This window comes from Rhinolophus sinicus, linkage group LG04, assembly GCF_036562045.2.
Source record: "Rhinolophus sinicus isolate RSC01 linkage group LG04, ASM3656204v1, whole genome shotgun sequence".
NCBI classification, from domain to species: domain Eukaryota; kingdom Metazoa; phylum Chordata; class Mammalia; order Chiroptera; family Rhinolophidae; genus Rhinolophus; species Rhinolophus sinicus.
In genome coordinates, this window is record NC_133754.1 from 101,169,363 (window position 1) to 101,457,720 (window position 288,358).

At 43.8% G+C, this 288,358-nt stretch overlaps 3 protein-coding genes, 5 long non-coding RNA genes and 1 other non-coding gene across 30 annotated transcripts; 5 read left to right on the forward strand and 4 right to left on the reverse strand.

Annotated features, from left to right (window-relative positions):
• Positions 1-613: 613 nt before the first annotated feature.
• Positions 614-10,809, reverse strand: LOC141571080 (uncharacterized). Of its 2 annotated transcripts, none has more exons than XR_012495603.1 (3): positions 10,704-10,809; positions 6,658-9,459; positions 614-6,309 (listed from the first exon to the last, which is right to left on the reverse strand). It is a non-coding gene; the product is annotated as an uncharacterized LOC141571080 (long non-coding RNA). The 2 variants fall into 2 exon arrangements; XR_012495604.1 differs by having other exon boundaries at positions 6,658-6,735; positions 9,340-10,803.
• Positions 10,810-21,075: 10,266 nt separating this feature from the next.
• Positions 21,076-26,874, forward strand: LOC141571316 (uncharacterized). Its single transcript, XR_012496082.1, has 3 exons — positions 21,076-21,233; positions 24,147-24,270; positions 25,332-26,874. It is a non-coding gene; the product is annotated as an uncharacterized LOC141571316 (long non-coding RNA).
• A 2,031-nt stretch (positions 26,875-28,905) lies between these two features.
• LOC109449800 (uncharacterized) lies at positions 28,906-34,002 on the forward strand. The gene is made up of 3 exons (XR_002137755.2): positions 28,906-29,190; positions 29,800-29,888; positions 33,746-34,002. It is a non-coding gene; the product is annotated as an uncharacterized LOC109449800 (long non-coding RNA).
• A 21,671-nt stretch (positions 34,003-55,673) lies between these two features.
• On the reverse strand, positions 55,674-61,338 carry HMGB1 (high mobility group box 1). Of its 2 annotated transcripts, none has more exons than XM_074330074.1 (5): positions 61,047-61,338; positions 58,376-58,539; positions 58,026-58,171; positions 57,323-57,497; positions 55,674-56,303 (listed from the first exon to the last, which is right to left on the reverse strand). In XM_074330074.1, the coding sequence occupies exons 2-5, from the start codon at positions 58,523-58,525 to the stop codon at positions 56,127-56,129; spliced, it is 648 nt and encodes a 215-aa protein (XP_074186175.1). In that variant the 5' UTR covers positions 58,526-58,539; positions 61,047-61,338; the 3' UTR covers positions 55,674-56,126. The 2 variants fall into 2 exon arrangements, with proteins under 2 accessions (XP_074186175.1, XP_019592052.1); XM_019736493.2 differs by lacking the exon at positions 61,047-61,338 and adding an exon at positions 60,525-60,681.
• Positions 61,339-75,983: 14,645 nt separating this feature from the next.
• LOC109449839 (uncharacterized) lies at positions 75,984-166,892 on the reverse strand. Of its 7 annotated transcripts, XR_012495607.1 has the most exons (3): positions 166,362-166,858; positions 165,819-166,009; positions 163,152-164,908 (listed from the first exon to the last, which is right to left on the reverse strand). It is a non-coding gene; the product is annotated as an uncharacterized LOC109449839 (long non-coding RNA). The 7 variants fall into 7 exon arrangements; XR_012495609.1 differs by lacking the exons at positions 163,152-164,908; positions 165,819-166,009 and adding an exon at positions 75,984-78,271 and having other exon boundaries at positions 166,362-166,892; XR_012495605.1 differs by lacking the exons at positions 163,152-164,908; positions 165,819-166,009 and adding an exon at positions 88,205-90,253 and having other exon boundaries at positions 166,362-166,859.
• A 147-nt stretch (positions 166,893-167,039) lies between these two features.
• USPL1 (ubiquitin specific peptidase like 1) lies at positions 167,040-192,391 on the forward strand. 8 transcript variants are annotated; one of them, XM_019736546.2, is made up of 10 exons: positions 167,049-167,209; positions 167,763-167,958; positions 170,443-170,608; positions 171,134-171,262; positions 173,842-174,487; positions 178,275-178,388; positions 182,944-183,073; positions 184,386-184,511; positions 187,088-187,245; positions 189,276-192,391. In XM_019736546.2, the coding sequence occupies exons 3-10, from the start codon at positions 170,510-170,512 to the stop codon at positions 191,171-191,173; spliced, it is 3,300 nt and encodes a 1,099-aa protein (XP_019592105.2). In that variant the 5' UTR covers positions 167,049-167,209; positions 167,763-167,958; positions 170,443-170,509; the 3' UTR covers positions 191,174-192,391. The 8 variants fall into 8 exon arrangements, with proteins under 8 accessions (XP_074186178.1, XP_019592105.2, XP_019592108.2 ...); XM_019736549.2 differs by having other exon boundaries at positions 170,443-170,572; XM_019736547.2 differs by having other exon boundaries at positions 167,763-167,912.
• Positions 192,392-205,345: 12,954 nt separating this feature from the next.
• TRNAN-GUU (transfer RNA asparagine (anticodon GUU)) lies at positions 205,346-205,419 on the reverse strand. The gene has a single exon. It is a non-coding gene; the product is annotated as a tRNA-Asn (tRNA).
• Positions 205,420-205,512: 93 nt separating this feature from the next.
• Positions 205,513-211,393, forward strand: LOC141571081 (uncharacterized). 7 transcript variants are annotated; one of them, XR_012495618.1, is made up of 4 exons: positions 205,812-206,080; positions 206,405-206,587; positions 206,864-206,898; positions 207,182-208,226. It is a non-coding gene; the product is annotated as an uncharacterized LOC141571081 (long non-coding RNA). The 7 variants fall into 7 exon arrangements; XR_012495613.1 differs by adding an exon at positions 210,239-211,393 and having other exon boundaries at positions 206,405-208,194; XR_012495615.1 differs by having other exon boundaries at positions 206,405-207,321; positions 207,877-208,226.
• Positions 211,394-236,598: 25,205 nt separating this feature from the next.
• Positions 236,599-256,702, forward strand: ALOX5AP (arachidonate 5-lipoxygenase activating protein). Its single transcript, XM_019736425.2, has 5 exons — positions 236,599-236,860; positions 242,997-243,096; positions 245,253-245,323; positions 248,654-248,735; positions 256,229-256,702. Exons 1-5 carry the CDS (start codon positions 236,791-236,793, stop codon positions 256,389-256,391), a joined length of 486 nt encoding a protein of 161 aa, XP_019591984.1. The 5' UTR covers positions 236,599-236,790; the 3' UTR covers positions 256,392-256,702.
• The last annotated feature ends 31,656 nt before the right edge of the window (positions 256,703-288,358 follow it).

Consider the following 288,358-nt stretch of genomic DNA (forward strand, 5'->3'; position numbering starts at 1 on the left):
TAACTAAGACTGAAAGGACAACAACTTGAAGCTGAACGGCACCATCCACAAATAAGTCCTGGAAGTACACACTGTTCCCCAATAAAGTCCTGTTCCCCTTCCCCAATAAAATCTTAAAAAAATAAATAAATAAAAAAAAAAAAAGAAAGAAAGAAAGAAAGAAAAGGTAAATTACTTCATTTTGAAATAGGGATATAGAGTCGGAGGACCCATGTGTGTCGCCACCTTGGGAAAGTCATTCTGTCCTCTGTCGGCTTCTCTTTCTTCAAAGGCTGCTGGATCTTTGATTTCTATCTAAGCCTCACAGAATAAATTATGAGGCAGAAGGGTCTATGTGGTATCTGAGCTAGACTGAAGATCAAGTGGGCAACTAGAGAATTATGATTATTACAGATGATTATTTTATTAATAATTATTATTATGTGGACCATTTATTAAATATCTATGTACCAAGCACTGTTCTAGAACATATATGTATGTATGTGTGTGTGTGTGTGTGTATATATATATATATATATATATATATATATATATATATATGTTTATTTATATATATATAAAAATTTAATTCTCCCCATCCTAAGAAGTAGATAATAATATTCTCCATTTCACATCAAGAAAATGAGGATTGGGAAAATTCCTTGCCCAGGAACACACAATTCTTAAGCAGTAAAGCTGAAGTTGGACCTAGATTTGTCTGATTTCAAAGCCCATACTTTCTCCATCACCTCTCACTCTTCTGAAAGAAAGCCCTAAAATATATTTTGGACTACATTTGAGTGTTGCTATTTGGCGAGTTATACCTCTTTCGATTGTAAACGCTTTAATGTGAAAAGATTGAGTCTTTTTCTGGCTTTTGCTTAGCAGAATACACAAATTTATATGTTAAAAATGTTACTGAAACGTTTGTATCTGACTTAAGTGTATTACGCCAATATCGAGCTTCTGGTTTTGACAATGTACAGTTGTAATATAAGATTTTATCACTGTGCGGGGCTGAGTGAAGGGCACTTGAGAATTCTGTACTACTTTTACAACTTCTTATAAGCCTTAAACTAGGTCAAAATAAAACTATTTTTTAAATGTTATTTGATATGATAAGCGATACTAGAGCGGTACAAAACAAACAGAATTAGGCAAGTCAAGTCCTACATTCTAAAGCTGCTCTTCAATAACTAGCTGTGTGGCTTTGTACATGTCACTTTGCCTGGCAAAGTCGAGATGATCTCTAGGCCCCATTTTAGCATCAAGAGTTATGATTCCTTTAATTTCCAAAACAACAACAACAAAAACCACCACACGTTAGACCTCCACTCTACGATGCAAGATTGAATATACACATCTCAGTTGCTTCTTCCCAAAACACACTAAAACTACAGTAAAGAGATTTTTTAAAAAGACATACCTCACGAGGACAGGCAGGACAGAAATGAAAACAACAGCACAAAATTATAGAAGCGATGAAGCAGACCTTGAGTTGGCTGTAGGTAAAGCTAAGGATGGACTTATTTTACAGTACAGAATCTTCAAAAAGCTCAGGAACTGACAGAACCAGGTACCTCTGGAAATGAATGTACAAAGTGGATGGCTAAAATAAGGATTGGGTGAAACCCCCCAGAGACACAGATCTCTAGATTCCTTCCCCCACTGTACACCACTGGGAGATTGCTTTCTGTGCATCTAGAGATTTCACTCTCTTAAGAGTGCACAATAGAAGTGTCTGGACTGGGAAGTTGAAAGTACCAAGTGAAAACCAGAAAGATTAGGTGACTACACGCACAATGAACGCTGACTATTTAGACACCCAGCCCTCTTCCCCAACTTGGCTCCCGGAACACTGGCAGGCAGCTCTTAAGCTTCTAGGCAAGAGACTGAAATTCTGCTCTGGAGAATCTGACCAGCCCAAGAGAAACGGCCCAAAGAATCGAAGTTAGGGGATGCTCAAGAAACAGTTCACCCAGCCAGTTCGTTCTACGGGGAAGCTCATTGTCAACAAGCCTGACCCTGAGCTTGGAGCTTCCAGTTAGATTTTTGGTCCTCAACTCTTTATCATGAAGATAGATACAAAACAAGCAAAAGGAAAAAGCAACTTGGAGTCTATGTAGGGAGAAGACAATGTTCCCCCAAATTTAATATCCTCAGAAAGACAACAGAAGATCCATGTAAAAAGAACAGAATGCTATTTAAACAAAGAAGAAGAAAGAAAAAAGAAACATGTGGAGAACAACAACAACAAAATCAGCCCTTGGAAATTAAAAACATGAAAACACAGATGACAAATTAAATAGAGAGGCTGGAAAATAACATTAATAACAAATATCCCAAAAACTAGAGCAAAAAGACAAAGAGATAGATAATGAAAGACAAAAGAAACGTAGAGGATGAGTCCAGGAAGTCTTACATTTAAGGAATAGAAGAAGTCTCCAAGAGAGAATAGATAAGTAGAAAGAAAATCATCAACAAAACTATTCAAGAAGCTTTCCCATAACAGAAAGATATGTTTCACAAATGAACGGGGCCAACAAGTACCCAACACAAATAGACCAGGGAACTGGGAAATGTCTAAACACTGGAGACCACTGGAACCAAGAAAAGATCCTATGAGTTTCCATACAGATAAAAATCGGTCAGTTACAAGGATCAGGAAACATACTGACTTCAGATTTTTAAAAGCAAAAGGACAATGCACAGAGGTTCTAGTTCTGGGTAAGACGGCAACACACCCTCCACCAGGACTTCCCATGGATTGTCATTATAACAGCTGGACAGAGAGATAGAGCAGCTGTTTCAGGACTCTGCAAAATAAATCGTAGCAGGCAGACTGAGGAAGACCAGAATCCAAAGTACCACCAAACCAGCAGTGGGAGTATCATTTTTCCTCTGAAATACCCAGCTTGACTCAAGGAAACATGACAGTGATGGCAGCAATAGTCTGAGGTGCCTGAAAAATGGAATATTGTTCAGCAATAACATGGAGCAAATTCTTGATTCATGCAGTAGAATGGATGACTCTTACACGCATTTTGCTACGTGAAATAAGCCAGATCCAAGTATGGTTCCATTTATTTAACATTTTTGGGAAAGGCCACACTATAGGGACAGAAAACAGATCAGTGATTGCTAGGGAATGGGGTGCAGGAAGGGGCTGACTATAAAGGGGCAGCATAAGGGGATGTTTACAATAGAATCATTCTGTATCATGACTGTGGTGATGGATACACAACTCTATGCATTTGTCAAAACCCATAAACCTATACACCACAAAGAATGAAATTTTCTGTAATAAATTAGAAGAAGCAAACAAACAAACAAACCAGGATGTGGGGGAACCCAAAAAGGAATATAAACTGTAACAAATAAATGTATTACAAATGAATAAGATAACCACACCAAAAGAGGTGAAGAAAAGAACATTGGAACTTTGAAAACACTATTTTAACAAGATACCATAAGAATTAAAACAAAAGAAATTCTACACAGATATTATACTCTAGTTATTAAATTTGTTTCTCAGAGGGGTATGGATTAGCAATTCTCAAGTCACTTTCTGTGCATACGATGGTTGAACAAAACAGTAAACACAGTGTACATGAGAGCCAGGCTTCTGACTGTCAGGACGAGAAGTTACAAATAGGGAAAGGGAGAAGGCAAGCATGAACCCTGTAGTGTTGGGTTGGAATCAGAAGTATCAGTATGAAGCCATATTTTTCAAATATGTATGCAGATTGACAGATAAAGAAATACATGTATGTGTATCTACATGGATCATTATACATACATATATTTCCTAGCTCTGTCTGCTGAGAAGGCCTAGAAGAAATGACACCCCAATCACAGAGAGCACATCTAGTGCCCAAATGTTGGTCTCTAAATACCGTGATCCATAAAAGGGAACCAGGGCTCTTTGGAGAAGTGGTTGAGCCGGCTGGGAAAAGGGAAACATAAGGTGAGACTGCAGGATCTTGTGGTGTCAGAAGGTAAGAAAGTGCTCAAAAGAGGGTGGAGGCACAGGATTGAAAGAACACAGGATCCAACCTGACAGAGCTCCCAATGGCCAAAGCTGGGACAATCTGAAGTACAGCATACATGGCAATATAATTAGATTAGAGCCCATGGGATAAAATAAATACCCATGAGTCCATTCTGATATGAGTAAATAATTAAATACATAAATAAGGGAAGGGCAGCTCTTCCTTACAGAAAAAATCCAACTGAAAAATGTAGAAGAAATTAGGAAAAGTACCAAATCACCATTAACCACCACAGTAATAATTACTGCAGGCAAGATTCACCAATAGATGCTACAATTAGTGGGCAAAAGTTGGAGGAGAAACAAGATATTTGCATAATCTAAATCTCTCCCCCAAGATATTTATTAACTGAAAAAAGGGAAAACAGTAACCTTACAGCAGAGAACACTCAAGTGATCAAGGTCAACATCACCAGTAATAAGAATTACTGACATCGTGAATCTCTTGATATGATACACTGAGAAGGGCACATGCTTTCTGTGGTATCCTTGTTAAAACTCCGTGAGGACTCAACAGGCAAACCCAAGTGGAGGGACATCTGCAAAATAACCGACTGGTATTTTTCAGTAGTGACAAAATCATGGTCAGCAAGGGACGACCGAGGAACTGTCCCAGATTGGAAGAGACTAAGGAGAAATTATAACCCAACACAACTGTGATCTGGGGCAGAAAAAAGGACATTAGAGGAAAATCCGGTAAACTCCAAAGAAATCTGCAGTTTAGTTCATGGTATTGTACCAAAGTTAATTTCTTCGTTTCAAGCATTGTCCTGTGGTTCTATAGGATGTAAACACAAGGGGAAGCTAGGCAAAGAATAGGTGGAAATCCTCCGTACAACTTTCACTTCTCTGTAAGTCTAAAATTATTTCAAAATAAAAACGTTTCCAAAGTACATACTATGCTAAAATAAACCATCTGACATCCCGCGCTGACCCATCATGGCTAACTTCTAAGGCTTGTGCAGGAACAACGTGACTTGCAAATGTAAATCGCACCCGAGTTCCATCTTAATGCACATCGCTGAGCTGGTGCCTGGGCCAGCTGTCTGGCTGGTTCTCCTTGCTCATTTTTCTACATCAGCCAATAGGTTTGGCTCAAATTCCAAGGCTGTGGACTTTGCTGGACTAGAAAAAGGAAGAGGAAAGGGAAGCCAATAGCCACAGGGACGGGAGCTGTTTTCCTACGCTCTTCTAAGCCACTTTCCCCTCCGGCCCTGTGGAGCTCCAAACTTTAAGCGCATCCAAGAGATTACAGGATGATATAGTTGATGTTGGAACCACACCACTGCCTTCAGAGTTTTAAAACTGATCCCGTTTATAAATCTGAGCTTCCATGTCACATTTGTGAGGAAACAACTAAGCAGCTGCCAGGCAGTGGCAAGACCGTTCAAGTTCAGAAGCTCCTCCCGCAGAAGCAGGTTGGGTCCTGAACGGCTGTTCTTAGGAACCCTGTTTGTCATCCAGTTGCCTAGGAGGGGTTCACACTTGCAGCTGCAGACTGGCTTCCACCACACAGGAGTGTTTTAAAAGCAAGCATGCGCTCCTCCCCTAAGTGGTAGGGGCTCACTCAGGTACACTTCCCCCTCCACTGAAAATGCATCCAGGGAGATCGTATCTGCAGATATTGTAGGCCTCTGTTGGCAGCTTCACATTCACCGCCCCACACTGCACTTTGAAGTCAGGCAAATTCAAAGGGGCCTTGTGCAGAGAAAATATCCATGGCTTGGGGCAAACATTTCATCACTGTAGCCTCTAAGTCTTCAAAGAAAGTGCTGGCATGCTCCTGAAGGAGGCTAGTAGAGCCTTCGCGGTCTGACGTGGGGCCTCCTGGCCGTGACACCTCAAATCCCTCCCTTGTAGTCGGTTCCTAGATCTGTCTCGTGATGACTGCTGTTGACTAGAGAGCAAGACAGCTTTTATACATGGCACACTGCCCTTTGTCCTTTAGAGCCTCACCTGACATTGAATGACTCGGTCCATACATGAGGGCAATGTTCATTATTTCTTCACTGTTTTCCATTTTCTTTAAATTATATCTTGTCTGTAATTGAATATGTTAGTAAACACTTTCTTGGACATGATGGGGTTTAGAACACCTCATGCTCAGGCTGAGTAAAGAAGGCACACTGTAGGGCCGGCCCGGTGGCTCAGGCAGTTAGAGCTCCGTGCTCCTAACTCCAAAGGCTGCCGGTTCGATTCCCACATGGGCCAGTGGGCTCTCAACCACAAGGTTGCCAGTTCGATTCCTCGAATCCCGTAAGGGATAGCGCCCCCTGCAACTAAAGATTGAACATGGCACCTTGAGCTGAGCTGCCACTGAGCTCCCAGATGGCTCAAATAGTTGGAGCGTGTCCTCAGTTGGTTGGAACATGTCCTCCTAACCACAAGGTTGCTGGTTCGACTCCTACAAGGGATGGTGGGCTGCACCCCCTGCAACTAGCAACAACAACTGGATCTGGAGCTGAACAGTACCTTCCACAACTAAGATTGAAAGGACAGCAACTTGACTTGGATAAAAGTCCTGGAAGTACACACTGTGCCCCAGTAAAGTCCTGTTCCCCTTCCCCAATAAAATCTTAAAAAAAAAAAAAAAAAAAGAAGGCACACTGTAGACCGAGGTATCTCACCTTAGAAGTGACCCTGCTGGGTCAGTGGTGGAGCTTCGCTGGTAACCACAGACATCTTCAAAGACAGGGCATCTGTAACTTCCCAGAAAGAGCAAGAAGGAGATGCTAAAGGTGATGCTTGGTACACCGTTTCCAGAATCAACCAAGCAGGAGGTTGACGCAATTATCTAGAGAGTATGGGCAACATCTACCTATCTACATAATTTTTAATAAGTATCAAAGATTGGTCTGGAAATGTAGGTATGATTTCACTCCTATCTGGGATAGAAAACAAAAAGCAGCAAACGAACAACCACAACAAACTCACAGATAAAGACAACAGATGGTCACCAGAGGGGAAGGGGGTGGGGGGAGGATGAAAAGGGTGAAGGGGGTAGCATACATGGTGACAGGAGACTAGACTCAGGTGGTGAGCAAGCAATGGAGTACACGGTGTCATATTATAAAGCGGTACATATATTATAAAGTGGAAATTTATATAACGTTGTCCATCAATGTGACCCCAATAAATTTAATTAAAAAAAATGAAATGTAAAAGAAAAAATTTAAATGGATTACATTGGTTAAGCACTAGGTGTCAAGCATGCATTCCCTCATCGAATTCTTAGAACAAGTGTAAGAGATATCTGGGAATGATATTAGATTACATTATCATTTCCATATTACAAATGAGGAAACCAAGACACAGATAAGTAAAGTAACTTGTCCAAAGTCACACAGCTAATTTGGGGCAACACTGGGATTCAAACCTGGTCTCTGACTGCAGAACTCTTAAGCCCCAAGCTAAACGTTTACGTTAACCACTTCCTCTCAGGTTACCTCTGACTGTGGAGAAATAAGTGTGCTTCCACACTCAAAGGCGTCACCATTTTCCTCAATGTTTTCATCCCAGAGGGCTGGCACCATGAGCCCTGTGTCTACCTCAGGACACCACCCACCATGGGTCACCTCCCTGTGACAGCCAAGAGCCCCTCTGTCTCCTGACCCGGAAGCTGATGGTGGCAGTCTGCTGACAGGGCTCACGCAGTGCCTCTCAGCCAGGGGCGATTTTGCCCCCCAAGGACATCTGACAACATCTGAAGATATTTCTGATTATCACAATTTGGGAGTGGGAGAACACTACTGGGTAGCAGCCAGGGATGCTACCCAGTAGTGTTAATAAATATCCTGCAATGCACAGGGCAGATGCCCCAGTCCTCCAGCCCCAGTCCAGCCCAAAATGTCAATGGTGTTGAGGGTGAGATACCCTGGGCTAAAGAAATCACCAATGCTTTAGGGCCCTGTCTGCAGTCTGGCCTGGATGAGGAATCGCTCTTGCAGTCAGGAAACTATCAGAAGGGTTATCTCATCTGGGGGGGTTGGGGGAGGGAGCTTGCACCTACCTAGGTGCTTTCCATCCAGTCAATTAGTACATTTACGGACTGTGAACAGATAGCCCCCTTTCCCACTTACACAGAACATTGGTAAGCCTTTCCAAATTCAAAATACCGTCCTGACAAGCTAAGAGAGTGATTCGACAAGGTGACTCCTTCTGCTGTGTGGCATATATGCAGTGGCATATCTTAGGGACATCAAGGGGTGGCAAGGAGAGAGTGAAGAGTGGCATTGATAAGGTTAAAGGGGCATTGGCAGGTAAGACCAGGAGAGACCATTCCATCAGAGGGGGAGGGGGAACTTCAAGGAACCCTGTGGGCCCCATTCCCTAACTATTTGAGCAGGCAATGAAATCACACTCAGCTAGCACAGATGTTTAAAAAAAAGGGGGGGCCAGCACCGGAAGGACAGTGGGTGCCACTCCAGAAATTTAAACAAGATACATGTTGCATTTACTTCACAGAAAGTATGAGGTCAGAGTTCTGCGTGGAAGGAGCCAGCCTGGGGAGTCTGACAGGCCTGGTTTTGAGTGCAGACTTTCAAAGGCTCTCATCCTGTGACTGTAGGCAGGAAACAGCCTCTCTGAGCCTCGGTTTGTCATCTGCACAACAGGACTAATTATAACAGCCAGCTCGCAGGGGCGTCCTGTGCCGCCAGGGTGTGATGTAGGGAGTACAGCCGTTTTCCTGCCCCTCCTCCGCTCCCCCCTTTGCTGTGAGCTGAGAACAGGAGCCTGGTTTCCCCAAAAGCCTGGGCTCAGAAGGACACGTGCGAGGGCTGAATCACAGCCCAACAAGGGCTCCTTATTAAAGGGAATTTACCCTGACAAATCATCTGATGTGACACGTCCACATAAGCCAGCTTGCCTCAAACAAGTATCTTTGATTCAAGGACCCAGAAAATGACTACTTGAGATATACTTATTATGTCCCGAGGTCACCAGAAGCAGATTTACCAGGAAGCTAATGAGAATGAAATTCCAGGCCTCTCCCTGACAGTCCCCACCCCCACTTTGGAGGGGACTAGAGCCCCAGCAACACATTCATGGCCACTTGCTTTTGTAAACTTGGCCGTAGTAAGATATTACGATCTTTATTGCTTAAGATCGCTGCCTCTTTGGGCGACTTCAGAGTGGCCCTGGGCAATTTTGGGATCCAACCAAGAGGAATCCAAATTAGAGGTACCTTTACTTTGTGTTATGATATATTGATAAATTTATAAACTGTACTTATAGTCAAGTTACTGCTGGCTGTTCTGGAGTAGGGAAAGTTTCCAGGAATATTCCTGCGGCCCACTGTGCCCACTAACCAGCATGGAGATGCGACAGCTCAGGAACAGAGGTCACGTCATGGTAGGAGCTCTTCCTGCAGTTCCCGGCACCGAGTGGAAGCAAGATGGGAAACAGAGCCAGAGCAGACTAGTCCGAAGCTAGTGGGGGAAAATTTTCCGATCATCGAACTTGTACAGTTCTGAGCACATTTAAAATTGATCGCTGGTCAAGATGAAAGTCGTCTCCTTTCAAGAATATGAGACCATCAAAAAACATGCACCCAAAAATGCAGCATCAGACGATTTTAGAGGTGTGTTATGTAAAGAATTTTTTTTCTGAATTTTGTGATGCTTTAATACCTAATTTTGTATATATAACTTTACATTCTCTTCAAAAGGGCCTCCCAATTTATCTAAGCTTCAGGTCCTGCAAAACCCAGATGCATCCCTTTACGTCACATATTTTTATCTTTTTGAAAAGACTGGAATAAGAAAAAGGTAAGGAGGGAGACAAGTAAGCTCCCTAACTAAATTTCCTGAAACATTTATATTTCAGTGATACAGTGAACCGAGAAAATTGGAAATTCTTTACATATTTGTTCTTTCTGAAAAGAGTTAAATGAAATAAGAATATAAGGCTCCAGACTGCACGGGTGGATTTTCTTGGAAGGCTGAGTCCAGATTGCATAGTGTTTTTGGAAAGTACTTTTTGTATAATGTGAAATAAAACACCCAGTTTAAAAAAAAAAAAAAGTCAGTTTCTGCTAAGGCCTTTTATCTGTGTCTATCCTGTCCCTCCAGCAAAGATTCTAAACTCTATTCATTCCCACTATTGTCACTGCTACACTAAAATCAAATAAACTCAGCTTGATAATTACAGTTTTTGAAAGCACAGAGCAACACCATACAAGTTGGAGAAAGTGAAAGAACTTTTTTCTAAATTCAAACGACTGAACAAAGAAATATTCAGGCAGGCAGAGTCCTGGCAGTTTCTGTTCTTAACCACAGAAGGACTTAAAGTTGCTGAATGCTGGATGTCGGATTTCATTTTCATGAAAATGCCAGAAAGGCCCACAGGCTCACTGTGTCTTATGCACCCCTCACTCTAACCCAAGCGCCATCCACGCAGAAGTATGAATTTCATAAGAAGGAGAAGATTTGGGTTTCTGCTAATTTCTGAGTTGGGTCTTCCACTTCTCAAGCACCAGTGCCCAGTGCCAAGCGGCCTGCCCCTCCCTCTGTTCAAAGCCCAGGATGCTACCGCCCAGGTCCCCTCCAGATTTGCAAAAAGGGGCTCCCCTCTAGAAAGTCTGCAGCAGAATAAGCCGGAGAATGGATGCCGGCTTTTTTCCTTTCCTTGGAAAGCACTCAGCAAGATTAAGACACCCCACCCACCCGTATACCTTCTACTGCAGTCCTGGCTGTTTTATAAAAATAGAGCTCGTGTCTTTAAAACCTGCATTTTCTCCAGGGAGTCAGCATTAGTTAATGACTGCCAGCCGGTTTCTGTGTCTCGTCTGGGCACCACGTGACAGGGACACGTGACTCAGAGCTGCTGTGGTTGTTCCCTGTATCTGAATAAAAAGATCAAGCTTATTATTGCACTAAAAGCCTGTGCAGCTCGGCGGTGCAACGTGATTCAGGGTGGGTCACACCACGCGCTGCAGCCTGCCACCTCCCCCCCACCCGCGCCCAGGAACAGAAAACAAACACAGCTTCATGGTTTTGCAAGTGAGAGTCCATTTTCCCCTTGGAAAATGTACATGAGCCCAGAAAAAGAAGCGACTCAATTTCTCCTAGCTGTGTTAGCTCTCTTCCTGGGAGAAAGCAGGATGATGCACAGACATGAAGAAGGAAAGAGTAAATAAACCCAACCTCCTTTCCCGCCGAAGGTTCAGGATTGATCAGACTCTTTCTCCCTCCCTGGAAAGTCTTCCAAATGTGCTCTTTCCTACTTATAAAAAAAGTAAAATAAAAAGGACATTTTCAAATTTAAATTTTAAATGGCATGTTCAGTTTGTGGTATTTTTTTCCCCCTAAGATTTCTAAAACATTAACAGTTAAATTTTGATTCAGCAAATCCTGCAAAGGAGAGAGCAGAAGGATTAATCGCTTTATAGGTGGAAACAGCTGGCTATCCCTTTGCAGGTTGGGGTGTATGTGTGCGATGTATGCAAATATGTGCAGATTTGCCTCAAAAGCCACACACACACACACACACACACACACACACACACACACACACACACACACACGGTGACAGCCTGACTATTAACATTTTAATACAGTCTTTCCCCCCCTCACCCCGACCCCCCCTTCTGAAGAAGCCTGGCAATATTTTGTTTTCCCCTGTCTCTAAGGATAGTCTTCAGCAATGGCTCAGTTCCTGGAGAAAGACAAGGGAGAAAGGCGCTTGTTATCTCAGCCCAAGGCCTCCTCTGAACAGAGCTGCAAAGGGCTTCTCCATAGCAGTGGCTTTCCCAGCAGCGCCTGTCCTCTAGAACATGGGGGAGGGGGAGTGGAGGGGAGGAGCCATTTTCCAGCGCAGGCCAATTTCAGCTAGGGATTCAGGCATTCCACCAGTCCCAACTGAGCGCCTCCTGCCTGGCGCTATTCCAGCTGCTGAGGAAGCAGATGTGCACAAGGGACCAAGGGACAGACCCCTGCCCCCACCTTCAGAGCCTTACTCCAGTGAGAGCAAGTCATCTCCAAGAGGCCATGCCCAGGAGGCCGGGCCTGGACAGGGGACTGGGATGGGGGCACAACTCGTGAGACTCCCTTCTGCATCATGGCCACTGCTCAGATGACAGGAGCCCTCCCCTACTGGCCCCCAAGGCCTAAGGAATTTGCCAGCTGATGCTTTGGAAACAAGAGGTAAATCTTTGCTGGCAGATACAGGTGGGATCTTGTTTCTCAGAGACCTCCTAGTCAGCACTGAAGAGTCCGCACACCCCTATTTCTGACCTTGCACGGGCAAGAATCTTTGTGCAGATGGCTCGTGGCTACAAAATCAGCAGAGCCCTGCGGAAGTGATCTCTCTGTGAGCTGTGACCACGACAGAGTCCCAGCCAGAGCACCGGCGCCCTCCACTTCTCCACAGCCCTCCTTCAGAGGACACCTGAGCAACTCTGGCCAGAGATGCCCCGAAGGCCAGGCCTGTCCGGAGTGCCAGAGGGGCGGCCTTCCAACTTGTTTCCTCAATGAGAGACAGGTATGGGGCCTTCTGTACTTTGACAGGGCCTGCTCTGGATCAGAAAGCAAAAGTGTGTTCTGAAACTGGCAGAGCTGCTGGCAGCCTGAAGAAGAACTGGCCAGGTGTCGGGAGGGGAGAGGCTGAGGGAAAAGATGCAGCCGTCACATTCACAAATCTTCATTGGATTTTAATGGACGTTTGGTAGACACTCCTCTCTAGAACTGTATGCCACACCAAAGGAAAAGGGAGATGGCAAGCTTAGGCAAAAGTTGGAAATGGAGGCATAACGGTCTGGTGGCTGAGGATGGTCCTTTATACAAGGACCTCAGAGAAGTCTTTGATATTCATGTCTGATAAGCAGGACAGATGTGAGAACTAAGCCACGCCAAAGTGGCCTCCAGCCATCCCTGACCTGTGCATCGGACAGCTCATGCTGGAGGAAGGGTGGGCACAGACCCTGGCCCTGAGAACTCAGGGTATTTTGAACCAGATTTCTTCTCCCAGCCTATCTCAACAACTTCCCATGTTCCCTGCTTTTCCTGAGAGGAGCAGTAATTGCCATCTTCCTTCTGTAGATGGGGACCAAAGGCAGAAACTTGGTAATAACCCCCAGCATCAGCAAGTCCTTGGACAATTAAAGAAGAAGATTCATGTCTCCTCCAGGCTGACGGCTTGCTGAGACCTGCACTACCCAAAGTGGCGGAATGGTGCAGCCGCTATGGAAAACAATATGGCGGTTCCTCAAAAACTTAAACACAAAATTACCATATGATCCAGCAATTCCACTTCTGGGAATATACCCACAAGCTCTGAAAGCATGGACTCAAACAGATATTTGTACACCCATGTTCATAGCAGTATTAGTCACAGTAGCCAAAAGGTGGAAGCAACCCAAGTGTCCTTAGATGAACAGATAAACAAAGTGTGGTCTATACATAGAATGGAACATTACTCAGCCTTAAAAAGGAAGGGAAAAAATGTTTTTTCAATACAGAGCTTTTATGGGGTCTTTAAAATAGGTCCTAAGAATCATCCAGCATTTTGCCATTTCTGTAGCTGGATAACTTAGATATTATTCATTAGCCCACAGCACTGCTCCTTTTTCATAAACATAAATACCATCCAAAATTTTTCTGATAATCCTGTTTTTAACAGTTATGGCTTGCTGAATCAAGGCAGTTGAATTTGGTTCAAGTCCACTGGTGTTTCCTTCAAGAATTAACTCATCTTTCTGGGCCTGAGATACTGAACAAGCAACGCCCGGCCTTGTTTGAACCCTGCAGATGTATTTTCCACCCACAAAATCTCAGATTTCAACAAGAAACCCATTCTCCTGGACAGTGACGCTAATGGGGAAGTGGGCACACACAGACCTCCTCCTGTGATGGAAGCCCTGGCCAGCACCCTTGACCATGACTAGAGATAGTGCCAGGAGTGTCCCTTTTGTCAACGCAGAGTCTCTTCTTTTTCTGTCCAAAGAGACTGAGTTCTACACTGATGAGATTGAAGTCCCTCCACAGGGTTCCTCTGGGGCGCTTCACAATAACTGTGCGTCCCTTCAGAGTGAGGATGACATTTTCTGGAACGTCGACACTCTGACTGATGAGAACGCTCTTCGTGCTCACAGTAGATACAGCAAAAAGAGAGGAAGGAAACTCTGACACATGCTACAACGATGAACCTTGAGGATGTTGTGCCAAGTATAATAAGCCAGTCACAAAAGGACAAGGGCTGTACAATTCTACTTATATGCGGTATCCAGAGTCAAATTCATAGAAATAGAAAGTAAAATGGTGGTTGCCAAGGGTGGGGGTGGAGGGCAAATGGGGAATTCACATTTAATGGGACAGAGTTTCAGTCTGGAGAGGTGAAAACGTTCTGGAGATGAATGGTGGTGATTCACAACAAAGTGAATGCATCTAATGCCACTGACCTGTAGGCTTAAAAATATTAAAATGGTAAATTTTATGTGATGTATATTTTACCACAATGGAAAACATTTATTAAGTGTCAAAGGATCACATGAACATTTTGGGGTTTTCAGGTAACCTCAAACACTCTTTGCCCTGGAAGTCGTGTCCTGTAGCAGCAGGATCCCTGGGAATTACCCACCAATCCTATCCTTTTTGATGTCCAAGGAGACGAAATTCTAAAGTGGCCACAAGGGCTGTGACGCCTTCTCTCGGCCTTTAGCCTTGATTCTGCAATGCCTGCAGCCCCAAGAAGTAAGAACTCGGTCTTCATCAGGCCATGCTCACCCCCACTAGCCCTTCCAGCCTTCTAATCTGATTTGCTAGAAAGAGAAATGGTAGCATGTAAGAAGGGAGATAAAGCATCAAATTGCACCTGCCCAACCTGTTTCCACTGCCTCCCATGGAAAAGGCTATAGATTTGGTATCAGTTGTTGTGCCACACTTGTAAGTTTTCTCTCACCTGTTGAAAGACTTTGTAGAGGTCATGGGAAACACCTGTGGAGTGTTAGCACAGGAGCTGGGCTTCCAGGAGGATGAGGGAAGCAGATCCCAGGAAACACGAGAGAAGAGATCATAGGCAGCGAGTTGAAAATGTTCTCTGTCTTGGTTCACAACTTAACAATAGAATAGTGCATGTTACCAGAAACCATAAAGAATAATTTATACTTACAAGGGCTTGTACTTAATTCTAAGTAAACAGGGAGTGAGAAGGGCTGCCCTCATGCTGAGCACAGTGGGCTTGGGGGATCCCGGTGGAGCTCAGGTTGCCCGATAATGCCTGACCGGTGCCTCTAAGACTGTGATGGCATTTAAAGTATTTGCGTTTGATTAGGGCCCAGAAGGTGATGAGTAAAGCATGAAGGGGGTATCTCAGTCAGAGGGTTGGGTCAGGAAAAGCTTCTCACTGGAAGATGATTGGATATTGAAGGCAAAATATAATTCGAGTGATAAAGAAAGGAAGGCATGCCAGGGGGAGGGAGCCACATGGATGAACCGCCTCCCACCTTAAATTATGACATTGATTTCCTTCTGTCTCTTGCAGGGTTAGGCTGCCCGAGTCAGTCATCCTGGGACCACAGCACCCATCCTAGTCTTGTTTCTAAGTCTCAAAGTTGCAGCCTTGAGGAAGTAGGAAACCAGTCCTTGGAATTCTGAAATGTGGCCTCAACTTGCCTTGTCCCTCACCTGGAGTGAAGGGAAGCAGGCCACCTGGTGTAGCTGCAGGGTGGGAAGCGGAAGGTGCTAGAGCTAGACAGAAGGGGTGGGAACCAAGTTCAAAGGGCCTCCGAGACCATGCCAATACATTGCCGCATGTCTCATAAGCATATAAACTTTTTGTACTTTATCAGCTTGTTCCAATTCCAACTTGATGCAGAAGGGCCATATTGAAGCCATAATAGTGCTGAATTTGCCAATCATTCTTAGCCTTCTCCACTGTGAGTGAGTGGGGAGGCAGTGGGGAGACATACTAATACTAAACCCCTGAAGAAATGATAGATGGCTGCACTTTACCTCATTAGGTGTCATCCAAATTAATGGCTTCTTGCTCTCCTGTACTCTTAAAATTTACAGTTGGCTTCTTATGTACCTGAGGTTGAACTCCCAGATGGGGAGGTGATATATCTCAAGCCATGTTCAAGGGAGGAACTCATTTCTCGAGTCTCAATTCCAAGATAAATATGCCCTTCCTACCATGCCCTTAGCTTCCAAAAACACAGTCATGAGTAGAATGCTTCGTGCAATGCAAGGCCAGAGGTGTAATTAAGCTTCAAAACGGTGTCACCTGCATCGTGATCAGGAAAAGTGTAGAGAAAGAAAAGCACTGCGAAAAGAAATCCTAAAACACCCCACTGCCTAAATTTGTCTTGGGGAGCAGGAAAATAAACAAGTGGTCTCTCGGGCACCAAGTTTGTTCACATCAGCCTTCTGCTAACATGACACTGGAAAGAGAGTGTGAGAGCTTGTGTTTCACCATTTCTAAAGCTAATTTTTATGAAGAGACACCTTCCAAGATTCTAGTTACCATCATGCCCCCTGAATAAAAGAGGTAATAATTGCAAACTATATAATTATCACATGCTAATATTATTTGTGTTTTTTAGATCATGTTTGTTGGGCAACAGCAAGGGTGGTAGAGACAGATGGCTTGTTTCAAACTGCAGTGGAGTCTTTCTGCTCCGTGACCTTGGATAAAGTAACCTCTCTGAGCCTCCGTTTCCTCAGCTGTAAAACAGAGGCGACAAGTAGCACTCACCTTAAGGAGTCTAGAAAGGCTTAAATGAGTGAAACTTGGACTCAGACTGACATATACTAAACAGCCAATAAACATTACTCTTATTATGGTGTGATTTTTCCCAACCAGGACGCAGGGTCTCAGGCTCTGTCCGGGACACACCACTTTGATTTGCAAAGACAAACTCTGCCCTGTGGCCAAAATTTCTGCCTCTCACCAAAATTTCTGCCTCTCTGCCACTCTTGGCTAATACCTTCAAAATGTAATTCAGGGCCTAGGTAAGAGGGTGTGGATGAGTCAGCTCGTAAAAAATCAAATTAAAATCAGTGGTATTTTGCCCATATATGAAGGCAGCACTTATACTATGAAATAATATGGATTTTTAAGGAAGAATCTTGCCAGGACATTATCCATTCCAAACCTACTTAAATAAACGCATGTCAAGCAGAGAAGTAACATATATCACCATTAACAATACCAAAAGTAACACTGCCAAAATTCCAGGTTACTAAGTATGAGGCTGATACTATCTTTCTAAAGACAGAAATCCTAGGGGAAAATGAACAACAACAAAAAAAGTTTAAAAAAAAAAAGAAAGAAAGAAAGAAAAGAAAAACTTTCAAAGGTAAAAAAAAAGAAGAAGAAAAAGAAAACCTGCTGGTTTTATACCTGTCTGTAGCTGTCCAGGCTTATTTTACGCTAAATACTTTTAAATAAATAAATAAAGCCAAATCAGGTTTCACAAGCTAATCTATGTGGCTTATAGAAAGGTAACCATTTGGTTTGTCCATCCGTGGGCAGCCAGAGTTCTGATTTTAAATTTTGCCAGCCTGAATTATTATAATCTTTAAAAATGTGAGGAAACAGAGAGGCAAAGCCTTGCCCTGAACTTTTTCTAGGCTGTCTTGTTTGCTTGAGGAAGACTCTATTTAATACCTTCAGAATTTGCTCTTGCCTTGAAGCAATAGACAAGTATGTGCCACTCTGTTCTAAATATGGGAACAGCGTGTACAAATGGAAGGTTGGAGCTTTGCTTTGAGGCTGGGTGTTGCCAGTGCAGCCTCTCCCAAACGCTGAGAGCAGGCGCCTGGTCTGCAGAGCCAGCGCTCCCTGCTTTTAACAGCTAACATATTAATTCTGGGCAGCCTCCAGTTAGACTGAAGGTCACGAATCTGATCTTGACCTTCCTACTAATGGGAATCCCGGGGGAATCCTGAGAGTGGCCAAATGAGTGCTGAAATATTACTAATAATTAATAATGACAACAATGTCCCAAGTTTCTCATTTTAGTGCTTTTTATTCCCCCAAAGGTTTCAAATCACTTCAAGACCAATCCTTTTACCCACTGCTGACCTGTAACCAACTCAGGCACAGAGTATCGCCCTGTTGTCAAGAATACAGCCACGCTGAGCCTGTTTAAGCACGAACTGGAGAAAGATAACCACTGAAAATTAAAGTGTAAATTTTAGGTAGGCAGGTTATAATTATCCACTTGAAATCAAGCCAAGAAATGAAATTTAATACCCTTCTTTTGTGAAAAGCAACCAGGCAACTCTCCTGACTGTAAACAGCCTTCACATTTCCACCTCCTCTAACTCACGGTTTCTCAACATCGGCACTGTTGACATTTGGGGCTGGATAATTTTCTGTTGTGGGGCAGAGGGGCTGTCCTGTGCACTAAAGGATGTTTAGCAGCATCCCTGGCCTCTACCTACTAGATGCCAGTAGCACACGTATACACACACACACACACACACACAGTTATGACAAGTGAAAATGTCTCCAGACATTGCCAAATGTTTCCTGGGGTCAAAATTGCCCTTAGTTGAGAATCACCGCTCTAACTCAATACATTTACAAGGCAGGTTAGAAGCTACTGAGTTACCAGAACCTTCCATTCCTCCAGGTTGCTTGAAGGGTTCCTCGCGAAATACGGGCACTTGTCTGTCTATGGGCTTTTAAAATTTAGAGAAACTTTGATTATGAAATAGGTCTTCAATCATAACTTCCATTGTGAAACTTAGATTATGAAACAGGGACCTGAAATCAGTTCTCCTCCTGCCCCCCCCCCACCCCCCAAGAAAATCAAAGAAATAGCACAAACTAGACTATCAACTGTTACCCTCCCCTAGGGATGAGGATGGGTTTCTGGCATGACAGCCACACACAGTGGCTGTCATCGGTGATAACAGGACAGCCTTGTGACAGCTTCAACATCCATGGTGTCCACCCACCTTCACACTTCCTGGGGTCAGAGTTCCTCCCCAACTGGAATCCACAGCCACTGTCAGACCCCACAGCGGAGTCTGGCATCTAATTTCCTGCAGGCACTATGAAAACCCCAGCCCTCTCACCAACCACAACTGTGGCCTGAGCTTCTCACCCTCCCCATAGCACCCACAAAACCCTCGGGGACCTCAGCACCATGAGCTCGTTCTCACTGCGTGCTCCACAGCCTTTCCACACCTCCAGTGTGGCTCTCAAACTTTTTTCACCAAAACTCACCATATTTTGCATCATGCACTACCTTGCTGTTCCAGGATTCTCTCCGGGTTCCCACATGGCATTTAAGCTATTTCTCCTTAGTCTCCTGAATCTGTGACAGTTCCTCAGACTTTTCTTGACACTTTTGAAGAGTATTGATCAGTTATTTTGTCAAATGTCCCTCCAATTCGATCTGTCTGCTGTTTTTTTCATGATTACACTGATTTTGTACATTTTTGGCAAGAATGTCACAGAAATGACATTGTATCCCCCTCCCCCAAAAAAATATCTTAAACAGAAATTTCATGAAACTGTATCTTTGCTGTGTGAGAGACAGTGACATTTTCTGTTATTATTTTAAATGCTGGTTTCACAACCACATTGCTTCACAGCCCTCTAATGGGTCAGAAAACAGTGCCCAAGGCCAGCCGATGTCTGAGGCCTTCTCTTCCCGCCCTCTGGCTCTCTCTTGATCTCTTTCTCGTCTTCTGCCTCAGTGGCACCATGCTGACTGTTTTCCTTCCTCCTCTGGGACCAGCTCTTCCAGGTAAGCTTCTGGACTTTATGTCCTCTTGTCTTCTGCCTGATCGTATCCCACAACACTTATTTCCTCAGTGAGCTGACCCACTCCTTTTATTTCCACCCCACACAGGTGACCCCATCCCTGCTCACCCACCTGTTTCAGTGTCTGACTTGCAGCTGCTTTGAGGATTTCCATGTGGGTGTCCTGACATCGCACTAAACTCAACAGGACCCAATGACATTTATTTAGCACTCTCTCCCTCACAAAATGGATACCCTTCCCCTCATCCTATACCTGTCAGCGGGACACCCTTATTCCCCTTCATTCATACACGTGGAGCCCAGCTCTCACCGCCCTGCACCTGGAATGCCACCCCGCTGGCTCCTCTATTCATCATTTACTAATCCAGGGGTTCTCAAATTTGGAGAACATCAGAACCACCTGGGGGGCTTGTTAAAGACTGATCCTAAGGCGTGCCCCCAAAACCTGTGATTCAGTCTGTCTAGGGTGGGGGTCCCAAAATTTGCACTTCTAACAAGTTCCCCGGTGAAGCTGGTGGTGCTTTGAGAACCACAGTTCTAACCATCCCACAAATGAATCCCAGGCTCATCGTGCACTTCCTGGACTATAGGGAACCAGCAGTGGTTCCCTGTGGGCCACAGTGGCACCATTCCACACACCAGACCTGGGCGGCAGCATCTGACCTGAAGCCACTGTTTTCCCAGAGTAGAGTCTCCTGTCCGCCCCCTGTCCTTCCAAGGATTCAAACCTCCCCCACTGAAGGGATTAGCTCCAGGCCAGCAGCCCGAAGACTCTTCACTTGTCCAGCCTTTGTGGAGTTCCCTCCTGGGGATCACAACTGGGGGCTAGTCCTGCCTGTGCAACTAAACTGCTGCTGGGTCCCAGGCTCATTGTCAGTCGTTCTCACTCTGTTCTCACTGCACTTTGCTGGCTTCTTTCATTGTGACTTCTAGTCCATCCAGTTTTCACCTTGCACACCTTCTCATGCGTGTGCAGGCACACGCGCGCGCGCACACACACACGCGGGTTTAGGGGCCCTGTCTCAAGCGGGGTGTGGGTAAGAGTTAGCCTGAGAGCAAGCTGGCTGCCTTACGTGAACTTGAATCTAACTTGACCCTCTGAGTGCAGAGGATATTTCTTGTGTTCTCTTGGCCCAGCAGCTCAGGGAACAGCAGGTGCGGGGGTGCTGGTTTGCTGAACTTTTGGAGAAGGGCCAAGACAGGGGACGTTTGGGCTCCCCTATACCTAAACCTATGTCTGTTTTACCATCTTTCACAGAGCGTCCAAAGACGAGAGATCACGTTGTGTCCTCGGAAGTGGAATGAAGAACTGGCTTGCAAAGGAGAACATCGCACGCTTCGGGCCCCTCCCAGGCCTCTCCCACCCCTGGGCCTGGCCTGCCTGTCTCAAGTGCCCGCGGGGACCCGCACTGCCGCCTTCCACCGGCAGGTGTCTCTTTCCTGGCGCCTGAGCCGACGGTGGAGTCACCAAATGGAGGCACCGGGAGTAGGAGCGGTGTGGGGAGTACGGCGTTGGGGGGAGGGGGAGGTTGGGCGGAGGGGGAGGGTGGGGGGAGGGGAAGCCTCTGCAGGGCACGGTCTGTGGTCCTCACCTTTGAGATACTTGCTGGCTGCGCAGGCTCGGGGGTGGGGAGCGTGAGGAGTCACCTCGTCATGTCACGTGGAGAGGAAATGCCTGCCTGCAGCCGAATCTGCCTGCCGGCTCTTGTTTCTGGGGCTGTCATCATCTGACAAGGGACGCCGGGTCCCCTCCAAAGCCTAGGCATGGTCAGTGCAGGACCATGCCCCTGAGGAGTTTTGTCCCGTGTTTCTCCTCATCTCCCCAGAAAGTGGTGGGAAAAAGGCCTGCTGCCCTAACAGTTTTCCCTTTAGGGAAATCCAGTTTCCTAACGTCTTGTGTTGAAAGAGGCCCATTCATTGGGCAATGACAGCAGCCTGCTAGGCACAAGTCAGGCCAGCAGCCATCACTTTATTATTTTATTTAACAAATGTTTATCGGTCATCTATAGGGTGCCAGGCACTGTATGGGAGATTCAGGCTAGCAAGGACTCAGACCCTGCCCTCACCCCCAGAACACCCAAGAACTAAGGCTTCAGGGGACCGGAAGCACTTTAGTGCCCGTTCCTTGAAAATCCAAGAGAACCTGGAGGAAGAAAACCCCACTCTCATACCGACGCATTTGATCTGTGCCCTTGGTTGGAAGAGAGTGAATGTAGTCTTGCTTTCTTTGGAACGTTTCACTTCATTTTATAATAATGGTCTAGAACTGGAGCTGTGCTAGGCACTGGGGATACAGTGGCAAACAAGATGTGTCCCTTTCCTTAAGAAGCTGGCAGCCCAGTGGCGTTGGTAGGTCAGTAAAGCATAAACAAGAAATTGCAACAGGATTGCTCCCACCCTGGTTCATTAATTGTCTCGATACCACTGATTTACTCTGTCGGGCACAAGAGGAACCAGGTGAGAGGGCCACTGTGGGTCAGACCCCAAAGCCAGTCCCATAGGAAAGCTACCATCTAGTGCTGACACCCAGGGAAGGACATCAGTTGTCCTGTGTCCCAGGACAAAGTCGTAGGAGCCTCCCAAGTTCTGATCTTGGGTCTGTTCCAGCTTCACTGATCCCATTTCCCTACAAGTTCATCGCCTAGGAAGGTCCTACAAACTAATATCAAACCACCATATATTCTCCTGCCTTACTCATGAAACTAGATTCTAGAATTGGGCTGTTGTGGAAGAGAGAGAAGGTTCACTCTTTATACAGCTTTTATATAGCTCAGTTTCTGTTAGTGTTGTTTTCATGTGCTGAAATTATGTCTGGGCCTTTTTGTTGGCTTTTTGAAATAAGTCTTCAAAATTCAGAATCCCAGGGAAGATTTTCTGCTTATTAGGTTACCAAAACACTAGCCATGGAGTTCCAACCTCTGACGTATCTAGGCAGCAAAAATCTCATCACATAGTCTAAGAAAAAGTCACAGATTCCCAGGAAACACTTTCAGGCTGTATCTCTGCTCCTGGCATGCTTCATGACTGTGGGAGTAAGTCTGCACTGGAGATATAGCTAGAAGACACCTGGAGTCCCTCCACACTGATATTTTGTCCCTTTTCCCCTGAGTGAGAAACACAGAACCCTCTACAACCACTCTGTTTTTTTGTATGTTTTAATTTATAAAATACACAGACCTCTGTGTTCAGTGTTCTCTGAGCTCTGTGTTAATACTCAACCTTCAATGCTATTTAAAAAACAAAAAACAACAAAAAAAACACCTTTTGCCTCATTAAAAAAAGCATACTAGAGTCTTGTTTACTCTTTTGTCTATCTGTCCATGCCAGGGTAATTCCTGACTACCCAAATTGACTATAATGAGACAGATAATTCATCTCATTTCTCAGCTGCTGAGGCTAAAATCATTCTCCCTGGAACAGATGCCATGTCTTATCTAGAAAGTTACTCAGAAAGCAACATTTATGATTACTTATAAGGGTGGTAAGCACACTGGACATGGAACAAGAAAAATTAGGTACATTTCGATCCTTCTTAGGATGCTCTCAGAGAATGACACACATTTCCTATGAAATCAAAGTCTTCCTCCTTTAAATCTCACGTGTTCCTGGCCACGTTTCAGAAAATGGGCATCATCTCTACAAATTGAATCTCATTATCACATTCAAAACATTGAAAATATGTTCACATAGAAAAGCCATTGCAGTGGACAAAATTTTAAAATTTCCTGTTTAAACAGGAAAGAGGTGGCCCAACCTGTGATAATCTCATAACATTTTGGAACAGAAAAAAGTCTTCAGTACTCTCTAATTCAAATTCCGAACAACATCCATCAGGTCACACCCCTCGCCTCGTGGCCCACCCTTTCGCAGTCAGAAATGTCACTTCACACAGAGCCTGAGATTCCCAAAGCTCTTTCTCAATCACCCCCTCTTGTGTGAACCTGGCTGTGTGGGGAAAGCATGTTCCACGAAGTAGCTGCTCTAGTGTCTGCTGTAGCTCTCAGTGGCTTTCCTGTCGTACTTTGCAGTATGGCCTCGTTTTATGGGGAGGGAAAGCTGGAGTCCATCACAGATTGCTCATTGAGGCCCTAAGGTGTGTCAGGAGCAAGGGATGCTAATCTCTTCAGTAGAAGAGATGTAACCGTGGTAGTTGAAGGAGCATGGAGAAGAAGGGAAAGCTGGTGGCAGAGCCAAAGGTGAAGCCGAGATGCGAGCTGGAGGAGTCCTGCCTGGGCTGCTAGTAGCATCTGTCCTGAAACATGACTTTCTCCATCTAGTTCCCTTGAACTCAGGTTGGTTACCTGCAGCCAGAGGGTCTTGAGTAAGGCAAAGGCAAAACTAGAAGCACCTGTGAGCTTTCTTCTAGAACTGGTCCCTTAAAGGATCTCCGACACTACAGGTCCTGAATCCGCGGGACGATTCTGAAGCTTTCCAGCGGGCCCGAACAGCTTCCCGTCCACAGCCAACTAGATGATAACATGGCACGTCCTCCAGCTTTCCCTCCCCAGAGGGCCAACGTTCAGGTGAGTGGAGTGAGCACTGACTCTGTAGGTTGGTATGTGCGGAGGGCGCACACCCAGGGCTTTGAAAGACAGATCCCCAGGTGCCACGGAGGAAGCTGGCAGTTAAGCCTCCAGTCCCCTGCCTATTCTCCACTCTGCTCAATCAGCATTCCCAGGACACTGACCCTTAAGGACCGAAGGGGCCCCCACTTTCAAAAGTGCCAATGTTTAGCAGCTGGAAACAATAAATGTAGATGGAGGTGAAGACGCTGGAGGACTGATTTCTCGTTAGTTGTTTCTGGAAGTTGAAAGATGCTACAGATGAGTGAGACAGCAAGGAGGTAGTGGCATAGCCCCCGGAGGCTTTGTGATGGTCAGGTTGACAACACACCTCCCTGGCCTCCGTTTGTACAGCTGCAGAACTAGACGGTCTCTCGTATCCCTTTCATCTTCAACTTTCTAAGCTGGGAAGATTTACACAGATCTTCATCTGATTTTATGACTTGTAGTTCATCTCTGGCGACAGAGCCAGCGGCAGCATGCATATGCTGAAGTTAAGTGGCTCTGTGTGGGATGATTTAAGAGATGCTGAGAGGCCTGCGTCCGTCCCTCACTGTCCTGCACAGCAAAGGCCTGAGGCCACCTTGCCCCAGACCCAGACCCAGACCCAGACCCAGACCCAGACCCAGACCCAGACCCAGACCCAGACTCAGACCCAGACCCAGACCCAGGCAGTGTTTGTAGAGGGGCTCAATCAGAAGGCCAACACCCACATTGCCATTGTGTCTCACGGAGCCCATTAGCCTGGACTTGCCTCTGGGTTCCCTGAGAGTGACTCTAGGAATGGTACCCAGCACAGGCACAGCTGCCAGGAAAGGTCTGGGCAGGCCCATGGTGGTGGCAGATGGGGCCGGCAGTAGAGAATGTGGGGTAGCCTGCAAGCAGGCAACAGCTCCAAGGCCGGGTGAGGGACCCGCTCTGAGGCCCTGCACGTGCACAGGGAGGCGGGTGGGTTGTCAGCTTCAGGCACAGAGATGGGCTGTGCTTCATTTTGACCTGCCTGATTTCCTTCTCCTCTTTAGGGTGCCCTGCAGGAGAGAGGAGACCAACCAGCTCCCGGGCTCCCTCCTCCTTACAAGGAAAGCCTGACATTAGGCTTCAGAAAGAGGCGGACTTCCTGAGCGGCAGCCTGGGCTTCAGCTTCTACCATGGGGCTATTGTGACAACAAGACTAGGGAAAGTTGGGCACGATGGGAAACATGGCCCAGTTGTGTGGTGGAGCAGCAGCCTGGAACGCCTGGCCTGCCTCTGTGGCCATGCCCACAGCTGGCCAGGGGGCCGTGTTCCTTCTCCACTGGGTTGTCCGCCAAGGGGGCCACAGGCCTGCTACCTCACTCACCCCAAAAAACAAGGCTGGGGTGTCAGGTTGTCGTAAGCCCCTTTGGGTGGCTTCAGCCCTTCACCTGTAAAAATAGAGAAAGGAGAACAGGGAGGATAATTCCCTAGTGTTCCTGTGGGGGGTTATTTAGCAATATGTTAGCTGTACGAGATTTAGAAATAAATTAACTGTCAGACAGCACCCTGAGACATTCTTCCATAGCACAGCGTCTTACACACCAGTTCTGCTCTGTATGTGAACATGCGTGGAACGCTGCACTTCCAGGCTTCCCACTGCCTTTCTTAGAAGGCTGGCCTTGTCAAATGTGTCTCATTTTGGGGTGAGAATTAGGGTGTGTTCTGGTGACTTATGAGTGTGTAGATGTTAAGTAGTAGTGAAAAATAACACCTAAAGTAAAAAACTCCTTAGTGGTATCGTGACACCTTCTGAAAAAGAAACTATCGGAAAAGCTTGACAGTGCAAGGCATGCTTCATATTTGCTGGGGACAAACAGAAAAGGACATCACAAATGTCCCATCACCATCATCACCAGGCCACCCATCTCCTTAGTCTCCAGAGTGAACACCTTGTATAATACCACAGGGACCAAGGATCCCAGTTTTTTTCCAGGGTGTTCTTCAGAGTCCCCCAGAGATTTCTGGGTGTGTTGCAAGGGTCCCATTAAACCTTCAAGTTTAACTGGTCTTGTGGGTCTCCCCCTTGTCATGTTTCCTTTGTAGAAGAATGGGAATTTGGGGACTTTTAAAAATCCTATTGAACAGTCCAGTAATTTTGCACAGGGCTACCAGCCGAGGGCCCCAGGTATTCTCTAAGGAACCAACCACAGGAGACTTGGGTTAACTAGACACAACTGCTCTTTGAGTTCCTACCATGGAGAAGGTCTAGGAATTCAGAGACACCTGCTAATGAAAGGCCCAGTAACATTCTGAGAGGTAAAGATGCGCTGATTATGTCCACTGTGACATGCAAGTCTGGGAGAACTCTGAGCATTTACTGGCTACCCTGCTCACTCTACTGCCTGCAAACCTACCTGTCTGTCCTCCAAATGGGGTTATCAGTCCCATTTGTGCTGAAGCTGAATCATTTTGTCTTCCACCAGCAAATACTAAGTCATTATAATGTAGGTTTTGGAGTCAAGCAGATGTAGGTTTGAGTCCTGGGTCTGCCACTAAGAACTGTGAGGTCACCACCAAGTCACTTAGCCTACCCATGCCTCAGTGTCCACATATGTAAAATGGGAATAAAAGTCTCACCTGATTGTTACAAGGATTAAATGCAATCCATTTGGCAGAGTTCTTACCACAGTGCTAATGAGTTAGCTGTTGTTTTTATCATGTGCCTATGGTGTACTGGGCCTGTCCTCTAGGAAAGCAGGCGCTATGTTCTGCACAAGCCGTCATCACACCCTGCAAACAGGCCCTGGCTGTGGTGCTGGGTCTACTGAGTCTGAAGATGAAAGTGGAAAACAAGACAGTGTGGCCATCATTTCTGACAGCAGAAATGCCACACACTTTCCTTCCCGGGGAGTGTTGTTGAGGCCCCCCTATCTTTACACCTGGCCCCTGGCTGGTACCCAAATAGGAAATTCTGCTCTCAAAGCCCCTCTCGTGGTCCCCCAGCCCAGCAGCACTACTGCTTCTCCTATTCTCTGCCTCCCCCTTGGCCTTGTCCCCTCTCAATCCTTTTTGCACCCTCCTTTTCCTCTCTAAAATAAAAGGGATTGCTGCCCTTCACGTTGCTGTGCTAAACTTCAAGAGCAGAATCGTGTTAAACCGAGAAGAAAACCGGAGAGCATTGGCTCCTAGGCCAGGCGGGAGCCACCGCCCTAGTGTAAGGCCAGCTTCCCAGGCGCAGACTGGAGGGGAGCCGAGCAGCCGGGCTCCAGCACAGCGGCAAACTTTCTCCTCTGAATTCTTGACGAAGGCCTTGCAACCACATTCTGCCCAAATCTGTGTACAGCAGCAGGGGAGAGGGGGTGGGAGAAGGGGAGAGAGGTGGAAGAAAGGAGGGGAGGGGAGGCGGGGAGATGGGGGAGGCGGGGAGGAGAAGGGGGGCAGTTGGGGCGGGTGTAGGTGGACAAAGGAGGGGGTGGGGCAGAAGATGGGAGGGAGAGGAGGTGGGGGGAGGAAAGAAGTGGGAGGAGGTGGGGGAAGGGCGGGGAGGGGAAATGAGGAAGAGGAAGCAGGGGGAGAAGTGAGGGAAGGAGGCAGGAGGGGCAAGGAAGGGAGGGGTTTGGGGGAGGGACAGAGGTGGGGGCAGGAGGAAATGGGAGGGTGAGGAGGAAGGAGAAATGTGAGGGAAGGAGGAGGTGGGTGCCTGAGGAGAGAAGTAGTGAGAGAAGGAAGGGAGAAAGTGGGGACAGGGAGGGGCCAAGGTGGGGAAAGGAGGAAGTGGGGTCAAGAGGATATGGGAGGGACAGGAAGTGGAGGAGAAGTGAGGGAAGGGGGTGGGAAAAAATGGGGGAAGGAGTGGGGAAAGGAGAAGGAGGAAGTGAGAGACTAGGGGAAGGATAGAAGTGGGGGAAGGGAGGAAAGAGTTGGGGGAGGGGCAGAGCTAGGAAACGGAGGAAGTGGGGGCAGAAGATGGGATGAAGAGGAAGTGGGGCAGAACTGAGGGAAGGAAGAGGTGGGAGGCTAGGGGAAGAGAGAAGTGGGGGGAGAAGTGGGGGAAGGGAGGGAGGAAGTGGGGCAGGGAGGGGCAAAGGTGGGGGAAGGAGGAAGTGGGGGCAAGAGGAGATTGGAGGGAGAGGAGGTGGGGAGGAGTGGGGGCAGGGAGGGAGGAGGTGGGAGATGAGGATAGAAGTGGGGGAAGGGCGGGAAGAAGTGGGGGAGGGGAAAGGTAAGAAGAGGAAGTGGGGGCAGAAGAAGATGGGAGGGTGAGGAAGTGGGGAAGAAGTGAGGGAAGGGAGGGAGGCGGTGGGGGAGGGGAAAGGAGGAAGTGGAAGCAGGAAGTGGGTAAAAATAGGGGGAGGGCTCAGAGCCCCAGGAGGCCCTGGTGCCCACTGGGAACCCTGCTCCTGGGCAGAGAAGCAGCCTTGGATAACATGGGCATGATAAGCAAACTCTTTCGTTTCTCTAAAGCCCAGGAGCAGGCAGGCAGGCGGGTTTGGTTAGCGCCCGGAGCGTTCCTGAAACAACCAAACAACAAAAAACAAAAAAACCCACAAATGAAGCCTCAGCCCCGCGGCCTCAGCCCCGCCCACCGCCTCAGCCCGGCGTCGCCCCCCGCCCCGCCCGCCCCACCCGGCGCTGGGTGGCGGAGGTGGCAGCCCGCGGACGGGGCGGGCGCCCTTGGGGAGCGCGGGGTTCGTCCCTGTGGCTGTGGCAGCGCAACTCCCGGAACTTGGCTCCGTCACAGTTCGGGGAGTGAGGAGGCTTCTCAAAAATCCACCCGACTTCTTTGATGCTGTGCTTGCCCTACTGTGGAAAACTCCAATGAAAAACAAATAGCCATGAAAATAAGTGAGATTGGAACCTGCCAGCCTCACTTCCTGGAGACTTTTGGTTGGGGCTTGAAACTAGGAGTCTTGGCAGGCCATCCTTGTAAGTGCCTTTATAATCCGTTCTCACTGATACTTGTGCGTCTGTACTGTGCTCAGCGTCGTCAGACTGGTGATATTGTGACATTGTAGGAACTTGATTTGATTTCTGCTTTGGTCGGTTAGCATGCCTCCCTTGATAACATGAAATAAACACATACACGTTGGAAAAAGGTACAAAGGGAGAGGGCTCTTTTGAACCCTGCCATAAAATAGATGTGAAAATATTTGCTAAAGCGATGCCAATACTGAAAGAAGGGAGTATTATTTAGATTGTGGAAATGTTAAAAACAACTACAAATACTCACTGGCTAGTTCATAGTCAAACTACATAAATTGACATAAAATCATTGAATAATAGCAGGGACAAAAACCCCATTAGTTCTAAACTTACTGTTTCAGGATATATATTATCATATCATTCAGTAAATCACACATTATCAGGTGTTATTGTGTGTGAGAGAATTTCTGCTCAGAAACAGAGCAGCCTTAACGCTTCAGTACCAAGAAATCCCACTTAGAAAATTTCCAAATGCAATTATAAAGCAGTATGGGGTGTTTACTATGACTGAAGTTCTTCCCTCAGAGAATTCACTCCATTTTCTTTTAAAAGGAGCTGAAAGGCCAGGGAATCATAAATTTCAAATTGGCCAATGCCAACTGAAGATCACTCCGAAAGCAGAATGAGGCAACCCTACAATGGTAAGTTAATAGAACGGCCCAATTCAATTTACAAAAACTTGGCCTTCAGGCCTCGTCTGATATACCTGTATAAAATCAAAAGACAGCTTGATGCGTGTTTTATGAAATTAAACAGGCTATACCTTCATGTAAGCAGGACACACAGTCGGTCAGCATCATTGCTCTAAACAATATTCTAGTCACTCTATGTAGCTTAACTCCCTGGGGTCGCGAACTCCAGACCAGAGGTTGCAGGCGGGAGCCCCATCCACCTGTCCCTGTTTTCCAGACCTGTTGGATTGGCCTTTGAGGTGTGTTTTAAACTTAAGAATTGGTTATCTATATTTAAAACTCAGGGTGTTTCACATGGGAAGCTGGATTTTTGACTTTTCTTCGAAATATGAGACCTGGCTACCAGGAGGGACAGTAGGCCTGTGCAGAGCTGACAGAGCCTGTTAGATGTGACAGTCTGCACCTCCCCTGATGTCCTCCTGTCCCAACCCCTGTACACCTGAGTTTTCTAGTTCTGCCCCAGACAAACCACTTCCCCCAAGTGCTCGGCCTTTTTTATTAGGATTGTTAAAGTGACAGGTGGTTTAGACTCTCTAGGTCTAGGCCTAAGCATGTATAATTAACACGTCAAATCTTGATTTCCAGAAATTCATCTTGACAGATTCAACCAATCCGAAACTGGCTTTATGTACCTTTACTCAAGTGGGGCGCTGTGGAATGTCCCTGTTTTGGAGCAGGTGGCCTCAGGACTTAAACCTGGCTCAGAGTCCCCCTAGGTACTTGTGCGATGTTAGGCAAGTTAGTTACTGTCGTGGAGCTTGTTTCCTTAAAAAGAAGGATAGATACAGTAAAACTATCTCCTTAGATTATTATTAAATTATTATAAGTGAAAGCATCTTCAACAATACCTGGCCTACAGTAACCACCCAAAGTATTAGCTTCCTTGCCCATGGGTTGAAAGAAAATTCTTAATAGATCTTTTTACTTGTCTACAAAACCCTTCTTTAGTAGAATCCAGACTCTGGTATGCAGGAGACTTACCTGGATACTTGCTTAAAAATGCTAGTTTCTGGGTACCTCACCTGGGATTTTGATTCAGGAAATCCCAAATGGTTCCCTGGGGTTTGACATCTTACCATTTAATTCCCATGTCATACTGCAGCCTTGAACTTCCATGTTATACGTGGACACTTGGCTTAGCGCTGCTTAGGTGCTCATTTGATAGTTGTGGAATTTTATTTCCCTTGACAAATCTGTCCTCTGAAACTTAGTTTCTGTTCCTTCACTCATCAGATATTTATGGAACAATTTCTTTGAGCCAAACACTGTTCCAAAAGCTGGGGGTATGGCAGTGACCAAGTTAAAATTCCTGCCCATGGGGAGCTGCTCTTCCAGTGGGGGAAGAAAGGCAATATAAACAATCTATCTCAAATTCTTGTGTTTTGGATTGTTATCTGTACCCTGACATTTGCTGCAGTCTTGTTTGCTCTGACTCCTGCCTCAGCTCCCTGCCAGGTGGACTTCTGTCCCAACCCTAGTCTACACAACCCTTGGTCAGCTGCCATTTTGTCTGTGGCTGGAGAGCTTTCCAGTTAGTCAGTTGTGTTTTGAATCAAAGAGTCTGCATCTCCTTAAGGCTTTACAGGGTCAACTATTCATTGCCAAAAGTCATAAGCTTCTACAGTGGGCTAACTTTTAAAAATGCAACTTGTGTATTCTCTTCTTACAGAATGCTAGGGAGAAGCCTTGATAGAAGCCAAGTGACTCCGCTGTCTCTTTTGTTTTGTTCTGTTATAATATTGCTTTTCTTTTTAAGCGTCTTAGCTATTATACGAAATATAAAAATAACTCTGACTACTTTGCATTCATATTCTGTAAGTTATTTTGAGGAGTACTTTTAAGTTAGCAGTAAAAGATAATCTTACCTTTAAATATGTGCTTTTTGGGGTATGGTTTGAAGCATTCTTATTGAATGCTTTGCAATTTTCTGGGTCTAATACTTGTTCTAGAGAAATACAAGTCCAATTTATAATAAAAATGAGAGGAAATGTCAGTATTTCAAATATTGCAAATATTCTACAAAGTGAGTTACATCTGAAAATTCAGGTAAAGACATGTAATTGAATTTCTTCTCTAAAGAGGCAACTTTTTGTGAAAATGCCTCAAAATGTATTATTTTCATCTCTTTGCATAAGTATATTTATATATTTGGCCTCTATGTATTATCATCTTGGGCTCTCAGTTGCATACATTTTATCATTTCCCAAGTCCATATGACTTCCTGTTCACAAAAATGAACTGGGTTAATAGAAATTCTTTGGGAAACAAATTGAAAAAACAAGGATTTCACTTTGGTACTATGATGCAGTTTGTGTAAGATGAGTAATTTGATTTGGACATTATCAGTCTTTAATCAGGCAACTGGTGACTATGTAGATAGAATTAAATTGTGTTGGACCATGGGTGGTCACTCTAATGAGTGGGCAAGTGGCAGTGCTTAGCACAAGTTCCAATTGCCACCTCAGAACTGAACTAGAGAGTGTGTATATAAGCAGCCATTGAAAGTGGCCATTAATAGGTAGAACTACCCATCAGGTTTTTAAAAACATAAGATCTGGCTACTCTGCTATGATAAGAATTCAGACTGATGATGTTAACACACAGTCCAACCCGAACCCAAGATTACTTAGAGAACCTCAAGAAAAGAAATTACGTGCTCCATTCCTTTCTATTTCTTTTGGGGGGGACGGCGGTTGAGATGGGAGGTGGCATAAGGGTGGAAATTTTGAACCTGGACCTGTGCAAAGCCACAGTCATGATTGTAAGACATCAGCTTCTGTTTTCATTGATGCCTCCTGCACTGAACTGACTTTTAGGGATTGAAATACCTGGACTGCACCCCATCACTTGCGTGTCTTTACTTTAGACTAAAGGTGGAGACAACAGAAGGGGCGCTGCAAGGGGCTCAGATGGCATCATTCAAGGGAACGGAACAAATGCAGATTTCATAGACAAAAAGAGTAGCTTTTCCAGCTCTAGTTTTTGCTGCATCTTTTATCATGCCTAGGCTTTCCTTCTCCTTGGTGGCATTTCCACACACACCTCCCCAGTCAGATCTTTATCAAGCACGCCAGGACTCGTGCACTTCCCTTTAGTAACTGGTGACACGATTCCTCCTATAGCAAGATGCATATAGATTTGCTCACTCTTGTGCTTTCATGATTTTTTTAAACCCCTTCTTCCGCCACCCGCTCCCCCCCCCCCGCCCCCAGTTCAAGCCGTTGTTTCTCAGTCTAGTTGTGTAGGACACAGCTCCCTGGCCCATGCTGGTATTATGAGCCTTGCGCTTCCCCGGCTGAGACAGTCGGTCGCCAGTCGTTGGTCGGCAGCTCACAGCAGCTCACACCGGCTGCCGGCCACTCACGCTGGCCACTGGCCACTCATGGTAGCACACAGTAGCCCACGGCAGCACACAGCAGCCCCGCGGCAGCTCACACCAACCTCCAGCTCCTCATGGCAGCCCAGCTCCAGGGAGAGCTGTTGTTCATAATCTTAGCTGTAGAGGGCACAGCTCACTGGTCCATGTGGGAATCGAACCCGTGACCTCTGCGTTAGGAGTGCGCGCACCAACTACCTGAGCCACTGGGCCAGCCCCCTCATGATATTATTTTAGATACTGAGCCATTAAAGGTTGTGTTTAAGCATGTTTTCTGAATAAGAACTTTAAGGGATCAAAAAACTTAAGCCCATGCTTTTTAATAACAAACCAGTGTCTTTAATTTTTCACATCAAAAATCTATAGAAACCATTATCAGCCTACTTTCATTTACTTTCAACTTACAAAGAATGTTTTTCTTCTTCTTCAGGTCCCTGTGCACATCCAATGGGACCAGCTCTTGTGATGGTCATCATTTAGAGGAAATCATATGTCTCAGTGAGCAACAGCACACTGCCATGTGGCGAAGAGTTCTAGGGGTTTCTTCTTCAGACATGGTTTTCCTGAAAGATGTGTTTTCATTTCATTACTGTATGTATGATGTGGGTAAGAGTTTTCTGGTCAATTTATTAAATTTTTGACTAGCTTAGAATTTAATTTGCTCAATAAAGTGGCCAAAGAAACCCATAGATGACTCCATTTACTAATACATATGCAGTAACTGACACATGCTGACTGGGGAAGGTGAGCCAGTCCTCCTGTTAGTCTGGGGGAATATGTGCGTTGTTTTGTTTTTTGTTTTGGAGGGTGAGGGCCAGCTGGTGTGGGCAGATTTCCAAACTACCCAAGAGAGCGTAGCCAGGAAGCTCACAACGGCTCAGAGCAGATTCACAGAGATGGCTGGAGACGGAGCTAGAAACAGGTAGTTAGGAGAACTAGAACTATTTAACCTGCAAAGGGTAAAGGAGGGGCGAGATCAGTTTATTGATTCCAGGAAAATATGAGTTTCAACCACAGCTGAACATAAAAAGGGAAAAGTTAATTTAAATCAATAATTGCTGTGAGTTGATTAGTAACCCTTAATTCTCTAACATTTTGTCTACAGTATAATTATCTAGATAAAGACTGAAAAAGTGGCAACCAGATATTCGGAAAGTCAGCTTTCACTCAAAAAAGAAAAGTTTAAAGATGTCAAGTGGGCTTGGATGTTGATCTTGACACTCTCATGCTTTTCTCTCACAGTGGCCCTGTCGGGGTGGGGAGGGGCCTGAGGGCATCGACCTGCCAACTTCAAAAACTTGAGGTATCTTTTAAATAGACTTTGCTACCTTAATAATAACCAACTATAGACTTATCATGAGAGAACTTGTCTGCAAAGTTTTTGAATGTATTTTTATTTTTACTTGGTTGACATGGGGCGGTGAATAAAATCTAAGTGATTCCCCCTCTTAAGCTAGACATTAGCCATTTAGAAACACAGCCTAAGAGACTTCTAAAATGACTAAATATCACCTGCTGTTTCAATAGCCAACCTTCAAACTGAGTAAGAAACCGCCCAGGCAGGTCGTCTCCAGTCACCGTGCGATCGTGGACGTGTCACTAACCTCTCTCCAGGCTTAAGTGAAGTTAATGTTCTTCTTAATACCAACTCACGGTGGTGCCTTAAGGATGGAAAAGAATGATTGTGGCAAAATCCACTGCAGATTTTTTAAATGCCATAGGAAAAATCAGGTAAATACACCTCTTTTGTGAAACGTTGCCGCTGTGTGAAGGAGGCATGGCACAGTCTTCTTGGCTCAGGGCAAAACTGCCTGTCTTTCTATAATTCAAAACCAAAGATGAGACGACACTGGGGGAGGTTTTAAGAAAGGAAGCAGAGTGTCCTCTTTAGCCCTGTCCTGTTCTTTCCTGATGACTCTGGAAGAGAAAATGTGGTCACCGTAACGATGGTTTATAGCTGGTGCTTACATAAAGGGACCTCAGTGCTCACATCTCAAAAACACGTCTTCAGATGCAATTTCAGCCTCTGTAAAAATTGAGCAGGACTGAGCTTTCTTCAAGGATGCTTTGGCTACCGGTGCAATCATAGGCTTTGGGAAGCTGCCCTGGCTGTGTCTTGTCCATTCTCAACTGTTGCTCCTTCTTTGAAATATCCATATTCATGCCCTGCGCTGTCTCTTGGCAGCACTGACACACACTGTGCTGGAATGCCTTGCCCTAGTAGTGGGCCGCAGGCACGAAATAGCTTTACAACACATGGCTGTGTGAAGAGCCGGCTTTTCAGCAGCCTGCACTTGAAGCATCTCCCACCACTTAATGGACACATTTAATCAGAAGTCAAGCTGGCTGGGATTCTAATGAGGCAAGGCCTTCATTAAGGAGGACATTGTCTAAAATATCAGCAAGCAAACTTAAGTGTTAATCTTTCTTGATGGGGAACACCATACTACATGTAACCCCACTAAAGCAAGAAACTTGGAAATGGGCTTCGCCACAGGTGTTCCCAAAAGAGGTGAGGTGCCACAGGCAGCTGGCCCGCCGGCCCCGGGGGTGAGCAAACCACAGAGGCCGGCATCTCTGAACAGCATAGCCTTCTGTACGAAGTAGTGGTGTACAGGGGTACACTTCCAAGTCACCCACTGAAGTTCAAAAAATGCCCTTCAGATGTGGAAACATGCTCGGTGTGGCTACCAGAACTGGATGGGAAAGTTTGAAAGGGTGTTTGGTTTTCTGTTTGGCTGATTGGTTGGTTTTCTAGTCACCGAAGTAGCCCCCAGACCATCACGTTTGGGAGACAGTTTTGGAAAGTACAGATGCCCACCCCCAAATCAAGTTGCTCGTCTATTCCTGTGGAAAGTTCAGGGAACCAGGAATTCTGTTTGCGTCTTCTTCCAACAAACTTCATTGAGCACTTACGATGTGCCAGGCCTGCACTTGGTACTGGAGAGACAACATATAGGAGACCTGCCTTCGGGTTTGCAGCCCCTAGTACATTTTAGGTTCTGCAGGTGTGGTTTTAGGCTGATACGCCCAACTGGACTGCCCGTCCCAAACAGCAGAACGTAAGGATCAAGGACAAGTGACCTCTGGAACTCGTCGGTAACCCATTCTCACTAAAAATGCTGTGTCTAGACACAAGAAAGAGATTTCCATGACCTGTTTCAAAGACTTCCTTTAAAACTACACTTGGAAAGCCAAAGTAAAACAATGCCCTGTTTTATTCTAAAATGAGGTGAGGTTCCTGTGTTTCTGGAAATCTACAACCACAGAGTAGAAAGGTGAGGTTAAGGAGACAGTGTTGGGGGCCCTCCAATTTTCTTACAGTCATAATCCCTCTTCTCTGTATTTGAGAGGCTTACAAGGCTGTCACCCACGAGCGGCCAAGGAGACAAAGCCAACTGTAATGGCTTCACACAGGCTCGGTGTCATCAGATAGACTTGTTTTTATCGAGGGGGCAAGAAAGCGTTACAGATAAGGAGACTGGACAGCCTGGAAGTGGTGGCGAAAATCCAGTCTTGGAATGACCCCTCTGATTCTTACTGTGTGCTCTGGCCAGTCAGATGATGTCTGAGCCCTCTTAAGTCTCACCTTCTGTTATTCTGTGTTAAAAGTGGCACCATGCAGTATGTTTTGCAATTTTAATTTATTAATTAGGTGTTTCATCAATGGCCAAAGTTGCTTCAATGCTAAATTCAGAATAATTATGGCGAGACTTCTAGGTTAATAATTAACTAAAATAGATGAGCCATTTCACACCTCTGCTAGTGCTGTCCTCTCTACGTCTCTTCAGAAAAAATAAACAGTGAACAGCAATGAATTAATTCACAGGCAAAGATTATTTTTGGCAATTAGAAAAGTTGGACACTTTTCTGTACATACCCATTATATATGCAAATGTGTATTTACATTTATAAATATGTATATACATGCTACCATTTGTCATTAAATATGAATATTCCAAAAAATAAAATTATAATAACTAACATTTGTAATATTTATTGAGCAACTACTTTGTGCCAAGCACTGTTGAGGCCTTTATTTACATTGTCAGTAATTTCTTTTCATTAATTTCTTCTATTTCCAGTCTTAACACCTACCATTGATTTCTCAAAATATGGAGGTTTACAAAGTTTGTTTCAAACATTTTGTCTGGCAGGCATAACTGTCAGAGTGTAGAGAAACAATATTTCATAAAAAGGACTCCCAATTTGTCTGAACTTTTGGTAAAGGTCCCCCTGGAAATGCATGTATTTCACCATGTTTATGTTTGGGGTAGGGATCTGCCTCCAAAACACTCCTCTTTTGAAGGGTGAGAGAGACAGAGAAACTCTTGGCCTTTATGGAGAGTTAGAGATATTCTCATTTGTAGTGAAATCAGAAAAATAATTTCAATTTTCCTGGCAATGAGGGTTCTATCTGGTAAGTTGCTATGATATTTGAAAATTTTCCTGGCAATGAGGGTTCTATCTGGTAAGTTGCTATGATATTTGAATGACAAGTTCTGGAAACAGCTTCTAGAATTTTTTACATAACAGACCGTTCAGGTGTGACTCCTTCTTTCTGGACCATACCAAAGCCCACACTAGCACTGTACTGGAATTTCAGAGGTCACTATTTTTTATATTTTTTGCCCATGCAGCACTCTCCAAAGTAGTGATGAAACATTCAGTAGTATAAGGGATGTGTTTCATATTATAATTCTAATTCTACATGTTTTCTCAAAATGTACAAATATAAAATGTGCTCTGTTCTACTCATATGCTTGCATGTGGAAAACTGAAATAAAAATTATTGACTTTGGCTACAACTAATGTCATTCTCTTGCTTAGTGGCTTTTGAATATCCTTCTGCCAAACCAAACATGCAGCTTCTCAAGATACCAGAATCTGTATCTAATAGAATAATGAGTTTCTCACTCCCAGTGTCCCTTCTCTCTTTTTTAATGACTCCATTCTTAAATAAGAAATGGAAAATAGTATCAACTTCCCAATAGAACCAGTAATATTGGTTGCTGTTTTGTAAGTAATTTAGGAAAGCGACTAAAGCATAAAGAAGCTAAATTATTTATTACTGTATTCTCCTCTATAGGATATCACTATAATCTTCAACATGAATGCCTTTCTTACAAGGGTGAGCTAAAGTCAGTGGGTTAAACTGATAAACAATTATGACATGTTTTCAGGTGAATAGTTGATTTCGATTTTATCATCTCACCAAAATAGTGCCTTGCTTAATTCATGCATTATCTGAATATTTAAGTGTGTGTCTATGTATTCCTAAATGTTGTCAGACCGTCTTTAATACCCTAATGACTCTCCTTTAGGGTCATAAGCTGTTTGATTTAGTTCTCCTAAGTCAAGTGCAAGCTTACCATTCACCAATTCAGTGACTGATGTGGCCTGGGCAAGATGGCCAGGATGAAGCAATGAAAACCAGTCTTCAGGACCCACCCTCACCAGAGCTGGTCATTTAGGCAATTTACAGGTTACCTCAAAAATGGATTTGGGGGAACCCAAAATTAGTAGAGAAGTGTCCGATGTGAATGTCATCTGAAAGTTTGTGCAGCCAAAGTCAGAAGAGACACTAATTTTAATGTTTCTCTCCAGCCAAACATTAAAGAGTTCAGGCAGAGATCATTAAGCAAATGAAAGTCAAAAAGCACTGGGAACTACCTCCTTGCCTGGCTCAGTTATCATGTATGGAGTTCCACATAAAACACGCACAGACAGCCCTGGTCTCTCTCCTGCTCACCCAGAGAACGTCTCTATTCACGGAGCATGAAAATACCTGAAGTTTTTCAAGCTGAAACTTGAAATCATCTTCCTACGTGAGCATCACCGCTTTGCAGTTTTTCTGTAATTAGTGATGCTACCATCCTCCTCCTGATTCCTGTGGAGTTATTTTGAACCCTGTCCCTTACTGTCCATTTTGACTGCCACATTCTGACCCAGCCGCCTAGGTCCAATTGCCCTGGACACCAGTAGGTCACCTGCCTAAATCACTATTTGTATCGCTGTCCACCTCCCGCTTGAGAACCGACAGTGGCTTCTGCCTGCTTTAACAGTTGTGTCCTCCTTAGGACCACCCGCTGTCTCCAAAGGCTGAGCGCCTCTTCTATTCCTGAGCTAACCTAATTTTTGTCCCCTCCAGTGCTTGCCTTATTCCTGAGCCTGAGCTTACCATTTGCTATTTCCACCCCCTCAGTTTGCATTTCATCCCCAGGGAGTGCTCAAGCCACACCCACTATACCTTTTGCATTTGAGGATTTGAGCTTTGTAGGCCCCTCCTCTTTGGGGCATCTTTGCGATGGGGCACGGGGTCTTGAGGGGCCTTTCGCTGCCTCCCCTTGAAGAGCAAGTGCTCAGAAAGAACCCAGGGAGAGGATGAGGGCACCCATGAATGAATGCTGGCATGGCAAAGTGGTAAAGGGTTGTTTGCTTTCACTGCAGAAAAATCTAATCACGTGTTTTCAACACACAATAAAGAAAGTGCAATACTGAAGCAAATGAATGCCTTTAGTTTATGTAGAGTGCAATTGGAATTACTTTTAAATGGTATTTGGAAAGCAAAGAAGTGGTTGAGAAGACAACATAGAAATGAATGTGAATAATAGCTCCCCACAGACAGGGAAGGGGATATAAATTTGTGATGGGAGATGTCCTACGGCTGCCTTCACACACCCACACACTATGTGATTTGGGGTAGGATTAGAGAAGTCAAATTCCATACCCCCAAAATATTAGAAAGCAGTAAACATCGCTACGGAATAGGTTGATCCAAAAGGCAGCTCCCAACTACCCACTGACCCTATGCCAACTGAAGTAACCTCCAGAAAGAATTCTCTTTCTAAAATGCCTTATTTATGCAAAAGATTCTTCATTAATCTACATTAGGGTTTGGCAAACTTTCCATGGGCCAGATCCAGCCCACCTCTGGTTCTGGTAACTAGTTTTCTTGGAACACAGCCACACCCATTCATTTTTGTGTTGTCAATGGCAGCTTCCCACTACAAAGACAGAGCTGAGTAGTCATGACAGAGACCCAATGACCCACAAAATCAAACATGGTCCGTCAGAGGAAAAGTCGGTTGAACCTTGACCTAAGTGATCTAAGGATTAGTAATTTGGCTATAAGTGCCATCATACTTTGTACATTGGGGGTATAATATGGTCGGGTACATTATCTTCTAAAATAAGTGAGGAATCCAGGCCTCTCCTGTGCCCTTCCCATCAGGGGAGACCTAGGGTCTGGACTCTGGCTGCCTGGCTAAGGGAGCTGTGGCCTCTGGTTACCAAGTAGAGTAACCCACTTGCCTTGGTTCTCCAGGGACTGTCAGGGTTTTAAAACTGAGTCCCAAGTTCCCGGAGATCCCTTAGTCCCAGGCAGACCAGGATGATTGGTCATCCTGACATGCTGTGAATAGCTTACGAGGTCTGGGACAGACTGGCTTGAGTTCACATCCCACCTTTGTGACTTCATGCTGTGCAGCCTTGAGCAGGTCACTTAATCTCTCTGAAACTCAGTTACCCTATCTATGAATTGGGACTGGTTCTATCTTGAGGGGTTGTTGTAAGGATGAAAGGAGATTATGCACAGAAAAAGCCTAGCACCTAATAGGCATGTACTAAATACTGGTTCACTTCCTACCATTTTGACCACTGTGAGATATTTTTTTAACCCAATTTTTAGCTAAAACTCCTTTTTTTTTTTTTTAAAGGTTTGATTTTGTTATTTCCATGTTTTTCGTGTTTTTTTTTTTTTTTTTTTTTTTTTAAATTTTATTTATTTTAAGTGTGTTTTGCCAGGACCTATCAGCTGCAAGTCAAGTAGTTGTTTCAATCTAGTTGTGGAGGGTGCAGCTCACAGTGGCCCATGTGGGGATCGAACTGGCAACCTTGCTGTTAAGAGCACTGCACTCTAACCAACTGAGCTAACCAGCTTTTCCCTAAAGTTCCTTTTTTAATTAAACTATCAGAAGGGAAAACTGAAAATACCTTTCTTATGCCTGCCATTTCCTAATGATGTCATTTCTTCACCTGTTACACATAAATATCCTAATAAATGACTTGTTCTAGTGTGGGGGGAGTAGCTCACCTAAAATTGCCCGATTTTCAACTTTATAACTGTTTTGTTTTAAACATAGACACTTGGAGACAAGTGATTGTTTATCCAACTATGGATACATCCCAAAAAGGTTAGCTCCACCCAGCTAGCGAAAGGGGCCCGTGATGCCCCAGGTTCAAGGCCAGTTGCAGAACTCCTGGGGTTCAGGCACGGTTTTGAACCCAGCATTTCATGCCTTTAACGGAAAATGTTGACAGGAAGTTGATAGAGGCTGTGAGTGCCACCTGACTCATCATTCATCTGACAGATCAGTATGGCTAAAGCACTAAGTGGACCAACACATTCATTCATTTTTTAAAGAGGTTAATAATACACAGACAGTGTTGCACAAATCCAGTAGCTACTACACGCCTCCAAAGGTCCCCAGGACACGATCAAAGGGATGAGACAACATTCATCTCACTGCGACAATAAGCATTTGAACATCCAGTTGGCTAGCAAATGTGCGGGATGGAATGAAGCGATGTGGACTCCTGTAGTCATTTCTATTCTACATTAGACTTAAAATCCTAATTGGTGCCCCACAAACTCAATTTCCTTTAGGCGGTAGCTATAGAGGCTTGAGGAGTCAAATTTTTTACCTAAATGAATTGGTCAAATCAATCCAAAACTATATCAGCATTTTTATTTAATATCCAGGTTAGCAAATGTATAGAATAGAATTAAACAACGTGAACTTCAGTGGTAATGTATCATCTAAAAGTTTCCAAATAACCACAGAGTCATAGTTGATTCCCAACAAATTCAATTTACTTGAAGCTGTGGCCATATGATTATAATGAATTAAACCTTTTACTGAATTAATTGGTCAAATCAGTCAAAACACAAATTCAGTGAAAAAATAAGTCCAACTGATTGGCTGATTTGAATGGCTAATGCAGCAGAATGAGTCAGCTGAGCTTGGAATACATACTGCTTTAATTTGATTTAAACTATAGACATCTGTGTGCCTTTTGGATTCGATCAACACCAAAAACCACTGGTTTCCAAGCTTGGCTGTTAGTTAGAATCACCTGGGGAGCTTTCAAAACCTCCAAAGCCCGATCGTTTAAATCACAATCTCTGGGGTGAGACCCAGGTGACACCAGTTTCAGACAAGCTTGGGAACCACTGACATCAAGTTCAAATAATTAGGAATGAAGCCACTATACTTACTTCCACAACTTGGGTGGAAACTCAAGTTGGAAGAGAAAAGGAGGCTTTGTAATAATATAATAGTAATTATTATAAGCTAATTATGTCTTATTATATATTTTGTTCTTGTCACTTGAAAAGTAATGGCTATTTATTGAGTTCTAACCAAGTGACAACATTGTGCCAGCATTTTACGTGGATTAAATGATTAAATTCTCACACATGCCAGTGAAGCTTTGTGGACTCGGTATGATTATTGTGCCCCATTTTACAGATGGGGAAACTGAGGCTGAGGAGGGTAAATGCTTGCCCGAGGACACCCAACCAGCAAGTGGTCAAGGACGAGCTGCCACAAAGCATGTGACCGCCCAGCCTGTGCTTGAATTGTTTTGAAAACCAGAGACTTCGGGGGCTAGGGGGTGGGAGATGAGGGTAAGGGGGATCAAATATATGGTGATGGAAGGAGAACTGACTCTGGGTGGTGAACACACAATGGGATTTATAGATGATGTAATACAGAATTGTACACCTGAAATCTATGTAATTTTACTAATAATTGTCACCCCAATAAAAAAAAAAAAAAAAAGGAAAACCAGAGACTTAAAGCTCAGAACTGCTTTAGCCTTTGCTTATCACTATCTTACTTCTTTGGGGCACAGGTTTATGTTACTTTTCTTTGTTTCTGGATGCCAAGGCCTCTCCAAACAGAGCACAAAAGGAATTTCTGATACCATTTCTCTCTTAGGGTAGGTTGTGGTCATCAGAAAGGAAACCTGAGGCAAAATCCCCACCTGGAAGAAACAACGTATTTGCTAAAGCATGTTGAAAATGTAGTTGAAAGAATCAGAATATAACAGATAAAGTAAAATAAAGATTTACTGCAAATCTTTATTTTGTAAAATCTTCAGTGTTGACCTGTCAACATGTACGGGTTTGTTTAAAAAGTTGGGTTTGGGATTTTTTTTAAGGTAGGCCCCTGAAGTAACATGTGTTAAATACCAGCTGAATTCTTAACATTTAGATTCTAAATATTAACATTTTTGGTTGCACAGTGAAAAACAAAACAAAAAGAAAGGTGAAAATACAAGGTAAATTCACAGTCATCTGTAGCAGTTTCCTATACTCTCATTTCTGAATTGTGTCTTGTCTCTCCTTCGCACATAAAAGCTGAGAGAGGTGCTAAACCTGCCCGCAGACTCTCCCCCAGGACCAAGGCCAATGACTGACTGTCAGAGCAGGATCTGGGCGCCTCTCAGCAGGTGTGTTTTTATCCAGCCCACTTACTCCAGGAGAGTGGTTTTTCTCCTGTGGAGGTGTCACTCACACCTGAACCCCACCAGGCCATTGCCCATTCGAGACTGGACTTACGGCCCCCCTGCCAGGCCACACTGGCCTTGAAAGGAACCAGAACTCCCCTCCAGCCTCGGGCTGGGCCCCAGAGGAAGCAAATCCATGTCTTCGTGGAAGAGTAAGTCCAGAAGTGTCCAGCATCTGCCCCAAAGCTCAGTGCTGCAGGGGGGCCTCCTGTCTGCCGGCAGAGCCACACACCCCTGCACAGGGACACTCACCTCTGAGAAAGGTGAAGCCCCCGGATGCCGTTTCCCCAGTGTCCCCTCTCCCACTTGCCTTGGGGGAGAACTGGCTGGGGACGTGCGTGGCCACCTCCAGCTCTGCAGTGTGTGTGGCAGAAGTGGGGGCTTTAATTTCCTTTTCGGCTTCCTTCTTTAAAGACAAGTTTCCCATGGTGCTTTATAAATAATACTTACATTCTCGAGGGTAGGAATGTGGCCAAGGAAAATGTGAGTCTTGGAACAAGCAGAAAGCTTAGGAGGAAAGTATTTTAAGGAGATAAAGGGAAAGGACTGAACAAATCCTGAGGGAAAGGCCGTGCACCAAGAACAGACAGGCTGGATCCGACCCTGGATCCCTGTGAGCTGCTGGGCTCAGACAGTCATGTGTCCGCCCACCCCCTCACCTTGTGCAAATGAGGTCATTACTGGTGTGAAGTGAACCCTGAGGCTGCCTTGAAGGTAAGTAGAAAACACTAAGGACCCACGTTCTCCTCTTCTTTGCCTGCCCTCCGTCATCACATGTGCACACATAAGAGAATCAAAGCCAGAATTTGCACTAGTGAGTTGGCCGAAATCACCAAGGGTTCTACTAGGCTGCTCACAGGGCCAGGGGAGGCCCGTGGCAGCCCGGCTCCCGCGGTGACAGCAGGTGGCACGCTTCCCGGGCAGCCACCTCCATCTGCAGCTGTTGTGCTATTTGCAGCTCTGCACATCCTGAGAGCTGGATACAGAGGCCTCTCCTTGGAGGGTGTAAGACACACATGCAGCGAGAGGGGGATAAGAGGGAAAACCCGGAGAACACTCTGGGCCTTCCTGGTTCAGGGAAAGGCCTAGGGAAGTTGGAACAGAGGCCTGCAGGGTTCTAAGGAACTTCTGCTCGGGCTGCCCCACTGGGCCACTGAACGTTAGCCATCTACCACTCGTCCCAGCCAACTGAAGTAGAGTAAGCAAGCACAAGTACTAATAAAGTTCAATAACTTCCTGTTATCTCCTCAGAGATAAGCTTCCGGGCTGCCTCAGTAGCCCACCTCCATCATTGACCCTCCATCACATTACCCTGTTTTATTTCCTCGTGGTCCTTAGCAGCATCTGGAACCATCTTTCTTATGTGTTTATTTACTTGTTCACTGCTTGTCTTCTCCATGAAACTGTCAGCTCCTAGAAATGTCATGAGGGGGGTGCTTGGTCTGTGGTGTGTATCAGTGGGTCTCAGTGCCAAGCACAGTGCCGGACTCATTTGTAAATGAATGGATGAATCCCAGCTGAGCAGGCTGCCTACTAAGCAGTCAGGGAGCTGGATTTTTCAGCTTCACGTTGGGAGGAGGTATTGCCATCAACCTGTGGGAAAAAACTGGATTTATTTGGGGATCAGGAAATTCATTCTCCGTAGGCCTGTATACTTTCCAACCCATAGTGCAGGATCTGGTGAAAAAATGTCAGTGGTCTTCCCAGTTTCTCTATGTGATGTATGCCACTTATCACTATTTAATATAGTAGCTTCATGTAATTTAAATAAGGTTAAATTATAGGGTATCCAGAAAGTTACAATAATATAATCTTAAGCACAATCACCTAAAACTTGGTTAAAATAAATTTGAGAAAGATTCAGTTCAGTTCAATTCAATAAATTGGATTTAGTGACAGATCCAATGTAATCTGTTGTATTTAATAAGAATTCAGCCCATAAAGGAAGATTTAATGACATTAATGAAATTATCTTTATGTATTAATGGGACTGAAGGAGTTTTAACTCTAAAAACAAATGTTCTCTAAGCCTAAGTATTTTATACTCAAGAAGAAAATCAGCTGAAAAGAAAAGGCTTGTCAAAAGTGACAGTTATTTCCGATAATGATATCCACATCTGGAGATATTGTGAAAATTATGATATTCGCTGGACATATCAGTGTCCATTCTTCCCAAGATCTCAGAGTTCATAAATTATTTCTCTATAATTATAATGAAATGTCCCCCTCCCCTTTTATTTTTTTGCTACCAGTATCCCAAATCCCTCCAGGCAATTGGGTGGTAGGGTATGTCAACTTAAATTTCTAGAAATGACTTGTATTCTATTCAGTATTGGAACCAACATGTTAGAATTTGTAGTTTGCCGCAGAGTAGAAAATGAATTCACTCCTGAAGAGCTTATTTACAAGCAGCTACACAGGTGATCCAGCCGTCAAAAGACAGGAGCGGTCCCAGCCCTCCTGGAACTGACAGCCCTACTAGAAAAATCTTACCACATCATTTGAAAGCAGTTGCAAACAATCATGTAATTTGAACTGCATTTTGACTCCCTCCCTCTTCCTTCATAGAAAGTAGAAAATAGAAATCTTATGCAAGAGGACTTGGCTGGAAGGTAAAGTGACTGGAGATGGGGAACGGGGACTCCAACAGCACGCCTATAAATTTTTGGAGACTAGACATGAATAGAGGGGGGTGGGGCCTGCCACAGCCCCATGAGAGGGACAGGGGATGCGCACAGACCCCAGAGGTGACAGATTCTGACCAGCTCCCTCAGAGGTCACAGGTGCCCTGTTTCACTGGAGATTTGGATCAGGAGAGGAAGGATCTGGCCTGATCAGCAGAACCTACCTGGAAAGGAGAGGCTGAGCTTGGCCTCATCACAGAATTTATAGATCAGGCGACGTACTTGTTACTTGAGGGTTCTTTCATACCTTGGACTCTCAAAGAAAAGACATTAGTATGTTTGCCCTGTTTTGATCATTTTTACACATTAGAAGTCATGCTAACCAGTTTAAGGTAGTGAGGGGACACTTACAAACAATAAGATCATACACTGAATGATACAATATCATACACTTGTAGCAATGACATTTTGATGAATACAATTTCTTTAAAAATCCTTTCATAAAAAATTGAAAGATTTCTTCGTACTGGCCGTAAACTTAGATTTCAACTGTAATTTTGATCAGCTTTATCATGAATATAGTTTGCTAGTTTATTTCTTAAAAATCTTCCTCAGACTTTCTCCTCTTAATGCTCTAAAATCCTGCCAGATGCAAGTTGTTTTGTTTTTAGTTAAAACGTGTCCTGGGAAAGAATGTAGAGTCAATTATAAGATGACTATGATCTGACACTTTCGATTACTTACCTGCCTTCCTCCCTGGAATTAAAGACTTTATGGAGACCCACGTTCCTGAGTACTTGGGAGGAAGAATAACAGTTTTAGGAATTTGTTAGTATTTCTGAAAATTAGCAGAAGTTACTCCTTGCAAGTCCATTGCAATGAAATCGCACCATATCTACCATGTCTCCCTGAAAATAAGACACAACCGGAAAATAAGCCCTAGCATGATTTTTCAGGATGACATCCCCTGAACATAAGTCCTAATGCATCTTTTGGAGCAAACCTTAATATAAGAGCCGGTCTTATTTTTGGGGAAACGCGGTAGTAGCAGTTTACCTATCTCTAGAAAAAAATGGTTCCAGATTTCCTTTCCCTAGAATGTAGCTCCAAAGGGGCTGATCCATTTCTAAGGAGGTACTTTGATTGGGTGCTCAGGTCCTGCCAATCAAGGAAATAACAGTTAAAAATCTTCCCCAGACGTGGCCCTTCATACCCTGCTATGTGGGACCTCCTGCTGAAGCTGAGGGCCAGTTACACTGCTGACCATTCTCGCCACCACCCCGGCCCCAGCGATGTCCACAAACTTCCCCAAACGAGACTGAAACGTCACCAAACTCCTATATAATATCATAGGCTACTGGGCAAGTCTACACATTCATCACACACTTTACTCTTGGTCTACAGATTTAAATAAAAAGAAGGAAAGTCACATATTAAAGTCTGACGTAAGCATTTATTCATCCTTTTTATCATCCTATTTGATAATGGAGGCATGAAAGCTGCTAAAGATATATTCTGAGCTTAATTTCTGTTTGCATCAGTGGCTTCTTAATACTTTTCCCATTAAAAAAAGACATATTTATAATATAACAACCTGGAAATGTTTTTATGATATTTTTAAAGTGAAGTTTTAAACATTATTATTAATAGCCTACTAAGACTGCTTCATCATAAAGGTGAGAAAAAAAATTAGATTGGGCCTAAAAATGAAGGGATAGCCAAAAATAAATAAATAAATAAATAAATAAATAAATAAGTGCATCTCTGTTGGATTTTTTCCAGGTCAGTTGATTCTTAACCACAATTCTTTAAAAGCTCTCAAGACCATAACACGTAGTTTTCCAAAATTTTAAGTATTATATTTATGATGTAAATATAACAGGTATCTATTATATATAATAGAGATATAATAGAATCTTATTATACAATAACATATCTCTAATTTTAAAAAGTATAATCAACATTATTTTTAATGGTCCATTATTATCTGAGAAACTCGATGTATATAAATTCATGACATAAAGTTATGCAATACTGACCTCTAAAATTTTGGTTCTTTAAAAAAAACATAAAATTTACACAGCTTTTCAGTTTTGATCTAAATAGTGTAAAATCCAAAACTCATCAATGGATGAAATACATTCCTATGGTGTTGACTAGAAGATAAGTTTCTATAACTAATCCAATTTCATGTCGACCTGTTGGCCACCATTAAACAAGACATTTACTCTGCAGAACTTTTGCTATATTTCTTGGTCTTACATCATATATGAAAATACAGTTAACCTTATTTTAAGAAAAAAATTCTGATACAAACAACTAATTGATAAGTTTGGGAAATTATGTAACTCTTATTAAGAACAGTGATACAGTAAAATGAGAAGCAAGACAGCTCTAATGCTTTTGCAAACTTTTCAAAGTTTTTTACCCATTCCTGTTCATCTACATATTGCAGGACTAGTCTTTTGTAGTCCTGCAATTACTTGACTATAGAAGCTCTTTCTGTTAATCTTCAACCTGAAAAGTAGTAAAATAACAGAAGTATAAAAGGGAATGACATTGCAACCCAATGGCTCCAGGTTTTTCAGGGTTTTCTTATCTTGCTTTTGAAGGTTTACCCCTTTCACGATTTCCCCCACTCTTGTAGGCTTGAATCTTTATCAAATCTTAAAAACCGTGACCCTACTTTGTATCCCTTATATGTAAAATTGTCTGAATAGCCTCCTAAAAAGTTATGACATTTGGGTGAAAGCTTCCTGAAGGCAGCTTTAGTAGAACTCACCAAATTCAACAATTTCACTTTGAGGAATATGTTTATAACCTAACAAAGTAATCATGGGCACAAGAGTGTGGGCAGAAGGAAAGGACAGTTATCGTATCCTTATTCATAATAACAAATCAGAACCTCTGCAAATGTCTGAGGATTGGGAATGGCATTTTACAGTCAATGGAATACCATGCAGCCATTAAAAAGGATGCAGAGCAGAATATGAATATGATGACAAATTTTTAAGATTGTTAAGCAGAAAAAGTAATTTACAAATAGAATGTTTGTAAATATATTGCCGTTTTGTAAAACAAAAATATATATCCAACAACCCAGTTTAAAAATGGGAAAAGAACTTGAACTATTAATAAATATTTCTCCAAAGAAGATACACAAACGGCCCACAAACACATGAAATGATGCTCCACTCACTAGTCCTTAGGGAAATGCAAATCAAAGCCACAGTGAGACCTACTAGGTTGGCTATTATTTTTCATTTAAAGAAAGAAAAGTAAGAAGTGTTGGCGAGGTTGTGGAGAAATTAAAACGCTTATCATTGCTGTGGGAATGTAAAACGGTATGGCTGCTGTGAGTTTGGTGGTCACTCAAAAAGTTAAGCACAGAATTACCACATGACCTAGCAATTCTACTCCTACATATGTACCCCAAAGAATTGAAAATGGGGATTCAAATACGTGTACATGCGTGTTCACAGCAGCACTAGTCACAGGAACTAAGAGGGGGCAACAGGCCAAGTGGCCATCAGATGAGTGGGTAAATGAAATGTATATACACAATGGTTCAGCCCTAACATGGAATGAAGTGCTGACACCTACTACAGTGCAGATGAACCTTGAAAATATTATGCTAAGTGAAGAAAGCCAACCAGGAAAGGTCACATCGGGTGATTGCATTTATATGAAATCTCTAGAAGAGGTAAATCCATGGAGATGAGGCAGATTGGCTGTGGCCAAGGGCTAAGGGAGAGGGGGGATTTGTTGGTTTGGAATCGCCCTTTGGGCTGATGAAAATGAAGCTAGAGAGGTGGTGGTTCCTCAACACTGTGAATGTACTAAGTGCCATGGAATTGTACCCTTTAAAATGGTTAATTTTGTTATGTGAATCTCACCTCAGCTTTAGCAATTTTATATATGATATTAAATATATACTTTATATGCTTAGGATGCAAAAAATGTATATATGTGACTTATATTCATCTTTTGTTATCGGTATATATTGACTATTACAATTTTAATACAGTTTTTTTCCTTTCTTAAAATGTGTGTACATTATTTTTTTGGCATCCTGTGCATTTATATATAGATATAGATATAGATATAGATATAGATATATATATATATATATATATATATATATATATATATATATATATATATATAAAACTAGAAGGGCACACAATATTTCTTAAAAATCCTGACTAGAATTATAGAATTTTCGTTTCTTGCTTGCTTGCTTTCAATACATGCAAATTTCATTCATAGTAAGGGCAAACAGCTTTTCCAAAGTTATTGCAGAATCTAATGCATTGCAAGCCTTCCTTCTACTTCTGGAAATTCACACTGCAATTCTAAGGACGCGTAAGCAGCACACATTCTGGTGCTTTCCAGCTCTTTAGAGTTAGGTTGCTTGTAACTTACCATGTGATTGGCAGTTTTTGTTTTGTTTTGTCCAGAAGTGTTCCAAGCCCAAGTAAATAGGAGGAGGAAGGCCAGAGAGGAATTGCAGTGATGGCAGAGTGTGCTGCCCTGCTCGCGTTTCAACAGCTGTAGTCATGTCAGGAGAACCCAGGCATGAAAGTGAGGGGCAGGCAGAAAGCCTTCCAGTCCCTTGCTACCTTCCTTAAAAAGAAGAGGGAAAACACTTCTTTTGCACCTACTGAGAGCCTGGCTCAATTGTTTGGACACTGCCTTTGGTCCTTGTGCAGACCCGAGTCTCTGTGGGCCTCTGCCCTCTACTCTAAAAATGCACCGGCTGGACCGCCAGAGCCCTGGGACGCTTTGATGGTATATATACCTCATTGTGTTGGTGGCCCTAAAGCAGGGCGACTCTCAGCCTCCCTGCTCTGAAGCCCAAGTGTGCCTCACCCAGACGCTATGCCAGGCCTACTCCAGATGCACAGCAAGACCTCAGCTTCCCTGAAATTCAGGGTGGGCAGTGGGTGGCTGCTGCCCTGTCCTTGCTGAGTCGTCTCCAACCTGGCCCTTCACATCTTCCTGGGCATCGCGCTGGCACCTGAGGATGTGGTAACTCAGCTTCCTGTTGTTCTTCTGGAGTGCTTTCTCACACCCGAGATACTCACTATGTTTCAGGACTTTTTATTCTCTCACTTGGGTATGTTCACAGCACTTTATAGGATGATCTCTAATGAAAGCCCAATGAACGAAAATAGGGATAGGCTGTAACGGGAGAGCCTCTGTAACTAAGGAACTGAGTTTAATTCCATTTCAAAGCTTATGAATGCGATTGTGCTTGTAAATGCATTGGGGTGAGTCCTGTGCCCTAAACTACCGCCTCCAGCAAGAGGAAAGGCAGTGGTCCGTCCACTTTATTCCATTTAAGGCAGGTCCTCAGTATCCGTTCCACTTTTCCAAGTAACCTATCATCTTCTAACGCCCAGAATCCAGCCCACACAGTCCTCGACTACAATTTGTAGCCAAACTCGCTTTTCCAAAACTGTTGGCTGCAGCTTCTGTAAAGATTGACACACAATCTCTGCTAGAAAAAGCCCTCCCCTGATAAAACTACCATGTGCTTCCATTTAGGGTGGAGGAAGCCAAAATGGGAAGGAAATTCCTCATTTTCACAGTGGATTACTTAAATAGTTATTTCAATAAGTTTTTAGAGAAAATAATTTGTTCAGTAGTTTAAATAGTCAATAGCCAACCCAAGGGTCTTTCAGTTAATTCTGCCTTCTTGTGTTTGAGTTGCTCTGAATAAATGACAATATTTCAGTACTTTCTCATCTTTTAAAAATGGAGTTATTTCATAGAGCCAAATAACCAGTAAAAATCATGATTTATCATAAAAATCATTGTTAAAATTTTTCACAGTTAAGTATAGCTTTGGTGGGGGCAGTTCGTCAGTATTTGCCAAAGTTGTAAATCCATGAACCCTTTGACTCAGCAATTCTACTTTAAAGTAACCGAAGACCTACACGTTCCAAGGAGAAACCTCGAGTTCATGCAGTATTGTCAGAAATAGCAAAAAATAGGAAACATGAATGACCATCAGTAAAGGAATGTATTATGGGGCATACCATGGAATGTAACTTAAATGTCTGAATTGTGACTAAAGAGAAAAAAATAAGTACATTATAAAAATTTACAAGGACCTGTGGTCCCTTCACTGATTTTCTGACCATTACTGGCTTTCAGTTGCCGCATACCCCACCCTCGCCTGCCATTCCTCATGCCATCACTTACAGGTCTACCCATAATTCCTCACATTATTCCGGATCTATATTACTTCCTTTTACAGAGGGTGACCAGTAAATTCATCTATATGGAAGGTTCCAACCAATGGACATGCCTAAAAGTGATTACACCGCCTCCTGGTAGATATATTTCAGATGGAAACCCACTGGAAAATGGGTGTTATATATTCTGGAGTGTGGCATGTTAAATTATGTTCGTCATTCTGTGTTGTGGCATGTATCTGTGCCATGGTGTATTGTTAAACCGCAGCAGCCCTAGAACAGAGCAACACTTTGCCTTATTACTCCAGAGAACACCTTGGCTCAGTCCCAGGGAATTTCCCAAGTTATGGCAAGTGCTATTTAGCACTACTGTTCCCATCTTTGCTTAGAAGGGGACAAAAGAAAACGAACCAGCTTGCGTCTTTTGTTGCATAGGTATCCAAATTGTTTTCTGGCTTTTATGTAATTTTGAAAAGATTTCAAGAGTCATCGGAAAGCGACAAAACACAAAATACAAAAAACATTTTAAGTAACTTACCCAATCCATTATTAGTAAAACAGCCTTATTAGCCAACGGTTCACACTGAAGCAATTCCAAGATTTATGATATATCTAATTTGTGCAAATCTGCAGTGATACTATCATATGGCTGGTACTAAAAAAGAGCTATTTCAGGCCCTTTCAGAAGACGTGTTGTACCAAGCCAACCTAGATTTGAACTTTTGTCATAAATTATATGCCAAAGGAGTTGGCCATCACTTTCATTCAAAAAATTGCTGTTTTGTCTCTCCAGTGTAGTTTTCAATATAGCTAGATACTACTCTGTCTGAGCAGTATTTACAATTGCCTAGGCAGTGAGGGAAATATTTGTCAACTGTCACACGGGCACTTTTCATCTCTATCATTTAATTCCTACCCATGGTGCATAGGACACACAAAATTTCTTTTCCACTCTAAAAACATCAAGAAATATGGCAAATATCAACACCTTGATGGAAGCTCATGAGGACAATTACAACTAACCAGCAAGTTCCCAATCTTTATATAGGAGTTAGGAAATTGGATTTTAGTTGTTTTAATGTTTTTTGACTTTAAAAATGCAAAAAATGTTAACACTAAAATGTACAGTTTAATCTTTTCTTGGTAAGAATATCTCTATACCCCAAGTGCTGTAACTATTTCTAAACATTTACTACCTACTATACATTAACTTACAAAAAATCACTTGCAGTTTTACACTCAATTATCTAAATTGCCTCCCACCTTCATTTACTTGTTTTGGACATCCAAGTTCCAGTGGTCACTATTGAAAAACTGAACAGAAGTGTTTTTGCCTTTTTTCCTGTTAAGCCAGCAATTAGCCCAAAGAAGCCTTGTTTCCACTCTCAGCATCTTAAAAAAGTTATGACACACCCACTAACTACAAAGTTTGAGGCAGAACTCACTTTTAAACAAATCAGACTTGCTAGTAACTGACAGTGCTAGTTGCACAGCTTTTAGCAGAAACTTGTGTGTAAATCACTTACTTGTTCTTGACTGAAAATTTGATAAATTTGGACACAACTTCAGTCTGTTGAGGGCCTCTCATTTGGCTTAGAAAACTAAGTTTTTACATGGATCAACACTATTCCTGATTTTTACTTAACATGTGCCTTGCTTTAAAACACCTTGTTTAACCCATCATTCTGAGTTTTTCCTTATTTAGTGTCCTCGGAGAACACTAGGAATGTTTGACAGAAATCTGTTTTTATCAGCCCATTAACCTATTTATAAGCATTGAGTATTTTTAAAGGGAAAAACTTCGTTATCCTTAACACTTATTTAAATGGTGTTGCTAAATTAAAATAGTATATAACAGAATCTGAAAATCTTAAGTGAAAGCCATTTAACTAATATTTAAAACCTCTGCAATTATTAGTTTATTAGTATCATCCAGGACTCAGATGTTCAGTATTCCTCCTGAAATTACATAAACAAATGCAAATGGAAAGAATCCAAGCCAAAATTATATAACAAAACAGCACTCCATCACAAAAGCGTGTAAAATTACAAGAACGCTATTTTAAAACACTGGCACTTTAAGAGAACGATCATCTCAAAAACCACAAATTGCCAAATTGTTCCCTAAACGGCTAAGCAGATAAACATATGACCCTAATGAATGAGTCGAGTTTTGTAAAGTAAACTCAAGTTCAGATAAATTGGACAATTCATACTGAGATACAAAGTTTAAGTGTCTTCTTCCCTCATCGCTTTGATTTATAAAGGGGCAAACAATGTAGGAAAATATACTGGATTTTAAATGTTGCATACCATTTTAAAAGTTGGCCCAATTAATTAAAAATATCTTTAATGGAGTCTCACGTTTCCAAAGCCATCCATATGTAGATAAACAGAAGACATTTACAGCCAGCATTTTTTTTTTTTTAATCAGAGCCTTTGCCAGGACTAACGTCAACAAAAAATTTAATACGGCAGTCTTGTATTTTAAGCTCACGCTTTTGGGGATACATTCTCAGGTCTTCTTTAACGTGGGAACTGCAAATATAACTGCCATTACATGGTAATGGGAGTTAAAAAATGTAGAGTCCTCATGTAAAGATTAGAACATACTTTATTTGTCCTTCAAGGACAGACTTCCAAAATGTTTGATTCTAATAATCCCATGCTGTGAGTAGACTGGTTCCTCTTTACTTGTAAATGTAACTGGGCTATGTGAAATTTGGTATCAACTGATCAAAACTTTAGAGTTCAGTTATGGATGAAAACTGTCTCAATTCAACTCTTCCTACTCTCATCATGAGTATGCAGGGTGTGTAGACAAAAGCTTTTTATCAGCTAACTATACGAAAAGATAAACACTGTAATAAATCACGTGATCCAAAATGGGCAAAAGCAAAAGACTAGCTTCCCCTCAAGAAGAAAAATTTCAGACCTATGAAAAGGACAACAATACTAATAAAAAAAATTGTATTTACTTAGAAGCATTCAGAATGTCAACAAAACAGCTGCAATTTTTTTTGCAATTACAGAGTGGTATTCAGTTAACAGAACAACAATTATTTTGTATAAGCTGCATCAGAGACAACTGAAGATGAAAAAACTACCATCCCCATATATAACTAATTTGTGCTGTGCACCAACAAGGACCGGCTTTAAATTTCCATGCCAATTTACAACCCCCATACTGTACCAGGCAAGGTTAGTGGCTATTGAAAATACCACCAGGACAGGGCTATCTAAAGACACATTCGGTAGTGTGTTAACTATACAAAAAAAGACACTGTACAGTTTAAAAACAAATCTTACACAGCCTTACATTTCAATTTTTTTCTTTAAAAGGAGTGAGTTGTGTACAGGGGGGTTAAATGCTTTATAGACAAGAAAAAAAAACTGCGCTAGAACCAACTTATTCATCATCATCATCTTCTTCTTCATCTTCATCTTCTTCATCTTCTTCCTCCTCCTCATCCTCTTCATCTTCCTCGTCCTCCTCCTCTTCCTTCTTTTTCTTGCTCTTTTCAGCCTTGACAACTCCCTTTTTTGCTGCATCAGGCTTTCCTTTAGCTCGGTATGCAGCAATATCCTTCCAAAATAAAGACAGGAGCAATTGGTAGGAAAGACAAAACAGTGAATTTAAGTAAGGGGAGAAATAAAAGTTAACAAAGCAAAACTTCATGAAAAATCAAGATGCCAGCTATGCTAAAATACCACCTATCTACAGACTCCCTCCAGCTACACAAATAACCAGGACTTTGAGAAACGCATTATAAAAATAGTGAGATGATTATAATTAATAATCTATAGCTCATGGGATGGCATGGTCTAATATTTGTGACGTTATCCCTCACTGCAGTGAAATTATGTACCACATCCTAACTTTAGTTTATTGAAACTACATGTAGAGACTTTGATTAAAGGGTAGACACTGCCACCTTCTGAATGCAAAAAAGCATTCTACAGGTTTATATTGTCAGACACTAATCCATAGTAAGAAATTGTCTTTAAAAAAAAAAAGGTAATTTGCCAGTAAGCATGCAATTAGGTTAAGAAACATGTAGAAATGGACACATTTTCCCAAAATGACTAAGCTAAAATTTAACTTTAATATTTCAATTCTAAGTATAGGATTAAAGCATTTTCTTCATATCAATTTATTACACAGACATCAACTTTCTAACTTAAAATCTGAGAGTGTTTTTTTGGTTACCTAAGGAAGACAATATAAATGTTTCAGGGTATGTTTATGAAAAACAATCTATATTACTTTGTCCAGCCTATTTTTATTGTGTGCCTAACTATTTAAAATAACTAATCATTCATAGACTTGGAGATATTGAGGAGTAACACACTCAACTTAAATGTATGGCCTTTGCCCAAGTCAAATTATACAGTAAAAACAAAAAAAAATTACCAATGTATTTGACTTTCTGTATTCTTTGAAAGATGCAAAAGGACGAATGTAGCTATTATACTAAAAACTGCATTATACTTCAGACTCTAAGAAATCCGCAAAATAGAAAATTAAAACGAGGTACCAAGTACAATTACCTAACAGGTGGCATGCCTATTCATCATTATACCAAGCAAATCCATACTCCTCACCTTTTCGTATTTTTCCTTCAGCTTAGCAGCCTTCTTCTCATAAGGCTGCTTGTCATCTGCAGCAGTGTTATTCCACATCTCTCCCAGCTTCTTTGCAACATCACCAATGGATAGGCCGGGATGCTCTCCTTTGATTTTTGGGCGATACTCAGAACAAAACAAGAAAAAGGCCGAACTACAAAGAGAAATTCCATTTTAGAAATTTATGTTTACTATCAAATGTGCATAGTATTGCTACATAAAAGCGGTTTCCAATTTCTACCATGCATAAGACAGGGAGCAAATGTCATGCTAACTATCCTTCATAACCAAAGCTTAATTTACAATTATTTAACTTACGACACTACCACCAGTAGTTCAACGTACACTACTGATTAATGTTAGAGCGCCATAAAGACATTCTGGAAATGACTCTTAAGTATTTCAGATAGATATTTCTTGAGAAATAGGAAAGTTACATTTAGGAGATATATTGGACAAAAGAGGCAAGTGTCAAATTCAAATGCGCTAGCTTCAAATGCTCTCTGGCTAAAACTTACATCCAACAGGAAGTTTACTTACAATACTTAAATCTACCAATGTGAGCCACTATTAGCTAAGAAACTTTGATTATACACTCCTAACCCACAAGGTGACTTACTGAATTGCTGCCTAATTCTACTGCAAAAACACTTCTTAAACAGAAAAATGGCAAGATACTTACGGAGGCCTCTTGGGTGCATTGGGATCCTTGAACTTCTTTTTTGTTTCCCCTTTAGGAGGGATATAAGTTTTCATTTCTCTTTCATAACGGGCCTTGTCAGCCTTTGCCATGTCTTCAAATTTTCCTTTTTCTTTAGCAGACATGGTCTACAAAAGAATTATTTTTTAAGTAGGTAACAAAATTATAATAAATTGTACTCAAAAGTATTAAAATGAATAAAACCAGCGTCCTTAGCTATTTAGTAGCCTGTTCTAACATCACCACTCACATTATGCAAATGGCACCTAGGCTTTTAAAAACCCTAACTTGGACTTGACTTTTATTATCTCATTATGTTTTAAGCGTCTTACCTTCCACCTCTCTGAGCACTTCTTAGAAAACTCTGAGAAGTTGACTGAAGCATCTGGGTGCTTCTTCTTGTGCTCCTCCCGGCAGGTTTGCACAAAGAATGCATATGATGACATTTTGCCTCTCGGCTTCTTAGGATCTCCTTTGCCCATGTTTAATTATTTTTCTAAAAACAGAGAAAAAAATTTTGATGTTAGCAATGAAACTATGACATTTAAGAGCACCTGAACTTCTTGGAGAGTGTATGAAAACTAAGGTACTAGTTATCTAACACAGAAATTGTCATCGCCACCCCCTCCCAATACTAAACCCCAAAATGGTAGTAATAGCCAATTCCTAGAAAAGGCTAGGCCAAGCAATAACAACACACACACACAGTCCTTTCGTGGTCTCAAAAACGTGTACTACAATGGTACACTCGTACAGTATTCGTTATTCATGTGCCTGTTTGGAACACCTAGTACCTAACCGGTCATTTATTTTTCAAATGTACAAAACCCTTTTAAAATCAACAAAACCAAAGGTCAGAAAACTGCTGCCGACTTGTGGATTTGCACGACGTAAAGAATAGGTAAGAGCCTAAGTGAGAAGTAAACCCTTCCAAATAATGGGCCTAAACCACCAAAGTTTCCCTGGTTACTTTAATATTCGCTTGACATAAAACTTTGCTGGGAGGAAGGAGGGATAGGAAGCGGCAGCGTTCGGACCCAGGCTGGGGGGTGGCAGTGCTATTTGTGCGGCTGCCACCGCGAGGCAGCTGCGTTTCCTATCGGTTTGGCCCCGAGATGTATTTCAGTTCTGACTAAACACGTCCGGTCTGAAGTTTCTCCGAGTAAACAAGGATGAGGGACAAAAGCCACTCCTGCTCGTTACTCGGGTTGGCCCCCCACCCCAACACCGGAGTATTTTTTTAATCCGTGAAAGTTGGGGAGCCGCACTGGGCGGGATCCAAGCGTCGGGGCTCCGCGCACCTTCCCGCCACTTGGACCCCCGCCCCCAGAAGTTCGGGGGCGGCGGGCGCCGCGGGGCGGGTGGCCGAGGCGGCGCCGGCCCAGGGCCGCCACGTGCGCCCGCCAGCCCGGCTCGCCGCCCCCATTTTGTCGGGCTCGCGGAGGGAGAAGCCCCGCTCGAAATGGGGGCTGGCTCCGCCCGCGGCCGCCGGCCGGGCGCGCACGGAATGGCCGCTGCGCGTCTTCCCCGCCTGCGCCGCCGCGAGGGCGAGCGCGAACATGGCTCCTTCCCTTTGTGTGTGTGTATGTGTGTGTGTGTGTATATGTGTGTGTGTGAGTGTGAGGGAGTGTGAGTGTGCGAGCGCGGGCGGGGTGCGCGGCGCGCTCTGGCGCACGCTCGGCCATTACGGCCGGGGGGAGGGGCGGGGGGCGCGCGGCCGGACCCTCCCCCTCCCCCGCTCCCCTCCTCCCGCAGCCCCCGGCCGCCGCGCCCGTCTCCCTCCGCGGTCCGCGCGCCCGCCGCCCCCGCACGGGGAACGCGGGGCTGGGAGCGAAGGGAGGAAAAAAAAAGTTGCCTCGGAACTGCGCGCCCAGCTCCCCCGCCCGCCCGCCCGCCGCCTTGTTTTCTCTCCAGCCGGCAGCGCCGGGGCGAGTCAGCCATGTTCCAGCGGGCGCAGGGCGCCGCTCCCCCCGCCGCCGCCGCGCCGCCGCCCGGGCGCAGGCCGCCGGGCCCACCGCGCCGCCCCGGCCCGGCCCCGCCGCACGCAGCGCCGCCCGCCCGCCCGCGCTCCCGCCGGCGCCCGGCTCTCTGCGGCGGCCGATGCAGCCGGTGGAGGCGCCGCCGCCCGCCCTCCCGCTGCCCCCCGCGCATGCCGGCCGCCCGAACGCTCGGCCCGGGGGCCGAAAACACGCTAAAATTTTTTTTAATAAAAATTTTTTTTTTGCGCCAGTCAGCTTGGACGCCGCCGGTGGGAGGCGGCGGGGCGCGGGTCTCCGGCACCTCAGCGGCAGGGTCCGGGGTCCGGTGCGGGGCAGGGCTCGGCGCCCGGGAGGCTCGCTCCGTGCGCAGTTCCCCCCCGTTCCCCCTCATCCGCCTTTGTGTGGATCCCGACCCGCCGCTCCCGGCCGCGGGATCCAGCCGCCGCGCGGGCCGGGCGCTGCCGGAGGCGCCCTCCCCGCCGCGGCGCTGCCCGGGACTCACCCTCAGCGAGCACAGAGTCGCCCAGTACCCGTCCGACTCGCACTTGCCCCGGCGCTGTCTCTATGGAGCTCAATGTACTGCAATGGCTGTGAGAGCGGGAGCCAGACGCAGCCTCCTCACTCTCCGCTCTGTAACATTACTCTCCAGCCAGCGCGCCTGCTATTGGCTACCGCCAACTCACGGAGCCTGTTCATTGGTCCGCTCCCTCCCATTGTCCTGACCAGAGCCCGTCGGCTATTGGCTGTCTCCGGGGACACGTCATCAAGGATTGAAACAGCGCGCAAATCTGAATGTCTGTGGATGCCGGGCAAAGAGGCTGAGGCGGGAGAGGCAGAGGCAGAGGCAGCAGCTGCTACGGGAAAGCGAGCTCTATGGTGTGTGTGCATGTGTCTAACCCAAGCCGGCCCCACGCCGGAGCGGCCGCCGGAGCGGTACGGGCCTGACTTTTCCACAAGGGTCTCCAGCTCCTCGGACAAAACAGACACCCACAGGCCTCCCCCCCCCTTCCTACCCCAAACTCACCTCCAAAGCCGTTGAGATAAGAGGCCCCAGAATTTTTACAGACCTTCAAAAGTGACGGCGACAGGCTGAGGTCGCGTCCCCTGAAAACTGGGGTTCCTGCTAGTGCAGAGGGGCGGAGGCAGCCAAGATTCGGGCCCCTCAACAGCATATGCTTGCATTACACTAGGTCTCTGCAAAGGCAGGACTTTTCCTATAAGAAAGTGACATGATCCAGTCGGCCGGTTTTAAAATGACCCTTTTTCTGGGCTCATAAGCCGTAACGTCAGGCTTGCTGAGCAGCTGAAATCTTGACTCACTGCACAGGCATTCAGTTTCACCCTTTTTGTTGGTTTGATCGAGTTTCACAGCATGTCTAGAACTTTTTATTTAAATACAAAGCACTGTCTTAACTTCCTGGAAATCAAATAATTATTCCATGTAATTAAAGCACGGCTATTTCTTTTTGATATGGGGTACTCCGGCAGGAAATGTTTGTGAGGGCCTGCTAGAATTAGCAAATTCATTAGAGACCACATTTTTAACTGTTTGGCTATTTTATTTGACTTGGTGTGGATTACTGTTATAATCAAACGAATCCTTGTGGTGCTATCTTCCCCTCCCATCACACCACTTAGTGCATCCATGTACCTGCTCTAGGATTACGGGAGCTGTAGGTATATGGTTACCTGGAGGATTAGATGCAGGCACGGAGTGTGTATGCCCAAATCTGCAGGCTGTGCTTTCTCTAACTCACCAAGCTGCCTGGTAGTAACAGACATACTTATGTCTGTAAAGAAAATGTGTCAGTTCTGAAGACTACACACAAACATCAGTCCTTTATGGAACTGTTATCTAGTCCTTCTTAACCTAAGCAGACCACACCCCTGTTCAGTTATAACAGACTTCCCCTTTTTCACTCTCTACTGCTATAGTTATACACGCCTAAAGCCACCAGCCAATTCTTGCAAATGTTACAGATCAAAGTTAAAATAGATCACTTTATTATGGTAATTTTATTTCTTCTATCCACTCTAAGCATCCATAACCTAATGTATTTGGTAAAATGTATTAAGCCCTTTGAGAATAGGCTTAGATAACCTTTCCTGACTCATGATTTTAATGTTTATTCCTTTTTAAAAAACATATATAATTGGTCTCAAGGAGTCCAGTCTTGGTGAATGGACATTACAAGACACATACACATGAAAGAGAGTATAATATTAAAGAATATATCAACTAGTATAATGCACATTCAGTGCTTAAAAAGTAAACATCTAAAGTTAACTTTTAAATTATCCTTTTCACACATATTTACTCTACTCCCTCTAATCAAATTTTATGCTTTAAATCTAGACATTTATTTCAATTCTGTTTTATTATCTTGATACCTGTATTACAGAATATTCATGAGAATGACTGACACTTTAAATGGCATCCATGACATCAAAATTTGACTATTATTTGAAGCTAGCATTATCAGTATTTTCCAGAAGCAGTGTTGGATTTGGACTGGCCCAAGCACACACTTTTACCAATTGTCTGTAATAGCTTTCTCTTGCCAGGGTAAGTTTATGGCCACAGAAGAACCTGGCAGCAATGGACACACACAGCTTTCTATTTCAAAAGGATGGTATAGTGAGTAATAATAGGCACTGGATTTACATAGACCTGAGTTCAAATCCCACTTCTGCTACTTACTAGCTCATCTTAGGCAAGTTTTTTGTTTTTGTTTTTTTAACTTCTGCATGCTTCACTTCTCCCAGCTATAAAGGAGGTGATCACAAGGTTGTTGTAAAAATTAAACTTTTTTTTCAAAGGTTTAAAATTGTTACGCAGATCCCTTCAAACCCACGACTTAGAAAAACTCAAAAGCCGTTAACCTTGAGTTTTTCTTATTTTAATCTTATATGAGGGCAGTGGTTGCAAAACTAACTAAACTTTTTTTTTTTAATCCTGGCCTCAAACAGCACTAATCTTCATTCAGTCTAGTGATGGTGCCTTCATTTATTCCCGAGTGTAACAGAGACCATGTCCGAGAGAAGAATAGAAAACCTCCACTTAGAGGCACAACATTTCTCATATTTGTTTTTCCATGATAAAGGCAGGGAGGGACATAAAAAGGAAAGAAACTTCGAAATAAACCCTACAATTTCTAGCCTAATCCTGCAAACTTCATGTTCATTTATTTATAATATTAGACTCTTTCCTTCTTCGAAATGAATCATCAGTCACAAATTTGACATACATTTTACTTTTGAGTTATTGGGTGTTTTATCCCAAATTACAAAGTTATCTAATTCAAAAAGCCTGAACACTCTCTTCCATGCCCAATTTAGCCAAATGAATGACAGATCTTCGTTAATATAGTTTATGTGCCTCCTGAGGCCTGCCTTAATCCTCTCGGGTAGGTGAGGTGCCACTTTTCTGCACTCTTATAATATGCTGTATATTAAGTACTGGGGGCACAATTGTAATTATCCAGCTATGTGTCTGCCTGTCCCACCACACTGGCCCCTTAAAGTCAGTGACCCCACCTTGTCTTTGTATCCCAGGCACCTATCGTGTTTCCCCGAAAATAAGACCTAGCCGGACCATCAGCTCTAATGCATCTTTTGGAGCAAAAATTAATGTAAGACCCAGTCTTATTTTACTATAAGATTGGGTCTTTAATATAATATAATATAATATAATATAATATAATATAATATAATATAATATAATGTAATATTATATAGTATAATATAATACCAGGTCTTATATTAATTTTTGCTCCCAAAGACGCATTAGAGCTGATTATCAGGTTAGGTCTTATTTTCGGAGAAACAGGGTAACAGGTGCCTGGCATATGCCTGGCATACAGCAAGTACTAAATAAAGTCTGTTGAATAAGTCTATTAATGGCTGAAAGAGTACTTACTGCAAATTATTGTTTTAATCTTCCTCTTCCATCTTTGGAGATAAGCATTTGGGTCTCTAAATCAGAAGGCAAAATAGAATAATAAGTAACAAGTGTTAGGACACTAAAATTGAGACTAGATGCCAATTGCACCTCATTCTTATAACTTAAAAAGAGGAAGACAGAGTTGGGGTGGGGGGCTGCAGGGGATTTCAAATATAGACAAACACAAAAATTTTTAATATTTACCAGTTCCCAACTAGGCCAAGGTTATTCCTTTTTGGATACTGTGAACAATAGCAGGCCAAGGAAGACTTTGTCACAGAAACTACAAGAATGTCTGCCCAAAAGTTGCTTTCCAACGGGCCTTTGAAACTTAACTGGAATGTAAAAAAATACAAAATGCAGACAGGGGCTGTAAGTCTTTGGCTGAGGATATTGTTTCCGCCCAATGCAATGAATCCTAAAGGCAGGCTATGGGAATGCTCTTGTCTCTCCTTCTTGAAAAAGGCCAGTTTCTGAAAAGGGGTAGAAACAGTAAACCAAACTGTCTGATGAGGTCAGCCATACTAAGGGTCATGCACACGCCAAGCCTTCTTCCCCCTCCCCCCTTTTTAAGGGTGCTGAAAATAGAGAGAGGAATTCGGGACAAGAAAAGAGCAAAGGTTTGTTAACTCTGGGCTGCAAGGTAGGACACTGAATTCTAACCCCCACCCCCATCCCGATCCAGCATGCTTAGACCTCTGGTAGCCACTAAGGTCTGTGCTCAGTATCCCCAACTCTTAGTTAAGACTGTGATACCTTATCTAACATGCAAGGATGTTACAGAACCAAAAGGACAGGCACCTGAGGCAGAGGGCAGAAGGAGAACCTCGTCCTGAGCTGCTTAAGTGCATCTGCCTGAGCCTGAGTTTTCTATCCTACAGTGACTTGCAGGTGGGGAAGTCAGAGACTTCAGCTGTGAGCAGCATGGATGGCTGAGACAGAGAAATGGTCCTGAAGCTACTTTATGCCAATAATATCTTTGGAATTGGAATATTTCAGTGGTGACTAAGGAAGAAATATCATACCTTTTTTAAATAAGATGCTATTCTCTGGTTAGTCGAAGAATGATACACAAAAAAGGGAAAAAAACTCATTAGCAAAAGTTTTTATAAAAACGATAATCTAAACTCAGGAAAGGTCACTATTTCAGGTCTTGATCTCACTAACTGCATCAATAGACCGAATTCAGCTGCCCCATTAAAAGTGCCATAAATCTTAAAAATAAATGTCATAGCATCTACGAGATTGGCTATAATAAAAAAGATAGACAGCAGCAAGTGTGGGCGAGGATATGGAGGAATTGAAACCATCAGACACGGCTGGTGAAAATGTAAAATGGTGCAGCCACTTTGGAAGATAGTCTGACAGTTCCTTCAAAGGTTAAACATAGAGTTCCCATATGAATTATCCAGCAATTCCACTCCTGGGTGTGTACCCAAGAGACACAAAAATGTGTCCACATAAAAAATTTTACGTGAATGTTCATAGCCGCATTATTTGTAGTAGTCAAAAAGTGCAAACAACCCAAATGCCCATGAGCTGATAAGTGGATAAATAAAATGTGGCAAATCTGTATGATTGAATATTATTTGACAATAGAGAGGATCCATACTGTAACATGGAAGAACCTTGAAAACATGCTAAGTGAAAGAAACCAGCCACAAAAACTACATAGTGTATGACTCCATTTATATAAAATATCCAGAAAAGGAAAATTTATAAAGTAGAAAGTAGATCAGTGGACGCCAGGGGCTGGGGGTTGAGGGGAAGGGGAGTGACTGCTAATGGGTGTGGGGCATCTTTTAGGAGGACAAAAATGTTCTAAGATTATAGTAACGGTTGCACAACCCTGTGAAGATACCAAAAATCATTGAACTATATGTATGTTCATTATATCTCAATAAAGCTGTTTTTAAAGAAAGGAATCAATGTTTTACGAGTGGTTTTGGTTAACCGAACAAACACAGAAAGGGACTACTTGCCCCTTTCTTTCCTGTGGCCCATGGCGTTTACCACTGCCTTCCTCTTCATTAGGTGGAAATTTCTATTACTGGACTTATATATTCAGTGCTTAAAGTGTATTTTTGTTACAAAATAATATTAAAAGAGCACTTTTCAGGGGTACCTGGGAGGTTTTTCTTGAGAGCCTGAAGTGACTCTCCTATCAGCCAAGCTGGGAAGGGTTAGGCTGGGCCGTACTCACCGGCAGGCCGCTGGCCTTATCTGACACACAAATGTTTTATGTGGCCACCACCATGTTTTTAAAAGTTGGATTTTTTTACATTTCAAGAAAGTCCAGCGCATTCAGCTTTTTCTTATTTGTTTGTTTGTTTGTTTGTTTGTTTGTTTTGAAAACTCAGAGCTCTGATATGCTTGGATCCACAGTTTGTCAGGGTTACGATCTTGTGAAGTGAATAGGGGCTGCCTCCCGCACAGGGGCTCTGTGTTCTATAGTGTGCCACAGTCCCCACCTTTCCCTCAACACTCTACCTGACTTCTCCCCCGCTCATGTCACCTGCCTGGCCACTGTAGACATTGGAGCTTGCCAGTCCTGAGTTGGGGCCTTAGTATTTCCTGACTGTGACCTGCGATCCTGAGTTCTTTGTGGTCAGAGATTCCTTTCACAGGAAACACTTATTATCATCACACAACACACAGAGTCGGAAACTGAACTAGAGGGGTCCCTCGGGGGAGCGACAGAACCCTTTCTGATGATGTCCTGGGTGCATGTCCTCTTGGTGAGGACCGGTGAGTCTGGCTGTGCGGGAGAGGGTGTCCAGACAAGAGAATGGAAAACAAGCTGGATTTATCACGTGTCTATCACGTGCTGAGCACTACCCACAGGTGACGTCATTTAATTCTCACAGTGATCCCCCAGCCAGGATGCCGATCTCCCTTTTACAAATAATGCCAAGGAGCCTCAGAGACATCCCTTAGGTTGTCCAAGGTGACCCAGCTAGTGAGAGAGCAATGATATTGACCCAGTTCTGACTCTGAAGCTGACGTTTGCTCCACTAAAGCCACATGACCTTCCAGTTAGTAGTCTCACTGATAACATAAAAACTGATCACATTTTCCCATCTAAGCTTACCTCATATCCTCACAGGAATTCTGACATAAGTTTACAGCTTTGGCTTTCAAGGTTGCGGAATAGGGCCCATACATGTTGCATATATAAAATTTGAAGAAAAAAAAAGCTTCATGAAACAATACCTACCACTATTGTGATGGAGTCTGATTTTGTTTTTTTCTTAAAATTTTGAATTTACCTCCCAACCCAACAATGGGCCCTGCAGTTTGCAAAAACACTGCTTTGGAGCTATAGTAAATACCAGGTTCCCATCACGGGGGACAACAGCCCTCGCTGACAAGTGCAGGCGCTACAGGCTGATTGGATAGGACTGAAGAGAGGGGCAGGCCAGGAGACGGGCCCAGCACCCAGGACAAGCTCCCCAGAGCTCCCCAGCACCCCCAAAAAGGCTGGTGCCAAGACTGCTGAACTCTCAAGCCCAGAGGACGACTGAACACAGGAAAGAACAGGGCCTTGCTCTGCCAGGGAGACCCAAGACAAAAAACGGGCACCCCAGGCCAGACCCCACCAGGAAATGCAAAGAAGGTGCTTGCAGCCCCTGAGGCTAGGACAGAAATCCTAGCAGACCTGTGTGAGGTTCCCCACCTCAGATTTACCTCTAAGGAAAGTCAGAGCCAGAAGTGCAGGAGTCCCTCTGCCAGCTGGGAGCTGGACTGGATGGAAAGATGGCCTCATTTGCCTGTCATTTTGAACAAAAAGACGGTTCCAGGTCTTTTTATTTAAAAAGCATTGAGCGCCCAAGATGGCTTGTGGAGCTGAATAGATGACTATCAACCCATGCCTGTTGTTCACAAAGGTGTTAAAATATATTTTTTTAAACCAACAACAAAAAATTATATGCTTTTTCTGAAAGGTTGCTGTTACACACAGACCCTGGTTCTAAGGTTTCCTTTCAACTTCCAAAGACAGAAATAAGGAGGTAGGAAGGAAATAGCATGACTTAGTGTATTTCGACATGAGTACTACCAGCAAGTAGATAGTCCCATTCACAAACGGAACTCTGTCTTGGAAACATTCATAGCGTTTGACCAGTGATTTGGCTCCTAAGAAATATTTAGAAAATAATAAGAAATAAGTAAAAAGCACAAAGGTTTGAATAAGAATATTAATTGTAGCATTATCTAGAATATGGAAACAACCCAGATGTCCAGTGAAAAGAGCTTGGTTAACTAAAATTTGGTCCATCCTTATGGTGGATTACTATTATGCCATTATCAAATTGTTATGAATACTAAAGATACTAATATAGAAATATTCATAATATCTTATCGTGACAAAATCTATTTTCAGAAGGACTCCCTGGTTTGAAAAAAAGTGTGTACATGAATACAAAGAACACTGGAAGAATACACTAAAGTAATATTAATAGTGTTTATTTCTGGTGAAAGGTAACCCTTGTTTTCTCTTTATGCTCTTCAATATTTGCCCAGTTTTCTACAGTAAATTTATATTCTATAATTAGAAACAAAAAAACTCCAGTTTTTTAAGAGAAGAAATGTGCTAATAAAGACTCAAAAACTCAGATCATTTTTTAAAATTCAGACTTCATTACTCTAGAGACTCTTCCCTACAAGGAAATATACAACATACATAAAAATCGTGCACATTTATCCTAGCGCCTAAAGTCAAGGCATCTCCAAGGTGACCACCCTGATAACATAAATCAGAATCAGGTAACTGTCTACTTGAAAAACTTTTACCTCTCATCTCTACTGATGTGTCTTCTTTAACGGCTCTTCCTTCTTTCCCCTGAACCGTCTTCTCTTTGCTTTCCTGCTCTCTTAGAGACCTCGGTGACCACACCGGGGAGTTTTAACCTCCATCTATGTAAAGGACCCTAAGCTTCCCCTTCAGTCTGGACTCTATCCTGGGCCCCACCTCTTACCAGTTTCGAAGCCTTGCTGGTTTGCTCTCTAAACCACACCTCTTTCTGACTGGTTTCCTTCCGTGCTGACTTCCCACCCTGGCTCCAGTTCTGGGGTCTGTGATTCCCCTTCTTCCTCTTCACTCACATCAAATTCTCTAACATCTATGTCACACTGCTTTCGAATCGTTTCCTTTCATTGATTATTTTTTTCATTTCTATTGCCCCCAACTCTAGTTCTCATATTTATTATTTTGTGGTTTAGAATGGAGGCTTTGGCACCAGGCAACCCCTAGGTTAAAATCCTGGCCCTGGCACTAAGTAGCTGTGTCACCTTGGGCAAAGTGAATGAACCTCTCTGAGCCTTAACTGCTTCTGTTAAATAGATAATACCCGTTTCAAAGGGGAGCTGTGAGTTTAAATTGCTCATGAAAGAGCTGAGCCTAGTATGCAAATTGCTTAGAACACTAAATGATCAACAGATGTTGGCTGTTTATTTTAGATTACTTTAAAAATTGGTATTATTCATGTTTTCCTAATGCATAAAACTCCACTGCTTAAAAACTTTCCATTTTACTAACAATTGTCACCCCAATAACCTTTAATTAAAAATAAAAAAATAAAATAAAATAAAAACTTTCCATTTAGTTACAATATTTGTTCCAAATTAACTACAAAATCCTCACCTGGCCTTCAGGGCCCTCCCTAATAAGGCAAAATTTCTCTCTTGCTTTCCCTCCCCACTGTTCTCCTAATTTTCAATCAAACTGGACTTTGTACTGTCCTATCTTCTAGCTCCTGGTCACACTGTTTCTTTCGCTTGTAGTGTCCTTCCCCCACCTCTGCTGCTAAAATCCAACCTGTCCTTTAAAAACTTCCCAGCCTTTATTAATTCCGAATTTGACGAGCTTTCTTTTATTTTGAACTCTGTCGATATTGGTTGTACCTTTCTAATGGCTTGTATAGTGTTATAAATGTAACAACAACATATTATTATATATTTTATACCTATCTAAATATATTACGTGTTATGTTGTCCTACACATCTTTGTATCTCCAGCACTCGCTCATCATAGGTCCTCAATAAATGTTAACTGAATGTAAAGGTCATGTTTGATTTTCTGTCCACACCTATCACATTGTTGATACTCAATTTTAATACACTATGTCCAAAATTCGCTTCCCTTCACAGATTCAATTACATTCTCATATGCTGACTTTAGCGGCAAAATGTATTGCCACGTTATCATTTTTGTTGGTCAAAATCAATTGATACAGGCAACTTCATGTGGTTCAACTCATGTGTTTAGGGTGGTCCCTAGCCTGATGATTTTGGGCAATGTTTTTATGAACTACTGTTTTAACAGATTTTCTTTTTCACTTTTTACTGTGCAAGGTGTTCATCAGCTTGCAAACATTTTTATATTTTAATTCATGTATATTATCAAAAACCTTTAAAGTCAAAACAATAACACCAGGTTTCTGAATAGCTGCATTTGTATGGCAACAAAGATACTTTTTGAGGTTAAGATACATTTGTTTCTACATATTAGCAAATATCACGAAAGTTCGTAACTCCCCACCCTAAATGTTACTGTCCTTGCGTAGAAATTTACTTTGACACAAAAATGTGTGCTCATTGAATTCAATCTAGGTTTTAGATTTGGATGGAATCAGTTTGGATTTGCATGAAAGGACTCCAGCTTTAAGGGGCAGGCACCCTGTGGGGGCCATAGATTCCCCTGGTTAAGCTGGGAGTGCTGGAACAGGGGAAGTAGAGCAGGCTGACCTCAAGGCCCCAGGAGGGACCTACTCCTGTCGTTTGGTTTCGCCCACCCATTGCTGCGGTTCCTAGTACTGTCACAATCTCCCTCTTCCTTTGCTCCCTCCCACCTCCCCCACCCTGGTCTCTCTCAACAGTGGTGCCTGCTCCATAAACACAGCGCTTAAAGCACCTCGTCCCTGGGATTTATAGTTGCCAAGTGGCTGTGGGGAACAAGCTGTTCTCACGCCCAGGCATCAAAAGGCACTTACTTCAACACTTGAGGGGAAAAAGAGTAACTGAGGAAATTAATAATCTCACCCCAACCCAAATGATGGATTTTTGTGAGGCTATCACTATGGTTTCCTGCCTATTCTTTAAACAGGTGTAATATTAGTCTCTTGACTCTTTTTTCTCTTATGTTTTCTTACCTTACCTAAAGAAATGTAAACTTTTTGCAGCTAGAAACTATATCCTGACCTAAGTATTATAAGGTGACAAGTTGTCTTCCAAAGGTATGTGTTTATGAATGGCAAAGAACATTCTTACATAGCTATAAATTCTTCAGTGGCTAAAACTGAACTTTGTATCTTTTTCAAAGGGAGTTTTTGATGGAGCAAAATAATATAAATGAGATTAGAAGAGGAAATGCTAGAGCAGCAACGGAAGGAAGGAAAGAATGCCAAGAAGGAGAAGAGGGAAGGCAGAAGAACTAGAAGCCAGGACCAAAGGGTGTTCCACTCAAAAATGTTCCCTGAGTTTGTCCAACATCTGACAAAGGTGCCTGAGGGAGTTTGCGGGCCTCAAACAGAGGGTTAGATGTTATCTACATCCAGAAAGACTTACAAGAAAGAATTGAAATGCTTATCTCTCAAAGCTGTGAGATTTGGAGAAGACTCAAGACAGAAGACCTGCATTTTCCAAAGAGAGATGCCAATCTCACCACAGCTTAGAACTACAAGATTCAAGGACAGACTGGTGGGGCAGAGTCAGTCTGTGACGGAAGGGGAGCTTCTGTCTTACTCCTTAGATCGCTATTCCAGGTCAGTTCAAGTATTCTGGGTCTGCAATGCCCTACCGTAGACATACAATACTGTCACCAACGACAGGTTAACATTTCACTTGTGGTTGAGAAAGAACTGATGTGAGACACTTGAAGGAGCTCTTTCAGGCAAAACTTTCACTTACTTAGAAAAGCCCTAAATTTAATTCGGATCCTTCCCCTTCCTTCCTTCTCTCCCTTCCTCTCTTCTGTCCCTTCCTTTCTTCTCTTTATTTCTCTTCATTGTCTAAGGAATTAAAACAAACCCCAGTTATTAGCACGACAACAAAGGGAAGGGCAGCAGGGAGCTTCCTTCATCAGAGTGAGAAGGCAGCGTTGTCCATGGCAGGAGGGTGGAGGGCGAGCAGAAGCTAACATTTACTGGATTTACCATCTGCTCGGCTTCGTAAATGCTTTACCTCCTCACAGGCCTCAAGACAAGTCCTTGGAGTGGGTGCTACTTTCCTATTTTACAGAAGAGGAAATTAAGGTTGCCTAGGTTTATGCAGTTAGTCTCCCAGTGCCCTTGCGTGACACCCTGCATGGATGTCTCCTTATAGTCTCGGCTTTGGCACTACAACCCGACAATTCAAAAACATGAGTTCCAAAGGTAGCAAAATGACAGCTGTAGCAAACATGGTGCAGCACTGCCACCTTCTAGGGTCCATATGGGGAGTGACAAAACTGACGTTCTTTACCAAGTATTGAGGTGAAGTCACAACGGAACCAATGAATGGAACCAATGACAGGTCTGGGAACCCAGTCAAGGGGCAGCGCCCCGGCACTCTTTACCCACAGGTAAGTGGGTCGAGTAGGCATGGAAAACCCACTTCATTCTTAGAACAGTCCCTCATCATTCCGGCCCCGCAGGACTGGGAAGCTTGGCACTGCTTTACGGTGGCCATGACACTCAGGACTTCACTCACCTTTGCACTCACTCACCGTTGCAGCCTTCTTGGCCTTCTCCTGAGCTGGCTGCTTGGCCCGGAAACCTGAGATTCCTCCCTTTCCCTGACTCCCTACCATCAACAAATCATTAAGTCCTGTGGACTCTCCCTCTTTATGTTTCTGATCTACCCACTTCTCCTCATTTCAAAGGCAACCGGCTTAGTTGAAGCCACTGCTTCCTGATTGATCTACTCTGACAGTGTCTAACTACCTAATGTCCCTAGGCCTCAGCCTTAGAAAACGCCAAGTGATTTTTCTAAAGTAAATATGACACTATGATCGTGATATCTCCTACTTTAAAAATTGCCATCTGACTTCCCGTTGCCTTCACGAGAATGTTCAAACTCCTCAGCAGAGCAACCCCGGCCATTCACGGCCAGTGTTCGCTTCTCTCTGCAGCCCCATGCTCCAAGCTCCCAGCATCTGCAACCACCGGGAGGTCCTGAGTGTATGTTTCCTCAGGTGCTCGCCATTCCATCAGTCGGGATAATGCGCCACCTATCCAACCCTTGCTTGCCTTTCAGTTTGGGCATAACCGCTCTGAGAAGTCTCTGCTGACCACCGCGGTCCGAGCCAACCCTGGTGGGGGGTGGGGGAGCTCCGTACCCCGACAGCATCCTGGGCCCACTCCTCTCACCCAGGCCTGCAACTACCCTCTTGTCTGTAGCCTTCTAGCCTCAAGGGCAGGGCGTGCTTTAGTCACCATTGTCCTCAGTACGTAACCTCCTGCCTAGCCTATAGGAGCCACTCAGTTCATGAGCAAATGCTTGAAAATGATAAAGTGTAGAAAGTAATGAAGAGACATGAGTCTAAACAAGGCTTTGCCACCGACTACTGTATAACCTGCTACTAAAATTCACGGTAAAACAAAACGCTGTTTTCCCGTCCTTCACTTAGGAGCCTCACCTTGCCCTTCACTCTCCACCCCCAACCAACTGGCACTGTCTCCCAGGGGTCAGGGTGAGCAGGAGAGATTATTGTTTCGTTTTGTTTTCAGCATTAAAAAAATGACATGGAAGTGGAAATACACAGTGCCATCTTCAGTTCTGTAGATGGCTCTCCTTCTGGGTGAGGGAGAGCCAAAAGAGCTCTCCAAGTTCTGCGAATGTGCCAAAAGTGGGAGACGGGTATTCACATGGCCAAGATAAAAGGACTGGGGAGAAAAGACATCAGATGTACTTGTAAGATGATGGACTCGGAACTCCTGTTCGTAACACAGGAAAGGCATGGGAGACGCGTGGGCAGCCCCCCAAAGGCACCGACTCAGTGCACTGCTGCCGTTACAAAGCCACCACACCGTGGGATGTTATGAGGAAGCAAGCAGGGAATGCCACATCCCGCCTTGGGCACAGACTTTGTCAGAGCTGGGGTCCTTGTGGAGATCGTAATAAACGTAATTAAGAGCACTTTGAAACTTCCTAAATAAAGGTAGATTTATAAACAGAAAAGAAGACAGGAGATCTGCAAGCAGTAAAGCCGAAGAAAAAGGGGGATGTGACGAAGTTAATTCAGTCACGTAAAGCACGGAGAGGATGAACCCTACAAGACTAGACACAGCAGTATTTTTTAAAGTGTGACCAAAGTAATTTAGGGACAGTTGTGAGGAAAAGACTACCTTACAGTCGCATTTTAATGACCATTTTCTGGTTACTACACCATTAAGGAGTAGTCTAAAGATGCCTCATGGGATCTTAGAACAGTTACAAACAAATCCATTCCCCACCCCCGCAATGTTTTAGATGGAGGAACTAGGCCCGTAAGTGCCTTGCCCAGGGTCATGCACTTCCTGCGGCCCAGGGTCCTGACTCCCAGCTTAATGAATGCTCTTTCCTTTAGATTATTTAGTATAAAAACGCTGCGACAGATGATGGAGGCCCAAAATCAAGAACCTGGAAATAAGGCCAGATAAACAGTGTGTTGTTCAGCAAAGCGGGGATGTTATGTGGAGTGGCTCTAAGAGCTTGAGGCCAGCATGGTAAAGAGCAACAATGTGGTCTCACCAATTCGCCCTTATGCCCACTGTCGGAGGCAGGAGACTGGCCTGGATGATCTGCTGGTCTAAACCGGGTTGAGCTCCCCACTCAGAGCAGCTATCGCCTGCACTCGAATGGTCCGTACCGTCTACAGGGCAGCATACAGGCTGGTTTACTTCGCCACATTCCCTCCAAGGTTGGATGTCCAAGCCAGTTGCAGCCACCCACAGAATGCTGAGGTCGATGGAATCCTACCAACACTTGCAGGGTGGGGAGGGGAGACAGCTGCCAATGGAGTGGTATGGAGGATGGGAGGGCCGTGCATCCCAGAAAATTCTGCTGCTGCTTTTGCTGGGAGTCTGGGAGTCAGAATGCTTAGTACCTAGGAAGACTGGGAATGGGAAATATCTTAAGTATTCTAGTCCTCTCCTCTTGGCACTGCAGGAGCAAGAGAAAGTAAAGCAGGGGAACCTGTTGGACAAGACGGTGAAGGCCTCTCTCTTGTTGTTGGAGGCCTCCTCCCACCCCACCCCCACCCCCCAAGAGGTCTGATAGCTTGCTCTTCCTTCCTAGCAGGGGAGGGTGAGGACCAGAGACCTGAGCAAACAGGATGTCTATTTGCCAAGATCTCTAGGGAAGTGCTGGGAAACGCTGTGAGAGAGAGCAGTCTTGCACTCTGGCGTCCTGGGCGGGGGGACGGGGCTGACGTATATGAATGCCTGGGCAACATAATCATGGGGAGAGGAAGCTGCTCCAACAGACACATTCTGCTGCCGAGGTGTGCAGCTCAAGGATCAGATTCCAAAACTTGGCCCCGGGATGGAACAAAAGCCCCATGCCACCTTTTCCTTCCTGCTTGGGCCATTTCAATGACCTGGTGGTTCTAATGGGAGGAAAAAGGACACAGTGACTGTGACAGTGGGAGACCGGAGGCTGCAGCTGCTGGGCCCAGATAAATGCAGGTGAGTGAGAGGCACGTGGGCGCCTGTTGCTGGGAGAGACCTTGGTGTCCTTCCCTCCAACACCCTGCAGAATGAGGAAGTGGCTGCTTGCAGCCACCCACAACCTCTGTGCACCGAGACCCTGGCCTCTGCAGAGGCCAGCGCCCTTCGCTGGCTGGGCCCGAGCCCCGCACCCACCCAGGACTGCACTCAGCACTGTCTTGGGTCTTCATCCACAAGGAAAGGGAATGAAATGTTTAGCAAAGAGCAGACCGCAGGGGATGGCTCTGTGGGACACAATTTCTTCAGGTGGTGATGGAATGAGACATTGTCCTCCATTTTCCTCAGGAAGGGGGCCAGGACTCAGGTGTATTTGTGCAGAAATTCGCAGAAAAAATAAGCACCTGATTTGAATTCTGACTTGGAGATTTCTACCAACCTTTATATAAAGTTTGTGTAACTCGGTATCTAAGACACACGGTACTTATCTTTTCATTGTAAGAAAGAAGCTAAATGACTCCCCACTCGTTTACTATTCTCCCCCTTCTTTTCTCAAAAAGCTGCCATATTTATTTTATTTTATGATCTAAAAAAGGTTGCACCACATTTGGTATTTTACAAAGGGGAAATGGAAAAAATTATTAAAAGGTGAAGAAAAACAGTACTTCTTGCTTAGAAAATAAGATGTATGGACCCTTAAGACTCGGAAAAGACCAGCTACTAGGCAGGGAGGACATCGTTGCCAAATTTAGAACCCACTTGAAAATCATGGGTTCTAACTTTAGAACTGAACTAAAAAACTTGAGCTCACATTGCGTTTGGCACTGGATAAAAAAATTCTAAGATACTAATTACAGGAAAAAAATTGTTCTCTTAGTAGTTCTAGAAGCTGGAAATTGTTTACAAATTCTTTATTGGCTCAATGGATGGACGGGCCTGTAGTTAGAAAAAGAACATTTTTTTCTAATTAAATTTTCCTGACAAAATAATGATTTAAAATCGAGGGGGAAAACATTTTGCCAAAGTCTTTAGAGAGTTACAGAGTTGTGTAACCTTTGAACTCGACCAAATATACCAGGTTGTCATACAAACTTTATGTTTACATACTAAATGGTGTCCAAAATAGAAAGATATCCTATTACAGGTAAACTTTAAATAATAAAAATACAGTAAGTTTGGAAGCCATCACTCTAAAGAAAATAAAACAAAAAACACTTACCAGCATTATTTTTATTTTCTAATTTAGATGCTGAGATAGTTATTGCGAAATCATTAAGAAATGGATCAGAATTGCTACTCTGGAGATAACTGTAAAAAGTTTCAGACCCAAGAGATCCAAAGTAGTCAATCAAGAAATAGCAGTGAATGGACGGTTTTCAAAATTCATCCAGGGGCTTAAATTGATTCTAGGCATCTAACAACTTCCACAGTTACAGAAAATTTCAAGATACCTTATATCCACATACCTAACACACACAGGCACGCACGCACGCACTCACGGTTATAGATATACAAATAATAGCCCAAGAAGAGGACCTGAATTCGAAAAGGTAAACATCAACCCTCAGTGCAAATAATATTAAAAAGTGAAGGAAAACAGTACTTCTTGCTTAGAAAATAAGGTGTATGAACCCTTAAGAATGGTAAAACACCAGCTACGGTGGCAGGGAGAAGACAGTGAGCCTTCAAAAACACAAATGTTGGGGGGGAAATTTGTTTTTGCTTTTTGTTTGCAGCTGTGGAGTCTAAATACATTTTTGAGTGACTTTAGGGAGCGGGCTTAGCGACTGGTGGGTTTGACACTCTTCTTTCAGAAAGGTCATTAACTCAACACTTTAAAACCATATAGCTTTAATTTCCAGGCACTTCCAAAAACTCTTGTTGAAGGACATAAAATTAATTCCTGAGTTGACTGATTTGATTTTTCTAACCAAGAAGATGCAGTTTGTACCTGTGAGAAAGTGTCAAAATTTAAAGTTGTAAAAGCAAAAAATACTGCATATGTAAGTGGGAAAGGATTTGTCTGGAATATATTTTTTAATTTACTTGTTATTAAATAAGCACAGTTAAGAAGTCATTATGTATTTCTCCTTAGAAATATGTATAGCATATTTCTAAGTATAGTTTCTAAGATATGTGCTGAAATCAGAATATAAACTTCTATTCCGTGGCCATTAGGTCACACACTTTAACATACATGTCCTTTACTATATTTTGCAATCCTTTTAAATGATCCACTAAAATTGAATTTCATATTTAGTCTCTTCTACTAGTATATCTTCAGAAGTGCACTCATATTTATGTAAAATTCTTATTTATAACAATCTTTTGGACCGGTTCCCTTCTTTCCTCAGGTCATTATCCCTAGATAGAGGAAACTAAGAGAGAACCTTTACGGAACTTCTATGACATGGGACGAACATTCTTCTCAGATGATGGTTGAATCCATTTTCTGTAAAGCATTTGCTTTTTTTAGGCTCTAGAGATAGAAAGAAAGGCTCCCACATCTACGCGAACATCAGGGGAACCCGGCCAGTGACCCTGGTGCCTTGTAAGATGACTTTATGTGTCATGAACAGAAATAAGAAAGAGCTGGGTAGTTTTCTGATGTCCAGATTACAGATCGTCTTTGCAGAGAAGTTTTTGGATCCTCAATTGTCTTCCAGGCACTTTCATTTCTTTACCCTGTAAATTATTCCACAGAAATAATACATGAATAAGTTTTGTGTTGCAAACAATTAGGTCCCCCAAATACTTTGTGCCATTGTGCATTTGACCAAGTCTAAACCCAAGTTTTCCTATTTCCCATTCCATTATAATCATAGATCTTGGTTGTAATTCTTGCTCATAAGAACTATGTATTTGAATCAAGAATTTAAGAATTGATAAGCAAGCTTGATGGTAGGAGGTAGGCCTTCCTGAAGAGAGATGCTTTTCTCCATGGGTTGAGCAAAAGATACCAATATTGAGCAAAAAAAGTAGCTCTAATTTCTTATGTCAAATATCTCATTAGATACCTCCATCTGGAACAGAATAGAGACTCCAAAAATAGACCCACGTATATATGGTCAACTGATTTTCAACAAGGGTGGTAAGACAATTCAATGGAAGAAAGGAAAATCTTTTCAACAAATTCTGCTGGAATAATTACATCACCATATGGGGGGAAAATTGAACATTGACCTTTACTTCACACTATCTACAAAAATTAAGTCAAAATGCATGATAGACCTACATGCGAAACCTAAAACTGGAACACCCCTAAACATGGGAGAAGATCTATTCAGTATTGAAGGAGGCCTAAACGTCTTAAATAAGACATAAAAACAAACTTTCATAAAAGAGGAAACTGATAAACTGAACTTTATCAAAATTTTAAAATTTGCTCTTAGATACTATTGAGAAAATGAAAAGATAAGGCATAGAATGGGAAAATATTTGCAATACATAAATCTGATAAAGACTGGTACCAGCATATATAAAGAACTATTACAACTCAGTAAGAATATATGCAATTTTTTTAATGGGCAAAGATTTGAACAGACACTTTATGAAAGAAGTTACATGAGTGGCTGATACACACATGAAAAGATGTCCAACATAATTAGTCATCAGGAAAATACAAATGGAAACCACAAGATACCACTACACACCAATTAGAATGGCTAAAGTTTAAAAGCTGACAACACCAAGTGTTGCCAAAGGTGTGTGGCAACTGCTGGTGAAAATGCAAAACAGTACAACCACTTTGGAAAACTAAGTTTCTTAAGAGTTAAACACACACCTACCTACAATTGAACCTAGTCACTTTACTCCTGGGTACTTACCCAAGAGAAATAAAAATAGAAATCCACACAAAGACTTCACTAGAATGTTCATAGTAGCTTTATTTCTAACAGTGAAAACTAGAAATAAACCAAGTGCAAAGAAAAAAATGAACTTTATGGTTATAGTATAGCCATGCAGTGGAATATCAGTTAGTAATAAAAGGGAATAAACTAAAAATACATACAACATGGATGATTCTCAAAATCGTTATGCTAAATGATATGTCAGACATACAAAAATGCATATTATAGAATTCCACTGATATAAACCTCTAGAAAAGGCGGTCTAATCTATAAGTGGCAGACAACAGATCAGTTGTTGTCTGGGGCAGGAGTGGAAGAGTTACGAGAAAATTTTTGGATGATGGAAATATTTAGTATCTTGGTTGTGATGGGTTCGTGGGTACATGCATCTATCAAAAGTCTTTCAATTGTATGTTTTTAATAGGTGCAATTTATTGCGCACAACTCAACAAAGTTGTTATTTAAAAAGTCGACAGTTGGGTCATCTCTAACTTTGAACGCCCACTGCTACTACCCCCGTTTAGGAGGGTCTCACCATTTCTTGTCTGATTTATTCAATGGTCTTTTAACTGGCCGTCCTTGACTACTTCTCTCACGTACCTTCTAACCTGCTGTCAGCATCATTTTTCTAAACCAGCAATCCTGTCCCGTCACTGCTCAAAGATCTTTGTGCATAATTTCAAACTAAAATGGGATCATATATCTAATGCTGTTCTGCAGTTTACTTTCTTCCCATTCCACTTTTGAACAACTCTGATTAGTAGAAATTGCTTTTTGATTTTAATCCAATATGTATCTCTTTTTCACTTCCTGAATTGCTCTGCCCTTTACAATAACATTGAATAATACTAATTGTCTCTTCCACGTGGCAGACAGCCCTTCAAATCTGAAGACAGTCTCCTGGTATTCTTTTTCCAGGACTTTAGTCATTCCTCAGATAACCTGACGGCCCTACCTACTCTGTGATGGAAACGCAAGTCCGTCAGTGTTTCTCTCAAAAGAGGAGGCCTAGGACAGACCCCAGTCCTCTAGATGGAACAGGGGATTACCATCTCCTTTCTTTCTTTTTTTTTTTTTCGGTCATACTAGGTTTCAAATCATATTTTGAGATTTTTATAGCAACGTTAAAATATAATACAATGAAAAAGCAATAGGTAGCACTCAAAGCAACCCAGGGAAGATACCTCGTGTGTTACTTCAGATGACCAAGACAAACATGTTATCAACTTACTTTAAGTGGATAAGTTTTTAACGTTCTACCATCTCCTTTCTTCTGCTGCTTTGCTACTGTGATGCAGCCTCATATGCCATTGAAATTTTTAACTCCAAAGCTGGTGGATATGAACATGCAGTAAATAAAAAAATTTAGGTTTTTAGGGGTTTTTTTTCAAACACATTTTTATGACACCATTGGGCACTTGAAGAAGGGGTGGCCAAAGGTAGGAGGAGGGTCAGAGTAGAAGATAGGAGAGAATTTTTCCCGTAGCAATTCTACGTATTTATTAAATGTTTACAGCTCCTGATGCGGTCATTTCCATGCCCACTTCTCCCGTCAGGCCTCCTATCAGTTGCTTACCAAACTCCAGTCCCTAATAAGTAATTGCCTTTTCAACAACCTGCCTCGATACACAATCTGACATGCAGCACAATCTGACACGCTCCTCCTCGCACCACCAGTTAGATCCCTGATAGCTACTGGGCACTGGTGGCAAGCAGGAAATTTTGGCGATTGCCATAAAACACACATATCCAGGAAATGCACTTATGTAAAAGTAGCTGGCAGTTCAGACTGAGCATCGAATGAAAGCCTTACCAAAAAATGTGCAAGGTGATGGACCAAGAAACCAGTCCCTTAGCTTGCCTTTGTCTCAGTGTAATAGCTAAAAAGCTCAGCTATCAGGGAAGAAGATTCTTGATCTCTTAGACATGGTATCTTCGCTGTGGGGTTTTCAAAAGTAAAGTATAATGTAGTCAATGGGTGAATTGAACGGTTTGATTTTCCAGGCAATTTCCTCGAAACTTTGAGTCATTTAAGAGGAAAGACGATTGACTAAGTTTTGGTACATTTTTCCTTTGTGGTGAACTTCAGGCTGATGGTTATTTATTCCTCCACATAGACTTTCCTTCCATCAGATCAACGACCCCACCCTCCTAACGCACGCACCACCAATAGTCCATCGTTCTCAGAGCCTCATGTAACGTCTCTTCTACGCTTCTCATTCTTACTCTCGTACACAGGAAAACCATCCCCTCCCTCGCAGTCGGCCTCCTCTCCCTTCAATCCTAGACGGAGTCCTTAAGGTCCGCAGTCATCTCTTGTTTTCCCAAAATTATCCCCTAGCTCTTTCCATCGGCTCTTTCCTCTCACTTCTCCTTTAAATATAACCAGGACCCTCCAATGTGAAGACATATTTGTTCGATACCACTGCACCAACCCATCTCTCTCTCTCTCTTCACTCACAGCTGCACACCTCAAATGATTAGTCAACATTTATTCATTTATTCCATCTTTGAATCCACTACTTACTCCATTTTCCTTAACCTACAAAAATATAACCTCCAAGGATTTTTGGTCGGACAAATTCAATGGTCTTTTGGAGTTTATCTTCTCATATACTTTTCTTTATCCCATTGGGTCCTTATCCCATTGGGGACCACTGGGAGTGGGAGAGCTGGAGAGCTGTCATAGCTGCTGCGGGCAGCGGGGAAGACTGTTGGGTTTGGTTTCCTCTGCAAGATTATCATCATTAACTCTGTCCCCTCAGGGTTTTTCTCCCTAGAGTCTAGTTATGGAGCAGGATACACTTCCAATAATTCTTGCCCCCAAAACCGCAAATCTAGAAAAGTTTCTTAGTGTAGGAAATCAGCAAATTCTTTGCCCTGAAAATGGGGCCAGAAGTCACCCCGACCCCTTCTCTTTTCCCATTAATTAGAACTGAATGATAGGTGTGCTTACGTCTGAAATGGGCCCGGTGACTGTGACTCCAGATTGGGTGGCTCATCAACAAGTCACTCTTCGGTTTTCAGGAACTGCAAGTCTCACCCGTCCTTAATCCTTAATTCAGTGCTTCTCCGTTTCTCTTTTTTTCTTGTTTCAAACTGAGTTTCTTTCTGTGTTGCTGTCTTTCAAGCAGCTCGTGGTCTGTCCCAACACATTCTCCAAACCACACTTTAAAACCACAATTCCCTTAACTTGTTCTCATAGAAGAAGCACAAAGTATAAGAAATAACTCTTTATTAATTGTAGACTCCCTCTTAAAAACCATAGTTGCTGGTCTTGAACTTCTTAGAATCTCAAGACCAAAAAAGAATCTTGAGAAGTTGATCCTTTCGTTACGTCACCTGTAAATAATTATGTAATGACTACTTTATTGGAAGAATTCAGAAAGCAGCTGAATTCACTTAAACAGAATTAAACTGCCCCATGCCACCGGGGTTTGCTTAATATGAGTCTGAAGTCCGTCTGCCAATCATTCTAGAGTCACCTGAGTACCTCTTACCTGGAGCAGTGAGTATGATATTCTTGTAAAGGATTTCGATAGCTTGGAGGTTAAAAGTGAAAGCTGCCATAATACAAAAGCTAGCAGCCTTGGTTAAATTACATGTTTTTAAGTTAAATATGCATGTAAACTATGGATGTGAACATATCTACAGATATCTTCATGTGTTTTAACGATGTAGTACAAGAGTTATTAACCTGAGGTTTGGGACCATCTTCAAATGTGTACATTTTTCTAGTGCAAAGGTTCATCACTCTCATAAGATCCTCAAGGGATTTATGGCCAAAACATTTAAGAACCACTGTTTTAGAGGAACGGTGAGTTAAAAATCAAGATCTTATTATTTTATATATTCATAAATGCATTAAACAAAAATAGCAAGTAACTTCCATTTCAGCAAACAGTAAAATAAAAATATGTCCAATATCATAATCATTAGCTGAGCCATAACCAGGATTAAACACTCACATAGCCAATACTACTCCAGCATTTTAGGTACCTATCAACAAGTATTTACCTTAACATGCGGAAACCACGCTTATTAGGGAAGGGACGTTCAGACAGATTTTAATGTAGATTGGAAACTACCAACAGACTTACTTCCACTACTTTTAAAGAAAAACTTCAATAAGACAATTTAAAGGCAGTACGAAGTACACATGAAACTACAATTTACCACAGTTGCTGTTACAGCATCTCATTGTCTTATATTAGATTTTAAAAAATAAAGCATTGTACATGTTTTATGACAGATTTAATAAAAGATATACTGTGGAAACTCCTTTCATGGCCAAATTTAGCTGCCAAAAATCAACATCAGAGCCTGAATTTTTTAAGCCAGGACCCATTCAGAGTGTTCCAAGAATAGTTCTCAAATTGCTGAAAAGCATCACTTCCATAAATCTATCTTGGAAATGGATTTTAAAAATTAGCAAGTTTGAAAGCACCATACAAAACCTATCAAGTTATTGTGCCCACTATTTGTTTTTTCACATTTAACATGGAATGTATTTACTTACCCACTCATTTGACAAATATCTATTAAACCTCTGCTACATGCGAGCACTGATCTGGGTGCTAGAGTTACAGCAGTGAACAAAAAAGACCAATAATATGTAATAAAACATAAATCTGTGCTCATGGTAAAGCATTCTGATACAGAAGCGAGTAGAATAAAAAACCAAAGTTGTCCTCACGAAGACCTGCCACATCCCAGTTCTCCCCTTGTTATAATTACTGTTAACAGTTTAGTGTATTTTCTTCCAGACTTTTTCTGTTTACATACAATACCTTATAATATAGGATTTTGAAAACAGTTTTATTAAGACATAATGTACATATTGTGTGTGTGTGCATTATAAAATTCACTTGAGTAAAGGGTGTAGCTTCCAATGATTTTTGTGTATTTGCAAGTTTGTTCAACCATCATCATACTCCACGCAAGAGGATTTTTAAATTATATAAAATGATATGAAATATTACATAATTTATTTTAAAATTCACTTATCTAGATTATGGAGATATATATATATATATATATATATATATATATATATATATATATATATATAATATGTTGTATATTATATATTATATATAAAACTTTCATTTTTCAGTTAGTACAAAACCTTGCAGATGTTCTCTTAATGTCAGCATAGATAGATCTTTGATTACTTTCTACAGAGACAGGAATGCGTCGTAGCTCCATCTTCCTTATCACATTCCTTAGAAAAAGGATGCTAAAAGACAGGAATTAGATAGGATTGATTACGGTAACCCTGTGATTTCAATAGACAAAAAAAAGTTAGTTGATTTACAGGAAGTCTTAAGAGTCCAAAAATGAACCAGAAAAAAAAGTATAGAAAATATTTTAAAACACACACACACAAAACTACCACATTTGAGTATCTTGAAATAATAACATTCATTGCTAACAGTTATTTAAACTTTACTGTTCTCAAAGCTTAACACAGAGTCCTCACAACAGTTTCATAAAGAAGTTATCATGCCCATTTTACAGACGTGGGGACTAAGGCACAAGAGGCACAGTAATGAGTTAAAAAGAGAGAGTTGGGCTTGAAATCCAGGCAGACCAGCTTCCAAGTCCACACTCTTAGCTGATTTGATGGGATGTGGGTGGGGTGGGGCAGGGTGAAGCAGAGGGACTGATTTAGGATAAGAGTAAAGGAGGTAACGTAGGTGAAGAGTTGAGCATAGTGTCTGGCGCCTAGTGATCAATCAACAAACCAACCAACCAACCAACCAATCAATAAATCATTATTACGTTATATGCTGTCCTATATCTTTTAGGACAAGTGTCCCTCTATTATTAGAAAACTAACATTTCTGTTGCCAGCCTAAGGGTCTGTTTAATTAGCTGTCTTCATTTGGGGCTGCCACCATTCTGCAGGGTAACTGATACGACTAGGCTTTCTTTGGGGACCTTACAAGGTGCTAAGCACAGGTGCAAAGGTAAGGAAAGGAGAGATCAGTATGATTTTGAAGCATCAAGCACGCCTTCCAGGAAGGAAACCTTGAGACACGGGTGGAGAGGTGGGTGGAGTCAGATCTTCAGTAATCTTACTTGTCCTTTAAGAAACGTGGGTTTTATCCTGAAGAAAATGCACAGCTACTAAGAAGGTGGAACGGAGTGCCTGGAGGCGACATTTAGAAAGCTGAATGGGAATTGCTCTGCCCAGCCAGTGACCCACGCTCCACCCAAAACCTCGGCAGCTCTTGCTAGTCGGTTCCTTATCTTTTGACTCATATAGTTACTTGTCTTCAGGTTTCTCTGTCACAATGTGGTCTCAACTGAAAAGAATCTTTTACCTCTGAACTTTGTTTTTGTATAACTTAATATTGTTAAGCATCTTTCCAGTGCTGGAGCAGCTCTAGACACTTCTTTGTAAAACATCAGAGACCTGTGAAAAAGCTGGACAAGGAAAGGATTATTTGATTTGGAGAAGCCCAAGTGGGTAATTTAGAAACAAGTGTGACAACTAGTAGTTCCCTGTCACAGCAGTCACAGCTGGGGTGGAAGGCGAGCTCAGGCCAAGGGCAAGTTTGGGATGGGCTTAAACGGCAACTGCCTTCCAACAAGGGTTACCTTTCAAACTTGTAACAGAGAGAAAGGAAAGTAACAGAGAAAGGAAGGTGCCCCTCTGGCAAGACTGCTCAGAGAGAAGGAAGGAAGCTGTAGGGTAGTTGTGATTAAAACCAAGCAGGGAAAGTACCAGATAACACTGTCCACGGCTGGAGCTGGTGGGAGGGCAGGAGAGGTCCAAACCACAACGCTCTCATTGGATAGCTCCTGCCTGTTTTTATGTTGGTAAATAGCATGGATTTATTCATATTATCTGGCAAAAATGAAGTCTTATTGTAAATTCACAGTATTTTTAAAATTCCAACTATTTAATTGTTCATCTTTTTATTATGGAAAATTGAAACATGCCAAAGTTAGAGACGAAAGGGTAATGAAACTCAGTGTCCAGCTTCCACAGTTACCAACATGGGGCCGTCGTGCTCTCACCTGTGCTCCTACTTACTGGACCAGAGTGAAGCCATCATTGCATCTGTAATCACCTCAGTGGGCCAACATTCATAGTCAAGCCTGCCTTTTTGATCCCACCTTTCTCTTCACTCAGTCTCATCCTCTCCAGGGAGTAATCTGAGGTCAACAAGGAAACAGACTGGAGGAGGCAAGAAAACAGCCTCCACAGAGATTCCAAACTGGCTGCAAGGAGAGCGGGAAAGCCACCTGAATCAGGAGGAGATAAGGAGGTGGGGGAGCACACCGCCCCTGGGCCTTGGCCCCTCCCCAGCCCCTTCCCAGGTCGGAGCACAGGGGACCTGAGAGGCAGCGTGGGTCTTTGAATGGTAAAGGGTCCCGAGCCCAGGAGGGCCAGTGAGGGGGCAGAGGGCCTTCTGGGGTGGAAGCATTTAAGACCTGCGGCTGATGTGCATTCTGGCTTCTGGACTGAGGGGCACGTTCTCCCCTGCCACGGAGAGCTTTGAAGGAGAAGAGGCAGGCATCTGCCTGAAGACAGGTAAGACATGCTCCCAAGTGTGGTGCTAAGGGTACACTATTATTTCATTGACATGAACCTCAATTGATTCACTGAAACGTGGTCTGTCATCAACCCCTGTGAAACCAATCTATAGTCACATCCACCCCTACTTCGTTTCCTCCAATCCCACATGAGGACATGCCGCTCTGTTCCTGGCCAACGTGTCTACTGTCCCCCTTCACCCCTCCTTCCACTTCCTCGGGCTCTGTTCCAGGGGCCATTCTGCCCACCAATGGGCATGTTCTCTGCAAAACATCCCGGTGCCATCTATCCACACACGTGCCAGCCTCTCCTTGCCGCCACTACTGCGCTCCTACTATCTTCCGTCGGAGCGCCCCTCCAGCTTTCCCTTGCCCAGCTGCACTCCTCATTCTTCAAAGCCTTGCCTTCTTCAGGAAGCCTTCGACTTGCCGCTGTCCCGCTGGAGCTCCCGAGTACCTGTGCATGGAGTGCCCTGCCCCATGTGTGTGGGGTCGAGGGCAGAGGCTGAGTCCAAGGGCAGAGGCTGAGTCTGAGGGCAGAGGCTGAGTGTGAGGGCACAGGCTGAGTCCGAGGGCAGAGGCTGAGTCCAAGGGCAGAGGCTGAGTCCAAGGGCAGAGGCTGAGTCCAAGGGCAGAGGCTGAGTCTGAGGGAAGAGGCTGAGTGTGAGGGCACAGGCTGAGTGTGAGGGCAGAGGCTGAGTCCAAGGGCAGAGGCTGAGTCCAAGGGCAGAGGCTGAGTCCAAGGGCAGAGGCTGAGTCTGAGGGCAGAGGCTGAGTGTGAGGGCAGAGGCTGAGTGTGAGGGCACAGGCTGAGTCCAAGGGCAGAGGCTGAGTCCGAGGGCAGAGGCTGAGTCCGAGGGCAGAGGCTGAGTCCGAGGGCAGAGGCTGAATCTGAGGTCAGAGGCTGAGTGTGAGGGCACAGGCTGAGTCCAAGGGCAGAGGCTGAATGTGAGGGCACAGGCTGAGTTCGAGGGCAGAGGCTGAGTGTGAGGGCACAGGCTGAGTGTGAGGGCAGAGGCTGAGTGTGAGGGCAGAGGCTGAGTGTGAGGGCAGAGGCTGAGTCCGAGGGCAGAGGCTGAGTGTGAGGGCACAGGCTGAGTGTGAGGGCACAGGCTGAATGTGAGGGCAGAGGCTGAGTGTGAGGGCAGAAGTGAGTGTGATGGCACAGGCTGAGTCCGAGGGCACAGGCTGAGTCCGTGGGCACAGGCTGAGTCTTGTGTCTCCCGTGTCCCTACCTCTTAGGGTGCTCCCTAGGAAGTGCTCAAAAGTGTTCATTGGAAAACAATGAAGACGCAGAGATATACAAAACCATCCCAGCTCTCAAAGTAACCCAGCCTACACAGAAGCCAGGAGATCAGAGTGCTTCTTCAGGAGGGCTCCATCACATTCAAGGTCAAAGCCCAAATCCTTTAGAAAGACATGACCCTGGTACCTCTCCAACCCAACCTCCTGCCACTCACTAGTAAGAGTATGGTGTCCACTACAATGCCAACTTTCCTACACCCCCTAAGGAGGCCTCTCCTGCGTTTTCTCCTGCGTTTCCAGCTGGCCCCTTCCTGCTGATCCTTTAAGACTCAGGTTCAGTGTCACCTGCGTGAAGCGTGCTCTGGCCCTGCTCCTGTGTTGTCTTCTCCACTAGACTGGAAGGTTCTAGGAGCAAGGACTTTTCCTTCATCCACGTACCCCTAGCAACTATCACAATGTCTGCCACACATTAATGCCTCCATACACGTTTGATGAATGACTGAATGAGGGAATGAAGGAGCTGATTCCTTTAGTTTATGTCACTGTAGAAACACAAAGAAACAGACTCTTCACACTAATGTCTACGGTCTGAGGAAGACTAGCATTGCAGTTTGAATTTTTGAGGCCTCAAGAATTAAAATTTCAGGAAGCAACCCCACCTTGCTTTGCTGAGAATAGAGTAGGCAAATTTCTAGAACAAGGTGACCCATCTTCCTCCTCCGTTTAACTTCTGAGACACAGTGGCTCCTTGCACAGTAGATGTCCCATGCACCCTGTCATCAATTAATAAAAGCTGGAAAATGCAATGGGCTGACTGGATGGGCTCTGAGCCATTAGAACCATATCGTACTGGATAAAAAAATTGAAAACTGACCAGAAATATGTGCCTTATTATTCCTGGTGAGGTTCTAATCCATGGAGTTAGTTATAGTAACATCAGGCCCCAAAATAAAGATTAATCTAAGAAAGTTGTTTTTAAACCATAGTCTTATGAAGTTGAAAATGACAAAAAAGCAGACTTTAAAAACAAAAACTAACAAAAAACCCTCTTTGTCACCTATTTCATCCTTGTGCTCAATCAAAACAGTGCTCTAAATTTGATGTCCTCTGACTTTGCTTTGAATATTTATCTAAAGGTATCCTGGCTTTCCCCCCGTCTTTCATTTTGACAATCAGGGGGTTTCCTGATCATAACTTGAATTTTTCTCTCAAATTTTTCTAAATTTCCCCTTCCCTCACTTTTCAATGGTCAGAATATCTGAAGATGTTTTTTGCTGTTAATCACTCATTATTGTACTTATAGAAGTCAAGCTGCACGACAGACAGCACAGCTGTCCTGCCTGATCAGGGCATGCCTTTCGCATCTAAGGGACATTTATGAATTAGTCTAATACTCTTCATGTCTACTCAAAGCCCAGATATCAAGACCTATTTTTATTTAGCTCTTGACCTCTGCCTGTGGTGATGGTGGGGGTGGGGGAAGGGCATGTTGATAATGAGATTTTGGAGAAATATTAGTGCAAAATTTTGATCTTTTTTTTTAAGGAATTTGCTAAGCTGTTCGGTCAGACAAGATGTGGCTACTACAGTGATGAAACACCAGTAACAGTATTTTCGGTTTATATAATGCTTTGCTGTTTTTCAGGTCTGTTCACGTTCATATGATCTAAGATAATCCCGTGATGCAGATATTATCTCCTTCATTTCCCACAGAAAGAAACTGGAGCTCAGCATTGTTAAATGTCTTAATCAAGATCTCCCCAGGTCCTCTAACCCTCTCTCAGTCTTAACTCTCACTTACAGGCTAATCATTTCCAGATCCATTTCATATCCCAGACCTCCACCCTGCAAAAGCCAAACTTTCCTGCAAATACCTACTAGTCAGTTTCACCTGGGTGTCCCACAGGCCGCTGGGGCTCCGAGGGACAGTCAGCATCAGGTGTTCTTCCTCGTCGTTTCCTGTCGCGTTTCCTGGCAACGGCACCATGAGCGACGTGGTGGCCTCCGCCAGAAACCTGGAGCCCTGGCACCAGAACACATAATAGACCCTCAAGAAGTATTTGCTACGGGAGCGATTTCCTGAGTGAGTGAGTGGGAGGGCCATCCTCAGGGCTTCCTTCACACTCAACCGGAAGATTAATTGGTCGTACAATCCTGCTGTTTTGACATCGTAAATCTCTCTCAAATCCTTTCCCCCTTTAGAATCCCCACCTTGCCTCCCTTGCTGGATTGGGTCGAGACTAAAATGAGATTAATACACAGAAAAGTGTTTTGCAAAGAATAAACGTCTGGGCAAAACAGAAAGGATAAATCCCTCTGGGTCCTGTGACGAAATGTAGGGCTCCAGTTGCCTATTTGCCTCTCTCACAGCTTTCAATCTATGATTTTCCTGTCCTCCTGACCTTGTGTTTTTCTCTGCGGTGGCTTCCAGAGGCCCATCGCCCAGTTTGTATGTAAATAGCGCCCATCTCCACGCACCAGCCCAGCAGCTCAATTATATACCCTGTAGGCTGCTTGCTTCTGGTTGTTTCTTCCAGGGCAGTCTGGCTCCTGAGAGGGCGTCAGCTCCTCAGGAGAAGGAGCTGTTACCCAGGTTTCCTAGCCTCCGCAGCACCTCACAAATCTTAGGGATATAGTGAGTGCTCAATATGTGCTTACTGATTGAGACGCCTGCCCTCCACACCTCCCTCCCCACTAGCCTGCTTCTCTCAGAATTCTATTCCTCATTCGGCTTATATCAGGGACATTTCTTCCTAAGAGATCCAAGAAAGGACATCATAGTCTAGATTAGTCTACAAGTTGGAATTTTTAAGAAGCTGCTCATTCTGTTAAACACACTAAAGGTGGGCGTACCATACTGACAGACTATCCATCACACTGAAACAATTAAGTTTTACAGTTGTATAGTGCTCATAAACATACACCTTAAACCAGGAGTGTCCAAACTTTTTTCAATGTTTTTCACCAAGGGCCATAGGTGGTAAAATACACAAACAGCCGGGCCACTCACTCGAGGTGAAGTACGTATTGCCGCACCTGGTTTATTTAAGTAAACTAAATATATTTTTGGAATTTGCTGCGGGCCAATTACCAATGGATCGTAGGCCGCAGTTTGGACACCCCTGCCTTAAACAAAGCATAACGTTAATTAAAATACCCCAAACACTGCCGCAGCAATCACAGAACTGAAGAAACTGAGTACATCAATGTGTCCCTCTTTTTGTATCCACTGTCGCCCATCAGTCACCATGCCTTGTTGCTTCTCTCTTGGAAATGACCATTCAGCATGGCATTTCCTTTCCTCTCTGTTACCATTTTACTCCTGGCCTCGCACAGTCCACCTAACTCCACTGCCTCAGCTTCTTAACTGAACTCTTGGCCTCTGGCCCCTCCTTACTCTAACGCAGTTTACACTGAGCCCCAGGTTACCTTTCCCCAAACACGAACTTCATGGAGCCACACCCCCAGGGACTGCCTAGGATTCACGGGACAAGGCACGCCCTCCTTAGACAGATTTGCAAGAAGTTTTACATCTAAGCCTACCCTGATCTGACCTCTCTGACTCAACCAAAACCTGGGAGCAATATCAGGGAAGTAGGATTAAAAAGTGATTGCAATTTGGCAACGTGAAGCAAACAATGAAGCTGGTGTAGAGAAAACGTGTGACTAGAAAGGCTGGCAAAGGAAACCCAGGGAGCAAGAAGCAGTGGACGACACCCCTCTGATGTCCACCAGAAGGTCTCTCCGTGTCTGCGGAGAGGGACCGTGACAGTCAGTGAGCACTGAGGTCCTCGTGCTCCCCTTCTCTAGGTCATGTCCTAGAGCAGTCTCCTGAGAGATGGTTTCCCATGGGACAGGCACTGGTCACCCAGGTCAGCTGCCAATTATAGGCCCCCCTGCAAATCACTGCATCCTTTCACGTGTGAACCAATGTTGGTGAGCTTGGTAAAGGGGAAGCCACTGCTGAGGAACGGAGCCACTTCCATTCCAACAATAATAACCAACAACTCAAATCAATCCAATTCCTGAGCTGAAGGAAGAGCTTCAGGACCACAGTGACCTCTGGGAAGGCTTCGTAGTAGGCAGTGCTCACGTCCTGGGCACGGTCCCTCTGTCACTGTGTTGAGTACACCATGTAAAACCACAGGGTAGCACTCCTAAGCTGCGTTCCATTCTCTCCTCAGCTACCCCCATCGTCCTGGGCTCTCTAGTCGTTTTTCACTTGCTCGATGGAAGAGCTCTTCACTGACTGTCCTGGTTTTCCTCCTGTGCCCCTAGAGTCACCTGCTTTAGGAAGTCACCCCACACAACGCTCATATGCTGGGCATATGCCTGTCCTAATACTGCAGCATCTGGACACGTGCTTGGACATCTCCACTTGCATGTACTACAGATAGTTCAACCTTAACTTGGCCAACACCAAATGTGTTTTTCCCTCCGTATGCCACTCAATGGTACCATTATCCAAACAACTGGCTACACCAGACCCAGGACTGACCATATCTGCTTTCTTGTCCATGCTCTCCATCTAACCAGCTACCGGATCTCATAGACCCACGGTCCCTGCACATTTGTCTGCTGTGCCTCTCACACATGCCCTTGATGTTGCTCATAGACGTGCGACGGTACTTTTCTAACTGCTCTACTCCTGCTCTTCTCAAAATACGCATGCATCCTCCACATTAATGCTGAAATAACCTTTTTTGGGTACAAGTCCGTCCATGTTATTCTGCTGCTTACAACAACTCACTGGATTTCCTATCTTTGGGATAAATCCAAACTGGCTATTGCGTCGTGTCATTAAGTTCATTGATGCTCTGGCTTCTTCGGCAGCCTCTTCTCTCTTCCGGTCACCGTACAGAAGCACCAGGACACATGAGCATTTTCCTAACTAGGTCGCATGGTTTGATGCTTCCTTGCCTTTGCCCGTATCTGGGATTTCTCCTTGTCCATCCCAACCCTCCACATTCTCCTGGAGAACTATCCCTTCTTCAGCTCTATTATAGCTCGTGTTACCTCCTCCAAGCCCCTGGTGACCCCCCAAGCGAAGTAGGTCACCCCTTGTTTTGTCAGGCCATTGTAGTGTTACTGCACTCCATACTCCAGGGCAATGGTTTGTTTTCTGGACCCTGTCTCTTTTGGTGACATTCCAGAGGCAGGAACTGGATCTTACTTTTTTTTGTATGAACAGCACCTAGCACAGTGACTGGCTCAGGGTAATGACCTAACAAAGGTTTGTTACACTGAATAGTGACAAGGAGCCCATTGGCTTGATGTTGCTCCTGGTCCACAACTTGCCAGCTTTCTCCTCCCTAAACTTCTGCTTGCTCGACTGCAAAATGGGAAGAATCGTAGTAGGATTTTTGTAAAGATCAAATAGAGATAATACATGTAAATAGCACTTATCACTCAATAAATGCTAGCCATTGCTCTTATTATCCCTCAGGGCCTACAAGTAAAAAAACCAAATCAAAACAAAAAAAAAACCAAACCTCTCAGTGGCTTTTATTTATTCATTTTTTTAAACTTTTATTTTTTATTTATTTTAAGTGTGTTTTTCCACGACCCATCAGCTCCAAGTCAAGTAGTTGTTTCAATCTAGTTGTGGAGGGCGCAGCTCACAGTGGCCCATGCGGGGATTAAACTGGCAACCTTGTTAAGAGCACCGCGCTCTGACCAACTGAGCTAGCAGGCTGGCCCCCTCTCAGTGACTTTTCTAATGAACTGATTCCACTGATGTCCCCCTTTTACAAACTACTACAGCACTTTTATAGTATTCATTTTAAAATTGACATTCTCTTTATATTTGTCTGGCTCCTGACTAATTTTTAAACTTTGGAGAACCAGGCCGTGTCTTAACACTTTGTGGTAGGCAGAATTCTAAGATGACCCCACATGACCTTTGTCCTTGTAGAATGTCCTCCCCCTTTGAATGTGGTTGGAATCTGTGAGTGTGATATCACTCCCACGATTACATGAGATGGCACAGTTGACTTTAAGAAAGGGATTTACCCAGGTGGGCTCGAGTGAATCACGTTAAATCATTAAAAGTAGAGAGTTTCCTCTGGCTGGAGACAGAAGAGAAAGTCAGAGATTCAAAGCAGAAGAAAGACTGGACATGTCCTTGCTGGCTTGAAGGGGCGGGGGCATGGAAAGGACCTGAAAGCAGCCTTTGGGACCACAGAGCAACATCCCACTGGCAATAGGTAAGGAAAAGGGAACTTCAATTATATGGGCCACAAGGAACTGGATTCTGAGGGCAACCTGAGTGCTTGAAAGTGGAGTTTTCCCAGAGCCTCCAGACAAGAGCTCAGTTTGGCCAACACCTAGATTTCAGCTTCATGACGCCTCGAGTGGAGAACCTGGCTGTGTCTAGCCAGACTTCAAAGCTGTAGAACTATGAGTTGATATGTGGGAGTTGTCTGAAGCCTCTGTTTCCGATAATTTGTGTTGTGCAGCAACACAAAACAAATACTTTGTAATACCTTAAGTGCTAAGCAAAACATTATTTAACATCATATTCAATGAGTATTCATTGAGAAAACATTAATATTTCCATGTCAGTGCAGAAGGTGCTTAAAAACAATGATTTATTAGTTTCCAAAATTTTTTTATTAGAAAAATCTGGCAAATGCTGTGTACGATATACCCCCTGAAGAGTCATAGTTCAGATAACCTACTGAAAACTCAAAGAAGTCATGAAGTGAATCTGTTGATTTAATTTTTTTAACACAGCGTTTCCCAGATGTATTTATTTTTGCTTTCAGAAACAAGCTGACATCTTGCAGGAACACCATTTGGGAAATGCTGACCTAAACAACTGCCACGCTTTCCCATACCAAGCACCAAATCGAAATATTAGTAGGGAAAGAAATGTTTCAGAAATTGAATTAATTAAAGATATTCAGGAGCCAGAAAAAGTGTCTTTCCTCTCCCATTGGCTATAGCAACTTGTCACTATTTTTTTTCTATAGTCAATAAATTGGAAAAGTGATTTTTAACAACTATATTAACAAACTACCTATACTGCAAAATAAAGCCCCACATAAATTTTGAGAAGAGTTTTAGTGATATCACATATCTATTTGTGCATTGATGTGGATACGTTTCCAAATTAGGTGGAACAAGGTGGTTACTGTCGTCTAATACCTTACAATTTAATGCAGAAAACACTTCAGACTGACAAACTTTTAAAGAAAAGATATTTTTAGCCGATGTTAATTGCTAGGGAGCAGAGTAGGAGAATAGGATCAGATTTTCAGGCTAGGATTCTTGTGCTTTTAAACTGTTCATGCTAGAAGAAAGTTCACGTATAAAATATGAAAGTAAATATTTTTTTAAATTGCATTTGAAATACAGCTGTGACATATTTCGAAAGTGGAATACACTCAGGATCCTGTCAAGATTTGTGCCCTCGTTCAGTGGTTCTCAAACATTAGCAGGCTTCGTAAAGCACAGATTACAGTCCCATCCCCAGAGCCTCTGACCCGGAGGTCTGGAGTGGGGCCCCACAATCTGCGCTTCGAACAAGATCCCAGGTGACGCTGCTGCTGCTGCTGCTGCTGGTCCAGGAAGCCCATTTTGAAAACCACTGAGGATCTAGTTCTTGGAAAAACTTCATAGGTGGTTTCAATGTGCACCAATCTCTGCCATCCTTTTTGAGCTTTAATGTTCTGTGTTTTGGGATTTTGTTATAGGATACTCTCAGTCTAGCTCTGCATCTCAAGTCCTGTGTGGTTCTCTCCACGGGCATGCCAGCACACAAAAGCAAAACCAGGAAGCTTGGAGAATAAAAGTGGAAGACAGAGCTTAATTAGTATTATGGCTGATCAGCAGAATTACAGAAGGAGAAAGCTGGAACATGTAACTACAGATTCTCACTCGTGTTCGCTCCAATCTCCTTCCAGTAACCTGGAAAAGGCAGGCTGAGTTGGCCATTAGTGTAATTAGAGAAGACCCAGAAATCTGCAACTACCATATAACGACATCCATCTTCCTTTTTCTCATTTCCCTTTGCGTTTGTTTAATTGTCTGTGATTTCTTTTTTTAAAGACCCGATTTAGAATTGGCCATAAAGGTGTTCTGGCAGAGCAGTCCAGGGCAGGACCTTCCGGAGTCAGACAGATTCAAGGCCAGCTGTGTCATTTAGTGCTGAAGGATGCTGGGAGAGCTCTTTGATATTTCTTAACCTTAGTTTCCTTTTCTATCAAATAGGAAATAGTACTATCTACATGCCATTCTTGTTAGCTGCCAATGAGAAAATGCACAAAAAGCACTTAGCACACTGCGTAGAACAGAGTACAGGGTCAATGAATAGCACACAACTCTGACGAATAGCACACAAATTCTACGAAAGTCCTAGAACAAATGTCAATTAATTTCAATGCTTCAGAAGCAAGAATTATACTACAATATTTTTTTTCAAAGAAACAGCTGGAGATACCACATTAAACTTAGAAGAGAGTTCTTGCCATGCTCATGAGCTCTCTTTAATAAGCACCAAATATTATCAAATGTAAGACCTCTTAAATTCTAAGATGCAGCATTAACTACGAGATGATGCTTCCTTAGCACTTATAATTTTTATTTTCTACTTTTTGAAGTCACTCTTTTATACTTAGATTTTAAAAACATGTATCACTCTTTGGCATACATAAAAAGGAAAATATAGGCAAAATACATTGATTTAAGATATTCCTAAGTTGTCTTTGCATTCAGAGTCCCAGCCTTCTGAATCCCTTGTTTGACTCAGAGCCCGTGTCACTTACTCATTCAGTATCATCACTTGTCCCATCAAGGGCATGGGCGATGCAGCCTTTCCTAAGAGAATCCACAAGTACTAAAGGCTCGTGGGGCTGGGCTCTTTGCTGCCAATCTTTGATTCTTGCTTTGAGAAGAGTGCCAAGCACTTAAGGAATTACCATTTTCCCCACTCCCTCCCCCATAAACATTTGGTTCCTAGGGATTAGAAGACTGCTTCCCTCTTTCTTCTGGGCTTTTACTGCAAGCAATGGACACCCATTTTTTAAGTCTGGACACTGGTGCTTTTGGACGTTCATGGACATGTAGAAAATGACAACGACAGGGGGCAAGACATCCTTGATTAGAAGATGCATCTGATCTCCTAGATGCTGGTAATAAGTCGATCAAGCCCTGAACTGATCCTTGATGAAGTTCAGCTGTTTGGTCATTTGCAGAAAACACAGTATTATTATTAATCTGCCTTTGCATTTGTACCTATGTTTTTTCAGTGACAGCTTCACATACCATACACTTTGTGATGCAAAATTCTATGGTTTCTAGTGTATTCACAGAGTATACCATTAAATCCATTTCAGAACAAGTTCGTCACCCCCAAAATAAATCCTGAACCCACTAGCATCCAGTGCCCATTATTCCCCCAGCTCTTAGTCCTCCCAACAATTAATCTACTTTACATCTCTCTGGATTTGCCTATTCTGGATATTTCATACAAGCAGAATCACAATATGTGGCCTTTTATAATTGGCTTCCTTCACTTAGTACAATAGTTTCAAGGTTCGTCCACGTTGTAGCTTGTATCAGTCCTTCACATGCTTTTACAAGGTCAGACAACTAAGTTTGCGAACTCATTGTAGGAAAAGTGCTGCATACCTCACTGCTGAATATCACTATGGTCAGCTTCGAAGTACTCCCCTTGGGAAGCTATGCACCGAGGCCAGCGCCTAGTCCACCCTTCAAAGCTATCTTGGAACTCTTTTTCTGGAATGGCCATCAGAGCTGTCGTCGTATTACCGTTGATGTCCTGAATGTCATCAAAATGTCCTTTCAATATTTCCTTTATCTTTGGGTAAAGAAAGAAGTCATTGGGGGACAGATCAGGTGAGTAGGGAGGGTGTTCCAATACAGTTATTTGTTTACTGGCTAAAAACTCCCTCACAGACAGTGCCGTGTGAGCTGGTGCGTTGTCGTGATGCAAGAGCCATGAATTGTTGGTGAAAAGTTCAGGTCGTCTAACTTTTTCACGCAGCCTTTTCAGCACTTCCAAATAGTAAACTTGGTTAACTGTTCGTCCAGTTGGTACAAATTCATAATAAATAATCCCTCTGATATCAAAAAGGTGAGCAACATCCTTTCAACAAGTTCGCGAACTTAATTGACCTCATATTGTTGAATAACTTTCAATTGTGTGGACATACCACATTTTATTTATCCATCCATCCATCAGCTGATGGATGATGTTGCCACTTCTTGGCTATTATGAATGATGTTGCTGTGAATATTCGTGTCAGGTTTTTGGGTGGACATGTTTTCATTTCTCTTGGGCACATACCTACGAGTGGAACTGCTGGGTCATTTGGTAATTCCATATTTAACTGTAGAACTGCCAGATTGTTTTCCAAAGCAGCTGCACCATTTTACAATCCTGAGAGCAATATACGAAGGTTCTAATTTCTCCATGTCCTTGTCAACATTTGTTATTTTGATTGCAGCCCTCCTATGGATATGAACTGATAACTCAAGGTGACCATAGCATTTATTTTGAAAGCACTTTCACTTGAATTTGCTCTTGTTTTTGTTTTCGTTTTTTTAAATTTGCTCCTTTGATCCTCACAACATCTGTCAACATTCCTTACCCACAGAAAGGAAGCAAACAGTGACTGATTGACTGATTGGCTACCGGCTACAGAGTAAGATGGAGAATGACGACGATGACAGGTAAGACGAAGAGGGTGAGGGTTGTTCCACTTTAGATGACATGATGCTGCTGATGGCTTTCACAGGACGGCAACAGCTGAACTGTATTGACCTGCAATGGCTCAGTGACATGAGTCTGATTTGAGGAAAGGCCCAGTTATAGCTTGGGAAGTACAGAGCCAAACAAACAAACAAAAACCCACACCTTGCCACAAAGTCTCTGGCTTTGCCTTCACAGCCTACAGTAAAAGGCTGCATGATCCAGGGTAGATCTTTTGGGCACATCTGTTCTTGGAATGATAACACTGAGGAAGAATAACATTCTATGTCTGCCCCCCTCCCAGTAGGTACAGTGGATGCCAGCCTCCGTGGCTAAGCTGGAATCATTCCTTTGTGTGTTCACGAACTGAGAGAACGAAATAATTTTTGCTTATGCTTACATTTTCTATTCATGAACTACCTCCTTTATGTGCACAAAAATCAATATTTTATGAATAACCTCCTTAGAGGTTAAGCGCTATAGTACCACTCTTTTGTGGTCAGAGAAAATCCGCCTGTTACTGAACCCCAGTGGAGCTGGCGCACAGGACTTTAAAGAAAGCTTTCCTACCTCACCAGTAAAATCAACCTCTAATCACCAGACCAAGACGCTTTACTGGACTCATGATGGAGTGCAACAGGTTGACTGGCACGTGGTACGTCTCTGGAAGCCAAAGCTTTTTTTTTTTTTCAGGATTTGTCCCAAAGATGTGTCACAGTTTTACTATAACAACAACAAAATGCTGCTATTGACGGGGCCTCTCTCTGCATACGTGGGTTGAAAGGACTGGTGCCCTTCTCCCATCTGAGGCACTGCTAAGGTTTTCCTCATCACGTTGACAGCAGCTGCTACTTGTGGCACCTGGCACTGCTTTGGTTTTTGTTGGGTTTCTTAAAAAACCAAAGGCAGTATATAACAGTATTAAATAACCTATGTCTAACAACTCTTAATTACTATCTGTTGCTTCCAAACCCTTCCTACTTGTTAATTTATACAGGTGCAATCAATGTGCCTATACTATTTTGTATTTTTCTTTATTTATCTAACATAGTATTATAAAAATTTTCTACTCTGTATACTTTTCATAACTATTTTAATAGTTGTATAATATTCTGCCATAATCTGCTAAGCCTTTTCCTATTGTTAGACACGAAAGTGGCCTCCAGGTTACGTGCCCATAATAAGATCTTTTGCTCCTTTTTATTATTTTTTTAGGACCCATTCTGATAGAAGAAACTTTAGTTATTTAACACCTATTGTGTACCATGCACTTCATGTGAATTAGTATTTCTCCAACTCTATAGTATTTTTTAAATCCCCATTTTGCAGATAAGAAATGAAGAGGCTGAAAGAGGTTCCATCATTTAACTTCAGTGTCTCAGATTCCTCATCCATAAAACAGAGAAAATAATAGTGACTCATAGGGCTGCTGGGAAATGACAGCTGCAAAGCACCAACAGTGCTCGGCACAGAGTAAGACCACAACCGTGAGAGCAGCGAGAACGACCATCACAGTCCTACCTCCACTGTCACTGCTAAGTGACTTGTCTAAAGAAAATAACCAAAAACGGACCTGGTCTGATGCCAACACTTTCCCCCACGACACCGCACTGCCTTCCTGTGGGAGGGGGAGGCCAAAGAATATCTTTATTCTCTTGCTGTCTTCCACAACTGTTCTAACAATTTAGAAACACCTGGCACTGTTTTGTCTCAGCTGCTCAGATCACAATCAGCCTGAAGTCTCTGCTGCCATGAGCCACTCACTTCTTATCTCTGTGTTTCCCACATGTCCTTCTGGTGGTCGTTTGCTTTGCACCCCACAGCCAAGCAGGCTCCTTAGCCAGGCAGATGACAAAGGGCACCGAGAACCTGCATTTTTCACAAGTGGCCTGGGTAGACAGATGTTGGCAGCCCACGGAACCCCACCAGAGAAGGGTCCCCAGTGGCTGTTGGTGGGTTGCTGAGGCTTCCCTCTTTCCAGAGAGACGGGAAGAAGGCTGGGACAGAGCAATCATCTCCAATCGGGAGCCGGACCCTGACTGGGAGGCAGCAGCTGCGACCGAGGACGTAGGTCCATTGGCTCCTTTCTGTTGGTCAGAACTGAAGCTTCAGTTCTGAGACACTATGGGGACAGCAGGCGCTGGCCAGAGGCAGGGGTGAACAAAGCCCTTGACCTCTTGTTGCCTCCCCTTCAGGTAACCCAGGAACAAACTGCTTCCCTTTCCCTCTCAGGGACAACCCGGCTCTAGGGATGTAACCACATGAGTAAAGCCTGGAGATGGAGTGAGAGCTCCCACCTGCCTCTTCTCACCTTCCTGCCATGTCTACTAGTCTGCCACGAATGGGGGACTTGCTTCTATGGATAAAATGGGATTGCCTGTCTTGTGCCTCTGTGCCTATGGACTGTCACTTCCCCAGGGTCAGGGTCACCATGTAGCACTCAGGGTTCCCTTAAACACTGACGGAATAGAAGACTCTGATTCATTGTGACATACAGAGATGGGAAAGGAGGTAGGCAAGCTGCCCTTTAATGAGCCCGGACCTGTGCCAGGCACTCACGGTACCGTTTTCATACTCGTTATTTAATGATCACAGGATTGGAAGGCAGTCGTATTCCCAACCACCTAAAAGTGAATCAAGACTTAAAAGTGACTTTCCCAAAGCCACAAAGCCAAATATTTGGCGAAACCAGAGTTCAAAGTTAGATATGCCTAATTATGACAAACTTGTATTCTTTACTCTTATATTAGAACACCTTCCAAATCTATACCCTCCTTTCACCCTACACCTCACACGTCAGAACTTTGAAAAAGCAAACCAGGTATTAATTATTTTAAAATTTTACTTAAAGTCAAGAACTGTGCAAAGACGCCTGTCTGTGGATTTGGGTGCTCTGGTAAAGTTATTTGGAAAAGGCAGACACTCTATGGCATCTGGTCCTCACGTGGTCCTAACAGTCTGATCCCCAACGGGGACTCGGGATTTGGGAACTCAGTGGGCTGCAGCCCCGGTCACCAGGCAACTGTTCCCAGGCTGTCTTCCCCATAAAACTTGACTCAGGGCTCCCATCACCAGCAAAATCTGAATGTCAATTGTCCCTTTCCAGGTGGGGGTTAGGGTCAGTGTTTCAACACTTACTCTCTTTCATGGCCAACCACAAACTAATTAGGCAAGTCCGATGGGTGAAATAAAGGAAATAAGGGGTTCTCGGCCCAGTCCTTCCCCTTTTAGAAATGTACAGAAGAAACGACTGTGGTGGGGGTGGGGAAGGTCATGTTTACCCACAAAGTGCTGACATCTTCCTTACACCCCCTCACTTTCGACTGAGTTTACATAATAAACTCCTGAGATAACACTGGTTGCCGCAAGTTGACCAGAAGGCCTGCATGCAGTCACATACACAGTTGCTTGATTAAAAAAGAAAGAAACAATGATTAGTCGTGAACGCAGTGTGTTTGGAAGACAGGAACTCTCAAGGCATAAAGTCCATTGGGGAAAATATTATAGGTTAATAATAATAATAATAATAAAAAGCCGCTGGGCCTACCTGGGACGCAGTAGCAGAGTCAGCAGGAGCGACCCAGCTGATGTTCGCAGGAGGATGAACTGTTTTGGAGGCTTTGAGTGGTCAGGACTCGTGCTCACTCACACGTAGGTGTCCTGGGTTGGTAGTGAGGTGGAGAAGCCAGCAAAGCCATTCTAAACGGTGAATAAGGCAATGGTGTCTGTGATTCCTCGAACGGGTCCCTGTCACAAGGTGCCCTGGAGGCAGTCTGCCTACCCCTACCTTGGTGACAACCCCTGCCAGGGAAGCTTGTGCCTCTAACAAGTCTCCTAGTTCTAAAAGGGGGAAATCGTGTGTTTTGGAATAAATGTTATAGTTCCCATGCTGGAGTACAGACGCTCCTAACAATCTTACCCTGAGGAGGTAAGATTGAGCTGCTACCAAAAACCGGTCGCAAAGAAACCTGAACACTCTTTCCTCACCAAAGGCCCTGCCTCCATTCCCCCACATTTACAGTTTCTTTCTGGAGGTTTGAAGCGTGACCGTTTCAAGCAGTGATTCTGAAATGGGGTTTTGTGACATCCCTTAGGTACAGGAGGCACTGTTAGCTGACAGATGCAGACTTGATAAACCAGTGCTGGTTTCTCCAGGTGCTCAATCAATAGCATGCCAGATTTCTGAGGGAAGAAGCACACAGAGAATAATGGACAGGATTTCTGGAATTTTAAAACAAGCTGAACTGGATGCAGTGGCCCATTTTAACTCAGGTGACGTACTCAATGATGCTGAGTCAGCAGCCGCACAGGTAGTGCTTTCTATGCATGGAAATGTGCCACTATCTGCCCTGTCCCCCACCCCACCATGGGAGGCTAAGAATGAAACCATAAACACGCTCCATTTACCATCTCCTGTCTCTTCTTCTTCAGTGCTCTATCCTGGCCCCATTTCCAAGCGCATTCATATGTCCCTACCAGCATGTAACCAGATCCTACACATCCTAGGCCTGCTTTCCTGTCGGAGCTGCACAACCTGCATGACATTCCCAAATGGTGGTGGCAACCAAGAGGTGGCCGTCATCACTCAGTGAAAGAAATTCATTTTCTGCATACCAGATTGACAAATATAATAATAATTACAATATAGGTGAAAGCGTGTGTGGGAAAGGAGTCCGTGCGCTTGCCGCTGGTGGGAGTGTAAATTAGTGCAGCAGGATAGTAATTATTATCTGTGTGCAAAGCTTTTCCCCAACAGTAATTCCACTTGTAGGAATTTATCCTACAGATCTCCTCACTGAAGTGGGAAGAGATATGTGTAAAAATAGTTTTGCAGCACTGGTAGCAATAGCAAAATTATGTTAGTAGGGGAATGGCAAAGTAAATTATGATACACCTCTAAAGTGGGATATTGTGTAATTCTTAAAAAGGATGTTGTATATCTAAAATGATGATATGGAAAGATATTGGTACATACAATATGATCTTGTTTGTCTAACAGACACACACGTTTGCATAGAAGTTTCAAGGACCACACAGTGAACCATTTCCATCTTTGGGAGTGGGACTTAGGGCAAGGGTGAGGATGGGACTGTAAGTTTTTACTTTACAAACACCAGTATTGTCTGAATATTTAAGACCAGCTTAAATTGCTACTATAATGTTAAAAATTACAATGAACAATGGCGTACACTGTAAGGGGTACCCAGAGCCAACTGATTACATCAAGTAATGAAGGAGAGAGGAGAACAGGCCTCAACCATAATAATGAGTCTATCAGGAAAGGAGAAAAGGTATATTTCTGCCTGACCGCTGCGCTGCACACCTGAAGCTGAATAATACTGAACGTCAACTATAATTAAATATATGTGTGTATATATGGTCACAGGAAGTAGAGTACAGCATACAGAATAGAGGCAATGGAGTTGTAACAGCTATATGTGATGTCAGAGGGCTAACAGATTGGGGGAGGGGGTTATCACACTGTGAAGCTGTAAATGTCTAACTATTACATGTTTTGTACACCTGAAACTAATTTAAAAAAGGTGTATTTCCATGCAGACACCCTAGGCACAGTGGTCGCTCCCCTGCTGCAGGAACACAGAGCTGAAGATGCAGAACACCCACGTGAGGCGCGTCTCATACCAACCACTGCTCACCAAGAGGGTCTAGCGCTGCACCCACAATGACTATGCTGAATAATAGACACACGTGAATATGTGTATATCCAGCTAAGGTTTTTTCTGAACGTACCATTCACACATGCCCATTGTGAAAACAGAAACTTTTACAAAACAGAAATTTAAAGTCCCTCATAATTCTGACTTCCAGAAATGACTAATGTGTGCTGCTACAGCATTTCTCTATGCACGTCCAGATCTGTATATTTTAAAACATGGAATCATGGCTTCACAACTGTTTTCTTCTAAATAACAGTACTCAAGCATCTTTCCATACCTAGAGCTATCTCATTCTTTTTACCAGCTGCATAGTATTTCCTTCCATTGATCTATTATAATTTTAAAACATCAATCCCCTATTGGATATTTAAGTTTCTAAATTTTTGGTTCTACAAGTAAGGCTGCAATCCACCATCCACGCACAGGAATCTTTGCACATATGAACACTTACACAGATAGAGTCCTAGAAGTAGAACACAGCTTGATTGAATGGGACATATACACGTACCCCCCTGCTTTTCAAAAGTTTGCTTTATAGCACTTGGTTTTTATAAAAGACCTATGTCAGTACCTGTTTTTGCTAACTGAAAGAAATCCAAAGGGGATGCTGCTTGTATGAAAAAAGGTGGAGAGTGAAAACAGCGTTCAGCACTTGTTTGGCAGGAGTCACTCTTTCACGGTTCACTTCCTATCATAGGATATTAGGACTCAAACTTTTCTCCCAACTTTTTCCTTAAAACACAATGTACTTTTCTTCTCCTAATTTCCTAATACAAAGACTTAAAAAAATTGAATCAGTATTCAGTATTGATATTATTAAATATGTACACATTATTTACTGCAGTGGACCACCATGGCATTTCCTTTCTCATACATCTTTGTTCCTACAGTTAGTAACTATCTTTTTTTTTCCATTGGCTTAGATTTCTATGTGCTTATCACCACTGACCACCCTACTCTCCAAGAGAAGTGTAGGCTCCTTCTCGGCGGTATTCCTTTTGGGCCCCGTCCTCCTTGGGTCCCATCTAGGTGGCAGATTCATTGCTTGTCTGCTGTGTTGCCGTGTTTGGAGTTTCTTTTCTATCAGCATTTTGGAGATCCCCTTTCCCTCTTTTCTGCTTCCTGAATCTTCTGTCTCCTCTCTTGTTTGTGAATATATCCGCTAGAAACCTCCTGTGAAAGTCTGCATGGGCGGTACATTTTTTGAGACTGTGTTTGATAAAATGTCTTTATTTTACCTCCTCACTTCAGGTTGCAAATAATTTTCCCTCAGAATGTTATGGGCATTTCTCCATTGTCTTACAGTTTCCAACACTGCCTATAAGAAGTCTTAAGTCATTTGTTGGCTTCACCCTTTTCTCTCCCCACCTCTGCCCAGCCTCATTCTGAGCTTTTAGGATCTCTCTTTATCTCTGGTTTTAAATTTCACCATGATGTGTTTGGGTATGGAACTTTTGGAAGTTGTATGCTTTTTGTTGAATAATAATACACACACACACACACACACACACACACACAAGAGAGCACAAATCATAAATATCATTTCACGTTTGACAAAATGAACATACTTTGTAATTAGTAAAGAAACAGAATACTAGCAAGAGCCTCCAGCTATTACCTGCCCCTAGTGGTAAGCGTGATCCTAACTTCCCACACCGTAGAGCAGAATTTTTATAGAACTTTTACAATGTGTAGTCTTTTATTCCTGGTCTCTTTGACTCAACATTAAGTTTGTGAGATTCATCTGTGCCAATTGCATGTAGTGGTAATTCATTCATTCTTATTCCATTGCATGAACATACTACAATTAATTTATCCAACTTTAGTGTCAACGGACTTTTGATTGTTTACAGTTTTTGGCTATGGCAGATAGTGTCATTGCAATGCCTGTGCTGAGCAGACATACGCACTCTGTTGGCTGTTGTGTGACACTTTCACTTTTTGGCTGGGGACTCAGTGAGACTTTTCGATCTGAATATTTTTTTCAGTTTAGAGAAATTTTCTGGAATTATCTCTGATAATTTCTTTTTCTTCTTCTTTTTTTCATTTCCATTTATTCATTCTTTTTAGAATTCTACTAATCCCCTTATTGATCCTCTAATGCTCATAACTTTCTCTTATATTTTCTTTTTGGTTTATTTTCTGGGAGAACATCTCAACTTTATCTTCCAATACTTCTATTGCTTAAAAAAAATCTTATCCAATTTTTAATCTCTAAGAGAATAAAACATTTTCATCCTGATTTTTAAAATAGCATCCTGGTCTGGTTTTAAGGTTGCAGTATCTTCTCTTTAAAAAAATTTTTTTAATGTTTTTTCATATGCTTTCTGTAACAACTTAGTTTCAGGTCCCTTTATTTTTTCTGTTCATATCCATCTTCCTTTTGGCAGGGCAGCTCCCCTCAAATGTATGGTGGCCCTTGGCTGTTCAGTTGTATTTAGGAGGCATTTAAAAAACTGAGGAAGAGCGCTGTGTGTGAGGGAGTGCTTGTAGTAAGGTGGTGAGGCAGAGTGCCAGACATGCTACTGGGGGAGAGCTAAGTGTCTGAAGTTATAGATCTTCCCTGTTTGACAGGTCACGTTCCGCAGAAAGGAATGCTCTGATGTGGGCTGCAAGCAGTAGGAAGCACTGAGATCTCACCATTCAGTATGAGAATGTTACTTTCCCTGTTTTTCAGTAAGATAACCCATTCCTGTTCTCAGCAGTGCCTGCGTCTAGATCCACACTGCCTAATGTGGTAGCCACTGGCCACGTGTGGCCGTTCGAATTTAAATGAACTGAATTAAATAAAAAAAAGAATTCCTCAGTCACACTGACTGTCAAGACACTTGATGATGGACACTGCCGATAAAAAACATTTCCATCATCACAGAAAGTTCTATTAAATAGTGCTGGAGAGTAAACCTCATGTTTTGTGCTTAGGGAGAAGTAGTTTCGTAACTATACTGTGGATAAGGGGATCTAAAAGTTTGATCACTTTTTATGTAGCCTTCTAATGAATTCTTTAATTTCCAACCTTGCCCCAGATCCAACTTCAGAGGTACTCAAGGGCCCGTTTCTTGAAATTTGACTCTTAACCACTGCCCGCTCCAGCAGACACACCTTCCTGCTGTTAATAACCACTATCCCACTATCTACCTGTCTTCCATTTCTACAGCTGATACCTATTCTACTCCTTGACTGTCATTTTCATGGGTTTTAGGCAGCGAGCAGAGACAAACACATGTTCCGTCTGGCAGGTGAAGCCCTCTTGATGACAAAGTGAATGAGTAAAAGTGGCCTGAAGCTTAGCATCGTCAGTCAGAACTTCCCCAAGGTTTGCTCCTAACAGTTCTCGTTCTCAGAAAATTTTATCATCTCTGATTGCTTTATTCTTTTTCCAAATATTAACTGAGAACTTACTGCAGGTAAGACTGCTCTAGTTATAAGTTACCTTACATAATCCTTTATTGCATGGAAAATACTGTTCCTAAATACTTCTAGTGAAAGTTTAATATTTACGTATGGTGGCAAAACGTAATGAACCTAAAATAGGGCAGGATTGTTTTCATTTGACGAAATATGAGTGTCCTTTACCCAGAGCCGGAAGCAGAGCACCCAGCCACACCATTTTATATAAAGGAACGAACACTTGGTCAACTTTCAGACACATGAATATAAGAGTAAATACATGTTGATGTAAACACTGCATTTGGGGTGATCTGTTGCATAGCTTTATTGTTTCAATAGCTGTCTAATACTATGAAACGGGGGTCTTTACAAACAGGACTCTAGCGGTAAAGAAATAAAGGACGGGGTTAGTCATTGTCATGTGGGAGAACCTGCTCACTGTGCCATGTGTCATGCAGGGCGGCAGGAGAGGTCTCTGCTCCCGCTCCCCGCATAAGAACGCAGGATATGGTGAGGCCAAAAAGGAACACCCATAGAGCCATAGGTAGGGGAGTCATACCACTCTAGTCCCACTGGAGGCTGGAGCCACACCACCTGCGACCTGCTGTCTGCTTTTCTGCCTGCCAACTGACTGACTCACTAGCTGCAATCCACCATCCTAACTGCAATTCGCTCTTGCAGGCTCAGCCACCATCTTCTTGCTAGCCCCCACTTGCTGCTAGCACAGCCACAGCAGTTATATTAGTGGCCAATGCCTCACTGGTTACAGCTGATGGCCAACTAGCCACAGCTGATGGCCATTTACTACCTGAGCCAGCACCTTTCCACGTGAGGCCGAGAGCCTCGAAACTGCACCCTTGGCTCTGCCCCCACAGTCACCTACGTTTAGGAGAAAATAAAAATGCTCACTCTACAATGGAAGGCTCGTTCTCATCATTTGTTGCATTTTACCTATTGGAGTTTTCCTAAGAAAACTTGTCCTAGGAATACCACTATGCTTTGGATTTTTAAGTGGTGATATAGGTACCTGTTATGAGAAACTCTGATATCACAGATATTTTTTCACTTTCACTAAAAAGGCTACTTCAGTAATAAGCAGTGACTAGTATACAAATTACATCAAGATTTATGCCTCTTTCCCAAAAGATAAATCATGTGAATTGTAACAAAATCAGAGAATAGAAAATTCTCAGGAGCAAATTCCTTTGCCCAGAACTCCACTTGCTTGCTTCTCAGTGTTTCCACTGAGTTAAGGATGTCATTCAGGACCCAGAGTTGTTGCCCAGGGGAAGTGTAAGAGTCAGGACATCTCTCCCATGGCAGAAGTTGCCTCCTGAGCTTGCTGTGAACCTAACGCTGTGGACTTACGCCTCGGCGTCTGTCCCCACGACCACATGAATCACGCCGGTGGGAAGTGCTGGCCTTGGAGAGCAAAGGCCGTCAGTGCGGTGTTGACAGTGTCCCCGATAGTAAATACAGGATAGTAAATAGAGCTCCTTTTGACTGCTCTCTCTCGGTGTCCTGAAATTTCAGTTTCATTGGAATCAAAGAAGCAGAGAAAAGTCTGACCACATTGGGACTGCATCCCTGTAATTGGCAGACCCTAAAACAACACATAGTAATAAATATTAATTTTTAAAGCACATGACCTCAGATTATTTTACAAGTTAATGTTCATATTCACTAGAAAGACTCTAAATAGAATCTCTGTGTGTGTACTATTAAAACAATCTTGTGTTTTATTTAAAACACTAAATTGAAACTCATTATAAATAAAAGGGTTAAAACTAGTCTAATTATGACTACTGGGAACTGTCATACTTTTAGGAAATCATGTATGTTCATTTGTGCATATGTTCATTCATACATGTTAACACCATGCATCACTGACATGCCACTAGGTACCATGCTGAGTACTGGGAACACAAAGGCGGGGGGCTTTCCTGGGGCCTGCATAAAGTCAGTGGAGGAAATCAGACAGTTGTTAGCTATTATAATAAGAGTGGTAAGTGCTGAGGCTGAGTGGGATGAGAGCACCTGGTCTCCCTAACATGGTCGGGGAGGGGTGTCAAGAACAGAAAATTTGACTTGAGTCCTGACGTCTTTCGTGTCTCCTTGACTTGGCAGTCTCTCTCTGTACCCTCATTTATTTACTTGCCTTCTTTGTTCAGCTCACCACCCACCAAAGAAACTGCTTCCATCCTTTGGGACCCTCTGATGACACACCCAGGCCACCTCTTCTGCTAGAGTATTTGCAATGTCTAGGTGAGCTTGGCTTCAGTGCCTTATTTGTTCCATTACCGCTACTCAAGCATGGGAATCACTTCTGAGAGATTTCTACATTTGAAAATTCATGTTACATGAAATATAAATGTTTCCTACTTTGCAAGTCCTGTGAATGCACATTTCATGTATTAAGTTTACTAAGGAGTAGAAATACTTGTACTCTCTGAACTGAGGCAATTAGCTACCTGGTGGAAGACAAAACTAATTTTAGACACATCTGATAGATTCCAAAAGTGCAGGTACTTTAAGTGGCACTACTCTGGCATGTGTTCATTGGAGATTAGATGCAAATCAGTCCAACAGGTGTCAGGAGACAGGTGTTCACCAAATGCTTAGCCCTCAGGGAGAAAACATTCACAAAATATGCCACATATTTTCCCAGCATATCAGCAACTGAAGAAAGCTTGTTACTATCTACTACCATGATTTCTAAAAACAATTTAAAAAAATGTATTGAATACCTACTATATGCCAAGCAGTACTAGACATGGTGATAAAAGATAAATAAGCCCTTGATGTATGAACCAACCCCCTTACTTTATCAGTCATGGCTAAAGAAGATCTATAATTAATTTTACCCCTCCACAAGCCTTCCCTTTTCTGTGGGTCTAAAGACTCACCAAATGGAATTGAACCACATCAGTCTTCTTATGAACTCTGAGTGAAAATGATTGTCAAGTCCTGTTGACCCCTCTGCCCTATATAGTTTCAAAGCTGTCATCTCTATTTTATCTTTGGCACCATTTTCCTTTAGGTCTACTGAAGTTGTCATCTGAACTGCGGTAACATCATATGAACTAACCTTCCTGCCATACTTTGCCCCCTTCTAATCCTTTCTTGTGAAACTGCTGCTCATGTGAGCGCCTGAAATATTAAAGGTGCATGGGACCCTTCAGTGTCACCCTGCTGCCTTCAGGACACAGCCGGACTCTAGCACAGCTCATGGCCTTCTCTCACCTCTCTTTTGTTGCTGCCCTACTGTGCGCATTCCATGTTCCATCATACCAACCCCTTGTAACTCCAAGCGTCCTCACGCCTGGTATGTCTGGCACGATCTCATCCAAGACTGCTCCTCCTCACCTTCTCCCAGCTCCTGCCCATGGCCCCCAAGTAATTAATTTTCCTCCAATTTTTTCATTTTGGAAAATTTCAAGTTTTAAGATTGGTACAATAAACACCCATAAACCCTTCATCTATATTCATCAGTTGTTAACATTTTGCCACACTTGTGTTCATGTGCCCCCCCACTTACTTTTGCCGAATCATTTGAGAGTAAATTGCAGACATTATGACACTTTACTTTCAAATTCTTCAGCATGTATTTCCTAAAAATAGGACATTCCGTTACCTAACCACAATATAACAATCATACTCCAGACATTTTATATTACAATTTAATTGGAATAAGCAGTCAATATTCAAATTTCTTTCCAATGGGCTGTCATTTATCTTTCTAGACCAGGGGTGTCCAAACTTTTTTCAACGGTTTTCACCAAGGGCCATATGCAGTAAAATACACAAACAGCCGGGCCTCTCACTTGAGGTGAAGTACGTATTGCCTCACCTAGTTTATTTAACTAAACTAAACATATTTTTGGAATTTACTGCTGGCCAACAAAAAACAGATCGCAGGCCGCAGTTTGGACACCCCTGCTCTAGACTAAGCTCTAGGAAAATGACACACACGCACACACACACACACACACACACACGCGCGCGCGCGCACGCACACACTGGGTGTCTCTCTTCTATATGTTTACTATATTTTTATAGTTGTACTCAATCACTTACCACACTCTATCATATTGCTTATTTCCTTTTGTTATAGTATCTGAAAGTCAACTAGATTCATTTCAACTACTCCTGCGCTTCATGTACTGCATAGTGTTGGTTGCTGATTGAATGGATAAATGAATGGATGAATGAATGAATGAATGAATGAATGGTGGCATTCAAGGTTCTCTCATTATAACTGGTTGGTATATCTCAGAACCTTCTGGGCACCACTCGGGTCTTCTCAATTTCACCTCATTTTGACAGCTGCCACTGGTGACCAGCCCTGCACAGAATCATACCAGCCTTGCCCAGATGCGAAATCACACACCTTGCTTTGAGTCTGTGCTGTGAACTCCCAATTCTGGCCTCAGAGCTACACTGGTGCAGTGGCAAAGAGTTTCCACAGGAACCATTGGCCCTCAGGCATGCACACTGTGGAAACTGGGCAGTGAAGGTCTGTAGGGCCACTGTCATGTAGGGTGTCATGTGGAGTCTCTGGTCCTGCTCCCCACATAAGAATGCAGGACACGGTGAAGCCAAAAAGGAACACCCATGGAGCCATAGATAGGGGAGTCACACCACTATATTCTCACTGGCAGCTCGGTTGGAGACACAGGAAGCAGGAGCCACGTGATCCACAACCCGCCATCTGCTTCTCTGCCAACCAACCTCACTTGCTAACTGCAGTCCGCAATCTGCAATCCGCGCCTCTCTGCAATCCGCTCTTGCTAGCTCAGCCACCATCTTCTTGCTAGCCCCCATTTGCTGTTAATATAGCCACAGCAGTTATATTAGTGGCCAATGGCTCACTGGTTACAGCTGACGGCCAACTAGCCACAGCTGATGGCCATCCAATCACAGTTGATGGCCATTTACTACCTGAGCCAGCACCTTTCCACGTGAGGCCAAGAGCCTGGAAACTGCACTCCTGGCTCTCTCCCCACAGCCACCTTTGACCATTGAGGGAAAAGAGCTCATGGAAAAATGCTGCCCCGACTTTGATTCCAGTGCGGCTAGTTCTGAGATGCATTTTGCAAGGTTCTTCAGAAGCTCACACAAGATCAAGTGGCAGATGTTCATAATGGCTGTCAATTTGAAAAGGATCCTCTGATTGGCCCTCCCTCCTTCCTGGGGTCATCCATTTCTCACAGTCTGTGCCCTCGGGTCACATTCTCAAACAAGCACCCGCGTCCAAGTCTGCGTTACAGTATCTGCTTTCAGGATTGCCTAGACTGACACAGAGAGGTAAAAAGAAAAGAACACAGGCTTGGGAGTCGGACAGACCTGTAGGCGAATCCGAGTTTAATCATCCAAGCTATGATCTTGGGCTGGTAATTTTACTTCTATTAGCTGCACTTTCCTCAGTTTATAATGAGGATAATAAGACTTTGCAGGATTGTGATAGAGATTAGAAATCCCCCCTATGTAATATATATGTGTATGTGTATGTATATATAAAGTTGTGGGGACAGAGCCTGGAGTGCAGTTTCCAGGTTCTCGGCCTCACATGGAAAGGTGCTGGCTCAGGTAGTAAATGGCCATCAACTGTGATTGGATGGCCATCAGCTGTGGCTAGTTGGCTGTCAGCTGTAACCAGTGAGCCATTGGCCACTAATATAACTGCCGTGGCTATGCTAGCAGAAAAAGGGGGCTAGCAAGAAGATGGTGGCTGAGCTAACAAGCGCAGATTGCAGATTGTGGTTGCAGCTAGCAAGTGAGGTTGGTTGGCAGATAAATGGACGGCGGGTTGCAGATCGTGTGGCTCCTGCTTCCTGTGTCTCCAACCTAGCCGCCAGTGAGAATATAGCGGTATGACTCCCCTACTTATGGCTCCGTGGGTGTTCCTTTTTGGCCTCACCATGTCCTGCATTCTTATGGGGGGAGCGGAACCAAAGACTCCGCATGACACCCTGCATGACAAAAGCATATAAATTCCTAGAGACATACTTGACTACAATAAACCATGTTGGATGTCTGTCCAGCCGAAGGAGCGGCCCTTCCCATCTCTCTTAAAACTTACTGCCCTCGCCTCAGTGCCCTGGGAGGAACTCGGTGATCCTCCCCCTCTAGCCATCGCTAACTGGACTCTAAGTAGATTCTTTATCTTGGGAAATTCAACTTGAGTTCAAGAAGTAGGCAGTTAAGCTTTCATGTAGCTTTAACCACAAAACGTAAATCCAGGATTGGTGGGGGGCATGAAGAAGCACACAAATCTGTTCTATTAGAAGCAAATATGAAGCTGTTATGCACGGTGTCATTCAGGGTCTCTGGTCCCGCTCCCCACATAAGAACGCAGGATATGGTGAGGCCAAAAAGGAACACCCACGGAGCCATAGGTAGGGGAGTCATACCACTATAGTCTCACTGGCGGCACTATACTCTCACTGGAGGCTGGATCCACACTGTCCGCAAACCGCCATCCACGCTTGCCAGCCCAGCCGCCATCTTCTTGCTAGCCCCCATGCTTTCTTTTTGCTAGCATAGCCACAGCAGTTATATTAGTGGCCAATGGCTCACTGGTTACAGCTGACGGCCAACTAGCCACAGCTGATGGCCATCCAATGACAGTTGATGGCCATTTACTACCTGAGCCAGCACCTTTCCATGTGAGGCCGATAGTCTGGAAACTGCACGCCTGGCTCTGTCCCCACAGAAGCATAGTCCATCATTACAGAACTTCATGAAGGAGCAGACACCAGACACAGAGAGGAGGGCAGGAAGAGTGCCCTAGAGTCCTGGGGGCCTCTTGTCTCAGGGTCCATTCCCTCCTGAGGCTCAGCTGTGTTCTTCTATCCACGTCCTTTTTTTGCATTGGCTAACCTCAGTCAGTTTTATTAGCAACCAAAGTTGTAACCAATGCACTGAATACACTAACACACTCTATAAACAATGTCTGGAATTATTTTTTAAAATTCCATAAATTTAGGAAAAGACCAACCACATTTCACAATATAATATATTAAATCTAAGTTTCAGGAAGAAACTCTCAATCTGTAGACAAGAAACTTAAGGAAACTAGTATGACATCAACAACTCATAGGAATGTTATCTTATTTCTACCCAAGATTTGGAAGCCTTGGGACCTCAAAAGCAGCTTTAAACCTTCTATTCAACACTATAATCTCGTCAGGCAAACTAGAATGTATAAGGATTATAGTGCTTGAAATATTAATCTGTATGGCTCTCACAAAATACTCCAGGTTGCTTATACACTTAGTGGGGAATGAGATTAAAAAAAAAAGAGAGAGACTACTTTCTCAATGGGAAAAGTGTCAGAGAGCTGCAAAGAAAAGGAAAAGCAGCTTTGGAAACTGCTGCCATACTTGTCAAAAAGCAGGTAATACCAGCAAGTCTTCAAAGAGGGAATTCATTAGAACAATTTATTGAATGCTTAAGGTACTGAAATTCACTTAATTTACTTCAACAACAAATTTAAAATAAGTCATTTCTTATGCTAATTTTTTTTAACATCCTAGCTTTTTATGATTTTATGTAAACATTTGAAATGTGTATAGTGGGGGGAAATAGTAATTGTATAATGTGGTTTTGTAGGCTTAAAATATGTACACTTTTCCCCATTTTTATAGGGTTTCCTTTTCCTATTGTTTTCATTTTCTTTATACAAGCAGTGTTCTAAGGGGAATAAGTCCCCAATTTTAATAAAAATAGTTCCTTAGTTGCTGCACATCAGTCTAAGGAATGTAATCTCTAGCAATTTAATTTAAACATAATCACAGCGATCCTCAATACCGGTTCCAGGGGCTAAAAAATAACGCCTAATTTTTACGTGTATATGTGTGTATGGCTCTTGAGGGCAAAGATTGGGACTTTCTATCTCCAGTATATGCCCAATACCTAGCACAGAGCCCTGTGCAAAGCTGTGCTCCAACAAATGTTGATCAAAGAATCCTAGATTTATACAGTCTCACTGGATAAAGGGCCATCTAACCCAATTCTCTAACTACCATCCTACTTTACAAATAGCCAGCCTTTGCAAAAACACTTCCAGGGAAAAGAATGCCTCTATGCCAAGACAATTTCATTAACCATGACCAAGCTAATTGTTACCTAATTATTTCTTAAACTGAGTCAAACTTTGCCTCTTTTTAGAGTTTCAACTATTGGTGCTTGATCTAACCTAGGGAATTATATAGAATACAGATATGGAAAGAACAGGAAGAGAGACAGGAAAGAAAAGAGTTATTCTTCCATACTGGGAGATGGACTTGAAACTCAGGTCTACCAGTTGGTCTGTGCTGAAGTGGGTTTTGAGCCTGGAATATTGTTAGACCAGTGCCCTAGAGGTTCCTGTGCCTGGCTCCCTCTCTTTTCACACGTCTGGCATATCTTGTGTATGCCTGAGAAGGAGCCATGCTAAAACTGTAATGACATATATACCTAAATTAGCATCACACAACTTCCAAAAATCGAGCCTATGCAAAAGCTATTTAAAAAAGGATAACGGAGAACAAGGATTTGAGTTGCGGCTCCTTGCCTTTTCCTGGGAGCTTTCCCAGGCAAATACCAAACAGAAAACTCTTCTCGTCACTTCTGACTTGTGGCCATCTGGAAACTTAACCCTGGCGACCTTGATTGCCTGACTGCATTTTTCAATGGAAGGTGAAAAATGAAAAAAATAAAATATTATACTCTACAATTTGATGTGATTCAGTTTATGCTCACTTGGCAACAGTGAACCATGCTGAATTTTAAGAACTTGTGTCTGTATCTTACATCTCGTTGTTAGCCAAAATTGTGGAGTTTAAAACTATTTGCTCAAGAAGACCGTAGGAGGAAAATACAAAAAAAGATAATTGAAAACACATAATTCACATAAAAAGAGGTAAACATTTTTTCAGATAAAAAAGATGTTCAACTTTGCTGCTTTAGAGAAATAAAACAGCTGGGCTTTCAGCAATAACATCAGCTCTCAGTGAAATACCAAGTCTACCTCTAGCAGTCACGGACCGTGAAATCCTCCTTCCTGCAAAGACATTCTGACAGTTACACTCAAATCTTTAAAGTGTCCCACAAGTACTGCAAACGGTCATCCTCAAAACCTGTTTTAGCTGGGGCTGCTGTAACCAATTACCACAGGCTGGGGGGCTTAAACAACAAACACTCATTTCTCACAGTTCTGGAGGCTGGAAATCCAAGAGCAGGAGGCCAGCATGGTACGTTTCTGGTGAGAGCCCTCTTCCTGGCTTACAGATGCCATTTTCTTGTTGTGTCCTCACAAAGTGGAGAAGAGGGGAAGCAAGCTCTGTCATGCCTCTTCTTATAAGGGCACCAATTCCATTAATGAGGGGCCCACCCTCATGACCTAATTACCTCCCAAAAGCCCCACCTCTTGATAGTATCACATTGGAGGGGGTAAGATTTCAACATATGAATTTTGGGTGGAGGGACACAAACATCCAGTTCATAACAAGACCACAGGCACTTCCTTTTCTGTGTCCCCAGAACAATGGTTCTCAAAGCATTGTCCTGAGCCAGTTTCCTGGGCACGGCCTGAGAACTTGTTCCAAATTCTTGGGTCCCACCCCACATCCACTTACTGAATCAGAAACTGGTGGAGGGGCCAGCAATGGTTTCTAACAAGCCTCCAGGTGATGCTGCTTAGAGAGGACCACAGCAGGCGGCTTATGTCCTTGAGGGCAGGGACCAAAGCTTGTTGAAAGTTGAAACTCTGGCACAGGGCATTAGTAACATGTTGAATGAATGAATGAATGAATGAATGAGTGAATGAATGAATGAATGACTAGCCTGCTCATTTGCCCAAAAAAACTCTGAATCTATAATTATTTTAAAAAATTAAAAGTACCTTTTGGGTACTTCACTAGAAACAGGGGAGCCTGTTTCTTACATCTATCTTTAGGCACAAAGTCACTAAGTTATTGCATTTCCATTATCTCTTAGATTCAGATTTCCCAGCCTTGGAACTACTGATTGGCATTTTGGACCAGATCATTCTTTGTTGTGGGGGTCTGTTTCCTGCATTGTAGGATGTTCAGTTACATCTGTGGTCCCTACCCATTAGATGCTAGTAGTACCTACATAGTTGTGAGAATCAAAAATGTCTTCACACACTATCAAATGTATGAGGCGGGGGGTGAAGTCACCCCCTGTTGAGAACCACTACCTTCGATCATTCCTTACCAACATACACGGGGCACTTGCCTCACCCCAAGGCTAGCTGCTTTCTGTGCTTATAGAATGGCCAGAGAAGGACCCAGGGGAGATCTGTGTTCCATCCCAAGGATACTCATTCACAAAACAATAGATTATTTTACAGGTCAAACCCCCAATCCCAGTCAGATGGCCAGGGTTTCAATGCTGATTTGCAATGCTTCCTGGAGCAGCAAATTCAGACAGGTTGTCAAACTTACAAAATGGTGGAAGTCAGACTCAAATCAGCTGTGTTCTCTGTTCACACCTCTTCAACAACATGGGGTGTCAAAAAGGAGTGTTCACGAGTGCACTTGCAGTGGGCTGCCTACTCTGGCACATGAGATCTAAGTTTACAGCGCTACATGCGTGTGGGGACAGAGTCCCAGAGAGCAGTTTCCAGGCTCTTGGCCTCACATAGAAAGGTGCTGACTCGGGTAGTAGATGGCCATCAGCTGTGACTAGTTGGCCATCAGCTGTTACCGGTTAGCCATTAGCCACTGATATAACTGCTGTGGCTAAGCTAGGGGGTTGGTTGGACTGGTTGGTCGGCAGAGAAGCAGATGGCAGATTGCAGCTCCTGCTTCCTGTGTCTCCAACCCAGCCGCCAGCGAGAATATAGTGGTATGACTCCCCTATCTATGGCTCCGTGGGTGTTCCTTTTTGGCCTCACCATGTCCTGCGTTCTGGTGCGGGGAACAGGACCAGAGACCCCGTATGACTGCAAAAATGCAATTTTTGAAAAAGTAGATGAAATTCAGTTTCGGAGAGATGGACACCTAGAATGCTGTGGAGTTCTGCTGCTACGCAAGCGACTGAACTGGAGAAAACTTACAAAAATGTACATAAGCTCAAGTCTCTATACAACCGCTAATGGGAGACAGGGAAGGAGACTACAGAAAAAGGCTAAGAATATCTCCATTTGGAGACAGCAGATTGTGAAAGGATATGTGACTGCCAATTATTAAATGATTAAGGCTATGACTAAGACGAATATGCGTTCATTCACCAAAATCCCATACTGAAAAGGAGAGGCCGTACAGTGTGATGGATGGCTCCCAGGTGTGTGCCAGATCTCAGGTGCACTCAGAGGGGGCCCCCGACACACTCTCTCAGCACCCAGCAGACTCCATAATGCTTCATTGTTATTTGTGTGATGGCTTGATTGGCTCTTCTTTCTTTGCCCTGTAAACTCCATGAGGGCAGGGACTGTAGTCTACTCATCACTGCAGCTCCAGGGTCCAGCTCCATAAATACTTGTTGAATGAGTAACGAGGAGCCCCTAAACATGCTGCAAAGGAAAAAGCTAGAAAGTTGGGAGATATGCCAGGGAAAAGTAGAGTCATGTAAATCGAGGGAGAAAAAGTTCCACAGAAGAGGTCAGCAGTGTCTAATATTGCAAAGGCACAACGTAAGATAAAGATTAAAAACTGTCCATTGGTTTTGGCAAATGTGAAGCTTCTTGGGGAGTTAGCAAGAATTATTTCATCAGAGCCTTGGGAAGAAGCTAATTGCAGTGGGTTGAGGAATGAAAACAGGCAGAAGGAACTGCTGTGGGGACAGAGCCCCAGAGAGTAGTTTACAGGCTCTCGGCCTCACGTGGAAGGGTACTGGCTCGGGTGGTGAATGGCCGTCGGCTGTGGCTGATTGGCCTTCGGCTGTGGCCGGTTAGCCGATTGGCCGCTGGTATAACTGCTGCAGCTACGAAGGATTGCCGAGGAGCCGAGCAGAGCCAAGCAGAGCCGAGCAGAGCCGAAGAGAGTGGAAGAGAGGAGAGGAACGGAGTCGAGAGAGTGGAGGAGAGTCGTCGGTCGGTCTGTTGGCAGAAAGGCGGACGGCAGGTCATGCGTCCGGTGGGCCCAGCCTCCAGTGAGACCGTGGTGGTATGGCTCCCCTACCTATGGCTCCGTGGGTGTTCCTTTTCGGCCTCACCATGTCCTGCGTTCTTATGTGGGGAGTGGGAGCAGAGACCCCGCAGGCCGCCCCGCCTGAAAGATGGCGCGGTGAGGCCTCCGTGCACGACAAATGGCGCAGCGAGCAGGGTCTCCCGCATGACAACTGCGGATAGCAAATTATAGGCCACTCTTTCAAGAAACCTGAACGTGAAGGCAAGTAGAGCTGGGTCAGTAGCTACCGTGTTTCCTTGAAAATAAGACCGGGTCTTATATTAATTTTTGCTCCAAAAGACGCATTAGGGCTTATGTTCAGGGGATGTCATCCTGAAAAATCATGCTAGGGCTTCTTTTCCAGTTAGTTCTTATTTTCGGGGAAACATGGTAGAAGGAAATGTGGGATCAGGACTGTTTTTCCCAAGGAGTGTAAGAGTTAACACTGGATGAAACCACCTGCGGCAAAAGCCAGTACCAACAGAGAAGTTGGAACACAGTCCTGAAAAGTGGGGGAGGGACTGGATCCAACTTAAAGAGGTGGGAGCACATTTCTTCCTCTGGGATAGAAACTGAGGAGGAATGGATAGGTTCCCACGGAGGTAAATTTCTCAGTGTTGGGAAGGAGGCTGCAGAAATCCTGGCACAATGGCCTCATCTCTCCCCACTTCTTTTCCTTTGAAGCAGGTGGCAAAGTCAACTGCCCGGACAGCGGGTAGTGGTAACAATACTAAAGGGTCTGAAGAGTGATGGAGATTTGGAAGGACTCTTTAGACCGGCAGAGGTTGGACTTCATAGATCAGAACTGGCTTCAGCTCATACAGTTGTATCTGTGGAACAAGAGACAAGAAAGCGAGGTTTTTGAAGAAATGGAAGGTCAACTAGGTAAGGACAGCTAGGGCCAGCGTGAGGTGGGAAGCATGATAATCACCGCACTTATAATTCACACTGAATTCAAATAACCGAAGTGTTCTAAGTAGGAAAGGGACAGATTTAAGAAGACTGAGAAATATCTGCGAAAGAAAGCAGGAAGAAAGCCAAGGCTTCTGGAATCAGGGAAGCCGACAGAAGACAACATTCACCAAGGTGGGAATGGTCAATGACGTCCTTGTCTGGAGCTCAGAAGGAGGAGGCGACTCTATCTGGTGGCATTAAAATCATGTTGGTGACTGAGATTTCCCAGCCCGTGTGTCCAATGTGAAGAAGAAAAGGAGCAGAAGTCCCTGCGGAGCACAGGTGTGAAACAGGGCAGTGGTGGGGACACGAGAAGTCAGGCTTGCCAAGGAGAGGCAGGTTGGTCGCTCAGGGAAGCCGAGGGGGGCAAATGCTTCCAGAGGAAGGACGTGTGAGGAACTGTGAGGCTGCTGCCATATGTTGGTGACCCCTGGTGACAAGGAACTCTCCGAAGACCCCATTGAGAGCAAAGTCAGTGCTGTAATAGGGAAGAAGACAGATGCCATTGGGTTGAGCACTGAGAAGAGCGTGAGAAGCGTGTGGTGGGAATAATGCATAGACCACTCTTCTAAGGCATTTAAGTAGTTACGACGGGAGGAGCAGCTAGAAAGAAACGTGTGGCTGAGGGAGGTTATGTTTTATAAGATAGGAGATATTTCACGCATGTTTGAATGTTGGTGGGATGGAGGTCACAGGTCCTGAAGATAGACTTTACTCTTAGAGACAAGGGTCAGGATATGGCTCACATACCAGGGGTGCCACAAAAATGTACACAAGTGGACACTTTGGTCAACGTGGCTCAAGCAGTAGTTCACCATAATCAGAACTGTCTGGACCCTGATGGTAACCACTTTGAGCACCTCTTGTAATTGCAGAAGGTCAAACGTGACTTGAATTCATCCTTTGTTATCGGTATATATTGAGTATTACAATTTTAATACAGTTTTCCTTGCTTAAAATCTGTATACATTTGTTTGGCACCCTCCATATTTAAAGACGATAGACTTGCCGTGGGTTGGCTGGAGGAGACTCTACCGTTGCAATGGTGGGGGGCGGAGCCCTGATGACAGGAAGCCAATCAAGGAGAAAGGTTCTGGTTTCCTCTGTTAGTATCTAACCTAGAGGATTCCAAAAGGGTTACGGTTCAGAGGGTTTATAGAGGGCATAAGATCAGTAACCATTAAGAGATTAGCTCCGGAAAAGGAAAGGGTGTAGGTTAATAACCACGAGAGCTGGCACAGGAATGAATGTTCTACACAGTTTGGGGCATAAATTAGGTGTCAGCCTGCAGGGCACCGTACTTAAGGCTCCACACAGCAGCAATAGCAGGGAGGCTACTAGCCCTGCCTTCTAAGGGCAATTACTCAAGTCAGTTTTACTAGAACAAGGAAGAGTTGCTTCAAAGTCAAAACGGATTCCTGCCATTTATGGGGGCATGGAGAAGTTCTCTCGTTTAAAGAATAGGGGGCAATGCCCACAAATTTAATTGCTGATAGGTTGCCCCCCTACCCTGCCTGGCCAATAATAATATCACCTGGCTATTAATAATAAAACATCTTATTTCATTAGGTACATTATAGCTATGTGTTGCAAAAGCTAGTAATTTTTCTTCAAGTCTACATTTAAATTCTAGCCATAAGTAACCTAGGACTTTTATGTTAGAGGCGTCATTGACACAAGTGTTACATGGGAGAAATGTATTAATCAATTGAGGATAAAGACAGCTTGTTGCCAACTGAGATATGCTTTAAGGATTTTATGTATCCAGTTCACTTATTAACAACTTGTTTAAGCTCTATAAACTGGTTTTCTATGCTATAACTGCATTCTTCTTTAATTTATAAGGTAATGAAAATTAAAATAGTAACTGGAAAACCTATCTTGCTTTTTAATAGTTCATTTTAGTAACTTCAGGATCATTGTGCCCAAAACGTTTTAGCTGTAGAAAAAAAAAATAATTTACAGTTTTTTAGGATCAATTTTATTGAGGGGATAGAGTCTCAAAGGAAATGCTTAAGATACCGACCATTGCCCTGTCCTTGCAAAGATCTTCTTTCCTTCCACCCTAAAGATTGCTGGACATAAATTTTAGTAGGTTTATGATAACTAAGAGTAATCATTTCTGTCCTACAGAAAGGTTCTGCTGAGGTTTCAGACGTGGCAATATTCCAGAAGTCGTATTTAAAGAATACATTTAGTATACTCAGCAGTTTTTCTGATATGTACTTTTAGCCCTCTAATATTCGCGATTGCAATTTATCAAATTAACCTCATGGCATAAACAACGTTACTCTATGATACCTCCTGGTGACAGAAACCAGAGGCCTGAGCATCTATAACCCTAAAACTCAGTACAGATCATTCAATACTAGTACTTGTAACAATTCTCTTGCAAAATGAGTTGGTAAACTGTCACACCTTGGTTAACTAAAGCATAAAGTACCATGGTCTCCTGACTTAGCGATCAAAACCAGTAATAGCTATAGTTAGTGGAGTACACAGTTCTGGCTGCACTGTGGCATCTCCTTTACACAGACTACATTTCGTACTCATATTCTTAACCCCATTTTAGTAATGAGACAATTTTGGCTCAGGAAAGTTATGTAAGTTACATAAAAATTACAAAATAAGTGACAGAGCTGGGACTTGAATCCAAGTATGACTGGGTTCATATTAAGCTCCCATTTCTGAATTTACATTAGGTCAAGACTCACCATCGGCCATTTAAAATATTGTTTGGCCCTGTGATCTCCACAGGTAAGCCATTATTCCCAAACAACCCGCATATCTAAGTGCCTGCTCGCCTGCTGTCCACTCTCCCTGTCCGGCTCCTAGTGTACTGCCACTGGACATGCTAGCACTTTGGAGGTTTTAACTCTGAGGGTTTGACAAAGGAAGAAACAGAAAGGCAGGCATAGCCTAGGGTAGAAGGTTCTCAGGCAGAGCTGTCATGTTTATGGGTGACCTCCCAGGGCCCAACCTCTGTGTACCCCCGACTGCCTGAATATTTCCTTTCACTTCATAGTGTTGCCTGAAGTCCTGCCAAATTAGGACTTTATTTGGATCTCGTCTCAATTTTCAATGCACATACAAACCACCTGGGGATCTTGTTAAAAATTCGGAACCTGACTCAGGAGTCCGGGGATGGGCTCGAGAGGCTGCGTTTCTGACGCGCTCCCAGGTGATAAGAGGCGGCTGGCCCTCCAACCACAATTAGAGCAGCAAAGCTGTAGAAGACGTTCGATTTCTATTCTCTAGCTGCCCTGCATAGCTGCTCATTTGGGGGAAATCTCTTTGTGCATCACAGTGGGAGGGACGAGCTGAAAATTAGGATTTAGAGTTAAAACGACTTCCTCACTCATTAGAATCTGAGTGACTTAGAAGGAGTCCTTTACTCTCCTACATCCTCACAACTAGGTGTGGGCATGTGGCCTGGGTCTGGCCAACCGGAAACTTCCTTCAAAGGGCCATGATTGTTGAGGCTACTTTGCGAAGATGCAAGGGAAATGTAGAAACATTTCCCAGCTTAGGTGGCATTGAGAGTTCAACGTCAGTGGTGGCGGGGGCAGTGTCCGGTTCAGACAGAGCGTTCCTGGGCTTCCCTGGCCCGCTCTGTTTGGCCATTTTCTGAACACTGCATGGTGTCTGCCCAGCTTACAAGTGCCTGTACTCTGCCCACAGTCCCCAGGAGTGGAGTCTGGCAGCAAGTTGATACAATGCACCCCTACTTTCTTGAGTCCAACTACAGATTCAGGGGACGAACTCAGTATCTTGAAGTTCAAAAATTAGCGTTTTGATAGATGCTGCACTGTGGCAGGGGGTCGACACAGGCTTTTTCTGTAAAGGGCCGGAACAAATGTTTGAGGCTTTGGGGGCCACATAAGGTCCCGATAGCAACAGCTTACCTCTGCCACAGGAGGGCAAAAGTAGCCACACACAATACATAAGCGAGTGAGCTATGTTCCAATCAACTTTATGGACCCTGAAATTTCTGAATTTCATATGCTTTTCATGTGGCCATACAAAAATAGGCAGTAGGCTGATTTGGCTCAAGGGCCATCATTTGTTGACCCTTGTTCTGAAGCAGTCATACCTTGATCTGATTTATACCAACCAATTTTTCTCCTTGAAGCCCAGCATTTATTTCTTCTTGCCAAGACAAGAGGCGGTTACTCTGAAAAATGAAGAGTTGGTACCTACTCAATCCAGCATTTAAGTCATGTCATTTACTTTCTCAATATTTTGATCATTATGGAAATCAGTTATAGCACCTTAAAAGTTGAGCATTGATAAAATATACTAAATAATTAGCTGATTAAACATCTCCTAAATAGGCACAGTGATGGGAACTACAAATGCAAAACAGGAATAATGTAGTAATGAATTCTTGGTCTACAGATCTGATGAACAAATGAGTTTTGATTTAGAGAACTTGTGTAATGCTATTTTCATAGGCAGCTCGCTGTGCATATTGGAAGGAAATTTTATCACACAGAGTTAAGAGCTCTGTACCAGCCTGCGTTTTCAACTACCATTCCAAACCATTTTAGGTAGAGCTACTAGGATGAAATTCTACGTCTCCGGCAAAGTGCCCTGGTGTTAGCACTGTCCTGTTCCCAGTCACAAGTCACACTGCTGTGCATAAAATTAGGTGATTTCCTTATCTTTCCTTGTTCAGCCCTTGTAGCGAATTCCCAGTACTCCATTCAGAGCAAAACCCAAAATGTCAATACGCAGCCCCTCCACTTATTCACTTGTTAACCACATTTCCATGGCTAGTCCATGTACCTGAGACACGGTCAATCCCTGCTGAATGGGGTGACGGTGGGGAAGTGACTGCAGGGGTTATCAAGCTCTGACAGAGATCGGTATCTTCTTTAGCTGGCGCTGCTCAATGCATCCCACCATGGCTCTAGCCAAACCACGGGCATGTCCTTCCCTCTGCATCCCTTGTTCCCGCTCCAGCGCCCAAATACAGTCAGCAGGCTTCAGGAACTGGAGGGGATGGCACCGGTGAGAAAGAAAACTGGACAACCCCCAACGGCAGTTCTCCAGCTGCTAAAGATGGGCCCCTGTGCAGTGGGCAGGGGCTAACTGTCCCAGGAAGTTCACCCCCAGCGGTCCCCTGACCACACTGGTGGTGCAGCCCTAGTGTTCCTGCTGCGTGAAATCTTCAGGAAGCATAGTATGCCCTCACCAATTCCTCCTCCCGCTCTCCTCAGATCCTGGTCCTCTCTCTTGCATAGTATATAGTGTCAGATGGGGGTCCTCAAAAAAACCTACGTGCACATCGGCACCCTGGAACTTGGGGATGTGAACTTCACGGAAACAAGGTCTTTGCAGATGTAATTAAATTCAGGCTCTTGGATGAGCTCGTCCTGGACATGGAGTGGGTCCTCGATCCTGTGACAAGTGTCCTTATAAGGGAAAGGCAGAGGGACATTTGACATAGGCACAGAGGGGTAGGTCACGTGACAAGAGAGGCAGGGATTAGAGCGATGGGGCTACAAGCCCAGGAAAGCTGCACACCCCCAGGAACTGGGAGAGGTGTGTGGGCAGTTCCTCCCTCAGAGCCTCCAACAGAAACCAACCCTGACCACACCTTCATTTTGGACTTCTGGCCTCCGAAAGGGTAAAAAATAAATGTATGTTTTTTGTGTGTAATTTGTATGGCAGCATTAGGAAACGAATTCACAGTCTAACAAAGTAAAAATGGCTCATCTTAGGACGTAGCCACGTCTTAAGTAGCAAAAAGAGGTCGGTAACAGTGTGTAATTACGTATGCAGCAAGCAGGCACGTGCCAATGATTACAGAGGTGCTGGGAGAAGCTCTTCTAAAGCAAAGCCTTTTCCAACAAGTATAGAGTATACTATTCCTAATTTTGTATTTAGAGAGTGTGTCCTTATACCCCGTTCAAAAGTGAATTTTTCTGAAATGACACCTTATCTTGTAAGTTAAATGCATCAATTTTACTCTAAACAAGTCTAGTTCCATTTTTAGCTATTGAGTATGCATTTCTATATGCTCGGCAGTGTACTAAGCATTAAACACACTACCTTGTTTAACCTCTGCAGAATTCTGAGAGGTAGGCAATATTCCTGTTTTACAGAGGAGAACACAGAAAGCAATGCCATTAGTTGCCTCACTGGTCTGAGATGATACGCTTACTAAGTGGCAGAGTGGGGCTATGAGCTACTTCGAGTCTGATTCCCAAAGCCTCTGTTCTGAATTCCTGTAATGCCTTTCCTACATCACTTTCAGAGAGTGTGGTTTGATGGATACAGAGCAGAAAGCATAGGTCACAAGGTAGGGAGAGGGTGTGGAGCAGGGAGGAAAAAGATGATAAAAAATATATAACTAAGAAGGCTTTAGGACACCAAAACCGAATTTGTATACTTTACAACTTGGATCCGTTCTTGTGTGAATGTGGCCAAAGGTTAAGCATTTCATCTCTGTGTGTTTATCCTCAGTCTAAGCTGAGTCTGTAACCATCCATGGTTCTCTAACAACCTGCTAAGTTTATAAAAGCACAGGCTTACTTAGAAGGAAGATGGAATAAAGCAGAGGACAGTCACAAAGACAGTGCGTTCCTTGATGATGGGTGTTTGTGTCCCCCTATTCATGTGTTGAAGCCCTAACCCCCGTGATGATCTTTGGAGGTGGGGCCTTTGGGAGTGACGAGGTCATGAGGGTGGAGCCCTCATGAGTGGGATTAGTGCCCTCATTAGAGAGCAGCTCTCTCTCTCCCCCTGCCATGTGAGGACACAGCGAGATGACAGTCTGCAAGCCAGGAAGAAGGTCCTCACCAGAACACGACCATGCTGGACCCTGACCTCCGACATCCAGTCTCCAGAACTGTGAGGGAGAAGTAAACGTTTGTTGTGGAAGCCACCCAGTCTGGGGTGCTTGGCCTTAGCAGTCAAGGAGGCTGAGACAACGGGGCAACAGCATTCTGTTTGCATGTGAAGGAAAGCACGCTGGTCTTGATGACTCACAGCAGAGAGAGGAGGAATGAAAAAGAAGTCTGAGGCTTTGCCTAGAAGCCACCCTTCGGCTTAAACAAGTACACCAATAAAGCAAGCAATAAATGATTCAAATTCTCATTCTTTAAGAAAATCACTTGTGAAAACTTGATGTTAGTGAAACCTTGGAAGTGTTGCAAAACCACATTGGGGCATAACTGGGTTGTCATTTAACTCTTAGCCTGAGTTAACTTTTCTCTTTGCACTTCTGCATCTTATTTTATGATCACTTGTTTTCAGAAAGCAATTTCAGGAAGTGCTTAACTTAATCAATTTGCATCCCCCACGGTGACACGTCTGGCTCTACTAACATATTGTTCATATGTGATTGGGCCTCCGGAAATCTTGGTCTTTCTACGTGGTGTACCTCTGATTTTGCGTGCAGCTTTCTTGTTCAAGCACAGTATTCCATGAATGCTCTGCTTCCAAAACTCTTAGGGAATGAGAATAAAAGCAGTTTCGGTTACTTCTTCCTATCAGAGGAAGTTCATCCCCTGATTATTAAAAGCTTTTATTAAACGCCCGTCTTTTTGTGCCTCTGTGGTACATGCATCAAATAGGTAAGGCCCATGCTCCGTAGAGATGATTTTATATACCATATATTTTGGGGGGAGTTCTGATTTCATGCAATTTCCTCATTAAATAAAGACAATTTCCATATCCTTGTAAGATTTTTCATGTAAATTAATTCTCAAAAACTAGTATCATGGGCCCTTTAAAAATAGTCTTGTTCAAAAGTGAGCCTCATGAATAAATGTGAGTATTCATTTTAAGTTATATTTTCATAAATTCAAATTTAAAACAGTAAGAATAGCTGGAAGGTAGTAGAAAAAATTATTCTGACTAGAAATGCACAGTCATAAGGAAACTGTTGATGTATACAGACATTTTATTCTATATTGTTTCTGTTTGATTATGGCAGGAAAAAACAATGTAGGAAGTTTGATGCCTTATAGAAGGAATAGACATGTCGGAAAGTACTCTTCCAGGATTAGGAAAAAACAGCTAAGTTCTTTTATGAGCAATTAAGCTCAAGAAAAAAAATTCCACTTTTAGTAGCTGACCTAGCATACTGTGGTCTTGAAGCCACAAAGGGGTTAATGCAAAACCTTTAAATCTATTCATGTCTGGAGAGAACTAGGAGTGTCTAAGCAGAGAATGAGAACAGTTTAAGATTAGTGAGAAAAATTAATAAATAAATTTGAGTATTGTATTTTGCAAATATTACTTGATATTGTTTTTATATTATAGTAATAATAATTAATATTTATAATCCAATAATTTTAGTGAGCTATATCTATATTTAAAAATAATTTAATGTACAACTGCTTATATTTGTTCTCAGTAAATGTAGTGTATCACAGGCCTAGCTGTATGCACTGTGAGACTACACCCGAGACTGTTTCTGTATTGACATTTACCTGAATAGCAAGAATGATTTGCGAAGGAAGATATAACAGCGTCAGGACTAGTTCTGCAAGCTTATGATGTAAGAGCAAGCATGATTCAAAGAACTGACTTTGAGTTGAAACTTGAAGAATGAATGTGATGTCACCAGGTATCAAACAATTCCAGTACTCACGAGAGTATTCGGAGTAAGTGGTGCCGATAAACATGCCAGTTAGGACAGGCCCTTCTTTCCTCATACGTGTCAGCGATAAAGTCTTCATCTTGGCCTTCAGAGACATTATAATGGCAACCGAATCTACTTAATTTTGAAGGCAATTCTAAATGCAAATTCTCTATTTTATTGATAGGAATTGGGCTACTTATTATAAAAAATTTTTAATTAAGTAAAATATCTAATGAGCATTTTTCCAGCAAAGGGAAAATTACAATTCAAGACTTCATAATCATGGGAAGGTTATTTCAACACAATTCTGTTAATTACCTGAAATATCTTTTAACTTCACATCTACCTTTTACTTCTCAAAACATTTTTCTAGTATTTCACCAGAGCAAGATGTCAGAACGGTAAATCTTGGCTCAATGAACTTTGCCAGTTCTTAGTAACTCTGTGCTTAAGGAGACAGTGAATGAAATGCTCACACACTTCTGCTTTCCCTAACTCCTAAGCCCACTCTAGAGAATAGGTATTTATAGATATTATTAAAAATTTGAATTAAGAGAGTCCATGACTATGCTTCATAAATTTTAATAAAACTTAAACGGTTTCATTAGAAAAGCACAGAGGCCTCCCACCTCTTGGTTTAATCTCACAATTACCTAAATATCTATCAACAACACTCTAAGGAGTTTGTTAACTACGGAAGTCAAGGGCTGACAGTTTCACCTTCAGTTTTCAGAATATCTATTGTTTCAATGGTTTAAGGACATCATCAGAAGTTCCACAAAATGATTAGAGTTGTAACTTGCATTAGATTAATACTAGAGAAATCGAGAAGGTACATTTCATTAATTATAGGAAGGTGACTAAGAATTCTTCTGGGGGTGGGTGGGTTCTGAATTTCAAATGAAGGCATCTTAGCAAGTCAGACTCAAGGCCTCACTAGTCTGTGATGCAGGCTCCTCCAAATGGCAGCAGAAATGTATTACTATTTAGAAATTCTAGAGCAGTGCTCAAATTTGTGGTTCTGTAGAAACAAGAACAAAGTAAAAGGAATATATCCTTAGATGAACAGTATTAAAATAAAAATACTGTCATGACTGCATACCAGCACACCTTTTCTATAACAGCAAATTCATTGTGATTTTCTGTACATTACTTAGATATCAGAATTTTTTCACTGTGGAAAAATATGAGTGACTTGTTTCAAATATGACACTTTTGTGTATAATTTAACAAAATTTAAGATATGTAATTAGTACATTGATCTACTCAAATATTTTTGACAAGCTTTTGATTATGCACAAAGTACATCAATTGTAAGAAACTGTCAACTACTCAAAACTTCATGTAACTGTAGTGACCAAATTAATATTGGAGGGGAAAGAGAAGCAGCCCAATGATTCTAGAATTTCCCAACAGGAAGAACCCAGGAGTGATTGGGAACATCAATAATCACGTTCAAGACTACCAGACATGTAGGTCTGAGACAGATGGTGGAAGGGGAAAATAACGACCACACCAACGGACATAGTGGCTTTGAGACACCCGGATGCCAGAACGGTATTCTGCAAAGTTCAGCTCAAAAGTCACCTTCTCTGTGAACCATCGCCAAGTATTCCTTCCTCCAAGTGGAATGGATTTCTCTTCTGGGTTCACACAGCACTTTGTATTTTGATAACAGCTTAACTATATTTTGTCTGTAGACATTTCTGTGATTGCATTGCTATGTTGTAGTTATTTGTCTTCACATTTCTCCTCCAGCGTCTTTATCACAACTGTTTACAAGTTTTCCTCTCCCCGCCTACTTTTCGTCAACCCCACTGCCTGCAAGCCTGTCTGATTCATTATTGTATTCCTCGTTTCAACACATAGATAGTGCTCAATAAACGGTTGCTAAATAAATCTGCTTGTGATGATGGCACGATGCTAATACGATCCCCGGTCAAAATTTCTTCTTGATTTCACTGATATGTAGTATATAAACCAAAAACAACAAAAGAAAAAGACAAACAAATGAGAAACAGAAACTCATAGACACAGACAATAGTTTAGTGGTTGCCAGAGGGTAAGGGGGGTGGGGGGTGGGGGGTGGGAGATGAAGGTAAGGGGGATCAAATATATGGTGATGGAAGGAGAACTGACTCTGGGTGGTGAACACACAATGGGATTTATAGATGATGTAATACAGAATTGTACACCTGAAATCTATGTAATTTTACTAACAATTGTCACACCAATAAATTTAATTAAAAAAAATAAAAAAATTTCTTCTTAATGTTTTATTTAATCAATAGAATGCATTCATTTAATAAACATTTCTTGAGAACCTACTAATTTCCATGAACTATGCTAGGATGGGAATAGTAACATGAATATGATAAACTCCCCATTCTACTGAATGTCTTGACTAATGCAGCATCAAACTTTTCATGAGATGCCTTCAATGCTTACGATTTCTTATTGGGAATAACATGTATTACAGGTTGTGCCAAGACTCTGATACCCTCCGAAGCTAAGCTTTGCCTATTTCATCATTTTGCTGAGGGCTCTGCCTCATCCTATTCCACTGTACCACACATGAAAATTCGTTTTCTGATGCTAACTGCATGTTACATAGTCCTTTGAACTGATGCTTGCATATACCCAGTTTGGTTTGTTTTCCACATAATGTACTCTTTGTAGTATGTATATACCACATAAAAACTCTGGTATCTAGTACCAAAGTTGTTGTCTGTTAGCGAACCAGTCAGCATTCTGTATAATTCTATCTTTATCAGTATATTAAAAGCTACCAAAAATGTAAAGACAGAGCAAGAGTATCTTTATGGTGCACATATATTTATTATTTTAAATGTTAGTTTACACACTTTAAAACTATAGAGGCGTAAAATGGAAAAAGTAGTCTTTTCCTTGTGTTACTAAGTCAAATTCATGCTTGCTTAGCTGGTAAAAAACAAGAAAGCAATTAAGATCCAAACCAAGACGGTAGCTAACCCTACTTCAGTTTTTGTTTGTTCTTTAAAATTTGAACGTGATAAGTAGAAACAAAGGAAGCTCACGTGTTTTCAACGGTAAGTGCTGCAGAGGACATCCTGGCGCTCTTGGCGACACTGACATTGGTAAAATATCTGGAGTGTAAAGGTGCACTTGACACTTCCTACCCACAACAGGCTCTTCGCGTCTTACAGAGGGATTCTAGTCACTTCATTAGCACAACCTGAAGTGGTTAATGCAGTGCCTTAAATAAGTGGAGACTCAATATGTACTTCATGAATTGAATTACAGGATAAACTGTCTCTCTCTGTTCCCGACAGAAATGCTCGCTTTGGGGAGTCCATGTGGCTGGAGGCAACTCCGAAATCCTGGAGAAGAGCTGCTCCTCTCCGTGAAGTGTCAGTTTCAAGCCTATATATAATAAGACACTGACTTAAAATTCATTTTCTAATAATGCAGTATTGCTATATACTTAATATGGGGTTAGTCAACGATAGGAAAAACATAAAAAGGAGTCACATAAAATGTGTGCCCAGGGCATAACAGGTGACCCTGGCAATGTGCCATTTCTATGCTAAATGTAGTCAAGTAGGAACCTCTGTCTCTAAACCCTCTTCCAATCGTCAATTTTCTTATCCCCACTCAAGGCCAACACTATTATTCTCTCCTCCTAAACAAAGTTTCAGACATTTTATGTATCATGTCTTCCTTTCCCCAAACACATGTGATAAAATTCTGATGCTTCTTTCTCCACATCAGTGTAATTTCTGGCAACTTAGATCCAATTTTCAAACCCCACAATGATGGCTTCAATCTGACATATGGTAAAGAACAGTGAATTGACATCGAGAGGCTTGGGAGGCCTAAGTGCTGGTCTGCCTCTACCATGAAAGAGACAAACCACTGCGTTTTACCAAGCTCAGCTTCTTTGTTTGTAGAATGAGGGGACTGTAAAGCCATCTGTCTGGTTCTATTAGGCAAAAAATGCTGTGATTCCAGGACTGTTTCCTCGTCTCACCCGAGACTACACATCTGATGCAGAGGACTCTGCAAATCATGAAAGCTGGCGAGCCTCTTGCCTGACGTTCTCTCTTCCGTTGCATTCAGGGGTGGAGGTCTCTTAACGCCTAAGGCTCCCTTGCTGTTCTGCTCATCTCACATTTTCCATCCTTGGCAGCACCTCTCTCTCCACTCCACGTACTTTCTCTAGGTGAGTGGACATGACTTGTGGCGTCAACTGCTGTCTACAAGCTGATGCCTCTCCTCCCATCGGCTACTATCTCCTGGATGCTTTCGGGCGCTTGTGAGTCACTGTTACCCCAACTATCATCCCCACCCCCAAGTCTGCTCCTATTGCTGTGTCCTTGGTGAGAAACCCAAGGGTCTTCCTAAACTCTCCACCTCCCTCATTTTCCCCATCAAATCAGTCACCAACTTGTGCTGATTCTATCTCCTAAATATTTTCTGGAATCGTTGCTGTTATGGGCTGAAGGTTTGTGTCTCCCTCCCAAGGAAGTAATTAAGGTTAAATGAGGTCATGGGGATGGGGGGGCTGATTCGATACGACACCAGAGGGCCTGTGCTCTCTCTACCTGTACACACATAGAAAAGGCTATGTGAAGGCACAGGAAAAGGCAGCCATCCGCAAGCCAGAGAGAGCCCTCACACAACCCAACCCTGCCAGCACCTTGATATTGGACTTCTAGCTTCCAGAACTGTGAAAAAATAAATTTCTGTTGTTCGGCCACCCAGTTTATGGAATTTTGTTATTGCGGCTCAGACAGATTTCTCTCCATCTGCTAGCATTACCCCGGCGCAGCTCATCCTAATCTCTTCCCTACAGCCCGGCCACTGTCTCATTTACCTAGCAGCACATCACTGTGTGTTTGAGTCAGATCACTGGGAAAGGGGTCCTTGCTCTGCCACAAATGGTGTAACCGTGAGCAACTTACTTCGTCTGTGTATCAGTAACCTTCTTGTAACATGAGGCTATTAAGAGTAGGGTTGTTTCAACAAGGTGAGCCATGCAAAATGCTTACAATAGTTCTGGGCACGTCATAAGCACGCAATGCAAGTTAGCTGTTATCTTCTACGAGACCAGAAAGAGCCACCTGAGATCTAAGCTGCCTGTGTCATCATCACTCTTCAGAACTCTGCAGTGGGGTCTCCGCCACTGACAGGAAGAAGTCCAGGCTCCTTAGCATGACTTATGGGCTTCATATGAACCTGTAGCTTCCACAGCAGGCGCTCATGTGAACCTCCTGCTCCTGCTGGGGGCTCATTCTCATCCTTCCTCACATGTGGCACTTCCGCAGTACTGAACTCTTGCAGAAAACTGCAAGATCAGAGACCATTTCTTATTCTCTTTTTTATCACAGTATTTAACAACCTGACATGCAGTTAACTCTCAATAAATGTTGACAAACTGAATGGAATTGAACTCCGAAATCTGGAACCATCTTCTCCATACCCATCACCGCTATCTTAGCTCAAGTCTTCATTTCCCATTTGAAAGATTTCCTGCCTCTAATGTCTCTTTTCTCCACAGCACCCTTTGGACAGCTGACAGAATTGTCTTCCTAAAGCATGAATACCTTACAGATCCTAGATTCGAAACCTCTTTGGGCTTCTTCATACAGAAGAAAGTCTAGTCTCCTTAACAAGGCAACAAACAGGTCCTTCAATCCACCTCTCTATCCCACTTCTTTTTATTCACTCTTGTTACAGTGAATTTCTTAATGTTGCTGGAGCAAATTCCACCCTTTCAAACCTCCCTGTCTGTGCATGCTCAGGTCACTTTGCTAGGAATACTCTTCTCTCTTACACCTAGAAGATTCTTGTTCATGCATATGAACTATTTTTCCTAAGTCATCTCCTTTATCTCCTTTCTTGGATTTCCACTGGGAGAATTACAGGCACACCTCATTTGATTGAGCTTTGCTTTGTTGTGTTATATAGATGTTACACTTTTTACAAGTTGAAGGCAAGACCCTCCACCAGTGAAAAGATCGCGACTTGCTGTATTGCAGGATTCCCCGTACTGGGGGACTTGCTCTCTTGCGGGGGTCTGAAACCAAACCCACAGTATCTCGACATATGTCTGCAGTTGCTTGCTCCTCTGTTCCCACTGCACATTGTTCATACTGATGTTATAATACTTACTAAAGGTTATTATCCTTTTGTCTGTCTTACGCATTTGAGTCAGAGGCAAAGACTGAAGCATACCACATGTGTATATCGTGGGACCTAGAACTGCACCGGACATATAGTAAGCACTCAATACATACAAACATAATTTTAAATAATTTAATGAACAGAAAAAGGCTAGGAAAAATAAGAACCTCTGGCTTATTGCGTATCATACTGTCAATCTAAGAATACATATTAAGTAGAATCATATTAGATCCCTATTTTTCAAACAGAAGGTCATGATCCATTAAAGAATTAGCATAATAAAAAACCTCAGAGGGCGTCATAAACAGTAAGGATGGGTCCAGGTTCACATACTTTTTGATTCAGTTGTGAGTGTGTGTGTGTGTGTGTGTGTGTGTGTGTGTGTGTGTGTGTGCTGGATTGAAATGTAAAATGCTTTTCCCACTGTGTGGAGTGCGGTTTTTAAAACAGCTTGGAAAACACTGTACATGGTTGTTTCTTAGGTTAGCATAATTTATTTTTTCTAATGACCCCAACTATAATATAATGCCCATCACATACAGTTTTGAGAACATTCAATGAGATGTGAAAATTTCTTAGGTAGACTGGATTCACATCAGAATCGTGACTGTGATACCTTACAAAACTTAATTAGCCTTAGCCACAAGTCTGTTTCCTCACTGAAATCACCGGGAGGACAATAACAGTATTCTCCTCGAGAGCTTGTGAGGATTCTGTGAAATAATGCATGTAAGGCCCTGAGCACAGTGCTTGGTACTTAGTATTTACTCAGTACATCTTCACATAAATCTTAGTGATGACAATGATGATTTCAGCGGGTGCCTGGTATAGAAGACATTTAAAAATAGTAGTTCCTTCCTTCAGTCAAATAAGCTTAAGTTGACTGTTGATATTAAATTAGGGCAGGAGGTCATTGCTGGCATCTTAGAAAGATAGATTGAAATAAAAAATGACTGCTGTGTAAAAGGAATGAGTATGTATTAACCAAATCAAGACTGTCTGGTACAATAGTGGAGCCACTCAACCAGGAGGAAAAGGAAAACAATACACGTGAATATATAACCTCACATCTGACAAAAGAAATAAGACATCAGACTGACTATCCGTCTTCTAGACCAAGACTTTATTTCTGACACAAAGAAACAGTGAGGAAAGAGGGCTTCGCTCAAATAAATTACATCACCTCTTTCAGATTGTTTTTCATCTGTAAAAATAAATAACTACAATTCCACAGTTTTTCATTAAAAGAAAAAAAAAGTCCCAGTACAACACCAGAAACCAGAAACTTAGTAGGTGTTGAAAACAGAAACATTAGTTCTGCTTTATTAGCCAGCAAATACCCACCTGGTTGTAACCCCCAAATTAGCTCTCACTTCTTTTCATAAACGAGTGTATTGTACTCATTTAATTGTGTCCCTTCCTTTTACATATTTCGGTCTGTATGTGGCAGTATGAGAGAGGAAGAGCTAGCTGGTCAGTGATCTTGTTGAACCATCACACGTCGCAGGCTGTTTGGGGTCACCTGGGGCTCATGGCTGCACATTAGCTTTGGCTGGTTTTACTCATCAGTTCATCCACTGGTTCATGTAAATTGAACCCACAGGGAGTAAATTACAAACAAGATCAGTTTATTGATTTGTAATAGGAGATAATAATTCAGCCACAAATATTTATTGAGCCTCTGCTATATGCCAGGCAATGCGTCACACGTGCAGAAAAGCAGATACCCATCATTTATCTGAGGTATTTTTTCTGGGTCAAAGGCCATTCACAGGAGACACTGCTTAACACCATGCTTTGCACATAGACATTTAATCACTATTGGTTGAATAAAATTAGAAACTAGAATGCCACCCAAAGAGGCAAGAAAGTCAATTTGGCTCTTTTTCAGAATTTCTATCATGTTTTCCCCTTGATGTTGTCTTTATCTACTCCCCATATTGTCCCATGTAGCTAAGCACCACTGGTCATCATAACTGACACCGCTTTTCCCTGGAAATCACTGGCTGCATACGGGCATTCTTCCTCCTTGGCATTGCTATTGTAGACAATGCAGACTTATAACAGTATGTCTATCTGCCTAATGCAAAAAATTAACAAACAAAGCCCAAAACTTTTTTCAACAAACAAAAGAGGGAATCAAATTCCAGAATTGAATCTTATAATTTAGATTACTTAGAGGAGTGGCTATATGAGGGCTCCTTCTAATCACATCCCATAAGTAGCACAGCCCAGCTTTTGATGATAGCTGAACAATATAACAGTTTGTCTAACAAGGGCCCAGAGAAGGGCTTAGCAAACAATAGCTCATGGACCAAGTCCTGCCCACTGCTGGTTTTGTAAATAAAGTTTTATTAGAACACAGCCATTCACACTCATTCTTGACACAACAACAGCAGAGTTGGGTAGTTGGCCCACTAGACTAAAATGTTTATCACCTGCCCTTGTGTTATAGCTCAGGCTGCTCTCACAAAACACCACAAACTGGGTGGCTTGCAAAGGACAGAAATTTCTTTATCACAGCTCTGGAGGCTGGACGTCTGGGAGCAGCGTCGGGATCTGGTGACAGCCCTCGTCCAGGTTGCAGACTGCCCCTCCTTGCTGTGTCTTCACATGGTGAAGAGCAGAGAGAGGAAGCCAGCTCTCTTTCACTCTTAAGGGCGCTAACCTCATTCAGAAGGCTGGACCCCCACGACTCACCTAATCCTGATTACTGCCCGAGGCCTGGCTCCTCATACCATCGCACTGCGGGTAGGGTTTCAACATGTGGCTATCGGGGGCACATTCAGTCTATAACAGACCCTTTAGGCGGTGCTGACCATTGCGGAGTACACATATTCTTGGTGAAGCCCAGAGCCACGTGCATCAGAAGCCAGACAAGCAGCTGACGAGGCTGATCATCTCCAATGGAAACTGAGGTTCCCAGTCAGGACTCTTGCTTTGACAGAGGTCGTGTTAACTCAGCGAGGAGGGAGACACCTGCAGGCAATGTCAGAAGTTTCTGCAGGAAGAAGTTTTGAGTCCATTTCAACACGTGAACAAGTGGTCAGTTATGTACTCAGTCTGTTAACCGAGCGGCTACAGATCCTTCTCTTTGGTGAAGACTGTTTTCTTCAATAAGCCCAAGACCTTCTGGGAAGGTGGGGGAGATGGGGGAGAAAGTGTCTCAGGGCTTGCTAACGGGAGTGTTCCAGAATTGTCACCAGAGTCGCCATATCATGCCGGAGCCAGTGGGCATCAGAGCTGGAGCCCACAGCGCAGAGGTAGAGCAGAACAGTCAAGAGGAAGAGAGGAGTGTGTGTGTGTGTGTGGGGGAGGGTGTTGGGGGGGTTACGTGGTATGTTTCAGTGTGCCAGGAGCAGGACGCTCAAACAGGCAGCACACAGAATGCTGATAAAACAATGGCTTCTACTGGAATTGGCACAGCTTTTTCTTGTTTCTTTCATTCTGCAATCATAACCTTTAAAAAATTGTTTGAAAAATACATTGTTTTTTAACTAGGAAAAAATAATGTTATGATATCATTTAGATGGTTTGTAAAAAAAACACACCAAAATGGGAAGAAATGATGGAGAATTACTGTCCAGAAGGAAAGGACACTGCTGCTTAAATCAATGTACACATATATGTTCCATAACACGGCACCCTATCAGGACAGGTACTTAATGAACGTTTCTGCTGCATGTGACGATGCTGTTTCCCTCAGAGCCCACATCCAACCCACCCGTGTATCCTGAATCGAACCATCTCCACTGTTACAGCCTCAGCCTGAACTATCACAGTCCCTCGCTTGGACGACTGTGGATGCCTCCGAATGAGTCTTCCTGCCTCTGTTCCACACAGATCTTTCCAAACACAAATCTAACCATGTCCCTTCTCTAAATAAAACCTTGCGATGGGTTCCTATTATGAAAAAAGCCCAAATCCAAGTTCCTTACCCTAGTCAACAAAATTCAAATAGTCCCAACTCTCTGAATATCTCCTACCGTTCTATTTCGAGATTACTCCATATCCCAGTCCCACGAGGCTTCTTATCATCCTGTCACAGCCAATCGCAGACCTGCCTCACAACATTTACACCAGCTCTTTTCTCTGGCTTGACCCTCCTTTACCCATTATTGGGTCTTAACTCAAAGGTCACCTCAAAGAGGCTGTTCTTAGTTCTAAGTAATTACTTAGCAAAAGTAGTTATTGCAGTCACACTCTACTACATTATTTCATTTTATTTTCTTCCTAGTACTACTAGTACTATGCTGAGTATTAAGTAGTATTATAGTAAGTACTTTGTAGTATACTAAGTAGTATACTTACCTTGTTGTCTTACCCTCACCTCCAAAGTGTAAACATTTCTTAAAGGCAGAGACAATGTCACTCCTGTGTCATCAACACCTAAAACAGTGGCTGGAACACAGCAGCGCTTGATGAAAATTTGTTTATCTATAAGTTATGAAACATTCTACTTGATAATTTCACTTTCACAGCAAAACACATAGGCTTTGAAATGGAGTTAATTAAATATTGGTACTTTTCAGGTATTTTCCGATTATTTAAACAAAATATTCACTACTTTGTCAACTAGAAGCATCACATTGAAAAGTGTTGTAGCAACTAGACAGATTCTGAAAATGAGCACAGTAACATTAACCCAAGTTTCCCTGTCAACATGCATTCTTGACTAGACAGAATGCACTGAACTATTTCATTTATAAAAAGCAATGCAATGCTGAGACTTTAAGGCAAATATAAAGAAAAGTATATAGCTGATTCTGCAGGGACTTTCAAAGTTTAAATGTCTCTTTTAACATTGCAAAGTTCCAGTATCTACAGGTTTAAAACTGACTGCTAGCTCATTTCCAGCAAAATACAAATACACAAATATGCTCTATCCAATCCTGACCCGAGGGGAAAAAAACTGTCCTGTAACTTTTCTCTCCACCTGTCTGCCCATTGCTCTTCTCTTGACAGCAAAACTTAAGGTGTTTCCTCCTGATCCACTTCCCTTTAGCCCACTCCAATACGGTGTCAGTTCTCAGCACCCCTCCACAAACACTGCTCTTATGAAGGCCATCAATGATGTCCACAATGCCAGATCCAGGGGACAGTTCCTGTCCTCATCTTACCCAGTCTCGCAGAAGCATTTGACATAGCTGATAACGTCCTCCTTGAAACTCTCTCCCGTTGACTTTTAAAGATACCCAGTTCTACTGTTTTCCTCCTGCTTCAGTTCTTTTCTTTCTCTGATCTCTAAATGTTAAGAGCAATTCAAGGACTGGACCTAGTCCCTGTTCCCTCTTTGTACTTCTGGGTGATCTCACTCAGCCCCACGTCTTCAATACCATCTATATGCTGAAAACGCTGTTATATCCCAATTTTTTCCCTAGGCTCTCTTAAAATAAGTGATCTATTTGACATATGCAGCTGGGTTTTTAATAGGCAACTCAAACTTAATGTGTTAAAGAAAAACACCAACTTGCCTTTCTCTCCTAAACCCATCCCTACCTCCATGAATAAGTAACGTTACCATGCTGTATTCATATATTGAATAAATGCTTGTTCCATAAGTATTTTTTGTTATAAATTTACTTACTAAGAATTATTTTCTCACTAATTATTGTGATAAAAATGTTACATTTGGGTGGTCGGTTTGCTCAGTGGTTAGAGCACAGTGCTCATGACACCACGGTCACCAGATCGATTCCCACATGGGCCAGTGAGCTGCGTCCTGCACAACTGGATTGAAAACGACTTGACATGGAGCTGATAGGTCCTGCAAAGACACTCTATTCCCTAATATTCCCCAATTAAAAAAAAATTTTCTTTTAATGTTACATTTATTCTCTTTAAAACCTTCACCTTGTAGTTTTTAAATTACTTAATGTTGATTTATGTTTTTTTCAAAACATATCAACATTAAGTAATTTAACTTCCCTACTTTGTTAAAACTAGGGCTTCCCCTTTTGTTCCATTTAGGATTATTTCTTTCTAAAAACAATGAGTCAAACCAATATTAGTATTAAAGAAATCACAATCTTGTAACCTTTTAGACATAGTATAGAGCAAAGGATTTTCCCATCTTACATTATAATAAAAATTTTAGCTCAAATATTAGCAATCAAAGTGGCTAATTGGCTGCTGAGAATAAGACTGCATTTCTCAGCTTCCCTTGCAGCTATGTGTACTTGAGTCACTAAGTTCTAGCCCATGACATGTAGATGGAAATGTCATGTGATATCTTCAAGATATCTACCCTAAAGAGACAAAGCATATGCCATGATTTTTCCTTTTTTTTCATACCTTTTTTTATCCTAATACCTAGAAATCAAATGCCACCACCTTCAGCCATGACTTTGAGGTAAGTCAAGGATGGCACAGCAACAAACCACCCGTTGAGCTTTCTGATATCTTGGAATGTTACGTCAGTTTTGGATCACTATTCAGTCTTATATGGTCAAAGAATTGAACTTCTAACGTGTTAAGCCACTATAATTTAGGGTTTTCTGCCACCCAAAACAATCTATTTCTCAATAACATCTAACTTCATGCTTCACTGTGATCAGTATTTTCCATATGTACAGCATGTAAGCCAAACAACTTAGAGCCGTTCTACCTTCCCTCATTGTACACATAAGGAAACTAAAGCTCAGACAGACTGAAGATCTTGCCCAGTCACCCAGCTCTAACGATAGAAGAATTATTAGAATTTAGTCTTAGACCCAAGTCCATGCCATCTAGCTACAGGGCACGAGCCACAGCCCTTGTTACTTCCTAGTTTACACTGACCATAAAGGTAATACTAAACGAATAAAGTTATGTTAATACTCAATTTCCATATTTCCATTATACACACCATACTGTTTCATACCTCATGCCTGTGCTAATGGTGGCCCCTCTGCCTGGTACTCCCAGGTGTCCTCTTCCCCCTTTTAACTTAACCTTTGAACTAGGATGGACAAAGTGTCCTTTCTTTGTGTTTCCAAAGTACAATACATACTTCCAGTAATACACAGGCAGTGGGTTTAGCCATAGTGATTCAAAGCACAAGTTTCAAAGTCAAAGGACTTGGTTTTTAAACCTGTTCTATCACATATGGGCTGATAGATTCTAGGGAAAGTGAACTTTTCAAAACCTCAGTTTCTTCATCTGTAAAATAGGGATAATAATCTCAATGTTGTGAGGATTAAGTGAGGCCATGAAAAATTTAGCATAGGCATGGTAACACGGTATTTACTCTAAACAGTAGCCATTATGTTATGATATGGTTCAGTTAACTACAAAGTTTACCATCCAAGTTATAATTTTAAATTAGAAATATTTAGTTTTCTGAATTTTTCATATATACCTAAACACATAATCATATATATATTAAAATATATATGAATAAGATTAGTGTGGTCTTTAAACAAAATTCACACTATCTTTAGTGAATATTTTATTAAACAATTTAGATCTTTATCTACCAGAATGTTCTTGGGGGTGCAGGTATATTCTTTATATCTCCTAATATAGTTCATTACAATGCTAAATACTAATGATTCATGATATTTACACACTACAGAATAGCCAAGAAAATTAACTACTCATTATTATATCAATTCTTACATCACTCTATCATTATAAACAACAACATAATAGGATTTCCTTTTATCTTGAAAAGGAGAGTCTGGAAAAATACTAACACAGAGATATTTCTATGGAACAAACTGATAATGACGGAGCTATTAAGTGCCCAGTACAACACTCTTTCTAGGAGCTCAGTAAATGGTGACTAATCTCCTGAAAAAAGTGAGTATGAGAATGAGAGGCTATTCTACAACTCTGCAAATGGAAAGAGGGAAGGAAGGAAGGAAGGAAGGAAGGAAGGAAGGAAGGAAGGAAGGAAGGAAGGAAGGAAAGGCAACATTCATGAGCAAATCAAAAACTCTATGAAAATTACCATTATATACTGTCATAACACGTCTTCCATTTCTACTTATCACAGATAATATTTAACAAATATTTTATAAAGATTTATCATGTGCTCAGCACTGGCAAATAAAAAGGAAATAAAAAGAGTATAACATCTATTCCTACAAAACCAACATTAACACAAATTAGATAATAGAAAATAATGAGACAATATTAAAAATATTATGTAGCAACATGGAAAGACAATGTACAAGTACATACACACATTTAAGCAGAGATAATATATTATTCATAAATGATGAGGGACAGAAAAGTCGGATTCTGAAAACTAAAATAATCACAAAAAGCTTAATGGAGATGAGGTGTGGGTTGGACATTGAAGGCCAGGCAGGCCATGTACAAGCAAGGGAAAGGAATTCCCGACCAGGGGGATCATGTAATTGAAAACTAGGAGGTAGGACTGAGCACAGCATATTAATGGGGCAATAAAAAAAGATCGGTGTCTGTAGTGCAAAAAAAAGAACAGTAGGAAGCTACATGATTAAAAGCTGTTTGACAGTTAAGGTACAGCCAAGATACCAAAGCTCTTAAAGTTGAAGCAAAGGGGTGTAATAGCAACAGAGGAAACAGATTTTACAAGGATTTGTAAATTTGGCATCGAGGATGGATTAACACAGGGCGAACCTGGTGTCTGGGAAGTTAGCTACAAGGTTGTGTGGTTGTCAAGGCTTGAATTAAGATGGTGGCAGCGGACAACCAAGAGGAAATGTCAAAAGCATAGCTGGATACATGGGGTCCTATCAGCTACGAAGGACATGTGTGGTAAGAATACAATCTGAAATCTTCTTCAGATTGCAAGAGGGTGTCTGTCTAGCCCTCAGATTTCTTCATCAGAGAGTCCCTTTTTTCATGAAACTCAAAGAACTGAAGAGTATGGATGTATAGTTGTTTAAAATTAATTTAATAAAAAATAATTATTTAAAAATATATTAGAAAGGAGAAAAATAGGTCATATTTAAATTTTTATGTGCTTCCCCAATTATGATGCATTTTATCTTTCAAAAGATAACTATATATATATATATATATATATATATATATATATATATATATATGTTTATTTATAAATACATACACACACAAATGGTGCCCAAAAAATGTATACACATTTTAAGAAAGGAAAAAACAGTATTAAAATTGTAATACTGAATATATACCGATAACAAAAGACGAATACAAGTCATGTGTGTACATTTTTTTGGTATCTCCTCTATCTTAGTCAGTTTACGCTGCTGTAACAGAAAACCAAAAACTGGGTGACTTATAATCCAAAGAAATGTATTTCCCACAGTTCTGGAGGCTGGAAGTGGAAGGCCAGGGTGCCAGCATGGGTGGGTTCTGGTGAGGGCCTCCTCCAGCTGCAGACTGCTGCCATCATGTGTCCTCACACGGTGGAAAGAGAGCTCTCTGAGGTCTCTATTGTTAGGGTATGAATCCCACCCCTGAGGGCTACACCCCCATGACCTGATCACCATCACAGCAGGGGGTGGGGGAGGCTTTCAATATATGAATTTTGGAGGGACACGAACAACCTCTAATTGTAATGTTGAATGCTTGGTTTACCTTTTTCCTTTTACAGAGAAAACAGGATCCACAGGATTAAAGCTAAGGTCACAAAGATAGTAAGAGGAGGGGCCAGGATTCAAAATGAGATCTGTTTGATTCCTAGGACTGTACTATTTCCACTACATTCAGAGTGAAGTGGATGGATTTGAGAAATATTTAGATGAAATTTGACAAGTGTACCATCTAGAAGGGGAGACATTATGTGTAAACCTAGATTTCCACACAGTAAAGTGGCAATAATAAGGGCGAAATACCCAAATAAAGGAGGGATCCAACCCAGAAAGTGGGAACAAACAGGCCTGGCTGAAAATGTTTCTTGCATTCAATGACACGATATAAACCCTGAAGGATAAGCAAGTTTCCGATCGCTGAGGAAGGAGAGCAGGTGGTGGCGGGCAGCGAGAGCAGACCTACAGGCTCTGTGGAAGCCCCGTCCAGCAGCCCCTCCTGCGATGGTGTATGTATCTGACATGCGCTCTGCCCAACAACGGAGCTGCTTGTCACATGTGGCTACTGAGTACTTGATATGTGGCCAGTGCGACAGGAACGGGATTTTTCATTTAATAATTTAATGAAATTAAACTTAAATAGCTACATGCAGGTAGTGGTTACAGACTGGGCAGTGCGACTCCAAATAGTGAAAGTTAATGTGAGCAAGGAAATGACAAGCTGTTTAATGTTGTTAGAAGGTGAAGTTCAAGGTAGCCTGAGGCAGGATCGAGGCTAGAAAGGGGAGGCAGATGCTGTGTTACAAAGAAACCCCTTTTAAGGTTGAGTCCTATGAAATTTCCAACATTCAACCAGTTTTGATTTTAAAAAGTCTCCCTCAGTAATTTTATATACTAGATTGTGCTACAGAATTTGAAACATTTTGCAATGTGCTAAATTCTGTGGAAAGCAACAAGGATTTTTAAACTTAAGACAACTTAGTCAATTCTTAAACTGTACTAACAGCTGTATTAATAAATACGAACCTCTGTATTAATAAATACGAAGTAATCTACATTCCGTTTATGAGAATCAGAGATTCCCTTATGGTTCACAATATTGTCCGATTGTGAGCAGCCCAACAACTCTTGTAGTTTGAAAGATCAATTCTACACTATACTTCATCGCATTTAAACGGCAGGGGTGAAAAGTGTCTGTTCCTTTCCTCTCGATTTTAACAAAAGAAAATTTGTGAAAACTGGTCAGCTTATTTGAATGTCATAGCAGAGAATTATTTTGATTAAAACACATATTTATCAAAACAATATTTCTCTTTACTCAGTATTTACCAACATAGAAACAATCACATAGAGACAGCCACTTAAAAAAAAAAAATCTTCCCCAATCTTATATTGAATTTATGGTCTGCTCTCTAGGTGCCTTTCAAAGTCATTTTTCTGACAAAATAAAATCACAGCTCCTTTGCTTTGGCCTGGAATTTAGCTATTGTATTAACCAAATATAATATGGAATTTAGAATAGATAGCTATTACATTTTATTTATTCTTATATTGAGAATTACATGAAATCTATCACTCTTTCTTAGTTAAAGATCAAGAACATCTACAATAGTACAACCATACTTGTCCCCCTGTTATAATGTTTGGAAAAAATTATCATTAGTGGTACTCTTATTAGAAATTATCCCAGCTTCAGCACTTTAGTATGTTACTTCGAAGGTTAAGTTATAGTATTTCAGGAAGTCCACACACAATGACAATCCCCTACAGAAGCCAGACTTGCAAAGTTGAGTGGCCGAGAATGCGTTAGGCGTCCAGGGAAATGAACGGCCTAGGACACTGTCACACAGGAAGAGTCAAAACAAAACAACAACGATGATCACAGCATCAGAAGGTGCAACACTTTTTTATCTTCAGACTTAAAAGACATTTTTCACCTTAAGCTAATGTTACACATTCACTCATGATACTGTTGGAAATGACACATAAATAAATAGATATAGAATTAAAAATTTAGTGCTATTATTTTTTTTCAAGCGAATTCCTGGGCATTTCACATAGCACAAGACAACTGCAAAATTCAAGAATTCCAGCATTGAAAGAACTTATCTTATTCCCCAGTCTCTTAAGGGGATTGATTGCCTGCACTAAACTATTCAATATGATTAATCATATTTTATGCACCAGAACAGGTAAAAATGTCAAACAGCAGCAAAAAATACCAAATAAAAATTCTGGTGCACCAGAATCAGGTGAAAATGCCAAACAGCAGCCATTTCTGGGAGACGGATGTGATTCTTGTAGCGGCAACAGGGATTTCCTTTGGGAGAAAGAAGCATCTCGGCTTCCCTACACCCGCCAGGCACAAACTCTCTCCGAAGCAGAGGCTTTTCCTGTCCTCTGTGGCTTGCTAGACTCTCTGGTGACCTTTTATCTACAGCCTGTGGTATATAGTCTTTGTATTCCCAGGATCAACTCCAGTGTCAGGCAGATAAGAATAATGTTTGTTGAATAAATTTAGCAACAGTTGGAAGAAAATCCTTGGTTTCCACAGAAAGATACCACTGGCTTTCATGATGAAGCTGAATAAAACCACCTAACGTCACCCCACTGCCAAGACACTTCTTGACTTTTTCAAACCCAGTCATTGAGCCAATCAATATTTACAGTAACATGTAAGATTGAAAACTCTTATTACAAACACTATCTAAGAAGCTGATTCTACAACAGGATTTGGTTTTCCATTTCGACTTTCAATAATTCTAACTAAACCTGACCTAAATTTTGCTTTAAATTGATCATTTGAATTGTTTTCTCACTTTAGAACATTTAAAGAGACTGAACCTAAAAATACTAGGAAACACCAGACAAGCCCCAAATGAGAAACATCCTACTAAAAGGGGGGCGGGGCCTGTGTTCTTCCAAAGTGTCAGCGCCATAAAAGACAGTCCATAGAAATGTTACAGATTAAAAGAGACTAAAGAAGGTGGACCGGTGGCTCAGTTGGTTAGAGCGTGAGCTCTGGACAACGGGGCTGCCAGTTCGATTCCCACATGGGCCAGCAAGCTGTGCCTTCCTCAACTAAAATGAAGTCAATGAGCTGCTGCTCAGCTCCTGGGTGGCCAGATGGCTCAGTTGGTTGGAGCGCGGGCTCTCAACCAAAGGTTGCCGGAGTTCGACTCCTCGACTCCTTCAAGGGATGGTGGGCTGCGTCCCCCGCAACTAACAACAGCAACTGGACCTGGAGCTGAGCTGCGCCCTCCACAACTAAGATTGAAAGGACAACAACTTGACTTGAAAAAAGTCCTGGAAGTACACACTGTTCCCCAATAAAGTCCTGTTCCCCTTCCCCAATAATAAAAAAGTCTTTTTTTAAAAAAAAAAAAACAGACTAAAGATATACAACTAACTAAATGCATGACACTATCCTCGGTACTAAAGGGGGCGGGGGGATGGCCTAAGGGACATTAATGGGTCAAGTGACAAAACTGGGTTACAAATAGTAAAACATCAATGTTAAATTTACTGAAGTTTGTTAATTGTAATTTTTAGGACTTATAAACTTAAAAATTTAGGTATAGGGCTATGATGTATGTAAGCTACCCTTAAATGATTAGAAAAAATATTGTATGTGTATATCTACAAACACATTTATTGAGAGAGTAAGAACACACAGGAGCATAGATGATAAATGGATTTTTTTCAACTTATGTGTAAGTTTGAAATTATTTTCAAATCAAAAAAAAGCAAGCAAAAAAGGACATTCTTTCTCTCAGTAACTTCTGTAAAGATGGCCAACTCCATCAGCTCTTACTGTTCTGCTGTCTTTCTCCTGTGTGCTTAGATACTTGTTAAAATGTTAAGTCCCATATAAATAATTTTGTGTTTCATTTACATCTTTCAAACACTCAAACTTCTTTTTAAGAAAATCTATTTAAAATATTGTATTTATTTCCAAATAAAATAAAGGTAATCTACGTCTTTCCCAACAGAATCAACAGGTGCTCTAACCTTTATATAAGTCAGTCACATTTAATGAAAAATATTTGCAGAGCACCGTCATTTCCACATTATGCCACTGGCCACGCAGGTCGATGCGTGACCAGTGGAGGGGACTTCACAAGTACACGAATAACAAGGGGCAAGTATCACTGGGGCCACCTTGCAGGCTGACTGCCACAGAGGCTGTAGGAGAGAAACTACAGGGGAGAGCAAAGGAGGGGCAATTACACTCCATTCCTTGGGCTGGCAATGATATTAGGTTATCTCTGGGGTATAAACTTTTCAATTTAGTTCCTCAAAATATGACGTTCTGGGAACAGTCCTCCCTCCTGCAATCAAGCATACACTAGAATGTATCCACAGAGAGCATTACAGACAGTTTCTATACTCAGCTACCTGGGCCCCACAATTACCACCTACACGTACTCGTCCAGGTCTCCAAGTCTCAGTCTGTACTGAGGTTTTCCATATGCTCCTTTGTACCATCCCCAACCAATAGATACTGTAAGAGGCTCTCAACACATTCACATAATTAGAATCCTAGAATTCCAAAAGATTTTTGAAAACCTCAGCCCTTCTTTTAAAGAAATGGGAATTAAGCCTTAAGGAAGTGATTTGTCAATGGTCAAAAGTAAGTGAGACCGGAGGCTTGAGTCTCTGGAAGGGCCACCTGCCCATAAAAGCTACCGCAGGAGGCGATGCACAGATCCAGACAAGGCTGGCTGTCCACACCCTTCTAACAACCACTGCCTGGCTTACACTGTGCACGTACAAACGTCCTCTCCTGTAACAAGAGACCTTCGGCCACTTCTTTCCGAATGAAACACACACAGATGGTTTTAACCTAAAATTAGTGCACGATGAGAGTGTTTCTATAACAGAAACGGATTCTGATCCATCTATGGTTTATTCTTTTTCTGTGACTGGTGGAAGGCACATCAAAGATGACTGGAATAATGCAACTCACTGTGTTTTATGGTGTAAAGCACATAGGCAAACAAGTGCTGCACCAGTCAGGCCTACACTTTAATACGAGTTGTGCCCCTAGACAGCTGTAGGACCTGAGTGACTTCTTTATACTTTCTTGGCCTCTGTGTTCCTACCTGTAAAACACAGGCTTAGAAAATGTTACAGGTTGAACTGCGTCCTGCAGGATATTGACGCCATGACTCCCAGGACCTGTGAACATGACCTTATTTGGAAACAGGGGCTTCGCAGATGACCAAGCAAAGATGAAGCCATTAGGGTTTGCCCTACTCCCGTCTGACTGTGTCCACACAAAAAGGGACACTTTGGGCACAGAGACAGAAGTGTGCACTGGAAAAACACCACGCAAACATGAAGGCAGACACTGGGGTGATACATCTACAAGCCAAGGAATACTGAAGTCCCCCAACAAACCACCGGAAGCTTTCTCACAGCCCTCACAATGAACCAACCAAACGGACACACTGATTTTGGATGTCTGGCCTCCAGAACTATGAGACAATACATTTCCATTGTTTACGCCTCCACTTTGAGGTACTTTGTTACAGCAGCACTAGCAGACTAATATAGGGGACATGATCTCTTCACATTCTATAAGGTCCAAAACAAAATAATTCTATGAAATAAGACAAATGTTCAGGACGATTTCTCGTCTTAACTGTTTACCGTACACCACCAGTCTTTCAATAGATAACACAAAACAGACCGTCTATGTGCAAGGGATGGCAAACTTTTCTGCAGAGGATAGTAATTATTTTAGGCTCTGTGGGCCATATAAGTCTTTGTCACATATTCTTAGTTTTTAACTCTTTAAAAATGTAAAACTCATTCTTAGCCCAAGGGACATACAAAAACAGGCCTTAGCCCATGTTTGACCCACAGGCCATAGTTTGCTGACCCCTGGTGTGTAGGGTTAACAAGCCTTCTTTCCCTTGGACTCCTTTTCTTTCGAATTCCAAGCCCAAGGAAGCTTTTTCAAATTCCTTACACAAGTAGCTGGAAGATATTTTGCACTAGACCAGGCATGCGTCCAGTGTCCTTAGAGCTAGCTGTCCCCTTCTCGACTATTACTATTACAATAGTACAGAGGTTAGCAACCTTCCCATCTTTCCTTCAGTTACTCTCCGTGAAAGGGGCATGAACATGCCAATTCCTCATGAATGTCCATGACACACTCTCAGAAGCATTGGTCCCTCATGCCACTTCCAGGGCCATTCCCCAAGGATACCCCAAGGATATGCTGCTTTCACATCTCACAAAATGATTTATATCTAGAGACTTAAATAGTTAAAGTGTTTTCCTAACCACCAGGCATTGTGGATCTGATGATGGCAGGGCTAAGTTTATAAAAAATAGGGCGATGGCCAGAGACTCAAAGTTCCAAAGTGATGTCACAAGGCTATTACCGTAGCTGTCCATTCTTTTTCTAAATTAGGCCACTGCTGTTTTCTCATTCAAGGAGATGGTTCCTGTAAAGTGAGGAACATCACGCCTAGCATATTAGGTGTTCCATAAATGCGGAGGCCCCTCTCCTTCATCAGCCTACTCGTGTGTTTACAAAATGAAGAGAGAAAAACAACACAGAAGACTATTCTGTCGCTTAGGAGAAACAACTAGAGCTTGTTGAGAGAATAGACCTGAAAATACAAGGACTGAAGGTGAAAGAGCCAGATACGGGGTGTGCACGTGTGCTGGAATGGTGGGGGGTGTAGGACAGGGTGAAAGGACAGAGGAACGGAAGGAAAAGGGGTTATGGCCATGGTGGTAAAATAAAGGGTACGGAGGCTCTTCTAACCTGGTCTATTTCAAGATCCTTTGTAAGAAAATGTCCCTATAATCCATTCCTGATTTGTTTTCCTACACCAAAATTTTTCAGTTTTGAAAAAATGACAAATATTAAACATCGTGTCTGAGGGAAAACGGGCTCTGTATTAGTGTGGTAGGGCTGCCATAACAAAATACCATGGACTGAGTAGATTAAGTAACAGAAATTTATTTTCTCACATTCTAGAGGCTAGAAGTCCAAGGTCAAGGTGTCAGCAGGTTTGGTTTCTTCTGAGCCTCTCTCCTTGGTTTGTAGACGGTGGCTTTCTCACTGGGCCCTCCTATGGTGTATGTGTCCCTGTACATGTCTGTGTCCTAATCCCCTTTTTATAAGGACACCAGTCATACTGGATTAGGACCCTCCAAAAGGTTTCATTTTAAACTCAATCACCCATTTAAATAATTATCTCCAAATATAGTCTCATTCTGAGGTCCTGGGGGTTAAAATTTCTACATATGAATTTGGGGGTGGGGTGGGACACAGGCCAGCCCATAACAGGCCCAAACCTTAATATGTCAGCACTGCAGTTTGCACTTATAGTACAGTGACTGCATCTGTGTTTATCTAAATGTCACATATGCAAATGAAATAATATAGCATCATGACACGAATTTATTCTCTCTCTCTCTCTCTCTCTCTCTCTCTCTCTGTTTTCTATGGAAACCCAAATCTATAAACTGTACACAAAGTGTGGTGATTTACTTGGTAACCTGCCAGGGCTGGCCCACGGTAGCAGGCAGACCACAAGGATCACCACGGAAAGATCCTTCTCCTAGTCATAGCTTCGCCTCCGGCTGGCCACAAAACCTGAAATGCTATCCTATTCCTTCACTGGCATTTTATTTCTTCTGAAAATGTAAGTAACCTTGGGAAGAGTAATATGTGAAGTGGTCATCAGCCACCGACACCTCACCGTACAAGGGCTAAGATTGCAGTCTTCAAATAAGGAATTCCTTCCGAATGGAAGGTTCTGTATGCCTGCTGTGCTGTTGGAATGTTAATGACAGTCCCCTTTAATAGTCATTCTAGTCTAGGTCATTCAAGATTTTTTTTTTTAAGATAATGAGACAAATAGCACGGATAAAAACGTTTCCTTATCAAACAAAGAAACCTGAGATGAGTTAAGAGGAGGCAGTGAGATTAACATTTCTGATGTATTCTGCTAGGTACTTTCGAAATCAAATCATTCAATCCTAAAAATAATTCTGTAGGGTAGTATTAACCCCATTTACAGATGAGGAAATAGGCTCGGATCAGTTAACGTTTGCTGGTAGGGAAAGAGAGATTAAAACCCATGTCTGTTTCTGTGGCTTGCCTGTTGGGTACCTGTGGGTCAAACTACTAGTGCTGAGCTTTAGTTTCCTCATTTTAAAAGTGACGATGGTAATCAATGGCGCCGCCTTTGCATAGCATTGTTGTGAGGTTTCAGTGAGTTAATCTGCACACATAGCAGAGTGGTAGAATGCAGCAGAACTGATGTTTTGCAACTTCTGATAGTCTCAGAAGAAGGCGGTAAGAAGCCGTGCAGCCTTCTGCTTTTGCCCTCTTGGAACACTTCTGTTGCCATGTTAAAACGTCTGAGAGACTATAGAGTAGCGGCTGCTGGGGGCACGGAGCGGCCCCACGGCCCGGCAGCACCTGGCCGCAGACGTGCAGTGCGGCCACCTTAGAGACTGACCGCAGCAGCACGAGCGGCCCCAGGTGAGACCAGCAGCGGGACCTCACAGCTGCCTACAGAATCACGAGAAATCATAACGTCACCAAGTTTTAGAGTGGACAGATGACTATTTCAGTTAGACTAAATGTTAGTTGACCCTCCAAAATTAAAAGTATGAGATAAAAAGAACATTTCATAATCCATACTTATTTTCCCCCCAAAGATCTCCAAGTTTGAAAAAGTGCTTTTTCTAATATATAGAAGTTAAAATAACCTTAGAACCTATGTCATAGCCAGCAGGCTCTACTTGTCTGACATAATCAACGATAAGCCCTGAGGAAGAACAATTGTTTTGCTTAAACCAGACTAAAGTAAGGGCGAAAGTTCTAAAGTCCAGATGACCAAAGGACCCTATCTTGTTTTCCTTGTCTTAGAGAAACACATCAGCAGTCTCTCACACCACCCCACAACCTTACATTATGATTACATGAATCATATTTTGATGAGGGAATTCCTTTAGTTTACCACACTGAATTTGAAGGCTTTCATTCCAATTTTGACAGATAAACATTCTCTCGTTTCTGCCTACTTATTGTTTAGTCCCAAATTTGTACCTACTGTTGAGATGTCTCTCCCGAGATCAAGACTCATATCTCTAACTGCCTGATACACTAATCTCGTGGAGGTACGCTGGAGTCCGTCCAAAATTGAACTGACCATTTGCCCACTCTTCCTCTTCCCCCCATCCTGTTAGCACCTTTCTCTTCTCTATACCACCAGACTAGGTCCTGTTTAGGCATCATTTCCTCTGGGAGACCTTTAAGAATCTCTGGGGTTAGGTTAGGTGCAAAGTCTTTCTTGAAACTTCAGCACTTACCTTGCTCCATGACCACAATGACTACATTATTAAAACCGTACATCTTGTATACATTATTACAACTGTACTGCTCACTTTACCATCCTTCCAGGAATATAACATGTGAGGTGGAGGCAATTGATGCAGAAGGAAAAATAAGGCAGGTGGGGCTGCATCCACCTAATGGAAGAGGTGCCCTTTATAATTTCCAAGAAAAAACATATGGCTTTGCACAATGAGAAATGGCGGCTCTTCAACTTTTCTGTGTGTAGGGAAGGGATCTGTAGGCACTTACAGATTTGATCCTTACGCGATGGGAAGCCACTGGAATGTTTTGAGCAAAGACATGAAATGATCTGATTTATGTGTTTACATGACAACGTGGTGCCTAGATGAGAAGAAACTGCAGGGGCCAAGGAAGCAGGCAGAACAGGAGGCTGTGGCTATAATCCACCAGTCCTCAACTGGAGGCAATTCTGCCTCCCAGAGGACATTTTAGCAATTTTTGGTTGTCACAACTGTGGAAGAGGGGGTTGCTACTTGCATCTAGTGGGTAGAGAGCCTAGGGACACTGTTAAGCATCCTACAATGCACAGGATAGCCCGTCCCCAAAAGAATTACCAGCCCCCAATGTCAATGGTGCCACGGGTGAGAAACTGTCACAAAATGTGATAGAATGGTGGCTTGGATTAAGATGGCAGTGGTCGGAGACGGTGAAGTGCTTAGATTCTGGATATATTTTAAAAATCGAGCTGAGCATATTTGCTGAGGAATTAAATGTATAGCACGGGGAAAAGAAAAAAGAGGAATCAAAGAGGATACCAAGGTTTCTCACCTGAGCGATGGTAAGAATGAAGTACCTCGTACTGAGATGAGGAAGAATGTGGAGCAGCAGGTAGGGAACAGGAGCTTTTTGCTTCGGGATAAGCAGATGCGAGGATGGGACTCAAGCACTCAGTGTTGCGCATATTAAATTTGAAATTCTGTTGCGCATATTAGATTTGAAATTCTATCTACTTGGTGTCAAGTGAATATACCAGGTGAGCAGATGGATGTATGAGTCTCAAGTTTAGGGGAGAGGTTGGGGCTGGAGATATAAACCTGGAAGTCTACTAAGATCACTCTATTTATACAGTTTCAAGCTATGGAACAGAATAAGATTATTTAGGGAACGAATGCAAACTGAGAAGAGCTCTGAGCTCTGAGGTGCTCCAGTGTTTAAGGAGGAGGAGGAACCAGCAGATACGGAGGGGAAGAAAACCTGAGGTAGGAGAACTGAGCGTACATAAGAGAGTGGTCGGCTGCCAAGGTCAAAAGGAAAGTGAGGACTCAGAAGTGACCACCAGGTCTGGAAACATGGATGCCAACGCTGATGTGGAAATGAGCAGTTTTAGTGGGAAGGGAGGAATGAAAGTCTGACTGGCCTGGACTCAAGAGTTAATAGGAGAGGAAGATAGAGACAGTAGCTAGAAACAATGATACACTCTCTTGAGGCCTTTGTAAAGCTGAGTGAAGATAGAATAGCTGAAGGGGAATTTTTTCTCCCAAACTCGTTTTACATATTCAAACATACAAAAAAGTTTATAGTATGATAACCTCCCTTATAGCTAGCTACCAGATTCCATATTTGACACTATCGTGTTTTTCCTATATGTGCATTTACACACATTTCTGAACATTGAAGATAATTTCACCTCTAAATACACTTCAGATATACCTCCTAAAAAAATGCCCTTCTCTTACATAACCATAATAACCATTAACACACCTAGGAAAATAAAAAATACATCCCCAAATATATTCTACAGCTAAGCATACTCAAATTCCCCCAATGTGTGTTTTATAGCAGTGCTTTTTCAAATCAGGATTTAATCAAAGTCTTTGCGTTGTATTTGTTATTTTTCTTTAGTCTCTCTTAATTAACTTTTGAAGACTTGTCTTATAAAATGGATTTGGCTGATTTTTGTCATGCCATTTAACTTGTTCTGTCCTGGAAGTTTTTGAGGATAGTAAATATATTTACTATTCCCTGCACAATATCCTAAAATTAACATTTCCCAACTTTCCTCTATCTCTCTGCCTTTTCATTTTCAGAAAATACTCAACTTACTCCAAATTTTTTCATTTAACTGCCACCTTTTAACTCTGAAGACTCAACTTTCATGATTTACATATTCCATATTCAGAAAAAATATACTATCACCTCTCATTTACTGTAAGAATTTATGGAAGATCTCATCTTAAAGCTAATCAGTACCCAAAACAAACATCACTTTATTGATTAATCATGACAAATTACATTTGGAAAGTAAAATGAATTCTTTGAAATTTTTTTCCTGATTAGCAAAATAGTGCCTCTTAATACTTGAGGGTGAAAGCTGCTGTCAAATATGCCTCCACGACCAAAAATTCTAACGGCCAAATGAGCTCACTGGTCTGGTGCTGGGTTATATGCTCTATGCGTTTTTCTCTGTACTAAATAGCTTAAATACAGATTAAAAAAATTGATTGTGCTCGTATTAGGGCTTCTGTAACTGGTCTTTCATGTATGGATTCTTTAAACAACTGACTGAATGTTCTTTTGGCAACTTACAATGCAAAATGACCCAACAATGTTTATGGCTAGAATTCCAAAGAACATTTAGGCATTGTCAATTTATATTATAATCTTCAATTTTTTTTTTTTTTTTTTGCCATAATCTTCAAATTACTGTCTTTTCCAGTGTTGGAAAGTTCTATATTAAAAATAGAATGTTTTTTATACAAATGCTTTTTATACAAATGAATTTTACACTCAATTCAATGAACATTTCAAGTTCCAAGTTACACTGCCATTTTCTTTTGCTATTTTACAAAATTTGCAAATATTTATAGTCTATTATATGAAATCTAAATTGTGATAAAATAAACGAGTTCATGTTATAGGACAAAATAAATGAGTAAAGTAAAATGGTTAATTAAAAAAAATGTATTAAAGTATAGTTGGCATACAATATTAGTTTCAGGTATACAACATAGTGATTTGCCATTTATATACCTTAAAATCACCACGATAAGTCTAGTAACTATCTGCTACTGTGCAAAGTTATTACAATATTACTATATTACTATATTCCCAGTACTGGAAGCAACCTAGGTGTCCATCAACAGATGAACGGAGTAAGAAGAGGTGCTACATATATAATGGAATATTACTCAGCAATAAAAAAGAATGAAACCTTGCCATCTGTGACAACATAAATGGACCTAGAGGGTATTGTGCTAAATAATGTAAGTCAGACAAAGACAAATCCATATGATTTCACTTTTATGTGGAATCTTAAAAAAAAAAAAGAAAAAAAGGTTAATTATTTTTGACCATTTTATTTCACTTACTTGAGTTTCTTTAGTGCTCTGACATTAGAATTTTAATCAAACCACTGACACTTAGAGTGAAGGTTTTCAACACCTTTTGGCCCACGGACTATTTCAGTGAGGTAAATGACCTTCACTAGCCATCTAGGCCACCTAATCCTGATCACCCCGGCAAAAACACCTCACTTGAATAAATATCAGAAGCTGGGACTCGGACTTTATAAAGCACCTCCCAGGAGACAGAAGTAAATTCATCTCTACTAAAATTAAAATTGTAATAAAAAGTCTGCCTGTAGATCATCTGAACTTTCACAATTTGGAAGATCATGCAAACTAAGACTAGTCCCGGTTCATTCTATGTGAACTTCTGATTTTCGACACAGCTAGACAGGAAGGAGGGGACACTAGGAGAAAAACATCCTCTCAACTATTCTTTAGCTGGAAAATTATATTCAAAAGTAAAATTATTTCACAGAACTACCGTTAATATTTTAAGAATTTTAATGGAATAGTAAACATTGAAATATTTGCTTTCAAATGAAGCAATGTGAAGTAACAAAAATCAAATTAACATGTTATATATAATTATGGAGTCAGCCTCCAAGATGGCGCCCTACGAGCCCTGCCCCCTGGACCCTGAGTAGGTCTCTTCCACATTGTGTATAAGGGTGGGTCTGTGTAACGAACTGATGGTATATTGCCCTGTATAATATGCACCCACGTTTTTGGCCCAAACTTTCAAGGAAAAAATATTTCGTTTTAATGTTTTAATTCAAATTTTTATTTGTTTACATTTAGGTACTTGATTTTTGTACTATAAAGGTACAAGAAACTTTATGTAACAAATAATTACAAAAATTACAAAACACAAGAACAGATACAAGGTACAATAAATTTTATGTACTGGTAACAAATTTACGATATTTACACATCATAAAAGGCTAGGAACTCTCCATCGTTACAAGTTCGTCTTAAGTTCAACAAAACCGATTATAGTATTCCAGGGTATTATTTTGCATATGGATATTGTTATTGATTTCTAGAGTTACATTTTTAACTTATAAGCATAACTTAAAACATTTATATAGATATGGAATTAGTACTACCCATGTATAATGTGCATCCTTATTTTTTCCTCACAAATTTGGGCAAAAAAGTGTGTATTATACACAGCAAGATACGGTACTTCTAGAATAAAAGACGTTGTGGTTTCTACCTCTCTCTCTGATCACTTGCTCTGGGGGGTAAGCCAACTGCCATGTTGTGAGCACACTCAAGCTGCCTTCAGATGACTCCAACCACATGAGAGACGCTGAACTGGAATCACCTCGCTGAACCACTCCCAGATTCTGGACTATCAGAAATGGTGTGAAATAGTAAATGTTTGTGGTTTAAGCTGTTTGGAGGTAATTTCTTACATAGCAAATGATAATTAATACCATTATATACACTAATGGTCTGGCTCAAGCTATAACCTTAGAACGTCTCATTTAGGTATTTAAAAATCACAGCATGCTGATATGAAGCAAGGTATTAAAAAATCCATTAACAAATACCTACTTAGAACCTCTGAGGGTGAGAAAGCTCTCATACTCCACGTGAAACTTCCTTACAGTAATATTCATGGCTGATCTCAGTAACTCCTTCTTCAGGTTACAGGGGTACAGGGAGTAACTGGTCTGATCAACTCGAGAGAAGAAATTCGGGGTCTCAGTTACTTCCTCTCTCCTTTCCATTTGGGATTTGTTGGATTGAAGAGAGCTGTTGGTGTACTCCCGGTCACACAGTAAATGTAGTGGGACAAGCTCTATTCCTGTAGATAAGCTTGAGGTTTAAATCTACTGAATTCTGGAGTGCAATACTCAGAAGCTCACTGTTGTTGCAAACCTCAGCCACATTTTCCAAACAATTTTTTTGGTAAACTTACATATGAACCTTTATCTGATTTCTGCATTTTATTTCTTAACTGGATCCAAACTTCAGCAGGGGAAAAAAGGGACATTACTTATCAACCTCTAAACTAGGCACTACTGTGGGTATTTTGTGTTCTTGTAGAGTTTACAGTATATTTGGGGTGTAAATGAAAATACCTGAAGAGTTACCTAATAAGAATTACTTAACAAATATAAATTATAACAAAATAAGTGAGAAATTATGATCATTGGTAAGCATTAGAAAATCTGAAGCAGAAAGGTGAAAACACAGATGCCCAGATCCCATGCCAAACCCACAGAATCAGGAATGGGACCCAGTCATTGCATTTTTAGTAAGTTCCCAATATAACACCAATTTAAGAACCCAAGGTATACACGATAAGTGCAATGACAGTGGAAAAAAAGGAGGCTGCTATGAGCTAGCAAAGGAAAGATGATAGCAGACAGAGCATCAAGTAAACTTTAAAAGACATGCAGAGTTTAGATGAGAAGGAAAATGGTCAGAGGAAACCAACATTTGCTGAGGGCTTATTACCTGCCAAACATGGTTCTACATAAAACCTCATTTAAGATGATTTTATTTCATATATAAAAAAACTGAGGCTCAGATTAAATAATCAGTCTGAGGTCACAAAACTAGATGATAGAGTGAGATTAGTAGATATTTTCATTTTATAGATGAAATCGAGCCTTAGGGAGGTTAAATATTTTGCCAGAAGTAACAAAATTGGAAAGTGGCAGAACTGTGATTAGTAAGTGGCCAAGTTGAAATCAAGTCTGTGAATCTAGCCTATGCTGCTACTGCTACTGCTTTTTTTTTTTTTTTTTTTTTAAGTAAGAGTGGGAGAAGGTCTATATTCCTTAGGAAAACATACGAAGGCAGGAAAAAGTAAGCTTAAAAAAGAAATCAAATTAGACCATCAAAAAATAAGTCTATATTTTAACTTGTGATATAGTCAGAGAATCCATTACAGACCACCAATGGGATTTTAAAAATCCCTTTAAAAAATGAATGTTTTAACCATTCAATGGTTGTCTTGACTGAGTTTACTAAATAATTACTAACTGAATTTAGCAATCGGTTAAAATGCAACTAGTTGGAAAGCACCAACTTAGTCAAGACAGTCCAATTAATTTTCTGGGTAGCCTCAATTTTAGGTGTCATGTTTAAAGCTAGAGTACTTTTATTTGTAACTGCAATTTTTAAAGACTGCTTAATGACAATGTTTTATAAGACTTCTTTGTCTTCAATATTATTAAAGACTTTCAAAAAGTGAAGCTAAACATTTGTCAGTTTTAGTTTCCACGTATAGGGACTTCAGTTCTATTTTTCTATCTTCAAGCCCACCACAAAATTCAACTCTGTGAGGCCCTGCCTATAATTAAAATGCATCATTTTTTCTTCATTGCTGCTACAGAACATTTCTTGTACAACTCTATTTAGCATTTATTTCATTTTGCCTTGTATGAAAGCCATTTGTTTACAAATGTTTCTACTTCTCTTTCGGGATAAGGACTATGCATTATTCACCTTTTTATTCACCCAGCATTTAGCATACTGCCTTGCACATTCAACAGAAGCTTGGTGACAAGTTCGTATTTTTCTCAAAGAGCATATAAATTACATATACATCTTCCACCAAACCAATCTTGAATTAACACGTATAAGAACATGGAGAAATAAACATGTTGAAAACGTTCCATTTTAGCAGGTTTGGTCAGCCACATACATTGGGAATTGGGAACCAAGATCATTCATTCATCAACAAATACGTACTACGTACCCGGCACTGTATATATATAAATGGTGAACAATACAGATGTAGCCCTTGCCCTCACAGAGCTCCCAACTTAGTGGGGATACCCGGATACACACACACACCCGGGGGGGGGGGGGGGGCAAAAAAAATGTCATTGTACTCACCAGGGGTGCCAAAAAGAATGTCATTTTACTCACCGGATATACCTTGGGGTCTTAAATAGGTATTATATTGGGAATTTATTAAGAATGCAATGGCTGGGTCCCATTCCTGATTCTGTGGGTTTTGCACGGGGTATGGGCATCTGTGTTTTCAGCTTTTTCCTTCAGAGAGATGTTATCTTAGAATGTGTATACATTTTTTGGCACCCTCTGTATATACAAAATGAAGAAAACAAACAGCAGGTGGTAATAAGGAATTGGAGAGGGGGTGGAGGGCAGAGGGCTGCCCAGACAGGGTGGACAGACAGCTTGACAAGTGAAATTTAAGTTGAGATTTGAAGGACGAGTCAGTTGTGCACAGAGGACTAGCCAGAAAGTTAAGGCCCTAAAAGTGTGTGGGGAGTAGGGGTCATGTGCTGCACCACCAGATTCAAGGGAAGTGACTACAGCACACTCCCCAGCCTCCTAGTTTTCATTTCTTTTGCTATTGTTTCTATCACTTCTTTTCTGATGGTTAAGATTTTCCTGGCTAAATTAAGTGATGGCATGAACGCTGGGGAATGTAAGACTGTCCATTTCCAAATAATTTCTTGTCAGTCCTTATGCCTGATAATTTTATCTCGAAGTGACAACTATGTCCCAATTAGAAAAGAGTGTTTCTGTTATCAATTTCAGTTTTTTGATTTGGAGCCCTCCTGATTGCTAATCAACATGTTGTGTGATTACAATTACAGAATGTTGTTTTGTCATCAGAATAAAACTGCTGCTTTCTGAACTCCAGGTTGCCCTAGAGCCCAGGCAGAGTAAAGGGTCCTAAAGTAGTCCCTAACCACTGGGCATTCTCAGAGCTGCTGCTGGAGCTACAAGTTGAATTATGAGACTGTGATATACTGGGGGAAACTCTAGATTAGAAATTATAGGACGTAGATTTCAATCCCATGTTTGCCATTATGTCATGCAAATTTCGGTACACTGTTTACTTCTTTAGGCTGAGTTTTCTTATTGGTAAAGGGAATAAACAAAAGTTGCACTTGGCCAAATTCAACTATAGGTGCTTGGCAAAAAATCTAAAAGAAAAATATCAATTTAAATAGCACTCATTGAGCATATGCCCTGGAGTGGGCATGAACTGGAAAGGACAAATCTGCTCGTCCATCAGTCGGCTTCATTTCTTAGACGCCTCTCATTCAGTCTTGCTCTTGCTGTATGATTTGAGTCTTTAAAGATTTACATATTTTTACTAACAATTGTCACCCCAATAAACTTTAATTCAAAAAAAAAACAACAAAAAAAGATTTATATATTTATTTGTTTGTTTAGGAAAAGATCACATAATCCACCTGCTTCATCTAGGGCTCAAATGAAGAAACAGCCATTCAGGTGATGTGATTTTCTCACATTTTCTTTAGTCAAATGTGGTGCTGACTCCAGTATCCCACTGGCATAGGGAACATGTAAGTAAAAATTGATGGAATCCTAGAAATGCATTGTTGAGACCTTGATTTACCAATTTTTAAAAAATGTTATTTGCTATTAAATAACATACTTTATCAACCATGTCACTATCCCAACAGAGCTATGCCACTATCTAGGGCACAGAGATATTCACAATGCAGAAAATGATGAAATGTACAAAGTTATTTATTGCACAATGCTTTTAATAAGGATCAGGAAAAAACCTCGATGTCCAAAAGGAGAGGACTGATGAAATGATACATCATACAATGGAATGTTATGCAGCCATAAAAACGAATGAAGGAACACCTTACATAATGATACAGAACAACTTCTAAGATCAGTGAAAAAATAAAGTACATAAACTATACACAGAATGTACCATTTACGTAAAAAAGGGAAGAAAATTAAAATATAGTACTTATTTGCTTGTAGATGTATAAATTTTTTTTGGAAAAATATACAACAAACTGTTAGCATTGGTTGCTTCCTTGGCAGGCAACTGGGTAGCTGAAGGACGAGTGTGGAAGGAAGACTTTTACCTGCATTATCTTTTTTAATTTTGAACCATGTGACTGTATTATCTAATCCAAAAGGAAACACAAAACTTAGATCAGCAAGAAAGTAGTTTGAGATGAAATAGGATCACATTCTTAATGGAAAACATTTATAAAAAGTAAGTATAGTCGAAGGGTAACTACCTGCAGGTAGATTACTGGGACTATAAGGGACCTTCCTTAAGAGATCCATCTATTCCAACTTCTCACTTTATAGATCTGAAAACCAAGGCCCTGAAAATTAAGTGACTGTGTTAAGGTCACATAGCAAGAGCTAGGATTAGAATTCAGATACTCCAGTATCTACCTAGGCCTCTTATATTGTCTTCTCATTTTGTGTGGGCAAAACAGAGCCACGTTACATTTAGGCTACATAATGGGTTGTCATGTTCTATCTAAATTTTAGAGTCTGAAGTCAAAACAACCTCAAACCCTCGGACTACTAATTTCTTGTGTGGTCTCTCCATGGCTAATAGGCTGTGCATATGTCTATCGCTGTACATATTGCAGTACGATCCTTCTAACTCAACCGAAATTCACTGAGGAAAAGAACTAAAATGTCTTGTTTTCGTTTTTAAAATATACAAATGACTAGCACAATTGTACTGCCAAAACTATTAATAAAGATGTGCATTCCTTAACCAAAACGCAGGGACTAAATGTGTTTTAGAAATGAGAATTTCTGGGAACTTTAAAAATGTTGTAAGGTACACAAACCATTATATAAAACCTCACATACCAAATGTATTAATATTTCTTCAACAAAACATGGTATATAAAGACTGCATATAACTTCTCATTAGTTCAGGTCATATTTTGCTACCAAATGAATTTTGTGTCCAAACTTAAAAAGTATTTGGTTTTCAAAGCCTTCTGAATATTGGAATTAGGTAAGAAATTATAGACCGTACTCACAAAAATGCTGCTAGAAAACATGGTTAGTGACTTCAACTGTCATCTTTTTGATGAGACCAGAACAAGCATGCAGCTTTTACATCCCAGGTTTGGGCTTGTTTTGTGATTAAGGAACCCAACCTAGCAGAGGGGGCAAAAGTTAACATTATGAGAAGAGAAAAATGAAAAAAGAAAATCCTAATTGTACAATACCGTATTACTACTGTAGCTGCTCATTAGTTACTAATAAAAGCTCCCTCTGATGAGATCATGTTAGTTTTTAAAGGGAAATAGGTAAATAAAACAGCCCCACATCGCTCACAAGGGGATTGAGGAAATGAGCTTTACTCCTACTAGAAGACAACTGCGCTCTTTTGGGGATCAGTGTAGTTCATAGAAAGAGGCAGTCCAAATATACTGGTAAGGAATAAGCAGAAATGTACACAATTTTTTTCAACTTGGAACCATTCCTCTAATATAAACAAATGGTGAGTTTTCTAGTCAACCACTCCTGATGGGCTCTACATTAGTATCCTTCCTTTTATCTAACATTCTTATATGATTTTTTTCTTCCTACCTTTTACAAGGTGAAAAGCTCTAGATTCAATCACAAGCATATACTAAATTCCTTTATTTTCTTTCCACAACCCAAGCTCCACCTCCATTTTGTTTGTTACTATTACATATTTTTTCCTGGCAAAAAGTCAAATTTGCACTAAAAGACTATAAATCAACTGCAGAAAACAATGTTTGATATAATTTAGTTTGGTGATGTTGACTTTTCAATCTTAAAATTTCGGCTACTAACTGAATCAATTATTTTGTTTAATTCATGTTAATATTCAGCAAATGTTTATTACAAAAAGTATATTCCATTCCAAAAATTAAAATAGCAAGAAAAACCCTGATTTTGGCTACTATTTCACGAGGAAAAACTATTTTCATCATAATTCATTATAAAAAAGAAAACTACCTTGCTAGCTAGATCTTACAAGAAATATACCAGCACATTAATAATTTAGTACAACAAAAAAGGTAAACAAAAACTAACCAGGCTATTTTTCAGTCTGGAATAAAACAAAACAACAAACTGGATTTCTTGACCATTTGCATTCATTCAGAAGTACCAAAAACTAAAATCCTTTTTACTGAAGAATTTCTTGGTACACGGGACTTGTTTCCTCTATACCGCCCTACCAAAATGATCAGCATATTCCACAGTATAGCAATTCACTGAGACCACTACAAAAAAAAAAAAAAAAAAAAAATCAAAAAATGCCAATGGTTACTCTGTAAAGAACTGGTCAGAAACTAGTTATTCTAGGACACAGACCCAATCGACCGAAAGGACCTCTGGAGTAAGCTGCCCCCAAGGTTTAGAATGCAGACTCCGAAATAGCACACGCGGTCACGATGTCCCTTAAACCACATGACCTCCCTACTTAAACTTATAAATTAAATGAAAACTCCCCCTTTCTCGTAAGTTAAAACAAGGCAGGGCAACTGCAGTCAGCGCGGCAGGGACACATCGGCTGACGACTAGTAAGAACGGGTCACGGACAACAGAGTCCTGCGCCTCGGCTACTCCCCTTACCGTTAGAAGATCTGGGAGGGAGGAAAGGAGGAGAAACACCCCAGAATCCGGGCAGAAAAGCCCCTGGCCTCGAAGATGGGGTTTAGGGAGACGGGGAGGGGCAGCTCCGTGTGTGGTGACCCTTTGTGAACACGCATGGGGCAGCTCGGCTCTCACCAAGGCTTTTCGAGAGAAGCCTCGCGCGGCCCACAACCGCCGAGACAGCGGCGCCGCGGAGACGCGCCGGCCAAGAGCCTCCATTGCACCCTTCGCCGCTCGGGAGCCCGTCCCTCGCCCGCCCACCAGGTCACTCAAGGGCGCGTCGGCTTCCGACTCCGGCTCGCGCGGGCCAGGCCGCAGAGAGACACACGCCAGTCTCTTTCCTCAACATAATCCCTCCGCTACCGGCCGCGCACTAGTTTTAATCACGCCCCACCCCCTGGCCGCTGGCGTCACCTACGCCACTCAAGCCCTTTCCAGCAGCTTCCAGAAATGTCGCCTCCCCCAACCCAGCCACTCACAGATGGCAGGCTCTGTAGCCACCGGCCCCGCCCCCAGTCGCCGCCGCAGCTAAAACTGCGCGGCGGCAGCCGGCCACGCCTCTGCGGAGGCTGGCCGGAAGTGCTCCCGTCCTCTCCTTCCGCCACGCTTACGGACGTAATCCTTTCGGGCCCCGCGCGGAACAGGAAGGGGAACTCTTTTGCCGCGGACTCAAGCCGGAAGCTGCTTTCCTAGCGGAGAGGCCGGAGGAGGAGGAGGAGGGGCCGGCAGCGGTAGAACGTGGGGTGAACGTTGCATTGCGCGGTGTGGAGCTCAAGCTGAAATAGGAGATCGGGTCGACCCTGTGCGGAGAAGAGTACCCGTCACAGGTAAGGGAGGGGGAGTAGTGTCTTTCAGTTCCGAAAATAGGGAAAGGGGACAGAACTGGGTTGAGCTGTGAGGTAGTGTGCACTCTGAAAGGGTGGGCTAGGCTGGGGGAGGAAGGGGCTGGGACCGGGTTCAGGTGGGAGGGGTTGGGGATTAAGGTGTTGAGATATCGTTACAGGTTTGTTTGGGCTCGGAGAGGTAAATGCTGAAGAGAAACCAGAGTTGTTTTACTCCCCCGGGGAGCGTGGATGGGGGGGGGGGGAGTTAACGGAACTCTGCGTCTCCTCGGGTTTCCCAGGTTGGGTTTGAGTCTGATCCCTCTTGGTCGTGTCTGTCTCTGATTCACTGTGGCTGGGGTTGGTACCTGACCCCGCTGGGCGCCGAAAGCCTAGGCGTCAAGTCTTTTGTGACCTCACCTTTGACAGTTCTCGTGCTGAGCCCATCTGGTCTTGGAGGGCAAGCCCAAATAGCTATAAGCCTCCTCTTCGTCTGGGTTTCTCCATTTTGCACACGGGACTGTGAATTAATCTTAACTATCTTTTTCGCTGTTCCCAGGGCCAGCTTTACACATTCATTGCGCTGTGACTGGGTCCATACTGGGCTAGTAATTCACATTCGGGCTTTTGGAGTATCAGTGGCTCAGAGAAGTCATGAAAAAGCGGGCGTCAGAAGAAAGATACTGGGGGTGAAGTGGAATGGAGGAGGGTAAGACTGCCAGTTTGAGCTCACAGTACAGCGAGCTTTATTCTAGGTAATAGTACTAACCTTTAGGTCACACTGCGCTGTTTGGACTTACCAACAATCGGGCTGGTGTTAATAGATGATTTTAAACTGAGCAGGGACACAGACTCAGACTTGTTTTATAGAAGCATCACTTTGGCAGTGATATGGAGTGTGGATGGGATGGAAAGAGAGGTGGGGATTTGGGACGTTTCCAAAGAACTGTCCGCAGAATTTGGTGACTTGCTGCGTGAAGAAGAGGGAAACTTCCAAAGAACTGTCCACTCACATTTTCTAGTATATGTGTTTGGAATGATGGTAATACCAAAATATACGTGAGAGATGCAAGAAAGAGGAGCCTGTTATTTTTTAAGGGAAGGCAATGAAGGCAGTCATTTAGGAACAAATTAAGTTGTAAGAATCACCCCAGGGTTTTTGTATATAGAACAAAGGAAATTGTATTTGGAAGACCTGAATAGCCCTTCTCTGGTATTTTTTAACCTAATTTTGTTTTCAGGTGTTCTTCATATTTAGGGTTTCAACCACCAACCTACTGTGTTTCCCCAAAAATAAGACCGGCTCTTACATTAATTTTGCTCCAAAAGATGCATTAGGGCGTATTTTCAGGGGATGTTTTATTTTTTCACGTACAACACAATCTACATTTATTCAAATACAGTCATGTCGTCTTCTGGAACATCGTCATAGCATACTAAATGTGTCCGTCTATCTGACGATGTTAACTGGGGCTTATTTTCCGAATAGGTCTTATTTTCGAGGAAACGTGGTACCTGCCTTTCCTATTGAAATGTTGGTGATGGGGTAGGGGAGCAGATTTGAAGGCTCTTTGTGTTTTACTTTTATAATTGAGAGAGAGCGAGAACCAGGAGAAAAAGTTTTCTAGATTCCTTCAAGCAGATGGAAATTTTCATTAAAAACAATTTTTTCAAGATACATAGATTGCCAATTTTTCTTTTGAGAACACTGCAGAATGATAAAAGGTGTTTTATTTTCTACAGAGTGATGTATAAAATTAGCACCAAATAAATAGTAAAAACTTACTGTGTCAGGTGCTAAGCATTTTACATCTATTATTGCATTTAATTTTTAGAACAGCCAATTTTACAAATAAATCGCTGAACTCAGTTCTGCAAGTGCAAAGCCCATGCCTTTAGCCACTCGGGAACCATGGAAGTTTGAGGTAGTTCCCTTTTCTACGCAGATTCTAAATAGTACCAGCCAAAGATAATAAACTGGTGTCTTTGAGGAGCTTAAAAAGAAAAAGTTTAGCACCAAACTTGTTTTAATCCTGTGGCAGTGGTTCTCAGTGGGGCCTTTTTTTTGGCTCCCTGGGGACATTTGGCAATGTCTGGAGATGTTTTTGATTGTTAGAGCAGAGGGGTGAGTGCCGTTTGCATCTAGGAGGTAGAGGTCATTCCAGGCACAGGAGAGCCCTCGCAATAAGAATGAAACGGTCCAAAACGTCTGTAGTGCTGTGGTTAAGAAGCTCCGCCTTGGGGTATTTCTTCAAGAATTGAAAACTGAGACTCATTGATACTGACTTTCTGAACATTTTTATTATTTAAATTATTCCTTGGTTTGAAAGGTGTTTAAACTGTATATAACTGGAACCAAAAAGCATAATAGTTTTTAAAGTGAACTGGGAGCTGCAGTTTCCCAGGAGATGGTTGTCATAGAATTATGGATTCCTAGATGCGGGACAGACTGGCTTGAAATTATTTTGCAGCATCCCTGCTAAGTGGTGATTCACTCTGCTTAGAGGTCTCCTGTGTCTGGTTTCCCTGTATTTTAAGTCCATATCTAAGCTACTTTTAACAAGCACTTTTCTTAACACTGACCTCCAGTCTCATAATTTTGACTTTATTGAATGTGGTTCTGCCATAAGACTACACTCAAAACAAGCTTGTTATGTGTGTAATTTGTATTGTAACAATGTTTATATTTTTGTTCTGGTACAGATCATTTACTTTAATATGAAATAGTATTTGTTGGCAGCTTTTAAAAAGTAGCATTATTCTCAGTTTGTGACATATTCTTGGTTGAAAGCAGTAGGGGTTCTTTTGTCCCTGTCAAGTAATGGCACAATGAATCTGAATTTTTAAAAGTACTTAGTATAATGCTAACATACTTATTTCAAATTGTGCGTAGACTGTAAAAACTTAGGCTTTCAAACTCTGGCTAATATAAGTTGGCTTTAAATAATACTTATCTCTATTACAAGTTTTGATAAATTTGCTTATAAATAAGTCTATTGTGAAAACCAGTCCTATTGGCAGTCTCTGCCCTCCCCCCACAAATTTGCTAGATTTATAAATAAATTTAGGTATTTTGTTTTCACCTCAAGATTACAATTTCAGAATATGTTTACCCTAGGGCATATACTAGTTCTCACAATATATAATATTTAATGTATATACATCTTGTAAAATAGCATAGCTCTTTTTCAAAGTAAATAGGATTTTTATTTAATTGTCTATTGACTTTTTTTTTTCAGGGTTCATTGAAAAATCCTTAGTGATATTGACATGTTTCAAGTGACATAAATTAGCCAATGACTCGGAATGATGGATTCCCCGAAGACTGGAAATGGTTTGCCAGTGATTGGACCAGGGACTGATATAGGGGTATCATCACTCCACATTGTGGGGTATTTGGGAAAAGTTAGTGAACTTATTTTTTGCCTCAGTGCAAAGTTGGGGTTTTTTCCTCCTATTTTTGAGACTAATTCGGTTTTAATTTTACCAATTAACTTCTAAAAAATCATGTCTTCCACGGAAATCTTACAGCAATGGCGAAAGATTGTTTTACTGTGTTTACCTCTCTGTGTTTTATTAATATGGGAAAGTAGAAATAAAGCATAGACCTTATGGTTCACTATTCTTTGAAAATATGGAGCATGCATTTTCCCTGGCAATTGACATTACTTTTCTTCCTGCAGATAAAACTGATGCTATTTTTAACACTTGAAATTTAATATTGAAAACTACAATATATTCTTTTTAGAATGATAGCTGTATTTAAAGCCTATGTGCACTTTTTTTATTTGCCATGTTGAAAATAATCTTGCCAGGACACCTGTAGGTGAAAGTTGTAATTTTTTTCTGGTTACTTTTCCATTTAATGTTTTGTAATTTTGATACGATCTAGGAATATCTCTATGTTAATTTACTTTATTTTTCTTTTAGAATTACGATTCTGCTAACATCCCGTCAGATGGGTATTGCCCTGCTTGTAGAGAGAAGGGAAAGTTAAAAGCCCTAAAGACTTACCGAATTAGTTTTCAAGAATCTATCTGTTTGTGTGAGGATCTGCAGGTAAAGTATTAATCTTAGATAGCATCACGGTTTTTAACCTCTTTCTTTTTTCTTCAGTGTTTAAATTTGTACTCATTTTGTAGTTTTTTGACTGTACATTTTAATACATAGATAATCAGTTTCTAGATCTGTCTGGTATGCTATTGCAAGCAGGTGTATGTTTTTGTTGTGTTTAGATTTGTGAGGAGAGAAGATTCATTTCAAGATTGTGGTTTTTTTTTAAATTGTTTTGGGGAGCTTGTTAGCTGTTGCTATATAGTAGTTACTCTCCCATAACTTTGGTTTAACTTTGGGACTTTTTGGAGAAGTTATTAATCTGTACATGTTATGTACTTAAGGCTCTAAATATCTATTAGGATTAATTATAGTAATTTGTACCCACTGGTACAATTTTTATGTAGGAGCTCATTAAATTCCTTAATACTCTACATTTTATTATACTTGACAAACTATAGACACACATTTTAGTCTCAAAATGTTGCAAGGTAGGTGTTCCCATTTTGTGAACAAGAAAACAGATGCAGAGTGTTCATTCAGAACTCAGCATCTTTATGACGCAGCAGTGCTGGGATTGGACTGCAGTCTAATTTCAGATACTTTTATTCCAGGTAAAGCAGCAGTTCATCAGAGGCACCTGGGCAGCTTTTCAAAGCGCCTGGTCTCACTCACAGGTGCCAATTCAGTAGTGTTGACCCAGATTTCTGCAGTTTTGTAACTTTTGAGGACCAGTCTGATGATGAGCCAAGTTTGGAAAAAACTCGACTAAAATCACACTGTTGGTTATAAATACTTTGCTAGGGACAACTCAAAGAAAACCCCAAGCATTCTTACAAGTAGAAATCAGTGTCTTTTGCATTTTTCAGTAAATGTTTTTTTGAGTTGGCACTGTTTCAGATGCTAGGATGTGACCAGTAAAACAAAAATGTCTTACTCTCAAAGTTATTCTAGAGTGAGAAAGAAAATAGACAAGTAAAGTCTTGTCTCTTTTTGTGTGTGAGGCCATGGAAGTGCTATGGAGAAACAGCCACGGGGACTGAGTGTCGGGACGGGGAGTCTGTGATGTTAAGTCGAGTGGTGAAGGGCGCGCTTCATTGCGAAAGTGACCTTTGAGCAGAGACCTGAAGGAGAGGGACAGGCGCGATCCCCTGGCAGAGTGGCAGGTCGGAGGCCCTGAGGGTGGAGGCTGCCTGTTCACGTCTGTGCTGGGCAAGGAGACCAACAGAGCAGGTCTGAGCACAGGAAGCGGAGTCAGAGAAGATGGGCCAGAAAAGTAGTGGGGAGGGGGCTGGGCCAAGTTGGGTCTTCTCAGCCATTTTAAGGTCTCTGGTTTTCACTCTGGCTGAAAAGAAGAACCCTCATAGGGATGTTGGTAGAAAAGTGACATGGTGTGACTTACCTATTAAAAGATTCGCTGTGGCTGCTGGGTTGAAAATATATGTCATGGGCAAGACGTGCAGCAGGGAGGCCAGTTGGAAGACAGTGGCAGTATTCTTGGGGAGCAGGTGGTGACCAAGGTGATGAGGCGTGGCTTTTTCTATTACGTGTTTTGAAAGTGGAGCCAAAAGGATTTGCTGAAAGATTGGGGTATGTGGTAGGAGAGGGGGAACTCAAGGATGAGCCCCAGATGTTGGGCTTGAACAATTGGAAGTATGAAATAGCCAGTCACTGAGATGAGAAAAGGAAGACTGGGGGGAAGATCAGGAGGTGAGGGCCAGTCAGACTTGAGACATCTGACTAGTATCTGGGGGTTTGTGGGACCAACAGTTGCATCCTGTGTACAAGGTGGAGAGTGAGATCAACACATAGGCGACTGAACCATGAGACTTGGTGAATATACTTACCTAGGAGTATGGATGAAAAGAACAATAAACCATAAAGGGCCCTGGTGTAGTGTTCTTTTTAATTAAGCAGGGGTGCTGACTCTGCTTGAGATTGGTAAAGATTTATTGTTTTTTAATTTTTTGCTTCTTTAAAAAAACCTTTTAAAAATTTTAGTTGTAAGAAAACACAACATAAAATTTACCGTCTTAACCAGTGTACAGTTCAGGAGTGTTAGTTTTATTCACTTTGTTGTGCAACAGACCTCCAGAATTTTTTCGTCTTACACAACTGAAATTCTGAATCCATTAAATAGCAACTCATTTTTCCAACTCTCCCCACCCCCCACCCCCAGCAATGGCCATTCTACTGTCTGTCTCTGTGAATTTGACTATTCTAGGTACCTCGTGTAAGTGGAATCATACAGCATTTATCCTTTGGTGATTGGCTTATTTCACTTAGCACAGTGTCCCCAAGGTTTATCCGTGTTGTAGCAGGTGACAGAATTTCCTTCCTTTTTAAAGGCTGAGTAATATTCCATTCTGTGCATAGACCACATTTTCTTTGCCCATTTGTCCATGGACATTGGGGTTGCTTCACCTTTATCCCTAGTTCCTTAAAATTGAGATTGATGATATTATACCCTCATGTCAAATTAATGCTAAAATTTCATACATATTTTTCATGACTTGGAAACAGTAAAGTAAAACTTGAGATTATTTGAATTTTTGTGGTTTTTATCATTTTATTTTTCTTTCTAGTGCATTTATCCTTTGGGCTCTAAATCACTTAATAACTTAATTTCTCCTGATTGGGAAGATCATCACACACCAAATAAGCCTCAGAAACGAAAGCTCTTGGAAACAAACTGTAAAGATTCACCTCTTTTAGCAGATTCCAAAAAGATTAAAGATCATTGTGTTCTTGGTGGTGAACGAGTTTCGAACAGTAAACATAATAGAGAAACACAAGATGAAACCCCATCAGTCTTGCCTGACTCACTGCCCAGTGGGCCCCAGAATCCGGTTAAGGCCAGTGAGTCCTTGGAGCAGGATGAGATTTTGGAAGCTGCTGTCGTTGACATGGCTGCTGAAGAAGATGCTACTACCGTTGATGTTTCTGGAACTGGGGAGCCTGCCCCTCAAAATGAAGGAGGCAGGTCTGAAGTGGATATGCCATTGGAGAGCACATGCACAGCATCGAGCCAGACTGCATGTGTTCAATGGAAAAACACTTACGCTCTCTGTTGGTTAGATTGTATCTTGTTGGCGCTGGTGCACCTGGAAGTGGTCAAAAAGGCCGTGATGACGGACCTGTGCTCCAAGGAGGCATCAGTGATCTGGCAGTTGTTTACGAAGTACAATGAAGCCAGTGTGCTGCACACCAGTCAGTGGGATGGAGTTCAAGGTCGGTAGTAACATTTTATTTCCCTTTCACTTGTCAAGGGGCTAATGGTGAGTGTTGTCTCAGAGCACGTGGGAAAGATGCCGTCAGTAGCCTCTGTTTTATGTGGAGATCTGGGAGCAAGGAGCCAGGGAGAGTGTCAGGAAGCTTGCAATAACACCAGTTACGGTATCATGACTGCCCCCCCAAAAGGCAGTCTTTTCAAAAATCGGAGTAAAGATGAAAAGCTGTGGTGTGTCTTTAGCTGGCAGGGTAATAATGATCGTCGTCACAGAGCCCAGCAGAGTAAAATTTTAAGTTTTAAATTGCCGTAAAGCAAAATCAATGGCTGAATACAAATCCACAATTGCACAGCTCCCCAAAGTCTCTTTTCACAAGGGTATATTCTTGTTTTATTTTCTATAAAATACGATACGCATGAACCCATCCCAAACCCAAGAAGAATTAAAATATTCCCAGTAACTTACATCTACCTATGTGTTCCTCCCACCCCATTCTCCATCTCCCCCCAAAGGTATCAGCAGCCTGAAATGTGTTTTATCATTCTTAATAGTTTGTCCTGCATGTGTATGTCTAAACAACAAATTAAACAATATATTGTCTAATTTGTTTTCAATTTTATAAGAAAGGATATTATACACTATGTCTTCTGGGGCCTTTTTTCTTTTTATAAAGCTTTATCTATCGAGCTGCTTGCTTTTGTGGTTGGTTGATTTGCATTGCTGTAGAATATTTCCATTTTGTAAATATCTCGATGCATTTATCAGTTCACCTGCCATTGGGTTGTTTCTTGCCATTAGAAATACTGCTGCTGTGACTACTCTCAGACAGGGCTCTTGGGATACTGTAGCGTTTCCGTTGGCTATATGAGGAATTGCCAGATCATAGGCTCTGAGTTTACAGTATGTAGCCAGTTGTTTTCCATAGTGGCTGTGCTAATCAGTACTTCCGTTAGCAATGTATAAGAGTTCTTCCTGATCCATAGAGTCTCCTGTGGTTATTCTCACACTTGGAGATTTTTGCTATTTGAACTATGCACAATGGTTTGCCTTTCCCAGATCTCAGGTTAAACAGCTCTTCCTGTGTAGCTCCTCCTCCTTGTGTGAAATGCTTGCTGTGTATGACCCTGTTTTGTTCCATTGCCATGTCCTTACTGGTGCATATGAGTTTTATATGTCCTCGTTGCTCTGTGTGTGTCTGATACCGTGTTTCCCCGAAAATAAGACCTAGCTGGACCATCAGCTCTAATGCATCTTTTGGAGCAAAAATTAATATAAGACCCAGTATTATATTATATTACCGGGTCTTATACAAGACCTGGTCTTGTGTTATGTTACGTTACGTTACGTTACGTTACGTTACGTTACGTTACGTTACGTTATACTCGGTCTTATGTTATATTAAAATAAGACTGGGTCTTATATTAATTTTTGCTCCAAAAGACACATTAGAGCTGATGGTCCAGCTAGGTCTTATTTTCAGGGAAACACGGTAAGTGTCGCTAAATCTCCCAACTTGTATTTTGTGTCTTTACCTTTAATTTGATGGCTTCGGTGAATTTTATTGATTTTCTTTATTGGTTTTCTTCCATAATTTGTGTTTTTATTTTTTTAACCCTTTTGCTGCAATGGTCAGATATATCTGAATGAATATATCTGAAATGCTTATACATAAAAATAATATCATTTACATACAAAGCAGCTCAAACTATTCTTATTAAATGCGTAAAATAGTCAAAATATCAACTTTTTGTTTTTTGTGGATTTCTGACACATTTTGAAAAAAATCTTAAAATCAATTAATGCAGTGAAAGAGTTAAAGATACCTTTGATATATAGGAATTGTTAATCTTTCCTTTTGCAGCTAGTAATGTGGCGTTTGAAAGAAATCTTTCTCCCAAATCAGAAGGTCATTCTCCTATATTTTCACTGAAAACTCATCAAGGTTTGCTTTTCACATTTCTTAATTCTGCTGGAGTTACTATTTGTGTATGGTGTGTGGTAAGGTCCCATTTTTTCCCCCATAGCGTAGCCAATTTTTCTAGCTCTACTTTTTGTGTCAGTTGATCTGCCATACCAATTTTGTCATATAACATTCAATATGTGTATACAGCTGTTTCTTACCTCTTAGTGTTATTCTCTTGGTTGCTTTATATCTGTCCCTGCACTAATACCACACTATTTTAATCATTAGGGCTTTTTAGGTCTTGCTATCTGCTAGTAAAAGAATCTTCACCTTTATTCAACTTGACTTTGGTCATGCAATCTTTTATGTAAATCTTATACATGGTTTCCCCTTGATGGCCATTCAAGCTGCTTGCCATTTTTTGCTGTTATGAATAAACATCATGACAAATATCCATCTATTCTTTGAATCCATTGTTGATTATATCCTAGAAGGAATATTAAAATATGAATATAAAGACTCTTTCTGAGTGGCTTTCCAGAAGGCTTACACTAGCATATAATTACATTTTCATATGTAGAAGGAAACATCCCAGAACACTCACAGCACCTCTGGGTATAAACATTTACAAAATTGTCATTTTGTTAGATAAATATTTTGTTTCAATTTGACTTTGAGATTGAATTTCTTAGCAATTTTTAAAACTCAGTTTTTCACAGCATTTTGCTTTTATCTTCTCTCTATTCCTGTTTTCTATACTTACAGGAACCCCAATACTGAGTGGTGACAATTGTTCAATTATTGCTGCAGAAAAGGATATCTCATTCAAATTTTGACTTGAATGTTAATTTTAAATTTATGTCTTAATCTTATATTAATTTTTTACAGCAAAGTAGTATTTATATGGTTATAATTACGTTTGTTTGAGCTGCATTACTTTGAATTATAAGTGTTCTCTCTTTGGCATGGTCAAATAAAAATTGTGGTTGATGCTTGTAATCAGGATGTATGGATTATTTATTTGGAAGAGATTTGAGTGAAAAGACCTATTTGTTGCTTAAGAGTAACTAGAATCATGTATATAGAGGCTTTTATTCAAAATAGTTTTCTTATTAATCTTAGATAGTTTCTGTCACAGTAATTCCATTTTGAGGACTTTTATCCTAAAGAAATTATCAGAAACGTGGACAGTTATGTGCCCAAAGATGTTTGTCATCATAGTATTTCTAACAGTGGAAAAAGAAGCCAGTGTGCAGAGATAGGGGGATGGTTAATAAAACCGTTTAGTTGGAGTGTAATAAGTAGTCTGCAGAGTTTTTAATGAAGGAAATTTGAGTGAAAAATGCAGGATATGGAATTATAAAAACACTATGATGTCATTGAAGACCCTTCCCATCCCACCCCCACCCCCGAAAAAAGATGTAAAAGGAGGCATTTAGGCCAAATGTTAGTTTGGGAATTAATCATAATTTATTAAGACTCCTTATAGCTTTTTCTGTTCCTATGATCTAGCTAAGTTCAATCAAAGGGGACTAAACAGACGTTGTCTGTGGCACAAGGAATAATCACATGTAAAGAGAGCGCCTCAGCCGTCTCCGAGAGGGGCAGAGTATTTCAGCTCAGCTCCTGCTAGGCCTGCCGTTACCCGGATGAGAAAGACTTTCACTGAGGTTGTGCCCCATCAGTCAGTGTTAGTGATACTGTGCTGTTAACAGATATTGAGGGGATATGTGGTAGATCCCACAGAGAGAGGAGGAAGAATTAAGGAAATTCGGGTTTTCAAAATGTATTGACTGGTAAAGTTTTGTTCATGGTAATGTCTTAATTTTGTTTGAAAAGATACAGACTGATGAGGAATTGATAATGTTCTGTATTTTATTTTTAGATGGAGATTGTAAAAAAAATTCTTCAGAAATATTTACAAAGATAGAGACCTGTCTGAATGAAGTCAGAGATGAAATTTTTATTAGACTTCAGCCTCAGCTTAGATGCACATTAGGTAAGTAATCTATGTAATTTAACTGTATTATTCATCGACCGTAAAGACATACATGATAAGGAAAGATAATATTGTTTTATTACTTTAGATGATCAGATTCTTGGGAGAGAGCCTGGGTAGTTGGTTAGGAATTGACTACTGGTTAAATCATTGGTGGGCAGAGCTGTTTCATATAAATATGCAGGCTGGGTCCCACCCCTTGAGTGGACGCAGCCCCAGAACCTGTAGGTGAAGCCTTGGGTACACCTCTGGTTGCTTTTTCAGTGCTTTTCCCCAGTACATTAGTCCAGCATTTTTGGCGGGGACTGTGCATTAGAAAGCACCTAGGGAATTTAAAAGTAAATGCTAGTGCTAGGGGCCCATTAAAAGACTCTCGAGGATGGAGCTCGGGTATGTAACATTTAGAAGCTCCCACGTGATTCCTACTGGTGCACCAGGTTGAGAATTTCTGGTCTAAACCCCAGGCTAATTCTGCTCCCCCGCCAGTGATTGATTTAGGAATGGACATGTGGTACAGTTTTTGCCAGTAGAATACAGGAGAAATATACTGATACCTTTTGGGAAAGTTTTCGTAATCTTTAAAAAGAGGCACCTGCTTCGTCCTCTGTGAATTGGCGTTTGGCCTCTGGGAGCCGAGTGGAGCAAGGGCGCTACATCTTTGGATCTTTCTAAATGTTTTTAGTACAGCGCAAGGAGCTGTAGTGGTTTGTTGGTTTGTTTGTTGCTGGGGGATGGATGTCTTTTTGTTTTACTTCTCTTTGTCCTTGTATTGACTCTCCTATTGATACCGTATTGTAGTAGCAGAATATATAGTACCGCTATTAATGTGTTACCCATGTTAAATCACGTAGAACATCAGTGCCTTCAACAAGTTTTTCTCTCAGTGAGTGGCATGATTTCATCAGATCCCGATATCATGTCTGGAAGCAGTGTCTTTTTTGCATGGTAGTATCTCTTAGTTTTTTGTCCCACATTTGTCCCCTAATTTTATTATCTTGCTTTTTTATTAATTCCTACAGATACAAGTTTACTGTTATAATAGTAACCGGATTTTCCATCTGCCAAATCTTTGGCGTTGCCTCCTCTAGGTCTAGAGGACCGTTCTAATTTATCATCAGGTGGAAACTCAGATGGAATAGATATTCTTTTTTTTCCTTTTTATCAGAGCATAATTAACATATAATAAAACGCTTTTAAATGTATATAGCTGCGTAACCATTACCACAACTGAGATGTAGGACGTACTAGTATCACCCTGAAAACTTTCCCCAGGCTCCTTAGTAGTCCCCTTCCTTACGCTAACCCCTGATCTGTTGGGTGGGCACTCATTTCAAAGGAGTCTTTTCCAGAAGATCAGCAGAGTCAGACCCAAGGGGCTGCACTTCCCAGGTATCATTTCCCTCCTAGGTGACCTGGTGTTTTATTCAGGGTCCAGGCTCCAGATCCGGTTGAACTAAATAGTGGTTTCTCCCAGGTCTGAATCACCACCCTTCTTACCCCTGATTATTACATTTAGAACAAAGTTGCCTCTTGCTCCACTGCTGCCTTGGGCCTGGTTTTCTTTGTAACAGAGATGGGATTTTTAAATTATTTGTGCAATCACAGCAATTGGGCAAGCACCGAGCTCTTCTAATTCAATAGAATCCCTCCTACTAGCCATTCCACAGTGGTAGGTGCTACTTCAGAGCTTACAATCTTACCAAAGAAATCTAATCTTTGCTTCAGAGAGCGCGGTAAAATCTTACCATGTATGTGTTCTCATTCTGAATAGCAACATGTATTTTAAAGATTTTAAAGTACTACTAAAGAAAGAGAAGTAGAATCCGTATTGATCTGGAATGTTGATTAAACTTTTAAGATCAACCATTTTATCATTTTGTTTATTGTTTTTAAAAAACACATTGTAAACTGTCCTCTCTGCTCTCCCTCCCCACAGTTTAAGAAACATAACATTACAAATACAACTGAGGCCCCCTTGTATTCTTCCCCAATTCTTCTTTACCTCCCCACAAAGGTAACTGCTACCTTCAATTTGGTGTTTTCTTTTCATTTAATGTCTATAGTCCTTTTTTTTCTTTTTTTAACTTTTATTTATTGTAAGTGTGTTTTTCCAGGACCCATCAGCTCCAAGTCAAGTAGTAGTTTCAAGCTAGTTGTGGAGGGCACAGCTCACAGTGGCCCATAGGGGGATTGAACTGGCAACCTTGTTGTTAAGAGCACTGCGCTCTAGCCAGCTGAGCTAACCAGCCCCTGTATTCGTTTTTTAAAACAGGAAAAAGCTATTGTTAGGGTTTTGTGTTGTTATGGTTGCTACTTCTTTGTATAAGTTGGAAGAGGAATTTAGTGTGTGTTGTGCAGCAGTGTGAGGTCAGGCAGGCCAGCAGGACAGAATAGACCAGACAGAGCCCTCCCCTTTTGCTTACGTCTTCTTGCGACGGGCGGTGATGCAGATCAAGGGGAGAGAAAAGGCAGCCTGTAAATGATGCCAGGACAGTTGGTTCCTAAATCAGGGGAAACATTGGATCCCTACTTCACACGATAGTCAGAAAGGAACTCCAGCATGTATAAAGACCTAATTATGAAAAGCAGAGTTGTAAAACTTCGGAAGAAATATAGGTAAATACTTATCACTCAGTGGGAAAGAATTTCTCATATAAGATACATAAAAGATTGGTAGATATGATTACATTGAAATTTAAAACCTCGGGGCAAAAATAGAACAAAGAAATAATGATATCCAGTATATCTTTCAAAGAACATCAGTTAAAAAAAGACAGACAACCTCATAGCAACATGGCCAGAAGACATTAATGAGCTATTAACAGAAAACCTGACTAGCTAGGCAGCAAAGGGTCACTGAGGGGTTTGCATTGTGGCAAATGAAGGGACTAAAGGCAAAGAAACCACTCAACTAACGTAGGCAGGAGGTTGTAAAAATTGGAATTAAGCATTGGTATTATTTGTTCTCTAGTATGCTTTATAATAAATACCTGTAAAAGTAATAATCAAAGGAAAAAAGGTCAATTTAGGAGCTATATGAATTACCTAAAATGATCTGTAATAGCTTATTTAACTGTGCTTTGAGCTCCTTCATGATATTTTGATTCATTGGGAACTTTATGTATTCTTAGACCTGAAGATTCTGTTGTCATTATGAAATAAATGATATACTTTTTCAACTAATGTTTAGTTACAATAGAGTAAGCATTTAAAGGCTGAGAACTAGTGAGGAACTCATGCTATACTACACACTGTTTACGCATATGGTGTTGCATATGTTCATTTTTCGGAGGTTGATTTGTATTTCTGTTTATAAAAAATGTTTTGACTTTATGTTTTTGTACAAAAATGGCAGTGGGACCATACCACAAAGTGACTATTAAAAGAGCCTTTGTAACTACTGATATTTATAGAGGATGCTTAGGTGGTAACACCTGCCACTCTGCCTCTGGTCCTGCCAAGGTGACTCCTCCAGGCTGGGTCCTGGCAACTGTAATTCCAGACGGGGGGAGAACTGGACCGTGGAAGTGAGACTGTGCCGAGGGAGGGAGGGGATGGAAGGACTGATGTTTTCTAAGGCCAGATTGGTACGGCATCTGAGCTCCCAGAAGACGGGAAAGAGAAACCAGTTGGAGAAGGGATGTAAAATCCCATGTGACTCGCTTGCCCGTCTCCACCCTGGAAGACGGTACTCATGGTTCAGTTTTTGTTTTAATGACAACAAAATTCAGATTTCTAATCTTAAAGTTACTGGAGTTTAATTTTAATTGTTAAAAGGTTAAGAAGAGGGGCCTGCCGGTTGGTTCAGTTGGTTTGAGGGCTGTGCTCATGACACCAAGGTTGCTGGTTCGATTCCCAAATGGGCCAGTGAGCTGCGCCCTCCACAACTAGATTGAAAACGATGACTTGACTTGGAGCTGATGGGTCCTGGAAAAACACACTGTTCCCCAATATTCCCCCAATAAAAATGTTTTAAAAAAGGGGGGAAAAAAGATTAAGAAGAGTGGTCAGTGAGGGTTCTGGTGAGGAGTCAGGAGGTCTGAGGCTGGTCCTGGAACCCTTGTGTGTCATGCTCTCCACAGGTAGAACAACCAAGAGTCGGGATGGAAATAGCTTTCTAACGGTTTTCTCTGACTCTGAGATTACTGTATTTCACCAGTTATATTATTTTTAGTATCTGTAGCAAAACATTTATAAATTTTCATTTTGTTTTTGTAATACTCTAGGGTTATTATAGTTGTGAGGATTTTTTGTTCCTGAGAAAAGCTAAAAAGATCTGAGAAGATCATGTGTGTCTGGTATGTTTTTGTCTTACAAAGTTTTCGTGTCTACCAAGAAAAATAGAGAATGAAGTGATAATTAAATCTTTATTATGCACCTTTTTAGAAAAATGCTTTGAAAACTTCCCCTTGCTAAAGTTAATAACTTACTTTGTTATATGTACGTGTTCACCTGTATTAATACTGTGAGTACAGTGAGAAAAGACAACAGTTCATAATTTGGGTTTACCTTTTTCTGTTCATTATGAGTTATAATTCTTCCTTTCCTTTTGAAGGTGATATGGAAAGCCCTGTGTTTGCATTTCCCCTGCTCTTAAAAATAGAGCCCTGCATTGAAAAGCTCTTCACGTACTCTTTTTCTTGGAACTTTGACTGTTCACAGTGTGGGTACAAGTATCAAAACAGGTCAGTCAGTTTTTCTATTTTTCAAAACGGATTGATTCAATTGAAAGTGGTTCTGAGTAATAAAATTTGCTTCCACTAGTAGCACTGCTCTCTCCCGAGTTCTTTCTACCCTTGGTAACATTTCCCACCTTATCTTGAAGTCTCTCCACCATTAAGGTTAAAAGGAAAAATTTGAGCCCCAGAAACAAAAATGTGCTTGTTCCTTTAAACCAGAAGAGGGGAAAATTCATGGTTTGCTAGATTCCTAGTGCTGGTTTTCTTTGGAATTCTTCAGTGGGAAGCAGGACGTAGGGAGTGTAGCCCGTTCCTTTCCACTCCCCCCAGACCCCCTGCCAAGTAAGAACACCTCTCAGAACTCCTGGAAACTGTGTTTTGTATACTCCTCTGTTAGAGGCATTTGTTGATTACTTTGTGCTTCTTTGCTTTTAAAATGTTAGCTTCCCTGAGAATGGATCTCCTTTCCACAGCCTGTGCTTATCACACTTATCATTTATCAATATTTGCTGTTATTTAGAAAAGAAGCTCGTATCTCTTAGGTAATAAATAATAGTTCTTTTAAAGATGATTTCATTAAAGTGAATCCCGTTGAGGTGCAGTGTACATTTCTTTAACAATCGTCTTTTTAGATGCTTATTGTTGTCAAGTATTCATGCCAAAGTGCAAATTTAGAACTTGTGTGTAACCTGTGAAAACAAAATTCTTTCACAACTGATGTTCTAATTTTTTAAGGATCAAGGAAATTAAGTTGTATGTTATTCCTGATTCTGTATTTAGAAATACCCCTTTCGTTTTGATTTGTAAATAATGGATAGCCACGTTGTGAATTTATTAATGGGCGAGCTGTTAACAAATTTGAAAACCTCAGAACAGTGGTTTTCAACTAGGGACAATGTGCGCCCCGTGGGACGTTTGGCAGTGTCTGGAGATACTGGTTGCTACAAGTTGGGCTGTTACTGGCACCCAGAGTGTAGAGGTCAGGCGTGGTGCTAAACATCCTACAGTGCACAGGACGGTCCCCACAACAAAGACTTACCCAGTGCGAATTTCATGGTGCTGCTCTTGTCGGTGGTTCCGCTCTTGAGAAACCCTGCCTTTAACAGGTTCTTCATCTCATAGCGGAAAACTCTACGGAATAAACGTGGAGAGTCTGCACAGAGAGCTTTCCTAGGGTTAGGCCTATTCATTTATTATATGGTTGGTTAAGGATGAATAAACAAATGAAGGAGAGTGCCTTTTCTTTTAGACATTGATTTAAATTAACATGAATGAATTTGATTTAAGTGAATTTAAGTTATGTCTTCTGTTTTTATAGGTGTATGAAGAATCTGGTCACCTTTACAAATGTCATTCCTGAGTGGCACCCACTTAATGCTGCCCATTTTGGTCCATGCAACAATTGCAACAATAAGTCACAGATAAGAAAAATGGTATTGGAAAAGTGAGTTCAAATTGCCTTATGGAGTTTAAAACAAAATGAAAGTGGATTTACATATTTTTTAATGTGTAGGGTTGAAAGTGATGACTATAACCTATTGTGCAGAAGTTTGAGTTAACACGAATTTGTGAAGCACCAAAATGCTAATGCCACTGAAGAGCTCACCCTCCTCTCCTACAAGTGCCTTTCATTCTTCTGCCTTTTTTCTCCCTTTAAGGATATTAAACTTTAATTTTTCTCTCCTCCACCAAGTGCCTGGAGTGAGTAGAATTCTGGGATTTCCTTAATCTAATTTTAAGAACTGCGGTGATTGAAAGATGAGCCACAGGCTCATGTCTGAATTTCCATCTTCTCCCAGACTTTAGCCTGCTAGTTCTTCATCCTCCTGTAAGCTCTCTGCTGCCCTTGAGCAGATGTGGTTTCCTTAGGTTTTGCCAGCCTTTCTGCTTGTGCTCAGTGGGAGCCATGGGCCGGAATTACCTTTCCAGCATTCCCAGAAGCCCCACATCTAAACTCCCAGGTCAGTCCCACTTTAGGCAGTTTGTGTCCCTTGTTCATACACTCGCACACGTGTACGTCCTCTTGAACCTTCATTTCCTGTTGTCTTGAACTCTACATAAGGAAATGTTTTGAGGTATAATTTGATGTAATAAAGAACCAGTGATAGTCATATCTTACCTTTTCTGATGCCCTTGGATGTGCCAAGAAACCCCTCAGAATCTTTCCTAAAGGTTTGCTTTCATCCAAGTAGTCAATTCTCAACCTGATAGTGCCACGACTTCAAAGGAAGAAACAGTGCCCCTCATACCCCAGCTCCAGGCAGCTTTAAACCTTTCAGCTAGTATTTACTTTGACTCTTCAAAACCACGAGTCTGTCCCACTTTGTCCAGTCTTCTCCTTTGATAGCAGTTGAGTGTTAGGGCTCTCAGCCAGGGTCTGGGGCCCATCTCTCCTGAACCTTCCTGTCCTTCCAGTGTGATTACATTTTGGTTAAATCACACGTTGTTTGTTATAAATATGCACATATCCCCTCTCTAGCCAGCAGTAGACATGCTTGTGTTTCATTTCTTTTGTAACTCTTTATTTTTCTTGGAATTATTCATTGCCTTTTGTTTCATTTGCTTTGTTTATATACGCATTGATTTTTTTACAAATTCTTCAAACACTCATTAATAATTTTCTGAACACTCAAATGCTACACAATTTTTGTCTTCCTTCCCTTTTTTCCCTGGGAACCTCTTTTCTGCTGCCTTTCGCCTTTTTGCTCCAGGGTTTCAGTCTGTACTGGTTCCTCTCTGGGCCTGATGCAGGGAGTACTCTGTACACACGTTGCACACACGTTCACTAGCCCAGTTTTTAGCCCAGGGCCTAACCACCCATTTTGCAACTGTTGCCTATCGATACGGAGTCTCTTAGGGGTTCTCGTCGCAGCAGTACGCCCACTCTGTAGCATTCCATCATCACTTCATCCATTCTGCCATCTGATTGACCACTTTCCTGTTTGCTTTTTTTCTCCTGAATATTTACCTTCTTCTTGTCTTGTTTGCTCATGTCTCCTTTGCTTTTCTTTGTCCTCTTGGTCTATTACCATTTTCTGTCCTTCACCGTCTGATAGCATTTGAGTGGGAGGGCAGAGTGAGAAAGATCTGTTTAGCCGGAAGTCCGCAGTCTGTGTCGCTGCCCGAGTTCCCGCGTTGAGATCTAAGTGTTGAGGGAGCCGCTCCTTGATGAGGAGATCCAGGGGCAGCAGGTCACTGGGACCACTGCTCCGCTTGAGGCTTCTTGGTGTATATCATGTCATCTAACTATTCATACCCGCTTTTCAAGCCCCAGCGTCACATTTTAATGTTTGAAAAAAAATTCAACATTTTTTTAAAATCCTGAGCAGTTTGTTTAGTTCCTTGAGGCTCATCTTTGGGTTCTATTTTCTAGTTTGGCATGTTACTGTAATGACGTATTTTTGACATTATGATGTCTTGTTAAAGTTTATAGTAAATCAACTAGTGTGTTGTATTTTATTCCCTACTTAGTTACAAATTAAGCTGCCTAAGTGGAAATTTTAATTTGATGAACCTCTCTACTTCCTGAGATAACGGGAAGAAATAGGCCAAATTATTAACATGTTGGAGTTTTTTAAATGCTTATTTCACATCTTAGGCTTGTGACTTTGTTTCACATATTACCTGTCCCCCCCTAACAAATGCAGTTCATTTGGGCACTTGATACCAAAGAGAATTCTAATAGTTCTGGCTTTTTCCTTTCATTCTACAGAGTAGTTACTGAGAGGTCTTTAAGCCGACGCATCTGTGCAGCTTACAGAGCAATTTTTAATGTCTGTGTTAGAGCCTTTTTGCGTGATGGCTCCCAACTGTGAGTGACCCTGTTCTGAGGAAGGTTTACCATTCCGTGTGTCTCAGAATGAGTGCTCCGTTTCTAATTAAGGCATGCATCTGGAGGTGCTCAAGAAAAATGAGTGCAGTTAGCCTTGAAAGCTGCATGTGACTCGTTCATTCCGGACCATCTTTCGTATAACCGGGCACATGGCATTAAGTTTGTCTTCTCTTCCTCTCTCCCCACAGAGTGTCTCCTGTATTCATGTTGCACTTTGTAGAGGGCTTGCCACGGAACGACTTGCAGCCCTACTCATTTCTTTTCGAAGGCTGTCTTTACCAAATAACTTCTGTAATTCAGTACCACGCAAATAATCATTTTATAACATGGATTTTAGATGCTGATGGTAAGTGTTTAAACATTTTTCTTTTATGATAATAGGCATAGAGACTAAACTTGGTATTTTTTTTAGACAGACTTTGCCTTGACTCTTTTTCTCTGTTTATCTTACCTTTGCCGTTAATTCTTCTGCCCTGTCCTTTACACTGCCGCTGTGGTTTGGAGCCACTCCTAACTTCCCTTTGCTTCTATCAGCATACTTATGGGCATCCACATGCATATGCATGTTTCTTTTTTAGACAGGCAATGAAGCCATATATTAAAGTTTGCTTTACAGTTTGCTTTTTTCCACTTAATATATTTGCTTTTAATTTTGTCTTTATTGCATGAGTAATACGTGTTCAGTACAGAAAAATGAATGGTGGCAGTTTTGATATTTCTATGTATATATAACCTTGTACTTCTCTTAAAAAGAAAGTGCATGGTACTGAAGGTTTTTAATTGAGAAAAAAATCCAAATAAAACAAGTTTTGCTTAGTTGCAATTGTTAGTAATATAAAGTAAATATCTATTTCTGAGACTATTAGACATTACAGACTATGTAGCCTTCTCTCAGTGTGACATGGACTATCTGAAATCCATACCGTGTTTCCCTGAAAATAAGACCTCGCCAGACGATCAGCTCATGAGTCTTTTGGAGCAGAAATTAATATAAGACCCAGTCTTATTTTACTGTAATATAAGACTGGGTCTTATATTATTTTTTGCTCTAAAAGACGCATTAGAGCTGATTGTCCAGCTAGATCTTATTTTCAGGGAGATGTGGTAATTTGCTAATAGCTACAGTCGAGCTAAAGCCTTTATTTAAATAATTAAACTTTTCAGTAAAAGTACAGCTCATGGATTTTGCTAATGTCCACTTGTCTAATGAGGTTTATGATTCAGTTGTTTTCCTTCCAATGTTCACTTTGCCAAGATAACCCAGCCCCTTAAAGTGTTACTGTATCAGGCTACTTTGATATCTTTTTATTTTTCTATTTTCTCTTGTTTGGACACTTCTCATATTTGATATTTTCCTCCTGGGCTTGATTTGGATTGATGACACAGTATGTTATAAAATCACTTAGTAAACTGAAACTCACATTATTAATACAAAGTTTTAACCCTACTTCAGAATTTGGGAGGAAGTGGTTCTCAACTTCAACAGAAACTGAAAAACCAACTTATTTTAACTTTTTACTGCATTCTAGGGAATGAAAAATCCTCTGCAGTTAGAAGAGGTTAGATGGTTTCCAACCCTGCAGCATATAAAAATCACAGTTAGCGTATTTAAAAAATGTCCTGGTTCTCCTCTAGACCAATGGTCCGTGTCTGAGGATTGGGTCCAAATATTAATCAGATGATTCTAATATGCACGTGTAGTAGAGAACCACTGACAAAGGCAAGCGACAGTCTCAAAGTTCTGATGGGTCTAGAATAAGAGGCAGTGGGTTCAGGGGGTTTGTAAGGCACATCCGCATAAACGTAGTGCGTGGTTTTACTTGAGTTTTTGTGCATGTGCCGGGGGATTAAACTCCCTCGTCATCCATTATCTCATTTTCACTTGACAAATGAGAAAACAGGCTCAGCGGGAAAAAGCAAGATACCTAATTACCTAAGCTTTTTTTTTAGCCAAAAAAAGAAAAGAAGAATTGAAACAAATGTTGGTACTTGAGATAACAGTTTCGTTCATCTTGAGAAGTCATATACATGGAAAGAAATCTCTTTTCTGATGTTGTTGGATAAATTACGTGGTACTGTATTGTTAGTCCCAGAAGTTAAATATACTTCTGTCTTAATTTTTGTGGCTGTTTTAGGAAAGGGTAGAAACTACCTCAGTTTTTCGCTTTTCTGGCTGTTAGTCCATAACTTTATTATCCAAATTAGGACTTAAACACTTGGCTGAGAAAAATGGTGACATACGGATAGGGTCGTGTTTCAAGTGTTCTCCTTTAGTGGCTATTCAATGATAATGGTTAAAATGGCCAGAAGAAAGTTAACCTAGGATGGTGGTTTTTGAATGTCTCACCTCTTTCGCTTTCCTACCTCCTCCCCCAGGAAGTTGGCTGGAATGTGATGACTTGAAAGGCCCATGTTCTGAAAGGCGTGAGAAATTTGAAGTTCCTGCTTCAGAGATACATATTGTTATTTGGGAAAGAAAAATATCCCAAGTGACAGATAAAGCATCTGCCTGTCTGCCGCTTCAGAAGACTAATGATCAGCATGCGTTCGGGGCTGTGGAACAGGTACCTGCAGCGTTGTGTTCTGTGGGTGATGCTGCCTCCGCTGAAGCGACCTCAGGAAGTCACCCCACAAATGTGGCAGTTGCTCCTAATACTCTTTCCCAGGATGGAGCTGCAGCTCGTGGACACTGTTTCCTTTCAGGTCCGAAAGGTTTGGTGGACAGTAATATTTTACCTTTGACACTTGAAGCAATACAGGTTAGCTCTGAAGGTTTCCTATTAGGAAATACACCTGTGGCAACAACTGGAGTTGTCAGCAGAGCAAACACTTTGCCATCACAAGAGTCGCTAATGGCTTCTTCATTGTCAGCTCCATGTAAGGAAAAGCTCACCCAAGACCAGTCTGTAGATTTATGCTTTCCGTCTCAGATTGCAGCTACCAACATGCAGGCACTACAGCCAAGTACAGAAAACACTGTCCTCACTAAACCTGTGGCTGAGGCTCAGGCTGCGGGGCCTCTACGGGGAGTAAAGTTGCTAGAAACTGAGGGCACAGGTGCCCTAGAGAAGGACGCTCCCTTAAAACAATTCCTTTCACCAAAAACTGAGAAATTAAAACCAGACCAACATGTCACACCTCAGGTGTCTCATTTGAAGAAAAGAGAAACTGCAGCATTTTCTCAGACTGTAACAGCTAAGTCCTTACAGAATCCATCTCTGAAAGAAAATCAGAAGAAGCCGTTTGTGGGAAGCTGGGTTAAAGGCTTACTGAGCAAGGGTGCTTCCTTTATGCCACCATGTGTTTCAGCTCATAATAGAAACACTGTCACTGATTTGCAGCCCTCAGTTAAGGGGGCAAGTAATTTTGGTGGCTTTAAAACCAAAGGTAAACACCAGAAGACTAACCGGGCATCGAGGAAAGCTCAGAGGTGTGCGAGTCAGCCCCCAGCAGCCAGTGCCCCGTTAGCAAGTCAGCCGCCATCAGGGAGTCCGGCTTCTGTACACACCGATGTCCCTGCTGACCTGCACGGTTTGAGAGAGTGTGAAGAAGCCACTTACGGAGCTCCCCTCAACCACAGTTCTCATGGAAATGCAGGTGGTGTTTCTTCAGCAAACCATGGAGACTCCGTTGCGGGTCCAATTCATAAACTTCGCCTAAAACTTCTTAAAAAACTTAAGGCAAAAAAGAAGAAATTAGCTGCTCTTATGTCTTCCCCCCCAAATGGAAAACTTCCAAGTGAAAATTTAGAACATGTGTCCCATTGCGGATCTCCAAACGATGGCGAATCAATAGAAGACTTGTTAAAAGAACTACAGTATCAAATTGATATTGCTGATAATAAATCGGGAGGAACCACCATTCCTAGTGCTTCCCCATACAGTGGTCAGACTCACGAAGAAATTTTAGCGGAATTATTGTCTCCTACCACTGTTGTTGCGGCAGAGCTCTCAGAGAACGGGGGGCCTGACCTTAGGTATTTGGAGGTGGGAGACAACCATACCCCAGCACCAGTACCTGGTGAATTAAACGGTCTTCCCCAGAACACACACCTGAGACAGGAACATAATTATTGCAGCCCCACCAAGAAAATTCAGGGCGAAGTGCAGCCAGACCCACTAACCCATAATGCCTGCGTTAGAACGTTGAATTTGGAAAGTTCCATGAAGACTGATATTTTTGATGACTTTTTTTCCACTTCAGCATTAAATTCTTTAGCAAATGACACATTAGACTTACCTTATTTTGATGAGTATCTATTTGAGAGTTGTTGAATTCTTATTACTCTTTAGTTTAATATTTATTACTGTCTTGGAAAAACGTACTATGTTTTTAGGTAGTGTTTATACACTGGCCATGTCATGAACAAAATGTAAGCTAGTGAAGATTTTACCTTTGGTTCTGCCCATGCAGTATGCAATCTGTTTTATAAATTAAAGTGATCAGCAATGTGTTCTCCTTGTTGACTTTATTTTGTACTTGTGTAAAGAACTACAGTAAGGATTTCTGAGTTAAAAAGGAAAAGTAGTGTCTAGTTTCTGGCAGTTTGTACAGTTTGGGTTCATTAAATTTCTATGTTTTAAATGTTGGTTCAGGAAAAACACTAGTTTATACAAACTGATATGATATATGAATGTGACTTTCACTAAAGTTTTGTGATTTGTTTAAGAGCCTCAGCCTGTTTTTTACACTGGTGGAGTGCTGTGGAATGTACACTCCACAACACTTTTTCTCTCCTTAAAAAGGGTGGCAGGAAACCTTGTTACGAGAACTTTAAGTAAGGGTAGGTGATCAATAAATGATCTGTAATGGGAAAAATTAATCTATTTTTGTGTTGACACGCAAAGACTTGATGTTATCATAAATATCTTTCTGCCCAAGACATTTATTTCTGTGTCCAAAGTGGGGCACCATCCAACAGTTTTGTTTTGGGAGAAAATAATAACCAGTGTTTATAAGGCTTGCTGTGTACTGGGTTCTGTTATATATGAGACACTAATTCATTTAAATCAACATTCCTATAAGCAAAATAATTTTACCACATTTAACAGATGAATAGCACAGAGCTAGTAAGTTGTAAAGCTGGGATGAGGGGCGTGGTTCCTACAGCAGTTAGAAGGGCTGAACTTGGTGGTGTGTGTTCCACCTCGCGGGCTTCATTTAAAGTTGGGGAGCCCGAACAAGCACCCCTCCTGCCGTGATGAGTAGTAGCAGTAGTTAACTACCATTTGAGGGTGGCAGTCTCGGGGTAGAATACTTTGTCAGGTACGCAGCACTTTATAATACTTGTGCAATTCACTCCCAACCCTCCCTTCTTTTCTAATTACAAAGGTAATGCATGTTTTTGTAAGGAAAAAACTGGGAAAATAGAGAAAACACCAAGAAGACTGGATCCTCCATGTTCACACTAAGTGGTAATACTGCAAACATTTTCATGTTTTTATGCATATGGACTATAAGAAATAAAAATGGGTTTGTTATACCTGTTTGTATGATGTTTTTAATGTTTATTAAGCATTTTCCCATTTTACAGTTTTAGACAATTTTTTGGTGGCCACATAATACCACATTGTATGGATTACCATTGTCTCACCAATCTTTTTAGATGAGGAGGTGATTTGTAACTGTTTGTTAATTGCGCAGCAATGATTATCATTGTGATAAATTTTTGCACTGATCCAGGTCTTATTTTCTGGGAGTGGAATTGCAGGGTCAAAAGATACACGCTTTTAAAAAGTCTCTTATTGATTGCATGCTTGGCTTTACCTAAAACAAAAAAACTTACGCTGCCGAAGGTTTTACCTTTGGGTCTGCCTGAGAGTTGTTGAATGCTTGTTGACTCTTTTTAAAAATTTACTATGTATTATTGTCTTGGGAAAACATGCTGTTTTTAGGTAGTGTTTGTACACTGGCTTTGTCAAGAATAGATGTTCACGAACCCTCACCAACAGTAGGTAGTATCCTTGACTGGGAGAACCCTTGGCTGCTGTGCTTACATTATCATGATTACTAGTGAGGTTGAGTATTTTCTATAACTTTATTGGCCAGTTGAGCTTCTCTGGGGAATTGCTTATCCATCCTTTGTTACTTACTCATTCAAGTATCTCTAGGTTTCTGCTAAGAGCCAGTGCATTGTAAACCCCAGAGATAATGCAGTTTTAAAAAAAAAAAAAATTTTTTTGCCCTTGAGTTTGCCTTCTGAACAAGGAGATATTTTTATAACGTGGGAATAGGAGACAGATACATACTCGATTCTTGTTATCTGTGGTAGTTCTGTAAAGTCGCCATGAACGCCAAATTAGCAAATCCTGAACCATTGCTCCTAGAGGAAATGTTAGGTTCCTATGAGCCTCTGGTCACAACATTTTTGTCAGCTGATCAAGAAATAACCTTGTGGGGCGGACGGGTGGCTCAGTTAGAACACAAGCTCTGGGCAACGGGGCTGCGGGTTCGATTCCCACATGGGCCAGCGAGCTGTGACCTCTGCAACTAGAATGAAGTCAATGAGCTGTCGCTCATCTCCTGGGTGGCCAGATGGCTCACTTGGTTGGAGCGCCAGCTCTCAACTACAAGGTTGCCAGTTCGACTCCTGCAGGGGATGGTGGCCTGCGCCCCCTGCAACTAACAACAGCAACTGGACCTGGAGCTGAGCTGCGCTCTCCACAACTAAGATTGAAAGGACAACTTGACTTGGAAAAAGTCCCAGAAGTACACACTGTTTCCCAATAAAAGTCCTGTTCCCCTTCCCCAATAAAATCTTTAAAAAAAGAAATCCTGGTTATTTATGTGTTTCTGTTTAAAGACACCTTACGCAATACAGTAATCCCTCCTTTTCTGCAAGAGATACATTCCAGGACCCCCCAGTGGCTGCCCAAAGCTATGGCAGATAGTACCGAATCCTGTGTACACTGTTTATTCCTGTACATACTCGCCTGTAATAAGAGTTTACGCCTTCCCTGTGGCATATCCAAATTGCCAATATCACTACTGTGCTTTGGGGCCATTCTTAAGTAAAAATGGGCCAGTGTGGTTTCGCAATGAGCAAAGGAAGGAAAGTCAGAACGTGAGATTAAAGAGGTGAGCAGAAGCCAGGTCTTGTGTGGCTTTGAGGGCCATATGAGGACCTGTCTACGCTTAGGAGTAATGGGAAGCCACTGGCAGGTTTTAGGCAAGGGAATAACGTGATCTAGTCTGAGTTGTAAAAGGATCACTGAAGCTTTGAGAGTGACTACAATTCAGAATAGAAGGCCTGGTCTATTGCAGTCTCTAGAGGTTAGGGTGATAGCTGTGGAGGTGTGAAAAAGTAGCTGGATTTCTGTTGCATTTCGAAGGTGGAGCCACCAGGATGTGTTGGTGGGGTGGAAAGAGGAGTCAAAGATGAATCTTGGGTTTTGTCCTGACCACATGGGTTGTGCGATTTACTGAGATGGGACAGACTTAGGAAGGCAGAAATGTAAAGGAAAGAATTTATTCAGATTTGGATATGTTCACGTGCCAGATTCCTGTTAGACGTCCAAGTGGAGATAATGTAATAGGAAAATGGGTCTCCAACCTGAGCCCAGGAGAGACTCATGTAGGAATTATGAATGCATGGATCATATTTAATGCCCTGATACAGGATGCGGTCATTTAGGGAGTTAAAACAGCTCTGAGGAACAAAAGGGGCAGTAAAAGGAAAACCAGATGAGTGGGGGTCCTGCAAATCAAGGGAAGAAAGTTTTGTGTTTTAAGAAGGCGAGACTAATGCTGCCGTGTCAGATCTGACACTGATCTGTCAGATGCTGCTGACAGAATAATGCGAGGACTGAGAATAAGGGAAGTCCTCTGTGACTTAGCAAGGACAGTCCAGGGGAGCTGTGACAATGAGTGGGTTCAAGAGAAGGAAGGGATGGTGACAAGTGCAGGTAAAGACTCATTCTTTTGAAACATTTATCTGGTGCCTGGTGAGGGAATGTGAGGTCAAAGCTTTTGTTAATGTTTTAAAGATGGGAGATGTAAAGTGAGGTAGAAGTTAGAAAATGTAAAAGAAGGAGGAAAGATGGGAGGGGGTCCATGGGGCCTACAGAAAAAGCTCATAACTAGCTGTGATTAACTGCTGACAACCACGTGTCTGTTTTCACAACAACAGGTGATGAGAGGGGGTCTGGAGCAAGAAGAGGATCTGAGTCAACAGCCCTCCACCCCTCCTAGGAGGTCACGCCCTCCTGTGGAAGAGCTCACACCACTTTCCCGCCAAATCAATATGTAACTCACCCCACCCAGCAAACTATAAGTCCTCGGGACAAGGGCTCTCCCTCTCCCTCCCCTCCCCCTCCCCGGCCTTGTCCCACCCCCTCACCCCTACTTTAGCCAGGCTCCTCTTCCCTGAGTGTATCACTAACAAACCCTGCTTGCATACTAATGAGCTTGCTGACCTTTGGTTCTTCACTGCTTCTGCAAGAACTGAGACTCCCATACCAGTGATATGTTTATGGTGAACCTGACCGTTCTGAGGAGAGACGAGTGGATGTTGAAGAGAGAAAGGAAAGTCACAGGAGCAAAATTCTCCAGGGGAGGGATTGGTGATATAAAAGGAAGGGGGTGTGACCTTAAGAGGTAAATGAGTTGACCCATTTGAATGGTAAGAAAGACCAAGTATATGGGTACAGATGTTAGGAGAGTTGATGATTAGAGAATGAGAAAGGTCTTGTGATTATTTTCTCAGGGAGATGGTGAAATTACCAGCTGCAGGTGTGCGGGGAGGAGAAGTTGGAGATTGAGGAAGAGGTTGGAATTGTTCAGAGAGCTATGTGATTGGAGTCGTGCCGTAGGCTCGCTGGGCAGCGCTGTGACAGGTTTGTGGTCAAAAGTTTAACTGAGACCAGCTAAGATGGTATTTTATTTTTCCCCAATTGTGTGGATGGAAAAGGGGCCACATGTTAAACATGACAAGCTCAGGAGACTGAAAATAACCCCATAGGATGGTGTGAACATAAAAATTCCTAACTAGGGTGGCAGGAAGTCACATCTTTAGCCTGTACCGTCCTTCATAAGGTCAATCTTTACCTTAAGTGAGCCTGTCACCTTTTTTGCATCGAAGATAGCATGCCCTTGAAATGTCAGAGTAATCCCTTCCCTCCACCACCAGAGCAGAAAACTACAGAGCCCCTCATTATTATGCTTCTCCCCTGGTTACCATCTCTATGTGCTATAAAATGCTAACCATTAACTGTCCTGTACCCACCTATGTAAAAGAAGTATCTGTCCCTCCAGTTTACTTCTATCCAATCCTAGAGATTTCCTCGCTTTGCTTTCTCCCACCCCCTTAATCTACCACCAGTGGATTGCATGTAACCTTCCTCCTTTGATTCTACATGTAAAATAAGCTGCAAACCGCCATTTTGCAGAGCATTTTCTCAATCCATTGAGGTTTTGCTTCCCAGTAATTGTGTTTGGCTCAAATAAACTCTTATGAGTTTTCTCTTAGGCTGGATGTTTTTTGATCGACACGTTTGCTGCTCAGGTGCAGGACAGAGTAGGTGGGAAATTGGATTCAACCAGTTAGAGGTTTTGTCAGACTAACGGTGATAACCGTGCTGATATGGCTGCTGGCTGCTTGAAAAAGTTAAAACTCAAAAGACATGGTTGATGGAAAGAAAAGCAGGTTTATTCACAATGCCAGCATTCAGGGAGGGTGGCGACTCCTGCCAAAGGCCATTTCTCCAATCCTAGAACAGGCAGAAGGTTTTAATAGGTACATAAAAAGAACAAAGAAAAGGGGGAGTCGGTCAGGCAGGTCCAAGGGTGACATCGCTTGCTAGGGTCTGGTCTGCCTTAAGATAATATTATCTCTGGACTCTGAACTGGACTGGCCACCTTGGCCAGGGGCTTTATGTGTCACGAGTAAAAACTGCAAGGGAGTTGCAAATCGGATTCTGGTGTCCAGGCGCCTGAGGATTAAGAAATTGATCTTTTCAGGTTAGGATTCTGTTAATTAAATGGATCAGCAAGTTATGTGTAGCCTTCAGAAAGGGAACAGAGTTCTTAATCAGTGAGGGGAGAAACAAGGAGAAAAATAGCTGAATATCAGGGTGGATCAAACTGACAAGTGGCTAGATGGCAAGCTACAGGTGTGTGGTGAGTCAAACTACAAACGAGCTATGTCTAATTATATTATTGATTTACCGAATTTCACCTTTACAATGGGACAGAAAGAGAAAAGGAATTCAGGTTTTATGCAAGGAAAATGATAATAGTGATGGATAAAGAGGAAAGTAGGGACATGGGGTAGGTGACTGTCATTTAAAAAGTGGCAGATCTCAGTGGATTGGAGGTGGGTTCACAGACTGCCCGTGGTAGTGGGACTAGTGGATGAAGAAAATTGGTTAGAAAGCAGTGTGCTTGAAATTGGGCATTTGGAGACAGCGCAGTTATTGGTGATGACAAGGAATGAAGTATGACAAGGAAAGTGCATGGCCACGGTTGGGGGACAAGTCCATGTGTAACGGTGACCCTATGTGGGGACAGAGTCCCAGAGAGTTTCCAGGCTCTTGACCTCACGTGGAAAGGTGCTGGCTCAGTGATTAGCTGACCATCAGCTGTTACCGGTTAGCCATTGGCCACTGATATAAGTGTCGTGGTTATACTGGGGGGTTGGTTGGTTGGTTGGTTGGCAGAGAAGCGGATAGCAGATTGCAGCTAGCAAGTGGGGTTAGCAAATGCAGATGGCGGATTGCGGATCATGTAGCTCCTTCTTCCTATGTCTCCAACCCAGCTTCCAGCGAGAAATAATGGTATGACTCCCCTATCCATGGCTCCATTGGTGTTCCTTTTTGGCTTCACCATGTCCTGCATTCTTGTGCGGGGAGCGGGACCAGAGACCCTGCATGACACCCTATATCTTCTATTTTGAGATTTAAACCTCTGATATAATTCAATTTGACAGTGTTTGGCTTGTGACTTTGAAAGTTTTTTCCCTTTCTGTGTTTCCCTCCCCTCCCACCAAACCTTGATGATTCTGTTTACTGTATATTTACTACTGTATTTCCCTGAAAATAAAACCTAACCGGAAAAAAAGCCCTAGCATGATTTTTCAGGATGCTCGTAATATAAGCCCTACCCCAAAAATAAGCCCCAGTTAAGATCATCAGCCAGACGGACACATTTAGTATGTCCATTACAACACACGATGGACATTTTGAATTATAAAATAATATTAATATATAATTAAATATAAATAATATTATTGACATTAATACTTAAAATAAATGATAATATAAATTATAATTAAGGATTTGTAAATACCCAAGCGGGCGCCTTTGGACGAGATCTAAACACACCTGTGCAAACAGATGAACCTGAGACTTATTGCCGAATGACCAATCGGAGTACAGACACAACACACGAAAACCGTGCGCACTTGATAACAAATGGATGTGGTTGTGTCTAATGTGAATCTTCATAATTCAATACTTTGTGTATTGTGCCGGATGTACTTAATGCACTCATGTGAAATAAAGAAATGTTTTCTGAATTTTGGTGGCTGCAATTTTTCGTCGCTTTTATGTGGAGTATCATTCTTAACTGTCATCATTTTTGTTGCCATTCCTGTCTCATAAGTCTTCAATTAACACTTGATTTAATGGTAGATTTAAAGGGAATAACATCTTGACCCCCAGACCAGATAAGTGCAAAAAGAAAGTTATTCCATCAAGCACAAAAAAGGAATCGTGGAGGACTCCCAGGGCAAGAATCTTACAGCTTTCTGCAAAGAGAAGAAGTTGGATCTCCAAATGGTCCGAAAATGGCGAGCAGAGTACGATAACCTCAGTCAACAGGTGGACGAAGGAAATGCTAAGAAGCACAAGTATGGATCAGGTTGGCAACCTTTATTTCCTGAGCTGGAAGACATCATCTGTGAATGGATTGCTGACATGAGCAAAGCTTTTGGTTGTGCGCCGGGCTGGTATTCAAGCATTTGCCTTCGCAATGGCACCACGGTTAGAAATATCCCCAGAAGAATACAAAGCATCACAACACTGGCTGGATGGCTTCCTTCAGTGATATGAACTGTCTCTAAGATCAACAATATCATTCAAGCTGGAAGATACTGAAGTTATTAAACGTGCACTTGCATTCAAGTCCTTTGTTGATAGCACCGACTTTTCTAAATACCAACTCTCCAACATGACTGCTATGGATGAAACTGCAGTGTTTATGCGCCAAGGATCTCAAACGACAATTGGTCAGAGGGGAGCCCTGTCAATCTACATTCCCTCCACTGGTTGCGAAAGTGCACGTGTTACCTGTATTTTGGCAATTCGTCTGGATGGAAAGAAAGCTCCACCTCTAATCATTACTAAGGGCAAGAAAGATAAGGTTGAAAGTGTTTCAGGCATTTATGTTCTTGAAACCGATAAAGCCTGGTGCACACTAGCAGTTATAAGGAAGTGGGTCGATTTAATGCTGCCGCTTGTTTTGCGAGGTGTCCAAAGAGGTCTGCTGGTCTGAGATTCAGCCAGCACTCACCACACTAAAGACATGAAGAACTTCCTTGCAGAGAGAAGAACAGATCAAATAATGATTCCCGCAGGAATGACTGCCTATCTCCACACTCTTGATATTGCAATAAACAAACCAAGGACCATTTGCGCATGGAAATCAATGATTACATTGAAAATGGAATGGAGAGAAATCAGCGCGGAAACTTTCTGAAGCCTAGCCTGCAAGAGGTGGTGACTTGGGTGAAGAATTCATGGGATAAAATCACTGACAGCTGTGTTGCCAATGCGCTACGAGCAGGCTACACAGACAAGAAGTGCTCATTTAAGGACAGCTCTATCGCTGGACATGAGAGATTGGGGCCAATGGTTCTACAGGAAATGGAGTCGCAAGAAATTCAAGCCTGAATTCGGGGTTTGGAGACTTACAACGATGTTCCAGAAGAAGATGACATGACTGTATTTAGATAAATGTTGATTTTTGTACATGAATAAATGAATACAGGTAGATTGTTGTACATAAATTAATGTAGATTGTTGTACATGAGAAAAATAAGACATCCCCTGAAAATAATGCGTCTTTTGGAGCAAAAATTAATATCAGACCTGGTCTTATTTTCAGGGAAATATGGTATGTACACCAGTCCCAATGTTTCTGTTTGGGCCAAGCAGGGCCAGGTGCATGCCTGGCCCGGCAACGTGGGAGAGGTTTTTGTGTCTGTATGGGATCCACTCCTGCCCTGGAGGCAAATCAGCCTCTGGAAAGTGGTTTTTTGTTTTGTTTTTTTTCCCTGTAGTTGCCTGGCCAATTTCTCTTTTCCTTTGTTCTGCCTCCTTACCTGCCTACTGGCCTCTGTGAAGTGCCTCTTTTCAGGAGTTGCCTGACCAACTTCTCCATTCCTTTGTTCTGCCTCTCCTTACATGCCTATAAAACATTTTGGCGGTATTAAGAGTGGGAAGGCAGTCTTTGTGACAGGGAGTCCACTGTCGTCCCTTAATGCTGGCGTTTTGGAATAAACCTGCTTTTCTTTCCATCAACCTCACCTCTCAGGTTTTTGGCTTTCGTGCAGTGAGCAGCTGAATCTTTTACATGGTAACACACAAACCAGGAGGCCAGGATGGTGTATGGATAGTCTTTGTGGAAAGCAGTATTCTAAATGACAGAAGGGGTCCCAGTGGAAAGAAATACACAATAAGCCAGGACCTAAAATCCTCAAAGAAAGGCAGACATGTTATAAAAATGCCAGATGACAGCAAAAGTGAAGTAGGGATCTTTTTCTGAGTCCCCAAATGAAGTAAATGATGTTGGATCTGCCGGCAATTCCTGAGTGTGGGCCGGGAGCGTGTCTCGTGAAGCTGAAGAATGGACACATGGACCAGGGAGAGGCAGAAAGTTGTAAAGGAGGGTAGTTTATTAGAGGCAGGAGAAGAGGTTGCAGCTCCCGAGCAGGAGGGGGTCCCGAATTGGGGTGCCCCTGACTGAGGCAAAAGCTCTTACTTTCATACCTTCCCTTGCCTGCTTGGGGAAGGGGGCTGGAACTTTCTAATGGAATTCATCTGTCAGGTTTGTCCTGTTTGCTCATCCTGAAGGGATTAAGGAACCAACCTATTCCTATCTATCAGATCTGCTCCTTTGTCCAGCCAGAAGGGATTTGAGGTTATCTATTAACCTCAAGGCATATATATATATATATATATATATATATATATATATATATATATATATATTTTAAGGCATATTCTTGTGTCCTTGTCCTGGAGTGAAGGAGACATTCCAAGACCTGGAGTTTCAGGATATGGCTGCTTTCTTGTTTATTCCACCAGGGACCTTCCTGTCTACCTAAGACATGCTAACTAACCTGTCTCAAGAAGAGCAGTATAGGTGGTTCATCTAATGGTCTGTGCTTCAGAGTCCCTGGGGGGTTGCAGGGAAGATGGGGTAACCGTGGTTGAAATAGCCACAGGGAACCAGGCAGATTAAACATCACCACTTGACAGGGCTGGGTAGGAAGCTGTTTCTTCAGGAGATACTGAGATTTCACTTAGCACAAGGGCAGGGAAGACTGTTTACAGAAGTCGAGGACGTGGGAGGTCCAGTCAATGACAGGTCTTTCATTCCAGAGGGCACTGTGGAGGGTGAAGGTGTTGGATAGGAGTGGGAGAGATTAGACCTGGAGTTTAATGTCCTGGGAGGCCTAGAGTTCATAGGGCCACAGATAAACGAGTGCAGGTTAGGATGGGGTCTCCGAAGAGGTGATTGGGTGGCTCGTGAGTTCTCGTTACAGCACCCCACGAGAGATGCCTGAGGAGCTCTGTGGGCCCCTCCAGCCAGCTCTGATTGAATTGGAGTCTTACAAATGCAGACCTACTCTTTAAATGCAAACTTTTCTTTGTCATGTGGCAATTTTTAGTTTCCACTTGACCATTCTTAGTAGTTTGACAGAAATTTTCCATTATAAGTCTTTCCCTTTTGGTATTATGTTTTAGTAAGGTTGTGTCTACCCCCAAAATATATAAATATTTACATATATCTTCTAAATGAAAATAGGTTTCTTCTCTCTCTCTCTCTCTCTCTCTCTCTCTGTGTGTGTGTTTGTGTAATGAATCTTCAGTTTTTTTGGAACATAGTTTGATGTGTTGCACTGAGGTTTCTTTTTTTCCCCGTTAGTAAATTTGTTTGAATATCACTTACTGAATCACCTCACTGTGCTTGAACCATTCAGAATACACCATTCACATATCTTTCATATTAAATTCATTAACATATTCAATTCCTGTTGCAGGTTGAGGTTATGTGGAAAAAATTTTACTGACCAATTATAAAATACCAATTCATGTAAATACCAATTTCCCAGAAGAAAAAAAGCTAGAAGGAAAGTCTATTAAATTTAGCTGATTTTTCTTCCAGTTAACATCACAATAATGCATTCTGCAAGTCAGAAAAAGTATTGAAAATGGAAGATATAATTTATTAGAGTTGTTTTTGTTTCTTCCAGTTTTATTGAGACATAATTGATATAATATCCTGTATAGGTTTAAGGTGTATGGCTTCACTTACATATATTGTGAAATGATTACTGCATTAAGTTTACCTAGCTTAACAGTTTTGCTAGGTACCACAAATGCAAACACCAAATGGACTGGCTTCTCCAAACTTCGTCTGGAGGCTGAAAGAGGAATGGTGGGCTCAAACTGGTGAATTAGAGAAAGCATCCCAAAGACGTGACATTAAACTAATGTCTTCATTCTGGGCAGTTTCCAGAGTCAGCTCCTGTGGAAGCCCTGCCACAGGTAAGAGCCACCCACCGTTGGCTGGCTCTGAAACAGGCTGCTCAGTGAGCTTGTCTGTGGTTGTCCTTCTGGCCCTTTCTGCTTTTCACCACCAGGAGTCCCCCCTGACTCCCCACCCCCTCAGGGGTTCCCTCTGGGAGCCGCACAAGAGTCGAGGGAACTGGAAAACACACCATGGATGCTTCTAAGTAAAGCAGATCCATGAAAAGGCACTTATAGAGTCTGCAAACTAGTAAAAGGGCTACCGTGACAATTCTGGTGTTGGATAAGTTTAAAATAATCAGGAGGTTAAATATAACCACAGAAGCAAGAGCTCATCAGGAGAAAGGGAACTCTCCCAATAAAAATGCATTTTCTGTTTTGTTTGCGGGCACTTACGTACTACCTTGGTAAAGCACCCCTCTTGCCAGCTTTCTCTTTGGTATAACCTTCCCACTGGGCTTGGAGGCAGAGGTTACCTAAGTGTGCTGGGAGGTTCCAGGGTCTACAACTACCTGATAACCAATAGTCCCCCAGCCCTGAGGCTATGCCTATTCAGCAGGATGGCAAAATGTTTGCCCTTGTAAACTGATGTCCTGTGGGCTGTGGGACTTGCGGTTACTGTAAGGGATCCACATGCTTGGTAATTAATGGAGAAATTCTATATTTCAAACTTCCATTCTCCACTGAGCCATCCATTGCAGGTTTTCACCTATGTAGTAGTTGGTGTGGAAGTGTTGACACCTCAAGGAAGTTTTTCTTTTTGTGTCAAGTTCTTTGTTATTAATTTTATATATCTATTTAATTGCTCAGCAAAAAAGAAAGAAAGACATTGGTTTTTCTTTGGGACTTGTCAATAGCATTAGACATTTCTAGTTCTTTGTGTTACCTAAAATCATTAGTAACTTTTCCATATCTAAACACTGGACTTGACACCAGTAAAATAAGCTAAGAGCATGGACAATTTATAATTTTTCTAATAAGGTTTCTTTAAGACCCCTCCAAATTCCCGATATGAAGCTACTCTGTCACCAATTCCTGGGTCACCAAGGCTCTAAATGTAGGCATCGCCCTCACATGATCTTCCTGTTTCAGTTCCCAGCTCTTGTCCAGTCTTCCCTTGAATTACACCCATGCCTTCTTTTCTACACCACCTTACCCCAGCCTCATTGCTCCTTTCAAATATAATTAATTGCCTCTTAACTGTTCTTTTTAACATCAGAAAAAACTTTGTGTGCTAAACGCAAGAATTTGAACTGTATTCTGAAGAAATCCTTTGGAACCCAAAATGATCATTTATAATAGAAAATGGTCTCCTCCCTCAAGGAGCTTAGGGAGTTAAATATGTAAATGTAGTCCGTTTCAAAGTGGAAGGACATGCTTTCCACCGTGTTTCCCAAAAGTAAGACTGGATCTTATATTAAGTTTTGCTCCAAAAGACGCATTAGGGCTTATGTTCAGGGGTGTCCTCCTGAAAAATAATGCTAGGGCTTATTTTCCTGTTAGGTCTTATTTTCGGGGAAACACGGTAAGTCCCCATAGCTTCAGTAAAATTCAGGCAAATATTACGCCTTCTTCATCTTGAAATGTTAGACTCCATTTAAACTGTGTATAAACGATCTTATGACCTAATTAGTCCTCCGCCCCCCCCCCCATTTTATTTTGTTTCCAATGAAAGAAAGCTATCCTTAAGTGTAAGTGGAAAGTTTGGAATTTTGAGTAGTATCACAACAACCGCTACCTGAGAATACTTTGGGAGGCGGAGGAGCTCGCTGGTACTCTGCCTGGAATTGCACCGTGAGGACAAAGTGTGCCTCCTCCTTTAGGGCTCCTAACTAGACAATAGAGGATACGTTATTACCAACAATTATTTGATAAATAATCATCAGCCAGCATTTGCCAGGCATTCCCTGAAAGACAGCCTAGTGAGACAGCTCTTCCTTCTCTAAATCCTATCCATGGTGAGTCTGTTCCAGACACACAGCCCCTACCCTGGGACCTCGGTCCTAGCAGGAATGAATTATATCATCATGTCATCATATCATGGGTACTCGATAAAGAGTCTTATGTGATCATCTGCTTGAAAACTACGTCTTTTGAGACCAGAGCTGAAAATAAGCCATGGAGACCTTTTAACAGGAACCCATACAATTTCTGCCTGAGTTAGTGTCAGGGAGAATTTTGTCAGAAATCCGAAGAAAACGCTGACCCCTTTGCCTGGGTTCAAGTCCATCACACAAAAGCTGCAGCAGAGCTTAACTGAGCCAAGTGTTTCTTAGGGTGCTGGTGCTTCCACAGGCTTCTCCACACCCCTTAGCGAGGCTCCCCAGGTCGTCTTGGCAGGTGATGAGGCACCATTGAGTAGCTGCATTTGCCTTTTGGTGGGGTCAGATTTTCCGAGAGAAACCAGTGGCATTTATTCATTCACCTGTCCGTAGGCAAACTTTTGTTTCCATTACAGTCACTGCTGTTGGTGAACAACCTTGGGCAGGCCACCTGAAGCCTGTGGGCAGATTTCCCCTGGATGCACGGTAGGAATAGAATTAAGAAACCATCGACCGCCAGGGCAGAAGCCGTGTCGCTCTTAGACCACTCAGTGTCTTCTGTCCTAGAACCTTGTAGCCGTACTTCTGATTCCATTAAAAATGTCTCCGTGGTGGCATTAAAATGAAGCCACGCACAGGAAAATGAGCGCCGCGTCCCTGGGTGGGCTCGAACCACCAACCTTTCGGTTAACAGCCGAACGCGCTAACCGATTGCGCCACAGAGACTCAGCTACCAAAGCCGCCCTGTGCTACGTACAGATTCTCGCGGCCACGCCTCTCTGGCCGCCCAAGGCGTCACCGCGCTGGCCCAGCGGAGAAGCGAGCGCAGGCGGGAGGGGCGGCCGGGCCGCGGGCTGCGGGGAGGGCGCCCGTCCCTGTCAGCGCCGGGGGCTGCCCTGCGGGGTGACGGTGGCACGCCCGCCAGTGTCGGTCGGGGACAGCCTGGGAAGGGGGCGAAGTCGCCAAACCAAATGCGATGGAGGCTGAGAGAGGACAGCGAGAGCTGCGTGGGCCTGCGGGACCGCAGCACGGCCGCTAGGCCAGGCTTCAGAGGCCTCCCAACGTGTGTGTGCGCGCGCGCTTGCATGTGTGCGCACATGTGTGAGTGTGCATGCGTGTGTGCATGCGTGTGTGCGTGCTTGTGCGATTGTCCCTCCCCTGAGACATTTTTGTCCCTAACCACCGCCCGTAACTTTCCCATACCACGGACGTAGTGTGTCCGTGAACTTGCCGTCTGTCTATCTGTGTCTGGTACATAAAGCACTGAGATTTTTTCACCTCCAACGAACCAGTGTCCCCGTTTGGGGGTGGCGGGGCTGTGGCCTCTGTGGAGGACGCCGGCTTAGGGAACATCCGAAAGGGCGTATGGAGGGAGTGGCCATTTAAGGTAGGCCTTTCCCCGGAGGCCCCTCTTCCCCGACTTCTGGACTGACCCGGGGACACCCAGGGTGCCAAGCACCGGTGGGCAGGCTCGCTCCCCTGAGCCCGAGGGAGGGGAGCCGCTTCCGGGTGCAGTGGCACTGCTGTTCGCTGGGACCCTCCTGTCCTCTCGCCCTGCAGGAGGGGGAATGCACTCCGCGCAGTGAATGGCCCTGCGTGTGCTGCGCTTCCAGTCAGTGCGACCTGCGAGGGGCCCTTCCTGCTCTCCTCAGAGCTTTTCCACTCCCCCTCCTCCTAGTTCATCTTAACCTTTTTTTTTTAAACTCCACAGTTCAGTGTCATTAAGGACATTCACCTTGCGTGCAGCCTTCACCACCATCCACCTCCAGAACTCTTCCATCTTCCCAAATTGAAACTCTGTCCCCATTAAACACCGACCTCCCCATGTCCCTTCTCCCCAGCCTCCACCATGCGCTTCCTGTCTCCAGGAGTTGGACCACTCTAGGTACTTCATGTAAGTGGAATCTCACAATATTTGGCCCGTGACTCTCTTGCTCCACTGAGCGTGATGTCTTCGAGGTTCAGCCATGTGTTAGCCTGTGTCAGAATGTCATTCCTTTTTAAGGCTGAATTGTACTCCACTTTGTGTATAGACCACATTTTCTTTACCCATTCAGCTGCCCATGGACACTGGGGAGGTGGGGTGCATCCACCTTTTTGGTTGTTGTGAATAATGCTGCAAGTGAACATGGGGTGCAGATGTCTCTTTAAGGTCTTTCTATTCTTTTAGGTACAGAGGCAGAAGCACAAATGATGAAACACATGGTAATTCTTTTAATTTTTTGAGGAACCACCATACCATTTTCTATAGCAGCTACACGGTTTCACATTCCCACCAACAGTGCACAAGGGTTTCTATTTCTCCACATCCTTGCCAGTGCTTGTTATTTCCTTTCTTCTTCCCTTTCTCTCTCTCTTTCTCTGCCATTCTCATCAGTGTGAAGTATTACCTCCTTGTGCTCTTGAAAAGCATTTCCCTAATGACCAGTGACATGGAGCATCTTTGTCTCTGGGATCTGCAGCCCTTCCTCTCTGTGCTGCCTCCTAGCCTCCAGGGAGGAGAAAGCTGAGTGCCAGCCAGCTTCTGTTGAAGGGTGGAGGCTAATGGGCACCTGCAGAGTTGAGCCTGTGCGCTGCGAGCGGAGGAGTCCTCTGAGGAGGACCATCTAAAGATCCTGTTGTCATGAGGTACTTGCTGGTCTGTGCTGGGGAACATTTGGAGTTGGTTATGTTTATCCCGGATCTGTAGGGATATTTATGTATGGTGCTCACAAGTGGCCCCTGTGTGGAAGAGGAATTGATGACCTTCACCTTGGAAATAGTGGAACGGATACTATTTTCCAAACTGCATTTTTGAAAGTTAACTTAAAATTATGCTAATTTAATGGAATTTTCCATTTGCATTTTTAGTTTCTTCTTAAGAACTGTGGAAATGTCTTATTTAAGTGTTTAAATGATGATCTCTTTTTTTCTGTGTGATTCCTCTTAAAACACAATAAGATCTTTCGGATATATAATATAAGAGATAGAACTTTCTTTTTCTATAACTCCATTCAATTTCTGGTTTGATCCCCTGTTCTTCTGATGCCAAAAAGATAATCTCAGTCAATCCAGGATTCCCTCTGTCCCATTTCCTGGAGTTATTTCCAAGTGCTGAGGCTTCGGAGGGCGGTCACTCACCTGATCCTTGAGTCGCATATGCACACAGGTTAGTGAAGAGGCAATTTTGCTCCCATATTGCAGGTCCCATGGCTCTCCCGTGCCCCCACTGAGGGAAAGGACTCTCTGTGGAATTGGCTTTGTTGCGTCAGCCATTTTGCAGTCATTCCTGGCACAGTCCCCTGTTATGGACTGATGTTTGTGTCCCCCCAAACCCACATGTTGAATTCTAATCTCCAGTGTGATGGTGTTGGGAGGTATTCAGATGGAGCCCTCATGAATGGTATTAGTGTCCTTTTAAGAAGACGCCAGAGAGCTACTCTATCTCTTAACACTGTGTGAGTGTACAATGAGAGGTCAGCAGTCTGCAGCCCAGATCCCAGCCTTCCAGTCTCCAAAATGGTGAAAAATAAATTTCTATTGTTTATAAGCCACACAGTCTATGGTACTTTGTTATAGCAGCCTGAACTGACTAATCTAGGACTCCAGATTTCTTTGTTGTTATCAACCCGCCTTGCACTCCCCATTTCTCCAGCCCCGGACTGTGGGAGTTTCACATGATGTGATGTGTTAGAGGCAATGCGAGGAAGGAAGAAAAGGAAATAACCACTAAGTCTCATTGGAAAGTCTAAGGGTGTCCTTTCAGTCATTCTTGTTTGGAAATATCATCACAGTTTCTGGGGTCTCTCTTCCCCCATATTCATGTGGGTACAATGGTTTTCTGGAAAGAAGATGGCATAATTAGGCCAATTATATTTCAGTAATTATAGGTACTTACCAAACTATAAAACAGGCATTCTGGGTACTAGATGGTTCTGTCCATGGAAATTACTCTGTGTACTGGAAGCTCCCACTCAAATGTAAGGTCTTGAGGGACAGAGATTTTAGTCGGCTTTGCTCCCGGCCAAATCCCTAGCACCAACTACAGCGTCTGGTGCACAGCAGGCGCTCAATACCACATGCGGAATCAATGAGTAAGCAAAAACTGTAAGCCATGAAGTAAACTGGAAAAAACAAAATGTGACAGTAAAATTAAATTCCTAATACGTATGAAGCACTTATCAATTAATATGAAAAAGCAACCTCTTTACACCTCAACTAAAAGAACATCAAGCAAACAAACAAACTAGGGACACAAACAGAATATTCCCAAGAGTAGGAATATGTGTACATGTGACCAACATAATCATAAAAGTTTAGCTTCACTAGTAATCAAAATCAAGAAGAAATGAAATAGAAATTTTCCTTTTCCCAAACAGCAAAGAAGAAAAAGAGATAATACTAAAATGCTAGCAAGGGCATGATTAGAGACCACTCTCACAGGACTAGTGAGAGTAAACTGAAATAGAATATTAATTATACAGACATCAAAAATAATATTTTCAAAGAATATTTGACACCACGGTCATGGTAAAAAGTTAAAAGGTGAGATGGTGAACTGTGTAATCATGATACCTATTGGTTGCGTAGTTCTTTCTAGATGTTCCCATGCTGTTGGAAACGCTTTATACATGTCACCTCATTTAAGCCCATAGCAACACTATGAGGTGATGCTATTATCCTAACTTCGCAGGTGAGGGAATGTGTGTAGAGAGCACTTTGTTCAGGTTACAGAGCTGGTGAGTGGAAGGGCCAGGTTTCAGACCTGGGTCAGGCTCCAGTGGCCTCATCTGTAACCTTGATCCACACGGCCTCCCACATTGCATATCCAGTAGGAGCCCAAATTGTGGGGCGTGTGTGTGCACACATATGTGTGTAGTATTCGGAGAATTCTCCGAAACATTATAGTGATTATCTCTGGATGGTGGTTTTTAGTTTCCTCTTTCTCAAGCATTTGCAGCAGGCAGCACTTTTAAGGGGCCAATGATGAAAGGCGGCAGCAGCAGTTTCCCTAAATTACAGACAGAGGGTGGTAGGTGGCTATTCTTGGTCCCGATCTTCTCAGCCTGGGGCAGAGGCTGCCAGTCTGGGAGGTGGTAACTGGCTCAGTCCAGTGTGTGCATACCTGGGTCTTCACCAAGCCGACTACAACTGTCACGGTGTTCCCTCTGCTCCAACTGTCGCCCACTTTGAGAAAAGGGTGTCTCAGGAACATGTAAACCACTCCCATGCATGTGTGACTACAATGTGTGACTCTTCAGTAATGAATATGCTTTCATTTAAAAAGAATTGGAGAACCTGAGAGTTTTAGATGACTTATATTTTTACGTTTTTAAAATACCTTTTTGCACTACTTTTTTCTTTTTTACAATGACTTGTTTTCATTTGAATGAAACCAACTGTTTGAAGTTGTTTCAAACATTTATAAATATACTGTGAATTACTTAATACATTTTGGGCTAAGTGACAGTGAGCAGATGTTTCCTGAATCTCATGAGGACCTGGGCTAGATGCTTCAGGAATCTACCTTTGCCCCAAGGCCCTGAGACATCATTCCTGCCCACAGATCACTTTAATCTACTGCGGGAACCAGGCGATGTACAAAAAGTTTCAAGGCAGTCAGTGCCGACGGCAGCCTGAGGTGGGCACAGTCACGAAGTGGGTCAGTGGAGAAGCCGTGGAGGAAGTGGTGTTGGGCTGCTCCTTGGCAGGAAATTGACGGCAAGGAGAAGGAACAGAGGCACGGACGTAAGATCAGCCTGGAGGAAGCAGAGGATTTACAGAGTGCGGTGGGGCACAGAGACAGCTAACTGGTGACAGCGTATGGAGGGCTTTACATCCAGGCTAGAAAATTTGCATCATGAACAGTATTGTTTATAGTAGTGGAAGCAGATTTTAAATAACTTACATGCTCGTCAAAGGGACAATGTGTAAATTACTGTGGTATATTTATACAATGCATGCTGAGGAGGCACTGCAAATTTTGAACAGAAGAGACTTAAGAGCCAGGTTTTGGGAAGGTTAATGTGGTGTGTGAGGGATGGGAGAGAAGCTGGGAGTAGGAAGACTAGTCAGGTGACTGTTTCAATAAACCAGGTGTGGAGTGAGGAGGCCTTATTAGGGTGGGGGCTGGAATAACAGCAGTGACTCCAGAATGGAGACTGGAGGAACAGCACAGGACGCCCGAACCCCGTTTCACATTCACACCTTCCCGTTCCATGCTGCCAGGTGGGTTCCAAAAGTCTTGAGCCAGATGACAGCAGCCCTCCAATGCCTCATAAGCACACTTTTCCTATAATCAGTGCTGCATAGCATTTTGTCGTTTTTATTGCTTTGTCTTAATTTAATACACGTATAAGAATATCTTCCATTTTTTAAAAATTTGCATTTCTTTAATTGCTTTGGAGGCTGTGCATTTTTTTCTGTGGTGATTTATTCTGCCAATAAACATGTAATCCTACCACGGGCATGCTTTATTTGTGTAATAAACCAAAATAAAAAATTAAAAAAAGAATCCACTGACTGAATTAGACGTGTTAATCAACAGCAGGGTGACAGAGGCGAATAACACATGGCCCAGGTTTCCCAGCAGCTGGCGTTTGGCTGGAGACATTGGGCGTGTCCATGAAAAGGGTTAAAGTACTAAGTGCTGGGTGAGCGCCACAGAGCACAAGTGCTGGGAGTGTCAGGCCGGGAGAGAGCAAGAATAACACAGGTGATAAGAATATATAAGGCTGTCACCTGCATTTAGAAATTCACCTTGCATAGTGGGATGTGCCATTTGGGGGGGAGGGGAGTTCTGATTGGCAGGTGCTGCTCAGGTTTGTTCTCACGGAGGCTGGAGAAGGTGAGGTCGTGGAGAGGGGGAGCCGTGGGAGAATGGAGAAAATGGAGGGCTGGGCCCACCATGCAAGCCTGCGTCCTTTCAGCAGCCTCCACTCCTTTACCAGCCATTCCAACCGCTGTGTTTGCTCAGGGATTTTTCAGGAGAATGAAGGCAGGGAGGAAGCTTCCAGCAAACAGATTCAAAGAGAAAAGTATTTCACATGCAGAGCGTTTTTGTACTGTCTTTCCATATGGAGTGTATCCTAAAAAGGCAACTTCTCTGATGGTGGTTCTAGAAGGAGGGAGCGTCCTTTGCAGCAGAATCATTCATTTTGTCACTTACCAACTATTGACGGTATATTACCAACTAGTGTCAGGCCCTACTCTAGGTGCTGCCTGAAGAGGCCATTGCTTCTGGGTTGCAAGCCTTTCAGATATTTTAGGTTCCTTTTGTAAGTCAGGCTGGGGTTAATGGCTCTTTTTTGAAGCGCTGAGAAATCTGAGGGCTCTGCCACAAGTGCTGCGCAGATAGCTGGGAGGCCCACTTCCTATCTGCCCGTGGTGAGTGCCCACTGACAGCCTCTGGGAGGAAGGAGGGGAACCCCAAAGTGACAACGGCATGGATACTCCTGTCTGTCGGTGAAGCCCAGGCAGGGGGACAGAAAAGCCAATGTTTTGAGAAAGAAAGAGTAAAGGAAGGGGACAGTGAAAAAGAGCCTGAACAGGGTGTGGGTAAGTGGAGGGAGGGGAGAGGAAGGGAAGAGCCCCAGGAGGCGGGGAAACTGTCTTGTCTTATTGGAAGAGAGACACTGACAGAGAACAGGAAGGAAACAGAAAAGCGTGTCATGTGAAGCTGACCAGGACCAACGTTCCTAGTTTACGGATGAGGAAACTGAGGCTTCGAGAGGGGAAGTGGTTTGCTCAAGGGCAAATTTCTGAAAGAACCATCTGCTTTCTCTCTCTCTCTCTCTCTAGTTCCTCACCTCCCCCTTGGTTATGAGTCAGTACTGGAAGACAGGCCGGACGGAAGCCCTACCCAGAGGGGCCTAGGCAGGCATACAGGATGGTGTGCGTTTGCTTCTTGATTCCAGGTCAGGGAAGGGACGATCTTTAAGATCTCCCCTCTGCATCTGGTAACCTCCCTCAGAGCTACGGGGGTGTCTGGGGTGGCTGCTGCACCTCTAGGCAAACATCCTGGAGAACGGGAAGCTGGCCTTGTAGCTGATGGGGAGCCAGCAGTGGGCTTGTGTGCAGGGGCCAGTGCCTCGAGGTCGCTTTCCCAAGCTCTGTATTCAGCATTCTCCTGTGAGACTCAGTGTCCCTGTCCTCCAGGACCCCCTCCTCACCTGTGGAGTTCAGGCGCGTTCCCACGCCGGCTCACCGTATCTTTAACTCTGTGCTTTGGAGTTGGCTGTAGCCCCCCAGCCTGGGTTGCAGTCCCGGGACCTCTGTCTGTTCCTCCTTTAAATTGGAAGTTGTCTGCGGCCACGAGGACCCAGCCTTGTTCATACCCCTACCTTGCCCACCTACGTCAGGCCACGAATGTGTGCGATGCTTTGGAGTTTGGAACGAGTGATCAGGGCAGGAGTGGCACATACTCACGACGGGAGTTCCAAGCCGTGGAAAGGAGAGGGGTTTGGGTGCTGGAAATGGAAGGTCATTCTAAGGATATGGGTGTGGCAGGAGAGTGAGTGGGAGGAAAGGAAGTGATGCCGGAAGAGAAGGGCGGAGAGTGAGAGTGGGAACACCAGGAAAGGGGAAGTGGACGGGGAGCCTGGCAGACACAGCCCTGACGCACTCACCCCTCTCACCCCTGTCACCCCCTACCCCGTCACCCCTGCCGCTGTGCTCAGCCGCTGGGACTCACAGAACCTCAGCCTCACGCCTCTCTGGTCCTTGTCTATCTTTCTAAACCTGGGCCATTGAAAAAGTCCTTTTGTTTTATGTCTACCAATACTCTGATTTGGGACATTTGGCAAAAAGAGGTCATGGCCCCTTGTATGCCGCCCTACTAAGATGAAAATAAATACATAAATTGAAACCATTTTTTTTTTCTTAACAGTTATTTTTCAAAAGAAAAAATTCCCATGGTCGTTCTAGCTTGAACATCGTTTTTGGCTCTTTCAGGATAAAGTTTACAATTGGACATAAAATACCCACGATGCGTACGTGCCTGCACGTGTGGGTAATGAGATTTTCATCCTTATAGCCCTGCCCTGTGTGTCTTCATTTACATCCTTTCGATTTGCTGGTGTTTGGCCACCACAGCCAAGGTCGCAGGGGTTTTGGTAAGAAGGAGCCTTCAGTTGGCTGTTGGCTCTGTGACAGGGCCCTGGGCTGGCTCACTGGGAAAATGTTGCTGTCACTACTGGGCCAGAGGCACATGGCATGAGCTGCCATCACTGCCTCTCCTCTTGGCTTGAACTCCATCTAGAGGCCTGAATAAACATTTTCTTTGACACTTTATAAAGTTGCCCATCCTCAGTTGTCAAAATGTGTCCTGAAGAAATTTACTGAGAGTGAAAAATGTCCATAGCCTCTTCTCGGGGACCCATGTGGCCACCCTCCACCAGCCCCCCGTCCCCACATTAAGTGTGCTGGTGGTGCTAATGCATCGCCTTCTCCTAAAGATGGCCCAGGGGGCCTAACCGCCAGGCCCACACAATCCTCTGTGACCCCGGATGCGAGCAGGACACCTCACAGCCCCCCACCTGTCCTGGCCGGTGACTCAGATGAGAGCTTCCCTCTTCTGCTGGGCTCCTCCTCCCGGTGGACAGCCAGTGGTTTCTGTATGTCTGGAGATCCCCTGGTCACCCAGGAGTGAGTGCAGCTCACCACAGACCCGGCGGGGGTCCCACCTCCAGCAATAACGAGGACATTGCTTCCTAATGCAGAGGTCCCTGCTAGTCCCCAGGTGATCAAGACATTTCAGTTCTCCCTCCAAGTCACTGTCAGGAAGACCCGATGGGTCGGGTAATCTAGGGGGCTCAGTGGCACATCCTTTCCCGTATTCCCTGCCTTGGGCCTCCCAGGGGACATCAGGTGGGGAAGGGGCCCGAATTCAGAATCTTTGCTCTCACAGCTGTTTGCCACACTAGAGAGCAGCCTGGACAGTAATTCTCAGGATGCTGTTGACTGTTCCAGGAATTGAAGGATTTAACTTATTCCATTTAGGTGATTTCTGCAAGGAGAGGCACCCACAGAACCAAATTCCCTGAAATAGATATGTATAATCAGTCACTGGAAGGGAGCATGGGAGGAAGAAATGTGGACAAATGTCGGCTTGAATGCCCAGTTTCCATCCAGGTAGCTGTGCTTCGGTGGGTGTGGGGTGTTACTGAACGGCAGTGGATTGCATTCTGTGGGCCAGTATACAGACTTCTCCAGGTCACACTGCCAAACACTAGTTTTCCCTTTGCTCTCACCCCAGGACTAGGGACGTCCTTTTGTTCACATGTCTTGGTGAAGGAAAGCGTGCGTGATGCTCCATTATTTGCCAAGAGGAGGGGTTGTGGAGCTTTGGGAAGACAGAAGGGTGAAGTATTCAGAAAGCTCTTGGGGTGATTTTTATAGGCTTTTCAAACTAGTGAACATTGATCTTATCTTGTTAATGGGAGGCAGGACATAGTCACTGAACCACTGGGGTGTTGATGGAGTGACCGTGACAAAAGGAAGAGTGTGTCGCCGTCGTGTCCACTCTTCTTCAAATCCCTGTCGTCCACCGGCTGCAGGAACTGCCGTGCATGTTCTGTCTGCACTCCCCCGCCCCCCTGACTCCTGTCTCGCTCTGACTCCAGCTCTTCTCTCATGGTTCTGCCCCAAACTCAGCCTTCATGTAAAAGTAGGAGAAATTTGGATTACAGGCAAAATTTCATTTTATAGCCAGTTTTCCCAGCATTCTGTACAATGAAGGGCCCTCTGTATAGTGGAGCAATGAAAAGCGTGGGCTCTAGAGTTAGATTGTCTTCGTTTCCAGCCCAGCTCAACCACTTACTCTCCATGTGTCCTGGGGCAGCGCCCTCATTGTGGCTTTTCATCCCGTTGGTGAGACGATGACAGTGATGTCATCATTAGGTTGTTGTGAGGGCCCATCAGATTATATATATAAAGTGCTTCGAACAGTGCCTGGCACAGCGTAAGTGCCTGCAAAAGATGAACTCTTCTTATTAATAAGAAACTGACATAAATTTCTTGAGTGGGGTGGTGGGTACATGGTGTGCATTTTATTAAGCTTTAAACTGTGCATATGTCTTATAAATCCTTTTTATGTATCTGATATACTTTGCATGCATTAAAACACATGCATTAAAAATAAATGAGCACTTATGAGGTTTGCTTTAGCAATCACATGTCCCAGGGTTCCAGGACAGCAATGAAGTAAAAGACTCTATCCCACTATTGGACTCATGTGCCAAACACTCGGACTGTGCAGGTATTGTTCATGCTGCAGAAATATGTGACTGTAACAAAAGTACCGATTCCCTGGGAATTCATCTCTGAGCCTGTTTTCATTTTTTCCCTTCTTAGAAGACCAGCAGGTTCTGGTTTCATTAGAGAATGCTGGTAGTCTCCACGCTGGCCATGCCCAGCCCAGGGAGGGGAGGACAGCCCTCGGGCAGCCTGAGCGGAGGACGGTCCACGTCGAGCATCCGAGTGAAAGCATACTGCTGAGGCTCCTCACCTAGGCAACCGCCTACATCCCGTTCCCATTGTTTCTCTTGGCTCTCAGTGGCCCACGGTGCCTTGCTCAGCAAGTGTTTGTTGAATATATGAATGGATGAGTAGGTAAATGAATGATGAATGAATGAATGAATGAATGAATGAATGAATGAATGAATGGGAACCATCACAAAACACAGGCGCGTTCCCTGTGTTCAGAGCTCAGTGGAGGGCTGGGCACCAGGCTCATTCACAGGCTGGGCTGCTTGAGAATCGCTCCCTGAAGGACAGGGCTGTTCCACTTCACAGCGTGTCTCCCTCACGGCCAAGAGCTCCCCGGTGACAGCAGCCTCTCCATCAGTATTTTTAGCAGCAGCCTTTCTGAGCCTTTCCTGGAACTTGATCTCCAGCTGACAGCCAGTGACCCACGGAGGTGGGAACTTCAGTTGGGCTTCACAAGCCAGAGTCTGCTGCAGTGCCGATCTGTTGGGGGATAGGAAGTCAGACCCCAAGTGTTACAGAAAGCCTCCATCTCACTCCCTTCTACCTTGTGGCTGAGGCCACCAACTTCAGTGTAAATCAGAAGTTGCAAGATAAAAAAAATCTGTTTGTAAGTCCCAAGAGGAAGGAAGCTTCTCATGTAATTGCCTCATATGACAATTACATCAAACCTGAAGATAGGAAAACCACCAGGGCCTAAATCCTCCTTTTGTAGATCCTAAAACAGGCCTGAACAAAACCCCTTTGGGATTTATAACATGCTTTGCTGCACCAAACAGAGTCTGATTGGGGCCAAGCAAGCCCTGAGGGAAACTTGAGAAAGGGTGGAGAGTTTCCCAGTGAGGTCGGAAGCCCCGGCGAGGGCTGGGGAAAGGAGGAAGACACTGACTGCAGTCCCAAAGCTACGAGAGTTGTCTGCAAGAATTTCACAATTGTGTGTTTTCATGTTTATAATCTAAACCGGCTGAGTGAGGTAAGCACATTCCGTGCTGTCCACGTGACGCCCGCATACAGGAGCACAGCAGCTCCTCGAATAACGTCCTTTCGTTATAACATGGATGAGGTGCTGGAGGAATGTACTCCTACTTATGTCTATTAGCCAGTGGTAAAATTAGTTTTGTTATACGTCGTACATCGAAGAACCTATCAGTGACGTTAAGTGAGGACTTATTGTCACCTCAGGACCCGTATCCACAAATGTTTATAATCGTTTTGATGCCAAATGGCATTTTATAAAGTGGTTGCTGGCTAATGAAAAAGACGAGGGATGGATTCAGTACACAACAAAGCATTTGTGTCAAGTCAAGGCCAAGTGACATCTTAGAGCCCTGCGTTAACAAAGAAGAAGAGCAGGCACAGGCCGGGCCACTTTCATGGTTTGAGGGGAAGTAGGGTTCCACAAAACAATTTCATCTGTCTTCCTGAACTTGTGTGGTTCCCCGGAATTTGGGGTTTTTGAAGGTTTGCCCTTCATCTGTAGCTGAGCACATGGCAGAAAAGGCAGGGGAAATGTGCATCCGGGAACAGGCCACTCCAAGAAGAGGTCCTATGGGCCCTGAGCCACATGCGCCCAGGTCTTTTCCAGCTGTCCAGTCAGTCAGCCAAGTCTTCTTCCAAAGGGAGAGTGTGGGACGGAGCAGGTAAAAGAAGCCGGAAGTCTCCTCTGGTACATTTCTGTGGGAGAAGGGAACTCCCCCTCGCCTCAACTCCTGCCCACTGAGGGGAACCTGGAGAGCCTAGGATGAGAATTACCCCCAATCAGAGCCATTAATTCCCCCCCCCCAAAAAAAATATCACGATTGCTGTTGCCACTGAGCTAGAGTCTGATGAGCAGAATTTCTTTTACTTTCTAAACTAAAGCTTTTCTAGGAGATCTGTGATTGCACCAAAACAGGAATTTTTAAAAACTCAGCTGTTTTGGGGAATATCATCATCGTGAGCATCACATCACCACTGTCACCACCAGCATCCTCATAAACATTCGGCTGGTGTCTGCCTGGGACTGCAGGAGGTGTTCCTAGTAGAATCCGTTGTTTTTCCATGGGAACCACATGTCCGCTGGAGAGCTCTCTGAGATCAGAACACAGGTCTTGGTGCTAGACGTGAAGGCCCCACATACGTCCACCCTGCGTGGTGTGGTTCTGAGGGACGACTATAGGACTTTGTTCCTGGAGACACGGTTGGGCTGGGCGCGATGTAGAGGAGGATTTAGAGAGAACATCTGCCCTAGAGCCAGACGACAAGACTGTGTATGTTGGGCAAGGGAAGAGGTCCCATACTGCTGCGAGCAAAACTGCTCTGAGCTAAAACCAAATCACGGTCGGTGACTACTAGAGACAAGGATGGGAACAGAAACACCAACAGGACCTCAGGGGAACTCCAAGCACCAGGGGTACTTCCCTGCTCACCCCTCAACAAGTCTACCTCATGTGTTAGTTTGGGTCTCTTGGAACTTCAAAGATTTAGGTACATTTGGTTCACACAACCAACCGGCAGCGCAAGGTCGTCCTATGATGCCTGGAATGCCTGCTCGCTCACCTGCCCTGGGGCCCTGAGTCTCCTCTCAGGAATAAGCACATGCAAGCTGTCTCCACCAACATGACCTGCCCTCAAAGCTCAGCCTTTTCAGTAGTCTTTCCACCCACCTGCACAAGAAACCCAGTCAAGCAAAGTGATTAACACAATTAAAGCAACTGATTTTACTATACTTCTGAAGATTGAAGGGCTTACAAAGGAGGTCACACTGTGAGCCATTGCCTTCTGTCGCGGCTTCATTTCACCTTTATTATCTATCTTTTACCTTGTGTGTTTGTTTCTTCCCTCCCTGAATCAGTGAGGGGTTGCATTTGGCAGCGTTAGCAGAAACTTGACTGCAAGGGCGTAACTGCATAGGGTAATTTCTTCTAGTGGTGCTGTTTACATGATGCAAATGCCACACATTTTAAGTGTGCAGTTCAGTGAATTTTGACAAACGTAATGTAGCTATGTAAAACCAGCCCATGGAAATAGAAAATAGATTTTTATCACCCTAGAAAATGATCTCATGTCCTTTTCTTGTCACTTCTGACCCCTTTCCCCAGGCAACCATTGTTCTGATTTCTCTCACCACAGCTTAGTTTTCCCATTTCTAGAACTTCATATACATAGAATAATAAGAATGTATCTGCTGTGTCTGACTTCTTTTGTTCAACATAATGTTCGTAGGATTCATCCGTGTTGTTGAATGGATCAGCAGTTTTGTTTTGTTTTTCCTTTTTATGGCTGAGTACCTACCATTCTATCGAATACATATACTACAATTTACTTATCTACTCCCTTGATAAATACTGGACTATTTTCAATCTTTGCTCATTACAAATAAAGCAGTTAAAAGCATACTTGTACAAAGTCTCTTATTTATATGGTCTCATTTTGGGGAGGGTAAGTAAAATTGCTGGGTAATAAGTAGATGCATATTAACATTCTAAGAAACCACCCACCAGCTTTTCCAAGGAGCTGCACTAGGTGTGTTGCATGCCCAAGCTCAGCGTCCGAGAGTTCCCATGGCTCCACCTGCTCACCGACATTCAGTGTGGCCCATTTTGGACATTGTAGCCATTGTAGTGGACGTGAAATCTCACTGTGGTTGTGATTACACGCCTCCGATGACTAGTGATGTTGAGCATCTTTTCATGTGCTTATGGGCCATTTCTATAGCTTCCTGTGACATGTTCCTGAAAGTCGTTTGCTCGTTCTTTAAAGACATTGGGTTATCTTTTTCTTTGTTTCTCTATCTTACTTTTCTTTTGTAATAGTGCATATATTGTAGATACAGCTCTTTGTCAGATCAATGTATGGTGAATATTTCCTCCCAGTTTGTGGTTTGTCTTTTCATTTTCTTAATGTCTTTTGATGAGTAGAAACTTTAAAGTTTGATGAAGTTCCGTAGATCAGTTTTTAATTTTGTGGTCAGCACGGACCTATTTCTGGGCTCTCTATTTTCTTCTATTGATCTATTTGGCTACCCTCGTGCCACTTTCCACTCTCCTGGCTCAGAGAGGGTTATTTGTTTCCAGAGATGCGCAACCAGGCCTAGTAAATCTGTTCCACTGGTGCAAGGAAATGAGTAAGTGAGGTAATCTTGCAAGTCTGGCCCTCCCACCCTGCACTGCCCCTGGCCCCACGGGAAGAAAGCAGTCCCTACCCCCTCCTGGTCTGGGGGAGGCTGGTGAGGCAAGAGGCACCCAGAAAACATTCAGAAGTCACTTCCTGTCTTGTGGGAAGGGGAAGGTGTCACAGCTCTGGCAGAGCTGGGGTGAAGGGACACTGACTCCAGCTGTGGGGTAGCTCTGAGGTACCAACTCCCCACCCCCAGCTCTGCCTCCCTCTCCCCTTTCACCCCAGAGCCCTGGGAAAGGGAGTATCCTCACATGTCTGGACGGTCCTGTGAGAACTGTGTAGACCTGCCTTCACTGTGAACCAGAGCGCTGTACAATTTAGGAAGTCAGCAGGAGCAAAAATGCGGCGTTTAGCCGCAGGTCTCATGGCACTCACGGGAGAATTTGAAAACCTCTGAGTTTGGGAAATTAGGCACCTTGGGGAACCTTGGGGGACATAGAAGCCGTCGGCTGTCTCTGAGTGCGAGTACGTGAGTGTGTCTGTGTGTTGGGGACACCTTCTGCATGTTCCCTACCTGGGTCCCAGGGCCTCACGCAGCGGCTTTAAGAGCCAACGCTCCCAAAAGCAGTGTTAGAAGCCCAGTGGTCCTGGGACATAATTCCAAGTCCACCTACCTCTGAAGCAAGTTACTCATAAAGTTTTGATCTGCAAATGTGACCATGGGTCACACTCCTGGCACACAGCAAAGGGATTCTTACCTGCCTTGCCGTGAGTAACTGGGCTGTCCCTGAAAGCAGTCCCATGGAGGTAACGCCCAGCCCTGGTTCTTCATAAACGGATGCTGAATGAGCAGTAGGGTGAGTGATGGATGTCCTCAAAGAAAAGAGCTGGGCTGCGTGTTCAGAGACCCACAGAGCTTCGGACACCTCTCTGCCCCTTTGGCGGTGAAGCCAGGACATCCGGTCTGTTCTCTCCTGAGAAAGAGACTTGGTCAGGGAAGGACTCTATTCTCTCCTCACACAGAGGCTTTTCGAGGTCCAAGGCTGAGGGGTGGGGAGGGGAGAGGGTGACTTGCTGAGTAAGCGCGGGGTGTCACCCACATGCGTGGGAGCCGGTGTGGTGAGCGCCTTTGTCTTCATTCAGGGTGAGTGGTCTGTTCTCGCTCCTGCTCTTCCTGCCTGCCCTGGCTCCTGCTGGAGAGAGCGCCTGGCAAGAAGGTGCCCTGGAGCCAGGGGAGCCCTCCCGGCCCCAGCAATGTTGCAGCCTGGTGACAGGCTCTCTAGGGCACTCCACAGGGGATCACCCAGACTTGGGAACCATTGGTGGGTGGTGCTACAATGTTTCTAGGTGGCCTCGGAAAACACTGCTTGCCACTAGGCCCTGGGCACTTGGCAGATGTCTCCGCTCAGCTGACAGTCACTGGTTCCTGTTAGGAAACTCAGGGCTTGTCAACGTGTCTGTGTTACTGCGGGAGCAATGCCATCACAGGCAGGGATCTTGTTTCTCCTACACTTTGCGCTGTATGCCCCCTTTTGAGTTGGTGTCAGGTTGTGGGGACTATGGCTTGGCTGGGGAGGGAGCGGCACCTGCGTGGTCAGGCCGTCTCCCCATTGGTTATTGCACACCGCAAGCTGTAGGAGGGCCCTCCTCTTCCTTGGGTTTGCCACCTTGCTCCAGGTTCACCTCTGGCCTTGGACGGGTTGCCTAAGTCCCCTGGGCCTCCATAGAACAACTAGGTCTCGCTGGCTTTGGAGCCTGACAGGTCCGGCTTTGAGTTCCACGTTTTAACTTGCTGTAGGTCACTGGGGTCTCTGAGCTTCACTCTTCTCATCTCTACAAAGGGCAATAATGATAGGTTTTTGTCCGTGTTAAATGACACATTGGGTACTAAGCAGGAGGTATAGAGCCTGGAACATTTACCGGACTTGATACGTGTCAGCTGTTTTCTAACCAACATTCCGTGACTCTATGAGTATAGTGGTGCCACACGGCACTGGCCAGAGCAAAGGCCATGAGCGCCTCTCAGGCACTGGGCAGAGAGTGTGTCCACACCCATTCTGCTTGCTCCTGAGCCCGGCTGCCTCAGCACCATGCAGGGAGGGAAGCAGCAGTAACCTCCCTGGCTGGAGTGGAATGGGGGCAGGGACATCACTTAAGGGGTGAGTGGTGGCCCCTCCTGGCTCCGCCCTGCGTGGAGCCCTGTGGAAGCCACCCTCCAGTTGAGAAGGGCCCATCCATCACGATGTGTTCAGCGGCTGGGGCATCTTGGAAAGCAACCATTGAGCATCCTTCTGTGATACATCAGCAAACCTTTGGGCTCCTGGGCTTCTTTTCGGAAACTTATATTCAGGCAAGTGGCCCTTGAATTTTATACTATTACACACTATCAAATGGTATAGATTCCCTAAACCCTCTGGCCACAAATAGATCTCTAAGTGGTTTGCAACAACCTTCAGATACCATGTAAATTGAAGTATCTCTCAGGATATATGAAATCATCTGTTTTTCTTCTAATGCAGTAAACACAGAAGGGTCTCTTACGATATATCTCCAATAGACATAATACAACATTCAGGAATGAGAAGCAAAATATAATCACAGTCCAAAGGGAACTGTGAGCATTTCATATTGATAACATTGAAACCTTATGTTTAATGCAATGTTAAAAGTTGACAATTAAGCATGTAGGAGTCAGGAAATTCAATTAAGATTATCACAGTAATATGAATTTAGCCACATCCTGTATTAGTTATGAAATCCACTTAATGCCACAAACAATGGTGTTTTCAGCTAGTTTATGCAAGAGGGAAACAGGAACAAAAACACTTTGATGCCATGTATACTCTGTAAATGTGGTCAGGCTAATTTTGTCAGGGGAAGACATTTAATTATTGAATCTTTGAATGCCCAGTCATTTAATCTGAGTACGCTACTTGCTTGCTTGTTGCGTAATTCCTGCCAATAAAGAAAGACAGAAAAACAAACAAAGGAGCTTTTCTCTGCCCTCCTGCTGGTCCCCGCAGCCTGAGGGCATCCTCCAGGGTGCACGCACCTCTCTAATTCCTCTCCCACTTCTCTGTGGGCTCAAATGCTCTATGATTGTAGGGGTTGTAATTCAGTGTGGATGCTGAACCCCTAATCTAGAGCTGAGAACCCCTGTGGCCATTTATTTGGGAGGAAATGAAGCTTGTAATTTAGTTCTCCACTCGCTGAGTCTGTCTACTCCATTTGCCTTCCTCTTGCTAACTGAACACACGTGCTTCCCCTCCTCTTATCAGGAGGCCGCAGGAGATGGGCACTCGTTTTAATACACAAGTTTCTGCATCCAGTCTAATTTTGCCACATCTCAATCGCACTGCCAAAAGGGTCATTTGGGAGCTATAGTGCTTATCAAACTTTCACTCAAGACTAGCCAAAGTCTGCCAAGCACTGGGGACTTCAGCCATGTGCCCAAGTGACTCTGACAAAGAACTGTGACGATGATAGTGAAAGGGTCTTAGCGGAATTTCTCAGGGAACGACACCAATATTCATCCAAAATGTTGCCAGAAATCTGAGAATTACTCATGATTCTTCTGCCTTATTCCCATATCCCACACTCGGCCTTTTAGTGACTAATAAATAGCCCTCAAATCCACCAACTTCAGGCCAATGCCATTGCTACCACACCAGCCTAATCTACCATCTTTTCTCCATAGACCCCTGGAACGGATCCCCCACTGCCCTCCCTGTCTTCATGTTGCCCCCTCCAATCTGTTCTCCATGCTGTAGCCAGAGTGGTCATCTCAAATGCAAATCCAGTTGCCAGATGCCTCCTCTGAAGTCCTCGAGTGTTTTCTCTTTGCCTCCAGGATCATTCCGAAACTCCTTGGTGGGACGGGCAAGACCCTTTGTGACATGGTCCTCCAGGCCCCTCCCATGCCACCTCATCAATCTAGTTTCCAGTTTAGTGAAAATATTTTCAGTTCCTCAACTGCACTGTGATCTTTCTCTTGCTCAGGACCTTTGAACACGTACTTTCCTCTTTCCTCGTCTCTCTGCCAAGCTAATTTCTACTCATCCTTCAGGTCTCATCTTAGGTGCCACCTCCTCTGGGAAGATTTTCCCAATTCCTCTAACAAAGATGGAAAGTAGTTCCCTTCCTTGTATTCAGTTCCCATCCATCCCAGACCCCCTCAGGGCAGTAATGAGCCCGGCTGTATGACCACATTCCTAGTCTCCTCTGAAGCTAGGAATGGCCATGTGACAGCATTCTGGCCAATTAGGTAGAAGCTGAAATTGCAGTGTAGGGATTCTAGGAAAGCTCTTTGGAAGGGCGATTCCTCTTTTCTCTTCTCACTTGCTAAAATGAAGAACAAATAGCAGTAGCACCAGAAGCCACCTTCCACAATCATGCGACAATGAGATGGAAGCCACATATCATGATGCTAGAGCAGAAAAAGAGAAGGCATGTGTGTCCTTGAAGACCTTGGAGTTGCCACACCAGCCCTGGTTTGCCTACCACTGGAATTCCTGTCAATGAGAGAAAAATAAACTTCTATGTGTTCAGCCCATCATTATTTTGTTTTTTCTGCTTATATGCAGATGAACTTAATCCTAACCAATATTACCAATGACTGGGCTGTTTTGCTTAGCACCAATCCAGTGGTATGTAGGCTTGATAAGTATTTGGTGAATAAGTGAATAAATGAGCAGATAGAAAATATACAACACCTAGTCCTCCTGCCTGGCTGTCATCCGCTCCTATTTAGGAACCAGGTATGTAGGGCTGTAGCTAATTCCACAATTCCTTTAATAGGTTCGTAGAAGATCCTGGATCACTCTTCTTACAAGGTACTTGGGACACTAGTCACTACACATCTCTAAAAATAGTTGCTGTGTTGAAGATACTTTAAGATCAGGATTTGTTTTAGATCCACTGACTCATTGCCAAAGAGATACAAGGAGCAAAAGACTCAAGGAGACTAATGGTCCGATCATTTTTGTGAAGACTATAAAGTCTGTGTCTAGATTCACTTTTTTGCATGTGGATGTCCAGTTGTTCCAGCACCATTTCTTGAAAAGATGACCTTTTCTCCATTGTATTGCTTTTGCTCCTGTGTCACACATCAGTTGACTATATTTATGTGGGTCAATTTCTGGGCTCTCTACTCTGTTCCACTGATCTATTTGTCTAGTCTTTCCCCAAAGAATAGAGACTGTCATGGTTACGGTAGCTTTATATTAAGTCTCAAAGCCAAGTTGTGACTGTACTCTGACTTTGTTTTCCCCTTCAATATTGAGTTGCTTTTGGGTTTTTGCCTCTCCATATAAAGTTTAGAATTTCATTTGTCCACACCCACAAAATAACTTGGTAGAACTTTCACTGGGATTGCACTGAGTCTATAGATCAAGTTGGGAAGAACTGACGTTTGACAACATTGAGTCTTCAAATCCATGAACATGAATTATCTCTCGATTTATTGACTTATCCTTTTATTTCATTCATCAGAGTTTTGTAGCTTCCCTTATATAAATCTTGTACTTGTTTTGTTAGACTTATGCCTAAATGTTTCATTTTGAGGGTGCTAATGTAAATGGTGTTATGTTTTTACTTTCAAATTCCATTTGCTTATTGCTGGTATATGAGAACGTGATCAGCTTGTAAATATTGACCTTGTTGCAGGTTTTGGTATAATCACAGTAGTTCTAAGTTTTTTTGTTTTTTGTTGTTTGTGGTTTTTTTTGTTGATTCTTTAAAATTTTCTACATAGACAATCATGTCCTCTATGAACAAAGACAGTTTATTTCTTAGTTTCCAATCTTATCTCTTTTATTTTCTTTCTTATCTTGCTGTATGAGCTAGGATTTCCAGTACAATTTTGAAAGGATTGGTGTCTCATTCCTGATGTCAGCAGGAGAGCTTCTAGTTTCTCACCATTAAGTATGGTGTCAGCTGTAGGTTTCTCATGGATGTTCCTTATTAGGTTGAGGAAGTTTCAATTTCTAGCTTGTTGAGAATGTCTTGATAATTGGAAGTGCCCGTATTTCATACCAGTGAACGGAGAATTTAGAAGAGGACCAGAGCCTGTGGCAGAGCCCATAAACGGTGGAAATTAGACCAGAAAAAAAGAACTCAGTTCTTCCTTTGTGTCCTGCCATTTATTAGCTTAAACCTGGAGCAGGTTATTGTGAACCTTGGTTTCTACCTTGATAAAATGGATTGAATAAGAACGTTTAGCACCATTCTGAGTAAAAGGTGAGCCCTCGATAAATGTTAGCTATTGCTGCTTGTTCTAAGATGGAGTTCCTGTACCAGTGTGTCGCTTCCCAGGGCTCCAGCAGCCAGGCTTAAGTAGAACCACCCCTTCTCTCTTGACTTGGGGTAGTTGGTCCCTAGGACTTTCCTTGGGGTTACTTATACACTTTTGTGAAGTCTTTTCTAACTGATTCCTAACAGAATAAGGCAAACTCCTATCTGTTTACTGATTTGCTCCTTCTTTGGGCTAATTTGTATTTACCACCTTCTTTTAGCTTTCAGATGCCTTTCTTCTCACTTTCCTTCTTCTGGGATTGAACAGGTGATCCATTCTCATAGTTGGTTGGCTTTTGGCAGAAGACAGAGGATCTGAGATCTGAAACAATTTACAGCTATTTCATTGATTTTTCTTTTTTTCCATTTCTAGAAATGAAATCTATTTGTTGTTTGGGCCAGTCCAGGACACCTGGTCCCTAACCTTAGAATATCAGACAGGTGATATTACCACCTAACTACTTAAAATAGAGGCCAAAGCAAACAATGGAACAAGAGATAAACAAGATATAAGTGTTCCAGCTTTGTCCTTTAGGCAGCATTGCTGCTTTATGTAGGAAGAATGGATGATGGAGTTTTCTGCCACCTGATATTTCTAACTTATTTGAAATGCAAAGCCAGAAGATCCTCTAATCCATACAGTCCATATTTTAGGTAATATAAATTCCGTTGTTGAATATTTATCAAACAAAGTGATTGTGTGTTTCAGTACAACTCACTTTAACCTCTAATTGAAAAACACTATTGAGTTTCTAAACCAGAAAATTTTAAAAACTTTCTTTTAACATGAATTTTATTGAGGTATAACTTATATACAATAAAATACACCCATTTCAAGTGCACAGTTTGACAAATGTGTATGTCTGTGTAACCATCACCAAAATCAAGATATAAAACTTTTCCATCATCCCAAAAAGGTTCCCTAGTGTTCCTCCCCAGCCACTATCCAGCCTGGCCTCAGCTCCAGGCAACCACTAAGCTGCTTTCCATCAATGTAGATTATGTGAGTTTCATGCAAATGGAAGCATACACACGCGTTCCTTTGTGTCTGTCTTCTTTCACTCAGCCTGATGGTCTTGAGATTCATCTATGTTGTATGCATCAGTAATTTGTTCCTTTTTATCACTGAATAACTCCATTGTAAGAACATACCACGATTTGATTATTTCATTCACCTGCTTGCTGATGGACATTTGGGTTGTTTCCAGTTTTGAGCTATTTTAAATAAAGCTGTTACATACACTGTAATACAGGCCTTTGTGTGTACTTGAGGTGGATTTGCATTCCATAAAAATTCTGGGGCCTGTCCTTGCTGCGAAATTTCTCAGGATGCCGGTAATCTGACTCATGGTGAATTATCCCGTCCAATGTGAAGGACAAGTTCTTACACCTGGCCCTTCCTTCTACTAGGTAAGAGTCATAGTGCAGGTAGACCTGTGTGGACCTTAGAGGCAACATGCACTTCATTTGGGCATGCCAGTCCAACCCATTTATTGAGTAACCTGAAAGGCTACCAGTTTTGGCTGAGAGCCCAGAATAAGCGAAGGCTTTACACACAAATTCACGCTGCTCTGCAAGCCTCTCTGCCACTTGGGCCTTAAGACTTAGTGGATATAATGGTGCTTAGAGCATGGGTGGCAGAGAGGGGTGCTGTTTGGAGCCTTTGGCAGCCTCTGAGGTGACTCCTAGCATAGGTCCTTAGGAGTTTGGAGCAAAGCCGTGTTACCCTCTGAAGATAACTATTTTCCTTTTGAGAAACACCCGACTTGTTATTGATAATAAACACTGAATGCTTCATCATGGGCCACCAAGTTATCCTGTGACCTGAGTTGTCCATCATGAACTGAGTGTCGTCTGACCCAAGCCTGGAAGTTGGGCTCACACAGCAACATGCCATCGTCAAGTGGAAGGGGTGTATACATGAGACTGGGCTCCAGCAGATCCTGAAGGCACAAGAAAATTACATGGACAAGTAGCACACACCCTGAGCCAGCACAACTGCCAAGTTGACAGCTCCCCTCAATCTGAATCTATGGCCTCGTGAGGAGTTCCGATGAGCAGTTGACTGAGAAAGAGAAAAATATCGAGGTGTGGCTTATAGGTGTCTGCACAGTATGCTGGTACTACCCAAAAGCAGATAGCTGCAGGCTGGAGAGCTTCACTCTGGGGTGGCCCTGAGGGCAGTGGTAAAAGACAGTCCCCTCCGTGGGTGAATGCCAACCAGTGAAAGTGAATGGTCCTTTTGCCTAGAGGAAAAAATGGTCATAACTACAAATCTGAACTAATTCATGGCCAGTGGCCAATGGGTTAGCTGGATTGTCAGGAACTTGGAAGGGACATGATTGGAAAATTGATGACAAGGAAGTCTGGGGAAGAAGTGCATGGATCAATTTCTCTGAATGCTCAGAAAATGTGAGAATATGTGTCCCCTACGAGTGCTTACAAAAGCCTCTGTCGCAGAGGCAGAGCTTAACAGGCAGGTGGACACGATGATCCCTTTTGGTGGCACCAGTTAGCCTCTTTCTCCAGCTACCCTGGTTCTTGCCCACTGGGCTTACAAATATCGTGGTCATCGGGGCAGAATTATGTACTGACACCGCAACAGAGATTTCCACTCACCAAGACTAATTTGGCTCTAGCCACTGCAGAGCGCTCACCCTACCATGCATGGAAATCTACATCAATGTGGCACCATTCCCTGGGTTAGAGGAAGTGAATAGGAAACCATCTGGTGGTAGGTGTTTACAGTGGACACCTTCCATCATGGGAGGGGCAGTGCTTTGTCTTCACTGGAGTAGACACTTGCTCTGGATAGGGACTTGCCTTCCCTGACTATGATACTGCTGGCCAAACCCATCCCTGGACTTATTCCATTGTCATGAAATTCTATTCACCATTGCTTCTGATCAAAGAAGTAATTTACAGCAAAGGATAGGCTTATGATCACGAACTTCATTGGTCTTACAGTGAAGCAGCTGACCTGATTAGAACTGTGGAATGGGCTGTTCAAGGCTCAGATATAACACCAGCTGGGTGACAACACCTTGCACGGCAAGGGTTATGATGTCCAGGATGCAGGATGCGCTCAAATCAGTGACCAACAGCTAATGCGACTTCCTCCATAGCCCAGGAATCACGGGGTGAAAATGAGAGGGGCTTTTCTCACGATCACCCCTGGTGTTCTTATCTCTGCAACTTTGGGCTTTGCTAGTCTAGAAATTTTAGTTCCTGTCGGGGCAATGCTTCCATCAGAGAATACACCAAGGGTTCCATTAAACCAAAAGCTGAGTTTGCCATCTCCTCATGCCAGTAAACCAATAGGCACAGAAGGGGGTCCTTTCTCTGCTGGGGCGATTGATCCTAATGATAAGGGGAAATAGGACTACAAGTGTGCAATGGGAGTGAGGAGATTGTACTCCCAGGTCCTGGGACGAACGTCAACGGAAAATGGTAACAATCCAATCCCTGCAGGACTGATAATGGGCCAGGCCCTTCAGGAATAAAGATTTGGGTTATTTCCCTGGGCAGGAGCCTGACCGCTGAGGCACTTGCCATGGTACGGGCCGTAGAAGGCAATTACAAATGTTAGTCAACAGCTATAAACGGTTACAGACATGAGGACTGTAATCGAGTCGAATATTTCTTCTTTATCTTGATCTGAATAGAACTGTGAATAAAATAACCATTTTTTCTATTCCTCTATTCAATTCCCTACTATATAACATAATATGTGTTAATAACAGTTAACCATATATCTCAGCATTTAAGTTGCTAGCCATCAAAAGGAAAATGTGACTCAGTCAGAAGCAGAACCAAAGATGAATAAAAAGATTTATATCCTGTTTTGTGGGGAGAGGATTAGTGCATTTTCTGTTTTGTGGAAGTTTCATTGTGTTAGATGGAAGTATGATTTTGCCATTGTCTTTTTTGGAAGTTAGATTCTGTTTGGTTATATAGTAAGTGTGTATTTAGCTTTCTAAGAAACTGCCAAACTTTTTCCAAAGTGATTTTATTTGTATTTTGCCTTTTTTACATTTACTATTTCACACTCTCACCAGCAACAGATTCGAGTTCCATTCGATTGCTACATGCGAAGGGGTTTATAGTGGGATGTCATAGTGGTTTTAATTTGCATTTCCCTGATGACTAATGATGTTGGTAATCTTCTCATGCATTTATTGGCCGTTTGTGTGTCTTCTTTTAGGAAACATCTGTTTAAATCATTTACCCATTTAAAAAATGTGGTTATCTTCTTATCATTGACTAGCAATAAGTTCTTTATATATTCTGGATAGAAGTCCTTTGTCAGATTTATGTATTGCAAATATTTTCTCCCATCTGTGGCTTGCCTTTTTGTTTTCTTAATGGTGTCTTTTAAAGTGGATAAGTTTTAAATTTGGATGAAGTCTAACGTATGGATTTTTTTTTTTCCTTACCTAGTTCAGACTGTGTCTATCTAAAAACCTTTGCCTTCTCATGGTCACAAAGTCTTTCTTCTATGTTTTCTTCTAGAAGCTTTATAGTTTTAGTTTTTATGTGTTTGTTTAAGACCCATTTCTAGTTATATTTGATGTGATTTTGGGGTAAAGTCAAGGTTCGTTTTTCCACCCATATGGATATTCAGATGTTCTAGCACCCTTTGTTGAAAAGACTTTTCCTTTCCTCATTAAATTACTTGGTCAAAAATCAGCTGAGTGTTTATCAGCATCACAATTTCTTTTTTTAATTGGGGGATATTGGGGAGCAATGTGTTTTTCCAGGATGTCAAGCCGTTATTTTCCAATCTAGTTGTGGGGGGCGCAGCTCAGCTCCAAGTCAAGTTGTTGTTTTCAATCTAGTTGTGGGGGGCGCAGCTCAGCTCCAAGTCAAGTTGTTGTTTTCAATCTCGTTGTGGAGAGCGCAGCTCACTGTCCCATGTGGGACACGAATCGAGGACCTTGGTGTTATGAGCACCTCACTCCAACCACTGAGCCAACCGGCCACCCCAGCATCACGATTTTTAATCTTCTTGGAACTGAATGTTCCCAAATCAGGCCATGGCCATTGCCATTGCCGACTTCCTCTCCTTAGAGAGCCTATAAGACAGGTCAAGCTGATACTTGGGCGAAGGAACCTAGGCCTGACCTCTGTTTCTCTAGACAATACCCAGCATGATGTTTTCTGCACTCATAGGACACTTGCTTCATTTTCCTGTAAACTCATAACACTACACTGTTGTCTGTATTTGTGATAGGAGAGGGAAGAGGCTTTCTGGATATGATCATGGCTTGTTATAGTCTGTGTGAATGTCTGTGTGGACTTCTGCTTCCATTTGTTTTCTAGCACCCGGATTATCAGCTTCCAGTTTGAGATACTGGGAAACGCAGGTCATATCTGTAAACGTCATTTTGATTTGTAAAGCACTTAGCTCAGGACCCAGAAAATGTGTGGAATTTAATCAATAGTACTGAAGTTACAGCAAACTCACTCTCCCTCAGTTTCTTTATCTATATAATGGCATGAGGGCTCATCTCTATTTAGTTCAATTCAGTTCAGAACTATGGGCGGTTTGTGTAAAAACAGGTCATTTGACAGTGGCCAGGGAAGGAGACAGATGTGACCCTTCCTCCAGGCTGATCTGGTTCTCTTGGAGACTATGGACGTGTGACATCTAGAACAGGAAGTGGCCTGGCCTTTGTTCATATTACATATCTTACAGATTAATATTGGTCTGAATATCCTATCAATTGACTGAAATGAAAGGAACTGCTTTGTAACCATCTAGGATTTGTGCATGTTGACCCAGGCTCCACCTCTATGCCCCAGCCCAGCAGAACTCTCCATGCATTCCCTCACTCCCCACGTGTATATGTGGGGAAGTCCTCACCCTAATGGGCACTGAAGGTGACTGTGAATGGAGAGGGAAGGGCAGAGATGTTGTGAAGTGGCAACATGCACCCAAGGGGAGATGGAAGATATGGGCTTGTATTTGCACGAGGTGGCCCCTGTTGCCATGGTGACGGAGGCCTGTTGAGGCTAAGTGTAGGAGCAGCTCCCATATTTTAAACAGCAGCCGGTCAGTGCCACTACCTTCTCTGAATTGCTGCCCCCCTGTGTCTCTGCTTGGCCCCAGCTGTCCTGATCTCTTTGACAAATGGTTGTCCTTCACAGTGAAATTACTAACAGCACTCTAATTAATGAATGTGCTAATTATTCTTCCCTACGCCCAGCACATTTGTCTAACTAACCTGTCACACGGAGATAAGCGCGACATATGCACAAGCGGTGAGGGCACCGGGAGCAGGAGTCTGGGAGGAGCCTAGGGGCTCACGGCCTTGTAGCTGTGCGATAGTTCTGTTAAAGTACCTTTGCTAACGGTCAGGTGTCCGAGGAATATGTTATTTCCTGTGAAATGTGTATGTTTTCCTTTCTTTCCTTAGAAAAGAAATCTCTCTTTAAGGGCTGAGGGCCATTGCTCAGTCCACGAGCCTCTGAGGGGACTGCCCAGCAGGGTACAGAAGGACCAGGGAGTTCCTGGCTCTGAAAACTGTTCCAGAAGCAGCGCCCGGCATGGTGGAGACCCAGACTTTGGAGGTAGACGGGCCCGGGTTTGAGTCCCAGTTCTGTTCCTTATACATGTGTGTCCTTGGACATGTGGCTTAACCCCTCTGAACGTCAGTTTCATCTTTTGGGCAGTAGAAGGAATCATTTGTCCCCAAAGGGTTGTGTTGTGGAGCAAATACACAAGCCGGGGCCCCAGGACTCAGCAGCTCACAGCCTTGGGTTCCGAGCTTGGTCTGTTCTGGTCTTGGCTGGGGAGGGCTGGACGCAGGGCTGGAGATGATCTTGTGAGGGACCCGAGATCTGATGCAGAGACAGTGCTCCCCTCCCCCACTCCCAGGGTGCCCCTCGTCTCTTTGTTCTGTCTCAGCAGCTCTCTATTGAGATGAATGCCATTTCCAGAGGCTTCACCTCTGATAAGTGTCCCTCGGCAGCCGCAGCCAGAATCTTAATGTGCACGCTGGAATTTAATGGCCATCTCAGCTGACTATTAAAGCCCTTTTCCCGGTGAAGTAGACTCGCTCTGCCACATGTGCTGTCCACCCTGGCGGGTGACTCCAGGGAGCTGTGGGTGTTCCACCAGGGGAGGGGGCACAGCTGCTGAGCCTCCTACCAGGTGTCTTCTCGGCCTTCTAATGTGAAAATGGCAGCCCATCCCCACTTTGTAGGGCTCCTGGAAGCTTGGGAAACAAACAGGCAAGGTTGCCCCTTCCAGATTTCCGAAGGCATCTGGGCAGACCATGTCGGATTCTGTTGGTGTGTTTTCGTGTGCCTGCAGATCGTGGCTCACACGCTCACACCATAGACATAAACGCCAGGCAGGACGGAGGTTAGCATGAGCCCTAAAGACACCAGGCTGAGGGACAGAGAAACTTCTTTAAAAAATGGGTATTTTAATCTGGGATTATAAGTGGTGGACAGTTACAACATGGTAGTGCTGTTCCCAGCACCTCCCCCAACCCCCCAATCTTTCCTTAGGGACCAATCTCCCTCAAGCATATGACAAGTATGGAAACTACCAGGTTCTTTCGTTTTCCTGCCATCGGGTTGTCCTAGGAATGGATATCTGACTATCGAGGGCCAATGAGATGGTTCTAAGAATTCAGATGAGAGAAGTCAGCCCCTTGCAGATGACAGAAGCTATAAGATATAACACACCACAGTTGACGTATTTTCCACTGTGGGGCGAAAACTGGCTGATAAGCTAAAGAAAAAGGCTGAGAGAGAAGGCCTGGGAGAGAGAACCCCATGAGAGCACTAATTTGGGGATTTGCAAGAGGGGGGTGATGGAAGGAGGGGGAAGAGAGAGAAAGAGAGAGAGAGAGAGAGAGAGAGAGAGAGAGAGAGAGAGAGAGAGAATTTCCTGGCTCTGAGGCCCAACCACATCTCTTCTCTTTTTCACTTTTGGTTGTTCAGGTCCTTGGATTCTTTGAGCCAATAAATTTCTCTCTTTGCCCAAGTTAATTTGACCTACGATTCTATTATTTGCAGCCTTAGCACTTTCAAGGGGACTGGCCTTCTCTTCAGGTGCATTGTTACTAAGTTATGAGTATTGGCAGGGCTAACTCTCTGTGCAGCTCAGTCTTTTCGGCTCCTGGGAACTAGGCCTCCCTGACACTTACCAAACTTCCGTACAAACGAGATCTCCTTAAGGAGAGCACACAAATCTTGCTATAGGAACTCCACACTTTGCAAGGTGCGCCAGGCACTCAGAGAGTACTCAAGAGTGCCATTCCTGACCAGCCTGGGTGGCCTTGCCGCTGGCCTTGGCCTCATGCATCCTGTCCCCACACACTGCCTCCGTGCACCTCTTCCTCTCTAAGAGGAACTGAGGACACTCAAGCTGGCCTCTGCTAGTCTCGGCATGCGGCATGTGGCATGAGATCGCTTCCCCACGCTGGCCGCCCCCTCCCTAAGAAGCAGCTCCCTGCTGCCAATGAGTATGGTGGCCAACGTTCTCTTTCAATGGGAGGTTTTGATAAAAGTTCCTTTTGATCACTGCCAAACAGTTGTTGCGTCTGGGATGAAAATGCAGGAATTTTGCATTTTCCATGTAACTACCAAGGGGTTGCCATTTATCTGGAGAAAGCTGTCCTGTAAAATGCCAGATGACCCCCTGTCCCAGCCAGCAAGTTCACGCTCACACCTTCTCTCTACTCTTATATATATATATATATATATATATATATATATATATATATATATATATATATATATACAAACACATATATATATATATTTGTATTTTTATTAAAATATAGCCAACATACAATATTATATTAGTTTCGGGTATACATCACAGTTATTGAACAGTACCCACCTGTAGCACTATACAAACGAAACAGAGACAAACTCATAGAGACAGAACATTTTGATGGTTACATTTTGATATTGAGAAGATTCCAGGGACGGTGTCTCCACAATCACTTCAGGGGAGCCAGTGGCAGTGTTTAACAGCACTTCCTGTTTGGAAGGTTTCCTTACGGTCCTCTGCAATCCCATCTCTGCCACTTTTCTCAATTCTTTGGTTGAGCTTTACTTTTCTTGTTGCTTTAGTTTTGTAGAAATGGAGACATCCATTGTCCCTCCTCCTCCTCCTCATCCATTTGTTCATTCACTCATTCATTCATCCAGGCCGTATTATGTGGCTGCTACTGTGGACCCTGCTGTTGCGACCTGCACAACACAAGCCCTGGGAAGGCGAGGGAGGCGGCGAGGGTTAAACTATCATAAAGAGACAGAGACTCAAATACAGTTAAAGCACAGAGGACCGAGGGACTCGCAGCCTCAAGGGACTGGAGCCCCGAATCGGGTCGTCGTGGGTATTTATTGATTTCTTACAATAAGCATCACAAGATTAAAGGCAGGGTCCGCACCATAAAAATTCTTCCAATTCCCAGATATCTGTCCCAAAGCAACCGATGCTCATTGTCCCCAGGCGACTAAGGCGGGTGTGTTCTACCCCCTGAGGGAGCAAGTCTCACAAGGTAAAACCATCCCATGAGCTAAGCAGGAAGAGCGATATCTTATTGCTCTAAGAAGTCCTTTGCATAGCAGGGTGCAGGACAACTGGGGCATGCATCAGCAGCTTCCCATAATGGTGAGGAGGAGGGGTATCGCTACCTCCTGACTTTTATTATGTTGACTCATGGGGGTCCCAATGGGGTCCCGTCTGGCTTAAGTCGTTCCTCCCATGAGGAATCATTACTCGTCTTTGACTGCAGACCCAGCTTACAAGGACCAAATAGGGAGACAGGATAAATGAACTCAACCCCAAAGAGGGACAGTCCCACAAAGTCTTTCCTTCCCTAGGGAAAGATTGGAGGGGACAGACGGCTAGGCTGCTGTGTGACCACACCCTGCCACGCGTCAAGTACTCCTTTTCTTCTAGGAATTCAAGGGAAGAATGACAGTACTTGCGGCACAGATTGTTTGGTGCTCTATAAATATAAAACAAGTTTTATTTTTCTTTCCTTCCTGTTCCTCTGCTGAGCCCTGCTGAGCCTGGCAGGTCACACTGAGCCAGGGCACTTTAGTGGCTAGTTACAAAAAAACAGAAAGAGAGAGAGAAGGCACTGAGTAATTGTGCTGGGGCCTTCGGAAATTCTAATGATGAAAGGCAGGGCACAGGTCCTCACTTCCCCTTTCTGCACAGTGCAGCCTGGGTGCCACTGAACAGTCCTCGCTGGGCAGCCTGAAGCAAACATGGACCAGGAAACTCTGGGCAATATTGTCCTGTTGGCCATCGTCACCCTCATCAGCGTGGTCCAGAACGGTAAGGGAAGCTCACTCAGGCGGGGGGTGGCACACAGGGGAGATAGTCTTTGCCAGTTGTTTGATAGTCAGCCTGACACAGATCTCTGTGTGTGCGTGTGCACAGCTTGCTTTCTCTCCATTTGCTTCTTGTTTGAATGTATAGAGAGAGTTGTGTGCATTTCTGCACGGATGAGGTTTTTTTTTCTTGTCCTGTTCTTCCTTTCACTTTAATGTTGATAACTAATCATGTTTTTAGTGCCAGGGCGGCAACCTGGAGACTTTACAAAAACCCTCCCTGACGTGCCTGCAACAGCATTTTAACTGTTAATTAATGCAGCCAGAGAGGAAGGCAAGACGCCTGGAAAGGGAAAGTGAGATACATGTTCACTTAGACACCAAGCTTTACTCCAGTGCATCTGAGGTGACCAGTCAAGTGTAGGCTTAAAAAAAAAAAGAAAGAAAAGAAAAAAAAGAAGTGAATTTGGGGGGTGTGAAAGGGAAGTCACCTTATCAGTTTTACCTCTCTGTGTTGCTTTTTTCTTTTGAAGAAACATGTTTTGTAATACTTTTTTTTCCCCTAGCAATGCATAATTTCTGAAGCATTTTTCATATGATTATATACTTACATAAATGAGAAGGGGGGAGACTTTCCATTTTGGGGTTCGCATCTCCACGAGCCCTGCTATCACTGAAAACCACCAAGCAGAACACGTAGAGCTGCACAAGGCAGGGCCGTGTAGGACTTTGTCTTGAAGGTTCTGAGCTGGGGCTCCTCAGACTCTTGTTGTAAGTAACCCCAGTGGCTTTCTGTTTTGCAACTTATTGAGATAGAGAAAATAGGAGGGTACTTACGAAGGACAGCTCTGTAACATAATGGGAAGGGCTGAATGTCCACACACCATCACACTTTGGGAATTTAAATATGTAACCAGTTTGGGATAGTCTGATATTTTCTCCCAACTAGAGTGTGGACAAAGCCCGGTGATTCGCCTTTCGGGCACTGAGGAAGGCTTCTCCCTGGCCCCCTACACCAAAGGCCCAACTTCGCACATTCCAGGGACATGACATCTATGGGACAACATTTGCAGCTTTCTGACCCAAACGTTTTCAGTCGCATCGCAGCTCTGAAGGGAACAATTGGATTGTTTAGGCGACTGTTTCTTCAAGCCACTGCTATTTCATGTAGGCGTCATGCCCGGGCTCCCTCAGTTTGAAGCTGAGCAAAAGATTCTTCATTCCACCTGCACACACCTATAGTGACCCCACTCTGTGCCAGGCAGTGTCCTGGGTACATGGGGACGCAGGCAGCTAGGGTCCCTGCCCCCAGAGAGAGAAAGGGCACTGGGAGAAGACGAGCAGGCAGGGTGGGCAGGAACCCTGTGACAAGCTCTTTGTGGAGGCAGTGACACGGGTGGTGGGCACTGCTGGTTAAGCTCAAGGCAGAGTCCCCCTTCAGCCCTTCCCCACATACCCATCAACATAGCTGACGAGTACCAGTGGCCAGGAGCCAGTGCCCTCTGAGTTCAGGGCGGAACTGCAGTGGTTCCTGTTGTGACAACAGTCTCTTCATCTCTCCCAACAGAGGTGCCCCAATACCTGGCCCTGGGCTGTGGAGGCGGCACTGGACTTTTCTGCATTGGCATAGCAACCGTGAGCAGACTTGAGCTAGATGATAACGTTTTAGTTATTTTTGGCAGATGGGATTAAGAAGTTCTAAGGTTCAAGGGGGGGGGGGGATGGATTATAGATAGCCAAATGTCTGGGTCCTAATCACAATCTCCAGGCCATTTAAGGTAGATAAGGACAGCACACCCTGGCCTCACTCACAGAGCCCCACCCACTGATGGGTGGGATGGAGGCTTCCTGGGGGGGACATACAAGTGTGGACAAGCACAGAGTTATGTTTTGGGCTGCAGACGTTTTCATGCTGGGCAGTCCCCACAGGCCCTCTCCCCCTTCACAGCCTCTGTCCCTCCCCAGCCCTCAGTGAGAAGCTCCAGCCATGTGGAGGCAGAGTGATATCGTACAGCGTTGTCCCACCCGTGCTTGGGGAAGGGACAAATTGCCCCTTTTGAGGCCACATGAGCCCTTGCCACCCCCTGAGGCACAGCCCTGGGTTCCCATGCAGCACACAGCTCACCGTGGGACCTTTTCATTTGTAACTGTTACATGTGCCTTGTAGGGAAACAAGAAAAATTCCAGTGACTTGGGAGACGACACCTCTGCCTGTTTTCACAAAGGCCCAAATGTATGTCCAGAGCCTGTCTTTGCAATTCTAATTAACCTCAGTGTAGCAGCCACAGATGAACCTTACAGAGTTCGGAAAACATGCAAAATAGTGCTGTTATCCCTCTGGCCACCTCCCCCCAAATGCCATTCTGTTCCCTTCCTGTTGGTTTTAAGAACTGTTTACATATGGTTGCCAGACGCTGCATACTTTGTCTTTGTCCCAAGACAAAGCAGCTCAGTCCATGTGTGTCTGTGTGGTTGTGGCATCCGGGCTCTGGGGACAGCGTGTGAGCTCAGTTCCCGCAGAGGCTGGCCTGGCTGCCTGGAGGGACTTCCTCCTCTGCCTCGCCAACTTTCTTTAGTCATCAAGATCTGTGAACATGTCGCCCGCGTCCTACTTGATCCAGCAGAACGCAGTTGTGGGTTTACAGAACAAGCTTAAAATCCATCGTTCTAAGAAACCTGGGCCTGACCAACCAAGCCTGGTTCCCAGGGAGTGTAGATAGTTGCGTGTCCTATGAAGAACATCTGCAGAAACTCCAACTTCTCCTGCCCAGTATTTTGACAGGGAGCAAACCTGGGACACAGATTCGGAGAAAGTGCCTTCCACAGGAAGCCAAACTATTAGATTGGAAGAAGAGGGTCAGCCGAGAGGAGGGGCACTGAGCCTGACTGGTGACAGCAGAGGAAAGGTGTCCTCCAGCAGAAGGGCTGTTTCCGTGGCCCTTCTGATGGCAGGGGCCTGTGGCAGGAGTTAGCATCATCCTCTCTCCTCTAAGAGCAGCAACTTCCTCAGCTCTCTTCTTGCTGTGAAGCCAAGAAAGGGCACACGATGGCCCTGCAGTCATAGGGGTCTGTGACAATTGTGACAGAGAGGGAAATAGACCTGGTGGGGAGCACCCACCTTTCCCTGCTACTCCCACCCCAACACACACACTCACAGGGGGGCTCTTGTGCGGTCTCAGCACCCAGCCTGGGGTTTGACGGGCTGTAGCAGCAGGCTTGTGCACTCGAGCTCCCCAGTATGGAAACCTTCTTTACACCATTCTCAACGCTCCTACCGCGACACTCCTGCAGGGGAGAGCTCACAGTCCACTCAGAGTGCCCTGCCCATTGTCCAGTGTAGTGAGAGTGGCACAGTGCTTCGTGCTGGGCATAATATTCTCTCGTTCAATCCTTGCACCCTGCAAAATATATGCTATTATTTTTCCTATTGTACAGAGAAGCACAGTGGGACTTGCAGATGCTAGACCATTGGTTGGAGGGTCTAGAGCCCGTGGTGGTAAAGCTGGGATTCGAACCTACTCCAGAGAGTAGACACTCACACTATGTTCACTCAGTTGCATTCGCTCGTACTCACCACTCAGGACGCGCTTTCTAATACTGAGCTGAGAGCTGCCCTATAATTTCTATTCACGGGTCCTGTTTTTGTTCTCTGGAAAAGCTTAGGTATGCCTGCTGCTTCTGTCTTTACACAGTCACACTGCTGGCTCATACTAACTTTGTGGTTAACTAAAATCTCACGATTTTTTATGCGGTCCCGAAAAGGCTATTTAACTTCTCCGACCCTCTGTTTCCTCAGCTGAGAAGCGGACTCATGTGTGCTGGTTGAAGGCCTTGCATGAAATGACATAAGTAAGATGGCAGCAGTACCCAGTGTGCTATCAGTTCTCAGGAACTGTCTCTGTCCCTGTTTCTCTCCCTGGTTTGGCCTAACGCTAGCAGCTAGCCAAGATAAGTGTGTGAGTGGTCTTTGCACGCACAGTTTCTGCAACATAGTTCAGGGTAACAAGGCGTTGGGGTGTGAGGGGTGGGGAGAAGTGGGCAAAGGTAGCCCAACTCTTTCAAGTTTAGCTTAGAAGGAAGGATAGGTAGGTCTAGTAGAATATTGGACTGAGACAGCTTTCTTTTTGTTGTGTTCTCAGGGTAGGAAAGATCTGAGTATGTTTCCAGGGTAAAGAGAAGGAGAAAGAAAAGAGACTGAAAGTTCAGGAAATGAGGAAAACAGTAATGAAACAAAGACATGAGAGGTGGCAGGAATGGGGTCAAGGTCACAGGTAGAGGGCAAGCCTTGGGAAAGAGGAAGGGGTTTGTTCTCTGAGCAAGCAGAGGAAGAAGGGCCGGCTCAGGGAAGTACAACCAAGTCATGATGCTGGTGGCAGAAATAACCTCTAACTGTCTTAATACTACCTCAGTTCACATGTTCAGGGCCCAGGACATCACCTTGGGGTCTGGAAAGATAATGCTCAGAATTTTTTACTGGATTCCATGCTCAGAAGAGACATTCAGAATTAAGTACACGGACAGACATGTACTTAAACCCAGTGGAGCTGATGAAATCTAACCAGTGAGCGTCAGTGTGTCAGTGACAGGAAAGCACATCCTCATAGGGCCAGCTGGGCCTCAGCCCCAGCTTCATGGCTTCCCAGCAGTGACAGTGACATAGTTATTTAGCCTCCCAGAGCCGTAGTGTCCTTGTCTACAAAGTAGGGACAGCTCTGCCCACTTCACGGAGTTGGTACAAGGCCCAGTAAGGGAACCTCTGTCATGCACCCACCAGAGTGCCTCCTTCATAGGAGCCAGCCCTAGAGATGGGCTTGAAACGGCCGTTGCTGGGGAAGGAGTGTACTTTTGAGAAACAGAAAACCATGAAAGGCTTTTACTCACATGCACAATTGATAAGACATCCTTTCCACATCTTTTGAGGAGGTTAATTTGAAGGTGATGAAAAGATGGTGGGTCCCTGACAATCTCACTTCCCCCCTTTTCACTCTCGAAACAGAAGTAAAGGAATAAAATGGGGGAGGGGCAGAGATCTTCATTCCCCACCCCCAACACCCAATCTATAGACAAAGCCTCCGGATTCTGTCCCACAGCTGTCACCCTAATCAGTTCCCTCTCATCTTCTCTCTGGTCCTGGTCTCGCCCCTCTTCACCATCCCCACAGTAAACACGGGCTGGCTTTCTGATTACATCCCTCAGCTTACACCTATCAATAACTCCTCAGTGTTCTCGAGATGGAAATAAGTTCTGAATTTCTTAACGTGGCTCCCATCAAGGTCACAGTCACAACATTCAACCGAGTGGGCACTTGTCAGCAACCTTCTCCAAGCCTCGCTCACTTACTGCTTCCTCACTGAGGCTCACTAGCCACAAGCAGCACTTCCAATGGCCCGTCCTTGCTGTACTTTCTCTTTTGCCCACAGCTCAGCACACTGTGTAATTGTAACCGAGGCATTTTGTCTGCTGTATGGTCTGTCTCCTATCCTTGCCAGAACGTAAGCTCCCCGGGCCAAGGCTCTTGTGTGTTTTGTTCTCGGAAGCCAGCTAAGTGTCTGCATGTGGCAAGTGATAATGGATAAATGTCACTGAAAGGACAACTCACCACCTACCTCTCTGGCCTCATTTGTAATTCTATGGGGTTCCACACCCTGTCATAAGCTGGACTTACAAAACCAAGGAGAGTTCTTGCCTTTACACCTTTTATATTCCATTCCACCTCAGTGGAGTTGTCCCCTGACATTCTAATTCCTACTTGTTCTTCAGATTTTATCCTAGGTGTCACTCCTCTAGGAATCCTTCTGTGACCCAAACACTGAGCTGAGTTGCGTCCGTTGACCCTCGATAGCACCGTGTTCTCACTCAACCTCTTCTTAGTGTCGCTCACTGTACATTCACGTCCACTTTACTTGTTTGTCTATTTCCTTCAACTGTACGATCCTTGAAAGGGGGCTCTGTCTTGCTCACCAACAACAAACAGTGAGTAGGAGAGAGTGGCTGCTGAATAAAATTTTGCTAAATGACATTTGATGGAGGACATTTTGGGCTGTTTGGAGGTCAAGTCAAGGAAACACGTAACATTTAACATGGGATGACTGGCTCCAAAGCCTGCTGGTTCTCAGACAAACACACCTTTCTCCTGACAGGGTTCTTCGCCCACAAGGTGGAGCATGAAAGCAAGACCCATCCTGGGCGGAGCTTCCAGAGGACTGGGACACTTGCCTTTGAGCGGGTCTACACTGCCAAGTGAGTCCAAACCCTGACACTGCTGATTCACAGAGTGGGGACATGGGCACCCCTCCTGGAGCGAGGACTGCCCTGAAGGCCACACATCTGTCTGGGCCAAACTTCAGAATGCCAGGAGGCGGGGTTCCCAGGAGAGAGGCTTTGGGGACCCCCCTCACCATCTCTAGGAAGTGCTAGCATTAAAAGAAAGGAAGTCGGGGCCCTGGGGGCGGGGAGAAGAGACCTCCACAGCTCCACTTGTCCCAGAAGCCTGGGAGCCAGTCATTAGTCACGGAGTTGACCAGTTTCCTATGGGGTTAGAGCCCCACAGGAAAACTATCCGCCCCTCACTTTCCAGCCGCAGAAGCAACAGGCCAGACACTCTGGCAGCAGCCTGTAGTCATTGTCCCTGCAGTCCCCTTGGTGGAAATTTGGGGGGAGACACAGTACATTTCATAATACTGGTCACCTTTAGCAACCAGACAAGAACAGAGAGAATGTGGGAATTATGCAGTGGCTTTACCCCTCTCTGCTTTGCTTTTGAATCAAAAAGCTGTTCGAGAACACCTGGAAGCCCCATGAAGGAGAGGCTGCCATCTCTATTAGGCATGCAAATGTGAATGGATGTTATGCCAACACTAGCTTTCCCTCTATGAGGACCGTATTTAAGTGGAGGGCTCAGCCGGAGGCATGTCTGCTGCTCCTCAGTGCCCGCAACTAGAGGCCTGTCGGACAGGAAGCCTTCCCTGGGAGCTGGCGAGGGCCTTCGGGCTTGGCTAGGCAATGACTCTGAGTCCCCGGGGTAGGCGGTGGGGTGGGGGAAGTCATGGCCACCCGAGGAAAGGGCTTTTACACTGTCAAGAACAGCACAAGCAAATGCGGCATGGGAGCCACCCTGAGGGGTCAGGGGCTTTGTGGGAGCAGTGGGAGAAGGCCCCACACTCAGGGGCACTGTTGGCTTCTGTGAATTAAAGTGACTTCGAGGGCTCTGGACTGCACAGGCCTTCATGGCGCTCCAGACACACTTGCTCTTTCATCCTCAGCCTCACCTAGTGTTTTTCAGTTAGTCATGCGGAAGATGGAGGGGGCGTCCTCTCCACTGCCAGTTTTCATCGACAGCCCCTTTGGCCCCCAGCTTCTAAACTGCTGTGTACGCAGACTGAGCCACTCATGGACACATGGGTAGGGTCGTCCCACACTGATTTCCTGCCCCCCACCCCCTCACCGTCCCCGGGTCCCACTCCCTCATACCCAGCGCTCCAGTTCAGGGCTATTCCCGCAGGCTGATCTCCTGGAAACACTCAGCTGAACTGCTGAGATTTCTATTTTAACATTTGGGCCTTCAGCGTATTAATTCTCAAAATCAACTGAAGAAATTTAAAGATGTGATTGAAGGCATTTTGGATCCATTTAAAGGAGGGTAGGGAATGTATGTGAGGTGGCACCAACCAACCCCCGCGGTGTGAGAGGTGAGGGCTCCCTTCAGGCACATCCATATGCAACAGCTGTAAAGAAGGTGTCTGACAGGGCCACATCGAAACCTCTCTGAACATGGGATCCAACGCAAACATTAATCCTATTCCACCAGTTTGGAGAGAGACGTTACTCCTGCCTTGTCACCAGTCACACTGTGTTCTAATGCCTCAGCTCGTCCACACTGGGGACATTAGGCAGGGCAGCCATGCAGTGGCATTCCACTGTTCCTTGAAGAGGTCAAGTTGCCATTCCCCCTGCAATGAAGAAGAAACAGGGCAGGTCAGGCCAACTAGCCTCTGCCATTCCCCTCAAGAGTGAACCAGCTCTGCTTCTAAGAAGCCACCCCCACCGGCCGCTGTCACAGCCCAGCCTCTGCATTGCCCACTTGTCCATTCCAGAAGCCCTTTGGCACAGCTAGGAGCTGGGATTCTGTCAAAGGGGACCCGCCAAGAAACCGGATCTCCGATGGGCTTCACTGAGGAGAGTAAATGGGTTCCAAACCTGTGTTGATTTACACCGCTGTCCACTTCTCACATGGCGGCTAGTGTCGCGACTTTGCAGGTAGATGGATGTGGAATTATGAATGGAATTCGTGCCCTGTGTGCTGTGGTGATCATTCACTTGAGGTTTCAGGTCATTTTCAGACAACACGGCAGTAAATGTTTGCTGATTTTTCCTCTCTGTCTTTATTTATTCTACAGCCAAAACTGTGTGGACGCGTACCCCACTTTCCTCGTCGTGCTCTGGAGTGCGGGGCTGCTGTGCAGCCAAGGTAACACTGCTTCTCTCTGTGTGTTCTCTCTGTGAAATGGGCATCTATCTCGGGGAGGCTGCAGTGCAGGCTCTTTGTTGAAAAGACTTTGCCTGACCCCCAGCTCCGATGCGGGAAGCCCTGAAGAGGTGAGAGCCCTCAGGAGGCCTATTTCCACGGGCTCTGTGCCTGCAAAGCCTGGGATGCAATAATGCATTGCTAATGCTTGCTCCCGGGGGCCTGGTTGAGAGTGGCCCTGCTGACAGGGTGGTTTAAGGCTAACTGTGACTCAGAATCCTTAAGCAATGTTAGCTCAGATACAAGGACATTACAACTGAGAGCACCGGAGGCATCTATTCTGGGACTGCGGTCTCTTGGCTCTCCCGCTGACAAGCTTCCAGCAGGGCAGTCCTCCCCCGGGGAAGATTTCAGGGCTCCAGTCTTCCCTGGGTTGTCAGCAGCCCACAGTCTTGACTTCAGCAAGTTGACTCCCAGAATGGATTTAAAATTGGAACTAGCATTATATATTTTCGGTCCCCTTTGGAGATTAGCAATGTGTCTGGTGGAGGCTTTGCGTGACCTGGCCAGTTTCCACACTGTGGCCAGCAGGTGCACCAGAAGAGGCTACTAGCATTCTCTGATGAACTATTAAATCCATATCACCATCTCCCACTTTACAAAGTAGGTAGAGTAGATATTGTTCCCCGCCATGACTTTTGAGGACACTTTGGTCTAGGGAGATAGGTAACTTGTTCAAGGTGACTCAGCTGGTAAATAACAAACCAGGATGAGAGCCCAGGTCTTTTGCACTAAATTCTGGATTTTTCACAAGTAGCCTTTCACGTTATTCATTTATATAATATGTATATATTAAACACCTACTCTGTGACAAACCCTGACCTTGGATACAGAGCTGTAAATAAAAAGAGATGGTAGTGAGACAGAGCACTTGGCGAGATGAGCCAAGAAAATCAGTGAATGGATACATTTTTGCCCAGAGTGCCATGAAGGAAAAGAATCAGGTGCAGTGACAGAGAGAGAGGTGAGGGATGGCAGCCGGAGCCACGCGGGATACCTTGTGGCTGTAAGCTCACTGTTTATTTTCCACTCTATATCCTGAGTTAAATAAAAAACGTGTCTGGCACTGCTTGAAAAATCAAGTTAAACTATGCTCATTGCAGGAGTTATGATTCCTTTTATGTCTTCGATAACCCTGGGTGTAGACGAATCTAGAGTTGTTCTAGCTAAATAAATACACAGGGAGTCTGCAGGGGGTCAGAGCCTGGAACTATGCATTTCCTGTGGAAACAAGTGCTGGCGTTGCCAGGGAACAAAAGTGTCAGTAAACCTGTTTGATAATTGTTGTGTCTTATCAATATACGCATAGTAGTGACTGGTAGAATTTTTAGCTGAAAGGAACCTCGGAGATCATTGTAGCCCAAGCCCTTTACTTTACAGAGAAGGGGCCCAAGACCCAGGGGGACAGGAGGCCTGCTCAGACTTCAGCATTGTGAGCCCAGGTTTGACCCCGCTGTACCCCTCCTGCGGTTCCAGGCAGCCCAGGTCCACAGGGTCATACACTGTTCCCGGCATGAGTCCAGCCATTTCCCTCCCTGACTCCTATTGCTGTTCAATTTAATTCCCAGTGAAAGAGAAATGGGCTGGTAAGTTAGTGCAGAGCCATCCAGATGGGACAAACCAGGAAAAACTTTGTCCAAGGCAGATTGTGAATTGTGACAATTTTGTGACTTCTGGAGAACAGGATGAGCCTCACAAGCAGCTCCTTTTGTCCTTTGGTTTTTCTTACCAGTCGTTTAACAATAGTATTTGTGGAGGTGCTGTTGTGGAAAAGACACAGGTCTTGGGGACTGACAGGCTGGAGGCCGTTTTGAGGCCACTCACTGCTGCTGTGGCCCCAGGCTGTGCCTCGGCTTTCCTAAACCTCAGTTTCCTCATTTGTAAAACAGTAAGAATAGCATTCCCAGGAGGACTGTGTGAGATAACGTGCCTGTGGCCCTGACACAGTGGTTGGGACGTACCAAATTGAACCACACGTGACTGCCGCTTTCTGACTATTTACGGTCCACAAAAACGGCACTTTGCTGTCCATCAGCCTCACAGGAGCCCAGTAAAGTATTGAGGGTGCTGACGGTGGTGCTAACGTTTTGCTCAGGCCTGGTTTCAAATTCCATCTCTTTGTTGGCCCACCTATATGATTTTCATTCATTTGACAAGTAGTTTTTGAAAGCCAGTACGTGCCGGGCACGATGCCAGGCACAGAGATGATGTCTAGCAAAAGATGACTGTCCTCATGGGTCCTTTGGTCAGCAGGTGACTCTGGGCAGACCCACTTCCTGGAGCCTCCATTTCCCCGTCTGCCAAACGGTGGCAGTAACGTGCTCCTTGCCAGGAGGCTGGGAGGATGGGAGACCCAGGTACCCAAAGGCCTCAGGCAGTGCCTGACATATAAAAAGTGCTCACTCAGCATAATTATCTTGACATTTGAATAATGCTGGGAGGTTTTCCAAGTGCTCTGATACCCAGGCCCCTCTCTGACCCTCACAGTTGCTCCTGAGAGTTAGGAAGGCGGTAACCGGCCCTTTGTCCAGATGTGGACTGACTTAAGTACAGCTGATACTTCCGTACTTAGTTGTCGTGTCTCTAGGCAAACAATGAAATGTGTCGCTCACTAGAGGCCTGGGAAAGCCAGATAGAGAAGGTTAGGAGCTCCAGCTCATAACCGTCCAGGTGGGGTTGGGTTTTCTGACTCAGCTCCAAGTGTCAGGACTGTAGGGTTATTTGGGCACTGCGAGTGGCTGTTCCTTGCAGGCTCCGATACAAAGGGGATCTCCTCTCATAGAGATCTTTTTAGAAGGTTGAGCATTGAGATGCCTGGAAGCCCAGAGGTGAAGGGTATCCTTTTAAGAGACTCAAGTTCAGAGCCGGGCTGAGGGTTCAAGTCAGCCTGCCCACCCCCCCAACCCCCCAACACACACACAGGCGCACCTACCACCTGACTCTCTCACACAAGCCCCTGGACTGCTCAAACCCAAGTTCCCACATCTGGAAATAGAAAAGATGATACTGGTCACGTGGAAAGGATTCAAATTAGGTGATGGATATGAAAATACTTTGTACACTATACCGCGGTACCCGTATAAAGTAAAACCACCGTTATCAAAGTTCTCAGATTTCTTCCCACCCGCCGCTGTCTGCAGAAGTTCACATCAGCCCTGCCTGTCAGCACCCGAGGCCTCCGTGACCTACAGTCAGTGCAGTGACTGGATTCATCTTGTCTTAGCTGTTCTGGTGGCTCTGAAACTAACACGGGTGTTTTCCTTCCTCCCGTAGTTCCTGCTGCCTTTGCTGGGCTGATGTACCTGTTCGTGAGGCAGAAGTACTTCGTTGGCTACTTGGGAGAGAGAACTCAGAGGTAGGCATTGCGGCTGTTTCAAAGCCACAGAGCGATTCTTCAGGCTTTTTGAGCACGAGCAGTGATCAGTCACTGCCATATTCCGCCTGGCATTCAGGACGCTGGGGGACCACTGGGGGGGGGGGGGGGCAAGGCTGACGAGGATCCCTCTGCCTTTTCTCCCTGAACGCTGCGGACTCTGGCCTGTCAAACACTTCCTCCTCATGGCGTTGGGCTCACAAAGGATGCTTTACCACCATGTGCTGCCCATTCCCTGCAACCCCACACCCTCCACTCCCACCCTTCCCAGTCTGGAGTTTGAATGAGCTTCTCTGTCTGGCTTCCCCAGGCCTCCAGTGAGTGAAACATTTCATTGTTTGCCTAGAGACACGACAACTAAAGCTTGCACCTTGTGATAAGCTCTCTGAGTAACAGATCTTCCGGGGACCAGCAGAAGGAATGTTGGGAAAATAAGATGCTATCACAGGCAGAGGATGGGGACCAAAACAGTCACCATGGAATGGCTTACAGATGGTGCCAAAGCAGCAGTGACATTTCCCCTCCACCTGGATTGGGAAATCTGATTGTAGTCAAATAAATGATGGCACTTGCAGAAGAAATGCTCAAGTGACCGTGTGCCTAAGAGAACAGGATTCCTAGCGTACCAGACAGGCTGCGAGGGCCAGGAATACGTTCTGGGAGGCAGCTGCTCACACGCCCCACCCGGCCTTCCCCTCCGTCTTCTTCCTTGTCTGGTTTTCGCATGCCTCCCCATCTTTCACAATAGCATACTTCTCTAGAGGCTAATGGGCTCTCCATTCCAATCGCATCCTTCAGTGGTGACAAAGGCAGTGACATCCGGGGAGGTCACGAAGGAAAGCACTACATGTGGGGAGCTGGGAGCCTGCGAAGCTAAATGACAGGGTGGTTGGATGGCGAGCGGCAGCCCGGCAGAGAACGACTCCTGCCAGCAGTTATTTCCCTGTGCTCAGGCCCCTTCACTCCTCTCTGTGGTCTTCCTATTTGTCCTCGCAAACCGCAATCCATTACCATCTTATCCTTATCAACATTGCCCTAAGTGATAGTCTTTATGCTTTTACCTTGGAAAGCCTCTATCCTGCCTTCCCCAGGGCTACCTGCTGTCAAAGGTTCGGGGTGGTGGTGGTGAACTGTGAGTCTATCAGTGAAATAAGGGGGTTCTGCTCCTGTGGGCTGGCTCCCTGGCAGCCCCACCTTCCTCCCCCAAATCCCAGGGATTTGGTCCCGTCACTGTTCTTCTCTTCGTCCGTCACCCTTTGCCTGAGATCTTAAAAGTTGCTTTAATTCTAAGATGAACTGGGGAGCATGACAACATTTGTACATTTACTCTCAGGCTCTTTTCATTTTAAAGGTAATTACCACCCGGGAATAGACAGAGGTGGCAAAAAGAAACAGTAGAATATACACTTAAAATCTGAAAATATGTTTTCTCTGGAACTCGTTGAAATGCAAATGGCCTAACCTCTGAAATCCCTCCCTGGTCTCCCCCTCCCCCAGTGCTGTGCTGGTTTAGACCCTCCTCACCTCTCTCTCCTGTGTCCCCAGCACTCGTGACTAATCAGTCACGGTGCTCTTTCCTGCAGAGACCAAATGTGGCCTCATGCTGCTTCTTCACACGAAGTTCTGAGCAGTTGTCATGGATAGAAATGACACACTAGATGAGATCCTAATTCAGACCAAAATATAGCCTGAGGTGGATGCAAGACTGAGGGGCTCAGTGGCTAGGTCCAAGGAGATTTTGAATTACGTCTTCTAGAAACCACTTGCTAATACCATCTTCCATCGTGGACCACTCCCTTTCGTCCACCCTCCTGTCCCTGGGCTGTGTCACACTCAGACTCTACAGATGCCTTATGCCCTAATGCCTTCGGGATCTGCTTTAGTTCTTGGCTTCACAGATGGAGAAGGCACTGCTCAGTGAGATCCCTCCCCGAGAATTTCTCTCTTGGAGTCTAGATCATCTCTGCTTCTCCCCAGAAGTTGCTTGGCCCTGTCCCCTTCAGAAACTGCAGTGTCATTTTTGGTCCAGTGAGTAAGGAAGACGTCCTTGGTGTGTCTCCCCCACCAAAGCTTCTTCCTTCATGGATTTTTGTGGCTCCCTCCTTTATCCCACCCCCACCCGCCCAGGACCTTATGGCTCTTCTCAGCCCTACATCCTACCGCCACCCCCTTTCTCCCTGTCCTGGTTAGGTCGTCTGTGGCCTCCCTAACTACACAGCAGTTGAGGATGAATCTTGGTTTCTTCCCCGTTCATCCTAAGCTACTACCTGGGCCCAAACTCAATGGCAGTCGGCATTATTTTGTAAGACTACCTGACTTTTATCACCTCCTTTCACCAGCTGGCACTAGGCTGCTCTCTCTTTCTGTCCCCCAGAGCCCTATCCCCTGTTGGAACCCCCACTAAATTCTTTGCAATTTGAAGTTCTCAGCTCAGTGGCGGGTGGGCCAAGGTGGGCGAGTGGGGAGGCCCATGAACTCAGGGTGCCCAGCTCCGCCTCCTCCTCGTGGCTTGCTCACTCCTCGCAGCCATTTCCCCCTTAGCGTCACTATGTAGAGTCTGCTCCCTCACCTCCAAACATGGGCCAGGGGGTTACGTCACCAGAGTTGGAGGATGAACTTGCTTCCTTTGGAACCCCCAGGGGAGAGCATGGGTACCCAGGCTGGTGTTTCCAAAGTGAAAGCCACCTGCACCGGGCTCACCTGGGGTGCTTATTCAAAATACAGTTTCCTGGGCCCCACCCTGGACTTGTAGACCCAGAATCTCTGGGGTGGGGCCCAGGAATCTGTATCTTCACAACTTCTTTAGGTGAGTCTTATACACACAGACACTGGAAACCACCTAGGGCTGCTCTTGCCTCTTTTCTGAGAATGAGTCATTCACGTGACACACATTTATGGAGGCTCTGATTTACTGCAGAACAAAGGGGACTGTGTCCTCCTCTCATGGATCTTACAATTTTTATTCTCTTCAGAAGTTACTAGGTTTAAAGTGATATTTCCTCATTGAAAGGAACAGAATTTTAAAGCCAGAGAGACCATGAAGTTTTCTTTTTCTACCCATATTTTGCGTGTATTTTTGTGTGAGATGAGAGAGGGTTGACAAGTCACCCAAAGCCACACAGCAGTGAGTTGAGGCTGGAACTCAGGTCTCCGGATGCCTGGGTTCACCTCCCTCACACCACAGCTCCTCTTCCTGGAACTTTTAGGCACACTGGAGATGGGACTTGTTTAGCACAATGCCTCTTTTATGTTTTCCTGTGGGTTTTATGCTGGGTGTGTTGGGAGTGGGGGTGGGCACATTTATTTCAAAACTGATAACCAAATCCTAGTCTCCAGAACCTGGAGGGAGTCATTATGGGAGCAAGAGCAGGACTCTGGCCTCACACACAGGGTTGAATTTCCACTCTGCCTCTTCCTGGTTGTGTGACCTTAGGCAAATCACTTAACCTGTCTGTTCTTGGTTTCGCCACCTGGAAAATAGGTTAATCATACCTCATGGAGTTGTTCTGAGAATTAAATGAAGTCACAGATATAAAATGCCTGGTCCCTACAAATGCTTAATAATTTTATTCTGACCTTCCCCACACCATTTAGAGAGAACCAAGCATCAACTTTTACTTATTGATTTGTTTGTTTATTTGTTTATATATGTATTTATTTATATATATTTTTAAATTTGCAATTATGACAGACATTCAATATTATATTAGTTTCAGGTGTACAGCATAGTGATTAGATATTTATATAACTCACAAAGTGATAACCCTGATAAATCTACTACACATCTGACACCACACATAGTTATTACAATATCATTGACTATATTCCCTGTGTTGTACTTTACATCCCTGTTTTTATAACTGTCAATCAGTACTTCTTAATCCCTTCAGCTTTTTCACCCAGCCCCCCAACCCTCCTCCCACCTGGAAATCATCAGTTTGTTCTCTGAACCTAGGAAAAGTCTCCATCTGTTCCTGTTTTGTTCATTTATTTTGTTTTTTAAGATTCTACATGTAAGTGAAATCATATGGTATTTGTCTTTCTCTGTCTGCTTTATTTTACTCAGCATAATAACCTCTGGGTCCATCCATGTTGTTGCAAATGGTAAGATTTTATTCTTTTTTTATGGCTGAGTAATACTCCATGGTATATATGTACCACCTCTTCTTTATCCATCTGTCTGTCCATGGACACTTACGTTGCTTCCATATCTTGGCCATTGTTTGTGAAATGTCCTTCTTTGTTTCTTATTCTAGCTTTTGTTTTAAAGTGTATTTTCTCTGATATAAATATTGCTATCCCAGCTTATTTATTTTCATGTTCATTTGCATGAAATATTTTTTTCCCATCCCTTTTCTTTCAGTCTCTGTGTGTCTTTCCATTGGAAGTGGGTTTCTTGTAGGCAGCATATGTCAGAGTCTTGTTTTCTTATCCATTCAGCCACCTTGGCTTTTGATAGGAATATTTAATTCATTTACATTTAAAGTAATTATTGGCAGGTATGTAGTTATTGCCATTTTGTTAGTCATAGTTTTGATGTTTGTTTTTCCCTTCTTCTACTTAAAGAAGCCCCTTTAGCATTTCTTGTAACACTGGTTTGGTGGTGATGAACTCCTGTAGCTTTTTCTGGCCTGGGATATGCATCATTTCTTAGAAACAATAAAAGTGAGGTCTTGCTGGTTCCAAGTCTGACATGCAGTATGTGCCCCGTCAGGCCCCTTGCTCTTCCCCTGCACCCTTCCTCACTACACGAGCTCTGGTCTCCGTCTTTGCACGTCCTGTCAGCCCCCAGGGCCATAGCCCAGTTCTAGGCTTGAGAGACCAGCTGGGGGCCTCGTTCACACTCAGCCCTGCACCTGCTGGGTGTGTGCTGAGTTCTCACCTTTTACACCTTTTCACGTCCTGGGAAGAGTTAAAGCACCACAGGCCGTCTCCTTTGGGAGTGGTATGCTTTGACTCCTTTGAAAAATCCTACCCAAATTCAAGAATGTCACCATGCCATCCAGAGGCACCACCATTTCTTTCCTCACCACGGAGTTATCTTGAGCACGTTTTGAAACAGCTTCGCAAATCATTTTTTCTTGTTTCTGTAATGAGTACATGGTGGCCTCACTCATGTGATAAATTTGACTTTTTACAATTGAGTCCCTCTGAACCCTCTGTTCTCTGTCAGAAAAAAACAGACTCCCTTGCTTTGTTTTCACTTCCTTATCAGCATTAGCAGGTAACTCGGTATTGGTCTGCCAGGGCCACCAGAACAAAGTATCACAGACTGGGTGGCTCACACAACAGAAATTTAGTGTCTCACAGGTCTGGATGTTACTTTCTCCTAAGGACTCTCTTCTTAGCATGTACCATGTTTCCCTGAAAATAAGACCTAGCTGGACCATCAGCTCTAATGCATCTTTCAGAGCAAAAATTAATATAAGATCTGGTATTATATTATATTATATTATACCCAGTCTTATAGTAAAATAAGACCAGGTCTTATATTAATTTTGCTCCAAAAGGTGCATTAGAGCTGATGGTCCAGCTAGGTCTTATTTTTGGGAAAACATGGTAGAGGGTCGTCTTCTCCCTGAGTCCTCACATAGTCATTTCTCTGTGCATGTCTGTGTCCAAATCTTATAAGGACACCAGTCAGATTGAGGCGGGGTGCACACTAGTTACCTCATTTCATCTTCATTATCTCTTTAAATACCCTACCTCCAGATACAGTCACATTCTAAGTTACTGGGATTTAGGACATCAACGTAGGAATTTGAGCAGCACTCAATTCAGCCCAGAACCCTCTCTTTTGGGATCACACTTTTTTCCCCCCAAAAAAGAGATAGGACATCTCACTTCATAAGCGGGACTGTGAACCAAGGAAGCCAAGGAGAGAAGAATACAGATGGCCAGGGAGCAGGGGCGCCTCAGCTGGCAGTGCTTCTCAAACTTGAACGTGCCTGGGAGTCACAGAGGGAGCTTGTCAAAATGCAGGTTCTGATAGGGTAGATCCGGGAGGGGCCTGAGGTCCTGCATTTCTAACAAGCTCCTTGTGCTACTGACCCACAAGTCACACTTTGAGTAGCAAGGAGATTCAACTGCTGAATGATTCTCAAATGCTTGACATGGGAACATTGTGGATTACACTGTGAGCCTTTGGGACCCCTTTCAAAAAGATAAAATTTCTAACTTTAAACCCGTGGACACCAAATTTTGCTCTCCCTGATTATAGCAAGAAACAAGCTCAGCAGCATCACCTCACCTGTGTAGCTGAGCTAGCTGTGCTTGTTGAGGGTCCTGGTTGTCAAAGGATCCCCTCGCCGGGGTCCTTACTAACAGCCTTAACGGGCCATTTGGCTGGACTTGACTAGTGCTACCCAGATGGACCCAGTGCAGCGGTTACAGAATTCTGCAGATGGGGGAGGAAGCCGGGGTGGCCACTGTGCACAAAGGGGGTCACCTCCCTGGGGAAATGCTCTTGACCCCAGCTTAGGATTCCAAACCTTTGATAGAAGGATATGAATGTATAAAAAGCCTCTCTCCCTCCATGCACTTAAAATGCTTGTCTTCCGTTGCTGGGGGCCCAGCTCTCACTGGAGTGAACATGAATTATTCCCAGGCAGGTGGAGCCCTCAGATGCCAAAGCACCTTTTACATTCCTCTAGCCTTGTTGGCTCACTTAAATCATCCCCCCTCTCCTAGAGGTCCGTAAGGCCTGCATTATGCACGGCTGCCAGCAAGGCTCTTACAGGCACTCCTGGAGAGGAGCTGCACAGAGAGGGTCTGAATGATCCATGAGGTTCCCCGTCCCCAGCCAGAATGCTTGGTGACCAGCAGAACCCGGCACCTTTGGCCACGAAGGAGCTGAAGTTCAGAAAGAAACCAGGGCAGCACAGAGGCACTGACAGCAGAGCCCTAACGACGAGGGGATTGAGGTCTGGGCACTTTTAGCTTGGTTTTGAAATATGTTCAGTGACAACTAACAGCTATGACATTCTTCCCATTAAGGAAATGGGGCATTGTCACGTGGGGTGTCATGTGGGGTCTCTGGTCCCACTCCCCACATAAGAACGCAGGACATGGTGAGGCCAACAAGGAACACCCACGGAGCCATAGGTAGGGGAGTGATACCATTATAGTCTCACTGGAGGCTGGGTTCACACGACGTGCGACCTGCTGTCCGTTTTTCTGCCAACCGACCGACTTTCTGACTTCCCTCGACTCTCCTCGACTCCCCAACATAGCTGCGGCAGTTATAATTAGTGGCCAATGGCTCAATGGTTACAGCTGATGGCCATCTACTACCTGAGCCAGCACCCCTCCACGTGAGGCCAAGAACCTGGAAACTGCTCTCTGGGGCTCTGTCCCCACAGGCATCCTTGAGTAAAAGGAGCTGTACTTTAAACCCCGTGTATCTCAAAGTGATAACATTATTTTGGGGTGAAATTTGTGCTGCTTGTACAGTTTTGCTTTTCCTTCTTTTCCAGCACACCCGGCTACATATTTGGGAAACGTATCATCCTGTTTCTGTTCCTCATGTCCGTTGCTGGTATATGCAACTATTACCTCATCCTCTGTTTCGGAAGTGACTTTGAAAACTACATAAAGACCATCACCACCACCATCTCCCCTCTGCTGCTCATCCCCTAACTGTCCGCTGAGCGCAGGGTTGGTGTTCTCATTGATCAACACCTAGACGTCGTCATAACACAGCCTCTGAAGAGATGCAGCTCCTCTTCAGAAAGGAAATAGATCTAATGACCATCTGGGCTCTGCATCTTGAGTTAACCTAGCTTTTCCTGGAAGAAAATACCTGCGTCAGCTCTGCCCTCGAAAATGGCAGTGGCCCTGGATTTGTTCCTCAGGTCCTCTCTGTTTGCTCCTTGACTTATCCTGCTTTCTGAAGATGTTTTGGGACCAGATTTATGTTTTCCTAAAATAAAATACAGAGACATGTTTTAGGCTGGTGGTTGAGTTTTTCTGTGGGTCTATTGCTACAGTTGAACAAGTAGTTTGTTTTTCTCAACCTAAATAATGATAATAAAACATACACTACACACACACACACACACACACACACACACACACACACACACACCTGGAAGGGTATTCCCCAAAATGTCAACTGTGATTATCTCTGGGTGAAGAGAGTTTGGGTAAGTTTTAGCCTCTTGTTTATATTTTCATGTATTATTTGACATTTCTTAATGAGCCAATACAAGTAAATACCACTAAACAGAGGAACAGAAGAGGTACAGCTGAAGTGTTGCCACTTCCAGGAAGCCTTCCCTGACTCCAGGTTTGTCTAGTGTTGCCCTCTGACCGCCCACAGCACCCCATCACAGCTCAACCAAGTCCTCCTTACAATGTAAAGGTATTTATTAAGATGTGTCACTCTTCCCCACCAAGTCATTAGCTCTTGAACATCCCTGATGTCTCCTATTTATTTTACTTTTCCTGTGCCAAGCTCAGAGATGGGCACATAACAGGTACCCCATGACTCAAACTATTTGAGAACTCAAAGAAACATCCTGTAAAGTGATATCTTGTAGGAGACTGTAGGTGTGAGTTTTATGAGATTAAGATGGGTTTTTCCCCAATGGTTTTAATGAGATAAATTGCAGATAGTGCCCCCCCCAAAAAAAAAATACACTGTAGACAAACAGGCTACCTTAAGAATCTTTTGTGGATTGTGCACCCCTACTTACCACCCCTGAGGATTAGGTTGGCATCCTATGTCTAGCATTGTGCCCAGCACTCATCACAGCATTCAGTTTGAAATGTGCTGTAATTCGGTGTCAGTGCCTGTGATAACGCCAGGCCCATTGTATGTGCCCCAAAATATTGGCTGAACAAGTGAATGAATGAATGAGCTCATGGATTACCAGCTGACAGTATTTACTAAATTATGTGTGTTGAGCCATTTTCCATATTGTGGACAGACTCATAGTGGTCTAACCACTGCCACACCTGGTGTCCCTTGGCACAAAGAGCACAGTTTGGAAGATGGCCGGAGGTGGCCAAGAGTCCAGGACACCTGAGAGAGAGAAGCCAGCTCCTACAGGGGAGTCAACTCACCAGGACTGAGGTGTCAGTTGTGGTGACTAGCAATAGGTGATCGTCCTTACCGCCAAACTGAGTCTCAAGAGGGTCCCGGTTTTAAGACGGAGGGGGCGAATCCAGGGGCCTATCCTCCCCCGGGTTCCCCTGAGTTGCCTGATTAGGGAGTGGAGTGATAGAGACATGCAGTGCGGCCTGTGTGCTGTCGGGTCGATGTACTTCCTGTGTAATGCTCAAGGCAGCAGACCTCTGGATTCAGGGGGAAAGCCCCTCGTGGACATAGTTTCTTGGCCTGTCTGACGGTCCAGGCTGAAGCCCCTGGGCTGTCACTGCCAAACCCAACCCAGCAGGAGCTTCTTGGCGCCAGTCGCTTTCATAGAGCTGGTTCCCCTCCTACCTCCCTGTCAAGAGCAGGACTCGAATATCCTAGCCAGCCATTTCTTTTCTTCTTGGTGAGGAAAGCACAGCAAATTGCAGGGTGGTAATGACCCCCAGGCCAGCCTCAGCCTGGGCTTGGTTTGCAGGTGGTAGGGTGATTGATTGTTCCGGTGTCCCTGGGGTTGGGGGGTTCCTGGAGGTGGGGCTTTCAGATTTCACACTGGGACAGGCCTGGGGAAACCAAGATGAGTTGATCACCCTAAGGGTGGGCTAGGTCAGAGTATTCCCCCAGGAGCCTGGGGACATTTTAGCTCCTAAAGGTCACGCTGTTCAACCTGACCATGGAACCTCAGAGTGCAAGGAGAGGAAATGATGAGATGGCCCATCAGAGGCTCTGCGGATGGCGGCCTGGGTGGAGCGTGCGTGACCAAGGGCACGCGGGGCTGAATCGCGGCTGGAGCAGGCGTCCCAGGTTCGAAGCAGAGGGTCTCAGGAGCGGAGCTCCTCTACCTGAAGACAGCAGTGGAAGTGGTCAAACTCTGTCTTCAGAGCTCCAGGCCTGGGCGAGTCCCTGCTCTGTCACATCCTCAGTTCTGGGACTTCTCCCTGAGCCTCAGTTTTTACCTGTGTTAAATTGGGAGCATAACAGTGCCAAATGTATGGGGTTGTTGGGAAGACTAGTGGGATAAAGCAATTAAAAATGGTTAGCACATAACAAGTGCTGAATATTATTATCTATCCTTGCCATATTTATTATATTTATTATTGTTCGCTGATTGTATTTGTCTTCTATTGCTGCATAACAAAGTCCCACAAACGTAATGGGTTAAAACCACACACGTTTACCATCGCACAGTTTCCATGGGTCAGAGGTCCTCATGGCTGAGCTGGGTCCTTTGAGTCTCTTCAGGCTGTAATCAAGGCGTCAGCCTGAGCTGTGATCTCGGCTGAGGCTCAGGGTTCTCTTCCTTGATCATTGATTATTGGCTGTAGGTGTTTTGCGGCTGTAGGACTAAGCCCTCCTCTCCTTTGCCCTGACACCTGGACTTCTCCACAATATGGCAGTTTTCTCCTTTGAGGCCAACAGGAGGGCGTCTTTGGTGCTTTTTGTCATCTCAAGTCTATAGACCCACTTTCACAGGACTCACCTAATTAGGTCAGGCCCACCCAGGGCAAGCTCCCCTTTAACTGAAAGTCAACTGCTTGGGAGCCTTAGTTTCATCTGCCAAATCCCTTCACCTTGAGCTTACGATGTGACGTAGTGAAATCATGTTTCAGGTGCTGCTCACACTCCTGGGATGGGGACGGTGCGGGGTGTGGGTCAGTTCAGGACTCTGCCTGCCTCGCCTGCCATCCACTCTCACAGGAACCAAAGGGAGCTGGGGGACAGAGAGCGTGGGAGCTCTGGGCAGAAGCAGGGTGTGTGTGAATTTGTACATGTGAACACCTGGAGGGAGCTCTCTGAGGAAGGAGGCTGGGGTTCCCTCCAACTCCTGAGGACAGCAAAGTTTCTTAACCTTTTATGTCCCCCATGGACACAGCAGTGATAGTCCAGGTGAAGTTAAGACATATAATAAGGGATTCCTCCTTCCTCTTCCCTGTTTGTGAAGAGGGAATCTGGGAAGTTTTGTATTCACCCGCCACCCCACACCTTCCCCATCTCAGTACATGTCCCACCCACCACTCTGGCCTCAAAGGATGGTGCGGTCCTCCATTCCTCTCCTCCTTCCCACCCTGCGGCCAACTGTCCTACCAGGTTCCCTCAGCTCTGCTTCGATGTACATCCCACAGCTGGTCACTGCCCACCATCCCCATGATGACCCTGCTGCCTGGGCCAACGTCACTTCACTGCTGGACAACGTCCATGGCCTCTCCATCAGCTCTATGTCACATGCCCTTGCTTAAAAGCCAGCAGGGCATTTCATTGCTCTTAGGACAAACCCCTAAGGCCTCGGCATGGCTTTGTGGGATCTGTGCGCTGGTGGGTGCCCGCGTCCTCTCCGCACTCCTCCTCCTGCTCGCCCGGCACTAGCCACATGGCCACACCAGCCTGTGGCTGCTCCAGTGCAATTCTCTTCCCCCAGACAGCTCCGCGCTCCCCCTCCTTTCATCCAGTGGCTTCCCATGGACACCTCCTCCGGGAGCCCTCCAGGACTACCACATCACGTCTGCACAGAAGCCCAGTCCTTCTCCACCCCACACACCATCTCCTACCCTTCCTTTTCTTCTCTGTACTTACCACCACCTGACATTAGTACCCCTTTGCTTACTTATTTACTGTCTGTCTCCTCCACTGGACCGTGAGCTTCGAATGGACAGAGACTTTGCCTGTGTTGTTTATCACTCTGTCCCCAGGGCCGAGAGCAGTCCAGGCATATAACCCATAAAACCAGTGCTCAAGACATACTCGATGAGCCAAGGACAGAATAGACTGGGTTGTGGGATGGTGTCTCCTGGTACCTGTGACCGTGTGGTGGGGGTGGGGTGGTGATGAAGGCTGTGAGCAAATTTTGGACAGGGAGCCTAACAAATGTTCTCAGATTTCAGCACATGAAGCCCCAGTTAAGGAACTTGTTAAAAATGCAAACTCCTTAGCGCCATCCCCAGGTCAAGGATAAGGCTCAGGAATTAAACCTTCTTATTACCGTTTTCTCCGAAAATAAGACCAGCCCGGACAATCAGCTCTAATGCGTCTTTCGGAGCAAAAATTAATATAAGACCTGGTAACATATTATATTATATTATATTATATTATATTATATTATATTATATTATATTATATTATATTATATTATTATAAAAACCGGGTCTTATATTATAGTAAAATAAGAGCAGGTCTTATATTATTTTTTGCTCCAAAAGATGCATTAGAGCTGATGGTCTGGCTAGGTCTTATTTTCGAGGAAACACGGTAAGAACCTCAGGCCTCTCCTGAAGCCGCTGCTGCAGGCCACCCTTTCAGAAGGCCTTCACTCTAGAGCCGTACCACCCAACACCAGCCACACGTAGCCACCCAGCCCTGAAATGTGTCTGCTCTCAATGGAGACATGCTGTAAGTGTAAAATGCACACCAGATTTTAAAGACTCAATGCAAAAACAAAAAATATGTAAAATATCTCATTAATAGTGTTTGGATATTGATTACACACTGAAATGATAATCTCGTGGCTCTTGTGTTAAGTAAAATGTATTATTAGAATTAATTTCACTTGTTTCTGTATGCGTTTCTTGATGTGGCTACTAGGAAATTTTACATGACACATGCAGCTTGCATTATGTTTCTGCTGGACAACACTGATGTACATGTTCTTTGGAGCCAGCAGGCCTCACAGCTGAAACACGCGCTGGCCCTCACCCTAGCACTTATCGTAGGTATGAATTTGTGATTGCTTGCAGACAATACTGAAAAATGTGCCAAAGAAAGTTACCACTGGTTTTGTCTAAATCTGGAAAATAGGTCTTTGAAGCTTATTACCACGATCATGAGAGTGTTTCATTAAGTATTTCTGATCACAGATGTGGCACATGATTAAAATATCACTTTTACGGTCCCCCTAGAGGCAAGGGTTATCTGAATATGGAGAGAGAAGCGGCTTGTGGAACGGTTGTAGAAATGAAATTACTGGAAAGCAGTGTGCTTGCTTGCATATTGGCTCAGGGGCTTATTCTTATTAAAATGTTTAGGCAGCAGTTTCTGTTCATTTCTGCAGAATTGCTCTCCAAATTAAAAATTTGGCTTGGCATACCGATAGACCCAGGTCCCAGGGGAAGTTTATTCTTCCTTTTCCTTCCAATCCTTGCCTAAGCACTTAATGACCTGCTGATGGGTAGCAGATCAAATGCAGCACGTGTATGAAAATTTACCGCAGCCCTGCAAACTGGCACACTCCTCCCTGTCTCACAGAAGTCAGCACAGGCTTCAAGAAAATCAGAAGGTCTATGTGTAGAAAAGCAACCACTTTGTCTCTTTTTCCATACTTTTTGGAAAAAATTTTTAATGGAATTTGGCCTTACTAGTTGACGTTGCTGTAAAAATGAACTTGCTATTAATAGACTGGAAACCACCGCATGAACATAATGAAATATAAGCCTTCTCAGAATTCAAATTAATAAATAACTGCTTAGCCAATCAACAAGAGGGCAAAAGAATGAACATTTGGTGCACAATTACTTAGTTCCATGCACACACGTTCAGGTCCTCGGAGCCACTGCTATGGCAACCAGAACGTGGCCACAGCTCTGCCTGGAAATATCTACTCTTACCTCGAGCTGGGAGGCCACCCTCCCTGGGCACGTACTCCCCTCCTTCACCCCAATTATATTTAAACTTATCAATGCATGAAAAGAGGACTGGATTATGCAACTGACACTCTGAGACTGGATGATTCTTGTAATTTCCAGCTTCAGAAAAAAGCTGAGGGGAGGGTCCGAGGAAAGGGTGTGTGTGTGTGTGTGATTTCTTCCTACTGAGAGGGGGGAAAAAAACCACAATAACACTTTGCAATTCAACTGACACATCCTTTCCATCTCCCCTTCAATCACCCAGTTAATGGGGACCACAGAAAGCATAACTAATGCCTGAGCCTCATCTCATTGTGACCCTTTGTGTCAAAGCCCTTCCTTTCGCGAGTTCTCTGACTTCATTCTTCCCGTGTGGTAAAGCTGTTATTAAGAAATTAGATGGGAGAGGCCAGGCAGAGAAAGGAAGTGAGTTGCCAGGAAGTTGAGAGGTGCCTGTGTACTTTTCTAGAACGTTCTACTTTACTTCAGTGAGGGAGTCACAACTAGTTGCGTTATTATGAAACAAGCTAAATAGAGCTCTAAGCACATGACCAGACCTTGATGAAATGCTCAAAATATATACAAATAAATCAATAAATTAGCCGCTATTTATTGCTCTTTTTGCTGTTCTGTTGGAAGCATTTTAAAGCGTAGCATCAGAAAAACTATCATTGAGAGATAACTCGGTGTTTGGATTTCCTCAGACCTGAAGAAAGAGGAAAGGAGAAGGAAATGCCATTAAGAAGGCAGTAAATGAAGAGGAAAAAGAGAAGAAAGAAAAAAAATCAATATAAAATGAAACTATTAGAGATACTTTAAAGCATATGAGGAAGACAGAATACACTGCTGTTTGTTCTCAAAGATCAAAGCTGCCACACCGAGGGCTAAACATTAGTGTAACAGGGGGTCTTTGTCTCAAGAAGGCTTCCTTTTATTTGGGGGAACAGAATTTTGTTTATGAACAGATGGTCAATAGTTCAAGCTACAGTGGGTAAGACCAGCAGTATGGATGTAGGATCTCAGCGGAGGCAGTGACTTCTGCCCCAAATATTCAGAGATAGGGAGAAGGGACTTCACCAGGGCTCAGGAGAACAGACTGTGAGATTGTGACAGAGTGGAAAATGTCATTCCATGGTGAGCTAGAGGATACCCAAACCACCGGCTTAACTGGGCACATCTTCTTAGACCCTGGAGATTGGATTCATCCAATTTTACAGGATGGCTATAATCTAAAACGGTTCTACATTAAAACAAATATGGATATATTATGTGATAAAAACACAAAATTCATATGAGTTCTTAATATAAAACACAAGACTGAAAACAATCTCCTTAACAGTCTTGTGTCACCTTCCTCTATGACTAAAGGAGACTTTGGTGGAAAGTTTTGAGAGATGCTGGACTGTGAACACAGGGGTCAAGAGGTGTTAGCCAAAGGGATTTGGATGCTTTCAGCAGAGAATTGTTGCAAGTATTTTTTGTTTTTTAAGAGAATGATGACTTTCTCAAAACTTGTGCAGAGTTTTAATAGAATAATCTGGCAGCTTTGTAGAAGAAAGTTTGAAGAAAGAAACTAGCTAGACGCAGGTAGAGAAGCAAGCTGGAGATAATTGGTAGGTAACAAATTTAATGGTCTGAATGCAAGATGGTGCTTAAACTAAGATGGCACCTGGACTAAAATGGTGGGTGAGGGAATAGAAAAGACAGAATGGAAGAGGTAACATTATGAATATTACGAATGAACAACTAACAGGAAGTATGATTGGTTGAAAGAGAGCAGGGAACGGAGGAGAATAAAGGAGAACTCCTGGTTTTGAGCTTGGGCGAGAGGAGATTCACGTACAATTAAATTGTTATTATTCCTACCATCTTCCAGGCCCAGGGCTAGTTGCTGGCATCAACAGTGACTGAGAGAGACAAGATCCCTGCTCTAAAGGAATGTTCATCCTAATGGGGACATTAAATAGTCAGAGAGGTAGAAAAGTACCAGAGCAAGCTCACCAAAGCCCAAGAGTAGACAGTTTCAAAAAAGAACACTGGTAAGTCACTTATAATAAGAAGAAATAGGAATCCCAAAACCTTTGATAATAACCATGACAATGCCTTTATTACTCTCGCACTGTATGCCAGGTACTTTACTTTGCATGTGCTTTGCATGCCTTATCTTATTTAATTCTTTAATAACCCACAGGTGAAGACACTGCCCAAGGTCAAAGAGCTAGGAAGTAGCATAGCTGGGATTCAAATTCAGGTGTTTCTTATCTCAAAGCTGTCATCAATGGACTTTATCAAGTAAGTCCAAGCGCAACTCTTGGGTAATTTGGGGTATATGGTGGCACCGAGACATCTATGGTGGGTGAGAGTTACCTATGCCCTCAAACCTCGCTATCATGTTAGTAAGAAAGCAATTCTCAGGCCAAATTTGGCCACAAATACAGACCTTTTATAAAACAAACATTCCTTTAGAAATCAGGCCCAGGGCAGTTCACACAACTGTGAGATTGATGGATTCCACCTCTTGCATGAAAATTTCCCTTGAGGCACAAGCAACAATATTCCAGAGGCAAGACCTCAGGGTTGGTATTAGGCAATGAAAAATCCTAGCCAATGGCTGGTCACAGGCCTGGCTATGGACAGAACCTCAGTGCCGTCCCCGTGGACAAGACCACAGGCCATTCACGCATGGGTTGGGGAGCCCTTTACAGTATTTCACCCAGCCCTCCACACCTGAACACCTTCAATTTTACCATATTCCTGCTGGTCATCATGTAGCCTAACTAGCATCTCATTTCACCAATAAAACACATTTCAGACACTCACTATCTTCATTTTCAAAGCCTCAGGTGACGCTTGAGATCAGAAGAGCTGACATGTGTCTGATGTTTCGCCACCTGACCACCCTTGGAGGCTGAATTCTCAGTGCTCCTTGAGTCAACGCTCCTTAGAACTAATACAAATTCATGTACCCATGTACGATATCAAACTATTGTAAAGTAAATTTATGGACATCGTAAAGGAAACCCATAGTCTTAACTGTTACATTATAAAACCTGTAATATAGATTTTTTTAAAAAAAGGATACTGATAAACTATAAGCACATATGCTAGTTATTTATTTATTTATTTACTTATGTGAGGGAATCTTAAACTCATGGCCGAGGCATGAACATAACGGCTAACCGCGACCAGCTTTTCTTATGGGCAAGGCTCTGTGCCAAGAGCTTCAGACACATCTCATTTAATCTTCAGAACAAACTGGTGAGCTGGGAGGAGAGTGCGCCTTGGAGAGAGCCAGTAATTCGACCCAGATTCCTCAGCTCAGAACTGATAGATGTGGGATCAAGGTCTGGACCTGGGGGTGGCGAAGCTCGAAAACCCTGAAATTATCCTCAAAATTGCGTCTGTGTGGGCATCGTGTTGTTCGCATTGTTTCTGGGGGTGGGGTGCGGAAAGGCTGTGCTAAGTTTCTATGACTCTCATTGAATCCTTGCAGGCTTTCAGCACCATAGTGAGCGTCGGCTCCGTCAGAATCCAGACGCCTCGCCTGACAGCTGCCTATAGTAAGTCATCGTCTTAATGGAGGCACAAAGCAGATGCTTCATTTCCTCTTCTGCGGACAGGCCTCTTGAACTGGGTCTTTTAATCTAAAACAACAACGATGTTGTTTTAATTTATGGAAAACACGTCAGGTAAGAAAAATCACATTCATAAGAAATCAATTGATCCTTTGTATTTTCCAATTTAGAAAGGGGCTCAAAGAGCAGGATGGCTCTGCACTGGGAAACATAAAAATACAGATCTTTTTCTCATTGTTTGTTTGTTAAAGAAAAGCAACTTTAAGGAATTTTCCTCATAATGGCCTTACAAGCCTTGCAGACTTTACAGGGGATTTCTAACTCTATAGTCCTTTGCTGTTTGAAAAACTCATCTATTCCCGCATTTATTTGCAAGGTGATCATGTTTCCTCTGGCCTCCGGGAGGTGTTGATGGAACAGATAATTGAAATATCTGTTGCTAAAGTGGACTGACTTGAAAAAGAAGATGAGGCGAGATAGAGGACGTAGACATTCCTTGAAATACTTGGTCCTTCTATCTTCCTCCTGAGGTATCTTGAGTTTTCATGGAATAATATTTCAGGAATTAGTACAAAAACAAACTACATGGTTCCTTTTATCCCTTCTCAGGTCATATACACCTATCTAAAAATTGCCTGAAATTCTTACAGAAAAAGGTGTGTACTTTTTGCCTTCGAGACATATTTTACCCACCCATGCCTAGCAATCTACCACTCTAAGTACAGCCCAGCCCACCTTCTAGAAATTAGGCTAAAACAAGCAAATGCCTGACTTTCCATTGAGGCTCTTCTGCCCCCTTTACAAAGAGTTCCTGTGGGCACCGAAGCTTTGTTCAGCATAATATGATGATTTGGGCAGAAATTCATGACATACCCCGTCCTCCATAATGCTTGGGTGTGCAGAACTGAGAAGTATTTGGGGTTACTCTAGCAGAACTGAGGGAGAAATTGGAATGGAAATGGATTCTTCCAAAGCCTCAATATTTCAAACGCAAAAGTATCTGGTGACTTCTGAGAAAATAATAGCTGGGAGCTAATGAGCTGGAAGAGGCACCACAAGATCGTAGCCCCTCCTACTGTCAGCAGGTGGCCAGGGTCCCTTTCTCAGAGGTTGTCATGGTCATACTGATTCATTCATCCCTTTGCCTGATCCCCCACTTCTTTGGGGCCTCCATCCCCCATGTACAGCAAAAGGGTGGCATTTCAGTAGGAGAGCAAGAGGGCCTTTTAGTCCAAAGGGCTTCCTCCTTCTTCGAATGCCCAGATGTCCCCTCTCCGTCCTATCATGGTCTTTATTTCTCCTCTATGTCTTTCATTTGTGTTTACTGCAGACTCCTCAGCTAGACTGTAACCCCCAGGAGACGAAGGCTTGGACAGACGTTTCTCTTGTGTGTTTTCAGCCGCAAGCAGAGTGTTGCGACTGTGGTAAGCACTCAGTGAGTCCTCACGGATTCACTCCATCTGATGTGGTGGTTGTATTTTCTTTAGTAGTTAGAAAGCTTCACGAGGACAGGAACTGGATTAGTCATTTTTGCGTCTTGTGCCACATCCAGTTTAATTATTGATCACAGTAAGTGCTCAGTAATCACCCTGGAGAGACCGAACACACAGGCCATGGTGAGTGGACAAGTTTTGTAATGCCTCCACACGACAGTTTACAAGGTTGGAAAGTGGGCATGGGCCGGTATTTAGATTTTCTTCCTGGCATGTTTGATCATTCTCTTCTCCTGAAACGCTTTCTTCCCTTGGCTTCTAGCATGGCCCTGCATGCCTGGTTGCTAGTTCCTCCCCAGCCTCCTCATGGTGGGGAGCTCAGGCTCGGTGCCAGGATGTCTCGGACGTGTTGTCACATCTACACTGAATCCCTGAGTTCTCTTTTTCACACTTGCCAATTTCTACAATTCTGTCTCCTTCAAAAGAGACTTTTTCTTTTTTTAGCCTCTAGATTAAAATAGCCAATTGCCCTCATCTCCACTTAATATGTCCAAAACAAAACCCATGATTTCCCCAACGCCCAAATGACTTTCTCCGCCAGTGGTCATCTCAGTAAATGACAGCTCTGTGCTAATTGCTTGGGACAAAGCCTTGGAGTCAACATTGATTCCTCCTTGTCTGTACTGCACAGCCAGTCTTCAGCAGATCCTGGCAGTGTTACCTTCAAAAGTGTTTTTAACACCTGACCATTTTCACCACTCCGCCACCTCCACCCTGCGCGGAACTGCCATCATCACTGCACCATAAACTCCATGAGGCCATCGACTTGTCTGTGTTGTTTGTTGCTGTATCTTCCATTCCTGGAACATTGCCTGACTCACAGTGGGTGCACAGTACTATTTAACGAGTAAATCTCTTGCCTGGGTTATTGTTGTAATACCCGAACCCCGATTTCTCAGCCTCAGCACTACTGACATTGGGGTTGGCTAACTCTCTGCTGTGGGGACCTCATGTGCCCTGTAAGATGCTTAGTAGCACCCCTGACCTCTACTCACCAGATGCCAGGAGCACACGCCGCACCCCCACCTCAAGATGTGACAACCAAAAATGTCTCCAGATGTTGCCGAATGTCCAGTAGAGGGCAGAACCACCACCATGGTCTTTTACTTTCATGCTCATGGCCCCTAGTCTGATCAATCAGAGAGACTCTACACATGTAAGTCAAACCACCGCTCTTAGTGGACCCCGAGTAAAATCCAAATACTTTAGAGCAGGCCTCTCCCTGTCCTCCAACCCCGTCCCTCCCCACTGTTCCGTCTGTCCCAGACCTCCGGACACCCCAGGCACATTCCTGCCTGCGGGCCTCTAGGTGGCTGTCCCTACTGCCTGGAACAGCCTGCTCCCCACCTCCATATGCACCTCGAGCAGCGTCCTTCTGTCCTCGGCACTGCATGTTCCCTACCTTGTTTCAGTGTCTCCATTGGTACTTACCACCTCCCAACAGGCAAATGTGTCCAGAACAGTGCCTGACAGTGGTTACGTGCTCAAAAAACATCACTGAGTGAATGACGAATGGGCGAGTGGGTTCTGTTGGTGGTCTTCTCCGGCCTCCTTCCTCTTCTGTCTTTGGCTCTCTCCTAAGTCTTGCCGAGTCACAGTTGGTCCATTCTCTTTCCTCCTAACACTGAACATATGAGCAGAACTCAACAAATGGTATAAAAAAAGAACCCACACAGATAACCAAACGCCTCACAGGGAATATCTTCCAGAACCCAGCTTGGACACAGTCCCGTTTACGCCCCAGGATTTGAGTTGTATTTGGGGTCAGTGTCACAGCTTAGTGATCAGTGCTTAGAATTTGGAATTGGATGGCCGGGGTACATCCACGTATCCCCTGTGTGGTCATGGGCAGCTTACTCTTCCCACCTGTGCTCCAGGCTCCCACTTGGAGAACGCAATGATAATATGACAGAATTCCCAGGGCTGTTGTGAAGATTAAGAAAATCCTACATGTAAAGTACTCAGGCACGCAGTAGCCCTGGGTAAGTATTTGCTAGAATTATTGGTCTGTGTATGTGCTGGCTGCATGAGGATTTGGTGCCTACTGAGATGACACAGCTTTGAAACTTTCTGTAAGATGTTCACTCATTCAGTCCACATGCATCGACAGCCCATCATGTGCTACGTGCTGCTCTAAGTACTGGGGATATGGGTTGAGTAGGACAAACAGGGCCCTGTCTTCCTGGAGTTTACATTCTGCTTTGAGGATACAGGCAATACACAAATATACAAAAAATTAACAGACTGTGGTCAGTGCTATGATCAAAATAAAACAGGGTGATGAGATGGGGGGAGAAGGGAGAGGAGGATTGCTGTAGGTTTTATGATCTGGACAAGCTGCTTTGAAAGGCAATTTAAGGTGTTGCCTGAATGACAACAAGGCAGCAACCAGCTAAACACCCAGGGAAAGATTTTCCCAGTCCTGTAACCAGCTCACGCTGAGCCCTGAGCAGGATCGAGCCTGGTGTGCCTGAGCTGAAAGGCCAGTGTCGGTCTGTGGGGTGGAGCGGGTGTCAGCAGAGGGGACAAATGAGATCACAGTGGTGTACTGTAGACCACAGTAAAGGTTCTGGTATTTTTTAACTGGCTGGGGTGTCATTGAAAGGTTCAAAGCAGGAGAACGGCCCTTTGCAAAGACTCTTCTGGCTGCGGGCAGAGAACTGACTGCAGAGAGGCAAGCACGAAAACAGGGACATTGGGGGATAATGACAAGTAAAACACGTGACAGTGGGGGTCATGATGTGATGCTTAGAGGCAGTTCTCAACCTTGCTGTTACCATGAGGTGTCAGGTAGCTGACCAGTGCACCCGCCCCAGGAAGCAGCTGGCTTACCTGCAGGCCTCTTGACTTTTGTCTCCAAGGAGGTTTCAATGTCAATTTGTAATGTAATCAGTGTGGACGAAAAGGGTAAGGCTGGATTCCCTTTATTTCTAGAACCTTCTCCCATGGCTCCTAGGAATAGGAAGAAAATAAGCTAAAATCATGTTGAAACTAAGGTGAGAACAATGGGCTCTCTTTGTTAAATATCAGGTTTTTGACAGTGATGGTAACTACACATAGATGACATTTGTTTTAAGAGTCTTGGAAAAAACACACGGAGACTTCTTCAAACAGCTAAAAACAGAAAGGTCCTCGGCCCTACTATTCTATACATTCTATTACGAATGAGGCCGCGTGTTTCAGATTTAATGAGCAGTCAGTGGGTTGGAAGGACTTCATCTCTGGATCCAGTGGACTGAAGGCCAAACTTTTTGTTGTTGTTTGTTTTTGTTTTTTGCTGTTCCAGTTTACAACACTGTTTATAGACCTGCCATTTTCCATACTTAGAATACCTTCTAAAATGCAGGGAAGAGGCCAAATGAGGTTGCTAGGCTCCCTCCTTGTTATTCAGAAGGGACAAAGCACCCCAATGACTGGACGTGCTCCCCTGAAACAGTGGTCTTGGATCCGCCCATGTCAGCTGTCTCCCCGTTGGGCCATTCAAGATCCCTTGCCAGGCAGTCGGACTTAAGGTTGCCAGATCGAATACAGATCACCCAGTTAAATTTGAATTTCAGATTTTAAGAAATGAATGACTTTTTAGTGTAAGTATGTCCCAAGATCATGTGGGCAGACAATTAAGTTCATCAACTTGTTGCAACAACGTTGCTCACCTTTTTTGACATGCGGACTAGATGTTTGAAATTCAGATGGAACTGGGCATCCTGTGTTTTTCTTTGCGTGTCTGCAGCTCTGGTTGGGAATGGGTGTGAAGTGTTCCCAGCAGCAGGAGCCACTGATGCCACACCTCTGCTGCCTCCTCGGCCACCCAGCTGGACTTGTCAGCATGTAGTTAGTGGTTATTGTCACTGGAGTGAGAGGCTCTCTCTCTCTCTCTCTAGTTACTTTCTTGTGTCTCAATTAGACTCCTATAACTGTATTTAGGACATTCCCTCCTTCACCTGTCCTGTAGAACAAGCCATTATCCATCCATCCATCCATCCATCCATCCATCCATCCATCCATCCATCCATCCATCCTTTTGATAAGTATTTATAGAACACTTTTTAGGTACCAGACACCATGCAGCAAATCTATAATCTCCCTGGGAACATTTCATGTGAACGACTCATACTCTGCCTTGCAGCCAGCTTCACGGAAGCCCTCCAGAGCACAGGAAGCAGCTGATGTGATGAACATAACAGGTCTCATCCCAGCATCTCTGGACCTGTCCAACCAAGCCTATGAACCTCAGATCCACTAGTTGCCCTGGAACTGGTCCCGACCTGTGAGAGGTGGTACAGGGAAGCTGAAAGGTGGATAGGACTGTCCTGTTGTATCAGGTAAGGAAGGCTACTTGTTGTAACAAACAGAACTCAATATGTATAATCACACTAGAAGTTTATTTTTCGTTCTCGTAGTACTTCTGGGCAGGTGCCGTGGTTGGTGGGGCAACCCTCTTCAGCACAGTCATTTAGGTAGGGGCTTGGATTGTCACAGGCTCTGCCATCTCCACCAGGTCACTGGTTACTTGCGAGTTTGCCCAGAGGTCATCACCATTCGGCCAGCCAGAAGAGGGTGAGAGCATGGAGGCATGCAAGGGGGTCTTTTAAGACCAGGCCTGGAAGTGGCCCACATTGCTTGTTCTTGGATCCCTTAGCTAGCAACATGGCCACTCTCCGTGGCAAGGGAGGCCAGGCTAAGTGTGCCCAGGAAGAAGGTACGACCATGGATTTGGTGAACTTCTCCGAGCCTCAATTTCCTCATGTGTGAAATACTCTACTGATGCCTCTCAAAGTTAAATGGTAAAATCTGCTGGGACCCACTCCCCACCCCCGGTGGTCTGACTCTGACAGTATCCCCTAGTGTCCTTTACCAGTATCAATGCCGCCCACTGCCCCCCAAGCCACTGTGAAGTTAAGAACTGATCCCCCTTGCATTTTCCCATCCTGCCTACTTCTTGGTTCTTGCCCTTCTCTAGCTAGCTGCCAGGAAGTCACTTCATTTCACAGGATGTGCTCCAGAGTTCATTTATGGCCTGGTCGCTCGGGAATTTTGAATGCATTTCTCCATAAAAGCAGCTGTAGGTAGTGGGGTGCCGAAGCCCATCCCCCATCTTTGGGCCCAAGGCAACTCTAAGGGGTGGGCTGGTGGAGGCACTGGCATCTCTGCAGTTCCCATGGCAGCATCTGAGAAGGCTCACAGCAGGGATGGGGGTGGAGTTCAGGGTCCCCAGGGGCTTTGTGAGTGGCTGGTTTCCCTGGCAACTGTGGCGTGGACTCAATGACAGCCAGGAACCTGTAGCCCTGGCTAGAAGCTGACAGCAAGTTCAGTGCTTGAAAGGAAGCCTGGAGCTGCCTGTGGCTGCAACCTGGAGCAGAACACCTTTCAGGCTGGGGTATTTCCATCACCAGCGCGCCCTGAATAGCTCTGTTTCCATTTCACTGAAACAAACACTTATTTATTGAGCATCTGCATGCCAGACACTGTAGTGGATACGGGAACCCGAGAATAAGACAGCTACTACTAGCCCTGGTCTGGCAGAGCTCCCAGCTTAGAAACAGATCAACACACAGTCAGGCAGAGAGGGACACTGCCCGTCTGACCAGGGCAGGGAGGGGGTGGCCGGGAAGCTCTGGAGAGGGGAGGTGTAGAGGACCAGGAGGCTTTCAGGAGAAAGCAGATAGTTTGGTCTGAACGGTGGCCGGAGCCCCTGCAGAACGCCATGTGCCCACTGCCCGTGGGGGTGGGGCAATGCCAAGGCTGTGGGGAGGAGCCTGGAAGGACGTCAGATTGTGTCCCAGAGGCGGACCGCGAAGCTTTCTCCGAGATGAGTATTCCAGGACGCTGCTGAGTTCAATGGGTCCATGAATATTTTCAAAAATGTTAACTAGTTTTGGATTTCTGGGATTCATAAAAGGGAAACAAAAACTCGGGAATGTTTTTCTAACGTTTAGCGCGTCCTGCCCACTGACAAGTCCTGTCTCCACTCTCTCAACGATGGTGGTTGTGTTCTGGCCTGGAGGAGGCAGCTAGAACTTTCTGGGAAGTCGGCGAGCGTTATGCTGCAGTCTGTCCTGCAGGCGTGTCTGTGTGTACTGATGTGTGTTCCTCTTGCTCCTGAAGCCTGGCGTCTGTGCCTACACCCAAGGCCCACCTCAGCGTCCAGGGGTCCACATTCCCTAGGTTTTAAAGGCAAAAGTCCCGCATCCCAGCAAGCCCATCAGTCCCGAGGCCACCCTCCAGGACAGAGAGAAAGGGCTTAGCCCAGACCTCAGGCTTCTAGGAGGCTGAGTGGCAGGTGGGGTTACAGGCAGACAGTTGGCTTTTGAGCCAGGCTTCCCAAACAAAAGTTGGAGTTCTCCATTTAGCTGTGTGATCTTAGAGAAGTTACTTCACCTTTTTGAGTCCTCATCTGTTGTAGGGAAAAAGAACACACATCCTGTGGGTCAGGAAACAATATCTGTTAGAGGCTGTCCCATAGGAAATGCTCAGTAAATGATAGTTATTGTTTTCCAGGGGAAGGCATAGCAACAGTCCCCATCTAAAGTGGTAAAGGCTGTATTGAGCGTTTATATTGAATGTTGAGGGTGTTGAGACTCCCAGGTGGGGCTCTCTTGCCTCCCGCACATCCACTGTGGACTGTGATTAAAAATTAGAGCAATGGGTAGTGCATGCCATAGAGTGAGAATATACTGAGTAGCAGGAAGATTCGAGTAGCGAAGGTCACAGACACAAAGCCCATCCAGACTCTGAACTGTCATGCAGTGGGGAGAACCTACAGGTGAGAGATTCTGGAGCCTGCAAGCTCCCTGGAGCACAGAACTGGGTTGTCTAGGAGGAGGGCACAGGTATTCCAGAATTCTCAGGAAGCTCTGGAACATCCTTATATATTCTGGAATGCACTCCCTGTGGGTGAAGCCAGAGGGCAGGGAGAAGTTCACATGATTCTGTTTGTGAGGAAGAGATTGCCTTTGGGACTTGTCTGCTTGTCAGGTGCCTCAGGGAGGACCACAGGCAGCAGCCTTGTAGCCACATGAAAGTCGTGACTCCCCAGAGAGGCCAGGACTCCAGACAGCAAAGCAAACTTCCTCCAAGAGAGTAGCTAGGTTTAAACTGTACTGTGATTTCTTTCTCAGCAACCTGAAGAATGTTAAATGTGGACTCTCCCTCCCTTCCTCCTGTCCCCTCCGTAGGTGGCGGTCTCCTCTTGAAAGTCATCTTCTGTGCTGCAGCTGTGGAGAAGGCACTTTTCTTTCTTGTTCAGGAATCACAGCTCCTTGGTGCCCAAGAACGTCATCAGCAGTGACATAAAGAGACATTAGTGGCAAGCAGGTCTCCAGCCTCTCAACAATGCTCCATCTCCCAGGACCAACAGCTCCAACAGTGGCGATGGGGAAGATGAGGCTGGAAAGCACAGCTGGATCTGGTGCCTTCACGTCACCTACTGTCCCAAATGGCAGAGAATTCATTACCAGCCACATTGCCCTCCCCGGAGCTGGGTGAGGAGGCAGCTTATTAGCACGGGCAGGTCTGAGTCCACTGTCCTGTGGGGCCAGAACCAGTGTTCTGCCTTGACTCCTCTGTTGAGCTGTCTTTCCACCACTCACTTCTGCAAGGGACTGAAGGTCATCATCAGGGCCACGTGCATCCCTTTTAACTGTTGATCCTGCACCTCAGGGACCACCAATTAGAGACAATGACCCGTGGGCATTGAAAATGTGAGCTCCTTCGGGTGGAAGCACATCTCACCAGAGCTCCATCCCACCAAAGTGGCCCTGGGAGCAGGTAGAAGGTGGTTCTGCCTGCTTTGCTTTCTTCTATGCACGCTTTGGGTTCTTAATAAATGTAGCCAATTCCTAAATAGAGGCCCAAAGTTCAGGCTCATACAAAGTGGGCTTGTGTTATAATGAGGTTGATGGAAGGACCAGGTGGCCTCGGTGTATATGGCAGGAATCAACCACCCCTCACTCTCTATCTGTCCAACCACATGTAATTGTGGGTGCATTACCATGGGGCCTCATTAGATAGCAAATAAGGGCATTATTTCCACCAAGTGCAAAGAGAATAGACCTTACTCACGTTCTGCAGACACAGCTAGTGGGTAATGAGAGATTTGGACACAGATAGGTCATGGCTTAGGCTGGGGAAGAGATCCTGGGAAAAGCTCTGTCTGTCCAAATGCTCTGTCCCCAGCACCACACCCCCTTCCTGTCACCCAAGCAAGAATAGCCCCTGATGCCCCTCCCCCAGGGCCTGCTTCTGGATTTCATTAGGCCACAGCTGCCCTACAGCCTGGACGCTGTGAGCAGAGCGGGCCTGTTTTCCATCACTTGGGTGTTGATTTGGCCTGTAATCATCATCAGAGGGCACATTCCAGGTTCGTGGTCTAAGAGAGAAGTGTACTTTTGTCTGCAGTTGAGGAGCCATTTGCTTTTGAGCGTTTCATGCTTCTCCAAGGCTCAGTCCGGTTCCTTCCTCTGTTGGAGTCTGACCAGACAGCTTTGATTTCAGAGGGAGGCTGGAGGAAGTTTGGGAGGGCACACGAGCTTCAATCTGGACCTGCTGAAGGGGTTACCGTGCCAATGTGGCCAGATGAGTGTGTGCTGTTTTGTGTTGGGGGATCCCCAGGGAGCCTGGGTTCTGCGTCTTTATTGGAAACACCCAATAAACCACTCGCCTCAAAGCACCGTTGTTTTAGTGCAGGGCTTAAATGTAGTCTCCTCCAGGCTGCCAAGGTGCCTCATTGCCGCCTGCTGTCCCACACCAAACGTGGCCCTCTGACCCCAGCCTGCTCCAACAGAGCGAGCTGGAACCAAAAAAGGCTCCAGTTGGTTCTTTGTGTGCAGGAGCGAGTTATCAATGTGTTAACCCACTGTCATCTGTACACCAGCATGACACTGGGTCCACCTGTCATCAGGGATGGTGAAGGTGGATGAGCTCTGCCCGGCCAGGTACCCGCTCACCCCTGTGAGACTTTCAAAGCCAGCTGGCTAAGGCTCAGGGTGTGTCCCGGGGCAAAGGGACAGATTATGTCTCAGTGCAGTGAACTCACCTGCGAATAACCAGCCTGGCAGGACCAGCCAGCTGTCTGATAATCAAGGCCTGACAGAATTTCTATTGGCCAGATAACGGGAACATTGAGGCCTCTGTGTTAAACAGCTTCACATAAGAGAAAACAGGCATTTTAGTCACAGTGGTGCTGCTGAGGCCCCCAGGACGTGGTCCTCTGGCCCTGGGCTCAGCTGACTCAGTCAGGGGCGGCCTTCTAGGCTGAGCTCAGAGCAACGCAGGGGATGGCTGGTGATAAACAAGTCAGGGCTGGCTCCTGGCACTCAGGAATCTGGGGTCAATTAGGGACCAACCGGTGGGGCTGGAGAATTTAAAACACTTGCAACCAGCAGGGCGGGCTCTGGTGGCATCTACAGTGGAGTGCAGAATGCATAGAACCAACTGTACTGTTCCAGGGTTAGCATTCTACCCCTGGCACGTGGGCCTGTGCATGGCCAAGGCTTAAGCCCTGGTCAGGACAATGACCAACCTAATCGGTCACTTACCCTTCGCCACAGACATCAGCTTCATGGTCGTTGGGGGAGGTGTCTGCAAACCTCTGATGAGCAATTGAACCTGATGTCACCCACACCTGACAACTCTGAGCTGCAGGTTTCTGTGATTCTTTGACTGACAAGAATGTTGGGTCTTTATATGCCTCTCTCATTGTTTCTCATTGTTGTGCCTGCCTGAAGCCAATGGGCACGCTGAGACTTTCACTGCAGGCACGAGTGGCTTCAGAAGACCCAGCGCAGACGATGTGCAGTGAGCCCACACTGACTCAGACAGGGGAGGGCAAGGGGGCCGCCTGGCCGGCAGGAAGCAGAGACAGCCAGGCAGGACCTGGAAACCCAGGCAGGGACACCGAGGAGATGACAGAACCCTCCCAGCCACACCTCACCATCAGCTGCTGTGCGTATTCTTACGTTAGCCTCCTGGCTCAGAAAGATTCCTTGGTGTTCTTGCTCCCCAACCCCCTCTTTAATGAAACTGCCTTTTGTCCTGACTCCAGCTGGGTGGTCCACATGGGAGCTGTCATCTTTTTCATGTCACTGCCCCCCTGGCCTTGAGGGGAAGACATCTGAGCTAGTCCCTCCCTGAGATTTATGGGAAGTGCAGCGAGTGGGGAAGGCATTCCTTTTGGGCAGAGGGGGAGAGCCTGGAAGCTGTTGGTGGTCATGGCCCCACTTCCTGGAGAAAAGGATCCACTGCCTTTTGGTGAGAATGAAGGCAAAATGCAGAGCGAAGCATAAAGTCAAGAGGAGCCAGAAGGTGTTGTCTGAATTTGAATCACTGCTCCCTAGTCCCCGAGGCGAGGGTGCCCCTGTGTCATTTATCATATGTCTGAATCAATATACTCCTTTTTTTGCCCACGTTCAAGTTGTATTTCTTGCTATTCTACTTGCTGACAGTTTCTTAGCATCCTACATGTCATGTTGTCACTTTTATTTTTGGTGCACAATTTGGGACACCTTTTGGCAGCTCGGCCCCCACTTAGTTCTGTAGCCCCCACAGTGGAGCTGGCTTGGGCGGCCATCACACCACGCCAAGACTGGGACGACAGACAAGGCTTTGCTTCCTACCCTCAGAATCAGGCATTGAAATAACACTTTTATAGCTAGCACCCTGCTTTATAACTGACTCCATGCTCTGTTCTACTCAGTCAATACTCACTTATAAAATAGGTGTTAAAAAGTACCATTCCAATTTCCACTCAGTGATACATTTAGTATTTCCTGGGGAAAGTTAAAGGCAACAAGGAAAGACAAGCCTAAAAGGACTTTATAACCTTTGTGAAGACCAGGGTTTGTGGTCTTGGTGGGGATTGGTGACCACTAGCTTCCACCTGCAATGAGGGGAGAGCAAGTAGGGTTTAGGGGAGAGACCGGGTTTCTCCCTTCTTCCCAATCCATCTACAAATCTCAGTTCAGGTCAACAAATAACAACAGAGCATACACCACGCTGGAAACATAACGGTAAGTCCCGATCTCACAGCAGACCCGTTAATATCCCTTACACATTGGTTTCACCCCATTACTCAAAACCCCTTCAGCAGACCCCCTGCCCCAATGTCCTCAGAATAAAGTCTTAACTGGAAGTAGCTTTCAAGACCTGACCTGACTTCTGTACCCAGCCTGTCCTCTGTTCCTGCCCCTAGAACAAGCAGGTCCCCACAACCCCCAGTGTCCTACCTGCGGGAGGACCGGCGTCCACACTGACAGGCTTCATCCTTCACTCCCACCCCAACTATCGACATCTTCTCACCTGTAGGGTCCAACTCACATTCTTCCCTCTTAAAATCTTCTCCAAGTCTGGTTCTTTTACATCTTTCTGGTGGAATTTCCCCACCATTTATTTTTAAGCTCTCTCAAACAGGGACTTCTGTGGTGGTTTTAAAACGTTTCCTCCTTGAGGCCTGTGATCCTGGCATGCCCCCACAGCAACAGAAAGGGCCAGGGGAGAAGGTCAAGGTCCACGTATTTGTGTGTGATCTTGGGCAGCTGGTTCCACCGCCTTTGCAGGGCCCCCTTTGCTCCCTCGACCTGCAGCACACCTGCCCTTGCCCGCCTGGTGGCCTCTGCCATCTGCAGCGCTTAACTCCAGCCTTTTCTCATTAGGGGGACCACCCCTGTCAGCCCTACTCCCCAGCAGAAATCCTTCCTCTGGACCCCTTCCAAGCCTGACACACCCCTACATGTCTTGTCACCTGTGCTGGCCTTCCTTGTTGAGGTGTCTGGTTCCTTTACCTTCCCCAAGCTCCTGAGCTCAGAGAGGCCGTTCGATTCCTCTTGGATCCCCCGTGTTATTGGAGGACCTGCTGTCTAGCAAGGGCTTACTATGTGTTCATTTTATGGATGCGAAGTGGACTTGCCCACATCACACAATGAGATCTCCCAAATAAAAATAAAACAATAAGTCTATGATAATAATAACTAACAAAATGACCATGGCCCTGGCACTGTTCTGAACCTTGGTTATGTATGTCTTATCTAACAGCATACACGACGAGGTAAGTGTCCTGGTCGCTTGCGGGTTGTGAAAGAATTCATAAGGTACAAAGGAATAGAAGTTAGAAAATGTATTTAAGAAGAGAAGCACTGGCAGAGGATTTGCTGGGGGCAGAGTCTAGGGTAGATAGCTGCTCTGAACTTCAGGTTAGCTTTTCTTCTATAGGAAAGTATAGGTAACTTTCTTACAGATTTGATTGACATGTGCAGGCTATAGAACTGGCATTGTGCAGGCTATGCCAGTTATACCCAGAAAGCATACAGAAAAACCCACGGGAAGGTGGGCCAAGCCATAATGTTCATTTTATTCTAATTGTATTGCAGTGAAGCTGGAGGTCAGGCTGGCCTCCAGCCTGAAAACCAGACAATTCTGGTTATGGTCTTATCTCCTTTTTCTAGGAGTGTCTCAACAGAAAAATTTATCTCTAGGGGCTGGGCCTGGGCGGTCCCTGGTGAGTGCAGGTGGTGCAAAGTACTGATCAAATTGCCTTCTGTTCACCCCCTTGGGCTCTCTTTCTGTTAACTCTTTTCCTTCCTTGTCAATAAGGACTGTGATTATCTCCACTGTAAAGATGCGTGGGTTAGTTTCTTTATTGTGGCTGTAATAAATCACCACCAACCTAAATGTCTAAAATCAAGGTGTCAGCAGGGCTGCGTTTTTTCTCGACTGTCTGGGAAGAATCCTTCTTCTTGCCTTTTTTTAGCTTCTGGAGGCCACCTGCATTCCTTGGCTCGTGGCCACATCACTTAAATCATTTCCTTCCCTAGTCTCATCTGTCACGACTGACTCTGTGACCCTCCTCCTCCCTCTTATAAGGACCCTGGTGATGACATTGGGTCCACCTGGGTAATCCAGGATCATCTCCCCATCTCAAGCTCCTCAATCACACCTGCAAAGTCCCATCTACGTACATGAGGTCACATAGTCACAGGTCCTAGGATTAGGACGTGGGCATCTTGGAGGCCATTCTTCTCCCTGCCACAACGAGGAAACCAAGAAACACAGAAGCAATTCTGTGAAAATGTGCTGAGAAGTATAGAGTACTTTATAAATAGGAGGTCTTAATAATCTCCCCACAGCATCAAGCACTTGAGAAGTGCTCAATAAACACATTGGAGTTATTGAAGTGATTCTTAAAAGTGAAACAAATTGTCCCAAGTATATATTAAAGTACTCTGTTTGGAGATTTAAAAATACAGTTTTTCAGGGTTGTTTATTACCTTCAAATTCTAGAGGTCTCCTTATTGTCATTTTCCTATGATCTTGTGAACATTTGATTATTATTTACTTATTGGTTACTCCTTAGGAGGTCTCTATAAGACTGTATAACCTTATTTACTGTCTGAGGAAACAGGTCATATGGGCTATCTTTTTTTTTTCTTTTAAAGATTTTTATTGGTGAAGGGGAACAGGACTTTATTGGGGAACAGTGTATACTTCCAGGACTTTTTTCCAAGTCAAGTTGTTGTCCTTTCAATCTTAGTTGTGGAAGGTGCAGCTCAGCTCCAGGTCCAGTTGCCATTGCTAGTTGCAGGGGGCACAGGCCACCATCCCTTGCGGGAGTTGAAATGACAACCTTGTGGTTGAGAGGACGCGCTCCAACCAACTGAGCCATCTGGGAGCTCAGCGGCAGCTCAGCTCAAGGTGCCATGTTCAATCTTAGTTGCAGGGGGCAGAGTCCACCATCCCTTGCGGGACTCAAGTTGAACCGACAACTTTGTGGTTGAGAGCCCACTGGCCCATGTGGGAATCAAACCGGCAGCCTTCGGAGTTAGGAAAATGGAGCGCCAACCTCCTGAGCCACCGGGCCGGCCTGGGCTGACTATCTTTCAATGAGGACGGACTGCATTGAGTTTTCAATGAGAATGAGGATCAGATGCTTCCAGCCATAGAATAGGCATTGAGAATGCAAAGTTTCTGTTCCCAGGCCACTATCCACTCAGGAAGTCTGCCCTGAAGTATTTACAGAGTGCTTTCCATGTCCAGAGCCCTGGGCAACCTTCTGGGGGAGGTAGATGGACATGGAAGACTCATCCTCTGAAGAGCTCACAGTTCACAGAGGGGGGCAAAGTTATAAAGGCACCTTGAAGGTGCCGCAGGTGAGGAGTATAAACTAGGTGGGAACAAGCGAGCAGAATGTGGAGGCACTGAGCTGTGTGATGTAACTGCAGCTGCAACCATGGCTGTGAGTGATCGGGAACAGAGAGAGGGTGGCAGGGGCTGCTGTGGCTGGGGACCCCGAGGTCTGTGCGGGAAGCATGAGGAGATACCTGGGGATGGCGGTGGGGGTTGAAGAGACAGTTGTCATGGCCTCTGTCTCTTATACTTTGGCTTCCTGGGTTCTGTTCCCTGGAGACAACACAGCAACTTCTGCATTATTCTGTTTTCTTTTGTCCGAGGTATCTTTCCATTCCTTTGAGTCTTGATAAATACATACTTTAAGACACAATGTATTTGCCCAATGGGCCCCACGAGGCCCCAGGAAGTGTTTTTGTATTGACCTTGTAGTGAGACCTGGAGGTATTCCCTGGAAACTCTTGCCTTCTGTCTAGTCTTAAGGTGCCCAGTCTCTGAGACAACATTAATGATTAATGGGGCCGCAGGGTTAAAAAGAGAGTGATTGTTTCCCATCCTCCACAGTTACAGGGCCCAGCCCGGCATCATCCCCTAGTTCTGATCCTGGGACTCTGAGGTCACTTAACCTTTTTGAGCCTCTGTTTCTTGGTGACAATAATCATCTCCTCTCCTGGTTCTAAGGATTAAAAGATTCAATTTACATAAAGTTTCTAGCCCTGCACTGGGAGCTTAACAGGCATACAAGAAATGTGCCAATCCCCTCACTGGGAAGTTCTGCCCAGGAGAAGCTGTAATTACAGTTGCCTTCTCTTTCTCCCAGTTCAAGGATTTGCTTCCAAGACAATTAACAGGCCACAGGATTCTGGTACCTGTCAGTCACTGGTAGCCAACAGCCTCGAATATTGGCATCAATTCTGTTGCTCAAAGCTGGGACATTAGACAGGTACCAGCGCCAGGGCTCCCAGTGTGTCTGGATCCGTGACAGTTACACAAGATGTGTGCTTAAATATTTACCTTGTTCAGAGCCACCTCGGCACTGCCGAGCTCAGGAGAAGACTCGAGAACCAAGACGGCTTTGCCACCATTGCTCCTCGTGGGTAGAGCATATGTCTGAATGGGAGATGCCATCAACAGACTGGGCCACCTGTTGCTTTAAAAGACTAACAGTAACTGTCTCCACTCAGACTCAGGAGCACATATCAGGTGTGACAGACCACTTGTCACACTTAGGCAATCAGAATGGTTCCCTGGTACCATTTCCCTAAGTGTCCAGGTACATGTTCCCGGTGTAGATGCAGGGTGAGAAGGCTACAGACAGGAGGGGCGGGATCAAATATTTCTGTACCAGCTAAGCACCTAGCAGGAGATTTTAGCTCATTAATGCTGCAGGAACATTATTATCACAGTAGCCCCCTCTTATCTGCAATTTTGCTTTCCGTGGTTTCTGTTATCTGCGGCCAACTGTTGTCTGAAAATATTAAATGGAAAAGTCCAGAAATAAAGAATGCATACGTTTTAAATTGCACATCGTTCTGAGTAGCGTGATGAAATCTCTCGCTGTCCCAGCTCTGTCTCACCCGGGGTGTGAATCATCCCTTGGCCAGCATCTCCCTGCTGTAGACCCTCCCCGAACATTAATTAGTAGCTGTCTCGGGTACTACAGTGATCGACTGTCGTGGTATCACGGTGCTTGTGTTCAAGTGACCCTTATATGGCCTAACGCTACGTCACCATACCTACATCATCCATCATCACCGTACCTGACTTCATCTCATCCTAGGCGTTGTGTCATCTCACAGCATCATAAGAAGAAGGGTGAGGACATAAGACATTTTAAGAGAGATCACAATCACATAACTTTTATTACAGTATATTGTTATAATTGTTATATTTTAGTATTCGTGATTGTCGTTATTCTCTTACTGTGTCTAATTTATAAATTAAACTTTATCATAGGTGTGTATTATAGGAAGCAACATAGTATATATAGGGTTCAGTACTATCTGTGGTTTTAGGCATTCATCCACTTTGGATAAGAGAGGACTACTGTATTATTATTATTATTATTACTTTTATTTTTATTATTATTTTACAGATAAGAAGACCTGTGGCTCAGAGAAGGTGAATAATGTACCCAAGGTCACACAGCTAAGAGGCAGGGCCGAGGTTTGGCTCCTGACTCTTTGCCTCTAAAGGCATGACACAGGAAAAGCTAACATAAGAAGAGAGTCCCAGCAGCCTTTTGAAAGGCTCCCTCAGTAGATGGGTCCCAAAGGGTGCCCCGGGGGTCAGAGGTTGGGAATCTGTTTTGCTACAGGCAGCTCTGATCCCCAGGCCTGTCTAAATTTCTTCCACCAAAAACAGCTCATGTGGTGTCTCTCTAGGGATGTGAATAAGATAGGGCCAGACCCAAATACCGAACAGGCAGCAGTGGGGACCAAGGCCATCTCCAGGGCAGCTGAAATCCATGCTCTCGAGGGCTTTGTTAGGAATTCTGGTTTTTTTCTTGGCTCCTACCCAGGAGCCCTGAGGTGAAAGCGACACCAGTGCAAAAGGGTTTCAGAGTCTGGAGGGGAGGAGTAGCCACACGGCCTGCTGATTGCGGCATGGAGGGCACACATTGGAGGTCTCCTGCAGCCTGGGGGGAAGGGGTTCCCTCCTTCTGGACCATCATGGGAGCTCGGAGGATTGCATGTTTCAGGGGCCCAGAGGCAGGTGCAGGAATCCTGTAGGTCTCTTCCCTGTCAGTCCCACAACCCCCTAGGAAATTCTGGTTTTGTGGGTGGTGGTGCTGGTGGTGGTAATGGTGAGGGAGAGTCTGCAGTTTTAACAAGCTTTCCTGGCGATTTTGATGCGGGAGGTCTGTGGGCCACATTGTGAAGACCGCTGCTTTCCTTTCCTAACACAGTTTCCGTTGGCTTCCGCTGTGGCCCCAGTGACACTCTTTAGAGCCATAAAGTCTCAGGGAGTTCTTTAGAAAAGGCATCCACACTGGGCTCACGGTCCAGCTGTGGAGGGCCTGTATGGTTCTAGGGGAGGGCAGGGAGTAGTGCCCCAAGCAGGAACAGTGCCCCTCTCCTGTCCCAGACCAAAGTGACGGCCAGGGCTTGCCCAGAGATGAGTGGACAAGTGCTCAGAGCAGGATGGCTCCCCACAGCTCTGTGGCACCAAACGGGTTAAGGGTCTCCCTGGAAGCCTGGATTCCAAGGAGTAATATGAGCCCTGAGAAACAGGGCTCTTTCTGTCTGGCAAGCTGCACCCTAGCTCTAGTGCCTGCCCTGGGTGGCTGAGACCCTGGGCCTCCCTTCCCCCCCACCCCACAATGGGCACTCCCTCTGGAAGTGGTTAGCTGAACCCCCAGGACAAAGGACGACTTCCCTTGAGAAACACATGCACCACCTCTGAGCAGGAGCGGGGCTGCATGAACACAACATTTCTCAATGTTCAGAAAAGGAAAATAAAACAAGCAAATGCCTGAGGCAGTGATTAGGACTTTCAAAATATATCTTTTTACAACTGGAGGCATGACGGTGAAAAGGGAGAAATGGCTTTGCTGTGCCCCCACTCCCACTTCCACTGAGGCTCCTTCCCGCTTTCTTGGTCTTTCAGGGTTATAACTGCTATGTTGGTGACTAATAGAAAACTCCATTAGGCCCTTTCTTTATGAAGGGAATTAATGACTTTGAAAATTTAGTGCTTTGTAAACATAGTAGGGAAAGCATTTCCCCCAGCTGGAGATTCAAGCGGTGGGTGGGTGGGGGGACTGGATGGGAAAGTAGGTGCTTCCAGCCCCCCAGGGGCCCTCACCAGCACTGTCTGCTTCTTGTAAAGCTGGCCCCCAATGCTAGGGCACTCAAAAATCCCAAAAAAGCGTAGAGAAAGCCACAAGTGCAAGGGAGTGTGAGATATATCCATTGAGTTGGAAAAATTTCAGCTGGTGAAATTTCCTAATATAAACGCACATTTTCAGTAAAAATGTGTGTCCTTGGCAAGTCCAGCTTTTTACCCGAATTAAAGAAGTCGTTGTTTATACAGCCCAAACCCACAGACGAATTACCCTCTTTGTTCCTTTAAGCTGTTAGGCCTGGCCAATGACATAAAATCCTTGGAAATAAAAACCCTCCCAGGACAGACATTCAGAAGCAGGCATGGGAAGAAGGGGCTGTGGCGTCAGGATGCTGGGGTTTCACTGCTGGCAACGATAAGGGGAGCTGCTAATACCTGATTGGGGGGTGGGGGAGTGGGAGGGGGCGGGAAGGGGCTCCTTTGATGAAATGACGGCATTCCACTGTGCTTCCCCAGAGAAGTTTCCTGGCCCACCAAGTCTTTCTACTTCAAAGCCGCACATTTCCAGAGACCAGCCTTTTCCCACCCAGTCCCTTTCTCCGTGAGAAAACCACAGTAACAGGGGTTTAGGAAACCCTCACATCTCTGAGAGTGGCCACTCCCACCTGGGGACTCTGGTAATGCAAGTGCCAAGGCCTGGCCCCAGGGTTTTATTCATTCTTGCCCAGCATCAGGGCTTGGTTGCATTAACTCATTTATTCATTTAACACATAGGATTGAGCACCTATTGTGTTCAGATTTGGGGCCAGTCTTCCAGATCAGGAATTGAATCCTTCACAAAGTGTCTCAATACTGTAACAGCAAAAGCAGGCCGAAAGTACATTACGTTAGGGACAGGTGAGTTTTTGAGTCAATCCACCATGACTTTCTTTTTGTTGTGTCATATTTCGAAGGCACCCACCAGACTAGTGAAATGGTATTGCTAGCTGGTAGTACCTAGGTCTTCTGACAGAAGAAGAGTTTAAATCTGTAAACCTACTGAAAATTTTAAAAAAGAAAAAAGGAAAACCTACCGCTTAAGTCCTCTGAGGAGTTAGAATATGCTTTCTGAAATTAGAAACTCAGAGAGATGAGAATTTGTGTGTTACATGCAAAAGAAAAAGTCGAGAAGACACTACTCAGATGTGTTCAAATAAAGGTCAACCCAGATCACAGGAATAGTTAATAGATAGTACTGGAAAATGTCACCATTCAGGCAGCCTGGCAGAGAAATTTAAAATTCTCTTTTCCTGCAAGGATTACAGGTAACAAATGTTCAGGAGCCCTTTGACCTAATGCTATGCCACAGGAAGAATGTATCTGATTTTTATTTTACCATATTTTATTTTATATTTTTGTATTTTGCTCTGTTCCACCAAGAAATTAAGGCAATTTATGAGGGAGACACAAATATAAGTTTAATATGCACTAAAAACAAGAACAAGAGCAAAAGAAAAGATAAGGGTGGTGACCTAAGATGGAGGCAGGCACGAGGTGAGGAAAATAAAGTAGGCTGTGCAGGTTAAATACTTCCTTCCAGTGGGCCATAGGTTTGGAACCATGCGGGTTTAACACAGAAAGGGAACGATGGGTGTTTAATATAAAAGTAGATCAATTGCTTTGCAGTCACTATGTTTGGCACCAAGGAGACAGGCCTTTCTCTCGAGGCCTTTCCTCCTCTCTATAATGCTGAGGCACCTAATAGCATCCTGTATCTGACTCACCTCAAGCACTTCAGAGTTTAGAACTGTGGATCTTGCTTAGGAATGTCCATCCACCTTTTCTTGGTGCACAGTCTGCTCCCGGACACCTCATACCTGGGCACGTACTTTTTCAATTTGGAAGGACTTTGGTCCACACAATGGCACCTTCCAGAACCTTCCTCACAGATCGAGTAGACAGTATAAAAAATATCACCCGTGACCATATTTCTCACCCCCCTGCCTTCCCCCCCCACACACACACCATAAGGAACGTCCTGAGAAGCGTTGAGTGTTCATGTGGGGCCAATAAGAAAAATCAGTATGAAGCCAGGCCACCTGAAATGCCTGGAGAATCCCGACACCATCCCTGAGCAAGCCCCAGCCCTCAGCCTGCGTGGGGACGGGCGGGACTCCGCGGGATGCAGGCCACTTGAGACCCATCCCAGAACCAACCTGCACCACCAGTGGGACCAGCGTGGGCGCTTTGACAGCTTTAAATGGCAACAACTCTATACTTGATCCTTTACTTGCCCACGCTGGTCACGTTCAAGGTGCTTAGTTGACGCTGTGTGGAAGCGTCTTCATGTTAGAGGATGAGTAAGCTGTTTCCTTCCATAGACGTATGGAGCTTTCCCCAGAGCAGTATACTTGGGGAACAGCCTTTTCATTAAAGGGCAACGACAAGCCTGGTGTCACCCCCAATGCCCGCTCTCGGTGCTCCCGAGAAGGGAAGGGCGGACGCGCCACCTAGTGGCCGCTCTCAGGACGTCCCTCAGGCGCGCTCTGGATGCTCCCAGCGCCCCGGGGTTAACAAGCTGTGGAACCGTGTCCACGCCTTCCAGCCTTGCCGCGGGGCTGTTGGGGCCAAGGCGAGAAACTGTTAATACAGATGTGGGGACAGAGCCCCAAAGAGCAGTTTCCAGGCTCTTGGCCTCACATAGAAAGGTGCTGGCTCAGGTAGTAAATGGCCATCAACTGTGATTGCATGGCCGTCAGCTGTAACCAGTGAGCCATTGGCCACTAATATAACTGCTGTGGCTACGCTAGCAGGAAATGGGGGCCTAGCAAGAGGATGGTGGCTGAGCCTGCAAGCGGCGAAGTGAGGGTTGTGAACAGTGTTGCTCCTGGTTCCTGTGTCTCCAACCCAGCTGCCAGCGAGACTATAGTGGTGTGACTCCCCTACCTAT

Bases quoted from the DNA above. Each gene is read 5' to 3' on its own strand.
- HMGB1 (XM_074330074.1), bottom strand. From the start codon at position 58,525: ATGGGCAAAGGAGATCCTAAGAAGCCGAGAGGCAAAATGTCATCATAT. The intron at 57,498-58,025 runs GTAAGTATCTTG...TTCTCTTTGTAG, and splicing joins AATGCACCCAAGAGGCCTCC to TTCGGCCTTTTTCTTGTTTT. The intron at 56,304-57,322 runs GTGAGGAGTATG...TTATTTTGGAAG, and splicing joins TGAAGGAAAAATACGAAAAG to GATATTGCTGCATACCGAGC.
- USPL1 (XM_019736546.2), top strand. From the start codon at position 170,510: ATGATGGATTCCCCGAAGACTGGAAATGGTTTGCCAGTGATTGGACCA. The intron at 170,609-171,133 runs GTTAGTGAACTT...TTTTTCTTTTAG, and splicing joins TTGTGGGGTATTTGGGAAAA to AATTACGATTCTGCTAACAT. The intron at 171,263-173,841 runs GTAAAGTATTAA...TTTTCTTTCTAG, and splicing joins GTTTGTGTGAGGATCTGCAG to TGCATTTATCCTTTGGGCTC.
- ALOX5AP (XM_019736425.2), top strand. From the start codon at position 236,791: ATGGACCAGGAAACTCTGGGCAATATTGTCCTGTTGGCCATCGTCACC. The intron at 236,861-242,996 runs GTAAGGGAAGCT...TTCTCCTGACAG, and splicing joins CATCAGCGTGGTCCAGAACG to GGTTCTTCGCCCACAAGGTG. The intron at 243,097-245,252 runs GTGAGTCCAAAC...TTTATTCTACAG, and splicing joins GAGCGGGTCTACACTGCCAA to CCAAAACTGTGTGGACGCGT.